Source organism: Elaeis guineensis, chromosome 3 (assembly GCF_000442705.2).
Source record: "Elaeis guineensis isolate ETL-2024a chromosome 3, EG11, whole genome shotgun sequence".
Taxonomy (NCBI): Eukaryota; Viridiplantae; Streptophyta; class Magnoliopsida; order Arecales; family Arecaceae; genus Elaeis; species Elaeis guineensis.
Genome location: NC_025995.2, coordinates 111,027,415 through 111,280,838, shown reverse-complemented (window position 1 = coordinate 111,280,838; position 253,424 = coordinate 111,027,415). Strand labels below are relative to the sequence as shown.

At 38.8% G+C, this 253,424-nt stretch overlaps 18 protein-coding genes across 27 annotated transcripts; 11 read left to right on the top strand and 7 right to left on the bottom strand.

Moving 5' to 3' along the window:
* The first annotated feature begins 3,109 nt into the window (after nt 1–3,109).
* Nucleotides 3,110–4,658, top strand: LOC105040919 (ethylene-responsive transcription factor ERF023). Of its 3 annotated transcripts, none has more exons than XM_010917676.3 (2): nt 3,110–3,263; nt 3,907–4,658. In XM_010917676.3, exons 1-2 carry the CDS (start codon nt 3,191–3,193, stop codon nt 4,518–4,520), a joined length of 687 nt encoding a protein of 228 aa, XP_010915978.1. In that variant the 5' UTR covers nt 3,110–3,190; the 3' UTR covers nt 4,521–4,658. The 3 variants fall into 3 exon arrangements, with proteins under 3 accessions (XP_010915978.1, XP_010915977.1, XP_073110515.1); XM_010917675.3 differs by having other exon boundaries at nt 3,114–3,263; nt 3,904–4,658; XM_073254414.1 differs by lacking the exon at nt 3,110–3,263 and adding an exon at nt 3,296–3,754.
* A 31,647-nt stretch (nt 4,659–36,305) lies between these two features.
* Nucleotides 36,306–40,404, top strand: LOC105040920 (uncharacterized). The gene is made up of 2 exons (XM_010917677.4): nt 36,306–36,682; nt 39,219–40,404. Exons 1-2 carry the CDS (start codon nt 36,352–36,354, stop codon nt 40,190–40,192), a joined length of 1,305 nt encoding a protein of 434 aa, XP_010915979.1. The 5' UTR covers nt 36,306–36,351; the 3' UTR covers nt 40,193–40,404.
* An 11,347-nt stretch (nt 40,405–51,751) lies between these two features.
* On the top strand, nt 51,752–56,392 carry LOC105040921 (phytolongin Phyl1.2). The gene is made up of 2 exons (XM_010917678.4): nt 51,752–52,688; nt 56,255–56,392. The coding sequence occupies exon 1, from the start codon at nt 51,882–51,884 to the stop codon at nt 52,605–52,607; it is 726 nt and encodes a 241-aa protein (XP_010915980.1). The 5' UTR covers nt 51,752–51,881; the 3' UTR covers nt 52,608–52,688; nt 56,255–56,392.
* A 1,012-nt stretch (nt 56,393–57,404) lies between these two features.
* On the top strand, nt 57,405–61,825 carry LOC105040922 (3-oxoacyl-[acyl-carrier-protein] synthase I, chloroplastic). The gene is made up of 8 exons (XM_010917679.4): nt 57,405–57,739; nt 58,059–58,417; nt 58,936–59,367; nt 60,174–60,347; nt 60,492–60,605; nt 61,079–61,180; nt 61,290–61,356; nt 61,544–61,825. The coding sequence occupies exons 1-8, from the start codon at nt 57,574–57,576 to the stop codon at nt 61,609–61,611; spliced, it is 1,482 nt and encodes a 493-aa protein (XP_010915981.1). The 5' UTR covers nt 57,405–57,573; the 3' UTR covers nt 61,612–61,825.
* A 26,770-nt stretch (nt 61,826–88,595) lies between these two features.
* On the top strand, nt 88,596–93,069 carry LOC105040924 (auxin response factor 11). Its single transcript, XM_010917680.4, has 14 exons — nt 88,596–89,036; nt 89,146–89,261; nt 89,382–89,477; nt 89,618–89,674; nt 89,802–89,954; nt 90,056–90,140; nt 90,285–90,375; nt 90,476–90,640; nt 90,734–90,847; nt 91,013–91,085; nt 91,161–91,335; nt 91,439–92,052; nt 92,140–92,327; nt 92,448–93,069. Exons 1-14 carry the CDS (start codon nt 89,027–89,029, stop codon nt 92,611–92,613), a joined length of 2,103 nt encoding a protein of 700 aa, XP_010915982.1. The 5' UTR covers nt 88,596–89,026; the 3' UTR covers nt 92,614–93,069.
* A 12,103-nt stretch (nt 93,070–105,172) lies between these two features.
* Nucleotides 105,173–108,893, top strand: LOC105040925 (probable protein ABIL3). Of its 3 annotated transcripts, none has more exons than XM_073253294.1 (11): nt 105,173–105,360; nt 105,448–105,502; nt 105,686–105,837; nt 106,737–106,919; nt 107,032–107,182; nt 107,262–107,361; nt 107,462–107,551; nt 107,645–107,699; nt 107,797–107,915; nt 108,010–108,113; nt 108,504–108,893. In XM_073253294.1, exons 3-11 carry the CDS (start codon nt 105,788–105,790, stop codon nt 108,672–108,674), a joined length of 1,023 nt encoding a protein of 340 aa, XP_073109395.1. In that variant the 5' UTR covers nt 105,173–105,360; nt 105,448–105,502; nt 105,686–105,787; the 3' UTR covers nt 108,675–108,893. The 3 variants fall into 3 exon arrangements, with proteins under 3 accessions (XP_073109395.1, XP_073109396.1, XP_010915983.1); XM_073253295.1 differs by having other exon boundaries at nt 105,174–105,360; nt 106,401–106,919; XM_010917681.4 differs by having other exon boundaries at nt 105,177–105,502; nt 106,837–106,919.
* Nucleotides 108,894–110,490: 1,597 nt separating this feature from the next.
* Nucleotides 110,491–116,353, bottom strand: LOC109505583 (uncharacterized). Its single transcript, XM_019848967.2, has 4 exons — nt 116,100–116,353; nt 115,877–115,983; nt 112,531–112,565; nt 110,491–110,765 (listed from the first exon to the last, which is right to left on the bottom strand). The coding sequence occupies exons 1-4, from the start codon at nt 116,100–116,102 to the stop codon at nt 110,698–110,700; spliced, it is 213 nt and encodes a 70-aa protein (XP_019704526.1). The 5' UTR covers nt 116,103–116,353; the 3' UTR covers nt 110,491–110,697.
* A 2,602-nt stretch (nt 116,354–118,955) lies between these two features.
* On the bottom strand, nt 118,956–122,698 carry LOC105040926 (signal recognition particle 19 kDa protein). Its single transcript, XM_010917682.4, has 4 exons — nt 122,515–122,698; nt 121,421–121,642; nt 121,216–121,315; nt 118,956–119,366 (listed from the first exon to the last, which is right to left on the bottom strand). The coding sequence occupies exons 2-4, from the start codon at nt 121,592–121,594 to the stop codon at nt 119,236–119,238; spliced, it is 405 nt and encodes a 134-aa protein (XP_010915984.1). The 5' UTR covers nt 121,595–121,642; nt 122,515–122,698; the 3' UTR covers nt 118,956–119,235.
* Nucleotides 122,699–125,355: 2,657 nt separating this feature from the next.
* LOC105040927 (protein NLP3) lies at nt 125,356–131,352 on the top strand. Its single transcript, XM_010917684.3, has 5 exons — nt 125,356–125,677; nt 126,392–126,957; nt 128,560–128,607; nt 128,695–129,655; nt 130,124–131,352. Exons 1-5 carry the CDS (start codon nt 125,419–125,421, stop codon nt 131,173–131,175), a joined length of 2,886 nt encoding a protein of 961 aa, XP_010915986.3. The 5' UTR covers nt 125,356–125,418; the 3' UTR covers nt 131,176–131,352.
* A 594-nt stretch (nt 131,353–131,946) lies between these two features.
* Nucleotides 131,947–133,914, bottom strand: LOC105040928 (LOB domain-containing protein 1). The gene is made up of 2 exons (XM_010917685.4): nt 133,606–133,914; nt 131,947–132,512 (listed from the first exon to the last, which is right to left on the bottom strand). The coding sequence occupies exons 1-2, from the start codon at nt 133,897–133,899 to the stop codon at nt 132,171–132,173; spliced, it is 636 nt and encodes a 211-aa protein (XP_010915987.2). The 5' UTR covers nt 133,900–133,914; the 3' UTR covers nt 131,947–132,170.
* A 17,750-nt stretch (nt 133,915–151,664) lies between these two features.
* Nucleotides 151,665–152,532, top strand: LOC105040929 (eukaryotic translation initiation factor 1A). The gene has a single exon (XM_010917686.3). It carries the CDS (start codon nt 151,791–151,793, stop codon nt 152,226–152,228), a length of 438 nt encoding a protein of 145 aa, XP_010915988.1. The 5' UTR covers nt 151,665–151,790; the 3' UTR covers nt 152,229–152,532.
* Nucleotides 152,533–158,967: 6,435 nt separating this feature from the next.
* LOC105040930 (uncharacterized) lies at nt 158,968–170,315 on the bottom strand. Of its 5 annotated transcripts, none has more exons than XM_010917687.3 (10): nt 170,158–170,315; nt 169,835–169,981; nt 169,112–169,382; nt 168,516–168,666; nt 166,655–166,877; nt 165,020–165,111; nt 164,734–164,869; nt 160,904–161,235; nt 159,669–159,907; nt 158,968–159,571 (listed from the first exon to the last, which is right to left on the bottom strand). In XM_010917687.3, the coding sequence occupies exons 1-10, from the start codon at nt 170,205–170,207 to the stop codon at nt 159,509–159,511; spliced, it is 1,704 nt and encodes a 567-aa protein (XP_010915989.1). In that variant the 5' UTR covers nt 170,208–170,315; the 3' UTR covers nt 158,968–159,508. The 5 variants fall into 5 exon arrangements, with proteins under 5 accessions (XP_010915989.1, XP_073110514.1, XP_029119161.1 ...); XM_073254413.1 differs by having other exon boundaries at nt 158,968–159,584; nt 169,835–170,074; nt 170,158–170,295; XM_029263328.2 differs by having other exon boundaries at nt 169,835–170,074; nt 170,158–170,295.
* A 1,124-nt stretch (nt 170,316–171,439) lies between these two features.
* Nucleotides 171,440–175,064, bottom strand: LOC105040931 (bidirectional sugar transporter SWEET4). Its single transcript, XM_010917690.3, has 5 exons — nt 174,937–175,064; nt 174,490–174,526; nt 174,000–174,378; nt 173,537–173,656; nt 171,440–171,866 (listed from the first exon to the last, which is right to left on the bottom strand). Exons 1-5 carry the CDS (start codon nt 174,977–174,979, stop codon nt 171,678–171,680), a joined length of 768 nt encoding a protein of 255 aa, XP_010915992.1. The 5' UTR covers nt 174,980–175,064; the 3' UTR covers nt 171,440–171,677.
* Nucleotides 175,065–177,749: 2,685 nt separating this feature from the next.
* On the bottom strand, nt 177,750–188,822 carry LOC105040932 (RNA-binding KH domain-containing protein RCF3). Its single transcript, XM_010917691.4, has 9 exons — nt 187,812–188,822; nt 186,190–186,666; nt 184,763–185,011; nt 184,343–184,603; nt 183,282–183,364; nt 183,091–183,199; nt 182,869–182,995; nt 182,533–182,691; nt 177,750–178,555 (listed from the first exon to the last, which is right to left on the bottom strand). The coding sequence occupies exons 1-8, from the start codon at nt 188,601–188,603 to the stop codon at nt 182,666–182,668; spliced, it is 2,124 nt and encodes a 707-aa protein (XP_010915993.1). The 5' UTR covers nt 188,604–188,822; the 3' UTR covers nt 177,750–178,555; nt 182,533–182,665.
* Nucleotides 188,823–198,525: 9,703 nt separating this feature from the next.
* LOC105040934 (beta-amylase 1, chloroplastic) lies at nt 198,526–204,216 on the bottom strand. Its single transcript, XM_010917692.3, has 4 exons — nt 203,628–204,216; nt 199,931–200,141; nt 199,727–199,843; nt 198,526–199,595 (listed from the first exon to the last, which is right to left on the bottom strand). Exons 1-4 carry the CDS (start codon nt 204,164–204,166, stop codon nt 198,810–198,812), a joined length of 1,653 nt encoding a protein of 550 aa, XP_010915994.1. The 5' UTR covers nt 204,167–204,216; the 3' UTR covers nt 198,526–198,809.
* Nucleotides 204,217–219,505: 15,289 nt separating this feature from the next.
* Nucleotides 219,506–232,234, top strand: LOC105040935 (uncharacterized). Of its 2 annotated transcripts, XM_010917693.4 has the most exons (8): nt 219,508–219,871; nt 222,471–222,611; nt 223,401–223,493; nt 223,591–223,717; nt 224,578–224,684; nt 226,780–226,860; nt 231,554–231,639; nt 231,755–232,234. In XM_010917693.4, the coding sequence occupies exons 1-8, from the start codon at nt 219,659–219,661 to the stop codon at nt 231,969–231,971; spliced, it is 1,065 nt and encodes a 354-aa protein (XP_010915995.1). In that variant the 5' UTR covers nt 219,508–219,658; the 3' UTR covers nt 231,972–232,234. The 2 variants fall into 2 exon arrangements, with proteins under 2 accessions (XP_010915996.1, XP_010915995.1); XM_010917694.4 differs by lacking the exon at nt 222,471–222,611 and having other exon boundaries at nt 219,506–219,871.
* Nucleotides 232,235–233,430: 1,196 nt separating this feature from the next.
* LOC105040936 (elongation factor G, mitochondrial) lies at nt 233,431–247,900 on the top strand. The gene is made up of 20 exons (XM_010917697.4): nt 233,431–233,932; nt 235,046–235,267; nt 236,417–236,538; nt 236,641–236,791; nt 237,605–237,676; nt 239,198–239,293; nt 239,406–239,494; nt 239,629–239,695; nt 240,513–240,551; nt 240,755–240,815; nt 240,911–241,020; nt 241,101–241,175; nt 241,267–241,335; nt 241,581–241,702; nt 243,690–243,815; nt 243,923–244,043; nt 244,221–244,321; nt 244,420–244,480; nt 247,252–247,305; nt 247,433–247,900. Exons 1-20 carry the CDS (start codon nt 233,528–233,530, stop codon nt 247,535–247,537), a joined length of 2,268 nt encoding a protein of 755 aa, XP_010915999.1. The 5' UTR covers nt 233,431–233,527; the 3' UTR covers nt 247,538–247,900.
* A 4,255-nt stretch (nt 247,901–252,155) lies between these two features.
* LOC105040937 (CASP-like protein 1C1) lies at nt 252,156–253,096 on the top strand. The gene is made up of 3 exons (XM_010917699.4): nt 252,156–252,364; nt 252,452–252,554; nt 252,642–253,096. Exons 1-3 carry the CDS (start codon nt 252,210–252,212, stop codon nt 252,864–252,866), a joined length of 483 nt encoding a protein of 160 aa, XP_010916001.1. The 5' UTR covers nt 252,156–252,209; the 3' UTR covers nt 252,867–253,096.
* Nucleotides 253,097–253,424: the final 328 nt, after the last annotated feature.

The following is a 253,424-nucleotide window of genomic DNA, read 5'->3' as shown; positions in this document are numbered from 1 at the left end:
GACTTAGCTCCTCGGTTACCAAGAAGTCTGAATAGAAGAAAAGAATCAAAGAATCCTTGAGACAAAGTGAAAAAAAATCTCTCCTCGAAAGTCCATCAATCGATAATGTTTCAATAACTAACAGACAGAAAGAGTAGTAGATACTTATATTACTAGAAGACCCATTCGATTCGATTCAAGTCCTCTTGCCCGTGTGGGCTTTCCAAATGTTTCAATCAAATATTAATAATCAAGAAAAATTCTATTGGGTTTCACTTGTTCGTCTTGTCATGTTTTTTAAATGTCAACAAGGCCCCGGTTTTTAGTCAATAAGACCAAATTCTGTTTGGCGTGTTGGCTAATGGGCGTTAATTGCTCCGTGGCGTTACTCTATATCCATATATACGGAGGAAATTTAAGAGATCCTTGTCATCTAGTTGAGCAACTGCCCATCAAAACTTTAACCAGATATTTTAATGTTTTGAGTAAAGCGACTCTTGATGGGTTTGAATCGTCCGTTTCGCATGGAAAAATAGTTCATCTCTTTCACGGTATCAATCATTGGACGGGGCATCGTATAAATCACAAAACATTCCAATCTTTTTTTCTCATCCATACATAAAAATTTTAAAATACTTTAATCTCTATCTTCCATCTACCTATACAAAAATAAAATAAAATACTTTGAAATCTACATAATGCACTATCTAATGGATAACATTGTAAAAACAAATCAATTATTCTTCCATTGGAGAGATCCAATCCGAATCTTACCTAGAGATATTAGATTTGGGCATATTTATAATAGACCACAGCACACCATGCATCTAAGACAAAAATACTAAACATTCCTCCGGCTTATATCCTATCATAGTTTTAAATAACGCATTATAACCCTCCAATCATTATAAAAATTATATAATGGCCATTATTTATCTTAAAAAATATATCTTTAAATTTTTAATATTAAAAAGAGTAATAAGAAAACAAATAAATATTTATTAAAAAGTGCAAATAAAAATAAAAACTGTTGCTTGTGTTAACGATTAGTTATAATGGAAGTAATGAAACATAATGATTGTTATATTTTTGATGATATTTTATTTCTAGTGAAAACTGTTGTAGTAGCTATTATAATGATTGTAGTACTATTATTTAAACCTAGCTTATTATATAAGGCGGTGACATAAAAGCATAATAAAGATCATAATGCACAAAGCAACAGTATTTAACCTGTGCTCGTGTGGGGCTAAATATATGAGGACCTATTGTCACGTGGGAAAAAGTTTGTCTGTTTGCCTCAGGATACCATCAGTGGGAAAACAATGTTTTGTCTTTTGAGAAAATAATCAAAAATAGTTTGTCGCGCAAGATTTTGTTTTTTTTTTTTTTAAATTGTGTAATGTGTATATACAACTATTCAAATGTTTTTTTCTTTTTTCTTCTTTTGTCATTGGAGTTCTAATTACATTTGCAATAGGAGTTGGATTTTATTTAATAAGAACTTCAAATAATAATTTATTATTTTATCCTTTATTTATGTAACCCTATATTTTTTTTTCTCAAAAATATTGGAATTGCGGGGACTCATATGCAAAAAATTTAAAGAAATTACCACAAGTGTATATGAAAAATGTTTTAGAATTTTTAGGTGCATAATTGTATGAGCAGATATTTACTTGACCTTCTTAATTTGAGGGATAAGCAAGAGAATAAGTAAATTTTTTAATATACAAAATAAAAATTCAAGTTCCTGTTTAACATTGTTGGTGTCTATATATTTTTATTTCTCTATAAATTATTGTAATACTAGTTGAATAGCTTTTGCATAAGATCTCCACTACTTTTAACTTTTGCTCTTTTTTTAAGCAACATGTCTTTACTTCCATGCACTCAAAAGCTTTTGTAGACAATTTTGAAAACAAAAAATTTTCATTATACATGCCGCTAAGCAACTCTTCCCCACCTCTATTTTTCCGATCTTGTTTTTTAAAATAAAAATAGAACTAAAAGCAACATCAAACATCCCTCAACTTTTAAGTTTACTTTCATTATTTTATTTGTTATTCTACTAATTTGTTAATCCGTTGGATAACTAATCTATTTTGTTTATTCTCAAATAAGATAATATAATCTAGATAAAAGAGATAACTAGTAAAACCAAAATACTTAGTAATTTTTAGAATAATTGTGATCTATACTCTTTATCCATAGGCAAAACGAAAATCAATAATATCACCCTTCTTTATAACTCCACATAGTACCAAAAACTCATCACCCCACACATCTTCACATTTCACAAACTACTGCAATGCATGCTTTATTTACCTTATGAGTGGCAACTTTATAAAGTACATTTTGATAGAAAGTAAAGGAATTACTAAGATCCAAACACTTAATTGCATCACCTAAAATCCAAACTCAAAAATTACCATTTACTCAGCAGACAGTATACTGGTCAGACAGCCCTCAATTCACGGCAATTTTTGTGAATGTCACCGCCATAAAATTGGAACGTCCGAATTTGGCGTTAATTTCGCACAATCTTAATGAATATAATGGCATGGACCACCGCACAACTACACATTTTATCCCATCAAAGGAGGACTCAACAACACCGGAGATCAATGAGGATAGGTGTCCATCAGTGACGGGCCATGGCAATTAGAGTCATTTGAAGCGTATCCCCGAGCAAAGCACGGTGTGGGGTAAAAGGCCGCGGGGAGAAAATTGGTCCCCCTAGGGTGGTTGTCCGGTCACCATAATCACAGAAAAGACAAGTGTTAGGTCCATTCAGAATCCACGTGCCACTGTAGAGAGCCAAAATTGCCGAGATCCCCGGAGTGGATGACGACTTCTCTGGCTGCTTTATGAGGAGCTGCGTGCCCTCTACACCCAACCGGTGCCCTCTTTTCTTCTTCTCTCAGAAAAAGAAAACCCAGCCCACTTGTGGGCGAGCCCCAGTGGGTTTAAGCTAATACATGGGCCCACCTCCCACATCGAATACTTGCCGATCATTGATTGGTGAGAAATGTTGCTTGCCGTTGCTAACGTGGCACCACAAGTTAGGTCTCATTATGGGCCTCTGCCTTGGAGGTTGGTAGTTGACATGGTTAGACTTCTTCCCTTCAGCTATTTATAGCCTTCAGCAGGATTCCTCCAGTTGGATTACCCCTATTCTCCCTTCCTGCAGCGGCGGCTGCGAGAGCCAATGATCGCTTTCTCATCGAATCCCACTTGCTTAATTTCTTCGATGACAGACTCGGCGACCTATGAAGGCGATGGTGACTACCTTTTCTTCTTCTTTTAATTTCTTCCCTCTTTGGTTTATCAATTTGGATTCACGAGCATAATTTGTTTGGGAAAATGTATTTCGAATTTTCTTCTTTTTTTTTTCATGGTTCGATTAGAATCGAAGAGGTTCAAAACTTCCTTGTTTGAAAAGATATGCTCTTCTTTCCATGGTCATGAACTTCTCTTTTTTTAATTTTATCAGTAGCTTTAAATATGTGCTGCCATATGAATTCTTGTGCAACCTAAGGGATTGGAGCTTTGGATAAACTATTAATTAATACAAAAGAAGTATTGATTGCATTAGATCTGATAATTAGGAAACAAATCTTCCAAGATTGAAACCTCGGGACTCCTTCCATGTGGAGGAGTCAGGGATGCAACGCATGTGTTGATGATGTGATAGTGATGTCTACCGGACCCTCGCAATCACCAGCAACACATGTTCGACGCAAAGTGTCAGAGTTCGAATGTCCTCCATGCGGTACATGTACCTCAATAGCTCGATGCATATGGGATATTTGAACTATGAATTCTCAAAGATCAAACCGTTGATCTTTGCTTCCCATGAATGCTGATCAAGCTTAACTACAATATCTCAATACATACTTACATGTGTGTCTCTTAATATAGCAGGTGGCGAACAGTTGCGGTCGGTAAAGGAGCCCTCCCCAAATTATGTTCCATCGGCGAAGGAGCAAAGGCAAGCAGCAAGCGATCCAAATTCGGGTGGAGGCATGCGCCACCCGGTGTACCGTGGAATTAGGAAGCGGCGGTGGGGGAGGTGGGTGTCGGAGATAAGAGAGCCGAGAAAGAAGTCGAGAATATGGTTGGGCTCCTTCCCGACACCGGAGATGGCGGCCCGGGCTTACGATGTGGCCGCCCAGTGCCTCAAGGGCCACAAGGCCCTTCTCAACTTCCCCGACCAAGCCCACCTCCTCCCCCAACCCTCCACCTCCAGCCCAAAGGATATCCAGGCTGCTGCCATCGCTGCCGCCAGGCTTGACCTCTTGCCTTCCACCTCGGCTTCGACTTCGACTTTAGAGGAGGAGGAGGAGGAGGTCGTGATGGCAAAATCGCCTCGACGAGGAAAGAACGAGGAGGAGGATTTTTGGGCCAGCGTCGAGTTATCAGCGCTGAAGAGCACCGCAAAGTCCTCTGCAACAATCGGGGAGACGTGGCCCTGGAATCTGTGGGGTTGTTCTAGCGATGCTGCATCGTTGGATGGGCAATCTGTATCGTTATTCTAGGAGATGGTCATATATATAAATATATACACACACTTGTAATTATATCAAGAAAAGGGATGATAGACCCTATATGAGATGAGAATGCCTAGAAAACAAGATAGATGCATTTCTAGTTCAATGTATAGAGATTTGATGCTATGTTGTGAACGACTTGGAGCTGAACTGCACAAATCTAGCTCATGGAGATGGTTTAAGATGGCCAAAATCACCTAGCCAAGCCAACAGTTAGTTAGGCTAATTATAAACCTCATATATAATAGATTGGTGTACATGCATATCATGGAGTTTCGTGGATCTCCGGAGAGTACAAGCCTAGTGATATGTTAAGATAACCAAACTTTGACATCCATCCAAGGGACATGGATCAGCAAATTTCAACGTATAATTTCTTCAAGAATTCTGGTCCACTGTTCTCTTAATCATGTCCCTACATTCCAACACGAAGTTTTTTAAAAATTTTAATATATAATTAATCAGTTATCCCGAGAATATTGCTTATAATAACGTTTGCATCTCGTTCTGTCTAGGAGTGGCAATCGGATCGGATCAAGTCATAAATGAGTTGGGTCATAAACGGATCAGATCAAAAAATCATCAACTTAAATCCGATTTGTTTATTAAATGGATCAAAAGTTCTAGCCTGAACCCGATCTGTTTATTAAATAAATAATCCGATCCGATCCATTTAATTTATTTATTAAATAAGTTAAATTAGATTAAACGGATTAAATAGATCGGATTAAATGGATTAGAAACAGATTAAATAGGTTTTAAACAGATTAAATGGATCTTAAATGGATTAAACATGTTAAACAAGTCGGATTAAATAGATCAGAAATAAATTAAACAGATTAAACAGGTTAAATGGGTTATCTGACTCAATCTGGTCAGAATATTAAATGGATTAAACAGATTAAATGGATTAGATATGTAAAATTCAAATCCGACTCAATTATTAAATGGATTAAACGAGTCGATCTATTTATGATTCAAATCTATTTAGTTTAAATCTAAATCTGTTTATGATGGATCAAACATGAATTGAATTGATAGATCGGATCATATTTTATCAGTCTTCAAATTTTTTTTTTTCGGACGTTAATCCAAAACCGGCGAGCACCGTTAAGTTTTAGTAATTTCTCCACCCGGTTCCTTCCATGCGGCCCTTTAGATGAAACCTATTTTTTTTTGTGAGATGCGCATCACAAACGGCAAAGGCTGCCGACTTCAGTACTCCCTTCAGAACGTTGTAAATTGGTGCTTAATACATGCATCCCTTGTACGATCTACATTCTCTAAACGATTAAAACACCAAAGTATTTTATTAAACTTCTTAAAATATATCCATTTTATTAATTTTAAATTAAGTTGTTTTTGAAGATTATTACACTTAAAATGCGTTAGAAGTAATTTAGCCTTCAATTCTTTGCATCACAAAAAATAAATATTTTTTTTTCTTTCCTAAAAATAAAAGAAAAATATCATTCATCTTAGTATTTTTAATATCTTAAAAAATCCACTACTTAAAATAGTTGGAGGATACGAGCTTTGATATTCTCTAGTCCATACTTCCTCCAATATTTACATTTTTTTTTATTTTTAAAAATTAAATGAATCATTTATTTTATATCTCATACTACAACTAGAAAATAGATAGTATGTACATCTACATGATTTAAGATCAATATTTAGGTAGAGAATTTATCAATAAATTTTCTCATATTTAATATATTACTTTTATATTTTCTTGTCATCTTTTATAAACTTGATCCACTAGTTTGATCAAAACTTGGCTAGAATTATTTGCTCCCTATCCGGGTTTATGACAAAAACAGTCTCTATGTGCTTGCTTGTGACCCCTGAAAGAGGAGTAGATCGTGACATTGCAACTTGCAAAAGCAAGTGACGTTGCCCTTTCTCCAGGGGAACTCTAAAAGGAAGAGATTTTAGAGTATATATATATAATATATATATATATATATATAATATATATATATATATATATATATATATATATATATATATATATATATATATATATATATATATATATTAAAAAAAAAAGGCAACCGGAACATCTGCAAGGATCTGCTGGAAAGCACAAATCAAAGCAATCCCTTCAAAGGAGCAATCAAACCAGGGATCGTCGTTCCTGATTTATTTATTTATTTAGGGAGGTAGATGATTGTTTTAAGAAGTAAGCCATTTTTTTTTTTTTTTTCTCTTTTAAATGTATGAAACCGCATGTGCACTTTATGGAGAATCCAAATCCGAGTGTACGATTGGAACCCAAACAAGCTCAAACCTACCCAAAATCCTTGTTCTTGTTTGGTAAGCCTCCATTAAAGCCTCCATTAATCTAAATAATTATGCTGCTTTCAGTTGAATGGCTGAATCTTCATCCAACATTCATATATAAATGAAAACAACATTGTATAGTCAAATTTTAACTTTGTAGGATTAGGATTAGATAGGGGTTTTCACAAGCACAATGTCACATAATTGTCTAAGACCTACTTATAACTAATGATGACCCAACTAGATTTTTATTCTTAGGTGTAAAGTATGTTTGAAAGATAGATCCATAGAAATTTTTGGTTTCAATCCACCTGAATGGAAATGGACCTAATACTAGTCAAGCTTGAGAATTCCAAACGAATAAGACGAAAGATAGGTCATGCTTGCCACCGGGATCTCATAGGGTAGGTAAGCATGCATTCCTTTATTTAATTGCAATTTCTTCTCTTCCTTGCATGGCTATCTTGTTATATCTAGTGCGGCATGCAAATAAATCAATATTTCATGAAAAAAATATAAATATATTTTATGCACTTATAAATGTTCTTGGAAATGATTTTTATTAATTTTATATATAGCATGATTAGATGTATACAGTGTCAGGTAGTGGAAGATAGATTGGCCATATCTAAGTCCTACCACCGTAAAGGATGGAGGATGATCATGATGCAAAAGTGGGCGAGAAAAAGAAATGGTGGCTGATCACAAGTCAAAAGAGATAGTTCCATAAATATAGGTATACATATGCTCAAAATAATATTCTAGATTAAGCCCACAACTAGCCATCTCAATCAGGTCCAGTTGATAATTAAGGTTCAAAAGTATTGTATGGTAGTATACATTATGCATACATACTACCGCATGGAACTTTTCTGTTTTTCCAAAATATTCTAACTGTTTGGTAAGACCATGGTACGATAGTATATTTCATAGTATCCAACAATTTCTCACCTTAAAAATCACCTAAAATTTGTTTTTTTGAAAAAACTATTTATTTTGTTCGACCAAAAAATATAATAATAAAATAATGCTCCATGTTCCATAATAGCTGGTAGTATGAAATCAAAGAAAAATGTTTACTATTTAGCATTGGTTATCATTTTGTATTGGAAAAAAAAAAAAAAAAAAAAAGAGCATTGGCTGTGACCGTTGATTAGGTCGTTAAAGAAATGAGTGGACAGGACATATTTTTTTTATCATTTTTCAACTAACAAAATCAACCAAATTCACACTTGCAGATTTGAAAACCAAATTATAACTACATTAGATGGCTACCTTCATCGTCAATTTGAAAATAATCTTATATATTACATAATGAAACATACTTATCTCGATCAGCACTACTAATAGCTTTTTCATCATGATAAGGTTTCATTTGCGTATCACAAATTCTAAAGCTGCTCTAATCCAGTGTGCGGTCTATTCTAAGTGGTAAACCTATGTAGCATGAAGCCCTTTCAAGCGACAATAATGGTATAGCATTTTTGTAGTACAAGAAGGTTGGGTTGGATCAATACGAGTGCCTTCATGACATGGGAAAATCACTAGTAATGGGATAGTCTCAATGTCAAAGATCCCATTAATCAAATAAGTTTATAAAGAAAGCAGTAGGAGTTAAAATTTTAGATGTATATACTTGTTGGCAATAATCTTGAGCCGGATTTGGGCTGACAGATAAAATCTCGGCCCACCTGACGAGGCGTGTCAATTGTTGTTGGGCGGCCTTAATTTTGGAGTGATAAGAGGGCGGGCCCAAGCCCCGCTCCTCCCACGGCTCTCCTCCATCCTCGCCTTCCCCGCCGAATTCCGACTTCCCTCCTCTCTTTCTCTCTATGAGTCTCTCACCGACGAGGGCAGTTTCCATCAACCTCATTTCCTTCTCCGGTGACGTCACGTACTCCCCTCCCTCCTCTCTGTCGTCCCCTCTCCCTCTATCTGTCACTTTCCCTCTTTCTTTCTTGCTCTTTTTCTCTTTCAGTCTCGTCCGACGAGAACCGACAGGGACCTCTACTCGTTGCTATCTTTCCCCAAGTTTTCAAGTGTTTACAGTTTATTAGGCCTTAATGAAGAGATTTCCCTTTGGTTTTTCTATTACATTTTCTTTCGTTGGGTGATTAACTTGTCCAGGATGGATATGCAAGATAAGTAATAACTAGATAACGATCCAGAACATTTTTTTGAGGTATTGAGACTTGGGGTACTTTTGAGAAAAACAATTTAATCATCTTAGAATTGACGAATATTTTACTTTTATTTCTATAATGGTTGGTGACAGCCTTCTCAAAAGATTCTTTAAATTAGAATCGTATGCTGGCTTTTATCTTATGAGTAAATTATGATTAAATATTATATTTTTGCATGTCGCAATATGAAAAAGTTTGTGGACATAATCTAACAATATAATTCTTCTTTGAACTTTTTCAGAATCTGGATTAGAGGTCTCTTGACTGAGAAGCTTTATGACACCTATGAACCGGCACAGTTACTCCTTGTTGTGAGTGCTGGAATGGTTACTCTATACTTTTGGGTCAGTTATCTGATGGTATTCCCAGTGCACGAACCATTTGATTAGGATGCAGCGGATTGTTCTCGGGTACATGACCGAGGTGCGGGAAATTTGGCGTATACATGGAAAAATCTAACTTCGATTAAGTCAAATGATATGCACAAAAGAAAGTTAATGATATGCATTAACTTTGATCCTACTGGATCAAAGTGTCTTAGATCTCATGGTGCTTCTCTTTCTTTTCACAGGAATTCTTTTTCAGACTGCTCAAGACATGAGAATTCGGATAATGTGGATGAAAGCAACCTATGTACAGGGATTTCAAATACTGTAAGACTATTCAGATGCATTGTTACATAAGCAAATTGCAGCTCTTCCTACTAATTTGCCTCATTCTGAGCAGTATGACTCTGATAGTCCAATTGAGAATACTCTACCTTGATATAGCATATATCAAAATGGATGTTTAGTTGGATGTTGGTCATGCACCAATAGAACTGGTTCACTTTGTTGAAGAAGGTCTGAATAAAAGAGAGTTTGGTGTGCTTCTGAAACATAGCTTCTGGAAAATCATCACTGGAGCAAAATGTATTTCTTGTCAAAAGTCATCAATTTTATTATTTGATCGTTTGACATGGTTGTACCATACAAGAAACTGAACCATGAGTGTACTCATATATTCTGCCATCCATAGCCTTTACGCCGCTGCATGTCAAGTGTGCACTCATAATAGTTGGTGGGGGAAAAGAATAACACGAAGTGCCGCGTCAGTAGCCATTGACACTGCCAAGTAGCACCTGAGCTGCATATTAATTGGGCCGCATTCTGTGCTCTTCAGTTCATATATTGAGGAGATTTCTAATGATTTACACGGTCATGGAGAGGCTATACATGCATCACCCCGCCAACTAGTGCTTTTTGCCTTCCATCTGTTGGGTTTCGTCCCTCCTTAACGAGGATGATCCAACTAATCAGTGTGAAGCCTTGTAAAAAAATCCGAAGTCCGTCCACAAGTAAAGGAGTCAAGAGAGCAATCTGCGGAAGGATCAGCTAAGGAGACAAAAGGTTCTGCATCTGAATCGACTTGTTCCTGTGAGTCGACTCGGCTCCATATGAGTCAACTCGCTTTCAATCCGAGATGACTCGGTCACACAGGAGAAGTCAGACAGAGAGCTATGTTTTAAGACCCTGTGGACAGTATGCAGACGAGTCAACTCAATTTCAACATGAGTCGATTCGGTTCCAGGCGAGTCGACTCGACCTCAGTACGAGTCGACTCAATTTTCGTGATGCGATTTGGGCCAAATTTTCTTAAGGTTTCGAGGCCTCTTTAAAAATGGGTCACGAGGGTTTTGGAGGCATGCACTTAAAGCGGCGTGAGGAGCTTTCTGAGAAGAAAAGAAAAAAGATCTATTTTTTAGTGATAGATCTTTACCCTCTACTGATTTTTGAGGGATTCTACTTATAGCCATCTTTGTATTGGATTTTATGGAAGTAGTGATTGATTTGGCTTGGTGTCATGGTTTTTCTTCGGTTTGGATTTTTCACATTAAATCTTGGTGTTTTTTTATTATTATTTTTGTCCTATTCTATTTTGTCTCTACGATACTCTATCTCTTCTTTCTCCCAACAAGTGATATTAGAGCAAGATTCGAGATTAAGGCAAAAACTACTTGGATGATCAGCTTGAATGGAAACAACTGGACAATCTGAAATTGGGACTCTAGAGGAGAGTCCCACTAGACTGAGACTCTACTATTAATGGAGAATTAATTAGCAATTAGATTGTAAATTGACTCAATTTGATTGAGCAAAGAGCTTTAGATCAATTCTAATTGAATTAGATTCAGTTTGACTTAGATTGAGTTTGATTTGATCAAACCTAATTATAAGAAATTTTGATTCTGATTTGATCAAGACTTGGACTCAGTTAATTTCTAATTGAGTTAGAAATTTATTGAGATAATTGGACTCCTAATTAGATAAGATTCATTTTTATCATTGAGTTCAAACCATATTTGATTTGGTTTAGAATTAAATCGAAAATGAAGAGTCTAAGCCAACAAAGACTCTATCTCTTATCCTTGCGCCACCCTAGACCCATCCACTTGTTCTTAACACCAAATTGGATTTGGCTTGAGATTTTTGGCATGATGAGAGTAATCCCAATAAGGGTGGATAGCAAAGCATGTTGAGTCATGATTTTATCTTCTGCCTAATTCGAATGCGATCTGAATTATAGATAAGGTGATAAGAAGGAAAGAGATTTTTCAAACAAGGAAAGAAGGGAGCCGCCAATTGATTTTTTTCTAAATTTTTATGCAAAGTTTTTGGGTGTGTAAGACTCTTGATCTCCTTCCCCACGCCAACTCTCATTTATGAAATTTTTGGAATGCCCAAAAGGTGTTTGGCATGGACTCCATTTGCGCCCTCTCCCTTCGACCCAAAACCCTAGCCCTTGTCTATATAAAGGAGGCTCCAATAGTGGATGCCCCATGTGTTCTCCTTGCTGAATTTATTTTTTCTCCAGAGCTCTTTCTCCTCTCCTCTTTTTCCTCCAGATATTCTCTTTCTTTGGAGCATCCAAGGTTTTTGAAGAAGAAGAGAAAAATCAGTCTCGAAGATCTTTGCAAGTTAGCACTTTCAAAGAGCCTGATCTGCGTTGGTCTTTGTGTGGACGTTTTGTAGAGACTGGATGACTTCGTGCGATTGGGAGCAACCAGAAGAGACTCTCTCCTATGCGAGTTATTTGTGAAGATCAGCTTTCCACAATCAGATAACAAGTTTTGAATTTGTTAGAGTAATTTTTATAGATCTAAGAGTTAGATCTAGATTGCAGCATCGATTAGATTGATACAGTTTTTATTTTCAAATCTTAAAGTGCATGTTAAATCATATTATAGGTCTTGGTATGGTAGTCTAGATTAGATTTTATACATATAAATTAGATTAAATTATTTAATTTAATAGTTTCGCTGCATATATAAAATTTTTAAAATTATATGCATAGTACTGTCGTATGTTTTCTTCAATTGGTATCAGAGCCATGTTTCTTATAATATGATTTGATATGCTTTTAAATTTAATTATATATCTTTAGATTTGATTATTTATTATTTAGATTAGATATAAATATATTTATTTTTAGATCTAATTATTAATATGTTAGATTAGATAATCTGAGTAACAAAGTACTCGGATTGGATAATCACCAGACCGTCCGATCATAGGAGCAAATAGGATTACATGACTCTCTCCTCCCATTCAATGGGGTATTTTTATAGCGTATAGAGGTGCCATTGTGAGGTCCCATGATGAAGAAAGTGAAAGAAAAAATTTTCTTGCAAAATTCTAGATCTTGAAATCTTAGGATTTATTGTATGTGATGCAAGTTGTATAGAAAAGTAGTTACATCTAATCTTCATAATCAAATTATTTTGATTTAAAATCATAAAAATTTAAATATGATCTAAAAAAATTTTATGATTTAATATAAAAGTTTACATGAGAAATTATTTCAAAATCTAAATCATGTTGATGCTAAACTTAATTAAGAATTAAGTGTTGAATCGATTAGATCTAGAATTGTGATTTAAGATCTAATGATATTGCATAAAACATAGGGCATGCGTTAGCTCAAATCAGATCCTCTTGATTGGGTTAGATTTAAGATTAGAATCAAAAAATTAATTGATCATGTAGAGAAATTGAATAAGTCTAACCAAATATTGAATTAGATTAAAACAAGATTTCTCTAATACAATAGTTGTATATGGTCATGTCCATATTCTTGATTAGACCAAATAGACCTTGATTGTGGCTCAGTGATAGAACCCGAATCATTAAGTTGGTCAAATCTAATCTAATTAATCAATGGGTGTCTAAGATAAGTTTGGTATTTCAACCGGTGGTTTTAAATTGGGAGCAGCTTATCTGACTATTTCGATGGTGTCTAAGACAAGCTTAGCAGATCTTCCTACCGATCTCACTTACCTGATTAATTTGGTGAATTATGTCTTGATTAGACTGCTAAGTGATTCGAATTGATCCATGCCATTAAGGTTGACTGATCTAGATGCCATTTCAATCAGCATGATCCTAATCCGATTCAATGACTTGGTGAAGTCAGTGGGAGGATTGCGGTTTGTTGATTGATCTCTTTTTTTCTCTTAATTCATAAATTAAATTTTCTAAATTATTGGATCCTTAAAATGAGATAGTTATAGTGATAACTAAATTATAATCTCCTATTAAGTTGGGTGATAATGAGTCCATTAGTATGATGATCATTGAAGGCCCAAAGGTCTGGTGCTCATCTGCTATTGAAATTATCATTCATAATATGATGACTTAATCGAGTCTCTCTAGCTAGTGGTCAAGTTAGTCGGTCAAAATCAGACCTGATCATTTAATAGTTAGATTCATAAGTATGATCATGTTAATGGTTGAACCTAATTAGGGCTTACAGAGAAGACCAAAGTCAATTGAAAAGTTATCTGGGGCTAAATCAAAAAATAAAAATTATTTAATGAAATAATTGATTAATGAACCTATCCATAGATACATATGGGTGAGCCAGCCAAAGTCGGGCTTGTGTGTAGTCTGTGTGGATTCTAGTATCCACTAAGAAATTAAAATAATTTATTGAGTTGAAGGTAAAGGCTACCAGTTCATATAAGATAGTGGGAGAACCTTTAAACTAAAATTCATACCTTTAGGTTTAATTAATTTATATATTGATTAGATTTTAATTTTTTCTTTTGTGTAGATATGGTTTCAAACTTGTCGCTCCGACTATTAGACAGTGAGAAGTTGATGGGATCCAATTTCGATAATTGATATCGAAAACTTAAAATCATCCTGAAGCATGAGTGGATCTTGTACGCCATTATAGATCCAACACCTGAGGAGCCTGCTCCCAATGCCCGTGGCATGGTTCGAGACACTTATTTGAAGTGGCTCAACGATCGCACCATGGTTTGTTGTATAATGCGAGCTTCAATGAACGACGAGTTCAGCTGAAAGTTCGAAGAGGCTCAGCCAGAGGACATGCTCAAGATGTTGATAGAGTCTTTTGATACTCCTGATGATATTGAGTGGTACAAGATTAGTTACGCTATTTTCAATGCTCAAATGAGGGAGGAAGCATCGATCATCGATTATGTATTGTACATGATCGAACAGATCGAGCGACTGAGCAAGCTCGGCTTTTCCTTACACAAACAGCTAGAGAAGGATGTGATTCTAAACTTTCTGCCCAAATCTTACCTACCGTTTCTTAGTCATTTTAGAATGATGAAGTCAGTAGTCAACTATCACGGTCTGTTGGAATTGCTACAGATTTTTAAGAAGGAATACCAACTCCATAAGGAGACGGTGAATGCAGTGGGAGGATCTTCTTCGGATGGGTGTCGTCCCTTTAAGAAAGAGAAGAAAAAAAAAGAAGGTGCAAAGTGCGGGGAGTCAGACCCAAAAGCCCAAGATCAAAGCTGTCCAGAGTCAGACAGAGTGCTTCTATTATAAAAAGCAGGATCACTGGAAGAGAAACTATCCTCAATACTTAGCTTCTCTTGACTCGAACAGGCCAAAGAAGAAGAAGCAATCGGTTGCTGAACAAGGTAATTATATGATAATACCTTATAACTTCTTAGTTTTTGATACAATAATCTGGGTATTAGATACCAGAAGCCCTATTAATATTTGTAATTCGTTGTAGGGTCTTCAGGTCAGTAGGAGATTTAGAGACATCAAGAGATTTCTGAACATTGAAGATGGAAGATCAGTTCCAATTCTAGCTTTAAGAATTATCAAGTTTGTATTTAATTTTTATTTTATTATTCTAAATGATTGTCATTATTGTCCTAATTTTTTTTTTAATATCATTTTTGTAGGCCTTTTGGCCAAAATAAATTATGAAATTTTAATAAATTTTTTTTTTGTGATATCATTTTGAATGATGTTACTATAATGCATGGACAGTTGAATAATGGTATATATGCTGTATCACGATTTAATGTAATGTACATATCTAATAAACGTCCTAGAATAGTCGATGTCACGGATGCCTACCTTTAGCATTATTGGCTAAGTCATATCAACAAGAACAGGATGAACATATTAGCTCAAGAAGGAATTATTGATGACAATGATTATGAATTGTTGCCTACCTATGAGTCTTGTCTGCTTAGAAAGATGATCAAGTCATCTTTTACTGAAAAAGGTGAACAAACCAGTGATGTTCTGGGTCTTGACATACTGATGTATGTGAATCCATGAGTACAAGTGTCAGAAGAGAGTACTACTATTTTATTACGTTCACAGATGACCTATTTAGATATGGATACGTCTACTTGATGAAACATAAGTTCGAGTTGTTTGAAATGTTCAAATGGTTCTATAATGAGGTAGAAAAATAAACTAAAAAGAATATTAAAATTCTTCGATCAGATCGAGGAGGTGAATATTTTTTTGATGAATTTCTGATAAATCTTGAGGAGAATAGGATTCTCTCTCAATGGACACCTCCTGAAATGCCACAACATAATGATGTGTCAGAAAAGAGAAATCGAACCCTGTTGAACATGGTTCGATCCATGATGGACTTTTTTAATCTGCTGATATCTTTCTAGAGATATGCACTCGAGTCAGCTTATTACGTGCTTAATAGGATTCTTAATAATTCTGTAAGTAAAATACTATATGAGATATGAATGGGACGTAAGACAGGGCTCTCTCACCTTAGGGTTTAGGGATGTCCGACTTATGTCAAACGTTTAAAAATAGATAAAGTTGAAGCTAGGTCTGATAAGTATAATTTTATTGCGTATCCTAAAGAAACTAAGAAAAATTATTTCTATTTTGCTGATGAACAAAAGGTGTTTATCAGCCTTAGGATAGTCTTTTTTATAAAAGAAATTTGAGAAAGGGATTAATATCTCTAAGGTTGAATTTGATGAAGTTCAACAGGTAGAACCGATATAGTCTAATGAACTCACAGAATCAAATTTGACGATATCAAACCCAAAACCTATTGTAGAGGCATCGTTAAGGAGATCTGATAGAGTATCGCGTCAACCAGACAGATACTACAGTTTCTTGGTTCGAGATGAAAATTCTGTTGAACTCACTGAGAACAATGAGGATCCAATCACATATATGGATGTGTTGGGTATAAACCCCCCCAGCCGAAGTTCATGTCAGGAGTGACCCCTCGAGGATTCTACCGACGTCCGACCTACAGCAGCAGGAAGACTTCGTCCGGACTCCTACAGAAGCTGAACTCCATCTCCAACCTCAGCAGCAGGAAGACTTCGTCCGGACTCCTACGGGAGCCGAACTCCATCTCCAACCTCAGCAGCAGGAAGACTTCGTCCGGACTCCTACGGGAGCCGGACTCCATCTCCAACCTCGACAGCGGGAAGACTTCGTCCGGACTCCTACGGGAGCCGGACCCCATCTCCAACTTCGACTACAGGAAGACTCCGCCCGGACTCCTACGGGAGCTGGACTCCGCCTGCGACTCCAATTGCAGGTAGACTTCGTCCGGATTCTTAAGGGAGCCGGACATCGCCCCTAACTCCAATTGTAGGTAGACTCAGCCCGGACTCCTACGGGAGCCGAACTCCATCTCCAACCTCAGCAGCAGGAAGACTTCGTCCGGACTCCTACGGGAGCCGAACTCCATCTCCAACCTCAGCAGCAGGAAGACTTTGTCCGGACTCCTACGGGAGTCGGACTCCATCTCCAACCTCGACAGCGGGAAGACTTCGTCCGGACTCCTACGGGAGCTGGACCCCATCTCCAACTTCGACTACAGGAAGACTCCGCCCGGACTCCTACGGGAGCCGGACTCCGTCTGCGACTCCAATTGCAGGTAGACTTCATCCGGATTCTTAAGGGAGCCGAACTTCGCCCCTAACTCCAATTGCAGGTAGACTCAGCCCGGACTCCTACGGGAGCCGGACTCCATCTCCAACCTCGACAGCGGGAAGACTTCGTCCGGACTCCTACGGGAGCCGGACCCCATCTCCAACCTCAGCAGCAGGAAGACTTCGTCCGGACTCCTATGGGAGTTGGACTTCATCTCCAACTTTGACTACAGGAAGACTCCGCCCGGACTCCTACGGGAGCCGGACTTCATCCCCAGCTCCGGCTGCAGGCAGACTTCGTCCGGACTCCTACGGGAGCCGGACTCTGCCTGCGACTCCAATTGCAGGCAGACTTCGTCCGGACTCCTACGGGAGCCGGACTCTGCCCACAACTTCACTTACAGGTATACTTCGTCCGGACTCCTACAGGAGCCGAACTTCGCCCCTAACTCCAATTGCAGGTAGACTCAACCCGGACTCCTACGGGAGCCGGACCTCATCTCCGACTCCATCTGCGGGAAGACCCCATCCGGACTCCCACGGGAGTCGGACCTCGTCTCCGACTTCGACTGAGGGAAGACTCAGCCCGGACTCCTACAGGAGCCGGACCTCATCTCCGACTCCACCTGCGGGAAGACCCCGTCCGGACTCCCACGGGAGTCGGACCTCGTCTCCGACTTCGACTGAGGGAAGACTTCGTCCAGACTCCGAGCTCCCCTCAGGCGGGTGGCTAGCCACCTCTCCCCGCCAGACACTCCAGTCGAACTCCGACCGACAGGTTTGGACCCCCTGGCAGGCCGCAGTAACGGCCACGACTCTGTTCCACTTCCTGCGACGGATCCCGTGCGGCCCCATCACTCCCTGACAGGCTGCAGTAACGGCCACGATTCTGCTCCACCTCCTGCGATATATTCTACGCGGCTCCACTACTCCCTGGCGAGTCGCGATAACGGACGCCGCTCCACTATCCGCAACAGACTCCACGTGGCGAGCCTTGGTAACAGCCACGACTCCATCCCACTATTCTTCATAATAAATCTCTCCTGGCCCCGCGTGGCCCATGACCAGGTGGTTACAAACGTCGCCATCGATCCGTTGCCCCCTCCGCCTATAAAAGGAGGGACCCCAGATACGTTATTCTCTAAGCTCTCATTTTCTACCTAGAAACTTTGCTAAAATTTTCGTTCGAACGCTCCATTCTTGTTGAGGCAGAGAACTGACTTGAGCATCGGAGGATCTTGCCGGAGCAACCCCGCCTCCAGTTTAGACTTCCTTTGCAGGTCCCGACGGCGACCGCGACTCCCTCGACTCCAGCTTCTCCGACGCAGGCGGATTTTTGCACCAACAGGATTGGCGCTAGAGGAAGGGATGTATCTTCGCAGTACCCTTATTCTTAAAGGAGCGCCCAACGGGACCAGCTCCGGTCGTCTTCTCCGGTGTCCTCTCCTCCTTCCTCCACTCGGTCCTCGCCCGATACCTCCCCGCAGAGCATCCACACGGTGACCCACGGCCTCCGCGGCTAGATCTCAGGCTCCGACCTTGCCCCCAGTTTCTCGGGCCCCACATCCTCCAGCAACGGTCGTCGGCATGGAGCGATCGGACAATCGTCCTCCGACGGATTTCGCCAACACCATCTCGAGAGGATCCCGGCAGGAAGCAACTAACGTACTAGCCGTACCTCCCAAGCGACAAAAGATTGAGGAGCCCATAACCTTTACTGAAGAAGATACTCAGGAAGTCCAGTTCTCTCATAACGATGCGGTTGTAGTTTTCTTGAATATAGTAAATTACGACGTTCGTCGCATTCTTGTCGACAATGGAAGTTCGACTGATATTTTATTCTATGATGCCTTTTCAAGAATGTCCATCCTTGACGGCCATTTGAGGCCGATTAGCTCCCCTCTAGTAGGGTTTACCGGCGACGCTGTCCTGATGGAGGGAGTGGTAACTTTGACTGTAGCTGCGGGTCGATGTCCAAGACAATCCAGGGCTCTGGTGAATTTTCTGGTGGTGAAGGCGCCGTCAGCCTACAACGCAATCCTCGACTGACCTGGCCTCAATGCTCTCCGAGCTGTCGTGTCAACCCACCATTTAAAGTTGAAATTCCCTACAGACCAGGGGGTCGGAGAGGTCAGAGGAGACCAAGCCCTGACCAGACACTGCTACAACATAGCCTTGCAAAGAAGCGACCAATCCGACCCCTGTCCAGTTGATGAGCTGGATGCCCGCGACGACCTCACTGAAGAAAGGGGCGGCCCAATCGAAGATCTGGTACCGATCCCTTTGAACGACGGGAATGCGGAGTATGTGGCGATGATCGGCTCCAACCTGGGGGAAGAGGTGCGGATGCACCTCGTCGATTTTCTATGAAAGAATGTGGACGTTTTCGCTTGGGTTCCAGCGGACATGCCGGAAATTGACACGGAAGTCATGAAGCACCGTCTAGCCGTCGATCCAAAGCATCGACCGACGAAAGAGAAAATCCGAGGTCATGCACCAGAGAGGCAGAAGGCGATAGCCGAGGAAGTGGACAAACTCCTGAAAGCCGGATTCATTAGAGAAGTTAGTTACCCTGATTGGATTTCCAACGTTGTCCTAGTCAAAAAGGCAAACGGCAAATGGAGGATGTGCATAGACTTCAAAAAGCTGAACAAAGCCTGCCCAAAGGACAGCTACCCTCTGCCCAGAATTGATCAACTGGTGGACGCGATCTCGGATCATGAGCTCCTCACCTTTATGGATGCATTCTTCGGCTATAATCAAATCAGGATGGCGCCGGAAGATGAAGAAAAGACTGCTTTCATTACTAACCGTGGCCTTTACTGTTACAGGGTCATGCCTTTCGGCCTCAAAAATGCAGGCGCAACCTACCAGCGGTTGGTGAAAAAAATCTTTAAGGAGCTGATTGGCCGCAACATGGAGGTCTACATGGACGACATGCTCGTAAAAAGCAAATCTTTCATGAACCATGTCGCCGACCTCGAGGAGACCTTCGGTGCCCTCCAAAAATATAAAATGAAGCTGAACCCGACTAAATGTGCTCTCGGAGTGACCTCAGGAAAGTTCCTGGGCTTCATGGTATTGGGGCGCGGAATTGATGCCAATCCGAAGAAAATTCACACCATCCAGGAGATGGCCGTCCCAAAGTCGATAAAAGAGGTTCAGCGCCTTACAAGGAGGGTAGCAGCCCTGAATCGCTTCATCGCGAGGTCGGTCGAACAGTGCTTACCCTTCTTCCAAACCCTCAAGCAGCCGAAGAACTTCTGTTGGACCCCTGAGTGCCAATAGGCATTCGAAGAACTAAGGAGCTACCTCAGCTTACCTCCACTGTTGGCGAAGCCAGAGCCTGGAGAGGAACTATTTTTATACCTGGCAGTCTCTCTTATGGCTCTCGCGGCAGTCCTTATCAAAGAAGAAGCAAAAGTCTAAGGCCGATCTACTACGTCAGCCGCACGTTGAGAGACGTCGAGATCAGGTATACCAAATTAGAAAAACTGACTTACGCCCTGTTGATTGTAGCCCGGAGGCTCCGACCCTACTTTCAAGGGCACACCGTAATGCTGCTCACCGACCAACCGATCAAGGCGATTCTACATCGGGCGGATGCCTCCGGAAGGATGGCAAAATGGACGATCGAGCTCACAGAATTCGACATCAACTATCGACCCAGGCCAGTAGTGAAGGTCCAGATATTGGCAGATTTCATAGTGGAGTGTACTATCCCAGAGGAGGCCGAACCTAAACAAGGTGAAATTGACGGCCTGGAGTCCCGACCAAACTCCCCCAAAGAAGAAGCAGATCCCTCTGGTTGCTTTTGGGCCCTCTACGTGGACGGGTCTTCCAACATGTCAGGCGCAGGCGCGGGCCTGATCTTGATCAATCCAGAGGGAGTCGTCGCGGAGTACGCTCTGCGCTTCGAGTTTCCCGCAACAAACAATGGAGCAGAATATGAAGCTCTGATCGTCGGACTGAGGATCGCCAAAGAGCTGGGAATAGATCGGCTCCAGGTCCACAGCGACTCCCAACTGGTAGTGGGACAAGTCAATGAAAACTATGAAGCGTGGGAGGACAGCATGGCCAAATATCTTGAAAAGGTAAAGGAGCTCGTCCCCGCCTTCAGTAGCTTCAACATCAGGCAGATTCCGAGGATGGAAAATACCAGGGCCGACCTTCTCTCCAAGCTGGCAACGCTGGCTCCGGCCGAATTACCCAAGGGTGTTCTCTTTGAAGTGCTCAAGTGCCCGAGTACGGAAGAATCACGATCCATGTTGGAAATTGACCACGAGCCCAGCTGGATCGACCCATTGATAACATATCTCAGAGATGGGGTTCTCCCCCAGAATGCGAAAGAAGCTCGGAAGCTCCGAAATCAAGCCTCCCGATACATCTTTTATGAGGGCAAGTTGTACAAGAGATCATACTCTTTGCCCCTTTTAAAATGTCTCTGGCCTTCGAAAGCTGACTACGCCTTGTGGGAGGTGCATGAAGGAATCTGCGGAAGCCATCTGGGGGCTAGATCTTTATCCCACAAGTTGCTCCGCCAAGGATATTACTGGCCGACGATGCATCATGACTCGATTAAATACGTCAGAAAGTGTGACCGATGCCAGAGATATGCCAACATCCAGAGACAGCCCGCCACCGAGCTTACACCCTTGAGTGCCCCATGGCCTTTTGCGCAATGGGGGATGGACATCCTTGGACCCTTTTCCGTGGCATCGGAGCAGAGGAAGTTCCTTCTGGTAACGATTGACTACTTCACCAAGTGGGTCGAAGCCGATCCACTGGCAAAAATCACAGAAGCTAAAGTGCAAGATTTCATCTGGAAGTCAATCGTTTGCAGGTTCGATCTGCCAAGGACCCTAATCACTGATAATGGGCGACAGTTCGTGGGAGCAAGATTCACCGAATTCTGTGAAGATCTAAATATCTCCCACAACTTCACATCAGTAGCCCATCCTCAGGCGAACGGCGAAGCTGAAGTGACCAACAGAACCCTACTGCAAGGGATCAAGACAAGGCTTGAAAAGGCGAAGAGAACTTGGGCAGACGAACTTTATCATGTGCTGTGAATGTATCGAACTACCCAAAGACTGCCCACGGGGGAGACCCCCTTTGCTTTAGCCTTCGGAACGGAGGCTATCATCCCAATTGAGCTTAAACTCCCGTCGGCGCGAGTCGTGGCATTCAACGAATATCACAATTCGCAAGGTCTTAAAGCCAACCTCGACTTACTGGAAGAAAAGCGGGAGGTAGCTCAAGTTCGGATGGCGGCCTGCAGACAGAAAGTCGCCCGCTATTATAATTCCCGGGTCAAGAATAAAGTCTTTAGAGCAGGAGATCTAGTGCTTCGACGAGCCACCGTCTCGCAACCTCAGGATCGAGGGAAACTCGTCCCAAACTGGGAAGGCCCGTATGAGGTCAAAGAAGTGGTCCGGCCCGAAACTTATTATCTCAAGAAGCTCGGAGGAGCAGACCTCCCGCGACCATGGAGCTCGAAAAACCTACGAATGTATTACCGATAACTTTATTTTAAATAAAAGTTGCATATCTATATGTCTCCTCCCTTGGCACAAGCCTATATCGACAGGACAGTCAAAACAAACCGTGTCGGAAGCGGGAGGAGAACTTCGTCTCAACAAAGTCGAAGGCCCGGTTTCCTTTAGACCGGATGGGGGGAGAGGCTAAGCAACGCCCATATGTGCCCCCACAGCCCTGTTAGGGACAGGAGGAGAACCTCGCCCTAACTTGAGCAAAGTCGAAGGCCTGATTCCCTTTAGACCGGACGGGGGGAGAGGCCAAGCAACGCCCATATGTGCCCCCACAGCCCTGTTAGGGATAGGAGGAGAACCTCGTCCTAACTTGAGCAAAGTCGAAGGCCCGGTTCCTTTTAGACCGGACGGGGGGAGAGGCCAAGCAACGCCCATATGTGCCCCCACAGCCCTGTTAGGGACAGGAGGAGAACCTCGTCCTAACTTGAGCAAAGTCGAAGGCCCGATTCTCTTTAGACCGGATGTGGGGAGAGGCCCTGCAACGCCCATATGTGCCCCCACAGCCCTGTTAGGGACAGGAGGAGAACCTCGCCCTAACTTAAGCAAAGTCGAAGGCCCGGTTTTCTTTAGACCGGACGGGGGGAGAGGCCAAGCAACGTCCATATGTGCCCCCACAGCCCTGTTAGGGACAGGAGGAGAACCTCGCCCTAACTTGAGCAAAGTCGAAGGCCCGATTCTCTTCAGACCGGATGAGGGGAGAGGCCCTGCGACGTCCATATGTGCCCCCACAGCCATGTTAGGAATAAGAGGAGAACCTCGTCCCAACATGAGCAAAGTCGAAGGCCCGATTACACCTAGATCGGATGAGGGGAAAGGCCCGACAGTGCCCATATGTGCCCCTACAGCCACGTTAGGGACAGGAGGAGAACCTCGTCCTAACCAGAGTCGAAACCTGTTACGACATAAATAGGGGAAGAACCTCCCCCCGACATCAATTAAGGCATGGTCATTCAAGACCAGATGAAAAAAAGGGGACCTTCCCAGCGGCCCCTTTCGCAAGAAGACTTCATCCGAACTCCTACGAGAGCCAGACTTCGTCCCCAACTTTGGTTGCAGGAAAACTCTGCCCAGACTCCTACGAGAGTCGGGCTCCCTCAACCCCACCAAGAGCAGAGGGAAAAATCCCACTCGAAAAAGAAAAAGGGAAAAGGGGAGAGGAGTTAAAAAGGAAAGCGATGGACTACGTCAGTGACGAATGGAAAACAAACAGCATCAAAGATGCAGAGAACCTCATCTCAGTAGGGATTGGGGTTCTCATCAAGAACCCCAGCTTTCTCTCAATGCAAGTCCGAGATAAGGCGACTTCCTCAGGGTGACGAGAAGCTCAGACCTCCGAGCTCGAGCCCTGATGGGGGGCGCCAAACCCGAGTGGCCCCAGGTAAATCTGCGGCCATGGACGAAAGGATGGGTCGATGCGATGGCAATCGGATACCCCCGAACGATGCGAAGGCCGAAAGAAGCTTGGCAAGAGACAATTCAACACATGAGTAAAAGAGGTAGCAGAAAATTTTCTTCTCATATTATTCATTAAATATGCATTATAGAGCCATCAAGGCTGAAGAAGAAGGATAACTGGAAAGGCGAGCCGATGTGGCAACAACCAGTAACCTCCGGACGACACTAAAAAAAAAAGAAAAGAAAGAGAGAGAAGGGAATACAACAATAACAATGGTAAAGGAAAGAAATTCGGCAGGCAGCAATTCGACGCAAGGTGCGGACGAAGTAACAAAATCTCTTTCTCATTTTTCGATTAACAAGATGAACGTTACAAGATCCGGAGGGCCAGAAAAAGAAAATATTGCTACAAGACTCGAAAGGGATACACCGGAGACCACTTCAAGCTGTCGACTTCTCTTCCTGGTTCCATCCTTCTCAGCAGTATTTTTCAGTGCGTGTGATAAACCTCTCGGCTCTCGCCCCCCACCTTGTTCCGCTCCATCGTCGAAACCCCAACCCTAGGGGGAAAAGGGTGGGATAGAATTCAGGGGGCAACGAAGGCAACGACAGCGGTGACGATGACCTGCTTCAAGAAGAACCGGAGGTACCCCAGAGGCCGCGATGGCACCGGAGGCATGCGCCACCACCGTGTGCTCCACGACAACCACCGTCCTAGGTACTCCGAAAAGGTCGGCATGCGCTACTTCCACCATCCCCGCAACAAGTTCTACTGCCCCACCGTCGGCACCGACCGCTTCTGGTCCCTCGGCCCCGATGACGTCAAGGATCCCGCCACAGCTTGTGACGACAAATCTGCCCCCTTGATCGGTGTCGCCCCGTTCAGCTACTCCAAAATTCTCAGATGGAATGCCCTCACCGATTATCCCCGTTATTAAACCCCTGTTGTTGAAGGAATTCTCCCTCGAGCCCCCTTTAAGGCGACGGAAACCCTCGGCGACAGTTTGACAGCCGGAGAACTCGCAGGCCGCTGTTCTCCTCCTCACACTCTTCCTGGTCCGTGACATCCTCTTGAGGTTGGCCTCCGGGGCGGAGGCCCCGGTGGGTGAACCCCTCGGAGAGACTCGGGGGACTGAAGACGGTGGAGAGCCGACGGAGGTGGCAAAGACTGGTGCGAAGAATGCTCGGAGTCAGAAAGGGCATCGATGGAGTGGTTGAGTGGCTAAACTCTCAGGTGGAAGAAAGGTGTCAACCCTCAGGCGAAGTGAAGCCCCTGGAGGAAAGGCGAGGGCTTAAATAAGCAACGGGGCCTGGTGCAGTTATGGTGGCAGATATCCCCAGGTCAACCGGTGCCCGCCATGTGTCCCACTCACCGCGGCATAAGGCTGACCGTTCGTGGACCATTATGGCGTGACATTTAGGATTACGCCCTGGTGGGAGTTCCGAAAGGACTCTTCGGATCACCCTAATCGGAAAAAGGCTCCAGCACGCACGCATTAAATACCAAAATTTTCGAGGGCGGTCATGTGCAGAATTCAAAGAAGCGACTTCGGCTGTGAAAATTTTCTGTACTTCCTTCGATCGAAACTCGAACTCGAAAGTAGGGGGACTGGTGTTGGGTGTAAACCCCCCCAGTCGAAGTTCGTGTCAGGAGTGACCCCTCGGAGATTCTACCGACGTCCGACCTATAGCAGCAGGAAGACTTCGTCCGGACTCCTACAGGAGCCGAACTCCATCTCCAACCTCAGCAGCAGGAAGACTTCGTCCGGACTCCTACGGGAGTCGGACTCCATCTCCAACCTCGACAGCGGGAAGACTTCGTCCGGACTCCTGCGGGAGCCGGACCCCATCTCCAACTTCGACTACAGGAAGACTCCGTCCGGACTCCTACGGGAGCCGGACTCCGCCTGTGACTCCAATTGCAGGTAGACTTCATCCGGATTCTTAAGGGAGCCGGACTTCGCCCCTAACTCCAATTACAGGTAGACTCAGCCCGGACTCCTATGGGAGCCGAACTCCATCTCGAACCTCAGCAGCAGGAAGACTTTGTCCGGACTCCTACGGGAGCCAAACTCCATCTCCAACCTGAGCAGCAGGAAGACTTCGTCCGGACTCCTACGGGAGCCGGACTCCATCTCCAACCTCGACAGCGGGAAGACTTCATCCGGACTCCTACGGGAGCCGGACCCCATCTCCAACTTCGACTACAGGAAGACTCTGCCCGGACTCCTACGAGAGCCGGACTCCGCCTGCGACTCCAATTGCAGGTAGACTTCATCCGAATTCTTAAGGGAGTTGGACTTCACCCCTAACTCCAATTGCAGGTAGACTCAGCCCGGACTCCTACGAGAGCCGGACTCCATCTCCAACCTCGACAGTGGGAAGACTTCGTCTGGACTCCTACGGGAGCCGGACCCCATCTCCAACCTCAACAGCAGGAAGACTTCGTCCAGACTCCTACGGGAGCCGGACTTCATCTCCAACTTTGACTACAGGAAGACTCCGCCCGGACTCCTACGGGAGCCAGACTTCGTCCCCAGCTCCGGCTGTAGGCAGACTTCGTCCGGACTCCTACGGGAGCCGGACTCCGCCTGCGACTCCAATTGCAGGCAGACTTCGTCCGGACTCCTACGGGAGCCGGGCTCCGCCCACGACTTCACTTACAGGTATACTTCGTTCGGACTCCTACAGGAGCCGGACTTCGCCCCTAACTCCAATTGCAGGTAGACTCAGCCTGGACTCCTACGGGAGCCGGACCTCGTCTCCGTCTCCGTCTGCGGGAAGACCCCGTCCGGACTCCCACGGGAGTCGGACCTCGTCTCCGACTTCGACTGAGGGAAGACTCAGCCCGGACTCCTACAGGAGCCGGACCTCGTCTCCGACTCCGCCTGCAGGAAGACCCCGTCCGGACTCCCACGGGTGTCGGACCTCATCTCCGACTTCAACTGAGGGAAGACTTCGTCCGGACTCGTACGGGAGCCGGACTCTGAGCTCCCCTCAGGCGGGTGGCTAGCCACCTCTCTCCGCCAGACACTCCAGCCGAACTCCGACCGACAGGTCTGGACCCCCTGGCAGGCCGTAGTAACGGCCACGACTCTGCTCCACTTCCTGCGACGGATCCCGCACGGCCCCATCACTCCCTGGCAGGCTGCAGTAACGGCCACGATTCTGCTCCACCTCCTACGACAGATTCTGCGTGGCTCCACTACTCCCTGATGAGTCGCGATAACGGACGCCGCTCCACTATCCGCAACAGACTCCACGTGGTGAGCTTTGGTAACAACTACGACTCCATCCCACTATTCTTCATAATAAATCTCTCCTGGCCCCGTGCGGCCCATGACCAGGTGGTTACAAACGTCGCCATCGATCCGTTGCCCCCTCCACCTATAAAAGGGGGATCCTAGATACGTTATTCTCTAAGCTCTCATTTTCTACCTAGAAACTCTGCTAAAATTTTCGTTCGAACGCTCCATTCTTGTTGAGACAGAGAACTGACTTGAGCGTCGGAGGGTCTTGCCGGAGCAACCCCATCTCCGGTTTAGACTTCCTTTGCAGGTCCCGACGGTGACCGCGACTCTCTCGACTCCAGCTTCTCCAACGCAGGCGGATTTTTGCACCAACAGGATGCAATGCAGAGGTCCGACTTTGATAAATAGCTTGAAGCTATGAAATTCGAAATGGAGTCCATGAAGGTCAATGATGTATGGATATTAGTTGACCCACCTGAAGGGGTTAAACCCATAAGGCGTAAGTGGGTCTTCAAAAGGAAGAGAAGCGCAGACGGAAAGATGGAGACCTATAAAGTTCATTTGGTTGTCAAAGATTATCGTCAACATTATGGTATTGACTATGACAAAATATTTTCTCCTATGGTAATGTACAAATCAATTCGGATTATGCTTGCGATAGTGGCACACATGGACTATGAAATCTAGCAAATAGATGTAAAAATAGCTTTTCTGAATGGAGAGCTGGAACAAGAAGTGTATATGATACAGTCTGAGGATTTCACATCCATAGATGAGTCTAAAGTGTACAAGCTTTAGAGATCCATCTATGGATTGAAGCAGGCATCTAGAAGTTGGAACATGCATTTTGATAAGGTTATCAGAACGTATGGCTTCGTTAGGAATGGAGAAGAATCCTACATTTACAAATGGATAAATGACTCTGTAGTTGTATTCCTTGTTCTGTATGTGGATGACATTCTCTTAATCGAAAATGACATCCTTACATTACAAAGAATAAAAGTTTGATTATCATCTCAGTTCTCTATGAAGAACTTGAAAAAAGTATCCTACATTCTTGGGATGAAGATCTATAGAGATAGATTGAAAAGATTACTTGGATTATCCCAGTCCACGTACATAGATACTATGCTGAAGCAGTTCAGCATAAAAAATTTCAAGAAAGGCTATCTCCCGATAGGCCGTGAAATTTCTCTCTCAAAGAGAGATTGTCCGACAACTCCTCAAGAGAGGGAGAATATGAATAGAGTTTCATATGCTTCGGCAGTGGGTTCTATAATGTACATCATGATATATACAAGATCAGACATGACATACTCACTAGGGGTAGTGAGTAGATATCAGTCTGATCTAAGAGAGAATTGCTGGAAGGTCGTAAAGACCATCTTTAAGTATTTATGAAATACTAAAGATTAGTGGTTTGTGTATGGTGAAACTGACTTGAACTAGTGGGGTTCACTGACTCCAGCTTTCAGTCAGATCATGACGATAGCAAGAGTGTATCGGATTATATTTTTATCCTGAATGGTGAAGTAATCTGTTAGAAAAATTTCAAACAGCACACCGTGACATATCGCGACATCCGATGCTATGAAAAAAGTTATATGATTGCGAAAGTTCATCGACGAGCTCGGAGTGGCACCCTCTATCGATGGCCCTGTCCTGTTATACTATGACAATACTGGAGCCATTGCTCAAACCAAGGAGCTGAAGTCCCATCAGCGCACCAAACATATTCTGTGCCATTACCACCTTATCTGGGAGATCGAGGATCGAGATGACATCGACCTTCCGAAGATCGATGGAAAGAAGAACCCAATCAATCTATTTACTAAAGCTCTTGAAATCAAAAAGTTCGATGATCACAAGTCAAACATGAGTATACGATACTGTACCGATTGGCTTTAGCCCAAATGAAAGTTGTTGAAAAATGTATTCCAAAGTCAATCGTCAGTCTGTTGATGATTGTGCTTATAATTATAATTTATATATAATTTTTTATTAATAAAAATTATTTAACTTTTTCATCATATTTTATCCATCTTATTTGAGCTCCTATGTTGTGATAAGTCCTTAGGACTATATTTTATCGACAAAGAAAGATTTATCGTTTAGTCCTTAAAAATGTTCGTGATCAAATGATATGCTGTTAATAGGACAATAGCAATATCGAGTATAGATTATTGTGTGTCATCTGAGTTGGTTGTCCTCTTAATCAAAGAGTGTGGAGATACTGGTATAACATGCAGGTAGAATGTAGGTATACATTCACACCAAACGTGACTATTTATCGAGTACTCTGCTGTCAAGAGTAGCTCGTAAAGGATATAGGTATAAGTGTCCCTCTGATCTGAGATCATCATGGTGACTTATAAACAACTCACTATACTTCAATACCAGACCATCTGAGTTTATAATTCAATGACGGAAGGTTACTGGGTACGATCAAGTACTTATCAAGTCGGTGCGTGAGTTAAGATGGAATTGACTTATCTGAATTAGTAGGAGATATGCATCAGTGTATTTTGATTTAGTAAAATCTTGGTCAGAACATTTCATGTGATAGATTTGAAAGGTTGAAATATAATATGATCGACTATACTAGAGTTGACAGTTAAACCCTAGGTCACCTTGAGTATTTGGATCAAAGGGATGAATTATACAGTAACCATACGCTAGTAGGTTCTAGAATGTTCTTTTGTAATCTTTTGATCTATCCAGATATCGGGTCTCATTACTAGATGGTTACATCGATTAGTATAAAAATTTATTTTTATACTATCGATTTAGGTTCGAACTTATGGGATCACACATATTAGAAGATTCGGTCTGATCTGATGGTTGAAGAATCTAATTGGATTATGACTCGGATGAAGAGTCCCACTGAAACTAGGACTCTGGAGGAGAGTCCCATTGGACTGGAATTCTGCTATTGATGTAGAATTAATTAGTAATTAGATTACTAATTGACTCAATTTGATTGAGCAAAGAGCTTTGAATCAAGTCTAATTGAATTGGATTCAGTTTGACTTAGATTGAGTTTGATTTGATCAAGCCTTGTAAAAAAAATTTGATCCTAATTTAATCAGGACTTGGACTCAGCTAATTTCTAATTAGGTTAAAAATTTATTGAGATAATTAGATTCTTAATTAGATTAGGTTCATTTCTATCATTGGATTCAAACCAGATTTGATTTGATTTAGAATTAGATTTGATTTGATTCAAGCCAATAGGAATTCTATCTCTTATCCTTGCGCCACCTTGGACCCATCCACCTGTTCTCAATGCCAAATTGGATTTGGCTTGAGATTTTTGGCATGATGAGAGTGGGCCTAGTAAGGGCGGGCAGCAAAGTATAGTGAGTCATGATCTTATCTCTTGCCTAATTCGAATGTGATCCGAATTAGAGATAAGGTGATAAGAAGGAAAGAGATTTTTCAAACAAGAAAAGAAGGGAGGCACCAATTGATTTTTTTCTAAATTTTTATGAAGAGTTTTTGGGCATGTGAGACTCTTGATCTCCTTCCCCACGTCAACTCTCATTTATGAAATTTTTGGGATGCCCAAAAGGTGTTTAGCGTGGACTCTATTGGCGCCCTCTCCCTTGGACCCAAAACCCTAGCCCTTGTCTATATAAAGGGAGCTCCAATAGTGGACGCCCCATGTGTTCTCCTTGCTGAATTTATTTTTTCTCCAAAGCTCTTTTTCCTCTCCTCTTCTTCCTCTAGATATTCTCTTCCTTTGGAGCATCCATGATTTTTTAAGAAGAAGAGAGAAATCAGCCTCGAAGATCCTTACAAGCTAGCACTTTCAAGAAGCCTGATCTGCACCGATCTTCATGTGGACGTTCCGTAGAGGTTGGATGATTTTATGTGGCTATGAACAATCAAAAGAGACTCTCTCCTACATGAGTTATTTGTGGAGATCAGTTTCCCACAATCAGGTAACAAATTTTGAACTTGTTAGAGTAGTTTTTGTAGATCTAAGAGTTAGATCTAGATTGCAGCATCAATTAGATCGATGTAGTTTTTATTTTCAGATCTTAAAATATATGTTAAATCATATTATAGATCTTGACATGATAGTCTAGATTAGATCTTATGTATATAAATTAGATTAAATCGTTTAATCTAATAGTTTTGCTGCATAAAATTTTTAAAATTGCATGCATAGCACTGCCGTATGTTTCCTTCAATTGTCACTTCTGTCTTGCTGAATGAGGAGGTTGGAAGGAAATCATCGGGTATATCCTCTTCCAATGCATTGATTGTTGAAAAGAGGAGGAGGAGCTTGGATCACAAGCAAGGAAGGCATGATGGTTCAAGGGGGAGATCAAAGTCAAAATTTAGAGGCAACTGTCATCATTGCAAGAAGCTTGGCCACATTAAAAAATATTGTCGAGCATTGAAGAAGGAGCTAAAAGAAAAGAAAAAGGTGATGAGAAGTCGGAATCTAAGAAGTCTTCAGTTATTGTGGCTGAAGGGGAGGTTATCTTTTGCTCATCACTGGATTCTTATTTTTGTATTGCTGGTGATGGCTCAAGTTGGGTGATTGACTCGGATGCCTCATATCATATTACTTGGAAGGATCTTTTTTCATCCTATCGAAGTCATAATGGCATGGTTAAGATGGGCAATACTGGCTCTTCTAACATCATGGGAATCGGTGATATCTGTATTAAGATCAATCTTGGTTCTAGGCAGGTGCTCAAGAATGTGAGGCATGTACCAGATCTTCGAAATAATCTGCTATCTATGAAAAAGATCGATGAAGAAGGCTGCTACAGTTTCTTTAGTGGAGAACAATGCAAGCTGACTCGTGGTTCCCTTATTGTGGCAAAGGAAAAGAGATGTTGTTCTCTATATCAGATGGAGGCTAAAGTATGTGATGGAAAGGTGAACACAAGTGAAGATTATTCTCTGTTGGAGCTATGGCATAAGTGTCTTCGTCATGTTGGCAAGAAGTGTCTTCGACACCTCACAAAGGGGAAGCATCTATCTGACTTCAAAGGTGTAACTTTCAAATCTTGTGTTCATTGCTTAGTTGGTAAACAACATCATATTTTTTTCTTAAATAAGATTCATACTAGAAGGAGGAATGCGTTTGATTTGGTACATTCGGATGTATGTAGTCCTATGTCAGTTAGGACATTTGGTGGTTGTTTTACTTTGTTTCCTTCATAGATGATTATTCAAGAAAAGTGTGGACTTATCCTTTGAACAGCAAGGATCAAGTATTCGAAGTTTTTAAGTAATTTTATGCTATGGTGGAAAGGGACATTAGGGTGACCCTCAAATGCATCCGAACCGACAATGGAGATGAGTACTTGGATCCTTTTGATGCTTATTGCAGGAGCAAGATAATTTGACATTAGAAGATAACTCCTAAGATACCACAGCTCAATGCTGTGGTCGAGTGAATGAATTGTACTGTTGTGGAGTGAGTTCACTGCATGTTGTCAAATGCCAAGCTATTAAAGTCATTTTGGGATGAGGCCTTGAGGACCGCCGTTCATATTATCAACATCACTTCAAGTTTGTGGCTAGATGGCGATGTTCCAGAGTATGTGTGGACTGGAAGGAAAGTCTCTTATGATCACCTGTGAGTGTTCGGTTGTTGAGCACTTGTGCATGTGCCAAAAGATGAAAGAACAAAGTTGAACACAAAGTCAAGGGAGTGTATCTTTCTTGGGTATCCTAATGAAGAGTTCAGATATCGTCTATGGGATCCAATAAACAAGAAGATTATTCGTAGCTGAGATGTGGTCTTCTTGGAGGATTAGTTTCTTGATGACATCAAGGAGAAGATAGAGGTTTCAAGGGTTATTTTTATTGATCTGGAGATCAGAGAGTTGATTGGACAGCAACAACCTGAAGCTAATGGCAGCGATACACAAATGGGTGCTAAAAACATACAGCTGGACTCTTCTAATGAATCAGAAAGCTCTATTGCTGCTGATACACAATCAGAGACTGAGAATGCTAAAGCTGAACAGCAAGTAGAGGTACAGCTATGGAGATCTGCACGAGAGCATATCCCATCCAAGAGATACTTATCTAATATGTGTTATTTGCTGATGGAGGAGAGCCAGAAGACTACCAAGAGGCCATTTCATGTGGTGATGGTCAGAAGTGGATGGAGAATATGCAAGAGGAGATGAACTCATTACATAAGAACCAAACATATGATTTGGTGAAGCTCTCGAATAACAAAAAAGCTTTGAAGAACAAGTGGGTGTTCAAAAAGAAAGCTCAAGAGAAGACTTCTCAACCAAGGTACAAGGCAAAGTTAGTTGTGAAACGGTTCAGCCAGATAAAAAGTATTGACTTTGAAAATTTTTTTCCTCCAGTAGTTAAAATGAGCTCTATTCGTATTGTCCTAAGTATAGTTGCTCGTTTAAATCTTGAAGTCGAGTAGGTTGATGTGAAAACGGCTTTCCTTCATGATGATTTAGAGGAGGAGATTTATATGAAACAATCAGAGGGCTTTAAAGTCAAAGGCAAGGAAAGATTGGTGTAGGTTGAGGAAAAGCTTATATGGACTGAAGCAAGCACCGCGCCAATGATATAAAAAGTTTGACTCCTTCATGGTTGATCATAGCTACTAGAAGATATTGTCAGATCATTGTGTCTATGTGCAAAAATTTGATGATAGTGATTTTATCATTCTTTTGCTGTGTGTTGATGATATGGTTATTGTGGGTCATGATATGAAGAAGATTTGTATATTGAAGGATGAACTTAGTAAATCTTTTGTTATGAAGGATTTGGATGCAGCAAAGTAAGTGCTTAGCATGCAGATTTCTCGTGACAGAGAGATCAAAAAGTTGTGGTTATCACAAAAAGGTTATATTGAGAAGGTGCTTTAGAGATTCGGCATGGACAAATTCAAGCCTGTGAGTTCTCTATTGACCAATCACTTCAGAATGAGTTCTCAACAATATCCTTCTACTGATGTAGAGAAGGAGGAGATGAGACATACAGTCTATGCTTCGGTGGTCGGTAGTTTAATGTATGCAATGGTGTATACAAAATCCGATATTGGTCATTCAATAGGTGTTGTGAGCATATTTTTTTTAAATCTGAACAAGCAACATTGGATGGTAGTGAAGTGGATTTTGAGGTATCTACATAATACTTCCAAATTTTATTTATATTTGGGAGGTGAGAGGCCATTGCTTGAAGGATATACTGATACTGATATGACAGATGATGTTGATTTGAGGAAGTCGACCTCAAGTTATTTAGTCATATTTATGGGAGGAGCTGTGTCATGGCAATCTAAGCTCCGGAAGTGTATTGCCTTATCCACCACAGAAGCTGAATATATTGTGGTGATAGAGGCATGCAAGAAAATACTTTAGATAAAATAATTCTACAAGAGCTCAAGATGAAGCAGAATAAGTATGTTGTTCATTGTGATAGCCAGAGCATAATTCATTTGAGTAAAAACTCTACCTTTCATTCCAAGTCAAAGCATATTAATATGCATATGTATTGGATTCGAGATGTGTTAGAGCAAATGGAGTTGCATCTCGAAAAAATTTACACTGATATGAATGCAGCTGATATGATGACAAAGGTACTTTTAAGAGAGAAGTTGGAGGTGTGCAGAGAGGTCGCTGGTTTGATGTTGGTGGGTTCCTCATAAATAGGAAGGAAAAGTTTATTGGGTTTCATCCCTCCTTAATGAACATGACCCAATTGATCAGTTTGAAGCCTTGTGAAGAAATCCAAAGTTTGTCCATAGGTCAAAGAGTTAAAATAGCAGCCTATATAAGGATTAGCTAAAGAGGCAGAAAGTTTTGCATCCGAGTCGACTCGTTCCAGTGTGAGTCGATTTGGCTTCATGCGAGTTGACTTGGTCTCAGTTCAAGATGACTCCGTCTCAGAGGAAAAGTCTGACAGAGAGCCATATTTTGGGACCCTGTGGATGGCATGCAGACGAGTCGACTCAATTCCAGCATGAGTCGACTCGATTTCAGGCGAGTCGACTCAACCTCAGTATGAGTCGACTTGATTTTTGTGATGCGATTTGGGCCAAATTGTCTTAGAATTTCGAGGTCTATTTAAAGGTGGGTCACGAGGATTTTAGAGGCATGCACTTAGACGGTGTGAGGAGCTAGCCTTCTGAGAAGAAAAGAAAGAAGATCTATTTTTGAGTGATAGATCTTTGCCCTCTACTAATTTTTTGAGGAATTCTACTTATAATCATTTTTATATTGGATTTTCTAGAAGTAGTGATTGGTTTGGCTTGATGTCGTGATTTTTTTTCGATTTAAATTTTTCATGTTAAACGTGGATGTTCTCTTTTTTTTCTTTTTTTGCCCTCTACCATTTTATCTTCGTGGTTCTCTCTCTCTTCTTTGTCCCAACACCATCAATGTACATGACCCTGTGGGATTTCCTCCCAAGACTGCTGGGCTCCGACCTAGTCCACGGGGCTGACGTATTTTAGCTTCAAGCACGCGGCGCTAAACTGATCTTTTTCAAGGCCAGTGCCGCACACGTGTCATTCCAAGCTGCTAGGGAAGAAAAAATTGAATATATTCCAACCTTATGTTACTTGTATATATAGATTTCAAGGCTACCACAAACCCTATAGAAACAAAGATTGCTTGCATGTGCACCCAAAAAAAAAAGATTGCTTGCATAAGGACATGTATAGGAATGGAATATAACCATAGGCTGGACTAAGATACTTGGTCCCATAGTTTAGGAACCTCGTTTCCTTGATTAGCCAGCAAATGGAGTGTTACACAAATACCTTCCCCTGTCCTATCCTCGTGCTCATTCCAGCCCGTCGAAAAGCAAGGAATGTGGAGAGCTTAGTGCGAGCAAGACGCATCCTAGCTATTATCTACTCTCTCTCTCTATATATAGCTCTGGCTCGTGGTTACCCTCTCGTCCCCAAAACCAACTTGCCTGAGTCCCAAAAGACATTGCAAATTCCTCTTCGCAATGTCGTCGAAACAACCAGCCTCTGGCCTCGAACAAGTTCGGAAGTCCCCAGATTACCAGCGCATGAAAGCGGCCAACCGCGATGTATTTGAGCCGAGAACCATCTACTTCGCCACCTATGCGGACCCCAGAGAAAGCACCAATTGGCGCAAATGCTTGCAGTTGAAAGCCGAAATCGTTTACCATGCCATCACCGGGAAGCTCGTAAAGACGGAGACCGAACTTGAGGCGGCCAAGAAGCTGTTGGTTGCGATAGCCAAAGAATGCAAGCCTCCCATCGCCACTGAAGGCCAAAAAACGAGTGCAGGAGTTGCAGGGGAAGACCAAAAAGGTACTAATACTATAGGCTTCCCCCTATCCACAAAAAAACATACACAGATAAATGCATGCATGCATATTATGTACGTTAAGTTTGTTAATCTATATAGTTCAGTCGCATTCGATTTGGGCTGCAGTGTTACGAGCCATCTTGATATCTTGTATATATTAATAATTTTTTGGGACTCGTTTGGTTCATAAAAAAAAAAAAATTTTCAAAAAATAATTTTTTAAAAAATTACTTCCTGAGAATAGAATTTTGATATGTTTGATTGATCATAAAAATGTGACTTATAATAAAATAACTTATATTTGGATGGACACCTATTTTTCTTAAAAAACTGTATAAAATATCTATTATATCTTTAGTAAATACAAAACTATATATTTTTACTCATAAATTTTATATAAATATAAATATTATATTTATATTAATATAAATATAATATTAATATATTATAATATAACATTAAATCATAATAATTTATTATGTTCATATAATATTAATATATTAATATTATATTAATATAATATGAATATTTTAATATAATAAATTTATTAATATAAATATAAATATTATATTATATTGATATTAATAAAAATATTATATTAATATAAATATTAAAATAATATTAAAATATAAAAAATATTAATATTATATTTATATAAATATTAAAATAATATTAATATAATATTATATTATTATTCAGTATTTCATTCTAATCATTCATTGATATTTTATTAAATTTTGATTATAAATTTTAAAAAAATATTTTTAAAAAAATATATTATTATTTCTCGTGCCACGAAAAATTCAAACGAGTCTTTGATTTTTCTTCATGATTAATAATGGGGATTAAGAATGAAGAAATTATTCCTGAGATTGACTTGGCTCGTCCTACCGGACAGTGTCCTCCTTTTTGATAGGTCTGTTTCTTCTACTTGGGTTACGTCAGGTACGTGTTATCAGACTGGGTGACTTTTGCTAGCCCATGCGAAATAAGTTGGATGATAGGCACTTCGTCTGAACCCAAACACCACCACTCCAGTAGCCTGCCCAAAAAGTTTAATGCCCAATATCGTTCAAAATACAATGGGATATTATAAACAATCCTTTCCCAATCGTCAGGACAGGGGCAACGAAATATAGATTATGCCTACTTTTAAGAAGAAAAGCCTTTTCTCCGAAGATATAGATAATGCTGCACAAGTAAAGGGTCATATTAATTTAAAATAGGTGGGAGTACGGGTGCTAGAGGGTTTGATCAGGTTCGGGCATGGCAAGACCCAGGCCTGTTACTAGATTTTGGCAACAGCATTTTTTTTTTTTTTTTCCTGAGATCTAATGTATAGGTGCCACGTTCAATATGCCCACGAAATAAAGTAGAGTCATCTGGATTTATGTGGACATATGTCGACATATATCGAGCAGTTTGGGCCTCCAAAATAAGGTTCGGGATGGGATGGACGGGCTACGGTCCAATCTTCACCAGATAAATATCTCCATGCGCACATGTATATGCATACATATGCATGTATATGGATATATATCCAGCTAGGCGCACCCACATGTATTTATATGATAGTTTTCATGTACTGTGAATAATGTAATTGTTACCATGGTGTTTTAGTCATTGCCTGCGAAGTAAATGTTTATATTTTGTTTTTGACCAAAGCTCTAGTATATGAATTGTCGATTTCCTTCCTAATTCCCAATTTATCAATCTCATATTGAACTTGTTCCAATTAAAAACCACCCAGAGTAAATTTTTGTTTCGTATTCAAGCTTGATGGTGAGAATAATCGGGGTCAAAGGATGCATCTATCTAGATGGCTTACATCTGTCTATATATGTTGGATTTAAGTTTGAGTGTTGCTACCACTGGGCAGATCAGCACTCAGGTCATAAGGCTGATGCATGTGGGTAGGTCGGCATTGTGAGTTGCCTTCCCTACGGTTTCGTTAACTGCTGACTTGGTGGGTGTTTTTTAGAATTTCCCAATCTAGATTTGTCCCCTGTCTTGCAGTACCTTTTTAAAAAACTATTTATTTATTTATATGGTGAGAATGTCGCAATATTTTAAAAAGAATTAATAAAGTCAAGGGCTTTATATTCCTCCGCGCTTCGAATCGGACGAGGGGCTCATTTGAAGCAATCATGATCTTAGAAGTGAAGATTAAATATATCAAGAAAATAATCTCACAATATCTCTTATTCTAACATGTTACTTGGGAGATGTACGTCAGAAATTTTTAGTTGAATCATGTCCACCACTGGGCTGATGGGCCAGTCCAACGGGGAAGTACGTGATGCATACAAACACGCTCTTCAGCTCCCACCTTTTTTTTCCTTCTCTTCTTTGTCCATGTTGGTGCATGTTTGTTTTGTGACTGGATTAGTCCACTGCTGAGCTAATGGATCTGATCCAACCAATAATTTTTTTCATGTGCAAAAACAAGAAAAAATTGCAGAAAAATCTGATCAAGGTAGCACGCCTCCAGACCCACGCGCTGAAGATTTTTTTCTTTTTTTTTTTTTCTGATGGCAGAGCCACTCCCTGAAGATTATGCACTGGAGGTGGACGGGGTTTTTCTGGTGGTGGGATATTTCTCAGAACTCAACAAAATCACAGAAAATTTGGATCGAGAGAAAGCAGAAATAGTAAAAGACATTATTAAGGTCGAAAACCAGCTCTCTCTTAAAGATATCAAAAATATTGTGGACCATGTGGAGGATGCGATAAAAAAAAATGAGACCGCAAAAGGAGAGTTGGGTGGTCGTCACTACAAGCTAGCAGATGACTTCGAGGGCATGATCAGGCGATTCTGCGGGTATTATTCCCCCTTCCACTCCGCAGCACCCGCAGACCCTGGAAAAGATGTGCTCCAGAAGGAAAATCTCCTGCATTGCCTGCATTTCAGCTTGGTAGGGAGCAAGATCGATGAAAAGGGAAGCGGCGGGGCGTGGCAAAGTCCAAGTGCTGGACAGCTGAAACGGTCCGGCGTGCGGTTTGAACCTTCACCGAAGGCTGCCATTGATGTCGAATTCTCCGAGCCAACGCTGCGAATGCCGGCATTGGTGCATGACTTCAAGTTAGAGACAGTTGTTGGGAATCTCCTGGCATGGGAATATGGCTTGCCTAAGGAGGATCAGAGGCCGGTGACTCTATATTTCCAGTTTATGAATGAATTGGTTGGCGATCTCGGCGATGTTCGGATGATGGAGGAATTGGGTCTCATCAAAGGGACGTGGAAGAATCTGCAAGAGGTTTTTGATTTGGTGAAGAGGACTGATGAGCGTCCGCCTTATCCTTGTGTGTATGCGGCTCTGGATAAGGAGGTTCGTAAGGTTCGGGAGTATCATGATAAGAAGACGAAGACAGTTGAGGAGGATCGTGATAAGAAGAAGATGAGGGCATTCTTCAAGAGGCATAAGCCGGCCGCTGTGCTTTTGTTGTCATCTGTTGCAGCTGCATCCGTTATCGCGGCGTTTATATATAAAAGGAAGAGCAGGAAGGGGTGAGACTGTCTTCATGTGGCATCAGCTGAATCTGGCACCAAGAATTCTACTAGGTTTCTGCAAGTTGATATATTTATATATGGTTCGGTATACATATATATATATATATATATATATATTTTCTGATATTATGCTCTCTCGATCCTATGTACTATATGCTTGGAAAGAAATGATTAATAAGTATATGAAATGAATGTGCCAAGTTTAATAAAGAACCTGAACCTGTCTTTTGATTTAGATACTTCAGGTTTTATTGGAGATCGATTTGATGAATACCTCGATCACAATCCTCAATTGGGTTAACTGGAAAGCGGCACAACCTCTTGAAAGAATAGGTTTTTTCTTTTTCTTTTTTTTTTTTTTTTTTTTGAGGAATGAATAGGTAAAACTCAAATGAGTGACTGTGATTAAAAGCTTTTAATCACTATGATTAAAGTTTTTAATAGCCAACCACATTCATGCCACGCTAATTGAGACGCTGCCCGCATGGTATAGCACTCACAATCACAATAATTGCGCAAATATGTAGAATGGTGCATGGAGCACGTGCTTTGGTGGGAGCTTAATTGGGCTATACTACCTTAACTCGAGTTCGGCCATTGATTTTTTTCAGCCATATATCCACAATCTTTTTATTCCTCACATCAATGTTCTTTTTCACGAAGCAAAAAAAAAAAAAACCTTACTTGTGATGAACAGCAAGTAATTTCCATACTAGTGTGGTTATGCATACCAATTGAAGAAAATAGTAGACGTTTTATGCATGTATTTTTTAAAATTTTAATAGAAATGAACTAGATTAAATAATTTAATCTACTATGCACGTATTAGATTTGCTTTAAAACAACCTATGCTAGGATCTATAACATAATATAATGCATATATAAAATTTGAAATCTAAAATCAGCAAGTATGGATCAAATCAACACAACAGTAGATCATATCTACAATATCATTGAATTTAAAACCCAAGATCATCGCAACTAACAATCATGGAACTAAGGTTCTTCAGGTTGAACAGTAGCCGTACAGAATATCCGACCTCTATGGAATATCCACACGAAGCCTTGGGCTGATTGATCTCTCAGGACTGCTAGCTCACGCAGATAGCTGATTTACACCTTTCTTCGGATCTCACGAACTCTTCCAAAGCCAAAGATGGAATAGGAGGAGAAAGAAGTAGTGGTGGAGGGAGAACCTTTCTTCTCTCTTTGTTTTTCTACACACCCAAAATCCTAAATCATAATCTAGGTCACTCATCCAAAAGAAGCCGGCTCTCCTTCATCTCACACACCAAGGAAGGCACGCCCATCCAAAACCTCACACCCAGATTTCCCACTCTTTCTCTTGGTGAAAAAATCTCATATCACATGCACAAGAGAAAGGGCTTCTTAAAGTTGGCGTCCCAAATGGATAAGGATAGGAAGTTAGGTAGTTTAATTTCAAAATTGAATTTGAAATTCAAGTTAAATTTGAATTCAAACAAAATCAATCCAATCTTGAATGCAAAATTCAAGTTGAAGTCACTTAATTCTCATCCAGAGGGGGCGACAAACCTTTGAATTGGCATGGAAATGATTCACGCAAATTTAGAATTTGCATGAAACAAAGAAGGACTGAATATGGTGGTTAGTGCTAGGGTTTTATTCAATCCAAATTGGTCTTTTGGGTTTATCCATTTAGGTCCAATCCAAACACATTTGGTTAGAGCCTAAATAAATAAGAGAACTTAATCCAATTAGATACTAAATGAATTCGATTAAATTCTAATTCAATCAGGAATTAATAGAACTTAAGGTCTAATCAAATCAGGAATCAATCATCTTTAACTATTAGATCATCTCATGACCTAATTGGACCAAACCTAATCGAATTTAATTCGATTAGACTTGATCCAAATCTCAATGCTCCATCAAATTGAGCTAATTAATAATCTAATTACTAATTAATTTTTTTATAATTATTTTATTACAATCTTTGCATAAGATTAATCATCAATCACATTGACGATTATACCCTTGAATGATTCGTAATCGTTGATCAACCATCTGATCAGACAGGAATCTCTTTGTGTATGACCCCACAGGTTCGAATCTAAGCCGCTAGCATAGAAGCAAATTCTTGTACTAATCGAAGTAACTATCTAATAATGATACGCGACGTCCGGATAGGACGAATGATTGCAAAGCAACATTCAAGAATCTAGTGGCATATGGTTACCATATAATTCATTTCTTTGACCCTCAATGCTCAGGATAACTTCAGAGTTAAACTGTCAACTCTTAATCAGTACATTAGATTTATGTCTCAACCTTATAAATCCTATGACTCCTTATAAAAATTACTCTGATCAAGATTTTAGTAAATTAAAATATAATGTAGCACTATCTTCTAAAATCAGGAGCGATCAATTCCATCTTGACTCACACACCGACTTCGCAAGTACTTGACTGCACCTAGAAATCTTCTGTCATTGAATTAGAAATTCAGATAGTCCGATACCAAAGTACAGTGAGTTGCTTATAAGTCATCGTGATTTTTTTAGGTCAGAGGGATACTTATATCTATATCCTTCATGAGCTACTCTTAATAACAAAGTGCTCCGCAATTGGTCATGTTTAGTGAAATATACTCTTACATTTTACCTGCATGCCATACTAGTATTTTCACATTCTTTGGTTATTAGGACAACCAAATCATATGGCATACAATGATCTATACTTGATAAACATTATCATCTTACTAATAACGTATCGTTTGATCGTGAATAAGTTTAAGAACTACACGATAAATCTTCCTTTATTAATTGAAAGTAGTTCTAAGGACTTCATCATAACACAAGAGTTTGATAAAAAAAGATGCACAATTTATGATAAAAATATTAAATAAATTTTATTAATTAACAATTCATATACAATTTATAAATAACATAATCATTTACAAACAAACGATTGACTTTAGGACACATTTCTCAACAACTCTCATTGGACTAAAATCAATCGAAACAGTATCTAATACCCATCTTTCACTTAAGATCATCGAACTCCTTGATTCTGAGGACTTTAGTGAATGGATCGACCAAATTCTCCTTTCCATCGATCTTTTGAAGATTGATGTCACTTCAATCTATGATCTCACGGATAAGGTGATAGCGATGGAGGATGTGCATGGTTTTTTGATGGGACTTGAATTTCTTTGCTTGAGCGATGGCACCAATGCTGTCACAATACAAAAGAACTGGATCTTCAATTGAGGAAACAAATCCAAGCTCGCTGACAAACTTTCACAATCAAACAGCTTCTTTGGCAGCATCGGATGCCGCAATGTACTCCACCTCGTAAACAGAATCAACTACAGTATGCTACTTAAAATTTTTTCAGCAGATCGTCCTACTATTTAGGATAAATATATATTCTGACATACTTTTTCTATCATCATGATCTGATTAAAAACTGAAATCTATAAATCCCACAGTTTTAAGTCAGATTCTCTATAAATTAGCCATTGATCTTTAGTATTTCTTAAATACTTAAGGATGGCTTTTATAACCTTCTAATGGTTCTCATCCAGATCAGACTGATACCTACTTACTACCCCTAGTGAGTATGCCACATCCGATCTCGTACATGTTATGGCATATATGATAGATCCCACTGTTGAGTTATATGGAATTCTACTCATATGCTTTCTCTCTCCTATGGAGTTGTCAGACAATCTTTCTTAGAGAGAGTAATTCCATGGCTATTGAAAGATAGCCTTTCTTGAAATTCTCCATGCTGAATCATTTTAGCACAGTATCTATATACGTGGATTGGGATAATCCAAGCAACCTCTTAGATCTATCTCTATAGATCTTCATTCCTAGGATGTAGGATGCTTCTCTCAAATTTTTCATAAAGAACTGGGATGACAGTCAAACTTTTATACCTTGTAATGCGAGGATGTCATTTTCGATTAAGAAAATATCATCCACATACAATACAAAGAATATGACCACAAAACCATTAGCCCACTTGTAGATGCAAGATTCTTCTCTATTCTTAACGAAGCCATACATTCTGATTATCTTATCAAAATACATGTTTCTACTCCGAGATGTCTGCTTCAATTCATAAATGAATCTTTGAAGCTTATACATCTTAGATTCATCTGTAGATGTGAATCCTTCAGGTTATATCATATTCACCTCTTTTTCTAACTCTCCATTTAGAAAAATGATTTTGATATCTATTTATCAAATTTCGTAATCTAGGTGTGCTGCTATTGCAAACATAATCCGAATAGATTTGAGCATTGTTATAGGAGAAAATATCTCATCATAGTCAATACCATAATATTGACGATATCCTTTGACAACTAAACAGACTTTATAAATTTCTACCTTCCCGTCTGCGTCTCTTTTTTTTTTGAAAATTCACTTACATCCTATAGATTTTATCCCTTCAGATGGATCAACGAGTGTCCATATATCATTAATCTTTATAGACTCCATTTTAGATTTTATGGCTTCAAGCCACTTATCAGAGTCGGATGTCTGCATGGCATCTATGTAGGTGATCGGATCTTCATTATTTTCATCAAGTTCAACAGGATCATCATTTCGGACCAAGATACCGTAGTATCTATCCGATTGATGCGGTACTCTATCGGATCTCTTCAAAGGAACCTCTATGATAGATTTTGGGTTTGAACTAATTAAATCTAGTTTTGTATTTTTACTTGTTTGTGTCGATTTTTTTATCTGTCGAACTTCATCAAGTTCAACCTTAGTGGCATTAGTTTCTTTTTCAAAAAATTTTTTTTCCAAAAAGATAGCCCTATGACTGATGAACACCTTCGGGTACCTAATAAATAAACATCTATCAGATCTAGATCCAAGCTTATCTATTTTTAAATGTTTGATATAAGTCGGACACCTCCAAACCCTAAGATGTGAGAGCACTGACTTACACCCAGTCTACATCTCATATGGTATTTTATTTACAGACTTTCTTGGATCCTTATTAAGTATATAACAGACAGACTCAAGTGTATATCTCAAAAAGAAGATCGATAGATTTACAAAGCTCATCATGGATCGAATCATATCCAACAAAGTTTGATTCCTCCTTTCTGACACTCCATTATATTGTGGTGTCCCAAAAGAGATCTATTATGAGATAATCTTATCTCTTCTAGATATGTCAGAAACTCATCGGTAAGGTATTCACCTTCTCGATTAGATCGAAAAATTTTAATATTTTTTTAATTTATTTTTCAATCTCATTACGAAATTATTTGAATATTTTAAATGATTCAGATTTATATTTCATAAGATAGATATACCCATACCTCGATAGGTCATCAGTGAACATAATGAAGTAGTGATACCCGTCTCTGGCATATGTATTCATTGATCCACATATATCACTATGTACTAGATTTAGAACTTCACTGGCTCGTTCATCTTTTTCAGTAAAAAGTGATTTAGTAATCTTTTCAAGAAGATATGATTCACAAGTCGGCAATGATTTATGATCATTGACTTCGAGGATTCTCTCTTTAGTTAACTTGTTTATCCTGTTCTTGTTAATATGACCTAGCCTACAATATCAAAGATAGGCATCCATGATATTATCTAATCTAAGATACTTATTCGATGTGTACATTACACTAACAGATCGTAATAAAACGTAAATACTATTACTCATTTATCCATTCATCACAGTAATACTATTCATAATGATATCACAATAATTATTTTTTATTGAAATTTCATATCCGTTCATAATCAGAAGGCCTACAGAAATTACAATCAATAAAAAAGACAGACAAAAATAACAATCACTCAAAACAATGACATTAGAATTGAAAATAAGCTTGATAATTTCTATAGTTATAATTGGAACAGATCTTCCATCTCCAATGTTTAGGAATCTCTCACAGTCTTCAAACCTCCTACTAATCTGAAGTCCCTACAATGAATTATAAATATTAATAAGACTTCCGGTATCCAATACTCAAATCGTAATATCATAAATAAAAAAGTTGCAAAATATTATCATATAATTATCTTAACCAGCAATTGCTTGCTTCTTTCTCTTATTTGGCCAGTTTGGGTCAAAGAAAGCAATATATTGAGGACAGTTTCTTTTTCAGTGACTCTGCTTCTTACAGTAGAAGCACTTTGTCTGACTCTGATCAGCCTTACATTTTTTGATCCGAACAAGCTTAGATGCCCCAGCACTCTGCATCTTCTTTTTATTCTTCTTCTTCTTTCCTTTTTCAAAGGGACAACATCCAAAAGAGGACCCTCCCACTACATTCACCGACTCTTTGTGGAGCTGGTGATCCTTCTCAAAGGTCTACAGCAACCCTAGCAAATCGTAGTAGTTAACTGCAGGGTTAGTCATTCTATAGTGACTGAGGAAGGGGTGGTAGGACTTGGGCAAAGAGTTCAGAATCACATCTTTTTCAAGCTGCTCTTGCAAGAGAAATCTGAGTTTGCTTAGGTGCTTGATCTGTTCAATCATGTACAGTACATAATCGGTGATCGATACCCCCTCTCTCATCCGAGCATTGAAGACAGTACAACTAGTCTTGTGCCTCTCAATGTTATCAGGAATGCTAAAGGACTCATTCAACACTTGCAGAATGTCCTCCGACTGAGCATCCTCAAACTTATGATTGAACTCATCATTCATCATCGTCCGTATGATGCAACGCATCGTGGTTCGATCGTTGAGCCACTTCTGATAAGTATCTCGAACTATACCACAAGCATTCGGAGCAAGCTCCTTAGATATCGGATATGTAAGAACATATAAAATCCACTCGTGCTCTAGGACGATCTTTAATTTTTGATATCAGCTATCGAAATTGAGTCCCGTCAATTTATCACTGTCCAACAGTGATCGGAGCGATAAGGTACTAGCTATAACTGTGAAAAAAAAAATCATAAGACCTATTAGTATATGAATTATTTAAGCCTAAAGACTTGGACTTTAATCGGAAGGTTCTCTCACTATTTTATACGAATTGGTAGCCTCTACTTTCAATCCGAAGAATTACTTTAATTCCTTAGCAGGTACTAGAATTCACACAGACTGCACATAGGCCCGAGTGTGGCTCGACCAATCCATATACATCTATGGATAGGTTCTTAATCAATTGCTTCTTCAAATAATTTTTAGTAATTAGTTTTGCCCCAGATATCACTTCAGCGGGCATGTGATGTCTCCATTGAAAATTCTAGTTAGGTCCAACCATTAACATGATCACACTCAATGCATCTAACTAACGAATGATCAAGCCCGAATGTGGCTCGACCAACCTGACCATCCATCAGAGAGTCACAATTGAGTTATCATATAATGAATGATAATTTCAATAGCAGATAAGCACCAGGTATGCGGTGCCTCCGATGATTATCAGACTATTGGATCGATTATCATCCACCTTAATGGGAAGCTATAATCTAGTTATCCCCATAACTATTTTATTTTAAGAATTTAATAATTTAAAAAAATTATTTATATATTTTTAAAAATAAGAGAAGAGATTGATCAGTTAATCATAATCCTCCCACTGGCTTCACAAAGTCATCAAAGAAAACTAGAGACAAGCCAGTCCAGAAACACTTAAATCAGTCAATACTGATTTATCTAACTAGCATGGATCAATCCAAATCATTAAGCGATCTAATCAAAATCTAATCGATCACATTGGCCAGATAAGTGGACATTGATGGAAGGGTCCTTGTTTCTTTTCTTAGTTAAACATCAACATAGTTGGCTAGAAAAGAAAGAAAACAGTCCCAATTAAAAACCCTTTTCAGCCACTTACCTTAGACACCAATCAGTTTATCAGTTTTGATTTGATCAGCCTATAGACTCGTATTCGACCATTGAGCTAACAATCAGGTTCATGTGGTCTTATCTTTGACCAACTACAATAATTGTATTTGATCTAGAGTGTCCTTGACTTAATCTAAATCAACTTTTCGCTAGATTTGATCAACTACTCTATTTAGTCTATTATTTGATTCTAACCATAGGTCTAACCCAATTAAATGATATGATTCAAACTAACCCATATATCCATATTTTATGCAATATCATTGAATCTTAAATTCACAATTCTAGATCTAAAGATTCAACTCTTAATTCTTAATTAAGTGTAGCATTGACATGGGTTTAGGATTCAATCGAAACCATTTCAGATGTAAACTCTTTTACATCAAATTTTTATGCAAAAATATTTAATTCAAAAATTTGTGAGCCGACTTATCATACTAGATCGACTAAGTTCTGAGACATAGTCAACTTAGTGGTGATAAATAGTAACCTTCATTCTTCAACTTACATAACTGAGTCAGCTCAAAAGAAAATTGAGCCGATTAACTAGGATTTTGAGTCAACTCAAATTAAAACTGAGTCGACTCAGCAAGTTGAACAGCAACTTATTACAGAATTTAGATCAAATATCTTTACATAAACAGTAATAAAATCAATCGTAAATCTTTTTTAGATCTAATATAAATTTATTTATGATTTCAGATTTTTCTCACAATAATTAGATGTTACTTCTTTTCGCACAAATTAAAATTATATCACATACAACAGAACCTAAAATTTTTGAATCTAGAATTTTACAAAAAAATAAGTTTTCTTCTTTTCGTGGTTCTTCTTCATGAGATATCACAGTGACATCCCTATATGTCATAAGAGAACCCGTCGAATGGACAAGAGAGAAATTTTAATTTCTGCTTCCTCTTATGACCGGATGGTCTGATGATGAACTCAATCCGAGTACAAGGCTACTAAGATATATAATCTAACATATCATATATACATAAATTTAGATCTAATCTAAATCATTTCAGATCTGATCACTATTTTAGATCACATCTAAATCGGATAAAAAACATCTCATGCTTCACTTATAAATCAGATTTTAGATCTATATGCATATATATATATATATTTTCATAACATAATGAACCTATGCTCTGATACCAATTGAAGGAAACAGTAGGTGTTTTATACATGCATTTTTAAAATTTTAGCAGAAGCAAACTAGATTAAACGATTTAATCTACTATGCACGTATTAGATCTGATCTAAAAATAACCTACACTAAGATCTATGACATGATATAATGCATATATATAAAATCTGAAATCTAAAATCAGCAAGCATGGATCAAATCAACATGACAGTAGATCATATCTACAATATCATTGAGTTCAAAATCTGATATCTGAGCGCGGATAGAAGATCACCGTAACTGACAACCATGGAACTAAGGTTCTTCAGGTTGCACAGCAATCGCATAGGATATCCGACCTCTACAAAACATTCACATGAAGCCCTGGTCTGGTCGATCTTCCGGGACTGCTAGCTCGCATGGAGACCTTGTTGATGGCTGATTTACACCTTTCTTCGGATCTCACGACCTCTTTCGAAGTCAAAGATAGAATAGGAGGAGGAAGTAATGGTGGAAGGAAGGAGGAGAATCTTTCTTGTCTCTTTATTTTTTCACTCATCCAAAACTCTAGATCAGAATCTAGGTCACTCACCCAAGAGGAGCCGGCTCTCCTCTATCTCACACGCCAAGGAAGGCACGTCCACCCAAAACCTCATGCTCAGATTTTTCACTCTTTTTCTCAATGAAAAAAATCTAATATCACACACACAAGAGAAAGGGCTTCTTCAAGTTGGCATCCCAAATGGATAAGAATAGAAAGTTAGGTGGTTCAATTTCAAACTTGAATTCGAAATTCAAATTAAATTTGAATTCAAATAAAACCAATCCAATCTTGAATTCAAAATTCACATTGAAGTGACTTAATCCACATCCCAAGGGGGCGATAAACCTTTGAATTGGTGTGGAAATTATTCATGCAAATTTAGAATTTGTGTGAAACAAAGAAAGGTCGAATATGGTGGTTGGCGCTAGAGTTTTATCCAATCCAAATTGGTCTCTTGGGTTTATCCATTTAGATCCAATCCGAACACATTTTGTTAGAGCTTAATAAATAAGAGAACCTAATCCAATTAGGTGCTCAATAAACTCGATTAAATTCTAATCTAATCAGGAATTAATCGAGCTCAAGCTCTGATCAAATCAGAAATCAATCATTCTTAGCGATTAGGTCATCTCATAACCTAATTGGATCGAATCTAATTCAATTAGACTTGATTCAAGCTTCAATGCTCAATCAAATTAAGCGAATCAGTAATTTAATTGTTAATTAATCCTTCTATAATTATTTTATTACAATCTTTGTATAAGGTTGATCATCAATCACATTGACGATTATATCCTTGAATGATTTTCAATCGTTGATCAGCCATCTGATCAAACAAGAACCTCTTTGTGTGTGATCTCATAGTTTTGAACCTAAGCCGGTTGCATAGAAATAAATTTTTATACTAATCGAAGTGACCATCTAGCAATGATATCCAACGTCCGGATAGATCGAATGATTGCAAAGCAACATTCAAGAACCTAGTGGCATATGATTACCGTATAATTTATCCTTTTGATCCTCAATGCTCTGGATGACTTCAGAGTTAAACTGTCAACTCTTAATTAGTACATCCGATTTGTGTTTCAATCTATAAATGCTGTGACTCCTCACAAGTATTATCTTGATCAAAATTTTACTAAATTAAAATATAATATAGCACTATCTCTTGAAATTAGAAGCGATCAATCTCATCTTGACTCACACACCGACTTTGCTAGTACTTGACTGCGTCTAGAAACCTTTCATCACTGAATTAGAAAAATTCAGATAGTCTGACATTAAAGCACAGTGAGTTACTTGCAAGTTATCGTGATGATTTCAGATCGGAGGAATACTTATACTCATATCCTTCACCAGCTATTCTTGACAGCAGAGTGCTCCGCAGTTTATCATGTTAATGAAATGTACTCCTATATTTCACCTATATGCCATACCAGTATCTCCACATTCTTTGGTTATAAGGACAACCAACCTACATGGCATATAAAGACCTATACTTGATAAACATTATCGTCCTACTAATAACGTATCGTTTAGTCACGAATAAATTTAAAAACTATATGATAAATCCATCTTTATCAATTGAAAGTAGTTTTAAGATTTTATCATAATACAGGAGTTCAATAAAGAAGATGTATAATTTATAATAAAAATATCAAATAATTTTTATTAATTAATAATTTATATATAATTTATAAATAATATAATTATTTATAAATAAATTATTAATTTTAAGATATATTTTTCAACAAATGTCTCCCTCCACCTTTCTGATGCTTAGGAGGTATTTTTTATAATGCATGTTGCCAAACACGTCCCGTTTGCTTGGGCTTTCCTTTCTTCTATTCTCATGGGAACAAACAAACAAAAGATCATTGATCGGAGTTCGGAGGCATGGATCATCACGTGAACAGCACCTGCTCACCTGCAAGGACCTAAATGAAATACCTAATCGATTTACTAATAATAATAAATCAATAAAAAAATAATAAACAACAAAGTTCAGTGATCTGCAGATCAAAATAGAAGATCTTAAAGCCTCTCTCTCTCTCCCGCAACGTCTTCTTTTGCAAAGAAGATTATCATTCTCCGCCGCCGAGACTTTTTCCTTCTTTCGCGAAGATATGGTTTGAGAATATACCCACCGGAATCGGCAATCTCTTGCGGATCACCAATCGGATGATTTCCGATCCCAACGACAACCCCATCATCCTCTACGCCTGCGTCGCCAAGGGCCCGACGGTGCTCGCCGAGATCAGCTCCTCCGCCGCCAGTGATCTCGCCACCCAGTGCCTCGCGGCCGCCCCCCGCTTTCACCGCCACTATTCCCATACTGCTGGTGGCCGGATCTACGCCTTTCTCATGGAGAACCCCCTCATCTTCTTCGCCATCGCCGACGAGACCCTCGGCAAGCCCAAGATCCTCCTCTTCCTCCGCCGCCTCCGCGATGTCTTCTTCGCCTCCTTCTCCATTGGCATTGGCGGCGCCAATGAGCGTCCCTCCCCCCTCTGCTTCCAGAGGGAGTTCCTCCCAGAGCTCCGCCGCCTCGTGCTCCCGCTCTCCTTCCAAGTGGACAAGCCTCCGTCGCCGCCGCCGGCGGATCCCCCTCCATCGGCGTCCTGCGGATCGGATAGCGAGAAAAAGACGCCGAAGGAAACAAAGAAGAAGAAGAAGAGCAAGGTGACCACCGAGGAGCATAGCATCAGTGGCATTGCTTCCCATGATTCCGGAGCTGAGAGCAGGGTAGAGATATTGGCAGCAGATGCCGATCCAAGAACGAAAACGGTCCAGGGGGTTTGGAGGCAGAACGTTCGGACGGTAGTCCTCATTGATCTGGCGTTCTGTAGTCTACTGCTTGGGATTTGGCTATCGGTGTGCAGGGGTTTTCACTGCATTGGCAGCTGAGAAAGGCTTTCATCTCAAGCTGGTTTGCTTCGACGATGGGAGAGCTTCCATGCTCAGAATGTTCCAGGGTACAGGTGGGAGGTAACTGACTAAACTGAATCCTTTTATTGCGGCACTGAATTTTGGTGATGTGAGCTTGGATGGCATTCAGCAAATTCTTAGATTTTTTCCCCCCTTTGGACTGTATTACGTGGTTAGTGCATGTATACATATATTTGAGAATCTGCCAGCATTTCTTTTACAGGGTTCTGCTTCTGTAAGTCATGGTGTTGATTTGCTAATTAATCAATGCAATCTGAGAATGTGATTGGTGTGATCGGTTAGAATTTTTGTGTAAATTATAGATCCATTTAGAGTGTGTATTGCTAGTTTCTCAATTGTCTGGATTTTGATGAATTTATCCATGTTAAGCTTTTGATTATTGTAGCATGCATGTGAGCATACAGCATGCAATTAATCAGGAGAACTAAGGGGGAATTCTTCTGCTATCTGATATCAGCAAAACATTGGGTTGTTTTATTGTCATGTGAATCTGATGTCAGCAAATTGTTCTTTCTCATGATGAGTATAACGTCATGTGATTGACAATTATGGCTCTTAAGCAAGGGGGTTTCTTGCTGTCATGCAATATTCAATAATATTATGATATATTTTGATTTTAGCGGAGAATTAAGGCTCTATCCTCTTCAGAGGAGAAGGACTAACCTACTGGGGAAATCAGTATGGACCAATGAGCAGTCTAGATCTTTAGGAAGCTCTTTTGTAATCAATTTTTTCCTTCAACCCAGATTTCGTGTCATTGGCTTCTGCATGATCCTGATCCTGTGGTTCTTGTCATCTATAAATTTGCTTAGAATCTTCAGTAACTATTGCATTTTATAGTAATCTGGGGAATCAGTATCTTATCTTATGTTTTTAGATTTTAAGTCATTGATTCTCCATGACATGATCTATTGCTTCACTCCTTGTGAGCATGGCGTCCTTTTCCAATGGGGCATACTTTCATGAGCATTTTGGGCTCAATCCATGTTGAAGTGAATGTGGTTGGATTCATTTAATGATCACAAACAAAAGAGAATTAAGCCTTCTAGCTCCATTCAGAAATTTCAATTGATTCACAGGAGAAGTCTAGGAGCGGTATCAAAATGATGTTAAAAGCAAGATAGTGGGATAAGAGGGGAGACCATAACTAATTACATAGAAATTGGTACACATGTATGATATATAGGTATTAGATATGTGCAAATAATTTTATGCTTGTTAAATCTGAAACTATATATACTTTCACAAGACAGAATATACGTGCTATGCCTGTTTCTTAAGTACTGTAGGGAAAAGATTTAGGTCACATATACCGTGACTGCAAATATGGAAGGAACGGATGATTTGAGAAAATCATGTCTATCATCTTCAGTTGTTTTTAAGACTGGACATGTTATGCGATCTAGAGATATTGCTGGACCTCGTATCTTAGAGCATTTTGTTGATGTCATTTCATATGTGGAGGTTGTTTGTCTCTTATTGCTTTAAACAGGTTTATCATGTATATTTGCAATAATAACTGCATAAAGTTGACTTGTTCTCTTGAATATTTTAAAGATTTGAATTGTCATATGAGGTCAATCAATCGCATGAGATATGAAATGCTCATGATGTATCTTTTGCATTGTCTACTGTGATTGATGTGCAACTATGCAAAAAGAAGAAGAACAAGAACGAAATGGCATTATAAGCTCAGTTTATCCTATCGTCTCAAGGTTGGAAGTCTTTTAGGATATCGTACCCATAGAAATTTCTCATTGCTTCAGCAGTTATCTTGGTTCAAACAACATCCGTGTTTATTAAATTTTATCCTTGATATCTGAAGGAGCAGACTAGTCTGTTGGAACAGAAGTTTCTACTGATGTCCGGTAAGGTTGGTGGAAACTGCTGTTCTATATGCTTTATGCCAGTGAAAAACCTGTATATTAGGAAAAAAAAAGCTTTCCAACTTAATAAATGATTTATAATCAATGAATACCTGCCATATTCTTGAAATTCCTGTTCTTAAACTTAATAATTATAGTCATTGAATACCCACCATATTTAAGGCTGCAGCTGCCAGAACTTGAGGTTATGTTGTTCTGCAATCATGAAACTCTACCATAGAATATCTTCTGAGGTTATTTTCTTAAGGCATAACATACTATAGTATCAAGTGAAATGAAGGATTACATCATTGAGCGAGTGTGAAGTAGCAGCAATAATGCAACAATCTTATTCAAACTGGTAACCGATACATTCTGAGAAACTCAAAAAATGTCCTCTAATAAGATACCTGTTGTGTTTTCCTGATCTATTGGAGTTGATGTCAAGAGAGGCAGGCTCCAACCTCAGTCAATTTGTTTCATATTGCTAATATAGCCTGGTGGTATATTGCCTCCCCTACAAGAAGGAACGAATACATGGCTTTAATATCAATTCTAAGCCACAGTAATTGCTGCATTAGCGTGTCGTGCAAAATACATCGTAAGGCCTTAAAGGAGCATTATATATCTGCTATAGAAGACCACTGTATGACTAAATGTGTTGTATGTACACGTGTGCGGATATCTATTATAATTGGGCCTTATTAGGCATCCGAACTCAATTCGGGCCAGGGAAGACCACTTTAGATGTTTTTTCTGGGCCCAAAGTTAAGCTGCACCGAGTTCCTGCCTGTTCTAATTTCAGAGAGAAAAGGCACAAAGGTGTTTCAGCCCAGGAGGACGTGAAGCAACCTTAATGAATCCCCGTTCGGCCTACTTATGCCAAACCAAACAGGCTGTAACGAAGACGACTTGGATGGAAAACCTGACAAACAATCACATTTTGGAGAGCAGGTCGAGAATATGAAAGCGAGGTCATAAAGCTGACATCAAAACTTCTTGTAATTTTATATCAACCATATATACAAGTTCAAGATCTTTAGATCATTTGGGATGCTAAAATAAATGTTTCGAACTTGTGCAGTTTCTATATGGTGGGATTTGGGAATATCCAGCCTTTGTGCTTAAGAGGTAGGCATGGCTAGGAAAAGGAAGATGGCTTTGATAATTTCAGACGGAAAAGGACAAAGCTGTAGCTATCATATTTTAGAAGCCAGGTTATGAGCAATATGAACTCTGAATATCTGATGCTGGTTGTGCCTACAGATTGTGATGTTGAGATGGTCCTATAATTTTTGTGGATTTGTTATGGTATGTATATTAACACAAAAATAACAGTTTTTAAAACAGAAAATATATATTTTTTATTCTGTCTCAACGTTCTCCCTGCACTCATTACCACATGCGCTATGTCTCTCTCTCTCTCTCTCTTCCGAACAAATGGATTACTTTCATAAAACATTGAAACGGATGGTACTTATTCTCTTTCTATGATTTGACTCCTATAGATTAACTTTTTGATTTGAACTCGGAATAGATTGGACTCTATCTCCCGTCTCTTACAGGTGCCCATTTGCTAGTTTCTCCAAAGATTCTTGTTTCTTACGTCTTTGAAATGTTGGGGAGTTCTAGTGGGTATACCTCAGAGTGTGTTTCATGAAACATCGGGAATTTGGGTTCCGAAACTTTTGAGTGCATTCTTTTTAAGGGGCATTTCTAGCTAATATGGTTTTTTCACAGGTTCAAACCTTGAACACGATAAGAGTTTCAGAAGAAGGTCATAAACTGGAAAGAAATTAGTGGGCCAGGAGGCAGTTATAGAAGAAAGCAATGTTCCTAAACCAACTTGAAGACGCTTCAACATCCTACAAAATAATTCCACCCCTCGCCTTTCAAGCCATCTCCTTTACAACAGCAGCAGTGAAATTCAAACTTATTGAGAAAGATGCAGACAAGCATTTAATATTATGCATGATGGAAGTGTCTTATTTCTACCTTTTTTATTATTAATTGAACATTGAGTTTCCTTCAGTTTTGATGATCATTGGATTTGAGCCAATTTCATCCTTAGGATTCAGTCAATGTTATTCTCTTTAGACATCATCAAGTGTTTAGGCATCATCCCTATCCAAAATGGAAAACACGATATGCCATGCCGGCGCTTTTTAGATGACGGTACATGGAAACCCTAATGCTATTGACTTTATTCTTAGATATATAAAGTCGAAACATTTCAGATTTCATCAAGATAATCTTTTTTGGCTTGGATTTATGTAATTTTTAGCATTCAAACAAAATTTTGGATACTCCCCAATCTTGAGTGACACAGTTGCAGTCACCAGCTCATTTAATTGCAGAAATGAAATGGGACCAGCAGGCTGGCGTTTAATTGATGCTTAATGACTAGCTTTATTGTTCCAAAAATGCTGCCAACCAGTTTCTTGTTTCACACAAAGCTCCTTTGTTTACTTGGATACTTTGATGACTCTAATTTCCTTGTCCCAAAACACTCTCCACCCATTCTTTCAAATCAAATCCAATCTGTCAACCCGCAGATAGCCTCTCTTGGGATCAACTTGTATGACATGAACAAGAAATGGTGATTCCCATAAATAGTCTATATTTTTATTAATTCCCGCTAAAGTTTGTCACACATTTAACGCTGGAAATAGGTGGGGGTCAAGGAAAACGTGACGACCGCAGGTAGTTGTTCGGAAGCAAATGGCAAAAGCGAGGGAAAGAGCGGAGCTGCTGCACTTCCTCTTGTAACACACGACATCAAAGTTAATCGTATAAAAATCTGAGACGTGGCAAGAGAAAAGGAGGGAAAGGCAACCGTGTCGTGGTAATCTTTCGTTGCCGACTTCCAGAACTTTGTTGTTGGTTGGCGAGGCTGCGGAGTCTCCAAAGCCAGAGTTCCAAGTTCAAAGTTCAGAACAATGGACTCTCCTTGAAAACTCCATCACCGTATCTTCTCATCTCCTCCTCTCTTGCTTATATCCTGCACTCTCCCCCCTCTCCAGAGAGAGGGGGGGAGGGAGAGAGAGCGAGGAAAAGAGATGGCCACAAGTGCTAGTAGGGTGGTCGCGGGAAAGGAGTTGGGAGTGATCAGCGAAGCCTCGTCCCCTCTCAAGCAGTATAATGGCCTAAGGCCTTTGCTGGGGAGCAAGCAGATGGCTTCCTGTGCTGTGAGGAAACCAAATGGGTCCTTTCCTTCGGTGCCATGTGAGTCCTTCCCTCCCTCCCTTTTCTTTTAGGGTCTCGATATAGAATGTTCTATGTGAATTGGTTGGAAGATGCTTCTTAGCTTATAAACAATCTCATGGAGGCATCTGATGTCCTTGCAATCGAATGAAGTTGATAACCAACTTACCCACAACTATAGGAATGATCAAAAGCAGAGTTTTTCTGAGTTAATATTCATATGGAAACCTCTTGTTTTGCTAGTGGTCTTTGAATTTCAAAAGCTAATGCGATGTCCTTGAATTTTTCTTTTTCTTTATTGATTTTGATGGTGCAATTTTCTTGTCTTATTTCTCCCAAGCTCTTAAATCTCTAAGGATAAGAGCTGTGGCTTCCCCAACTGTTGCCGCTCCAAAGCGAGAGAAGGATCCCAAGAAAAGGATAGTGGTGACTGGGATAGGCCTGGTCTCGGTCTTTGGGAGTGACATTGATACATTCTACAACAAGCTCTTGGAAGGACAGAGTGGGATTAGCCTGATCGACCGATTTGATGCTTCTTCTTACTCTGTCCGGTTCGGTGGACAGATCCGGGACTTCTCCTCGAAAGGCTACATTGATGGGAAGAATGATCGCCGGCTCGATGACTGCTGGAGATATTGCCTAGTTGCTGGCAAAAGAGCTCTTGATGATGCTAACCTCGGACCAGAAGTCCTGCAATCTGTGAGTAGAATCCTACGGAACAAGTAAATTTGGAGAAGAATCAAGTGCTCTCTTTTTTTATTTAAGTTGATATTTCCACAAAGGCAAGGTAAAGCTGAGTAGTAGTGCTGAAGCAACTTGTCAGGACCCTTCAAAACAGGAAAGCTAGATGATTTTCAGGGAACTGAAGCTGAGTTACATTTGCAAAAAATTGATAACGCTACATGTAATAATGTAACGCAATCATTTAACAGACTGCTCCTTTGTAGAATTTCTTAGAAATTAGATAAGTTATCCATTACAGATAAGAAGTTATTATTTACCTTTTACATGTGATAAAAGGATCCACATTTCCCAGATTGAATCATAATTAGAGTCTAGAATGTAAGAACTTTATAGAGGACGAGAAATTTGTCACCTTAAGTTTGGCAAAAGTGTCTTTCCCTCACTTCTTCTATGTAAAGATGGAGAATCCTCCGAAAGAAGTTGCGAAAAAAGCCTATTTGATTCACTACCTCTTGCCACCTTTCATATTGCAGATGGACAGGTCGAGGATTGGAGTGCTGGTAGGGTCAGGCATGGGTGGTTTAACGGCTTTCAGCAATGGAGTTGAGGCTCTGATCCAAAAGGGTTACAAGAAAATTACTCCTTTCTTCATTCCTTACTCCATCACAAACACGGGATCGGCATTGTTGGCTATAGAAACAGGATTAATGGGACCAAACTACTCCATTTCCACAGCATGTGCAACTGCGAACTACTGCTTTTATGCTGCTGCCAATCACATAAGGAGAGGTGAAGCTGACATTATGGTTGTTGGAGGAACAGAGGCGGCAATCCTGCCTACCGGAGTTGGTGGATTCATTGCGTGCAGGGCACTGTCACAAAGAAATGATGAACCACAGAAAGCTTCGAGGCCTTGGGACAAAGACCGAGATGGTTTCGTCATGGGAGAGGGATCTGGTGTCCTCGTAAGTTCATCCTCTTCTAATGTTGCTTGATAGATCTATTTCCCAAATCCTTTGCTGAAGATTATTTCAATCATCTGTCACTCATTTATTGTTTACCAGATAATTACTAGTCCATCTTTCTTTGTTTCTAACATCCAGCCTTTCATAGGACACCTCTACTTAGTTGCCACATGAATTTTCAGGTAGCATGCATAGCTATCTTATGGTGGACCTCATCATACACGCAGAATGCTTAGTGTCAGATATTTATTTAAAATCTCCTAAGCCTGAGTATATCTTAGCCTTTGAATCCTTCCATTATTTGTAATGACTTAGCTTTTTGAAATGTCAAGAACGGAGGGAACTTGATTATTTAAGCATTCATGCAGTTAGTATGATGAAATATGTGGATGGTGATAATGCCATATTTTCAGTATTCACTAGAGCTCCAGCTTGTAAGATCAGTAGAAACAGATTAGTCAAGTTAGGGCCTTTCAATTGTTTCATAAATCTAGTCCAAATTTCCAGAGAATTAGTATCCACCAGTACACTAGCTCATTTTTATTAGGCACTTTGATTACTTAATGAATCTTGGTATCTATAGGCTATGTTTGAAATCATTGACAGTTTGTGTGCACTTGTGAATGTCCGAACGCGCTTATTATAAGCATGTAAGAGTAGGGATATGCTCTCAGCACTTGAAATCATTTTGCCAACTTCATGTATATTTTGAGATACGTAAGGATTGCTCCAGCACACGCACAAGCTTCCGTAAACTAACCATTTACATGCAATGGCGAGCTTAATTACTTTAATCTTCACGACAGATTATGGAGAGCCTGGAGCATGCAAGAAAGAGGGGTGCAGCTATAATTGCAGAGTATCTTGGAGGTGCCATAACCTGTGATGCGCATCATATGACTGATCCTCGTTCTGATGGACTTGGAGTCTCTTCTTGCATTGTCAAGAGTTTGGAAGATGCAGGAGTCTCCCCCGAGGAGGTCATAATACTCTAACCAACCATATGCGACCATTTCGCAGATCTTATCTTCTAGCACTGCTTTCATAATCAATCAGTTAAGTCTAGACGAAATTCCATTACGTTTTTGAATTCTGACAGATGTGCAAATACTAAAATACTTCAGGTGAATTATGTCAATGCTCATGCAACATCAACACTTGCTGGAGATTTAGCAGAAGTTAATGCCATCAAGAAGGTTTTCAAAGACACATCTGAAATGAAAATGAATGGAACAAAGGCAAGCCTCCACCGCTCATGTGCAAATTTGTAGGATAGATTCAAGCTGCAAGTCTACATTACAAGTTATGGAAGTCGGTCTAGAATATGGGATAAATTATTTGCCATCTATATATTCTCTAAATAATCTCCATAAATAATATGCCCAAAATTATTAGCACATTCTTTGTTTTAGTAATTATCATAGTACATGACTGGGGGAGGCTATCAATTTTAGTATGAAACACTTGGGCTTTCTATTGCTTTTGTTCTCGTATACTCCTCATCTTTCCTTCTGTTTTCTCATTGTATCAAAGTATCACGTGGCAATGAAAAGCTATTAAATTCTCTGTTTCTCTCTCTCTCTCCACCTCTTTGTTCTTTGTTGGGCATCCCTCACTTGTTTATAATATTAGTTTAATAGTTCATTAGATTTTTACATTGAGATATGTAATTATGACTTCAAGGCTCTACCTGTATCTCGTGCTACTGCAGTCGATGATTGGGCATTGCCTTGGAGCTGCTGGTGGACTGGAAGCAATTGCAACCATCAAAGCTATCACAACAGGCTGGCTGCATCCAACTATCAACCAAAATGTATAAGCTCCATATCAAAAATTCTCACCAATTGCTGCGGGCAGTTCCTTCCATTTGTTATTAATTATGTTATTGCATTGCTTGATGGCTGTATCTTTGTTTGATGTAGAACTTGGAGCCTGATGTCACCATCGACACCGTCCCCAATGTAAAGAAGAAGCATGAGGTTAATGTTGGTGAGTTTGCACCTCACTATATGTTTCTAAAATAATGCATCTTGGCATTTACGTGCTGTTAGCTTACAGACCAATGTGTTTTTAGCTTCCATTCATCAATTTCTCTGCGCCTCTGCATGAATTCGGATATCTGAGTGCAAGTTTACTCTTTCTACGGATGATCATAACCTTCTGTCTCTTTTGGCAGCCATCTCTAATTCGTTTGGTTTCGGGGGTCACAATTCTGTGGTTGTTTTTGCTCCCTTCATGCCTTAAGAACCAAGAGGAGCTGTCTCTTCTAGTCCCAAGATGTTTCCAGTTCCTTTTTAATGCCGGATGGAGAGTTCTTATCAGATCAAAAATATATTTTGATGAGCCCTTTGAGATTGTTGCTCGTTCTGCATGTCTTGTACTTCCCCATCAAGATGAACTGAAATTAGTGTGTTACAACTCTCAGTTCTGAATAAAATTGTTGAGCAATTCTTTTCAATGCTTTTTTTTTTTTAAATTTTTTGCCCCCTCCTTTTCTTTTTTCAATGAGAAGCATTGACTCGCATTTGACTAGCATTGGCACATAACATGCATGTCAATTAACCGCCTCTGCAAGTCAAAAGCTTAACATGGTATCATTGGACAAATTCCTTCCAACCTAATATTTATTTAATTATTTGGCTTCAACTTTTCAATTTTTGTTCTCATGTGCACGATCCAAGCCATATGTGAGGGGAGTCTTAAGTCTAATATATAGTTGTTAAGAAAAAGCCTAAAGGACATTATTGACTCATTCTTAGAAGAGTTCGTCAAGCTTAATATATATTATTATTGATTCACTCACTGATAGCTCTCCCCAGGATATTACATGCGGGATCCATGCCGACAGAGGAGTTATAGACCGTTTTTTGGGGCAACGAGGAATGATAGCCTTTACCCAGTTGGAATGTCTGGGCCCAACTTTGGGCCAAACGATGGAAAGGTCTCCCTTAAGTTGCTTGGCCCAACGTTGGCCCAGTGGAATGGCTAGACTTGCTCTTTCTTCCGGGTTTAAGGGCCCCATTTCTAATTTAACGGCCCAGATCACTCTAGCGGGCAACAAAAATGCTAATCAATTAAGTTAAACGGGAGATAAGGGTTGCTCGTCAAACAAAAATTTGTGTTCATACGATGATCTATAAAGTGGCGACAAAGTTTCAAATCCGAGTCATCTGAAATCGTAGTTTACATCAAGGCTAAAAATTGAACAAAAATTACGATCAAATCAAAGTTAAGCTATAATTCGATCTAATTAAAGCTGACATCGAAGTCAGAGAGTAGAACGCCAACCGGGACTTCCACACAACATTTTGGCTCCTCTTAAAAGGATCTAAGATTCAGCTCATGTGGTATGAACTATGGATTTTGAAATTGTTTGACTGACTGCAGGAACTGATGGTACTTAAGATATGGACGAGAAAACGGTATAGCAGTTGGATGTGCCTTGAATGATATAGGATCAATAACCATGGAGTAAAGTTCAAATTAGCTTTCAATTTTTTGTTGGGCTTTGAATTATAAATTAACTAGATTTTAAATGGATGATAACATGTCAGTTGCACCCCTCTGATTAAAAGAGATTTTCTGATTTTGGGTTCAAATGCATGGGAGAGATGCTTGCCCTATTGTCCGCCCCAAGTAATTCTCACATCATTTGTTTGAAACAACTAGCAATTTTTTTTTTTTTTTTTGATGTAAAGGGAGGATAAGACCATCCTATTTATTTATTAAAATATAAATAAAGTGTACAGTAGTAGAGGCATAACATTGCCTACAGCGGAGATGGCTAAGGCAATAATACCTTTAAAAACTTATAATTTTCTGTCCAAAATCTGTCTAAACCTGTATGTTCTGCCGTCAAAATATACAAATTTCTGTCAAAGCCTGCATGTCTGTCAAAGCCTGCATGTTATACCGTCAAAGTCCATATGTTTCTTCATCGGTGATTACATTTGTCCATGTTTCTTCATCGGTGATTACATTTCAGACGAGTGACTCAGTTCTTTTCAGATATTTTCTGATGATTTCTCAATCTTGTTTAAATGCATCATCTCCAATCGTTAATTCTGAAAAATCTCTTACGTCAAGTGATCCCGCTGTCGTTTGAACAATCTCTCATTTGAAACAACTAGTAATTATTCCCTAGTTATTCTTAATGGTAAAAATCGGATAACTTTTTTTTTATTATTGATTTAGATATAATCTGTTATCCTCTATAATGATGGTCTAACGAGCAGGGAATATGGACCTCATCTAATGTCAAGGTGGAGGTTGAAACCAAGGTTGAAGCAGAAATTAGAATACTGATGCAATTGAAGGTTCTAAACGAAATGTAGGTTAAAAACAGCGGGGAACATCATGGCTGAAATAGACTGCAAGATTAACAATTCAAGATTAATAGAGTGTAACCATTTATGATTCAATGTTTATTTTAAGTTGGTTTTCACCACTTCAACTCATTTAATTTTGAAGTTAATTAAGCAAAGGAATATGTTTAGGGGAGACCTAAGAGAATTACGCGCATGTTGCTCTTTTTTCACAATATTCCCTGCGTTTGGATTATTTCTACACTTGATGCATGGCATACGCCATAAGATGCAAACCATGTCAAGTAGTGTTAGGTGCATTTGATCATTTTGCCGCGTCTCCTTCTCTTCTTTGATCATGACTCTTAATGATGGCCTTTCAGAACATGTAATGTTAATTGGCTCTATAAGCCACATTAGAGAAGGAACAAAGGATGAGTACAAAAGGAAGATTAATAGAAAATTATGAACTCACTTTATGCTAAAGCACAAAGCAACAGGGGATTGTGGTGTCCAGATGGATCTTACGTCGAAGTACAAGTGGAGCAATCCAGAATGCTTCAGCCATTCTTTAATGGTGATAGATTCAAATGCTAGTAGTAGACTAGCGTGGCTTACATGCCCCATCAGGGTTTCAGCCTGTAATCACAAGTCCACTCCACAAGCTGATTGGTTCCTTTATTGACCCATTTGATAATGGGTTGCACGAGTACAAAGTGCTTCATACACTTTGTTCATGAACATGCGCACCACACCAGAATCTACTTCTTTGATTATTTCAATATATGAAAGATAAATTATTTCTCAACAAAAAAAAAAAAATCTTGAGAAATTATTGATTATAACTGTAGGCACATCCAATGATTCTAATTGCTTGGTTCGTTAAATTTCAACTGCACAATGACTACTTGGTGACATAGTTAATTTATCGAAAGTTGAAGCATCAAGGACAATGTAGGATTGAATCATGATGACCTTATTGCAATAATAAATCGGGGATGGGGTCTCTAAATCCAACCTCATTGACCATAGGAGGTAGGTCGGTGACATAAAATATAGGAGTTGACCTCAAATTCATATGGCGAATATAAAATAGAATGATAAATACTCAGCCAAAAGTTAGTTTTTTTATGGATTATTTTGTGGCATTTATGTTTGTTATTTTACCTTCAACTCATGCATAATAATTTGCTTTCTCATGAATAAAAAATGGAATAGCATCGATGGACATCGAGATATCTTTGACAAAGAAGTGTGAACTTGGTTTGCTTTAGTGGTCATACCCCTTCAGTGGAGCAACTAAAGATTCTAGTTCCAAGTCTTAAAATATGGATACTTGTAGTGCGGATGAATCTCTCTCCTTTTTTATAAATAATAATAATAATAATAATATTTTAATGAAAAAATAAAATAATTATATCAATTGTTTTGTACAAAATTTTCTGTAGAAAAACATCTTTTGCAAATTAGATTGTTGAAATTTCGCAATCCAGTAATCAACAAACTCTTGGCAACAAATCTCATGAGCTGCTCGATCGATCACTCCCTTGCAGCATGGCAACTAGAAAATTGTTCATGTTCGCATAACGGTACTCCTATATTTTAGAAATGGTGCTTATTTGCTAGATTGGAGAGAGTTGCATGTCAGCAGTGGCCTAGGATTTCCTTCCTCTTTTCAAGTCCTAAACCATCATTGGATGAATCAAATGTTATTTAAGGGCATGTTTACATATGGGAGTTACGTATGCATGATGCATGGTTTATGGTTCATCCGTGATCTCGCAACGGAACAGATTTGGGCCCACTCACCTCGATGGCTTGAAAGAGACGTTGGTCGTTGGAGTAACCCGGGACTGATGCACGACTTTGGGCAAAATGAAAAAATCCGGCTGGCCAACGAACATAGTGGCGTTACAGCTGGAGTAAGTAAATCATAACTGTTATGCTGTATGTCTATCCAAAGTTCCCCGGAAAGGCCATTAAGTCCTGGTTTTCTGAGGACCACTAACGGCAAAAAAGCTTTATATTTTAGCCCCAAATAACATCCTAATACTGATCCTTGGGACACAAAGGGTCCCTATTCCCCAGATGTATCATGTATTGTACCGAGGACTTGATGTACACTGGAGAACTAAACCGAACCAAATTTGTTGGGTTGATTCTAATTCCAACTTGGTTTGGGTTTTAGATAACATTGGGTTGGTTCTAATTCCAACTTGTCGGAATCCCATCGACCAAGCCGGGTTTGGATTACGGGGTTAGTTAATTCAGACCTGACCTAACCCGACCGATGTGCAGATACACCATTTATTGGATTGGAGCCTGTATTATTAGAAGTTTTCTTTCCACTGCTCATTAGCTTTTACTCTTCTTCCTATTTTTAAACGGATAGCTTTGATTAAATATTTTCCCATACTTGTTTAAGTATTTGAATAATCTTAATGCTATCCATAGTTCTCTTCCCCCATTTATATAAAACAAATTTCTAGTTAGGTTGATAAACATAGAATTTACAATTGTCTATTAATTATAATTGGTTGTGGATATTGCTTATAACTTTATATTTTTCTATTCAATATAAATTATTAGGTTGTTTTCTATTGGATTTTATTTTTGTTATTTTTATTAAACATCTTTTATGATATTTTATTTTTTTATGTTTGTTGACGCTTAAGGCATTATATTGTTTTTGAATAAAGTTAATAATTCACTTGCTCATCTTGAATTTTTGGATCAGCCGAGAACCAACATAAACGGACTAGCTAGATCTTGATTAGGTTGCATTGAGTTAGGTTCCAATATTAATTGGTTTGGTTCCAGTTTCAAAAATTAAGAATCGATTGAAATCCATCCTATTCTAGATTTAATCTCTAACATAAGCCATTTTTGCGTGCATGTACATGCACCTTTACCTTTTACACAGAAACCGTTCCGCGGTTCCAGGATAAAAGTTGCAGCAATTGAGAAAAGAAGTGAAGTGATTCGGCCCAAAAGAAAACAAACCAATTCTTGGTAACTTCTATATTTTTTCCAAAAAAATAGAAATAACTTGTATAAATTGTACTCAGGGGAAAAATGTATAGGGGCTTCCCTTAAAATAAATTATGGTGGTGACCTAATCGTCAACTCACGAGCAATGCTTTCTGTTATCATTTTCTGTAACATTTAGGAGGAGATTCGCATGGCTTTTTCTTATTTTCAATGCCACAATTTATTCCATCATCCAAAGGGAAATTCTAAAAATATATAGAGAAAAACCTTGACGTCAACATGCAAGCCTGCTTCTCAAAAGCCGGATAGCCTCATCCACCGAATTGTATTACCTGAGATATTCACTTGACCCGCTTGGAGGATCCCAAAAGATCAAGAATAGCTCGCAAGATATGGATTCAGGTGCGTATATACCGCCTTTGATCCAAATCCTACTTCCAAAACATCGAGACGCGTGCCCGTCTGGATCAGCTCGGTCAGGCCTGACCTCAGTTGCTTGGACCAATTTCATATCAACACGCGCCCCCACGCACGACAAAACCCGCCTATGTGGCAAGAGCGAGCGGCGCATTAGGTCCAAAGAGGCCAGTATTGGTGTGCGTGACCCGAGGGGGACCAAGACCCCACTACGAGAGAGAGATGCTATCTGGCTCTAATGCTCCATCTCATTACTGACCAATACTTTGCCAATTGAATTGATTTGCGTACGCGGACATAAATCACTCATTTGGAGACTTTTAAGCTCCAAACGAGCAATGATTGCCTCCAGATGAGTTGAATGTTAGTTTAAGCCTCTCTTTAGAAGGTGCCCGGGACCCATGAGCACGCTGTTGAGGATGCACCCAGGGAAGGTGGGAAGAAGGTGGATCGAGTGGTAGGAGAGATTAGGGTGGGGAATTTTGGATTTTGGACTTTGGACTGTGGGCCTCTCTACACAATTAGGTTAGGAGGTTAGGTCAAACAAGGAAGGTCTGAGTTGGTTTCAAATGGTGCAGAGGCACCAAACAGACCAAGTTATTGCCACCAAATGCCAATCATCTATTGCATTAGATGATACATGACTCGGCAGAGGGTCTAGACTCTCTGTATTCGTGTGTGAGGTGTAGTCACTAGGTCTAACTCGTTTATTTTAAAATATTCCAAAGCAATAGAGGATCATTCTCCTAGATTCCATGATATCATAGAAAGCAACATAGAAGGGATTAAAGAAATTGTTTTGTGAGCCAGTCAAGCCATATGGCTGCTCGGTCGCACCAGTTGCTTGCGCCATGGTGTTGTCATCTTAAGCAATGTTATTTAGTGTAGCAAATTAATAATGCTGTGTAATTAAAAGAAGTAGATAGTGACTCTACCCACACCTGAAAATGACTTTGACTTGGGAGTTGCCAGATTAATCTCATTGGAATCTTGAATTTAGCGTACAGCACTGAGGACAGATGGCTCGTCTGGAGGCACAATCCACAACTTGTCATTTAAATGTTTGTTGCTCTTTCCTTCTTTCATAATAGAAATCTATTGAAAATCATTTGCTAAATATGGCTGAAATTTTCATGGGACAGATAAAGATTTGTAGGAAGATTTTTCAAGATATATTTTGTCATAATATTGCTAAAAGGAAAAAGATATACGAGTTTAAATCAAAACTATTCAAGTATATGGCCCCATGCAAAGGATCTCTAGTTTAATTCAATTAGTAAATACTTGAGACTTTATCATGTGTAGAGCAATCGAGGAGATCGGGCAATCAAGAAGGTCAAATTTTTTTTTTTTTACCAAAAAAAAAAAAGAAGATCAACTTATTTTGATATTTAAAGTTAGTTTAATCAACTACATAGTTAAGTGTATTTGATAAATATAAAGTGTTTCAGTGTTCTTAAGAAGATCTCTATTTTCATTGATGGATTCTGGCTATTCTCTCTTCTTTTTTTCTGTTTTTTTTTTTTTTTTCCTTCCATGGGGATAACTTCACAACGCACGCTGACGTGTGCATTGCGACCAAGGAGAAGGTTTTGCATACTGATTCGGCTTGATCATTGCAAAGCACATGGAAGGGAGATGCGATTCAAAAATAATAATAATAATAATAATAAAGTACTGACGTGCCCATACGAAGACTCGGCAATTGAAAGTAGGATACGGACGCACCGCTGGATTGGTTAAATTATCTTCAAAGATAAAATTCTATTCCCAACTTTGAGGATTATAAAACAATTAAACATCAAGCTTGCTACTCATCCCAATCAACATATATTAGATTCTGGCATCTAGCTGTGCTGTCACACACTCAAATTGTTGTTATTTTTTTTAATTATCTTGACCTTCATTATTTTATTGAATGAATAACAAATATTATCCTCATATTCTGGTTTAAGTGGGTGGAAAACAATAACCGCTATCATCCTGGTTTCAAATTCGTTTGGTTCTATAGGGATATGGTTCAAGTAGTATATGGTGATCTTTGTGAAGGACATAGGGCAACATGTTTTCTTTATTTTTTTTTTTTATGGAAATAGGCCTCAATATAATATCTCATTTGGCTAAATATAATGACTCTCAGATGTGCTTTCATTCTGTTAGTTGTGCTTAAAGTTTATTAAGTGTAGATAGAAAGGTATTTGACATAATTATTTGCAAACTCACCCAAGCATTCGGCTTCTTTTTAGTTTTTAACATCTCAGTCTAGAAATTTCATAAAGAGTGATCAATCTTTTTTTCATGACACCAATCATTGGACAATGCATTATACTATTCTCAAAGTATTTCAATCCCTTCCTTTCATTTGCCTACACAAATCTTATAGTGACTATTACATATGTATATTACGAAAAAAAGATAAATATTTTTTTGCACAAAAGATACAACCTGAGCCCTAACCTAAAATAGGAGCGATGTGCCTGGAACCAACCAAATTCAAGGACATATCAAAAAAAAAAAAAAAAAAAAAAAAAACCCTATAAACTGATGAGAAATGGTGGTTGTGAAATTCATGTGAGCACCCAATTGTGTCTTTTAATTTGTTTCATGTTAGTCTCATCTTACATTATCTATTGTTGACAAAGATTCCTCCCGGACAAACTCCATCAATTCCTAAAACAAAGTACAGATTCCACCAACCTCGCAGCCCACATTACAAAGTTAGTGTGGCAGTTTTCATATGCATGCTTCCACAATAAGACATTGCCAAGCTACCAATAATTGACACCAAATTTAGGTTGTTGGATGTCATTAGTTGCCCCGGCATTGCTATTAGATGCCAACCAAATGTTGTTAAGATGTTCTGTTAACCTCAGATTAGCAACTAATCCTCCCTTTTGACTTACCAACTCCTCTTTCATCACTGCACTCACCATACATTGCACTCGCTCTTAATCCATTATTAAGTAAAGATTACTTGATCTTAAAGAAATCTCGGGGTGCTTCCCCGACTCTTTAAACACCTGCCTGCACGAGGGGGGGATTGTAAGAAAGATTATGCAACAACTATTACATATCGGATAGGTATGCCTGCGGATTCGTTTAGTACCAATGTACCATACTTCGGCCACCACTCAGACGTAGAAAAAGGAAGAAGTGGACCCACGATACTACCCACTTGCCCATCCAGGGTAACCGAGTCTCCAAATCTTAAACTATAAATCGCTGGGAGCTCCAAGATTGGATGACTCCTCTTTTTGGTACAATCCAAGCGCGTATGCGTATTGCTTAACTAACTTTTCACGAGTAATACATTTTTAGGAGTTCATTTTTTCTTTTGAGTTACTTTGCTTGATGAACTTTTGTGACAGATCACTCTGCAATAAAATAACTCAAAAAAAAGGAGAGGGACGAGTGGTCGGTCCAAAAGAGAAATAGTTATAGCAACTTCCAGGTAAGTATCGTTGCTTTCTCGATTCCTTAGTTCGATTGGAGGTGACGTGTCACTGACCAACAAGGGGGGAGGTCCGTCTCTCTCCATGTGGAGCTCACCATTACTCCTTTTTTTTTTTTTTCATTTTTTATCAAAAATTATGAAATTCTTGTCGAATTCAGAATTCTAGAGTGACTACGCTATCTATGTTTTTTTTTTCTTTTCTTGTCTTTTCTTTTTATTTATTTATTTTGGAAGCCAGAGCTTCGTCTAGCACTCGTCCGTTAAAATAAAGCGAATGACAAAGTGAACGTGACACAGTTGACGTGGCTTCCGGGTTGAAATTTAGATGCCACTGAAAAATTGGCACCTTCAGAAAAGTTGTTTCATGTGAGATCAAAAGTCGAGTCATCTACCATGGATTAAATATTATTTACCCTCGCCTTGTCAAAACAAAAAAAATAATTACCCTCTCAGCGTCTTGCATTAGAATTTAGACTGACACATCGGGTTGCACACTCTAGGGTCGAGCAAAAATTTTTCTACAGTACAATAAAAAAAAAATAACTGTTGCGGCCAATCGCCTCGTCGTCCGATCACCGAAGAACGTGCACCTGCAAAAATGAGAAGCCATACTGATCGGAAGCGGCTCCGACGGGGACCCTCCGACGGTCAAGTCAGAGAGGTGGCTGGGCAACAGTGAAATGAAGACAGAAAGCTCAATCGAGGGAGAGAGGGAGAGAGGAGCGAGCCTATGATTTTGGGGTCGAAAAGTGGGGAGAGCCCATCCCTTGCGCTGTTGCCTTCTCCGAGTTATATAGTGGAGCACGGTATGGCACCGTCATTAATGGCGCAGACAAGTGAGGAAACTGTCAACTCACTGTAGACTGTCAGAGTCGCCGTGAAAGTGTTATGTCGCCGTGGGGCTGTCAAATCGCCAGGGTTGACAATGCCCTCGGCGGGACAATGTCCCTAGATGGCCGCGCCGCACGCGGCTGTCAGGACTGACAAGCTCTGGTGGCTGTACGGCGATCGGAGGGGTCGACCGACCCTAGGTCGGTGGCCAGCTGAGTGGCGTCGGGCCCCTTCGTTGGTCGGCGAGTCTTACGCGAGTCGGCCATCAGACCTCCGGGTTCAGTCGGTCGGGAAGGGTATGCCCGACATATCCTCAGTCGGTGATGGGCCGTTAATTGGCCAGTGATGGCGCCCGTCAGTCGGTCGTTCCGACCGTCAGTCGGTCGGTCGGTCCCCTCGACCGTCGGTTGGTCGGTCCCTCCGGCCATCGGTCGGTTGGTCGGTCGGTGGGTATTCCCCAACAGTTGCCCCCCCCACTCCTGAGTCGGACGGTGAGCTGGCCAATGCTTTTATTTGGGCAGCAACCATGGGCGAATAGGAGTGGATTCATCGCATGCCAGATTCCGACCGTACCGCGGGTTGATCCGATGTCAGGCGTCTCATAAATGTCAAGCGATTCGCCAGCGTCAGACGTATAGTCGGTGTCAGATGTCACGTCGGCGTCAGGTGTCAGACGTCGCGTCTTGTCATCGTCAGACATCACGTCGGGTGCCGGACGATGTGGTGTCAGATGACCAGATACCCGGCGCCGATTCTAGGAGCGCGGGGCGCTGTCAGGTGTCCCATCGGGAATGCGAATCGGCGCGGGCGCATTAATGCGGAACCGCGGCCCCGCTTGCCGCGTGTCGAAGGTGGTTGGCCGGCGCCCCCCGCATTTAATATGGGCGGTGCGGCCGTCTTGGGATGGGGCGCGCCGAATCCTCAGGCCACCCGGAAGCCGCCACGTGTCGCACATCCGCGAAGCTTCGATCGGCGCGGAGACATCTCGGCCGTCGGACGGCCCTATATATATAGGACCACCCGAACCCAAGACCTCACTATCGCCATTTTGCTGCCGAAACTCTGTCCGGGCGATTTCTCAATCGTCGCGGGCAGAGCTTTCCTGCTTCCAGACGAGTTTCTTCCGGTTCGTGGTCTTCCTTTCATCCTCTTCTCCTTCTTCTTCGCCTCTCCTTCTTTCTCTTCGCTTCTCCTTCTTTTTGTTCAGTTCCGGTGTAATGGCCGGGAATCCGACTCGGAGAGCTCGGTCGGAAAATCCGACTGACGACCCCCGGTCGACTCCGGAAGTTGAGGTTTCCTCGCTTTCGGGGCCGAATGTTGATCGGCTTCGGGAGCAGTATTGCATCCCGGAGCAGTTTCAACTATCCGCCTCAGGGGCTGGCGGTCGGGTTAACAGCCCTCCGCCCGGCCAGCTGGCGTTGTACGTCGAAGACCTTCGCGCGGGTCTTCGGCTCCCGATTCCGGAGTTCGTCCGGAATCTGTTGAACTATTACGGACTCTGTCCGACGCAACTAGCGCCGAACTCCGTTCGTCTCATAATTAGCTTTGCGCTGTTGTGTCAGCTCTTGCCGACCAACCCTCGCATTTCGCTCTTCTGGGCCTTCTTTGTGCTCCGACCCCACCCTAAAGCCCGAGGGTGGTGGCTCTTCAACCTCCGGAGGGGCCTTTCCTTCATCACTGGTCTTCCATCGTCCATTCATGGGTGGAAGAACCAGTTTTTCTTTGTTTCTTCTCCATCCTCTTGGGGCTTTCCTTCCCACTGGGGCGTGCCCCGAACTGAAGCCAATGACAACAGTCGGGTGGAGGCGGACGACCGGGAGGACTTCCACCGACTAAAAGATATGTCGGTCCCGAAGCAGAGGGAGCTTGTTACCGAACAAGCTCTCTATGACGCCGGCTTGAGCTTGGTCCCCCGACTAGGTATCGCCCGATCCCCCGGTCTCCTTTTCATTCGGCCCTTGGTCCGGTTATTTAATTAACACTTTTGTCGGTATCGCAGGGACACCTCCAAGAATGCGACCGACTGACGCCGAGATTCGGCAATTTGCGACAAGGAAGAGGCCAGCATCGGGGGCCGGACCTTCGCGCCCTCCGAAGAGGCCTGCTCCAGCGGCGCCGATCGTCGAAGCGTCGGTGACCGACCAATCGGAGCCCGTCATAGCGCTCGCGGCTCCGACAGCGCGTGCGGAGGAGAGGCCGGTGGAAGAAGCGGCCGAAGGAACGTCGGCTGCCTCACCGACAGCGGTGGAGCCGGATGACGTTCGGGAAACCGAACATCATCCGGCGGCGTCTGTGGCCGCAACGGGGGGTGCTGGTTCTACTTCGAGCATCCCCTCGCTGCCGGTTCCGTCGGTCGGGGCAGCCGATCGAGGGAAAGCTCCGATGGACCCCGCGGACGAAACAAGGTCGGGGAGCCGCTCTGTGCCGCCCAGCGCACAGTTCCCCGAAGGGGCGTCGGCGTTGGCCGACCACAACCTGGCGAGGAGGTTGTGCCAGGGGATCCTCCTCCCGACCGACGTGGAGTCGCTGAGGTCTCGGCAAGTGACCGAGATGCTGTCCAAGTTCTACCCGACCATGGTCGAGGTAAGCTTTGTATTGCCTTCTTTCTCCTTAGAATTTTTCTCACCATGAGTTCCTGACGAAGCGCTTGCAACGGCAGCTGATCTACACAATGTCGGAGCTCGAGGCCGGATACCGGAGGTTCGGGAACGTCCGGGCGGCCTGGAAGGAGAGGTCGGCGGCGGTCGAGGCTGAGAAGGCAATGCTGGTCGACCACCTACAGCAGTCGACCGATCGGGAGGCCAAGTTGGTAGACGAGGTCTCCCGGCTCGGGTCCGAGTTAAGGTCGGCCAAGAAGGAGGCCAGACACAAGGGCCGGGCCGTGCGTCGTCTGCGGCATGAGCGGGACGGCATTGCCGTCGAACTCCAAGGTGAGCGCGAGCAGCTTCGGGTCAGCCTGGAGAAGCTTGCCAAGGCTGAGGAGGAGCTCTCGATCGCCCAAGCCGATGCCGACATAGCAAAGGCGGAGGCGGAGTCGGCGAAGGACGCGCTCGGCCGGGCGAAAGAAGAGGCAAGGTCGGCGAAGGAGTCGGCCAGTCGGACGGTTGAGGACTTCCGGGCCTCCGATCAGTATCGGGAGGAGATGCTCGGGTTGGGCTTCGCCTCGTATCGGGTGGGGTACGAGGACGGTCGGGATGCGGTCCGGGCCTTGTACCCGGAGCTGGACCTCAGCAGCATCGTCCCACCGGGGGCCGAGGAGGAAGCCACCGAGGAGATGGCCGACCAGCCATCGGGAGGCATCGTCGCTACGGAGGAAGCTATCCCGGAGCAAGTGGCGCCGACTGTCAGTCCCCCACCGACCGAAGGTCCAGCTTCAGCCGTCGACCCGACGCCGATCGTGGCCGACACACCGGTCATCTCCGATCTCCCGTCGGTCGAGGAGATTGACTCAGAAGGGTGATCGAGCTTTGCCGACTTTCTTTTATTTTTTTTATTTTTGAAATACTTGTAATCGGGCTTCGACCCGACTTTGTAAACCTTCTTTCAACTTTGAATGAAAACTTCTTCCACTTTTTCCTTTGTCGGTTTCTTTCAAATGTATGGTCGAATGCCTTCGTGAGTCACTAACTTATGTAAGTCGCTAACTCACATAAGTCGGTAGGACGTTCGACAACTCGTGCCGCTACGAAGGTGGGGTAAGTCCCGACTTTGGATCGGCTTCTGATAGTCGAGGTCGTCAGTCGGGCGCGTCTGTTGGGTCGGGAGCCGACCGAACGTGGCAAAGATTCGGTAGTCGGGTCTCCACTGACGCGTTCAGTCGAATGTCGTCCGGTGCATTCAGTCGGGGAAGCGACGACAAGTCGGATCCCGATGCACTTACGTCGGGTATTCATGCTGCGCCTTTTGATATACGGTGGTAAGCCGAATATCGTCCGGCCGGCCGTGGCTCGGTCGGCAAGTCGTGGATGCGACTAAGGTCGCGTTATGCGATAGACGGTGGTAAGCCGAATATCCTTCGACCGGCCGTAGCCTAGTCGGGAATCGCGACGCCGGTCGCATAGGCATTTCGCCCCTCTTTGGTCGGGGCCCGATCGGCTTGTTAGCCGACGGTTTGGCTCGAAAGTTCGATCGTAGAAGGAGTGTCAACTCCCATCAATGTAGATGCATCGGTCCTCGCAAGAGTCCGATGTGTCGTCAAAGGTCGAAGGAGTGTAACTCCCGTCCACATGGGTGCATCGGTTCTTGTAAGGGCCCGATGTATCGTCGACCGTCGAAGGAGTGTCAACTCCCGTTCATCTGGGTGCATCGGTCCTTGTAAGGGTCCGATGCGTTACCGTCGATAAGGTCGTCGGTTCCAGGTGGACACTAAGTCCACGTTGGTATGTCGGGGCTTGACCTTGGCAAGCACCGATCATTAGTCGAAGAGTTAAAACCCCGAGATTTCAAACCGAATTTGTATTCCGACTGGACAATTACAAAGTTCACGGGTAATACAACTTCAAGTTGTCGGCGTTCCAAGTTCGGAGAATGGGTTTCCCCTCAAGGGTCTCCAGTCGGTAGGCTCTTGGACCATAGGAGTCTGCTACCTTGTAGGGCCCCTCCCAGTTTGGAGCCAACTTCCCTTGGTCCAGGGGCTTCGACACTTCCGCCTTCCTCAAGACCAAGTCGCCAGGCCTGAAGAGCTTCGGTCTGACCTTGGCGTTGTAATATCGAGCGACCTTCTGTCGGTACGAAGCCATGCGAATTTGAGCCTCATCTCGTAGTTCGGAGAGGAGGTCTAGGTCGGTCCTCCGACATTCGGAGTTGTCTGGCTCTTGATACCGCTCGACTCTTGAAGATGGCAGTCCAATCTCGAGCGGGATCATGGCCTCCGTTCCATAGGCCAAACTGAAAGGTGACTCCCCGGTCGGAACGCGGGGGGTCGTTCGGTAAGCCCACAGAACGGAGCCCAGCTCGTCGACCCAGAGGCCTTTGGCTTCGTTTAGTCGGGTCTTGAGTTCGTGGAGCAAGGTCCGGTTGGTCACCTCGACCTCGCCGTTGGACTGTGGGTGCCCGACTGAAGTCAGTCGGTGCTTGATGTGGAACCTGGCGCAGAAGTCTCTGAAGTTCTGGTTGTCGAATTGTCGTCCATTGTCGGTGATGATCGTATGCGGCAACCCGAACCTGAAGATGATGGACTTCTGGATAAAGTCCTCCATCTTCCGCTCGGTAATCTGCGCCAGGTGCTCAGCCTCCACCCATTTGGTGAAGTAGTCGATGGCGATGACTATGAACTTCCTCTGATCCGACGCTGGTGGAAAAGGATCGAGAATGTCGACCCCCCACTGGGCGAAGGGCCATGGAGCGACAATAGGAGCAATTTGGCTGGCCGGTTGGTGCTGAATGTTGGCGTACTTTTGACATGGCTCGCACCTCCGGACCAACTCGGCCGCTTCCTTCTTCATGGTAGGCCAGTAATAGCCCTGTCGCAGGACTTTGTAGGCCAGGGACTTGCCCCCTAAGTGGTTCCCGCAAATTTCTTCGTGCACTTCTCGGAGAGCGTAGTCGGCGTCGGTCGGTCCCAGGCACCTAAGCAAGGGAAGGAAGAACGACCTCTTGTAGAGTCGGCCATCCATGATTACATATTGAGAGGCCGACCATCGGAGTCGCTTGGCCTCCGCGGGGTCCTCGGGATCGATCCCGTCGGTCAGATACCGAACGATCGGGTCCATCCAACTTGGTTCGGCCGTTAGCTGCTGTACTTCTTCGACCTGATCAATGCTCGGCTGCTCGAGGTTCTCCACGAACGTCCGACCCAAGGAGTCGAAAGCCGAAGTTGCCAGTCTGGAGAGTGCGTCGGCACGGGCGTTCTCCGACCTAGGGATGTGGAAAATTTCAAAATACCTAAGGCGTGCGACGAGGTCCTTCACTTTCTGAAGGTATTGGACCATGGTCGGATCTCGCGCCTCGAATTCGCCCTTGACCTGTCCCACGATCAGCTGAGAGTCGGAGAATGCCCGGAGGCTGTCGACGCCCAGTTCTTTCGCCATCCTCAAGCCAGCGAGGAGTGCCTCGTATTCGACTTAGTTGTTGGAGGCCTTGAAGTTGAACCGGAGGGCGTACTCGGTGACCACCCCATCTGAATTTGTGAGTAGGAGCCCGGCCCCGCTTCCTTGAGCGTTTGAAGCTCCGTCGATGTGGAGTACCCAGGTGGAGATCGGGTCTGGCTCGGAGACCGCGTCTCGTCCCGAGTCTTCAGCTCCCGACCCTTGGTCGGTTGTCGGGCACTCGACGATGAAGTCGGCCAAGACCTGAGCCTTCAAGGCAGGCCTTGGTCGGTACTGAATGTCGAACTCGCTGAGCTTCATCGCCCACTTCGCGAGTCATCCAGATGTGTCCGGTCGGTGCAGTATCGCCCTCAGGGGCTGGTTGGTGAGCACCACTATGGCATGAGCCTGGAAGTATGGACGGAGTCGTTGCGCGGAGACGGTCAGGGTGAAGATCATCTTTTCCGTCTCCGAATACCTTGCTTCGGTGCCGTGGAGCACCTTGCTGATGTAGTAGATAGGCTGATGGGTTCGGTTCTCATTTTCTCGGACGAACACCGAACTGATCGCCTCAGATGATGTGGCCAAGTAGAGGTACAAAGTTTCCCCGATCTGCAGCTTTACGAGCAGCGGCGGGGAAGCCAAGTACTTCTTCAGGTCTTCGAAGGCCCGTTGGCACTCATTCGACCAAGAAAAATCGTTTGCGTGGCGCAAAGTTTTGAAAAACGGGAGGCACCTTTCAGCTGATCGAGAAATGAATCGGCTGAGAACGACGATTTTTTCGTTCAGCTGTTGGACCTCCTTCTTGGTGTTCGGATGACGCATGTCGAGGATTGCCTTTATTTTTTCAGGGTTGGCCTCAATCCCTCTCTGAGAAACGAGGAATCCGAGGAACTTCCCTGAGGTCACCCCAAAAGCGCACTTGGTCGGGTTGAGCTTCATTCGGTGTCGTCGAAGGGTGTGGAAGGTCTCCTCGAGATCCTAGACATGATCCGGGATCTACGCGCTCTTCACCAGCATGTCGTCCACGTACACCTCCATGTTGCGCCCGATCTGGTCTTTGAAGACTTTATTGACAAGTCGCTGGTAGGTGGCACCGGCGTTCTTCAGTCCGAAGGGCATCACTCGATAACAGTAGAGGCCCTTGGGAGTCACGAACGTGGTATGCTCCTCGTCTTCAGGCGCCATCCGGATCTGGTTGTATCCGACGAAGGCGTCCATGAAGCTGAACAGTCGGAATCCGGACGTCGCGTCCACCAGCTGGTCGATCTTGGGAAGTGGGAAGCTATCTTTTGGGCAGGCTCGGTTGAGGTCGGTGTAGTCGATGTAGATCCTCCACTTCCCGTTGGCTTTTTTGACCATGACAACATTGGCGAGCCAATCGGGATACGTGGATTCTCGGATGAAGCCCGCTTCGAGTAGCTTGTCCACTTCTTCATCGATGGCCCTCTGCCTCTCCGGAGCGAAGGACCTTCTCTTCTGCCTCACCGGTCTCATCGTCGGGTCGATGTTGAGTCGGTGGGTTATTGTTTCCGGGGGGATGCCCGACATATCTACTGTGGACCAAGCAAATATGTCGGCATTGGCCGTCAACAGCTCCGTCAGTCGTCGTCGTTCGGGGTCGGGCAGTTGAGACCCGACCCAAATCTTCCGATCCGGATTTTCTGCTATCGGGATCGACACGAGCTGCTCGGCCGGCGAACCTCGCTCTTCCTCCTCCCGTTGGTCCAGCTTGTCGATTGTCAGGGAGCCCTTCGACTCGTCATTTTGAGCGGAGATCTGGAAGCACTGTCGGGCGAGCTTTTGATCCCCGCGCATCTCCCCGATTCCGTTTTTGGTCGGAAACCGAACGAGGAGATGGTACGTCGAGACGATCGCTTTGAGGGCGTTTAGTCCGGGTCGTCCGAGGATGGCGTTGTAGGCCGAAGGAACTTGGACGACCGCGAAAGTTAAGTGGACCGTGCTTTGCCGTGGTTCGGTGCCGGCCGTCACGGGCAGGGTAATTTCTCCCTCTGTCGTGACAGCATCTCCGGCAAAGCGATCAGGGGCATGGAGACCCTCTTAAGTCGGTCGATTGACAGTCGCATCCGGGAGAAGGTCAAGTAAAACAAAACATTCGTTGAACTTCCATTATCAACAAAAATTCGTTTTACATCATAATTTGCTATTATTGCTGACACAACAACAGCATCGTCGTGGGGAGTTTGGATGCCCCGAACGTCGTCCTCCGTGAAGGTGATTGCGTCGTCCGGGCGTGGCTTTTTCGTCGGCTCGTCTCCCGCAGTCGTCCCCAGGCCCAGCCATTTGGAGATCATGTTGATGACTCCGGCCGTCGGCTGATTGGTCACCGCTTCTTCAGTCGGCTGGGGTCGTCGATCGGCAACGGGTCGGGTCGGCGGACCCTTCCGAAATTTGCTGAGATACCCCCGGCGGATGAGAGCTTCGATCTCATCCTTCAGCTGGATGCACTGCTCGGTGTTGTGGCCGTGGCCTCGGTGAAATCGACAGTACTTCCGACGGTCGAGGCCTTTTGCCTTCAGAGGCGGAGGCCGTCGCAGGTATTCCTCCCCCTCGATCTCCATTAGAATCTGTGCACGAGGGGCGGAGAAAGGAGTGTAGGAGTCATACCTGGGGCGTGCCGGCCTCGGAGTCTGTTGCCGGGGTGACTTTTGGATTCGTCGGGTTGGCGAGACCCGACTATCGGTCGGGGGCCTGCTTGGTTCGACGGGTTCCCGACCTTTCCTCCGCTTCTCCTTCGGGCCTCTGGGCTCGGCCAAACGTCGGTCGGATGCTCCTTCATCCGCGCGCATATACTTGTATGCGCGCTCCAGTAGCTCGGCGTATGTCCGGGGGAGGATCTTGTCCAGAGAGTAGGTGAATCGGGACGCCCTCAGACCCCGCTTCATAGCTGAGATAGCCATGTCTTCGTTGAGGTCCCGGACCTCAAGCGTGGCCGTGTTGAATCGCGCCACGAAGTGTCGGAGCGTCTCATTTTCTCCCTGTTTGAGGGAGAAAAGGCTGTCCGACGTTCGCGGCGGCTTCCGGCTGGTGCTGAAATGGGCCACGAACGAGTGCTCGAGCTGCCCGAAGGAGTGGATACTTTCCGATCGAAGACCGAAATACCAGGCCCTGGCAGCCTTGCAGAGTGTGGCGGGGAAGCCGATGCAAAAAAGAGCGTCGGTTGCCCCTTGGATCGTCATGAGAGCTTTATAGCTCTCAAGGTGGTCGATCGGGTCGGTGGAGCCGTCGTAAGGCTCCACGTGCGGCATCTTGAACCGATTGGGAATCGGTTCGTCGAGAACTAGTCGGGAGAGAAGTTGGGCGGTCTGGAAGTCGACGTCGTTCGAAGACTTCTGGCCGTCCACCTGCAACTGCGCGAGCCGGCGGTCGATCTCCTCAAATCGGCTCTCGTAGTCGTCCGCCCGTCGGTGCTGGGAGACCCCAGGAGTGGAGTCTCCAGAAGATTCCGAAGGGGAGGCGGACGGCGTGCGCGGTCGCTTCTCCTTCCTTGCCCGTTCCAGCAGGGAAGGAGAAGGCTGCAGATACCGTCGGTCATCGCGCCTTGGCCGTCCCTCCTCCTCTCCGTGGGAGCGTTGTTGGGGGCGCTCGCGCGGAGGTGACGGGAATCGACGCGGTCGTCGGCGGCTGCTCCTGGAAGGCATCGGGCGGGCCGCCGGTTGTTGCTGGAGGCTTTTGACTGCGTCCGTCAGTACGGTCATCTGCCGTACGATGGCCGCGATCTGCGCCTCCATGGTCACTGCGGGGCGTGGAGAGCTGGGCTCCACCGCCGACGGTGGTGGGGAGGCCTCTTCCCGGTGGGAAGAGCGCCTCGCCGACCCGGTGATCCTCGATCGTTGGGCTCTTGTCTTTGTCATGTCGTCGTCCCCCCTTCCTGGCGCGCCAATCTGTTGCGGCCAATCGCCTCGTCGTCCGATCGCCGGAAAACGTGCACCTGCAAAAACGAGAAGTCCACATTGACCGGAGGCGGCTCCGGCGGGGACCCTCCGACGGTCAAGTCAGAGAGGTGACTGGGCAACAGTGAAATGAAGACAGAGAGCTCGATCGAAGGAGAGAGGGAGAGAGGAGCGAGCCTGTGGTTTTGGGGTCGAGAAGTGGGGAGAGCCCATCCCTTGCACTGTTGCCTTCCCCGAGTTATATAGTGGAGCACGGTATGGCGCCGTCATTAATGGCGCAGACAAGTGAGGAACTGTCAACTCACTGTAGACTGTCAGAGTCGTCGTGAAAGTGTCATATCGCCGTGGGGCTGTCAAATCGTCAGGATTGACAATGCCCTCGGCGGGACAATGTCCCTAGATGGCCGCGCCGCACGCGGCTGTCAGGACTGACAAGCTCTGGCGGCTGTACGGCGATCGGAGGGGTCGACCGACCCTAGGTCGGTGGCCAGCTGAGTGGCGTCGGGCCCCTCCATTGGTCGGCGAGTCTTACGCGAGTCGGCCATCAGACCTCCGGATTCAGTCGGTCGGGAAGGGTATGCCCGACATATCCTCAGTCGGTGATGGGCCGTTAATTGGCCAGTGATGGCGTCCGTCAGTCGGTCGTTCCGGCCGTTAGTCGGTCGGTCGGTCCCCTCGACCGTCGGTCGGTCGGTCGGTCCCTCCGGCCATCGGTCGGTTGGTCGGTTGGTGGGTATTCTCTAACAATAACATTAGATTATAAACTTATAGTATAAATATACAATCACCCCTTCACAGCTCTGGTCATGCGGGGCCCCACTCCGGCGTCTAAATGTTGAAAGAGGACGGGCGTGGAGAATAGCAGAGCACTCGTGATATTTGATGTTGGGGGCCGTAAGTTTGTGGTTTGTTCCACGAGTCTTGTGCGGAGGAGCACGGAAACGTAATTAAGGACCAAAGGAACCAAGAATTTGGTGGGGAGTCCAGACTCCATGCATGACCCCGAAGGGGGACCATGATTCCGCTCGGAGAAGGACCCTGGGCTCGTGTGGCTGACTCCATATTTTAATTATGAGGTTTTGGGATTTAAAACAATTATTCCGAGGATTTCCTATGATCTATTAATCATTGAAATAAGAAAAAAAAAGGCATATATATGTATATATCTGACTTAGGGAAAAGATTTCGTATCTGAATTTGTGCTATTCGGTAAAGATTCGCTTTGGAGAATTCGTGAACTTATTTGATGTTGACTAGTCCTCCCTGGGTCGTTTGCTCTCCTCGATTAAAAGGCACATCACAAAAAAAAAAAAAAAAAAAAAGCTTACTAGAGGATGAATACGGTGAGAATAAGAGGACGGATGCATCCATCACGTTGTTCACTCTCTTATCCTCCTATTTCTTACTTAAGGTAAACCGGTTGTTTGGCCCGTTGGACCATGGCCAAACAAAAAGCCATGTCCAAAATACGGTACAACCCGTTACTCTCTTGAACATTAATCAAGTATAACGTAATTACTATAAATTGTCTTATCATTGCCGTCACTTGTTGTATTTAAAATTACAATTGAATGGTCTAGACTTGGGTCACTTCGGCCATGACAACCATCTGATAGTTTACAAGCTCTAGACGACAAAGAGAAACCTTGTTGTCAGAGCGGAACAGAAGAGCGGAAGAAAAAATTATCCCTCCTGTCATCCATATTTGTTTTGTTGGGACCACACGATTCGTTAGTCAGGATTGCTGAGGCAGAACTTCCATGGATCGAACCAAACTGATTATCATAGGATATCAGTTCAAGTCCAAATTGATGAATCTTGTTATATATCTCCGGTGACTCTAAAAGAGGAGTGCAAATAAGTGTTGTAGTGATCGGTGTATTAGAAGCTAGGGGTTCTGAGAAAATCTTGTATTTTATAATTTTTTATTTTTTATAATGAAACATTATTCTCGTCTTTATTCGTGGGTATAGATCAATAGATCGGATCACATAAATATTCGGTGCTCTTTTTTTTTTTTTCTTCTTCTTTAATTTCTTATTTTTTCTGTCTGTTGTGATATATTGTATATTCATAAATCAAAAATATAAAAATAAAAAAGTGTAAAAATATGAAAACAGTCTATAAGTCCACTCAAACGTCATTACCGCCTAATCTTTTTGACCATTTGGCTCCACCGTGGATATCCGGACTCCAGACTCATACAAGGATTGGCTTCCCGTGGCACGAGTTGCATGTTTTTAGGAATTTTTTTGGTCAAGGGACCACGAGAACACAAACAGCTTAAAAGGGAGTAATTGGGTGGAAAGGTTAGAAGTAATGGGAACGTGGGCTGGGGCTGGGGGAAGTCGGGGGTGTGGGGCTGCTTCGCGCTCAGGAGAATAGAACCAAATTAAGTGGGCTCCAATCCAACTGGCTTGGCTTGACCTCCGTTTGGTGGCATGACTTTTATTTTAAAATATCTCATATAGCACCTATCAACTCAGGGACCATTTAAGTATAACACAAGTGGGTGGTGTAAAGGAAGGGATGCATACATTGGCATCTCTTTATATTAGATTATTATCAGATGGATGCCAATTTGCCAATCTAACTAGCCCTACTTGATTGGAAGGACACGCCCCTGGTCGCTTTTTACCAGTTTAAAACACGCAGGAATGGGGAATAACTCTCAAAGATTCCATGGAAGAAAACAAACGATTAAGGGAGAATGATGTGGTAGCCATAAGAGAAGATAAATTGACGGCCTCAAAGTGGTTCTTTGTTACTCTAAAGCTTTGTGTGCTGGCTTGATATTTGGCTAAGTTGGTTAAGCCTTTTGGACTATGCAATTGGCTATTGGGATGGATGGATCTATGGCATAATGCAGTAAATTTTGGTTTTCATTTATAAAAGTGTTCGTAATCTTTTGGGCAAATTTAGAACTGTCGGACTCCATATTGGAGTCCATCCAGCATTTTTTTCTTTGTCTGCAAAGCAAATTAATTCATTCTTTTATATCATCCTTTTTTTAATGATGATTCGAGATTTTCATATTTCTTCCGTAAGATGAAAAAGTTATATCATTTAAGTATGAATACATCCGACAAAATTAGAAAATAAAATATCAAGAAGAGGAGAAGAAGTAATTGCATAATCGGCCTATAAAGCTCCATCGGAATGCTCCACTACGTAAGAGGTAACCTAATATGTAGTTTTGTTCATATCAAATAGATATCAATGATATGGAAAAAGGCGCATCTCCTCATAGCCCATCCACCAACTACACCTATCTTGTTATCCATCTATTCATTATCACCGAGTTGTCATCAATGTGAATGAGATTAGTCCCAAGGATGAACTTTGCATAGTGATTCATTCCCACATTTCTTTCAACTATACTATAAGGATAGAGTATATATTATATAACTATCATAATAAGTCGCTTCTAATCACAAATCTTGCATCATCATCTCGACCACCATTGCCAAGAGCAATATGATCGAAGTTCACCATGAGAAAGCTAAAGAATGGAGGCTTCCATGTAATGAAGATCATCCAGATCACAATTGAAGCCAAAGAGAAGTCCTGCATTTCTCTTGCAATCATATATGTTCCAGTGATAAGTAGTTGAATGAACTTAGTACCCTACGAAAGTATCCGTTTTAGGATGAATCTCGATTGGTGACCGCTACTTTCAAAGATCCCAATACTCTTAGCTAGCCAAATATGACAGACTATGTGTGTAATCCAAATACCCTAGGAACTAGAAGATGGTCAGCTCATGCACCCCTTCAAATAAGCAATGAAGGCCTCTAGTGGTAACGCAGGGCAACAATCATAGCTTGGGAGGACATTTATCTGCAATCCGCTCAACATCCCCTTGGGTTGGATCCGTCCGCAACAACCTTCTATTGGAAGAGAGCTATTTTGGGATGGACTCGAAGCCTACATATCCAAGAACCTTCAGTCCATGGAGTTGGCTCTTCTCTACAGAGTTGATACGTAGGTTCTCTCTTTCTTTTCTTTTCTTTTTTTTATTAGAGAGAGAGAATGAACAGATCGATCTAGCTAAGATTTGGTAACATATTTACTACTTGTGATTTGTGAATGGACATCTGTTCAACAAGGAGCTTCCTCTGCAGGGGCGTCTATTAGGGGCATCGATGGCTGTTTGCTAGGTTTTCCAGCAGTCCAATCCATCGGATTGGTCATCTCATCGATACATATTATATTATTGCATTGTTTAGGTGGCGTCCTCGAGAAAGTGACCATCACATCCTAAAATCTTGGACCTGAGCCCAGGACGTGTCACGGATCGGCTTGCGGCTATAGCTTTTGTCTGTTTGGAAGGTGTTGGAGAATTCCAAATGGCAGCGAACGCGACACGTAGCCAGTGAAACAAATGCCGTTGCTCGAGAGGTCACTCCATCCTTCTTTTTGGGTCCCACTGGTGGTAGTATGGATATCGCAGGATTATGATGGCATCCATCATTTGTTAAAATATGATAATGCAAAATACGAAAATCCTTGCTCAAAATGCATATGGAAGGCTTTCTCAGATTCATGGAATGGAGTGAAAGAAAGTTAAATCATTATAGAAAAATTGTCCTTTGCATACTCAAGTGTACAAAAGTCTCAAGCCTGTGAGAGCCACTTGACGGTGAAGGTCTTGCATTGGAATCTCGATCGCTCACAAGAAAGGAGAATGGCCCACCATTCCATATATACTATTTGTCTGGGTCCAAATTTTTGAGCGGTATTATCCAAGAACCAAAACCAAATTTCTCAATTGCCATGACCATTGACGCAAATCCCAAGATTAATGATTAACCAAAGAATTTTCTAGATTTTCTGAAATTGATGTTTAGTTTGAGACCGGTTGGCCTTGTCAATCCTATTATGATAGTTTTCTAAGTTCCCTTATTTTCAAGTGCAAAGCTCCAACGTGGCATGGATAATCCTTCGATCAAGGGAGTTGTCATCATTAGGTAGTTTGCTAATTTTGGAAAAAATTTGGATAATGCCATATTGATGTCATGATAGTTGCATTACCAAATAGTTATTGTCATCAATAGTGATTATAATTTAATAGATGTACCTATATCGAGAATGAAGAAAACCAATAACATATATAACAATGGTTATTTGTTGGGATATATCCTAGATTTTCCAATATGCCATCTATCTTTTTTTGCCGCATAACTTATTAGAAAAATCAATGGATGACAAAGGATGGCATTGACATATATGAAATTTTAAACATTGCTAATATATTCTACATTACACAAAATCATTAATGATTATTCTCATTTCGCCATCCATTCACCGTGGATGACATTAAATATATTAGAACATGCAATTAACTCAATAAAAATAACCACATGGTTTTTGTTCATTTTTGTTGTTAATCATTTGTTCCACGTTACAATATCAAGATCATAAATGCTAAAGCTAAATGGGTTGGTCCACCATGTGACCTTATGAGATATGAGGGTTATAAGAAGCCAAACACTTTTTATCATATATACATTTTTTAGTCTCTTTAAAGGGAGTGCAAATGAGTGCATCATATTAAACCAGACTTCTTTGATTAATTCCCCACATCTTAGGAGCCATACCTAGTCTAATTACAAAATTGCAAATTGAAGATGGGAACCATGATTCAGAGCATTTGCCATGGACTCAAAAAGTCAAACAAAATTTGACTCGGATATGCTTAATACATCTTTTCCTATAAAGAATTTTTTTGTCTTCAAAAAATAATTAGGGCCGCACTCAATACAAACACCTGTTTTTTTGGCCCCTTTACATTATTTTCTTTCTTTCTTAAGTCTTGTCGTTCTAGAAATTGTTGGTAAAATCCATTTTCACCTCTTTTGTTTGGTTAAAAATATGGTGGAATCATGCTAGAATGTTGCCACTCGCATTGTTTGTTTTGTTGCAATTCCTTGATGTGAGGCTGCCAGCAAGCATTTTTTCTTTGTCGGATTGGGTCAATTGAAGCACCCAAGTGGAGCATGTCTTGAAACACAAGAAAGGTCACGATCAAAACAAAAGATCCTGTCTCGAATTCTCCTATTTCTCTTCAACTTTTCCTCTATAGGATCCAGTTGCTTCCAACAAGTAGGAGTGGAGCTAGACTTCTCCATCCCCCAACCACTTCCACTGATGGATTTTTGCCTAACACGAGCACTCTCTCCCACTTTTCTCATGCAAACAAGTCCTTTAACCTCCTCAATTCTCTTTCCTAGGGTCACACCCAACAATGATACCCCTTTGCTACCATTCAAGGCGTCTCATCGTATATCACAACGAAATATAAAGGAGAATGATCCCATTGTGCCCTTGAATGAAGCAAATCGATCGAGTCGCCTCAGTGATTTCTCTGAGTTACCATAGCGTTTCTCAAATATAAATCCAAGGATCCTTCAACCTTCCATTGGTTGCACTTCATTAGTTCTTTGGGTGAACCGGGTTGTCAGTTGTTAGAGAGGCAGTCTTTGTTTAGAAGATAAATCAGGCTTCCATTCTTTGGGTCATTCCATTGTTCCAACCGGCCTACCTCTAAGCAGGACAAGCGAATGCAGCCAACTGCCGTCCATCTACTCACGGACGCCTCCTGATATGATTAAATTCCAATCTATAAACTATTAGAACACAGTTCCCAGGAAGCCATCTCCGGTGAAAGCGGACCCCTCTCTCCTGCCGGCCGTCCGATCTCTGTCTCGTACAGTAATGATTGGCGTTTCCCACGGATGATATGAAACCCGGGAATCTATGGTATTCTAATGTTTGGGCTGCTTTGAGATTTGCGCTGATGCCAGATGATGGAGATGCCGGAACCGGACACGGACAGAGGACAGGACACCCATGTGGCACGGTCAGAGGCCTCCCAATTCGCATACGTGCAAGCTTGCCTCCTCCTCCCATGCTGCGGGGACCACCGCCAGCCGGCCGGGATTTCCCCCACGTGTACTCCTGCACCACGCGCAATGGCAGAAGCGTGAATAATTGCAAAGGCCGGGGTTGATGGGGAGAGCGGCTTGGACTGCCAGCCGCGTGGCCGACACGGGATCCGGCGGCGTCAGCTGACATTAACGTCTTCCGTTACCGATGACGACGGGACCCACGAGGCGCCGCCCGCGGGTGGCGCGCCGCCGTTACCAGAGGGACGTCAGAGGCAGCGCGGCGCGAGTGTCCCGTGACCGTACGTTAACTTTGGGGTGAGGTTAAGCTAACCTCACCGCGGGAGGGGAGGGTCATAAAGGACCAGCGACGCCGGCTCTGTGCACTTGATTGCTCGGTGTGAGGCAGGGACAATTTGGGAAGAGCCCTGAGCCCTAGCTGCCACGAAGAGTGAGTTGGCGAGAGGGAGGAGGAGCGGTTTTCTTTCTAAAAGAGCGGTTTTCTGGAAGGCAGGAGCAGAGAGAGAGAGAGAGAGATTGGGCGTTCTGGAGGAGAGAGGGAAGGGAGTGGGGGTTTGAGGTTACCTTCTCCTTTATTTCCGAAATAGAGGAGGAGGTGGAGAGGCTTAAAGGCGTTCTAATAACTCCGCCGTTCTTCGACCCAGGCACCCGACTGCGACGCCGCGTCTTTAATGGGGTAATTAGAGAGAAGGGCACAAAGGAGGAATTGGTAGTACCGGTGCTGCTGTTTCTGAGGAGAGGAGACTGAGAAAAAAGAGGTAGAACGGGACGTCGTTCCGTGGTGTACCGGTCGGCTGGACAGGAGAGCACGAGGATGGAGGCAGGTGAGACGGAAAGATAGCCCCTTTCGTCGGCGTTTCTTGGCCATTTCGGGATTCTTTTTGGTTCTTTTCCTGGTTCTGATTTGGTTTCGGATTGCGGGGTTTTTTATAGGATTGGGAGAACAGGATCTAACCGAGGAGCTATGGAGGTTGTGCGCGGGGCCGCTGGTGGAGGTTCCGCGTGAGAAGGAGAAAGTCTTCTACTTCCCCCAAGGTCACATGGAGCAGGTGTGGACATTTTTCTTGTATAGTCTCGAAATGAGTGGGAACTCAGTGTATATAGATCATCTTTTCTCTGTTCTTGAATAAAGATAGTTTTTTTTTCATGGTTTTCTCGTGAAAATATAGTTGGAGGCGTCGACCAACCAGGAATTAAATCAGAAAATTCCCCGCTTCAATCTTCCTTCCAAGATTCTTTGCCGTGTTGTTAACGTTCAACTTAGAGTAAGTGTTTGCCATTTTTTTTTTTTTTTTGAAGAAAAGAATGTAGTTACACTTATGGAGGATCGTTTAAATCTTTCCCTTTTGTTTTTGCTTCCAAAGGATGTCCAGCATGATGGAATTTTGATTTTAATGCATAACAGGCCGAGCCTGAAACAGATGAAGTCTATGCTCAAATTACTTTGCATCCACAGCCAGATGTAAGAGCCCATTTGATTTTGTGTTTTTTTTTTTGTCCTAATGGCTGTTTAGGTGATCAAATTAGATATGTATGCCCTGTTTGTTATATTTTTTTGAAGTTTAAAAATCCTCCCTTTTTTTTAATAGCAAAGCGAGCCTACAAGCCTTGATCCATCTCCTCCTGAGGCTCGAAGGCCAACTGTCTATTCCTTCTGTAAGAGTCTAACGGCCTCTGACACGAGCACCCATGGTGGGTTCTCCATTCTCCGAAGACACGCCACCGAGTGCCTTCCTCCATTGGTTAGCTCCATCTCCCCTCTTTGCTTCAGTGATCCGGTTCGGAATTTTCGGTTATTTAGGTGGTAGGTTAAGCGGGTTGCCGTATTTCCTTCTCTTATCAGGACATGTCGCAGCCAACCCCAACACAAGAGCTGGTTGCTAAGGATCTCCATGGTTTTGAATGGCGATTCAAACATATCTTTAGAGGTATTTGTCGAAGTTTCTTAGGTTTCGTTATTGGCCAAATACTACGAATATTTGAATTCATGATCACAACTTCCATTGAGATTCGGTTATTGGTGTTGTTACCACCTTCCGTTTCTGTTCGTTTACCTAACATTAATGAAGCAGGTCAACCTCGGAGACACTTGCTTACTACTGGATGGAGCACCTTTGTCACATCTAAGAGATTGGTCGCTGGAGATGCATTTGTTTTCCTGAGGTAAGGGTCTTCGCATGAAAGAATTCTGCATTTTCTTTTCACTGTATGGTGGCAAGTGCGATAGAATAGTTCTCAGATGTTGAATGCGTTTCTTCTATAGAGGTGAGAGTGGAGAATTGCGTGTTGGGGTAAGGCGCCTTGCGAAGCAGCAAAGCATGATTCCAACATCAGTGATATCAAGCCAAAGTATGCATCTTGGAGTGCTTGCAACTGCATCGCATGCTGTTTCAACTGGTACTCTGTTCATCGTTTGCTACAAACCAAGGTTGGAAATGGTTCTTCGTTTGTTACTTTCTTTTTTTTTATTAAGCTGATGTGATTATTTGCACAAACTTATGTCCTGCATCCGTCTTATCAGAACAAGTCAGTTCATCGTTGGTGTCAACAAATACTTGGAAGCCGTTAAGAATGGATTCACAGTTGGGATGAGATTCAAAATGAGATTTGAGAGTGAAGATGTTCCTGAGAAATGGTTGGTTCTATCTTTCTACCAAATTATATCCTTTTAATGGATTTTTTTTTTTTTTTGTTCTAAGTAATTGTTTTCAAAACTAAGAAGGAAGGAAATGGGGTCTATTGTGATTTGACTGATTGTATATTTGTTGGTTTAGTAAAAATCACCATTCTTCTGTGGCAGGTTTACTGGGACTGTAGTTGGAGTAGAAGATGTTTCTTCTCAGTGGGCTGATTCTAAGTGGAGATCACTGAAGGTTGGTGAACTTAAACCGCTGCATACATCAATTTCTTCTGTGCTTGCTGTTTTTCCTGATATGGTTGTGCTTTAGGTGCAATGGGATGAAGCAACAAATATTCTACGACCGGATAGGGTTTCTCCATGGGAAATCGAACCTTTTAACACCCCTGCTCCTGCTTTAAATGCCGCGCAGCCAGTGTTGGTCAAGAACAAAAGGCCTAGGCTACCCATGGACATGGTGGGTTATCCAGTGCGTGGTAAACAAGGTGAAGCTCTGGCCTTTTTAATGATCCCTGTTTATAATGTAAATCTAATGTTTCCGAATTTTTTTCTTCTTTGCCCTATCTCACCCTTTGTTTTATCTTGCAGAACCCACATCGCCATTTTGGTATCCAGGGACGACCCATTCTCATGAGTTAGATGGATTAAGTAGTGTTGATGCCAACAGCACTGAAACTCAAGTCATCTGGCCATGCACGCAGAAAGAAAATAAGGGAAATGGTGTTAAAAATGGTCCTGGCTCTTGCGACCCCATGGTATTGGATGGCTGGCTGAAGGGCTTGCATTCCCCGATTAAGAGCCCCGCATCCTCACTGACAGATGTTTCTCTGAAGCACGAAACCAAGGTCGCTTCGTGGCCTGTTATTCCTGGCTGTATGATGGAGGAGCCAACGTTGAAGTTGGGTAATGGTGTTGAAGAACAGAAGAAGCCTGAGGTTCGTAGCAGTAGTTGCTGGTTGTTTGGGATTGATTTAATGAATCATTCCAAAAGCACAACCATTTCTGAGAAGGCAATTGCTGCACCTGCTTTGAGCAAATCTGCTGCCCCCATTGAGGGTCCTTCGAAGGCAACCGCATCAGTGAATGAATCAGACCGGCAGTCCGGGCTTTCGAAGTCTTCTAGAGAGCAGAAACAAGGCCATGATTCCAGTCCAAAAGAGATCCAGAGTAAGCATCATGGGTCAACCAGAAGTCGCACAAAGGTATGAAGAGCACTCAAAAAGTTGTGAGTTAAGAAGCACTACGAAGATTTGCCATTTTCATTCTGAAACTTCTGGTTTTATCCATAGGTTCACATGCAAGGCATGGCAGTTGGCCGAGCTGTGGATCTAACAAATCTAGAAGGCTACAACGAGCTGATAACGGAGCTAGAACAGATGTTTGAGATCGAAGGAGAGCTTCGCCAGCGGAACAAATGGGAAGTTGTCTTCACTGATGATGAGGGCGATATGATGCTAGTGGGCGATGATCCTTGGCCGTAAATTTCAATGAAACCCTTCTCTTTTTCTTTCTCAAGAAATTTACCTTGGATTTTATATTAATCTTGGTTTTTGATTCCATAAAGATGGCTGATCGTTTACAATGTGAGTTTGTGCAGGTTGTTTTGCAAGATGGTGAGAAAGATATTCATCTATACAAGTGAAGAGGTGAAGAAGATGAAGCCCAAGAGCAAGCTTTCTGCCGCTCCATCCGCTGAGGCTGAAGAAGCCGGTGGTACCCTGGTTGATGCTGCCTTTATTCCAAATGAACCTAAAGCTGTATGATCAACGGGGTAGAAATACTGGAACGTTGGCCCCTTGAACCTTTCTTTACATGTAGTTTTGTCTTCATTTTGGGAGGGAATTATTAACTCGAAGAATTCCTTTATGCCTTGGGGAACCAACAAGAAGTCGTATCATCATATAATTTGCAGCTCGGTTTTTTTCAGAGCCTTCAACAGTGTTGGAGTCTATGGTTATAGATATTAAGCTAATGATGATTGTTTAGATTGTTCCAGTAGTAGTAGGTAGGTTAAAGGATGGCAGGACGAGTGAACGGATGGATCCCGAAAGTGTGAATATAATGGTCATTATCTAGTTTAGTCTGTTGTCTTCTTATATGTAATCGTGCTTTAGATTTTCTATGCTATATGCTTGAACTCTCTTTGTACATATATTTGCAGTATATGCGGTCTGTGTAATTGTCCTTCACAGGTGTAATGTCCGTGTTTGTTTTCCTAAGCTTGCGTGTTTGTTTTCTTAATGTGCGTGTTTGTTTTCTTGAGATTTGATCAGCTTGCTTGTATTATTTTCTTAAGCTCCACGCAATAAAATAATGTGGGATGATGAATATATCGCTTATGTAGGTTTTAGTCATCTTTGTATGCATCAGCAAGTGTACAAGAAATATACCTATACCAAGGTCGAATAGCAATGGGGCTGGCGTGAATCGAGATGGTAGGTAAAATGGTGGAATCCCTTCCCTTTTTGAAATGATAAAATGAGAGCTTGCAATGGAGCCTCTATTTGCCCATTAAACCTCAAAATTGTGGCACTTTTGTCCTGTTGGCTCTTAAAAAATAAACTACATATAGAAAAAAGATATTTGCAGAAAAAAAAATCTCTACTCATCTATGGACAAAAGGTTTCGGGGTCCGTTTGATTTATCTGAGAAAATAATTATAAAAAAAATAATTTTTATTACGTTTGATTGATGAAAATATTATTTTAAAAAATAATATTAGAAATAATTTATTATGTTGGATTGAAAATAAATTTATATAAGAATATGATCAAATTTATTAATATATTTTTAAATATAAAATAAATTTTTAATATAAAAATAATATTATAATTTTTAATTAATTTTTATGTAATGATTGCTTTTGCATGATCATTTATATAATATCATCTCTATTTTAATTTTTTTTATAAAAATTTTTTATTGAATAAATTTAAAAAAATATCAAAATAAATTTAATAATTACATATGTAATTTTATTAAAAATATTTTTATCAAAAATATATTACTGTCATTTGAAAATTTATCAAATATCAACGTTTCATTGTATTTATTTTATCTTCTCTTTTTAAAAAATAAGTATGACTCCATAAATTTTTTTATATCTCTTTTTTCTCTTTTTCATATCAAATATAATAATTTAACATAAAAATTATTTTTGCATATCATATTACTCCTAACTAAATGGCTCTGGGTGTTATCGTAACGTATATATCCCCGTATCTGCCTTTGCGCTTTTCCACCCTCGCCTCTGTTCATACTTTATTTTACTTTATAAATTGGGAGAGGTGTCTCGCTCAATTTTCACTCGAAAAAGATGAACAAATGTGCATAAAAATGGAGGTGGTGGTGATTAAAACTTACCGATTTGCAGAACTGTAGAATTTTGGTAGCTTCGATTTCCCAGCGGGCAAATGGAACTGATGCGAAGCATCTTCGAGTTTTGGTTCGAGTGAGATGATACGAAACATGTAAGACACAATTTCAGAAGACACATTTTAAAAGCAAAGATAATTTGGTTGGGGCAGGAGAAAAGTTCTTTTGGGAAAAAGGATATGGCGCGTGGGAAGCACATTAGCATGGTCAGGGAAAAAGGCGTGGCTGATGTTGGAAATCTTTCAGGTGCCCAGGCTTTTAGCTTGTGATGGCTTCACCGAGGTTTCGATGGAATGAGATTTATATTACCGTTATTACCATGTCGAGCCTACCTTTCCACGTATTGTTCGTGAGTTTGAACTTTTAAGACTGTGACATCCCGGATTTCTTTTTTTTTCTTTTCAGAATATTAAGCAAATACACCTTCACGTGTCCCATATAGTTCTTTCACCGCTCATTAGGCTCTGTGCGGTTGCACCGTTCATATGATAATTTGGATTGAGATAAAATTTTTAATTTAGATTGGGATAAAATTTCTATAATCAGACTGATCATAAAAAAAATTATGATCTCCGAGCATACATTGCATAAAATATTAAAAAAATAAAAATGAATAAATCATAGAAAATTACGTGATGTTTATCAAAACCATTCAAATACTCCTAAAATTTATCTATTTTTATTTTTTAATATTTTAACGTGTGCATTTATGGATACATGACATGCTTCAAAAATGTGACAGATGATCCATTCATAATTTTTTTATAATCGATCTGATCATAAAAATTTTATCCATTCAAAGTGCTTGCAGCTTCGGCCAAATCAGCCCAGCAACTAGTATTTGGAGAGCCAACAATAAACTGGCCCAACCCAAGCAGGCAATAGCGTAACAACGCAACCCGCTGTTTGAGTTTGAGTATAACATGATTTTGTTTTATAAAAATTCTTGGTGTTCTTTTATGGAGTCTGCATATGTTTTGTGAATGAAGGTAAAAAAAAACGTGCATTTATTAATATCCCTAAAGCTTTTATCGTTTGTTGCTTCCCAGTCTCCACAAACTTCGGGGAATTGTTTGCGAATTCGATCTTCAGCCCGCTTTTAGAAGTTGGTACATCGGAAGCTTCGTAAATTTTTTTAAAAAAATTAAAAAAATAATTGAGAAAAAAAAAAAAAAAAAAAAACCGAGAGACGCCGTCATAGTTTGAGCGGGAGTGTATCATTATCTATGCAGGTTGTGTCACGCTTCCAACTCGAGGTCGTGAGCCGAAGATCATAATAACCGTCGCATACTCATAGAAAATTCTTCCTATAAGCATGCAAAGCATCTTATCATGCTATCCTAAAATAATAGTGAAATAATTAGTTAATAATTTAAATCCAAAAAATAACAATCTAAATTTTAATTTTAATATCTCAATAAATTCAACAATGATTCAATAAGCCTTACATCAAATTCAATAAGACTTTTAATCTAAAATAAAAGTATGAAGGTTCTGCTCCTAATTACTCTTCCATTCATATCTTGTATCACCTTAATTTTTCACCATCTGTAAAAATATTAAAATAAGAGGTAATGAGCTAGACAGCCCCGTAAGTAATGATCACTTTCAACAGATTTCATCAGGCATTAAAGTAAATAATTATTTATAGAAAATAAGCATATAGAGTTCATCAATTTGAAATCAATTTCGATTATACAATATAGTTCATGCCAAATTCTTTTTTTTTTTTTCAAAAATTTGAGTTTTTTTCAAGATTCCAAATTTTTCATTCTTAAGTTCTTTTCATCAACCATGAGCTATGACCATATTTTCTCTGTGGCAGGGTCATAATACCGCATATCATCTTGCGGTGAGCTACAAATCATCTGGCAGCAAAGTCCTTCAGAACCACTGATCTCGTTGGTGATTTATCACTGGTCTCATTGGCGACATGTCGTTGGTCTCGCTGGCGATATAAACCCTCGGGATAAATCAATTGCCAACGTATATGCCCCCTGTTGGGTATAAAATAACCCCAGCCGAAGTTCGTAAGAGGCCGACCCTCCCAGGACTCTTCCGGCTTCCGACCTTATGCGGCATCTTTCTGAACTCCCCCGGCCGTCCGAGCTTCCACAATACCATCCGGACTCCCCCAGCAGTCGATCTTTCACAGTGTCCTCCAAATTCCTCCAACGGACAAACTCCTATCGTGCCATCCGGACTTCTCCAATAATTAGCTCCTTCGTTCATCTATCGGATCGCTCCAAATGCTCTCTGGGCTTCACTATCAGCCGATTTTCTACAGTGATCGACTACTCTCCGAATCTCTTTCAGACTTTCTCCTATCACGATCGACTATACTCCGAGCTTTTTTCGGACTTCGTCAATGTCCGAGCTTCTCCAGCAGCAGGACTTCTACAGTAGTCAGACTCCGTCCAAGTTCCTGCAGTGGTCGACCGCCTTCCGAATTTCATCCGAGCTTCTACGCTAAGTGGTCTCCATCCAGACTTCTACGACAACTGGTCTCCATCCGAGCTTTTACGATAAGCGATCTCCATCCGGACTTCTACGGCAATCGGACTCCATCCGAGCTTCTACGATAAGCGGTATCCATCCAGACTTCTACGGCAACCGGTCTCCATCCGAACTTCTACGATAAGCGGTCTCCATCCGGACTTCTACGGCAATCGGACTCCATCCGAGCTTCTACGCTAAGCGGTCTCCATCCGGACTTCTACGGCAACTGATCTCCATCCGGACTTCTACGACAACCGGTCTCCATCTGAGCTTCTACGACAAGCAGTCTCCATCCGGACTTTTACGGCAACCGAACTCCATCCGAGCTTCTACGATAAGCGGTCTCCATCCGGACTTCTACGGTAATCGGTCTCCATTCGAGCTTCTACAGTAAGCGGCCTTCTTCCGAACTCCTACAAGAATCGGACTCCATCCGAACTTCTACAGCGGTTGGATTCCGGACGGGCTCCAGTAACCGGATTTCTACAGTGACCGACTGTCTCCGGTGTCTTCCGTATCTCTCCAGCCATCAACCTTCAAACAGCATCAGCTGACCTTCCACAGTGTCCTCCAGACTCCTCCGACGGATGACTTCCGTCTGCAGCATCGATGCCTAAGGCACCCAACAACAATTTACTCGTCAGCAACTTCGAAAACATCCGAGCTTCTCTTAGATTGCTGAGACAGAGAGCTATTTCGCTCTACCATGCATCCCAACCGAGCTTCAGCCGTCCGACCCGAACTCTCCGGCAAGTCACGACAACGGACACCACCCACTCTCGGTAACAAACTCCACGTGGCCCCATCACTCTCTGGCAAGTTGCGACAAAGGACACCACTCCACTCTCGGTAACAAACTCCATGTGGCCCCATCACTCTCTGACAAGTCGCGACAACGGACACCACTACTCTCCATAACAAACTCTACGTGGCCCTGAACGGTCCACTACAAGGTAGTTACGGACGTTGCTATCAATCGATTATGCTCTTCCGTCTATAAAAGAGACCCCCAGATACGTTCTCCTCTAAGCTCTAAACTCTATCTCGAAACTTTGCTAAAATTCCATTCGAGTGCTCCATTTCTGTTGAAGCAGAGTATTGACTTGAGCGTCGGAGGATCTTGCCGGAGCACCCCCAACTCCAGTTTAGACTTCCCTTACAGGTCCGACGGCGGCCGCGATCCCCTCGACTCCAGCTTCTCCGGCGTCGGCAGAATTCTGCACCAACACCCCTATTGATGGAGTCCTTTACATAGTCAGGTTGTCAATTCATATTATTCTTACATTAAAATTCTTCATAAGTCATATCTCTTTTTCTAATTCGATAAGAAAACATATAATCATGTGGTATCAAAATCAATTAATATAATACATAACAAAAGCAATATGTTCAATCATACTTCATCATAACATATCAAAATAAGATATTTTTCATAACAAAATAAGATATTTTTCATAACAAAATATCATTCATCTAATTCATGCATCATTCCACAAATCATGTCAGAAAAAAATATTATAATTTATCGATAAATCTAGAAAAAATGAAACATTACTTATCTCATACGCATTCCAACAAATCCACATAATTCTATAAATTTTCTTCCAACATCCTTTGTTCATAGATCATATCGCGATATCTCATGATCAAACATCCACAATCCTATATAGGATCAATTTCAATAATTAGAAAAGATATGAATAATTAAGAAGGATAGAATTGATGGACACCCATATCCCATCGTCCAGATTGGTCCGATCATCTAATTTCATCTGGTCAAAATCTAATTAAGACATAGATGATTTAAAGTTTGGCTACCAGATCAAATCAGATTTTTAAAGTGATAAGATCGAGATTTCTTTATTGGGTTTGTAAATCAAATGGAGAGATAAAATTAGAGGAGAGAAAATTCATGAGGTACAATTCTAGAGAGAAATTCATCTGGACTAATCAGACGATATGGTTCAACAAATTCGATCGATCAGATTAAGATAATTTAATCAAAACATGCTAAAATTATCATGTGAATAATTCAATAAAATTATAAAAAATAAAATCTAAAGATATCTGATCTGATCAAGATGGGTGTCGGTCTACTGTCAAGCGATCACAGATCAAAATACATCACTAGGATTATTTAAATTCATCATCATTCTTCTCATAATTCTAAAAAATCTTAAGAGAGAGAAATAATCTAGAAAGTAAAATTTTTAGAGAGAGAAAGTGGAGAGAGAAACTAGAGCGAGAAAGAGAAGTTTTAGAGAAAGGAGAAGAGAGAGAAAAAGAGGGAGAGAGAGAGAAGAGAAAAAATCTTTTTCTTTTCTTTCTTCCTTCTTCTTCTTCCTCCTTCGGTTTCTTTAGGGCAAAAACTGGGGACCGTGTGGTCCCTCCCTTGTTCGACGGATCAGAGGCCATGATTGGTACGACAGTGGCCGACGGTAGGAGGGCTACGACACCGCAATCCAGAGGAAGCTAAATCGACGGTCGGCGGTGACCACCGACGTTGGAAAATCAAAAGAAAAGAGGGGCAAAATAGTTCGAAACAGGGGACAACCTTTTTCAAAAGAAATCCGACGATTGTCGGTTGGAAATTGGGATTCAAAGGCTGAGGAAGATGGCTGGAGGTGCGGCTCATGGTGGCGAGATCATAGATCTCTAGTCCGATGATCAACGGCGACGGACGACATCGGAATCAAATCAAACACAGGGAGAAAAAATAGGGCACTTGAGATCCGACTTTTTCTTTCCAAAATCAGCAAATAAACCAACTGAAATCCATCTTAATAATCACAAAAACTTGATGAAGGGCTTCCTTAAGAGATTTTTATCTGATTCCGGTGATGCTCAGCCCAAAATTCCTCAAACACGGTGATGATCATCCGAAACAAGAGAGATGAATAGAGGGAGAAAGACGGTGAGAGAGGAAGGGGGCTCGGTTTCTTCTTGATGGTGGATGTTCATGGAAGGGAGGGAACGAGGGTCTTCTCTTATAGAGGAGCCCAAGAGTTTGATTCAAACTCCCCTTTATCGGAGAAAAGGACTCCCATCGGGAGTCTTCTTCCCTTTTTTTTTTTTTCAATTAGGCTTTGTTGGCCTTTGGGCTGGGTTATAATAGGTTGTTAGGAAGATCTCAACGTGACAACATTAGAAATGGCATTATAGTAAGATTATAGTGTTACTTTAGGTAGGTGTTTGGTTGGGATAATTAAGATCTAGAATAAAAATTGGAATAGATGACTCTCATTCTAACTATTTGGTTGGAGAGAATCCCATTTCGATTCCTATTCTAGACAGAAATGGTAATGATCCATTTCTTCCATAACTGAATCCGCACTCATCCAAATGGAGTCGATCTCATTCTAGTGGAATGATATATAAAAAAAAATCACAATGACGAGCCCTATGATAACAAGATCGCCCTTTTAGACAGTAATGAGGAGGCAGAGGTAGAGGCATGTGGCGGGATCTGCAATGGGATCGAGGGAGGGGTGGAAGCACGGTTGAGGGGTAGAGCCTGACAAAGATGAGCTCGTTGGGGGAGAGGCTGCTGCCGAAGAGGCTGTTGACAGCGACGGTGGCTGCGGCTACACTGGCGGTGCTGCAGCTGAGGCCGCTGTCGAGAGGGAGGCCCTTCTCAAGGTGGAGGGAGAGGCCGATGGAGCGAACACCGAGGGCCCGTATGGCGGCTATGCTAGCGCAGTTCTAAAGGGGGTCACGACTGAGCTAGGCAATGGAGGCAGCGATGCCGGAGATGGAGGAGATGGAGAGGGTTCCAGTAGGGACGGTCAGGTCAACCGCGACGATGATGGTGTCACCAACATCGTCGACAGCATAGTCGAGGAAGTCGAAGCTGGGACTGAGGTTGGCGATGGTAGCGGAGGTGAAGGCGATGACGGAGCGAAAGACTGGGGAGAGGTCACCAGGTGCTAGGGTTTTGGATGAGGTTTTAGAAGTCGATCGAAGAAGAAGCGACGAAGAGGGGGGGCGACGGTAGAGGGGGTTGGGGAGGCACGAAAGGCGCTCGGGGTCGGAGAGGAGAGGTGAGGGGGGTTGGTGACGCTGGAGCCAAAGGAGGGGAGGGAGTTTGATAGCGCCGGAGCCGGAAGAGGGGAGGGGAGGAGGTTTGGTGATCGTGCGGAGCCGGATGCGGCATGGACGGCGGTGGGGTAGGGCTACGCGGGGACGATGCAGTCATGGGAGGATGGGGGGGTCTGTGGCGGAGAAAAAGAAGCGTAGGGGGAGAGGGGTGCGTGCCTTCCTTCCTTGACATCTCTTCTTTTTTTTTCTTTCATTTTTTTCTATTTTTCTTTTTTCTTTCACTTTCTTTTTTATTCTTCATAAAATTATTTATATTTTATATTTTATTTCATAAAATATTTCATCTCTTATTATTATGTTTTATTTTTATTTAATATTAATTTTTAAAATAATTAATTTTTAAAAATTTTAGTTAAGAATAAAAATAAAAATTTGAGTTGACTTCGATTTCTATCTTTGTATAAATCAAGCAACAGCAATAGAAATCATGTTTTTTGATTTCGATCATAAACCAAATATTTTGGAGGATTGGATCATTTCGATTCCAATCCATTTTAATTTTCATTCTAATTTTAATTTCGATCATGAATCAGAATGAGTCATGGATGGCATACATTCTTCTCTACGATGAGCCTTTTTAGTATTTGCAATTGTGAGAGAGATTGGAATTTTAAGAGAATCTCCGATGCTTAGGAAGTTGTTAGCTACTACCCTCTCACAAGGGCATCAAAGAACCTGCTACACTTCTTATTCACTGTCTATATAATTTAAAACATCAAGCTTTGGAAGGTGATGCAGAATTTAAAACCAATAGGAAATCCATAACGCTATCACTGTGCTAATGACCAGGCCTCCTTTCTATGGGCCAAGCACTGATAGGGTCCATAAGAGATAGATAAGCTCATGAGAAAATCTTTGGGGACCACATAAGATGTAATAAAATTGATGTGGAGCACACTATTCAATTATCTTGGAGTACATAGCATATTTAACAATGGGATAAGCATTTAATGCCACTCAGTTTTTTCTTTCTTTAATTTTCAATGATGAAAATATCTTTTTTTCCAAAGAATAAAGAAGTAACAATATTATTACTTTTTAATGCCTTTTATGACTTCTCGTGAATATATATGACATTTTAAACTACATATATAATTTTCTACATATTGATAATATTTTGAATAATATATATGACTTTTTGATATCTTATATGACTTCCTATGAATATATGACATCCTAAACAATATATGTAACTTCTTGTGAATATATATAACATCTTAAATAATATATATACAGATTCCTAATGCCTTATATGACTTTCTATGAATATCTATAACATCTTGAACAATATATATGACTTCCTATGAATATATATGATATCCTGAACAATATATATGACTTTCTAATAACTTATATGACTTCATGTCAATATATATGGCATCTTAAATAATATATATGATATTTTGTGAATATATATGATATCCTGAACAATATATATGACTTTCTGATGCCTTATAAGGAAGTTATATAAGACATCAGAAAGTTATATATATTGTTCAAGATATCATATATATTCACAGAAAGTCATATAAGGCATTAAGAAGTCATGTATATTGGTCAAGATGTCATATATATATTATTTAGAATATTATATATATTCACAGGAAGTCATATATATATTGTTCAGGATATCATAAAGATATAGAAAGTAATATATATCGTTCATGACGTCATATATATTTATAGAAAGTCATATAAGATATTAGAAAATAATAATATTATTCTCTCTTTGTTCTATGGAAAGAATGGTATTTTTGTTACTGAAAATTGAAGAAAGAAAAAAAGCTGAGGGACATTATATGTCTGTCCCATCTAAATGTGCTACATGTCCCAATATTATTGAATTGTGTACTCATATTATACCACACACAGTGCACAAAGAATTACTCTAAATTCATTGGTACAGTGCATAGCCATATATATATTCACAAAAAGTTATATATATTATTTAGAATATCATATATATTTATAGGAAGTCATATATATATTGTTAAGAATATCATAAAGACATAGGAAGTCATATATATCATTCATGACGTCATATATATTTATAAAAAGTCATACAAGGTATTAGAAAATAATAATACTATTCTCTCTTTGTTCTATGGAGAGAATGGTATTTTTGTCACTAAAAATTGAAGAAAGAAAAAAGCTGAGAGACATTATATGTCTGTCCCATCTAAATATGCTACATGTCTCAATATTATTAAATTGTGCACCCATATTATACTGCATACAGTGCACAAAGAATTACTCTAAATTCATTGGTGCAGTGCATAGCCATATGGTGCACACAGTATGGGCCAAGCACTGAATGGATTAATAAAAAATAAGTAAAGCCATTGATGCAGTACATGGCTATATGGTGCACATAGAATGAGATATATTTTTTTTTTCTCTCAAATAGAGGTGAAAAAAAAAAATCTTATCTATGATGCGCCAACATCAATATATATATATATATATATATATATATATATTAGTCAGGAAGTCAAGATAATTTCCTGAGAATATATACTTCTATACCACAGAACCTGTACCGCAATTGAAAACGGGATTTGTTGGGACAGGAAGTGGTTGGCAATCACAAATGGTCGTTGCCCGCATGCTCGGCTTGATTGAAGGAATCAAGAGAGGCCCACTGGATCGTGTGGCCGCTCACCAAACGCGTCTTCGCGATGATAAGAAAGGGATAAAGCTGTAAGAGAAATTCTTTATGCACCGCAGGCTGCGTAGAAAATTCGATATGAAACATATTATTTTATTCGATTAATTTATATAATTATTATTTTTTAATATATATTTAATATTTAAAAATTAATTTTTTTATTTAAAATTTTTAGATGACGAAAGTATTTTTATTCTTTAAAAAAAATTATGATATCTTGTGGTGTATTATAATCCAGATTTTATAATATGGCTCAGAATATCATAATATTGAAGGAACATTTTTGTCCAACTACTTTTCAATACATATTTAATACCTACAATTTTACTTTTTTATTTAAAAATTTTGAATGATGAAAATATTTCTATTTTTTGAAAAAAATTATGATATTTTATGTTATATTATGACATCTTGTGGATAAAAATTATGATTTTTTAGACATAAAATGTCATAATATGGACATAAAATATCATAATTTTATCAAAAAATATGAATATTTTTATCATACAAAATTTTTAAATGAAAAATTAATTTACAGACATTAAATATGCGTTGAAAAATGATGACTATATGGATCAATTGAAAAAAATAATGCTCTCTACGTCGGATTTTCTACGCCACCCATAGTGCACAAAAAATTTGCCAAGCTGTAAAAGTCCGTCAATATCGCGTGTACCTATGGAGCAACATTGCAAAAGATATCTATTCCACACCTAAGAACTTAGGAGCTTCAAACACAAGAGTAAAGATAAGCAGTAAATCAAACTCCAAAAAATTCTTCTTACCAAAAAAAAAAAAAACTCCAAAAAAATCGCTACTTCGACGTGTTTCAGGATTGGGCAAAACCAGTCTATCGACACTATGTAAAAGAAAATTAGCAGTCATGGAACAGAGAGCCTGAAAAACTAAAGGCTGAGTGCCTCTTTATGTCTCATATTTACAACTAATTATTACATTACCTTATCAGCAAGGATGCAACAAGGACTTAGATTATTTCATCTCAAGTCTACCAATATTACAATATGTCAAATGAGCCATATCAAGATATTGAGGACAAATGATAAAAAGGAACTGGGCTAACTCACCCTTAATTAAACAAATTGATTTTAATAATATGATGAAATTAAACATAGGCCTTTCATACAACTGCAGAAAAATGAAAAAAAACAAGCTAAATAGCACCCACTGCCATAAACTAGAGCAATGTGCCTCAAACCATACTACTGATAAGTCAAGCATAGAAAGCAGCCAGCTTAGCCAATTCATCAACATTTGCATCATATATGCCTGGTCTTTGATTCTGCTGTATATAATGAGTTCTGGAGTTGTTTAGCAGCCGAGCTGGCAATAACCTGCTCATTATTTTCAAATAAATCTTCGATCAATATAAGTCACTAATTCTTTCATTGCCATGATAATTTTTTTTTAACCTCAACAATAAGCCAAAGCATTTCCATTAACGCATAGAAAGATGAACATGGAACGAGGGAGTGAGGATAAAATTAATCCTGCTCTCTGAATAAAACTTAAATTAATTAAAAAATACCAAAGCAACCTAACAATTTCTCTTGGTGCTACTATTTAATAATAAAATGGTTTCCTACTTGGCATGCTTTGTTATGGCCTAACAACAAAATTACCAGCGGTACAGGAGCAGTGTGGCCCCTGCTGTTGAAATTAGGGCGGGTTTTGGGGTGGGGGAGCCCCGGAAATGAGGGACAACGCGCCTCTCCCCACCTTGTCTCTATCCCTTCGTTCTCTCTTCCTCATTGTTGGACCCTTCTCCGGGCTCATTAGCCTTTCTGTGGACTGCCAAAGAGGCAGCACTGTGATGACCACAAAATCAACTCTTCATCATCTTCCCTGAAAAGTATATGTAGCGCAGCTGTAAAAAGTATCAAGCTTCTGTGCTTCTCCCCACCACCTTATTGGCTACTTATTTCCATCACTTGTGCAGAGAAGCTGGGCTTCAAGTGTTATGCTTTGAGACATCATAACAAGGCCATGACAAGGTCTGTCTCCCCACTTTTCTTTCTTGGGTTGCTCCAAATGGCATTTATGTTCTGAAAAGAACAGTGGGATAGACTGGCCTTTCCTGAGGCTCATAGCGGGATAGATTTGTTACTTTTTATTTTACCTGCTTCTCAGTACATGTTAGATGGTTTGAGGACTAGGGAAATGGGTTGTGGTTGCAGGAAGAGTGCATACTGAAGGCTTTTAGTCATTCTTCTTTCCGTCCATGGAGGCCACTTCTCCATCTCCTTCCTTCTCTGCCCATCGGGAGGAAGCACCGGCTTATGATGAGATCTCCATACAACAGAGCCTGCTCTTCTCCCACAGCCTCAGGGTAAGAGATCTCCATGTCTTGTTTCTTCTTCACTTCCCATAATGTCTACTCTTATACTCGCTTGTTCTTTTTATGATTTAGAAGTAGAATTCTTTCTTCTGTTCTTACAACTGCTGGGAAAATTCTAATTCTCCATTGGTAATTGGGTGTTATGCTTGAGATATTGAATTTTGAAATAATAAAATACAAATATATTAGCGCATTATGATAAATTTTTCTGTGTGATGCTTGGTCAGGATTACTGACTACTTGCTGATATAGACACTAGTTTTTCTTCTTTTCCAAGTTCATTGAAGAAGTATGTGTTCGTAACTTGGGAGAGTGAGGAAATGTCTTCACAATGTTCCTGCCTCCCACCCCCCCTTTTCATACATGTTCATTACTCCAAAAGGGGGGAAAAAAACCTTATATATCTTCACCAAAAAAAAAATATGAAATGTGGTGCATCTGATTAATTCACCAATTCTTTAATCTCTTTATTTGCCATATGATATGTATAATCTTATTGATTCATTATGATAACTAGTCCATAACCTACTTTGAGCAATTTGCATTGTTTTCAGAAGATCCTTAGCATTTCCAGTAGATTAGCAGATTGCCTCTTCATTGGTTCTGTGGCTTCTGAACTGTGCCCTAGAGATTAAAGAAGTCCTGCATTCTTCCCTCTTTGCTTATGTTCTATCCAAGTATCGGGGAAATCTTGGAGGAACGTGCCAAAACAATATGGCAGGTTTTGTATGGGATACATTTATTGATAGTCTCTTTTTTTGCAAAGTGTTCCTTTGTTATTGATTCAGCAAAATTCAAAGGGTTAATGTCTGGTTTAGAGAATGTTCTCCGACTTCGTATCTTCGCCTGCATAGCCAACAATCTCATATAGAAAGGTCTTGTTTGTTAAGGTTATGGATGCTGCGAAGACTTGATGGCATTCTCTACACCGGTCTAAATGACTTAAATTCACATGAAATGGTGATTGCTTTACAACCTCTTGGTTTTCAGGACCTGAAGAATATGCGGTCGCAATTGTACTCAGCAGCCGAATATTTTGAATTATCTTACAGCAATGATGACCAGAAACAGATGTATGCTTTGTCTTAGATCTGTGTCCTCTCCCACAATTTCATCTAGAAGGATGATATCAGCACGCTTTGTTTTCTTTCTTGATTTTAAATTCTCATGGTTGGTCTGATGCAGGGTCATGAACACCTTGAAAGATTATGCCCTTAAGGCCCTTGTTAATACAGTGGATCATTTGGGCTCTGTCTCGTACAAGGTTAATAACCTTCTGAACAAAAAAGTTGGTGAGGTTTCTGGAACAGAGTTTCGGGTTTCTTGCCTTGAACAGGTATGATTACTCGATTCGAGCAAGATTGTAGCACTTATGGATATTTACAGAATGCAAACTATGTCTGCACCAATTTCAGATACTTCGAACATGCCAAGAGTACATGGATCAGGAAGGCCGTTTTCAACAGTCTCTTGCAAGCCCAGCTCCAAAGTATCACAAACATTACATTTTACCAGGCAAGTTGCCAAACCCAGTGACGTCTTTACAATTCACTTACACAACAACTCAATGCCTCCCACAGAATCATTGTTGAAATTTGTTTTATTCTCTATTCAGTAGGTAAAACTATTCTTGAATCTGGAAGACATGCTATACCGAATTATCAAGAATTAGACCCACTGAAGGAATCACAGCAGTTTCAGATGGGTAATGCCACCTTTATGACTTGATATCATGAGTACAGTTGAGGAAATACTGTAACATATTTGTGATATTCATTCACATTGTTACCTCTTCCAGTGGTTCATTCAACAATTAGGGATTCAACAATTAGGGAAAGACAACCTTCATTCAGGTATACAATATCTTTCAGGCAATTGTCTAATGCGTCTGATTTGGTCAAGGATCTGTTCACATATGGGAAAGCCTACTTCACTGGACGTATTATGCAGGAGACCGCATTCCCCTTCTGCTTCCTCTTCCACTTTGCAACGAGCACGCTCTTTATCACCTTTTCAAAGAGCACGTTCACCATCACCTTCGCCAGAGACTGGGAAATTCTCTTTTAAAGGTAATGATTTAGGAAGATTTTGTATTAATTCTTTTATAAAATCATTTGATTTTATTTTTTTAACCTATCAGTTTTCCTGCTCTTTGCAAAGCAGAGAAAAGAGCAGTCTCACCACCTCCAAGTTCAAATACATTTGCACGTACAATATCACTCTCAAGCAGACCAAATGTTGCTAGCTCATCAAATATCGGGCATTGGGTATGTCATAAATTTATTTAGATTTTTGTTTGTTACTTAATTTCCAACACTTCTATATATTTCCAATAGAACTGACTAAAAGGGTAAGAAGCCGTTTGTCTAGATTGGAAAAATAAATATGTTTATATGCAAAAATAGGTTAGCTGCTAGCCAACTCTCTGTCTTAACGGTGTGGGAGTTGTAACTAATGTACCGACAAGTTCATATCTACATTAAGTCAGTGATGGAATCCATAGTTCAGTAAATTGAAAATAAAAGATTTGAGTCATGATAATGGTTCTCCTATGTCATCAAATTTCCTGCTTTGCATTTCAGTAACAGGGATGCCTTGGCAGACTTAATCGTGGAACTTGGTAGAATGATAGCATATGTAATTTCTTTTATGTGCAGTATCCTTCAGACACTCGGACATCATCGCCAATGCACTCGCATGCTGAAACAAACAGTCATAGAGAGACTGATCAAAATTCAAAGAAACGTAGAGGCTTCCTCAAGGCCTTGCTTACTAGGCGCAGATCAAGGAATGATGAGTCATTATATACTTACTTGGATGAATATTAAGAATGCTGCACTGAAATGGAAGCAAGGAAGGGGAACAAATTATCAAGAACCTTTCCTATGCTTTCGGTCTTTGTGGTCTCTCTATTTAATTACTCCTTTTATTTATAATCTTGTTGTATCTTTGTTTTCGTTTGACAAGAGAAGATGTTATTTGTGAAGACCAGTTTTTGTATATCAGTAAATTGTTCGCCAAGTAAATCTCCCTTTTTTTCTCCCCTGTTGAATTCACATTTATTGCTTAACTAGCAATTAGATGAAACACTACAGAGCATCTAGCTTTAGGTGTTCTTTTTAATCTTCTCCCCTAAACTCTCTCTGTATTTTTCCTTCCTTAATTCCTTTTTTTTTTTAAAAAAAAATTTCATGAGAATTATATAGAAATGAACAGAGAAAACTGATTTCCAAGAAGAAGGAAAAAAATAACAAACGACAAAGAAAATCGGGAGTTGAGGGACACTTGTAATTTTGCTGTCTACATCCATATGTTTATCCATACTTTAATCACCATGCTTTCAATATCTAATTTATATTCGTAACCGTTTAAAATAAATATAGATATGAATTGTTATATATGATTAATATCCATATCTATATTCATATTTGTAAAATAAGAATAGATGCAAATATGAATAAATTTCAATATATAGGAATCTCTCGTGATTTAGAAAACTTATTTACTGCCCTCTGAAAATCATTCTAGTGAACCACAATTGAAGATGGAACTCGTGGAGGAACAAATATCCTCCAAACTAGGAACGGTTCCTGTTTTTGTATGGGCAGATGTAACAATCAAAGTTGTTCAGTACATTTTTCATAATTTAACTCCTACAAATGTAGGTTTCAATTTGAACTAACATGAAAGGGATCATCTTAAGAAAAGTGGTCAACCGTCGATGTGGGTGGCAGAGGCTGAGGTCATCAATAATGGACGGTTGCCGGCCGGGCGGGGGATCAGATTAGCTTTTGGATGCATGGAAAGTGACGAACTTTAGCCGACCAGCAACAAAAGCAACTTTAGCCGATCAACAACAAAAGCAACGTTGCATTTCTATCCGATATAGGAACCAGAGTTAGAGATGCAATGACATCAAGGAAACAAAGGATAGCGCAGAAAATTGTCCCTCTGATCGTCCAGAAATCTGATGATTAAAGTCTTTATCCTCCCTCCAAACTTTGCAAGACGGTGAGTTTCAAGAACCATCCAGGCTAACATACACACCGCACAAAGATCTTAACATGAGCACGGTTTTTCTGATCCCTTGGTTGAAACCATCTTAACATGCCCTCTAATGGAAATTTTTGACCGAACTCGATAAACTCGTCTCCTGCTGCACATCATACGGGCTGACAACATTGCGTTGGATGCAGAAGGGCTGTTTGGATGCCCTCACATAACCAACGCACTCGATATTTAATCTCATGCAATGGAATACGAATTATTTTGCCTACTTACCCACGCAATACATGAGAAGTCTGATTACATTGGCCCATTTAAATTAATCACTGAAAAAAAAGCATCAGGCACTTGAATTTAGATGAAACTGCGGCGAAATGGTACTTTGCCTAAGTTAACAAAAGCACCAGATAGTTTAAGACATACCGTCCGGTACTCTAATTTTAGAACTCAAAGCAACTCAGAAATTTTTGCTAAGGTCTTAAATAGCATGATGATACAAAATAGACATGGGGCACAAGATTCTGCACGCACAATAATCCATGCTGCGAGGCTCGGACTGAAGGAAGAGTCTCTTCACACTAAAGTAGATGGTAGCTTAAAAATCTTTGGATGGAGACGATGCAAGCTTTCTTACCAAGATCGACCCAACAAAAAGGTTTGCATTAACAAGAGGAATAATAAAACAGATATCGACAGATTCATCATTGCAAACCCAATGATGAATACAATAAAAGCCCAACATTATGTTCATTCTTGTGTAAACCCGGAGTGGTACAATGTTCAGTACGTAAAACAAGCTGGCTGTCACTCCAGAGTATAAACTCAGCTAAAAAAAACCTTCAACTCTCAGAAAATAATTATGGATATGCCCATCGCAAAGCACCCCAAGGCCACCCAAGGGCTTAAGCGTTCACCTGAATTAGAAAAGAGGACATTTTCATGTTATGTATGCAAATAAACTTTCAGCGAAGTATTGAGATAATGGCAAAAATAAGGAAAATCCATGACTCAAACAACAGTTCCCAGTCAAAAACATGATGCGAAGATGCCTCTGTAAATGAATTTGTGGTTGGCATAAATTAATTGTTACGGTGTTGTAAAATTTTCATGCAGTCCCGAAAGGGAATCTAAAATATTGTTTGTGTCGGGATTGATCTACGACTAAGAATTTGACAATGCATTTGTGGGCTACATCCTAACCTGAGACTACCAAATATTAGTTCTCTAAGCAATATTCATATTAAAATCAACCTATCATTCTTAAAAAAGTACATCATATTGATTTGACATCAAAAATTCATAAGGATATGGATTTTCCAGTTCAAAATACACTATGACCAAAGAGAAAATCCCACAATCACTTAGCACTTAACCAAGACAAGAACATTATCTGTCAGACGAGCTATCATAACAATTAATTGTTAACTTGGCAAAAACCAATCGCTAGCATCAAGGATGTGTATTTGTACTCCCTCTGCAAATTTAAGCGTCAGGATCTTCCACTCCTTTTCATCTTACAACCGGTCAGCTTGTGACACACATTACAAGAGCATCTAACGCACCTATAATAGGGATCCCACAACTCAAATTAAGATGCATTATTTAGAGTAACAAGCTGTCAAGATTGTTGGATCGGTTGCCTCTTTAATGCATCCAATTTCCTTCGACCCTTCCATTCTAGCTGATTCAGAGGGATAGGATAGCTGGGCATCCTAACACCCCTGTTGAATTGTTGAATCCTGTACATTCTTGAGAGAGAGAGAGAGAGAGAGAGAGTATGGATGTTTATCCATCTCTGCTTATAATTGTTCTTTCATTCTTTCGAAATGCTGCCCCCCACCATTGCAAGGACTTGTATATATTCCACCCCGATGCTATTGGCAAATCATACAATCACAATTTTTTTTTTTTAAAAAAAAAAAGACTTCCAACACATTTTTCAGATATCTTAGTCTGATAAGGGTTTAAATTTGTTTGGTGAAGCAGATTCAGCCTCAGAAAGTTACATGGTGCATTACCTATGGCAATTTGGGTTAAGCCACCTCACCTGTCTTTTTTCTATTGAGTGCGATTTCTCACCATTTCCTTTTAAAGATATTAGTAGTATACTTTGAATGATCCTGCATGTCTTCATATCTTGAAAATCCCTCATAACAATCCAGCATGTATGTTAACACAATGTTGTTTAAAAATACTGTTCCTAAGGCAATATTGTTAGATCCGAAAATTGATAATGTTTTCCTTTATTTTGTGAAAATATTATTTAACCATATTTAGAAAAACATTATCTGAACTACGTCTGATTAAGGGGGATATGTACGCATGTTACTGCGGACTTCGCCAGATCATTTCTAAAGTAACAATTTCCATCCATCATGTAGAAGGTATCTCTATCATGTCTACATGCTCTCATCATCATTCAAAAGGAACTTCTAACACACTTTATATACTCATATTAATCTTCCCAAAATGAGGACAGCCACAAAGCCCAACAATGCAAGACTTGTTTTCAGTCCAAAAATTCATGTCCTAGCAGAGTTCAAAATCTTAACGTTTGGGGAAAACTACACGTCTGTGATATGCATGTTTATATACATATCAGGTTGCAATATATAAAAATAGCATGAAAGAAAAATTCACACATTAGCAAAACTCTAAAATATTAGCAACCAGTCATACCTATTCTAGCTGCCTTCCAGAAGAAGCCGCGAAACCTGCCATGAGCAAAAGTTAATAAGAAATTGAACTTCACAAAGGAATTTTAATTATCCATAATAGACAGAATAAGGCATGATGGCCATGCCAATGTTTGAACAATGAGATGAATTTTAATCCAAATCAAGAAAGGATGGAATCTGCTTTTCCTTTTTCGTCCAATGATCCACTAAATAAGGCATAGAACATGAAATATATTTCCACAAACAACAGCAACTCGTCCTCCTGTATCCCCTAGTACCACCTGATAAAAGCACCTAAATGCCTCCATAAACAACTGCTAAACATTTAAGGAAGTATTGTTAAGTGTCTAGGCGCTGTTTAGCCATTTAAGCAGCAATTTAACTATTGGTTGAGTGGTTAGGCACTATTAGCGCATAAAGCAACCACTTAAGTGCTTAGGTGGCTAACTTCTATAACACTAACTTATTTCTAAGTTATGAGCACAACTTATTCCTTTTTGATCCCCAAGAACTAAATGAGGACGGATCTTGGTTCAAATTTCAGACCCTTCCAATATCTGCATGGAGACATGACTGGAAAGCTAGACCATCTGATTAGTTGATTAAATGATCTCAACCATCAATTACCACACCATGAAAATAAGTACTGGACATTTTGCACATGAGCCCACATCTTGCTTTCCACAATGTGCTTTCCTAATAACAACATAATGCAGTGTGCACAAAAGCAGCAGTCCTAGACATAGGTATCCTAAAGCTCGACTTTCCATGAATAAGGGAAGTATATGCATCTAGTCAAATACCATGGAGCCTTTTAGTTTCTTTTTAAATGGAACTAAAGGATTTCATGGCTTCTGATTATCAGCCAAGCAAACTGAAGGAAATATAAACATGGTTCTGCCATTATCTGAAAATATAAACATGATTTGGGGCATGATTAAATGTGCTCAGCGGAGTTTAACTGCATTACGGCAAAGGCTTAGACACATGTGGCCAATAATATATTATAGTCCACAAGGCTCCCATGACAGGTTCACTACACTGAACGCACAAGAATTTTTCTGGGCATGGTTAAATGCAGTCAGGTGCAGTTCAACCTCACTTCAGCAAATGGCCAAGAGATATTCAAACTTTGGCATGTGCATAAATGTTTAGCCTGAAATGTAGAATCTAATCACAGACCTTCATGCAGAAGCCTGCCTAATACAATAATTTCATAGAAAGGCATAATCTAATCAGAATGTTGTATCAGTTAATCAGATTGCATGCCACATTGTATTACTACGAAATGGCAGGTTAATTTTCTGCTCAAACCCCTCTCTTAAACTGATCGAACAAGCTGAAGAATTTAAAGGTTTTGACAAACTAGTGGTGGTTGGATAAACATCATTCTAGGTGGTGGGCTTCGTTACTGTAGGATTTTTCAAAAAAGACAAACTTCTCAAAATGAACTAAAAAGAATGGTAAGGTGCATGTCTCAGACATTATGTAACACAAAAACAGAATTCTCAAAGGCATTCAAGAGACTGATTCATGGAAATGGGAGCAGGGCAGGCCTCTTTCAGTAAAGAACAACAATCACAGGAAGCAGTAAAGAGTTGGAATTCAAAATCTAGTCCATAGAAGGCCACGTAAAGGCAAAGATCTCTCATAATTTGACTCAAAAAAGTTATGATCACAAAACATTCTCTATATTATGAGAAAAAGTTTTAACTAATATAAAAGCAGGTGATTTATGGTGTTGCTACCAATATCTGGAAATTAAGAACAAAATAACCTAATTCTAAAAAACTTGTTCTTTTGATACAAATTCCAATAGATCCAAAGCTAGAAATTTAACTGAAGATGTTTCTGACCACAATAAAGAGATGCAAACATAAGTTGCTAACGAAGTTAACTGCTTGGTGCAGTTAAGGAGCATGAGGGCACACAGCCTTTGCCCCAGACAGGTAGATATTTTCAGCCTCTTTCAGTAAACCCCTGTCTTAAATCGATCAGTTAATCAGAATGTTGTATTAGTTAATCAGAATGCATGCTGCATTGTATTACCCAGAAATGGAAGATAACAATTTTCTGGTCAAAACCTTCCTTAAATTGATTGAACAAGCTGAAGGATTTAAAGGCTTTGACAAACTAGTGGTGGCTGGATAAACGTCATTCTAGGTGCTGGGCTTTGTTGCCATAGGATTTTTCAAAAAAGACATAGCTGCTCAAAATGAATTAAAAAGAATGGTAAGGTGTGTGTCCAAGATATTATGTAACACAAAAATGGACATCCCAAAGGCATTCAAGAGACTGATCCATAGAAATGGGAGCAAGACAGGTGACTTTTAGTAAAGAACGACAATCACAGGAACAGTAAAGAGTTGGAATTCAGAATCTGGTCCATAGAAGGCCACGTAAAGCCAAAGATCTCTCATAATTTGACTCAAAAAACTTATGATCTCAAAACATTTCTATATTATGAGAAACAGTTTTAAATGATATAAAAGCAGATGATTAATGGTGTTGCTACCAAATATTTGGAAATTCAGAGCAAAATAACCTAATTTTAAAAAAATTGTTCTTTTGATACAATTCCCAATAGATACAAACCTAAAAATTTAACTGAAGATGTTTTCTGACCACAATAAAGAGATGCAAACATAAGTTGCCAACAGGGTTAACTGATTGCTGCAGTTAAGAAGCATGAGGGCACAAAGCCTCCAGCCCAGACAGGCAGACATTTTCAGCCTCCAGCCCAGAAGGTAGACATTTTCAGCCTCCAGCTCAGACAGGTAGACATTTTTCTTTTTTCTTTTTATGGTTTTGGAACATCATGTTTGATGAAGCCACATAGTTTGCCATGCCATTTTTGATATTTTATAATGGCAAATCGGGCACAGGCACATCAACCACATTTTTGCATACCATAAACCTCGGGGCACAAGCATGTTAAACAAGAACATAGATATTGTAGAAAAATGACAGGATAGGGTGGCCAGTAGTTATCAGGGTGCCTTCTTGCACACTTGATTCAGCAAGAAGACTAGCGTAGATTGTGGCTAAAAGTAGTAGTATATTTCGTAGTCATCGAAATCATGCTATAAGTTAGCTCGATTCATCGTGTCGCTGGAAATTGTTTAATAAGCGGTCCTCTTAATTCAAAACGAAACTGACGAATCAACCCCTACATTCGAAAATGTAATCTGGACAATATGTAAAAACTCAGCAAGAAAATTAACATCGAGCATACACCTTTCTAATTTGAACCGATTTGGACAAGCATCGGGTCATTTGCGATTTTAGGTGGACTTGGAATTTGGGAATAAATCTGATCTAAAAATAAGAGAACATATCAAAATTACCCAGTCCTCTGTTCAAGAATGGTGGGGAACTGCATCTTGATGTAGGTACAGGTGCAGATCACCAACAGCACCACCGTCAGGAACGAATGGAAATTAAACAGCGCCGACTGAAAGATTCACCGAAAAAAGGACATAAAATTCCTTCATTTTAGGAGTTAAAAAATCTCTCTCTCGAAAAGAAAGAACGATAACAAAAGAAATTGCGACTGTTTTCTTGCATTACCATGACGAGATTCGGCCTTTGGAATCGGATCAGAGAACTGAGATTCGGCGGGCGACGATCGAGGACGAAAGGCGGAGATCTCTGAGATCTAGGGTTTCACAGCGGCGTTTCTTCCTCTTCTTCTTCGAGAGGGGGGGCTGGAGGCGCTCCCGAGGCCCGGTGGTCCAGCAGTATCGCCAGCGAGAGGCAGTGGTCCAAAAATTGCGGCAACGGCAGCGGCTGTGGGGAAGCGACGGAAGAGTGGCCGGTGTGATTGGGTCTGGTAAGCGATTGGAAGGGAACTGGAGAAAAAAATATAAAAGAAAGGGCCTTACAGTATGTAGAGAAAGATATTAAAAAATGCAAAATTCTTTGTGCACAGCAAGCGGTATAAAAAATTTGATAAGGAGTGCACTGCCCATCCGATTGATCCACGTGATTATTATTTTTTAATATATATTTAATATCAATAAATTAATTTTTTATTTAAAAATTTTATATAATAAAAATATTTTTATTTTTTAAAAAAATTTATGATATCGTATATCCATACGATATTTCATGCTCATGATATATACGAAATATCATAATATTTTTAAAAAAATAAAAATATTTTTATTATTTAAAATTTTTAAATAAAAAAATTAATTCATAAATATTAAATGTGTATTGAAAAGTGATTGAATAAAAATATTCTTCTCATATTATAATATGAGAAATCATATTATGATATTCTAGATTATATTATGTCATAAAATGTTATAATTTTTTCAAAAAATAAAAATATTTTTTTATATAAAAAATTTAAATAAAAAAATTAATCTATAAATATTAAATATATATTAAAAATTGATGATTACATAGATCAATTGGATGAAATTGTGCACTCTACATCATATTTTCTATGCTGCTCGCGATGCACAAAAATTTATGACTTTAATATTTGTTTTAAGCCCATTAGCCTGCAGCCGAAAGTTGATGAAGCCTGGGGTCTGATTAGATCAAGTGGGTCAAGATTGGATGGGATCCTTCGACACGATGAGACACGATGATAGACGGTTGGTCCCTGGTGGCCTCTTTTATACATCTATTGGTAATTGGGCCTTGGTTGGGGGTGTAAATAGCCGAGATAGGCTTGATTTGAGCTAGCTTACTTGATTTTGTGCCAAGTTCAAGTTGCTCACAAAAAGCTTATTAAGTGATCTGGTGAATATTTAAAATTATATTTATATATTTAAAAAATATTTATCTAACCTATATTATTTTATTTTCAATAATTATGGAAATATATTTATATATATGATAATAATTAAAATGATATATAGTGTTAATAAGTTATTTACATATTTATACTTCAAGCTAAATTTGAGTAAGCTAAATCTAGCTCCAAATTGGATTATTTCCTGCAGCTTCCAAACGATATGCACCCTAGACCTAGCCTTAGACTAGTAGTAGACCAAACAGCTTAGCTTAACACAGCAAAGACTTTGGATGATTGGATCCTATGGCGAAGTCCTTATCTTAACTAAGCATTAAAAAATCTGATTCCGAGTACCCAATTGTGCCATTGTACTATGCCCAAAGTGGGTTACATTGGAGTTCAACTAGAGGATGGTAATGATAATGGTTGTGAAAGCATGGGAGATGCAGAGATTCCCGAACAAACTCGACTTCCCAAGCGCACCTTCCACCACAAAAGTAAGAGCAGCACAGTAGCTGCTAATATTTTGGCTTTGTAAAACTTAGTTTGCAATGGGGTCCCTACGGATTATAGTTCCAAAGAACGCATTCCTAAAATATATAAGCATGCAAGGAAATAGAGAACAAATCAAATAAATATTACTGCATGAAAGGGCAAAACAAAGAAAGGGGCTGTACAATTGTAGAGATTTATAGATGCTTGCATTTCTACTGACAGCTGCAACTAGAAATGTTGTACTTACATTCGCAAGTATCTATTTAGCTTGATTGCATTGGAAAACTGTATTTGCAATTTCTACGTTTAGTTGCTTCATCTAGAAAGAGTATTATTACCTTGCAATTACATGGTAAGGTTAATATAACAATATTATAATATAATTAAAATATTATATTATATTATATATAGTTATAAAATATAATATAATATAACATAATATAGTAATAATATATTCAATATAGTACAAGATAATATGTATACTACGATGTAGCATATTATCTCACATATAATGCGATGAATACTATAATACAATATTATAACAACTCAAAAAATTATCATATCATTATATTATAATTATATATAATTATATATTACTATATGGCGCTATGATATCGATTATTTTTTAAAAAACTATTATAGTATGAATTATGCTGATGTTATGGTAACATTTTACAATTATAGTCATAGTAGTCTTAATATTTTATGATTATTAAACAGCATGGTTAGTGATTGTAGCCTCTGAGACTACATCTAGAATGTACATTCGGGGATGCAGTCATTTTTGACTGCATCGCTACATGCAGCAAAAGTTCTTAGAATGCATCCGGGTTGCCTACATCTAGCCCAGCTGCAGGCAAGCACCTGCATCTATCTGCTTGCAATTAGAATGCAGCATCTGAGGCTCAGACACAGGCAACCAAACAGCCCTTAAGAGCCGCCGTTCAAACTAGGGATGCAAGTGTTCTCAAGACATTCTGTGGTCATAGCCCACATTCTCAAATGAACGGACTCTGGCTCAACAGAGGTCCCAGTGCAGAGTTAACCGTACCAACCTGCAAAGCTACATGTTTGATGTTGTTACATAATGTATATGGCCAGCCTTGAAACCTGGAAGGCTAGTTTGCAGGCAGAGAGAATCATACGCGAATTCAAACCTATAAACAGTATAGACAATGATAAAAGCTACAACATCTGCTCCATTCAATGCCACCTAATCATGTCCCATCAGAATATACCAAGATCCAGACCAAAATATGGTTATAAGTTTGAAACGAGAAAATTGGGAGTCTTGGAAACATAAAGCAATAAAATCGAAGACTGGTAAGTTGAAAACAGTACTGCACTAACTGAATGCAATGGGTATGTGACATTTCCCAGAAGAGTACACCATTAGCTTGTAAAACTTTCGAAGAAAGTAATCTGGGAAAAGCATTTTTTGCATGTCGCCCTAGTATATTTTTATTTTTTCTTCTTTCCACCCTTTCCAGATTTTGAAGGCCCTGCATTTGATGTAGCTGTAGCCTCCTGTTTCTTGGTTCTTCCATGGTGTTTGGGAACCAACTCTGCGATTTGGAGCATCAGCTGCTTTCCTGTGTAACATCAACAGTATCAGTGCCAATATCCCAAGTGTTTTACATCTATCAAATGCATCACATCAGTAATTGTTAAGAGTTCTACATCTGCGGCGATTTTGTTGGCAAAGATTGAAGAAGAAAATACCTTCCAAGCTATGCTTCCTATATATAACACACAACTGGTGAAAAAAGTATCCCACCCTTTTGAATATAGTGATAACTTCAGTATGGGTGTGGTTCCAGAATCACAGAAAATTTCACATGCATGATTTTCCATTGGGTAGCCAACCAGCCTTCTCTCAGTCGGCATCCCTCTCCACTTTGGCGAGGTTCTAGTGTTCAAACCCTAGTGGTGGAAAAAGAGTTGGCAAGTAGAGAAGATTGAGCCACAACAAAAATGGCATAATATAATATATTTTCAAAGTGTTTGCATGTACTCTCTTCAAGGGATCAAACTTTTGCCCTCTATGATCTGTATAACATCAGGACCACAGATGTGGATCCAAATGTCATAGCATACTGAAAAATTCACATTTTGTAGCAGTCAAAATATAAAGGATGGATCTTCAGTCACGGATCATTTTCCCCCAGAAAGTTAAGATTACAAAGGAGAGTGGATTTGGTTAAGCGACTTATTCCATTTCTCGTTGAGGCTTTTCTTCTGATAACAGAGATGGAGGATGATAAAAATGATAAGAGGATGGTTGCTAGCTACAACGACTTCATGAAACCTTTATTCTCTTTTTCTGTACTTCATAAAGCCTTCTTAGACACCTAGCTACAATGACTACTTTGTTTAGGAGTCTTTTTGAGTATAATTTGTGTTACCCAAAACCTATTTATAAATAGGAAAGATAAACTGAGACTTTCCCATCAGATAATGATTAAAAAAAAAAGAATATTATGAAAAGGATTGAACAAACTCTAGTGCACCCATAATTTGAATTGCTAGAATTGCGCATGATTTGAATTTTGCAGAGGTATGCCTTTGACAATGACTTCATGAAGACAAGAGATGCCCTATCAGCTCCTGAATGAAATGTTGATGAATTTCAATGCACTTAAATATATCATGGAAAGATGATTCTTTCTTCTTTCAATTATAGAATAATTGTCAGATAAAACTGCTATTGCTTTTCTTGGTTTTTTCCTGAATCAGAAACTAACCTCCTCAGCCAACACAATTAAAGGATATGCTTGGATCTCAAACAAGCTCTACTTAGGAGCTTGAGATTGCCTCTCTAAGGATGAATTTGGAAGTGGAATAAGAGGGAGTAGTCATTCAACCTACTCATTCCAGCCTTTTTCAGCCAAACAATCATTGGAGCACTTGGGTTAAACCACTTTTTCAGAAGGCTAAGGCAAGTATTTCTTAAAAGTTGGTACATAACCCTTCACCTTCCAATACTCTTTGCCCCATTTAAGCCAGGAATATATTACTCCATCATATAGGGTGAAATAATTTATTCAGGTGGAAATTCTTCTATCATCTGCATCACTATCCCAATTGCAGTAAGTGGAGGTTTTGCACAACAAACTCCAAATTCTAGTGCCACATAAATGTAACTTTGGACTCTCTTTGACTGAATAAAGAACATCTTTCAATTATTTTTTAAAGCTTATATTGAAAACTCACTAGAAAGTTTATCGTGAATCACATATGAGAATTGCACAAGTAAGTTAATTATTAAGTTATGGTACATGGCTGGCATTGAGAACAGCCCCAAGCTTTTAGCATTTAATCAATTTGCTTCACTCAAAAAATTTGTTTAACAACAACATCCAAAATAGCCATCACTAAGAATAAATAAGATTAGCCTTCTTAATAACAACTATTAGGAAACAAAGATTCTCAAATACTTACGGGTACCAATAGCAGGATTATATGGAGACCCATCCTCCCTTTTCAGCAGCACCCTCACCCTTCCTCTCTGCATGAAGTCTCGAGGGTATGCCTTATCTAACTGCAACCATGTTAACATAACTAGACATAAATAGACTAACAATGATCTACAAAAGATAGATTGAAGGAGAGAGAAGAATACAAAAGGAGGTGGGAACCAAGAGACCTCAATGGCAAAGGGAAGCTTGAGATAGCTGCAACAATCACCAATCTCAATACAGGTGGGGTTCTCACATGCTTTTTCAGCACTGATACGGCGGCCCTGGGCAATCGTCTTTTTTGAGTTTATGTAGACAGGATAGATTATTATCCATTTCTTTATATTGGGCATTCCATCCATCCTTCACCTGCAGTTTCCTTTCTTCTTGAATCTCCTTCCACAAATTATCTGAAAAATAAATGCATCTGTCTGACATCAACATGTTTTATGCATTTAATTTGCAAACCATGAGCACAATCTAACTTCCTTTTGTTCTTTTTCTTTTCTTGGGGTTTCTTTCAGGGACCAGGGGATGTCTACCAACAAAAAGAAATTAAAACTAATTTTGGAACTAGCTAAATTGTTTGTAAAGAATCAAACTCAAAACTCGGTATTTGCATCTCAAAAATATTCCAAGACCACAAAAAGAGAGAGAGAGAGAGAGAGAGGAAACGTCCAACGCATGAATTTAGACGGAGAAAAAAAACTCCTTTATCCTATACAAAATATCTTCATAGCATCCTTACCCTTCACCAAAAAAAAAAATCTCATAACCCAAGAATTCCATCCCTTTCTATTCCAAGCAAACCTGAATAACAGATTAAATCAGACGTACGGTAGAATGTAAAACCACGTTGTTCTGAGACATTTCAGCAAGCACCAGGTTCATTCTTTAATCAGATAGTGAGATACCATAAATTTAACTCTTTTTTTTTCCCTAAAAGACAGAAATAAAGGTATCAACCACTAGATTACATCATAAATTCCCAATCCCCTTCCTCCCTTTCTTCCCCTTGAGCATTTCCATCCGACCATAAGCATAACAGTAATAACAATAATAAAAAGAATCTTCCTTGAGACTGGATCAACCCCAATTGAATTGGAGAGAGAGGGATCCACCCATATATGGATTCCCTGATCCCAGGCGACCCGGGCCAAGAAACGAAAAAGCGAGAGATGGCAACGGGGGTAGTATCAATGTGATCCGCGGCTGATCTTCGACGGAACAAATCGAGAAAGGAATTAGGGTTTCTTTGAAGAGAAGGATAGAGAGATCTTACTCGTCCGAAGATAAGGCGGTGGCCTCGCCGGAGTCGGTGCCGGCACTGGAGGCGGTTGATGCCCGTCGTATACGTGAGAGAGTCGAGAAACGTGAGCGGAGAATCGAATCGAGTTGTATTCTCTCGGAGCGTTAGTGGGTCGAATACTCGAATCTATTGCAGTTGGAGCTTGTTGAGTGATTTGAGCAATTAGCTTGGTTTCTTGCAGGGGTGGCGAGCGGCTTGGGTTGGGCAATATATAGATTGGGTTGGATATACGGTAGATTAAAAATTAATCGACCTTACATGGGTCAAAAATATAGATCAAAAGTTATCTATTTTATTAAATAAATAATTCAATTTGATCTATAACTGATTGAAACAAGTTAAAAAGGTTAGATGCTCAACCATTGCTACCCTACTTTTTACTTGTGTTTATAGCATTATGTTAGACTAAGTTCAATGATTCAACCAAGTTGGTTTTGTTGGCTTGAAAAAAACAATTTTGATTTGAATAAGTGGTGCATATTTCTATTTTTTTCTCATTTTTTAAAACATAGGAAGAAATATAATGTTAACATCACTTGATCTCAGATTGTAAGTGAAGAGGTATGGCCACTAAACTAATACTCAGAACAAATTTTTCAAAATTATTCAATAAATTTTTCATGGAAAGTAATTTTTTTATGGAAATAAAAATTCTATATTTCATAAGAAAGAAAAATTTATGTGGGATATGAAAAAGTCCAATTTTCATCAATTGGGAATTAGAATATTCTTTTAAAAAAAATATTCTTAAATTTTTAGATAGAATAAAATAAGATTTTTTTTTTTTTATTAAGCATATAGCAAGCATTGTATATAATTTTGTCATAAAAATAGATATTTAATCAAACATAAGTCATTTTGAGATGTGCAATTTTTTCATGATCAACTAAACATGTAAAAAATTATTTTTTTATGCATTATGTACCTCTTATTTGAAAAAATATTTTGGTCATCATCTGACTATTCATCAAGTATTGGATAAGAACAATATATCTTTTGGTTGTAACTATTGGATCGAAATAGAACACGTGTTGTTTGCTATACGATTGTAACCCATATAATCATACCATTTCCTTAATTTAGAAACAGAATGATTTTGCAAGTGTAACTACCGAACAAAGTGCTCCTAACTATGTAACAAACAGTGGATATTTTGTTTTGATCCAGCAGTTATAACTGAGAGATATCTCGTTCTTATCCAGTATTTGATGAATTGCAAGAGAGATGGGCTAAAAGATGCTTCAACAGGCATATACGTAAAATGATTTGATGGGAAAAGGAGCAATAAAAGAAACACGTCGCGATGGGCAAAACCTATAAGCCAATACTCCAAAGAAGGGTTTTGGTGGCATCTCACATATTAAAAGAGAAAAATAAATGATCATTTCATAAGCCCAAACACAACATGTCAAACATCTGATGAGGAAGCATATATATATTTAATGCAACTTGCCAACCAAAGTTTCACCTTACACAATCACTTACATAAATATTTAAATACAACTTGCCAACCTAAGTTTCTTTTGAGAAAAGGGATTAAATGGAGGAAAAAAATAAAAAAATTCAAGATTTTGAAATGCATAGATTATTATTTTTAAAACAATAGCTGCTCTCACTTAAACAATAAATTTGCTAATGAATTCCTGGCAAATCACCTCAATGATACAACAAAATTTTATGGAATTTGTAAATAGCAGTTTTGAAAAAAATTCTAAAAGTCATTTAGAAAATTATTTATAAATTAGAAGAAAGAATAAAGATTTTGAGAAAGAAGAAAAAAGCTATTCTTTTCTGGTCCTACAGCTCGATATTTATAGTCCGAATGAATACAAAGATATCATTCTAAAGATATGTAATTCTCCGGTTTCAATCAGAAATCTAATAACCAATGGTTGTCGTAGGTGAACCGGAGCAAAAGTATCTTTGTAAAGTCATGAGATAAAGACACCATAAAAAAAGAATCTATTTGGGAAACTGACCATGAACCATGGTTAGTCCCTCCTCTCTCTCTCTCTTTCCTTTTAATATTACAATCTATATAGCAGCTTCCCCTTACACCATCCAAATGCAAATGGGTGCATCTGCCCATTTAATGGTTGGATTCTTCTTCTGCAATTAGGTGTGCGTGGACATCTTCTACATATTTACTTAATACAGAGTCGCTGTCGTTAACAAACCACACTAGATGGATTCTTGTTGCGGTGCCTAGTCAATAATGCACCATCCCGATCCTTTCCTCCCCCAGTGTTCGCACTCGCTGACTCAAAACGGTTCGTTTCCAACGGTTACTTTCCACATTCTCCTCCCCACCCCCCCGCACCCTCTTTCCCCGCCCCTTTCTGAAATATTATATTCCAAAAGGTCACCGTTGGTCACCACATCCAGGCGACAGCAGCTTCCACTCCTTTGCGAGACGCGGCGCGGCGTTGGTCCTGGTGACCGCACCGGCGACGTTTCTCGCCAATCGATAGCCGGTTGATGGTATGCGGATAACATCACCAATATATGATATTCCCAGGCCGTGCAAATGAGCTGAAATGCCCTCAACAGCGACATCCAGATAAATAACACCACAAGATGACACGTTTACGTTCGTGGAGCTTACCTACCTCCACCACAGAACACATGTCGGATTTTTAACCGTCGTGTACAATGCTTCCGTGGGCTAGCAATTCCTTTGGAATCAAAAGATCCGATCACCGTTGAATCAGAGTTCGAGGTCTACGGATCGGACGGTGATGGTCGCTGCGGCGGGCTGGCTTTCGTCGGCCATTATCTTATTCTATTCAACCCGCTTGTCCGCTAGTTCAAGTACCCTGGCTGATTCCAAATGGAATCACTGCCCTCCATCTCGTGCGTTCGCTGTCTCTCCTTCCTATGTCGGCGGCCGGAGACGGAGACGAGGGCAAGGGACCCTTCGCCGCCAGGCGGGAGCTCATGGACCTCGATCTCGACCCCGCCTCCTGGCCTTTCGATCCCATCGCGCTCATCACCGGCCCTCCGTCCCCTTCTTTTCTCGCGTCGTCCTCACCTCAGAGCCTTCTCCAGTTCCCCTTCCTGTCGCCTCCTTCTCCTCTCTGGCTTTTCGAAGACAGAGGTTTCGATGCCTCGAATTCGCTCCCCAGATTCGTCTCCTGTGAGCTCCCTCACCGGCTGTTCGGTTTTGACTTTTAACTCCGTTGTTCCTTAGATTTGTGTCATGTTTCCTGTGATGTTTTCTGGGTTCTTTTCGTGGAGATTTGTTCTGGTTAGTCTTTGTTGCCGGTGTAATAGATTATTTTCTCTAGAGTTCTTCAAAAAACACATGAACAGACTTAAACTTTTTTTGGAAATTAAGGAACTTTCTGGAGTTGGTAGTGGTATACGTACTTCTTTTTGATCGGAATCTTTTTGCTGTAATTGTTTTGCTATTGTTGCGTGTTATTTTTTTTGTCTTCTTAATCTGAATCAAAAAAAATAAAAAAAAGAAAACTTTCTTTTTTGGTGAAATTTATGAAATTTGCTGGAATCAATAGAATTGCGAGTACTATTTTTTTATCAATTACGAATTATGGGTATTATCAAAACGATTTAGCTTCACTTCGATCTGCCGTACAAAATTTTCACAGTATTTTTGCATGAGGATGCTGCATAGCAGTAACAGTTTCATAATTGTAGTTGCAAATTGCAATCATCCTGAAGTTATGGTTCCATCACCATTATTTATGCTTCAGTCTGTACCTTGGAGATAAATTTTTGAAACTTTTACATGCTAGGTACTATTAGGCAATCCTAATAGTTGAGCGTGTTAGTATGTTCTGATATTGCTATGAATAATTATAACATCTTGACCTTGTATTCTGATATCCAGGTAATTCTGATGCAACTAATGGAAATATTAGCAGTGGAGCCAATGATAACACAAGGCAGCGTCAGTTGTCATCAGAGGAAGAGAATTCTAATGGCTCATGCATGTTCAAGGAGAGGATGTCACAGGCACTTCGATACCTCAAAGACTCAACCAATCAGCATTTGCTGGTTCAGGTTTGGGCACCTGTGAAAAATGGAAATCGATATGTGCTCACAACCTCAGAGCAGCCCTTTGTTCTTGATCCTCGTAGTGTTGGACTTCTTCACTATCGGACAGTGTCCGTGACTTACAGGTTCTCGGTTGATGGAGATCAGGATGGAGATCTGGGACTCCCAGGCCGGGTCTTTAGGCAGAAAGTGCCAGAGTGGACACCTGATGTTCAGTATTATAGCACGAAGGAGTATCCACGGCTTAGTCATGCTCTTCATGATAATGTTCGGGGCACTTTGGCTCTGCCAGTTTTTGAACCTTGCGATCAGTCTTGTATTGGTGTGGTTGAACTCATAATGACATCACCAAAGATCAATTATGCTGGTGAGGTCGATAAAGTCTGCAAAGCTCTTAAGGTTGGGAATCTTTTTTTACCTGATCATCTGACTTTTGTGTTTCACTTTGTTTCTATTGAGCTTATGAAACGATTATGTCACTGCATTCTGTTACTAGTTCTGCTGTAAAAATGATCATCACTCTTAGATTTGATGGTATCTATTAAGAGCAGTAGCTACTTTTAATTTCTTAAAAACAAAAAAGTTGGGTAGTTTATGAGTTTTTACATCATGTTCGATATGTTAAGTTTATTATATTGCAACCTGAGGAAATCTAATACGTTTGGGGGAAAAATGCAATGTTTTCATTGGCAAATTTTGTGAAACTGCGAAACAACTTACAAGTTACAAGGATCCAAAAAGGAGTCATCATGTTTTATGTTACTAGATTATGAGTTGTGCTTAGATGAGAAATATGTTTTCCTCAAACAGATTATCTACCTGGAATTTTTCTTTCTGTGTGCTGTTTTGAGTCTATAATATGCTTTGATACATGGGCTCTTGTCTGCATTAAAAGGCTGATCATGAGTTTGTGTTCATGTGAGGCGGGAGGGGGGAGCTATAAAATCTAATATGTTTGGAAAACACAAAATTTTGTGAGATCGCAGACAACTTGCAAGGATCCAAAAAGGAGTCATCATGTTTGATGTTACTAGATTATGAGTTGTGCTTAGATGAGATTTGTTTTCCTCGTATAAGATTATCCATCTGGAATTTTTGTTTCTGCGTGCTGTTTTGAGTCTATAATCTGCTCCGGTATTGGGTTGTTGGCTGCATTAAAAGGCAGATTATGAGTTTGTGTGCATGCAAAATGGGAGTGGTCAGGGAATATAAAAGAAGAGGTTCTGTGGCTTCCTCTTATGGATTAGCGAATGTGCATAGGGCATAGAACTTATGGATGAAATGGTGAGAAAATTGATCTTTTTAGTGCATCCAATATGCCCAGCAAAGTTCTAAGGAGACTCAGAAAACGAGAGAATTTGCATGAAGGAACTGAAATAAGTGAAGAAGACCATAGGCTATCTGAATGAAAGTTATTTAGGAGAGTTTGCTAAAAGCTTTTCTTGACAAAGCTGGTGGTTTTAAATGGGACACATAGATGTCAAATTTAGAACCTTTTGTTTTCTTGTTCTTTGATGTGTATGTTTGGGGGTGGATGGTGGATGATGAGCAACACCAAATTATTAAGAGAAGAGTGCTGTCTCTGTTATAACTGAAATCGGCTTACAGTAATTTCTGTAATCACATCAATTACAAACGATCACATATTTAAAATTACTTAGGTGCTCAGAAAAGTAGTGTATTAAATTTGACTGTGTAATTTATAATTTAACAAAGTTCTATTTTGAAGTCGGCAAGAAAATTGAAGGTAGCATTTTTTTAATGTTAAGGATAGTTATGAACTTTTCAGGTATTCAGATAATGGTACCAATTTCAAAATGTTATCTTGGTATCTCTATAATGAGGCATAAACATTCTTGACCTAGAAAGAGAGGTGGGTCATGTTGTGGCCTCATTGGCGGCCCGTCTACTGAAGTGAATGATTTTTTGAAGGATGTCTAATTATGTTGTTTTCTTCTCCTTTGACTCTCCTTTCAGTAACATATTTTCAGTTCTATGCAGGCAGTAAATCTAAAAAGTTCTGAAATTCTCAACCATCCGAATGTTCAGGTGAGTCATAAATTTTTGCAATGGCAGCTTAAATTATTTCATTTGATTTCTTCTCAAGAACATGTTATTCTATCTTTCCTGAACCAGATATGCAATGAGGGACGCCAAGCTGCTCTGGCTGAAATATTGAAAATCCTCACCATGGTCTGTGAAGCATATAAGTTGCCTTTGGCTCAGACATGGGTTCCGTGCAGACATCGTAGCATTCTTGCACATGGTGGTGGTTTGAAAAAGAATTGCTCCAGCTTTGATGGTACTTGCATGGGACAAGTCTGCATGTCAACAACTGATGTGGCTTTTCATGTCATTGATGCTCACATGTGGGGATTCAGGGAGGCATGTGTGGAACATCATCTTCAAAAGGGACAAGGTGTCGCAGGCAGGGCATTTGCATCACGAAGGCCATGTTTCTCTAAAGATATTACTCAGTTCTCCAAAATTGAGTATCCTCTAGTCCACTATGCTCGAATGTTTGGATTGGCCTGCTGTTTTGCTCTATGTTTACAGAGTACTCAGACCGGACATGATGATTATGTATTAGAGTTCTTCTTGCCTCCTGACTGCGAGGATGCTGGTGAACAACTGGCATTGTTGCAGTCAATGACAACCATGATGGAAAAATGTTTTTGTAGCCTAAAAGTTATCACTGATGTAGAACTACAAGAAGGATCGTCTCTTGAAGTTATTGACATGCTTGAAATTGGGAGTCAAAAATCAGAACCTAAACCAATCTATATGCGATGTTGTGAGAATGGTCTTCATACTTTCCCTGAATGTAATCTTGTTGAGGGCCTTAATGGGATGCAGAAAGAGAAAAATGCAATTCCTGAGTTGTCAGAGCAACATTTTCTGACAGATTCTAATGATGGAAAGAATACAAAGATTGTTGTTGATTCAAGTGGTACAGGAACTCCTTGTTCTTCCTTGGTCAATAAAAAAAATAGGCCACTTGAAAGGAGACGGGGTAAAGCTGAGAAAACAATCAGTCTAGAGGTTCTCCAACAGTATTTTGCTGGGAGCCTGAAAGATGCTGCCAAAAGCCTTGGAGGTAAGCTTAAGTGTGCAACTGATGCCTGCAGTCTTTCTTATAAGCTCTTAGTTAGCAGTATTTATGGATTTCAAATAGGTGGTGTCAATGGTGCAATGCGACTTTGAGAAATAGTCATCATCAATTTTTTCCTCATTCTCTGTTTTCTCAGTGCACTTCATGATGTACAATGGGCCTCTTCTTACTTGTATAATGGGAGTCCTGGGACTTCGACTCAACCATTAGATTCAACTGTTTTCAAATTTTTAATTTTCTTAACATACAATAGTGAGTCTTTATAGAATCTCAATGCTCATCAACCATTTATGCAGGGTCACATACATTGCATGCGCATAATGCTAGTTTCTGAAAATTCTACCTTTGTTTGTTGCACTTGCAATCTCAAACAGATAATCATGTATTTTTCATTTTATATATGTTGTTGTGGAGCATCATGTATCTGAAACTAGTTATTTTATGGTTTCACAGTTTGTCCTACAACCATGAAACGTATCTGTAGGCACCATGGAATCTCTAGATGGCCGTCTCGCAAGATCAATAAGGTCAACCGCTCTCTTTCCAAATTGAAGGGAGTAATAGAGTCTGTTCATGGGTCAGGAGGATTTGATCTGACCTCGCTAACTGGTCCACTTCCTGTTGCTGTTGGTTCCATCTCTTGGCCCATCAAACTAGATAACTCCAAACAGAGTGAGGGTGCCAAAGTTCTTGATCCTCATGGTAAAAGAGATAAGGGATCCCTGATGCATAAATCAGTAGAAGATGAGGAACAATGCAAAATGTTCATAGCTCAACAGGATTCTGTTCGTGACTGTGATATTCAGCTTGGACCGGGTAAGCCTTCCTATTCTTCAAAATCAGGAAGCTCTTCGGGCGAAGGGAGCATGAATCCCCCTACTTCTGAAGGTTCATGTCAGGGAAGCCCGATGAATGAAACCCATATGGGTAAACCATTTGCTTCTTCCATCTTGCAAATAGGAGAAAATATTAGTGATCCATTGGGATTCCCTGAACAGACTGCTCAAGATCTGAATCGGCTTGCAGTTTGCTCAATATCTGATGCTATTGCAGTGGAGCCCCAACCTCCACTTGATGGAATTCTTATTAAAGATCCAGGTAACTCCAATGATTTGAAGGATCTCTGTACTTCTACAATGCATGATTGTCATGATGACAATGCCTTAGGCCCTACCAGTGATCCAGCAAAACCGATGTCAATACAAGATTTGAGGACTGTGACTATAAAGGCGAGTTACAAAGAAGATATTATAAGGTTTCGTATGCGATGCACTGCTGGTATCATACCATTGAGAAATGAAATAGCCAAGAGGCTGAAGCTGGAAATTGGCACATTTGATATCAAGTATCTGGATGATGATCATGAGTGGGTGATGCTGGCCTGTTATGCTGACCTGCAAGAGTGCATGGAAATTTCAAGACTTTCAGGTGGTCGGGTGATTAGGCTGTCAGTTAATGACATTCTTCCTAGCCCTGGAAGCTCATGTGAGAGCTCAGGCGGATAAGCAACATAGCTTTCTTGCCCAACTTGTAAAATGTGGATTCTTGTTCTGTGAGCGTGCTCTATATTGTATTGTACAATATTCATGGGATTAGGTAAGTCAGCTTCATTTCATTGTTTGATGACTGCATATAGTTTATATATGATGAAATGTAATATGTATCATTGCATACGATGGAAATGAGCTGTTCTGCTGGTTTTTATGATAGCTATATAGGTATTTATTGCTGAATCAATAGTTCAATATCCTTAAAAGTGAAAGAAAAATGTGTGGATGAGCCAAGAGACCCTAGAGTTCCCAATCTAATGGCCTATAGCTTGCTTTTTTTTTTTTTTTAGTTTTTCAATTGGGCTCAATTTATGCCTTATGTCATTGGACTGTGTGGTCCGACATTAATGATCACTCATAGATTCTTATGATGAAGCTTGGTCTTCCACATTGGTGCTGTTTTTTTGAGGGTTGATTCACTCCGCATGTACATCGAGTAAATTAGCTTATCCATGATTACTGCGAAGGTCAATTTGGGGGAATAAAGACAATCCCCTTTTTTTGGGGTAAGACGGGATATTCAACTCTGTGAAGAACCGGATAACTCCATGGGGTTCAGGGAGTTAGACTGGTCCACCCCTTCTCTCCATCGATCCACTTACCACCACCGAAAAATAACAATAACAAGATTACTATAATTACTATTATGTAAACAGTCAACAGCCATTTCGTGAAATTAGATGCTTTTTGACTATTTTTCTCTTTTGAGAGTGTTTCTGGACTGCTGCTTCGTTTGCTTCTCCTTGCATCTAACTTGATTTATATCTAATCCTCTCTCACTTGATGCACCATGGAGCTATTAAGGTTGAACCATGGACTTTCATAACATCTAGAATTTTTCCGGGACTATGCTTCCTCTGCTTGGGAAATATCTTTGTACCTAACTCCATATTATGTAATCTTCTCTCACTCGATGCAACAAGGAGTGATTAAGATTGAACTCCAGATTTTTATATCATTTGGCAATTATCCATGAAAATTTCGTAATGGCCATCATGGATCATGTTGTCGAATGCAAAACTTCCATCGCTGTCGCGCACCATGCTGCCAACAGGAAGATATGTTTGCTTTAGGTAGGGAGCATCCATGAGGATACTCAATAGTTGATCTCTTTGTTCTTGTGACTCAAGGATTTTCTCTGAGGTTGTCTTCAGCTGTCCCTTGAGATCTTCCACGCACTTCTGCAAGTAGGAGATGGCAGCAGTGCATCCATAGACAGGGTCTCTAAGCCTTGAGTAAGCCTCATACACCATGCCTTTCACAGCATCTTCTCGCCTTCCATCCTCCACCATCTGATCCATGAAAATTGTTGCACATCAGAAGTCTTGGACATGCATTGCTGTGTACTTTATCCTTGATGCCATTTTTAGACAATCAATGGTTCTTTTTGTCAGCTTCATGTAGAACATGAGCCAAGCAAATTTAAAATTTTGAACCTAGTACCCATCTGAAATAAGTCAATATTCATTTTGATTCTTTATACACCTATATACTAGAATTGCTTATTTATTTAGGTGACTTACTTCAATGACCTAGCAAATTTTACCAAGTAATATGCCACATAAGCTCTCTTTTGAGATATTCAAATATCAGGGTAGTCGAACATACCAAATGAGATGCACATGGTGTGGAGAAGGTCCGAAGGATGAACCTCCGAGCAGAGCTTCAAGCAACACTCAGGAGTTTGTTTTTAATAATAGAATGGATAAATAGCTAGGACATGTAATACGATCAACCATAAGATTATAAGCATACGAGTAGAATGTTTTGTGGACCGACAATTTACTCTTCAGTCGAGGAATTACTATGCTAATCTTTCAGTAAAACAACATGAACAAGCAAGTAAAAGCGCATATAAATTGCATATTACCACTTCCTGATGCGAGACCTGCAGTTGGGCTCACAAATCAGAGGTGATGTGCAAGGCAACAAGGCATGGAAGTAGCTTTCACTTATATGGACACGTCATTACTAACCTACGGTTCTTGTGGTAAGTCATCCATCAAGTTACGTAGGGGTTACGAGGTGGTGAGACTTGTTAATTACTGTCTCTCCAAGCCACAGAGAAAACCGGCAAACAGCCACCAGAAAACCAATGTTATGGTGGAATATATGTTACGAAGAGAGGAGGAAATAGAACCCAAACCGAGAAACAAATAGTTAAAAAGATCAACCAAGCTTACCAGTGGACAACTAAAACTAAGTAGAGTTGGGAGCTAAACGTTGCAAAATAAAAATCTCCAAGGATGTGAGCACACATATCAGAGACAGTAGGAGAGGCGATTTCAAGTTATTTTGATGTCCATAATCTAAGAATATAGATAGAAATCAAAGCTCCCCAATCTAGCACCTTTGATGGAAAACAAGAACGGAAAGATCACTCACTTGCAGCATTTTGATCACATTGCTAGCTCCAAACACCTTATGGACACTAGCAAATTTCTCGGGCTCATCGGCTGGGAAGTAAGGAGCCAGCATGCATCCATAACTGCACTTCCGGTGAAGCGTCCGGCAAGCAGCGCATGGCAACTCAGGGCGAGCCCGAACCCTGGAATCCATGCGCGGCTGCAGTATCGGCCGGTCCTTGTGAGACGCACTGAGTGAGTTAATTGGGGCTTCAGCAGTAGTGCTTGGATTGATATAAATAAAATAGGTTGAGAGAAGAGAGGTGGTCGCCATGAGATGTTGATGTGGGTAGCAAGAAATTTCTTTGCGCAGGATTTCAAAGTTGGAGATGTGAACGAGCCACGCGAGGGCGCCGCACCAGGACAGACTTAGGGGAGAACGTTGGCCAGAATGGTAGGCCCACTAGGGGTCCAAAGTGTTGGGCTATTGGTTAGGCGACTAAGGTAAGACCAAGATAGCTTAAGGAGATATCTTTTGACTGGATAGGTCATGGTTAGGGCAACCTCCGCCGTCTCAGTACTGTACTGCATCCATATCGATACCATCCTAGTATGATTTTATTATATTTAGTATTAAAAGCATTCAATGGATAATACCCAACCAATCCCTCGTATCTATTGCTATGATACTCTCAATATTGTAGAGAAACATGCCATCTTGATTGGAGACTACCGCGACTAAGCGGCAAGACAACTGATATTCTTGGGCACATCATTTACCACTATATAAATAGACGTATCTGGAGATCTTTTGTAGATTGATTTGAGGTTGATTCTTTGATCTTTTAAAAATATTTTATTTTCTGACTCTTTTAGATGTATTCACACGTTACTTTATGAATAATTTATTTTTATCCTCTCAAAAAAAAAAAAAAAAAAAAAAGGCATACTGATGCATGGACATGTATATGTACATACATACATGGTTGGACACACACATGTTGCAGCATTCGCTGCATTTCTTTTCATATTTATTCAATAAATTATATGTATTTATCTATAGTGCACATATGGATTCATGTTTTTCTAAGAAAAAACATTATGAATCTTTTACCTTAAGATCTTTATTACTGTTATTTATATTGAAAAACTAGATCCTATATTATTTATCTTCTCTATGACCATGAAATTTTTGCAGCATTATATAGATTTAACGATTTAATACAGACCATATTCATGTGTGCAATCTGAAGCAGCTAATGTGAAGCCTCTTAGATTGGATATTTAGAAAATACAAGAAATTTTGTAGTCAGACGTTTGCCAGAAAATTTGGCACGTGGTTTTGAAATCACTGCCAAAGTCCTCATAGATAAGGCTCTCTTGGACCGTCTGCGTCAAGGTGGAACGATGACATTTTCCCCGGCATATATTGGAAATTCCGAGATCATAAGGTTCTCGCGCTGAGGTGACAATAACCTACCCTTTATAAAATTTATATCTACCAAGCTTGGATGGATGCAATAATGTCTTAAAATAGAGAGGAAAATTTGGGTTTGGAGATTGCAAATCTTCAACGATGATATTTTGATGTTGAAGTCGTTGGCTGTATCAATATCAGGTAGCACGTTAGGTGCCCAAACAATACCCACATTGAAGCGAGTCTCAACAGCTTGGGTTCCCAATTTTCAAGAGCTTTGACTTTGGGGTCTTTGCTAGGGTGAAAAAAAAAAAATATATATATATATATATAATTGCAAGTGGGTGAGGTTAAGTCTGCGTCTAGCTTGATTTAAGTCCCATCTAAGTGTTTGGTGAAAAAAAAGGTTCCTGCCTGAGTAATTTTTGATTTGGATTGCATAAAAATGGGATTTAGATTGGATTAGACTGGATTCAGGTGTTGTTCCTGCTAGGTAACTACTAGTTGGTGATGTTAGCTAGCCATGTCAGCTCGAGACATGCACACCTAGTGAATCAAGATGAGGCATGCAAAAAATCATAAATCTAGCTAAAATGCATTTTGACTCGATCCATATCGAAAATTCACTAGAAGAGAAAAGAGGTTTGATACCAGGCCTGGACCAAAGTCCGTTCGGAAAGCCATATGGATTAAAAAAATAAACCTTCAAGATATGATGAACTAAGAAGGAAAAGAAGAATCCTAGCGTTGGGAGGTCCGGAAGGTAAAGCAATAATATCATCTTTCCTGGAAAGCAAACTTTGGCCAGGGCTATTGAGAAGGCAGTAGATAGATTGTTCACCAGCTGGGTTCACCTCTGTTCGGGGAAAGGACCTCTGAGTTTGTCTTTGTTACACTCGAAGTTATACACACTGCAAATTGTATTCTTTTCTCTGATCTAATAAAGGAGGGGGTTCTACCCTCAAATTTTCTCACAAGAAGACTACGAAACAGAATCAAGATGAGAAATGATAGGGATGATTAGGCAAATAACTGATGTTTAGGAGATCCTTTAACGACCTGCGCTCTAATACTATTTTAATTAATCATTCGATCCCAAATATTTAGATTGATAGAAAATAGATCAGCAATGAATATCAAGTTTAAAGAACTTCATGGCACATCTTCTCATTACTTTGGTTGAAGGGACATTGGGATATCTCTTTTTAATTTTGTATAATCGCAGAACTCCTGGTTTGCCTTGGTAATGCATCCCTTGTGCATGCAAATGTCTCTAATTTTTGATACTGCACCAGACTTAAATGGATTCTGTTCTAGCAAATGAACAGGTCCGACTACAAGTGTTCCTCCTCCTCCTTTGTTGCATTAAAAAGCTTTTAATCTATGCAAGGATTGGTTGATCTTTTATTCCCAAAAGGAGATCCCAAGTTCCTCTAAGCTGTGGCATACTATCAAGGAACTTTGGGAGTTGTTGTAACATGTTCCTTGATTTTTTCGATATTGAACATGTTTTAAAGGATGGTTTCTGGATATGAGGAGGCCAAGATTGATAACCTTTGGATTCTGATTTTTCTCTGCTCGGGATATGATGGCTCATTTTTTTTTTCTCTGATCTAGAGTGCTGTTAACTGATGTTACTGTTTTTCTCTCAACCGACTTCTGAGGTTGCTTGTGCACTCTCATGTTTTGGGATGATGATGTTGGACTTCATGACATGCTGTGATGCTTTCCTATCTGACATCTCTTCTGGATCATGATTGGCTCTGTTTTGCTGCTGGGACGATGATGAAGAAGACTTGCAGCACTCTGAAGTTTTTGTTTAAGGCTGCTATATGCTGGTGGCTAAGGATACCCCTCTCTGTTTTTATCTTTTATTGGATGTACTGTTGAAGTTTTTTTTAATTTATATATTCTTTTTTTTTTTTATAAATTTTACTCTTATATTAATAAATTTGATGATTAATAATGATATACCGTTAGTCTTCATCTTTCTCAATTTTTTTTTTTTTTGATTTTGTTGTAAGTTAAAATGAAAAAGAAAAAAATATATCTTGGGATTTTCAGATAGGGGACGTCTGCATCAAAATCCACATCTTAAACCCCTTATGAATGCATCTTCGGTCTTAATCACGTCACTAGTGATCGTCTTTTAAGGCAAGATTTAAGGCATCTTTTTATTTTTCTTTTTTTTTGTGTGGGGGCTTTGTGGTGGGGGTGGGCTGCGGGCGGCGCAAAATTTAAGGTTTCTTCGTTCTCAGTTAGTTTAATATCATTCACTCTGGCCACGTATTCGGTTCTAGAAACCTCGCTGAATGGAATGTCAAGGCTTTTGAACTTTCCCCCTAAATACTTACAATCGTTACTTGCGTACGATATTTGACTTCTTTGGTTTGGATAAGGGACAATGGGGGAACAACGGGACCCATGAAGAAAAAGGTCAGCTTGGAGCCGGGAGAAGTGTAAAGTATTCACACTGACCCTAGCAAGTAAAGATACTTGACCTTAGAGGCCTTCAAGCCCTCAATCTCCTGTCTAATTAGTACTACCTCCATGATTTGGTCAAGGTTATGTGTTTTTCCCACATGCAGATTAGCTTTTGAAATATTATTGACTCTTCCATGGCGTAAAAAAGTGACCTTTTTTTTTTTTGACCATTCCTCCACCAAAGGGTTAACATGCGGTGGAAATCTTCGTTATTAACTCTATAAGCTTCTGTCATTGTTCTTTGAGGCCCCTTGCAAGAAAGTCTTCTTGTAAGTCTGAAGCCTTCGGTAGCTACCCAATCGCTAACGTCTTTTTTTTTTCCAGAGCCTTTTTTGGAAGGAACTAGTTAGGTGGGCTGTCTAATCTCTTAGTCCATGTTTGTTCCTACCAAATAAACAAGCTATGTCTCATAGATGTTGGTCTGATAATATTTGGCTTAATTCAGTTGTTCATACTCTAATCTTCAATCTAAATCGAGACAATCGAGTTAAATAGAATTTAGTCATACGTCAGTTGTGATTTGTTTATTTGTGAACAAGTCATTCTCTGAAGGGATGATAATGTTCTCGGTGGAGAAGAAGGCATCCACTGCAGCTTATGGCAAATTGGCAAATTTTTCGGTATAAAATATTCGAGATGAACTGGCTTTTCTTCTACAACATAGACCTTTCCCGTTTGCACCACATAATCTCAAAGAATTTTCACAAAGCTTATCCAAAGTTTCGTAGATTTTATGAAAAAATGGTTCATATTGGATTGATGCAATCCTCTGGTTTCATTTGTAATTCCGGAAGAGAAAACACAACAGAAAGAAGAATGAGGATCCAAATGAATCACCACCCATGTTGGTTGACACAACATGGAAAACAACAGAGAGAAAGAATGTTACTGTAGCTATTGTTATGACCCAGGCCCAAGCCCAATCTAAAACCTAGTCCAATAGAAGAACACCAATCTTAAAGCATAAAAAAAAAAAAAAAAAAACAGTAATCAGTTAGGAGGAAGAAGACTCTCGTTCTTCTTCCCGTTGAGAGTTTTCTTCCAACCCCAACAAGGAGACCTAATCCAAGCTAAAGCCTTAACTCTCTTCTATAAAACGGAAACCCCCTCCCTTCCTCAGCCCTCCATGACCGGAGATCCCTCTTCTACTCTTTCTTTCGTCCGATTTTTTCTCGTTCTTTGCTCTCGGATGGAAGGCTTTGCACTGGTGAGATTGTGGTCCAAAACACCACCAAGAGTAAGGTAATCCATCGAGAAACCTTCTCTTTGATTTTTTTCTTAGAATTTAGTCGAGATTTTTGAATTTTTATCTGTTAATTTTTGGAGTAAAAATCGGATTTTTGGAACCTCTGTTTCGGCTGTCCGTATTTTTTGGGTGTCCCAACACCGTCCGGCACCATCGACCGCCAGCGAGCTTCGATCAGGGAGGCCACGACTGCACCGCCCTGGGTTGAACCCCCACTCACCGTTCTCGGGCAAGACTTCTATGGGATCGGGAAGGAGAAGAAGGGGGACCATGGTCCCCTGTTCTATTTAAACGAAGGAAGAAGAAGGAAAAAAGAGAAAAAAGAAAAGAAAAGAAAGAAAAAGAAGAGAAGAAAAGAAAAAAAAAAACTCTCTCTCTCTCTCCTATCCTCTCTTTTTCCTCTCTTTCTCTCTCTAATTTTTCTCTCCACTTTCTCTTTCTAGACTATCTGTCTTTTTTCATGAATTTCTCCCTCTAGAATTGTATCTCTCTAGAAGTTTATCTTTTTGAAATAGAACAAGAAAAAGAATTTTATTTTGATGAGTTTGAATGATTTTAACGAAAGAATTCTAATCCATGATCGTTGATTGGCATGTTGACATCCATCTTGATGAAACTAGCTATTATTAGATTTTATCATCCATCATTTTGTTGAGTTATTTATGGAGTAATTGAATCATGATTTGATGAAAATTATCTCATTCGAACCGATCGAGATGTTGGACTATGTCACCTGATCCATTCGAATTATACCTCATAAATTTTCTCTCCTCTGACTTTCTCTCTCCACTTGATTTATGAACTCAATGAAAGATTTCCAACCCTATCACTTCGAATTTGATTTGACTTAAATAGTCATTCTCTGAACCACTTATGTCCTAATTGGATCTTAATCGAAAGAAATTAGATAACCGGACTAATCTAAATCATTGAATATTGTATTCGTATTCTTTCTGATTATTGGACTTGATTTTGTATAGGAATTATAGATACCTGATAATCGAATACTGTGATATGAACTATGAACTAAAGATTTTGAAAAGATATTTCTAAAATTATGTAGATTTGTTGGAATGTGTATGAGGTAAGTAATGCTTTATTTTTTTTAAATTTATCGATAAATTATAATATATTTTTCTGATATGATTTGTGAAATGATGTATGAATTGGATGAATGATATTTTGTTATAGAAATATCTTATTCTAAAATATTATGATGAAGCATGATTGAACATATTGATTACGTTATGCATTATATTGATTGATTTCGATACCATATGATTATGTATTTTCTTATCGAACTAGAATGAGAGATATGATTTATGAAGAATTTTAATATAAGAATGATATAAACTAATATCCTGATTATGTAAAGGACCTCACTAATGAGGACAAATACGTTGGTAATTGATTTATCTTAAGGATTTATATCGCCAGCTAGACCAGCAATATATCGCCAGCGAGACCAGTGACAAACCGTCAGTGAGACCAGTAGTTCTGAAAGATTTTACTGTCAGATGATTTATAGCTCACCGCAAGATGATACACGATATTATAACCCTACTATAGAGAAAATATGGTCATAGTTTATGGTTGGCAAGAAGAATTTAAGAATAAAAAAAATTAAAATCTTGAAAGAAACTCGAATTTTGAAAAAGAATTGAATTTGCCATGAACTATATTGCATAATTAAAATTGATTTCGAATTGATGAACTCTATATGCTATTTTCTATAAATGACTATTTATTTTATTGTCTGATTTAATCTAGCTGAAGTGATCATTACTTATTGGGCTGTCTAGCTCAATACCTCTTATTTTACTGTTTTTATAGATGATGAAAAATTAAGATGATACAAGATACGAATGGGAGAGTGATTAAAAGCAGAACCTCCATATTTTTATTTTAGATTAAAAATTTTATTAAATTTGATGTAAGGTCTATTGAACATTATTGAATTTATTGAGATATTAAAATTAAAATTTAGATTATTTTATTTTAGATTTAAATTATTGACTAATTATTCCACTGTTGTTTTATGATAATATGATAAGATGCCTTGCATGCTTGTAGGGAGAGTTTTCTATGAGTATGCAATGGTTGTCATGATCTCTGACTCGTGATCTCAGATCGAAGGCGTGACAGCTGTCTTCTGGAGTACTAAAAGAAAATATTGAATATTAACAATCCAACTCCCATCGGACTTGCTTTTGTGTGGCTTGAGCTGCAACGAGTAGCAACGGTGCTCAACTTTCTTCCTAACCTGATAAAATTATGTGGAGAGAAGGTAATTCAGGAAAAATTTCCACAGAATCCCTCTACAATTTACAAATTCTTGCACTCGTGTTTTAAGATGTCCATTTACACCACTGTTCTGGAAAATTGCTAAGAAGGCGAGCCTTGGCATGATGCTAAGGTTGCTCCCTAATTACCTAGAGGTCAAGATTCGAAACATGGAAATAATCTCTCAACACTCGGTGGATATTAGGTTTAAAATAAAATGGTAGATATTGGTGCTCCATTCGCTGAATTAGTCAAGCATCCACTGCAAGCAACCTTGCATCCGACATATGATGTCGAATTTATCAGACACTAACAGGTTCTAAGGCAAAGCACATTATGGCCCGTGGTTTGCCAAATTTCAGATGGACTCGTACACATGACCGAGTGGCTCTAGCAAACTGATGGCCTGGTCCTCCCCTCTTCCCCTTCTTTCGATCCTTCAGAACTAAACGCTACTGAGATTCAGATAGGAAGGACTAGACTTAGATTCTGATATCAAGGTTAAAGTCTAGGCAGATAAACAGTTGTCAGATCAAAGCCAGACAGGAATAGACATCGAATGAGATCCAATATTGCGTTAAGACATCACAAGATGGGTTGAATCCTCGATGGCTGGAAAGGAATGCCAGGATCTTCCTTGGCAAAGCTTCATTAGAATCCCAATGACAAGCATTGGTCTCTCTTCTAAACAACTGGTCAGTATTTTCTTCTTGCTTCTTTTACTTCTGCTACTTTCTTTTCTGTACAAATGGGTGGGCAACCTCCCTTACATTAAAATAAAAAATAACACGTCAATCACCAACTCAACAAAGACCAGAGTCCAAACCACCCAGTAGGCAGGTCCTTATCGGCTTTCTTACCGAAACTATGGAATTAAAAAGCTTTCAAGTTCAACCAAGAAACAAGTGAGAAGAGAGTAGCAAAGACTAATGAAGAAATAAAGGGAACGTTTCCTATAGAGGAGAAGCGGGTGGGTGTTGGGCTATGGATCTTAGATATTAGAACATGCTGCTTGCTGCTAATGTTGACCAACGACAAGTTGCCTAACCTTTAGAAATTCAATGCACTAATTCTATTAGAAGAAAAATAGGAAAAAGCAATGACAGCAGCCATCAGAAAGACATGTGAACACGTGGATTATTCAGTTATAAAATAATGAAGTTTGAATGGAACATTACATGGATGGCATCACGGGGCTCCTTATCTTGTATAATATGAATAAGAAATGAATGAAGTTGCTTGTATCATGCTTCATCCTCTTTTCTTTTTGCCCATGCTTTTCAAAGATGACTAGGCATAATTTGTAGGATTGGTCGACCACAGCCTGAGCTTTTTTTAACTCTGTTTTGCGAGCAGGATGCGGTAGACCCACCTTTTATTAATCATGAAGGATCCGCTGTTTACATTTCTTTGTTACGAAGAAAAGCCACCATAAAAATGGAGTACAATATTAAATTTAAAAAAAAAGAGATTCAAGAAAGCAGGATTCTGAGGATCTCACCTAAAAAACTAGGTGAAAGATAGGATCTACTCATTGCATAGCCAATGTATGATTGAACACATGCTTGCAAAAGTAACATTTTTAGTCTCCTTAGCCTTATGCAAGGTTGATCAAGTCCCATGAAAAAAGTTAGCCTCTAGATTTGCCATGGCCTGTTCAGGTTCATGTAATACCCTGTTTTAAGGCCTCCTTAAGCCCACTCGATAGGCCCACTAAGCCCAAAACAAAACAAAAAAGAAAAAATCGGGAAGAAGACTCCCGATAGGAGTCTTCTTCTCCGATGAACCCATTTAGATCGAGAGACCTAGGACCACCGGAGGTCCTAGGGCTCTCTATAAATAGTTCTCCCGTCTCCCTAAGAACCTCCACCGGCCTTCCTCCCTTACCTTCTCCTCGATTTCGATCATTAAAGCTGTGGCCTCCCCGTAATCGTGCTCACAAAAAATTGGAGCCGATGACGCTGCTGAAGCTTGAGGTAAGCTCTTCTCCTTCTTCTCCCTCTTCTCCTTCTTTCCATGGCTTCTCACACCCTCGCCGGCCGTTGGGATCGTCGGAAAATCCATGAAAAGGCAAGGCTTTGGTTTGCTCTGTTCGGCCAAGCCTTCTCTCTCCCTTTTTTCGGCCACCGGCGCCGTCATTTACGACATCTCATCCTTAGGATTGGACCCCCCACCCCTCTACTTGTCATCCCTGAGAGGCCTTGGCCGCTGATGGCCGGCCAATGACCGAAAAACAAAAGAGAAGGGGCGGGTTTTTTATTTTTCGTTTTCCTTCTAAAATGTAATACCCTATTTTAAGACCACCTTAAGCCCACCCGATAGGCCCACTAAGCCCAAAATTAAAAAAAAAAAAACGAGGAAAAATTGGGAAGAAGACTCCCGATAGGAGTCTTCTTCTCCGATGAGCCTGTTTGGATCGGGAGACCTAGGACCACCGGAGGTCCTAAGGTTCTCTACAAATAGTTCTCCCCCCTCTCTAAGAACCTCCACCGGCCTTCCTCCCTCACTTTCTCCTCGATTTCGATCGTTAAAGCTGTGGCCTCCCTACTGCTGAAGCTTGAGGTAAGCTCTTCTCCTTCTTCCTCTCCCTCTTCCCCTTCTTCCCATAGCTTCTCACACCCTAAACGGCCGTCGGGATTATTGAAAAATCCATGAAAAGGTGAGGCTTTGTTTTGCTCTGTTCGGCCGAGCCTTCTCTCTTCCTTTTTTCAGCCACTGGTGCCGTCGTTTACGATGTCTCACCCTTAGGATTGGACCCCCACCCCTCTACTTGTCATCCCTGAGAGGCCTTGGCCGCCGACGGCCGGCCAATGACTGAAAAATAAAAGAAAATAGATGGATTTTCTGTTTTTCATTTTCCTTTTAAAATGTAATACCCTATTTTAAGACCTCCTTAAGCCCACCTGATAGGCCCACTAAGCCCAAAACAAAAAAAAAAGAGAGAAAAATTGGGAAGAAGATTCTCGATAGGAGTCTTCTTCTCTGACGAGCCCATTTGGATCGGGAGACCTAGGACCACCGGAGGTCCTAGAGTTCTCTACAAATAGTTCTCCCCCCTCTCTAAGAACCTCCACCGGCCTTCCTCCCTCACCTTCTCCTCGATTTCGATCGTTAAAGCTGTGACCTCCCCATAATCGTGCTCATCGAAAATTAGAACCGACGACGTCACTGAAGCTTGAGGTAAGCTCTTCTCCTTCTTCCTCTCCCTCTTTCTCTTCTTCCCATGGCTTCTCACACCCTCGTCGGCCATCGGGATCATCGAAAAATTCATGAAAAGACGAGGCCTTGTTTTGCTTTGTTCGATCGAGCCTTCTCTCTTCCTTTTTTCGACCACCGGCACCATCGTTTACGGCGTCTCATCCTTAGGATTGGACCCCCACCCCTTTACTTGTCATCCCCGAGAGGCCTTGGCCGCCGCCGACCGGCCAATGATCGGAAAACAAAAGAAAAGGAGTGGGTTTCTTGTTTTCCATACCGTCGGCCATCTTTGGCTCCACCGCCACCTTCACCTGTCGTCGGACCTCCGACCGTGCTGCCGCCCTTCATCGGAGCCCGAGCCATCGAGCCCCCTCCTCTCAGTCCCTCCTCTGTTCGGCTGGGAAGAAAAAGAAGAAAAGAAAAGAAAGAAGAAGAAGAAAAGAAAAGAAAAAGAAAAAGAAAAAAAAGAAAGAAAGAAAAAGAAAAGAAAAAGAAAAAAGAAGAAGAAGAGAGAGGATTTTCTCTCTCCTCTCTCCCTCCCTCTTTTCCTCTCTCTCCCCTCTTCCTCCCTCTTTTCCTCTCTTCTCACTCCACTTTCTCTCTCTACTTTTTCTCTCTAAAATTTTTTCTCTCCTCCTTTCTCTCTCTAAGAAGACCTAGGAATCCCATATCAAGCCATCTTTTTTTCTTCTGGGGATCTATAATCTCGAATCGATTTAGTGCCTGGGGGGTTTATCTGACTGATCATTCAGTCAATCACTTGTCATTATTATTTAATTTTTTTGAATATATAAAATAAAAATTGATCCTGATTTAATATTTTAAATAGGATTATCTGATTCGTTTAATGAAGACTAAAAATCTAGGACGATTAAGATAAGTAGATCTTATGCTCCTTATTTATTTTTAAGTGATGATGTTTCTATGCAAAGAATTATTATTAATGAAATCATATTTTTCATAAATTAAAGATCAGCATATGTGAAGTCAAAAATCATATTTTATTATGAGCATTGATTTCATGAATATATTTTATAAAAATAACATGATTATGAAGTATGAATTTCATTATCTTTTCCATCTATGTATAGATATAAAGATTTCAAAGACTCTCAGATAGCTAGGAATGCATCCCTTCGAGAAGGTCGACATCTGAAACTAGCATCTGCATGAAATATGGCCCCGTCAATGGGTATAAAGTTGGCATACAAAATAAAAACTCTGTCGATTAAGAAATATAGCACTGTCACGGGTATAATAGTGACCTTAGCACGAATATCTGAGAGTAATGTTTCAAAATTTGACATGTATACATGACAAGAATTATTTATGATTCATGATTGTGAAATATGCATGATTTTATGCATGCATGATTAGTTTATGACTTGTTTTATTATAAGCTTTATGAAATACTTTATTTTGTATTATCTGTTATTTTTTAAATATTATATTATCATGAAAAATTTATGTTTGATCCGATAAGGAAGCGTAAGTTTTACTTACTGGACTAGTATAGCTCATATTCTTTTTATTTTTTTTTTCTTATACAAAGAAATAGGGCTAGGATCGATGAAGAAAATTCAGGCTTTGAAGATCTGCGATGCAAGCTTGGAAATTTTGTAGATGAAGTTTAGTTATGATGATCACGAACTTATAGTAAATAATTATAAATTTTGAGATATAAATTTGTATTTGCTTTCAGATTTAGATGCTCTAAACCAATATTGGTTTAATTATCTGATGAATCAAGGAATTAAAACTTATTTTTGATAGATTTTAGCTGATGATGATTGATTGGCTTCATATTATCGTGGGCTCCATCCCTCGATAGCATGGTCGTGTTATGTCTCAGATTTGGGGTATGACATTTTATGGTATCAGAGCTATAGGTTTGATCATGGGTAGACTTAAAGTCAAAAAATGGATAGATAGATCTCGTTTAGCTGGATCATTTTTAACTAAATAAGAACAGATAAATTTTTTTAGAGTTTTCGTTACTTATTTAAAGAAGATAATTAATACCAGTATTTTTTTTATCTAGGTGATAATGAGTAACAGAGAGAATGAAGTCTCGACAAATTCTACCGGACAGCGATTCCTTCACTCAAGAACTAGACTCAAGCGATTGTGCCTACTAGTCAAGACAGGGGCTCTAATCTAGTCAGCGAACGATGCCTTTTATGGAGGGATATCTCACGCTTGGGGGCTTACACGCACCTTATGGAGAGGCAGGCCCCACAGATTGGTATTGCTGGTCCATTGGCACCAGACCAAGGCGTTCCTGATTCTGAAGATGATCGGGAGCCGGTAAGAATAATAAGAAAGAATCAAAGTCCAAGTTGGTTGGTGAGCCTAGTGATAGGAGACTATCTAGCTTGGTTCGAATAGAAAGAGAGGAGCAAGAAGGACTATAAGAAAAATGCCAGCCAATCGATTGAGCAGGCCCTAATGCATCGGCCACTCAGACAGACATTGCTGGGATATGCCAAATAGTGGCCCAGCTTATTCAACAACGACAGACACAAGTTGCTCCTCAACCCGCACCATCTTTAGAGTCATATTACGAGAGATTTAGAAGGCTTAATCCACCCCTGTTTGAGGGTGGACCTAACCTTCTGGTTGCAGAGACATGGATTCGAAAAATAAAAAAGATGTTTGATGCACTACATATCCTGAGGATGTGAAGGTTAGGTTAGCAATTTCTATGCTAAAAGAAAATGCTGAGTTTTGGTGGACTACAATAAAGACTGCATATGAAAATAATGATAATCAATTGATATGGGAGGAGTTCAAAAAGAGATTTTATGATCAGTATTTTTCTGAGTCGGTGAGAGTAATGAAAGAAAATGAGTTCTTAGATTTGAAGCAAAAAGATGATATGACAGTACTAGAGTATGCAAATAAATTCAATAAATTAGGTCGATTTTGCCCTCAACTTATAGAATCTGAAAAAAAAAGCAAAGCAAATAGATTTGAGCATGATCTAAGACATAAAATTCACTCTTATTTGTCCTTCCATCTTTTTAATGGCTATAAGGATGTATTAGAACGAGCTTTGAAAGTTGAATCAGATATTAAAAGATCGGAGGAAGAAAGAAAAATAGAAAGAGGTCTAGACCAACTGAGACTCAGAATGATCAATATGACAACTTAGAGAACCACACTAATAAGAAGAAAGGAACTAAGACTTGTGAGTATTGTAGTAGAACTCATAGTGGGCCTTGTTATAAGAAAATCGAAATGTGCTTTGAGTGCCGCAATAAGAGACATTTAGCACGAAATTGTCTTAATAAAAAGAATGACTCTAAGTCCACCACACTCATTGATCAGAATCAAAAAGAGAATGCATGAGTATTTGCTTTGACCAAACAGGATGCTAATGCAGGTGATCAAGTCATTACAGGTATGATTGTAGTCAACCTATAGATGCCCATATGTTGTTTGATTATAATTTTGTTATTCTTTTGTGTCTTCCAAGTTTAACTACATATTTGAAGAATTGAATAAATTATTATATGTGATATCTTTGCTTAAAAAAAAAATTATTCTCACCGAAGCTTTATTTAAGAATTACGACATAAGAAAATCAAGATGGACGGAAACTAATCTAAAGTATGATAAAGATAATATGAAGATAATGTATCTTCATTTATTTGAAAATGAATGTATATCAAGTTTCGAGGATAATTTTTTTTTTTTAAGGGGGGTAGAATGTAATACTCTATTTTAAGACCCCTTTAAGCCCACCCGATAGGCCCACTAAGCCCAAAACAAAAAAAAAAGAAGAAAAATCGGGAAGAAGACTCCCGATAGGAGTATTCTTCTCCGACAAGCCTGTTTGGATCGAGAGACCTAGGACCATCAGAGGTCCTAGAGCTCTCTATAAATAGTTCTCCCCCCTCCCTAAGAACCTCCATCGGCCTTCCTCCCTCACCTTCTCCTCGATTTCGATCGTTAAAGCTGTGGCCTCTCCGTAATCGTGCTCACCAAAAATTGGAGCCAACGACGCTGTTGAAGCTTGAGATAAGCTCTTCTCCTTCTTTCTTTCCCTCTTCCACTTCTTCCCATGGCTTCTCACACCCTCGCCGATCGTCAAGATTGTCGAAAAATCCATGAAAAGGCGAGGCCTTGTTTTGCTCTGTTCGGTCGAGCCTTCTCTCTCTTTTATCGGCCACCGACGCCATCGTTTACGGTGTCTCACCCTTAGGATTAGACCCCCACCCCTCTACTTGTCATCCCCGAGAGGCCTTGGCTGCCGACGACCGGTCAATGATCGGAAAACAAAAGAAAAGGGACGGGTTTCCTGTTTTTCGTTTTCCTTCTAATTTCTTGCCGGTCGAACCATACCGCCGGCCATCTTTGGCTCCACCGCCACTTTCACCTGTCGTCGGACCTTTAGCTATGCCGCCGTCCTTCGTCGGAGCCCGAGCCATCGAGCCCCCTCCCCTCGGTCCCTCCTCTGTTCGGTTGGGAAGAGAAAGAAGAAAAGAAAAGAAAGAATAAGAAAAGAAAAATAAAAGAAAAAGAAAAGAAAAAGAAAAGAAGAAGAAGAAGAGAGAGGATTTTTTCTCTTTTCTCTCCCTCCCTCTTTTCCTCTCTCTCCCCTCTTCCTCCCTCTTTTCCTCTCTTCTCACTCCACTTTCTCTCTCTACTTTCTATCTTTAAAATTTTTTTCTCCTCTTTTCTCTCTCGAAGAAGACCTATGGATCCAATCTTTTTCTCTTCTAGGGACCTATAACCCCGAATCGATTTAGTGCCTGGGGGGTTTATCTGACGGATCATTCAGTCAATTATTTTTTATTATTATTTAATTTTTTTTGAATATATGAAATAAAAATTGATCCTAATTTAATATTTTAAATAGGATTATCTGATTCATTTAAGGAAGACTAAAGATCTAGGACGATTGAGGTAAGTAGATCTTATGCTCCTTATTTATTTTTAAGTGATGATGTTTCCATACAAAGAAGTATTATTGATAAAATTATATTTTTTATAAATTAAGGATCAACATATGCGAAGTCAAAAATCATGTTTTATTATGAGCATTGATTTCATGAATGCATTTTATGAAAATAGCATGATTATAAAGCATGAATTTCATTATTTTTTCCATCTATGTATAGATATAAGGATTTCAAAGACTCTCAGATAGCTATGAACGAATTTTTTTAGAAAGGTCGACATTCGGAACTAGCATTCACATGAAATATGGCCTCACCAATGGATATAAAGTTGGCACACGAAACAAGAACTCTGTCGATTAAGAAATATGATCCTGTCACAGGTATAATAGTGACCTCAGCACGAATATCTGGGAGCAATGTTTTAAAATTTAATATTAATACATGACAAGAATAATTTATGATTCATGATTGTAAAATATACATGATTTTATACATGCATGATTGGTTTATGACTTGTTTTATTATATGCTCTATAAAATATTTTATTTTATATTATCTATTATTTTCTAAATATTGCATTATCATGAAAAATTTTTACTTGATCCGATAAGGAAGCTCAAGTTCTACTTACTGGACTAGTATAGCTAATATTCTTTTTATTTTTTTTCTTATACAGAGAAATAGGGCTAGGATCGGTGAAAAAAATCCAGACTTTGGAGATCTGCGATGCAAACTTGAAAATTTTGTAGATGAAGTTTAGTTATATAATGATCACGAACTTATAGTAAATAATTATGAATTTTGAGATATGAATTTGTATTTGCTTTCGGATTTAGATGTTTTGAACTAATATTGGTTTAATTATCTGATGAATAAAAGAATTAAAATTTATTTTTGATGAATTTTAGCTGATAACGATTGATTTGCTTCGTGTTATCGTGGGCTTCATCTCTTAGTAGTATGACCGTGTTATATTTCAGATTTGGAATGTGACATTTCATGGGAGTCGAGTAGTCTTGAATAAGAATTTCACACAACACAGGGCTCATGCAAGTTGAAAGCTGATTGCAAAACTTTTCTCAACTGGATGCATTTTAACCTGAAAGTAAAACTTACCCTATATTTATGGGAAGAGGCTTATTGGTGCCATTTGAATTTATCGGCTGTGTGAATTATTGTGTTTTGACAGAGAAATCTGATAAGTATTCACCACAAGGTTAAAAAATAGGTGAAAAGTTTAGGGGTTGCATGTAGCAATGCAGACATCATCTTGGCATTTCATACATGCTTTCTATTAGTAATAATTAGTTTTACTAACCTAATGAGCGAATTACTACTGTAAATCTTAGTCGGCCGGGAAAGCTTACCAATCCAAATCCAATCTAACTAATAATATTCCGATCACTCAAACCAAACCCAAACAATACTCAAAAATTTTCGATCCAAACACAATTTAGTCTGCATCATGCTAGTTCTACCACGACTGAAATCCATAAAAAAAAAAAAAAGAGTAGTTCAAGTTGCATCAAGTTTGCAGCTGTAGAATTTGGATTACCCATTAGCGGATCTTGTTGGGATTTCAAAATCTATCGTGCAAAATTACTAATTTTGTAATAAGTCCAACTTGCTCTGGCCTTCAATCTGCATGCAACCAAGTGCAGCACACACCAATCCAGCTCAGCCCAAATCCAAGCGTAGGCCAGGCTGAGTAGGACTAATATTGGCCCGGCCCAAATTAGTTCTCCACAGCAACCCAACGCTCTCCGATCTTCATTGGAAAATTTTTTGTGCACCATGTGCGATGTAGAAAATCCGATGTATAGCACACCATCTTATCCGATTCGTTCATGTAGCCACCACTTTTCAATGCATAGTAGGTCGGCTTTTTTGTTTAAAAATTTTATATGATAAAAATATATATTTTTTAAATTATGATATCCTTTCATAAAAATTATGACACTTCTTATTATGACATTCTTTGCAGAAAATGCTAAACTGAAGTGGTCATAATTTTTGTGAATGGGTGTCATAATTTTTAAGAATGAATGTCATAATACTATTTTCGTATATATTTAGTATTTTTTTTCTCCATACAGTATTATGACATTCCTTTTTAAAAATTATGACACCCCTTTACAGAAATTATGACACTCCGTTTCAGTTTAACATTACGTAGGGTTGTCATAATTTTTGTGAAGGAGTGTGATAATTAAAAAAAAATTATAATTTTTAAGAAAGATATTTTTATCATAAAAAATTTTTAAATAAAAAAATTGATTTATTAATATTAAATATATATTAAAATATAATTATATAGATTAATTGGATGAGATGATGATATACTCTATGTCGGATTTTTTGCGCCGTATGTGGTGCACATCTTCATTAGTTTGAATGGGCCATGAGGCCCAGTCTGCCGCTTGTTGGACTGGAGCCCTCCTCTGATTCCAACGACACGTGTAGGTTTATAATTGCCCTCACCTTTAAGACTCGCATCCAATTCCTGGTTCGCGTGGGAAACGAATAATAACGAGAATATACCTACATATTATAAGGGGGCAGACCCCGAGCTTCGTTAGTCCAACGCAACCATCCATCGGATCCCTCCGCTCTCCAGGAAGGAATCGTAAGAAACCTCGCGAGAGAACGAGAGCTAGGGTTAGGGTTCCGGCGAGCCGCCGCCGAACGAGATGCCAAAGAACAAGGGGAAGGGAGGGAAGAACCGGAAGCGCGGAAAGAACGAGGCCGACGACGAGAAGCGGGAGCTGATCTTTAAGGAGGATGGCCAGGAGTACGCCCAGGTCCTCCGGATGCTTGGCAACGGCCGGTGCGAGGCCATGTGCATCGACGGCACCAAGCGACTCTGCCACATCCGCGGCAAGATGCACAAGAAGGTCTGGATCGCCGCTGGCGATATTGTCCTCGTCGGCCTCCGCGACTACCAGGACGACAAGGCCGACGTCATCCTCAAATACATGCCGGATGAGGCCCGGCTCTTGAAGGCCTACGGCGAGCTCCCGGAGAGCACTCGTCTCAACGAGGGCATCGCTGGCGGGCTCGACGAGGAGGACGAGGGCGCCGGCGACGACTACATCGAGTTTGAGGACGAGGACATTGACAAGATCTAAAATAGATGGTTCTCCTTCGATCTTGTCCATTTTCTCCTTCCGTCCTTCTGTTTCTGTTATCTGAGATCTTGTCTTGCTTTTAATAGGTAAAAGCCTGAGGTAGTATGGTATCATGGTTGTTTAATCTTATTATTATGAAGAAGATGACGATGGTGGTAATGAGTTTGTGTATGCTTGCTATGTTGTAATTCTTGGTTCGGTCTTACTTGTGATAATGGTCGCTGGAGTTCTTAGGGTTTACAGTTCATTTACTGTCATCTAAAGTGAATGGAATAAAAGCTCTTTATTGGTATTAAAAATTTCATCTTTATGTGTTTAATGATCGAGGTAATTGAATGTCTTGCTTGGATTAAGTGCTGGAGTGGACTATGCAAAGAAAGATTGACCATATGATGTGTGGTTTTTGGTAGTGAGAGAGATGAAAAATTGTGAATCGTGAATTTTTAATTTCCCTACAGAAAATTTGACATTGTTTTCTTTCTGAGTCATGAGTCTTTCTACTGTTCTACTTGTGGCACAGGGAGGTTTATTATTTGATTGTTTGATCGAGTGCCATATTATACAATGTACAGCTTTGAATCAATTTGCTGGTTGTGATGGATGTGATTAATACATAGTCTACAGTATGCGACAGCTGTAAGTAGAAAGCAACACTATGAATTTTTCCCTTTATAGCTGTTTTTGGTGCTAAAATTTTGGGACGTGTATTTTGTGATCCACTAGTATTTCTTGTCCTAGAAAATTCTACTTGCTTGCACTTGTTAAGTGTTCTGGTGGATATAAGCTAGAGTTTGTCATGTTTTATCCTTCGTACAAGTTGATGCTGGTGAACTTTTTTTTTTTTTTTTTTTTGCTTTTCCTTTTTTCCCTTGCCAGGATTTGTATGCATTTTTGTTTTTAATGTTTTTTTGATTGCTGGTTTTTTTGGTGTTGCCACGTGAACGTAATGTTTGAATGAATCTTATCCTTGATAGGTTCACTTCGAAATCTAATCTTTACCGAATGGGGAAATGGATCTTATTCGTATCATTGTGCTATTTCTATCTATTATATGAGAGCCCAATCATGACTGCATACTCATAATGGTGTTGGAAGGCCTATTTAGGAGGTTGGACATTATGTACATTACTGTTTGGCATGTCCAATGCACATGTTTTTCTCTCTAAGAAAGCTCTAGTTGAAGTGAATTTTTTTAGACCACCTGTTCTTTTCTAGTTTGACAGGGATTAGCAAAGAGGAAGGCTGACAAAAAAGAAAGTACCTGATACAGTGATAGCAATTTAGATGTGACATGGATTTTTTTTTTTTATAACTCTCATGATAATATTGGGGTCTAAAAGTCTGGCTACAGAAGGATATTTGGATCACAAAAAGAAAGAGTCCGGCCGCAAACCTTATGCCATTGAAATAGTAGATATAGTCTCAATGAGTAATCTAGAAATGATTTTGGTGAATTGCGATAACACAAATAATTGTCGCTGCTTATGAGTATTTGGATACAAAGTGTTAGAAAAAGGATGGAGGGTTGGAGGATTGGATATTACTTGTGGATTCCACCAAAGATTTTATTTACTATTGGCACTCAATAATCTGTTATGCAAGAAACCTTCTGTAATTAGCACATGTTCTTGAGACTGGCACAGGAGGATATGAAACACTGAGTTTCGGCATTTTACTCACTTGGATGAGGTCAATCGAATTTTGTTTCAGTAATCGTTTTGGTGATTTATGAGAACACAGTCTTTTTCTTAGAGTAGTAAAATATAATACATATAGGGAGAGAGTTGAGAGTGGACATTGTATAAATGTTCTATGGAAATGACTACTTAGAAATTGCTATGATGGATGTAAGGAATAATTTTCAAGGAACTGATATTACCATGGATCTATATTCTAGATTAAATATATTTCCTACTATGTTAGGAGTTAAGTTTGTTTGTTGGCAACCGAAGTTTAACATTTAAAAATTTGTTGTGAACCTTTATTTGTCACTAAGTTGGTGTCATGGTTTATCTGTGTTGTATTGATGTTTGCATTCAAATTGTATGTCGATATCCTTGGTAGTTGTAACAAGATTGAACAAAAATTCAAGGTTTGAGTTTTCTTGTTGTGGACCTTTAAGACAGAGAGAGCAAAAGATCATGGCTTTTATACTTTTAATGAAGATCTTACTATTATTTCTAATAATTCTACTATTTCTTTATTTGTGTTCATTGTTTGTTGGTTATCTACTAATGGCATGTTTTAGACTTTTTATGGCATGAATACTGGTGCAGCTCTGGCTAGTTTCATTGAGAAGTAATTCATTATCGAAGTAAACATGGAGGGAGCTATTTGGATCCGTGCTGGTTGATTTGATAAAAAAAAATTATAGTAAATGCTTTTGGAATTTTAACTGATTTTAGAAACTCTGTTTTTTTTTTTTTTTTTTAATATTTCTCCATCTTCTTTGCCTGTTATTTTGCCTTGAATATAACTTTCTATGTCAGTACAAAAGGATGCTCAAATGCATATCTATTTATCTCTTACCAAGATCCGCTGGTTGAAAAAAATGAGGATTATTACGACTTTAATAGAGAAGCAAGAGGTCAAATAATGACTGAGCATTTCAGATAATTTTAGAAACTGTTTTATTTGGTTTCTATATTATTATTGTTGTTGTTGTTGTTTTGTCAATCTATCTTCTTTGCTTTTATTCTTTTTCCTTAAATACAATCTTTTGCATCAATGCTAAAGTATCCTTAAATTTAGATCCATCTACTCAATTAAGAAGATTTGATAGTGGTGATGAGAATCTTTAGAATTTTAATAGAGATGGGATGAATAGATTGATGGGAAGAGAATGGATTAGGAGAAGAGGAAGAATGTATAACTGAGGAATGTTGGAAGAAATTCCAGCGCATAATCAAACTTATAATAATATTTTTTTAAACTACCATTCTACGCTTGTATACATTTTACATTGAAGAGAGGTCTTGTCATGGTTTGGAGATTTGGCTGAACTCCAAAGCTGAAGGCAAAATGTTTCTGTTCTGTTTCACCTGTAATTGATTCAAGATTAGAAGACTTTTGGCCAAACCATATGAGGCCAAGTTTATTGAATATATGGTCAGCTCATCTTTTTCTTTTTGTTATTTCTTCACTTGTTAAAGCTTCATCCAGCATTTTCTCAAAATTAAATTTAAATTTTTCTAGTTTTGAGAAAATTTAGGAGCACTGCAGTGTTGCATTCAAATAAATTTAGATATACAGTTCTTCGGAAATTAATTTGGCTTATCTTAGATCTTGAAACTTATAAACATGATGGTTCTCATGAATGTGATATTCTGAATGTCATCAAATGGTAACAGGATATTTAATGCTTAAGCAATTTGAGAAATGACATGAGTTTTGACCTTTTAGAAAGCACTAAATTTTTTTGATTCTATCAAGATGAAAACGTGGAAGCCATAGAACCAAAGCTCACAAAAAACAAATTGTAAATTGCAGTCTAATTTTTTTCCTTAAATTGCTATACTCTTTTATTCCTAATTTTCCTTATGTTTAAGTTTTGTCTTTAAAAAAAATTATGTTTGGTCAAATTGAAGAAGTTGAAGCCAAAACTAGTTAAATTGTCAAAACTGCTGAAACCCGGCCTATGTAATCCAAAGCCCAGACCAAGACTGAAACTTGGTTTTTGGGCCTTGATCCAAATTTATGTCGATTTCCAAGGGCAAAAAATAACTAATGTACTTACTAGCCACTGTGGGTGCATTAGAGAGAGAGAGAGTGAGTGAGTCAGAGCATGTGAAGCCTCAAGAATGATATGGAGCGGCATGTGAAGGCTCAAGAAAGGTCTGCTATAACTTAAATAAACCAGCTTTCTTTAAGATAAGTACTTCTCATCCATGCATTTGGGGACTTTGATGGGTAAGTAGAAGCCTCAAGCAAGATATAAAGTGTGCGTGTGAAGGCTCAAGGAAGGTATGATCTAACTTGCATAAACCAGCTTTCTGGAAAGATCAAGTAGTTCTTGATCACGCATTTGAGAACTTGATGGGTATATTGTCCCTTTCATCAACTGTTTCATGCATGATTCATCAATTGCATTGATCTTCAATCTCTGATATGTTCCAGGAATTCTTTCACCATTTGATAGCATCACTTTGATTCATCTGAAAGGTTCATCATAAGCCTTAATTGTGGGGTGTGTGAATTAGATTCTATTGCCTGTTTCATGCCTGGTTTCCTAATAAACTGCATGAAAACTTTCTTACCTATTGTCAATTGGTTCACCATTCTGTGAAAATTAAAGACAGATAGTGCCAGGTTGTTTCCTTGTTGTAGGTAGACTACATATGGATGCTTTTCATAATTTATCTGGCATGTTTCCTTTGAGATTGATGGTCATGATCTTTCAGTACTCTTTTAGTATTGTGTAATAATAAATTACGTATTATTGAACCATTTTGTACTCACTTTTTTCTTTATTTTCTTATTTCTTATATATATATATATATATATATGAGTTTTTTTGTTGGGTTGTGTGTTGTCTTTGTAAGCCGGTAGTAGTTCCCCTAGAGTCAGTTTATAACAAAATTACGGGCAAATGTTTTGATAAATGATGGCAACAGAGTTGTGATGAACAGCAAATGACTGGTGAAAGTGGTAAGTATGCATAATTAATGCATTAAATCATTATGTATTTATGTGCTTGAAATTTAATTGCCAAGGCTCTGTAATACACAAGTCATAAATTAGACTGATATTCATGATGGCAAAGTACCTACATTTTTAGTGTGGTTTTTAATTTAAGCAGTCTTGAACTCATATCCATTATTTGTACTGTTACATCAGTTCACTAATTACATGTGCCATTGTTTGTACTGTTATATCCTTTCATTATTTACCTGTGGGTATGTTAAATGTATATAAGGATGGCATGGATGGGAATCTCGTCGGATGTTTTAGGCCCTTTTGAAATGGTCTGTAGATATGGGTGAGGCAATCTCATCAAAGGTTATACCTGCAATCATCACTTCTCACAGTCTATAGCATGAGCAACTTATTCCATTAGTTGGAATGGGATGTCCCAGGGAAGAAGAGCCTTTTGTTAGGATAGCCTCCCAGAAAATGTCAATATTACCATTGTTGATTTTTCCTTTTTCTGTTTCACTTGGCATGCTGTGACCAGTGTTGAGTGTTAGGGCCTCTGTTTGCTGCTTCAGGTCTTTTTTGATGTAATTTTTAATCTCTCTTGGTATTTGCTAATATTAAAATTTGAAGTGGTGACAAATGTGAAATTAACTATTTTTCTTGATCTCATGGCTTAGAATTTTCTTTTTCTTTTTGGCTGACATGGTTCATCGGTTATGGATGGTGAGTCTAATTGAAGTTTTAGATGCAGCAACATTCTTGTATCCTGCATAATGTTCAGTTGCAGATAAGGGAAATATGAGAAATGAGGATTGTTCATGCCTAGTTTCTGAGGCATTATATATTGCCTTGATGTTAAATGATGATCTTCAGTTCCTTTACTTTCTTATGTCCAAACAAAATCCGTACTATCAGATAAACAATCTCTTCCATTTCCATAAGTATAATTTTGGTATTGTAGCTTTGGAGACTCAAAACATTTTATCAGATGGTGTTTATATCCAGTTGTTCTGAGCTCTTTATTCCACTGCATGGTCATTGGTCATCTTATCATCGCAAAGGAAATAGGTGTAGGTAGCTTATTGTGGTGACAGTCTTGAGAGGATCATGAGATGCGAGCATCTTATGAGAATGCCTGGATTAATTGCATGATGTTCTAAGAGAATTTGAACTTTATAATAATTTTTCATTAGGTTTTTGAGTTGGATGCTACCATTACTACAGGACTAAATAATAGGCCCACAGTGTTGTTTTGGTGATAATTCATCGAGATTCAAATTCCATGCGACATTGGTTGCATGATATAATTCTTTCATTTATGATTTGTAGATGGTTTATTCGAGTTCAGTTACGGTAGTGAATTTGTATTTATTTTCTTTTGCATCCTATCTGTATGTTGCCTCGAGTCCAGCTTCCTGTTGACGTCTTTGGATTAATTTTCGTTCTCTTTCTGATTGAACTTGTGCTGTAGAGGTTTGGATGGATTTATCTGTAGTTCTGAGTGCTTGCTGTCATTTGTCCCCATGTCATTTGGATTAGGCTTCTTGTAATAGCTGTGGTTTTATTGAGACAATTATTTTTCCTTGCTGCCTTGCGCATGCTTTTCCTGTGGAACAGAGCAGGACTTGGATGTCAGATCATTATAAAATTTTGTTGCCTACTAAATTCCTTTTGTTGATAGCAGAAGACATTTTCTATTAATGTTCAGGGAAGGGATGAAGTGAAGTGTGTCTGCAGCCAAATCCGAGACACAAATTTGCATAACTAGGGTATGGGAAAATTAGAAAGGGCTGATTTCCAACTTTCTATCCTGCTCACCCTATTCTTTTGACTCCAACCAGAATCAAAACCCTGTTTACGTTCCCTTGGCCAAGTGGTAAGTGATGATACCATCTAAACAAGTGCTTGGTGGCTAATTGCTATCTACAGTTTTCAGGATTTTGATCCCAAGAAGGTTAACAATAGCATACACTCCCCTCCTATGCTAGGGTTAATGATTAAAAATTAGCAAAATTTTATTCATGTTAAAAGATGAGATGTTTAATTTAATTTTCGATAAAGAGAGAGAAATTTCTTGCTTCATATATTAAGCAAGGAGAAATCATGAAGCAACACTTATTGGATCCTCCCTGCAGTATGCTGCAAGACGATTATCTGGCCCTTGAGATTGAACATCATCTTTCTCTACATGTTAAGCATTTTTTCTCAGGATGGCAATGAGATACTGTGCTCCAGTGCACAGAAATCCGCACAACATCCTATCAAAGCTGAACAGAATGATATATTACTCAAGACTGACATTTACAGACAAACACATGGACCACTTATGCGTGAAATTTCTGTTGTTGTCACAACAGCTTGCAGGCTTTTGCTCTGTTGTAGCAAAGGCCCGCATTCCCCAAATGAAGTAACAATCACCTGGTTTATATGGCTCAGCAAATGACCATGGAACTCAAGAAACCATATCAATGATGGAGTTCCAGTTTAACTAATGATCTGTTGTTCGGACCATCACCGATACAGCACTATCCGTTCAAAGGGGTTGTTGCACGGCCGGCTGCAATTTAACAGCTGATTTCACGGACCTGCCTGTAACTTGGGCCTGATGTCCAAACAGCATGTCAAACAATGTAGCATAGGCAGGATCAGGTTACTCTTGTAACTCCCAAAGGCCGCATCCAGCATCTAAGAATCCAAAGCTCGACAATCTGCAACAAACAACTGTTGATTTAGTTATAGACTTGTGAAAAATAGGAAAGATTAATAAATCATGATAGCGTTGTAGGACACCTCTCAAACAGGAACCTTATGCTTGTATTTGGTTCTGAGCAAGGACAGTCTCCTCTGGAGAGGCAACTTCTCTTCTTTCTTCCCCATTTTGTCCAGATAGTAAACAACCTTTTTAAGGGTTGTCATCACCTCTTCACTTTCATAACCCATCTCTTTCTCTTGAATGCTCAAAATTCTTTTTAACTTGGCCAATATGTCACTGTCATCCCTTCCTAATCTTGTCTGGATTGAAACTAGGCAATCAAGGGCTTCACCTGTTGATGAAGAAATGCACAACAAGCATAAGTCACCTGGAAATACTGATTTTAAGTACCTCTGGTCAGGCTGATATGGGTCCATGGTTTTGATTGTGTGCTATCCAGGTGCCATTTTGGCATCATTGTTTTTTCTTTTTTTTTTTTTGGTACATGCAGGCGGTCACACCACTCTGGTGTGAGAACAGCTCAGAAAATCAGAGTACAAAGATTCTTCAGAGCAAAATGGCTAGACAACTTTATATTGTCAGTTATAAATTCTACAGTGTGACTTGGAGCAAACTTGAAATAGCCTTTTTCCATGCACTATTCTAATAAATATTTATGTCACTGACTTATCCTTTTTCCGGCTTCCTTAGAAATGCATCTTCAGAAAAAAAAAAGGGCAAGCTGCAATGACCATTCATTTACAATTTGATCAAGTAACACAAATTTATGAAGAACAAGGATTCAAAACTCATGCTTTTCAGGCCCTTATCTAAGGGAACAGTAGAAGCTATATTTTGGTGTTGAGAACCGATGTAGTTTCAATTTCACTTATAATGGCAAAAGGCTCTATTTAAAGCATGCAAGTACATTTCACTGTACTTGCATCAGCACAAGCAAATGCAAGTGATTCCTTGATTCTAATGTCAGAATGATTAAGATAGATATGCCAAATCATGGGGCTTCCCTACTGATGGAAATGTGCATGGACAGATACTTCCTCTTTTAATCAGAAAAATATCCATTCTGACTCTCAAGGCATTTTTTTATGAGAGAAAAAAAAAACATTTTGAAATATACTCTGCATAACAGAATTATCAATCATTTCCCACTGGCAGATAGTCTCAAGGGCAAGTTGCATTGCTCCTCCATTAGGCATCAAAATAAGTCACTCATGTAGGATTTTCAGTTATGTGGCATGAAAGATATTGTGCTCATTACTCTGTGAAGAAGTAGACCCTAAAGTTTCTTCATTAAGTTTTCCAGTTATCAAGTATAAATGAAACAAACCTACTGGAAGAGATTCTTTTCCATATGCATTTTCACGGATGTGCAACACTTCTGTGGCAAGACTTTCAGCTTCTTCATCTCGTTTTAAATGGTATAATGTAACTGCCAGGTGTAACATTGGGACCGTGATGGACCGATCAGTTGGGCCCGCTGTTTTGGACATGATATGCAAACATGTCCTTAGCAAGCGCTCTGCCTCAACAAAATTTTTTGAACGAGAATGCGAGGTCGCAAGATTCAGTACGTGAGTCACTGAACTAGGATGCTCCATCCCTTTGTACCTTTCAGTGATCAGCAAACATTCCTCAAGTAGCTCTCTGCCCTCCTGTTCCCTGAGGAAAGACAAAGCCAAGCAAACCTAGAAGATGTGAACATTTTGCTAACGTGTAATTCCAAAATATAATGCTGATATAAAGAATTCAACCTACAAAAAGAGTTTTTCCACTATAATTTTGTACATAAGACCAAACCTTTGACCGCAGAATTTTGCATGATCTGTACAATTCTCACACAAGATAAAAAAGGGGAGAGAGATTGGTGTCATTCATGTTAAAAAGATAGGTGGAGAAACTCCAAAACATGCAGAGCTTGTCACTGATATAGATCCAAGCTATCTGATTGTAAAAAACAGACACGTCAGATGTCTGAATATTTAAATGGTTAAACCAAAGTGGTTAAAAAATAATTTTGTCAACATTTAACTGTGGTAAATCAGGTTGCTAATGCACCTTGCTCCATTCACTATCCCGTTGCCTTGTGCATTTTTTAGTGCCTCTGATGAATGATCACTCACTTAGCTCAATTCTTTGATTCCTAACATAAAGGTAGGGATGGTTCTGCCTTTCATCATTTTACAGAATCAATCATCAAAGTAGCCTATCAGGCCTTAAATAAGTTAATTATGTACCTTGGGCAAGTTCTGTTCATGTACTTTGGTCCATTGTTTGCCATACAAAGCAAAATGACCTTTTGCAATTATATTAGTGATTTTTAGAACATTATTACACTAATAATGCAAACACAAGGCATGCCTAGCACTCAAGATGACAACTCCTGAACCTCAGAGTCATACCAGACCTAGGCATGCCTAGAATGATCCGATGGAAGCCTATAGGCTGTCAAAATGAACTGATGGTGGACATCTCACCGTCAGAAGAATTGGACAGCACCCATATCACCATCAGAAGATATTCTTCTAGAAGGCTACCAGAAGGGCTACAACACAGGCTCAGGCATCCATGCTGTCTGAAGCCATTTGATGGAGCATTTTCACCAAATTCAAAAGCCAAGCCCGAGTTGAAGATGAAGAACAGAAGATTGATGGCAGGCAGTTTACCATTAGAAGGTATCAGATAGTCAACAGATTGTTATCCAAAGCCTTCTGACGGCAACCTTCTCTTGAATGGAGAGAAAAAATTGTTCTAGAAGAACTTTTTTATCAAGTATTTTAGTTGAGATGACTTAAGACTTTAGTTCCTGATTTATGGTCAAGTTCTAGGAGGCTCCCATAAGTTTCCTTTGATGTAAAGGGATTTCAACCTATAAATACTCCATCCCCATATGTACTCTTATCGATCATTGAAGCATTAGTAATATCTTCACTTGAGATTCTTCTCAAATTCTTGAGTGGTGAGAAGCTACTTGAGGCCCCGTGGTATGAGCTTATGGTTTGGGGGGAGGTTTTGGTGAGAAGACAGAGTTCTTCTGTTGAGACCATGTGAAGACTGGAGGTGCAAGACTGAAACTCGAACAGGAAGATGTACTCAAAAAAAGATCCAACAGGAAGAGGAGGTGTGAGGCCTTCTGATTATTCTCAGCTTTGATTTAGTTCTTAATGTCTTGGGCCTCGGCCTTATTTACTTGCTTTAGCTTCTAGTTATTAGTTTAAATTTGCTTCTGGTTTATTTTGTTCTTCTAGTTCTAGTTTTGCTTTGTTACTTTGATCTCGTGTGGGATAAGGAACCCCAGAGGGGCCCTTACCTGAAGCAACTAAGTTAAGGGAAAAAAGGATAGCACCAGCTGACCTGCAGATTGTTCAGTCTCTTCTTTTAGTTTTCTTTTTCTGACAAAGTGCAACTAAATCGAGGAGAAATTTTAATTTGTGCTACAAGATACTCCAAGGTCCAAGCAATAACACATAGGCCATATTCTTTTATTTGGAAGAAGTTTCCTTTACATGAGTACGTAAATACACATAATAACAAAAAACTTCCTCGATATCTAAATCTCCTAAAGTAAAACCAACATCTCTGCTAACTGTGTTAATTATGACAAATGCTAATATATTCATAAATCAATTAACCATTGCCAGTTATAATTATGATCACTTGTTCCAAAATCATATCATAAGATAAGCAGAGACAGAAACAAATGAACCATGAGACATGCAACAAGCCTCCTCGTCTCTTTTTCTAAAATGTCATTATTCAGCTTGCCTCTTCAATTCCTGAGTTGTGGTTCAGGAATTTAAGTCAACTTGAACTGCTTGGACAATTTTGGGATTCAACAATTAACTGGAAAGCCCATTATATCTGAAAACAAATATGCAAAACAAGGGAATCCTAGGCCAAATGCATGCAGGACAAATCAATAAAATGGTATCATGAAAAAGCAAATCAATCTCTGTAGAAATTCGTAAATAAAAACTATCCAGTGCATATGCTGTAACAGAGTATAGAACACACGGACAAGATCATATGATATGAGCTTATGGTTTGGGAGGAGGTTTTGGTGAGAAGCCAGAGTTCTTCTGTTGAGACCACGTGAAGACTGGAGGTGCAAGAGTGAAGATTGAACAGGAAGATGTACCCAAAAAAAGATCCAACAGGAAGAGAAGGTGTGAGGCCTTCCGATTATCCTCAGCTTTGATTTAGTTCTTAATGTCTTGGGCCTCTTGGCCTTATTTACTTGCTTTAGCTTCTAGTTATTAGTTTAAATTTGCTTCTGGTTTATTTTGTTCTTCTAGTTCTAGTTTTGCTTTGCTACTTTGATCTCGTGTGGGATAAGGAACCCCATAGGGGCCCTTACCTGAATGGCTGAATCAACTAAGGGGAAAAAGGATAGCACCAGCTGACCTGCAGATTGTTCAGTCTCTTCTTTTAGTTTTCTTTTTCTGACAAAGTGCAACTAAATTGAGGAGAAATTTTAAATTTGTGCTACAAGACACTCCAAGATCCAAGCAATAACACATAGGCCATATTCTTTTATTTGGAAGAAGTTTCCTTTACATGAGTACGTAAATACACATAATAACAAAAAACTTTATCAATATCTAAATCTCCTAAAGTAAAACCAACATCTCTGCTAACTGTGTTAATTATGACAAATGCTAATATGTTCATAAATTAATTTTCATAACCATTGCCAGTTATGATTATGATCGCTTGTTCCAAAATCGTATCATAAGATATGCAGAGACAGAAACAAATGAACCATGAGACATGCAAGGAGCCTCCCGATCTCTTTTTCTAAGATATAATTATTCAGCTTGCCCCTTCAATTCCTGAGTTGTGGTTCAGGAATTTAAGTCAACTTGAGATGCTTGGACAATTTTGGGATTCAATAATTGACTGGAAAGCCCATTATCTCTGAAAACAAATATGCAAAACAAGGGAATCGTAGGCCAAATGCATGCAGGACAAATCAATAAAACGGTATCATGAAAAAGCAAATCAATCCCCATAGAAATTCGTAAATAAAAACTATCCAGTGCATATGCTGTAACAGAGTATAGAACACATGGACAAGATCATATTCTACTAATAACTATACTGTCATTGATTTATACATATTGCACATAATCTGATGCAACAAGGAGGTATAAAATTTACCTTCCGGTAACATGGAGCAACTCTGCCAAATCAATCATCATTTTTTCCAGAACATCATCATCTAAATTCATAAACTCAGAATCCCTTACAACTTGAAGACCTCTTTTATATGTATGAATAGCCTCCTGCACGCTTCCTGTAAAATTAAGAGTTCTTAGGAAATATGTAGCAGAAGCTGTCAACAGTAATTCTTCCTAAAATTCCACACATAGAAGATTATGTTGACTGTAAAGAAAAGTTCTAAATTTTTGCCTACTGTTGCTACACAGAGCATGGCAGAAGTTACCGTTTGCACAAAGAGCATGTGCCAAAGAACACATAGCCATTCCACTCCTCCCATCATCTTCTCCATATATTTTTTTATATATGCCTAAAATCCTTGAAATAGAAGAGGGGAAAAAAAAAATCACTTCTAAATACTAAAAAATAAGCACAGAGTGAAGTGCACGACAAAGAAATTGGTATGATGAATGTACAAAGAGCAGTGACTTCTAATTATCCACTAAGACCAGAAAGATGTATAAATTCAGGACTATTACTTGCTATTACAGGTAGCCAAAATTAGAGATCTCTCAACTGGAAGCCACTTGCTTGTAGAGAAATTTTAGGAGGAAATATTCTGCCAGCCCTTGGCTCTGCAGTGTGGGATTTTTGTGGTAGGAAACCATGCCTCACAATTTAGGAAAGTTCCTTGGACTGACTTCTTCAACCTTGGAAGGATCTAAAAGAGGACCAACTTATTAGGTGAATCATGATTGATTCTCCATCTGACAAGTGGAGAACATGATAAATTGATTATCCAAAGCTATAAACTGTGAGAAATGCCCCATGAATAGTGTCTGTCAATGGGGCACAACCAACCATGAACTTCAAATTTTTTTCAAAATCAAAATACTTCTCAATTGTAATACATATTAAAGACCCCAGCTACAATAATGTGTTGATCTACCATCTTCACAGATAATGTCTTTACACCCATTCCTATCCAAGGCCACATCCTTCGACATAAGAAGCTTCTGTTAGCATTTTTTTTCTTTCTTTGTTTCTTTTCTTTCAAGGCACGTATTTGCATCATCCACTACACTTAAGTTTCTAGAAACAATCATCTATAATTATCCATTTGTATTTTCCAGTCAAGCTGCCAAAATGATAGAGTACGAATACTGATTGTAATTGCAGCTCAACTTCTATGCATGCTCATAAACTTGGTCTTTAGATGTTAACTTTATGCCCTAGCCCACCTGAGCACCATCCATAAGCAAATCCAGCATTTATCTCACCATCATGAATGTCTTCCTACTGATTTATTAAAGTTGTCATGGTGTATGCTATGTGCAGATTTAATTTCGCTAATTAACGAAAGAAGAATTGCAAATGCAGTTTTTTCTTAAAAAAACTGTAACATATTTCCAATTACTAATGTGAGAAATGACAAATTATAATGATACTCTATTTCTCTAGAAGAGATTCTTTAAGTAAATTCTCTTTTCACACTATGGAGTCATAGTTGATGATGGAGCTGGCTAAGGCGATTGACTGAGTTTAAGCAAGCTCATAGACAACCTATCAGAAGATCAAACATATTCATAATAAAAGCAGGACTACAAATAACTAGGTGTATCAGCATGATAGTTTTGCAATGAAGAACAAACTGTTTTGTATCCAGGCAGCCAAAAAAAGTGGCTTGCAATAAGAACTGCAAAAGAAACATATTACTGAAGATCTATCAATGGAGAATGACACCAAAATATTGTAAAACCAATAAATAGAAGCAAAAATTGTATACTAAAAGGAAATGATATATGTAAAGCATATATTAATATTCATTTGTGATTAATGCATATTATAGCTTTCACAAAATTAGACAAATACATCAATTTGAGGCTTGTGAATGGTCTGAAAATATGCTGAAAGATATTACCTGCTAAAGCAAGTTTCAGCATCTGTTGCCTTTCCTTCACTGATAAAAAGATTGCCAAGGGCAAATAAAGGTATCACAAGCTCCTCGCTTTTTGCTCCTCTGTTCTTCTCCAAAATATCAACAGCCCGGTGATAAATTGTTATGGCTTTAGTGACCTTTCCAATTGACCTAAAGACTTTTGCCATCCCCATAAGTGGTGTTATAAGGAAAGGACTGTTGTTTCCTACAAAATTTTGCTGTGTTAGACACTCTTTTTAACCAAACAAATGAAAATAACAAATTTAAATGATTAGCTTGATCTGTAACCATCATCCTTAATGCTTGGTATTTTATGTTACACAACAAGAGATAGTCAGCCTAAATCAACACCATATCTTATAACATGCACATATATAATGAATTATGATGAATATAATTCTTTATATGACTTGCATATGTAAAATTTTCAAAGAAAAATATAGAAGAAATAATGCAACAAACTAGATGGGAAGGCAATTAACTATGGCATGTCTATGGTGCTTCTTTTTTGAGAAACTGTGTTGCATGCATACTTCAATCAATTTAACCACTGAATGCTAGAAAAGTAGGCACTCGAAGGGATTCTGATAATTTAGTTTTACATGTCATAATGGCTTATAATAAGTGCCAAAACTATTTTCTAGAATGCCATTGTTTCCAAAATCATGTACCAAGACATCAAGTTCAACATCAACTGATATGTTAAAGCTGACCTTTATCTACCACCCCTGCAGCCACAGCCCCTTCCCCTGCCCCTCCTCCCAAAATCCCCCAAGAATAACCATGCAGAAAAAAAAGTACAATTTGGATGCCACCAGCTCCAAAACCATTCTTTTATGCTCCTGTCTATCATTATTATCCTTCTTTATTCCCATATTGTTGCCATAGCTCTCTTCATTCCTTGACAATTACTGTCACCCTTTATTTTTTTTTACCTTTATCCTCTTCATCTCCACCACCTCCACGTCAGCATCAAACTTGCTCTTCCCTCCATTTCATCCATCACCTTCTGTCCTCTAGTTTCACTTCTCCATTCAACCTTCTCCATCATTACAGCTAATGACCTGCTGCATATCCTCATTCCAAGTTTCCTTTATGAGTAATTATAATGTTTTGGCATAGGTCTAAGTAGAAGCAGCCACATTGATGGAGGAGCAGAGTGGAGATATAGAATGCTTGTAGCAATTTCTATGAAATAATTGTTACATCGTGTTAAAATTGATTGAGTTATTGAACTTTCAATGAAAATCATTTATTCATTTATCCCCTAATTCATGTTATGAAGAAGTGAATATAGTCTTGTTAGATCAGTCCCAAAGTTCTACACACTCTTGGATTTCCTACAAAACTCTAAGGCAAGGATTTCAACACCTGAACAAAATATACTAAATTCAAAGGCTTATCGTTATATTTCCAGCAAAGCTCATAGTAATGTTACTCACTTGATATTTTCTCACTCCATATAGATAGTGGTGGCAAATTTTATTGTGTGAGATTCAAAAATTCTTAAACCTTGTCACTGTGTTCAAGTACATAAACAACATAGCAATCTCCATATATCATGGTCGAACAAATAACATACTCTTAGAAACTGGGCTATAATTTCAAAGCAATTGTCCTGATCGGTCAATATATATTGCTCGCTGTTCATCACACAAACTTCTTGGGACCTATTTAGTAGGGTCTCCTATTGTTAAATGTCAACCAAAATGGTAGTTATATTTATACACTAGCAACTAAGACCGTAAAAGCACCTCATGCTCCACTGCAAATATATAAACTATCATGCGCTCAAAACCACTGTGCAATATATTACAGAAACAGTTACAGAATCTGTACTCACCAAACTCTCTCTCAAGAATTTTGAGACCTCTTTGGTATACAAGAATAGCATCCTCAAACTTCCCCAAAGTTGTGAACATACTTCCCATATGTATTAGTATTGAATCCACTAGTGGATTGTCATCACGCAGAGCACAGACTATGTTGTTCAACTGTTATTCACAAAAACATGTAGAAATATATCAGCATTGCATAAAAAATAAGAAATGCTATCAAATAGAGTATCTCTGGAATGGCAGAAATCTTCAGAATGCAAGTAACAAATGATGTTTAAATGAATTACACTGGTTTTGAAGAGATCACTTTTTCAATGTATAAATTGTAATGTTTGGTATGTTTTAGGATATATGAAAAACTAATGCACACTGGCTATCCTAGAAAACTTTAGACTCTTGACATATATGACACTTTGAGTTCTCTCCCACTCAAATTATTAGGTATATGTCTGTGTAGTTATATGCATATCACATACGTTACAAGTGTGAATTGTTAATCTGCATGCTTTTATATTTCTTATTTCTTAACAAGAAAATTTATCTCAAACTGCTAATGAAGAACAGCTTTGAACCATATGCAATCCAGTGTCAACAAAATTACCATATCAAGTAGATGCTCAACAACCTTAAGGTTGCCTACACCCGTGTATCCCAAAGCTATAACATCTAGAATAGCAGCTTGCTCTACACCTTTAGCACCTTCATCGATCTGCTCCTTGACCACTTCATAATTTGCTTGAAGTAAGTCTACGGCATCCTCTTTATTTCCCATTTCAAGCTTGGTTCTGACTTCAATAAAGAAATCTTGAATCTGTCTCTCAAAGTCCTCCATATCATCCATATCAGCGTTTGATTTATCAAGCATCTTTGAACTGCAAATAATTAATTTATAGAGTACTTGTTAGTCCCAAATACAAAGTATACGTGACTGGAACTGTTATATCACATAGGAAAAATGAAAGAATTAATGAATCAACCCGGATTAAATTTTAAATGATTCATTAAAAAACTAACTATAACATCCCTGGAATTAGAGAAACCCTTAAATGAACTCCTGAGTCACCAAGAGCTTCTCTTTCAAGCACAGATCTTGCTTTAATAAGTAGTACCGCAGTTATTTAAGTAGAATCCTCGACTTAGAACTTAAATCAGGGGGTCGGGGATGCTATTTCATTTGATAATCCCCTTTTTTTCTTCCAAAAATAACAAGCATATCACAAGAAATCAGGAAGCAGGTGCTTCTAATTTGAAAAGGCCACCAAAATTTATTTATTCGTACGTGACCTCTCTGTCGAGCAAATTCCAAAGTAGCTACATTTCCCACCTCGGCAAATTCTCCGGACTGCAAGAAAGATAATCTTCTTCTAGAGCATAGCGTAGCTTCAAGAACCCTTTCGCAGAAAAGCACAGCAATCCAGGCCTCGCAATGATGTCGGAATCGAACTCAATTCTTCGTGGAAAAACTGCAAGACTGTCACCAGAGTTTGCATAAGAGATTGGCATATTGTTGTCAAGTCGACGTTTCAACAAACAGATTGTGAGCAGTGCGAGGTACCCAGCCACTCTTCAACTCCGAGGCCATGAAACAGATCGTGAGCAGGCTAGATAGATGTGAAAACCCTAGAAGAAAGAATTATCAAAGCATACCTCCGTAGCGAGAGAGAAGGGGACGGGAGATGGAGGAGAGAAGCGGCCATCGTATTTGGCAGCGGCTCGCGTCCGCTGTCGGGCGGTTCCTTCGCGAGCGCAAGGAGGATATCTCAAGCCCGCTAATCCAGCCCGTGTTAAATGCTTTCAAGACGGCGCATACCATTTAAGTTCAGGGATGTTGGGCCTCATTGTACTTCTGGGCCAGCCCGGCCTGTTTTCATGTTAGCTCTGCCCTAATCCTTCTAAGAGAGTAGGTTTTTTGCTTCTTTTTTTTGCGTGTGCGCGCGGGGTTGACGTGTCCTAAGGTGTGAGTCCAAAACCTGCTTCCGGATAGAGGACGAGTGCAACTGCTAAGATATAATCTACTCTGCAAGTTAGTTACCTCATCAATTATAAACATCAGCGTAGGTTACAAAATAAAGTAGAGTTGAGGTGCAAACGGAATTGGAAATTGAAAATTTTAGTTGGGGGGATGAGAGTAATGCATAATGAAGTTTGAGATTTGCATGTTTAGTTATATGTGGATTGCATTGGTTATTCTCATTGCTAGACATTAACTAACTATTACACCTTGTTTCAAGGCTGCATTCTATTTTAAAAAACATGAAATATTATGTGCCAATAATCCTAACTGTGTGGATCCCGTATTGTGCATGAAATAACTTGCCATGCAATACCGTGGGATCCATGTATTCACAAACTATTGTAGGATACAAGAACAATCATGATTGTGGGACTATCTCTTTAGCTTAACCTAAAATTAAAGAGAGTTTGGATAAATTACTTCTATAGGATATGAACTTATGTGATATAAGTTTCCTCTAAAAATGAGGTGTATATTCTCATTTTCTTTTATGATATTGTAACTATTGGTCTAGATTCTCTCCAGTTTAGATCCGAACTCATTACAGGATCTTCATCATCATCATCATATTTCAAGCATTCGATGGCCTGGCTTCTGAATTTTTCCACAAATAGTTGCCGATGGCCCATTGTCAACTTTATTTCAGACAAGCTCATAATTATAATAAAGTTTTATGTTTGAAGAATAGTTTTTGCCAAGAACATTTTTGCATCAGTGATTATTATCATTTATACCAAGATGCATATCACTCTTATTTTCTTGATGGCAGATAGAGATACATCAGAGGACGGTCAGGTGTGGGTTCGGTCCGATTTGGTTGTATCGAGATTGACTCATAGGTCGAGACCCAAAAGGAGCCGATCGATCTAACCTATATTTGAACAAACCTCTTGCTATGGTTGGCTGGCTGGAAAATGAAGAACATACAATTTTTTTGATGAAAGATAAAAAGCATACATGAAATTTTGCACGACTTTCCAAACATGGATGCCAAGTCTAACATGGCGCTTGCGACCGATGTTGAAATTAGGAAGAGGAAATATCCCTAATCCCTTCGGGACGGGGTTTATACCATTACAAAGGCGTAAAGCCCTTATGACATCTCACATATTTCACCTAATAAGTAGCCATTAGTTACATCAAAAAAAAAAAATTAGAAGCCATTAGAAGATGCATTGCTCATCTTGCTTGTCTCTTCTTTCACCACCACCACCTCGGCCAATCCCATATCTGCTGCCGGGGCCGCCTTCTTCGCCTCTAACTGTTCCTTGGTGGACTTGCGGTACACCACATGCAATATCAATTGTGCCACCGCAAAGATTACTCCAAGGGCATTTGGAATCTGTCCAGCAATGTGAGAGTTCAAATATATATCGTTTCACTGCTCAATGATGTGCAAGATTAACCTAAGAAAGTTTCATGCTCCAATGCGACATGAACATCAGAATGAATACATTAGCCAGCAAACTACCATCTGTTTATAGTAGCTAAGCTGCTGGCTTAGAATGCATGAGAGGTGGCCTTATGGTTTGATATTTGATTGATTTTTATAAGCCATAAATAAATATTCTAAGCGAGTTTTTTTTTTTTCCAATAAATTGGATGTAGGGTGAAAAATGTATGGTATATTTTGATTCCAGAAATTTTGTTATCTTCAACTTCAAGAAAGAAGAAATATCATGCCAAGTCCATCCTCAAATAGAAAATGGCTTAGGGATGGGACTGACGCAATGTATCAGCAATCTAAGATAACAATGGTTCTTTTGTATTGCCTCTCTATTCAAGAATTGCGTGCCTGCATCTTTTGTCATAGATAGTCTTATCGGGCATAATAGTAAGGGCTTATTCTTTATGGATAAATAATATGAAAAAGTTTGTCAACTTTTTTATTGATCAACTTATCCATATTCTCACATTTTTCAAGATAAATAATTTATTTTTTAATAGATAATATTTATCCATGAAATGAAAAAAAAATCTTATCCATCTAGGAGGTAGCTAAATCATTGTCCCATCAACTTAAAAAATAGCCATTTTAATTCATTCCTAATATGCCCTTAATCTTATAATAATATTAATATAATATAATATAATATAGTACTATAATAATAATATATTATATTATATTATATTATATTAATATAATAAAACACAAAAAATCAAATCTCACAAACAAATTACGTAAAAACTAAGATATAATAACATATTACAATATATTATAATAATATATAATAATATAATATATTATGATATAATAATATAACAATATATTATATTATATTATAATAATATTATATAATACTATAATAATATTATATAATAAATATTATATTAATATAAGATATTAAAATAATATAATATATTATATTATTATAATAATATATTGTATTATATTATACTATTATATATAATAATATTTATATGATAAAGGGTATTATGAAAATATGGATTGATTTTAGCAATTTATCTAGAAAACTAGTAATATAAAAGAACATGGTAATAGATTTTTGAGTCATTTTTTAATATATAAAATAATATAAATAAATTATTTTTTTGCGTAAATGTTGTTTGAAAAATACTTATTCAAAAAAATATAAATTTTTAGATGAATTTTTTACCCTCAAAAGGACCGACGTTAAGGTGCAACTAAGCCAGTTGACCTCAACCTTGTCAATGGAATGTCCACACCATCAAGATTAATCAGTCTCAAAAACCTAAATTAAGGTGTTCTAACAAGGTGAAGGATGTTTACTCTGGCGGATACATATGGTATAATTCAGAGCTCAGACACAATTTGAGCCTGACTGAAACTAGACTAAATCCAAATGCAAACTGACTCAGACCTCAACGCCACATCGAAACAAACTCATGCCACACATGCAAGACCCAGCATGACCCGTTCCAATTTTATTAATGACCTTACTTGTAGCATTTAAGCTTCTCTGACACGTAGGCCGCTCCAAACTTGTCGTGGAAGCTTGGACCGAGAGAGAGAGAGAGAGAGAAGCTTACAATGATGTATGGGTCGAAACGGATGAGAGCATAGGCTGTCCAGCAAGTGCCGTTGAAGAAAGAGGCCAGCGAGAGAAAGAGAGGCATGAATTCCACGCTCCTTGTCTGAATCACCATTTTCTGCCAACCAAAGACGAGAGCCATGTAAATGCACATAAATGCATGCATCATCCCACCCATAGCACTCGCTACATATATTCCAAGATCCTGCATGCATGCCAACACATACAGGCTTTCTATGCATGCACATGGACACGTAGCAATCATGAAGACAAGTTCTTCTTGATGCAAGACATAGAAACAAAGCATATAACATCACAATGGTCATGGTGATGGTGGTTACGAGAACGAGCATACGTAATAATGAGGGAGCTGGTCTTGTTGATAAGGAAAAAAGAGAGAGAGAGAGAGAGTTTTACCAAAAAAAAAAAAAAAAAGGAGAGAGACGGTCCTGGACACATACCATGACGGATAAGGGAGAAGCATACATCATGGCACACAAGAAGACGCAGACAACGCCAACGATCAAGGAGCGACGGTCATATGTGTGGGCAAGTGTCAGTACAAGCAGGGTGACGATGCCGACGACGGCGATCTCAGCGAGCAGCATCGCAAGCACCAAGAATCTCTTCCTCCCCTGGGAGTAGAGGAGGAAGAAAAGCACGAAGGAGAGCTCTATGATAACTCCTGACCCATTAATGGTTATGACCAGGATGCTATGGGGGTGCACCATGGGCAGCCCATACACCACCCACATCATGCAGTTGAGGAGGGTGGCTAGGTATGGGAATGGTGAGAATTCCTCCACCGAACCCTTCTTCCGTATTCTCATGAAAGTTGGCCTGTGATCCAAATAGAGAAATCCAAATCAATCTTGAAATAAAAAAAACTCCTCACATGTATATATTGAAGACTAATCAAGCGTGACAACTTCCAAAAAGAGCGATGCTTACACTGGGGACAAGAACAACCCTAGTGCAATGGCATTTCCTGCACCAACACGCATACCAAAAGGAAAGAAAAAGGAAACTATCAGTTTCAAACTCTTAAGTAGAAAGTAATAGACGATTTGTACATGGAAATGGTGAGACAAAGAACTAGCAGCATTACTGGATGAAACTTCGCTTATTGTTAGATGTAATGGCATCATGGTATCATTTTTGTAAAGAAATGAAACCACGTGTGAAAAGGACATAAATGTGGTACCAACGATTTGTTCCGAATGGAACTTATATCCATCAAATCACATGAACACATCGAAGGTCTCATCATTGTGGAGGTCTAAGATGGGAACTGAAGCAGGTAACCATCCAAGAATATTCAACATCATCTAGTTGAACAGAAAACGAAATAACCTACTGCTAATATATATCAAAACAAATGTCAACTACTCGACCCACCTAGAATCCCGACCGCGGTCCGGATGACTTCTGGGGAAACCATGGCTACCTAAGCTCAGCTGAGTGAAGAAGATAGCTTTAGGGAAAGGATTGGGGGCTGTTTATATAGAGGATGTGGCCTGGCCCCTATCATTTTATCTAACATCGATCCCGGGCCTTTGAAGTCAAGTTAGTTTGCCGGTGTGACATATAATTGGTTGGATATAGATAGAATTGAACACTTGGAGGGGTGGCGGAGTCAAAAAGTGGAAGAGGATGAGGACAACGGCACTTCCTTCAAGGAGTTCGAAACCCTAGTGCCGACCAGTATCCCTTTCCATGTTTCATTCCGTGATTGCACCGACACTGGTTCTATTTTGAATCTGAACCGGCTCGGCCGCCACGGCCCGAGCCGCAACAGTTATGGTACAACAAAGCTGCCTGCCACCTACCTACTCTTTCTCAGGGTCAGGAGGCGTTACACTACTTATCCATTGCCATTTTTGCCATTTCCGTATGAGAAAAGCAAACGAAAAGAAACGGTTCCACGTTAGAGGGCTACGAATGCAAGACGTTGCTCCCCATGAAATCGAGGCCAATTAGATACGTGTCCACCGAACCAAAACCTTGAACACCTAAAATTCAACGGCCACGAGTCAACACGTTTCAAGCCTTTTTCTCACCCACGAAGGAGGGTCGCAAGTGATACTAGTAGAATGATGTTGTTATTTTGGTTGTGTTTATCTTTTATTCAAAAATTATCTAATCAAAATTTGTGTGTGTATACACATATTATAAGTTATGTTAATTAAGGTGTCACCAAAAGTTTTTGATGCTCCTGCAATCTCCTGTGGACCCAACGTGTCATGATGTTTGGATGCAGGGCAAAATTTTGTGCGCTGCATGGCATCATCTTTTGGGGTATGTGCATTTGGCTCATCCATTCTCCTTGGGATGATGAGGGGAGAACATATTATGAAATGGATAGCAAGCCATTAGTTCAACAGGATTCCAGAAAAATTCAACTATCTTACGTCGGAAAGTAACCACCGTCTCTGCTGATGTGTGAGGGGCCAAGCAAATGTGGGAAAAGGTCGGAAGCGCAGCGATCATTGGACCTTTTAGACAGTCCATTTAAAAATTTACAATAATAATGAGGAATAATAAGAATAATAACAACAACAATAACGTGTGGTCTTATTGCTCCGCTCGGCAATCACAGATTCTGGATTCAATTTATTAGCGGTCATGAGATATAAGAAGCAAAGAATGTACATAACATCAACAGGAAGGACTCTCATGCAATTAGTTCCAAGAGTGGTTGGAGCCTTTTATTGCACGGTCCATTGTAGTGTCATTCTGATACAGTGACACTAAAATAACTTTGTAATGGAGTTTGTAGAGCTGTGAGGTGATTAATACTGATTATCAAGAGGTGCACGGTGCCAATATTTGTTTCTTGAGTTTCTGATCTGAAGAGAGATTTTCGAAAGAATTTAAATTTTTAATATTTAGAACTTCAACTAGAAGAAATTTTGAATTAAATCTGTAACGGCCATCCATGGAATGTGGATAGGTATCTAGGTTTGAATTCTTCATGCAGCACAAGCCCTGATTTTGAAGTTTATTAGCAGGATATCTCAATCATTAGATCATGTATACCAATAGTATATCGTTAGACAAAATTTAAAGGTCATCATTTTGCATAAATTACTTCTGCAAATCTTATAAACATTGTCAACTCTATCATAGCAAAAGTTTAAAGATCTATATTTTTTTTCTCTTTTTTGTTTGGAAAGATTTGTAGTTATTGGGAAAAAAAAAATTTCTTTAAATAAGCTGAAGAGTTCATGGAAAAACAGTTCCCGGCCACACACTGGCTATCACATTGGGAGGCTCTTTAGTTATAAGGCTTTAGAGAACCTTAGAGAGTCTGTTTTGTCAATCATAACCATCAATGAGTTTTCTGTATATTAGATTCTTATTCTTATTAAGCAAAGAATAGTATTTTTTCCCTATCCATTAACTATTCACAATAAAAAATTTTAATCCTATTTTTCTATCGTGAATAGTATAATTACCATAGAAATTTAAACTCTTTTTTTTATATGCCTAGCCTAAAACTTAATTGATTTGGTAAATGTTACCTTATTTATATACATATACACAATGAAAAATATTAATACTTAATGATAAATAAAAATGAGTAATTTTTTTTTGAATGACAGTTTCAAAAAAATATATTTTTATGTCAAAAAAATATATTCGTAGAAAAAAAAATATTTAACTACAGCAAAAGCTTTTCCTCTAGCAAAATCGATTTCTACAGGACATTGTTTTGTCAATCATAACCATCAATTAATCATGCTAATTAAGAGGAGTATCATTACGGAAGCGTGCAATACACGGACAAATGACTGACCTGTTGACCGTATAGCCTTTTCCCGAGGGAATTCTCATACGATAACTGTTCCCCAGATTCTAGAAGGAAATCTTTTATTTTTGCTGCTGCTCGAAGGGAAAAACCCGAGATACTACCCACCATCGTTAACGGCTCCCCCTTTTAGCCCGTCGGATTTTGGTGGATAAAGACCACAGAGGCTCCGTACCGAAAAAAAAAAATGACCAGAGAGACTACAAGCAAACTTAGTGGAAAATTTCTGGTTTTTTCCCCTCATCCTGCGTTGTTGACCAACTCTCTGTGCGCTTTTCTTCGAACAAATTTATTTTTTCCGCATCATTTGTTGACCAACTCTATGTGAGATGGAGATTGCCATTGATGTCTGTTAAAGCTAAAGCCAAAATCAAATGACCATGCTAAGTATCCTGAACAATGTCAACACCGTAAAAACTGATCAAGTGCTTAAAACTCCATTGTTAGATCGTACAAGAAAAAAAAGTCTCTCAATATTTAATATCATTCTGGCCAATATCTTCAGATAAATCTTTTTATCAGCATTGATGGTAACAGGCAATGTTTAATAACATCATGTCAGGTGGTGCTGCAGCAGTACATATCAGCATCTCGGTGGAGAACTCAGTTGAGATGAAAACTCCATTTATGGGTGGTAACGAGTAGAGGGGGACAACAGCCAGCAGCCAAAAACCCCCGCAATTACACTCCCTTCCAGCTGATAACATACTCAGAGAATCGCTGAGGCCTTTCAATCATATAGGTGAAGCAGCAGCTAAAAATCTCATCATCACTTCTGCTCCATCATGAAGTCTTTGGTTCATAAAAAAGATATTGCTTAAAACTCATGAACAAAGTGCTTTTTGCTCCTCTACCATGCAATGTAGGTCAGGTTGAAAACCCAAAAAATACAGCAACGAACTCCCCACAATGAGCCATGATAAGAAGCCGCTTATCAGTTCAAGATCTGATAGATGACAAATTGATAAAAATACATCTCCCAACTCAGGATTCCAAACACGTGACCCATTAGGAGCTCCAATCTGCTGCTCGTAAATTATTGCATGAAGCACCAAACTAACATGTACCATTTGCCGCTGACACGCCAATGCATGAAACAAGTAACATCTATTGATTCAACTCAGATTCTTATGAAACAATGTTCTCCATGGTCATATTTGGAGCATCTTATGCATGGAAGCCATTGTTGTTTGGGGTTGATTTGGCCTAGAGGGAAAAACAGAAAAAAAAAAATGATTATTTATAAATTACTGAGTCATTCAGGAATAGTTTAGTATTCGAAAAAATTATGGAAATATGTAAATAATTTGAGAAGTTTCTAACAGTCATGAGAAAATTGTAATTATGATTGCCATCCAAATAACTGGATTTTTCTTTCTAGGTGGAATCCTTTCCCCCTTATTCCCGTTAACATACAACTAAACAACAAAGGTTATGATTAAACTGAGACAGAGAAACTCAGAAAAATGAAGAAAATTCATCAATACTTGGAGAAGTACTTGATATATTAAAAACTATCATGTCAGTATGTCTACAAGACAAGAAAGACCATTAAAAAATCACTATACACAAGTCAGCTATGCAGATAAAATGAATGATGATGCAAAACCAACAAGAAAATATTTCAACCAAATGCTTAAGGAATAACTGCCAAATAATTAATGATTTCTCATGGCATTCATCATTTACAAAATAATTTGTGAACCCTTTGATAACAAGAATAATTTATTCAAAGGATGTGAAAAATTCAAGGATTTCTTAATATCATACTGTGGACATCATAATTTTTGTCACCATCACAAATGAGGAACCTTCTCCAAGTGTGGGCCATATCCAGAAATTGAGTACATAATAGAAGCATTATCAATTCGTGTATTGCATATATTTAAAGAGAATATTCCTAGTGTTCAATCCATGATGATGATAGCTGAACATCAACAGATCGATTCACCTGACACTGACAGAGGTACACGAAGCTTTAATAGTGGGCCAACTTGAGTGCTTGGTATGATGATGTAGAGGCAACCGATATTTTAACACTCATCTGGCAGTCGACATAAAACATGTAATTCATGTCCCAAGCAATGTCTAATAAGAAGGCTGCCTTGGAAAATGTCTTACTGATAATGTGTACACATATTTAAAGAGAATATTTCCTTGTGTTTGATCTTGTGAACATGATTGTTGAACATGGAGAATGTCTACAGATTGATTCACCTTATAGACGTATATGAAGCTAAACTACCAAATCAATTTTTGCAATTGGTATGATGATGTAGTGGCAACTGACATATTTTAACACTCATCTGGAGGTCAACATAAAGAATGTAATTGACAACCCGAGCAACATCAAAACATGGAGGACGCCTGGGGTTTTCTCTACAAAACCTGATACGTAATGGTACAGTTGCATGCATGCATTTGGTGCATTAACTGATGAAAGTTACTTGAATGTTGCAAACAACTGATTCAGCTTTCAGCACAAGCATGTAGCCACCAGCCTTTATGTGCTCTGGTAAAGGCCAAGGCAAGTTGGTTACCCCTTTTTCATCTGCAGGGAGTATAGTGCATCATCCGTGCCTCAAGGGAAAAGATGTCTAGTATATGCTCTCATGTAGCAATGGTAAGGGACAAGGAAGACCATGTAAGAAAAGATCACCAATAAAGTGTAGGCTGGTGTAAGTCTAAGATTGTTGAGATCTGGAATTCTATTTTCACATGCAAAAATTGTATCCAGTAAGTGTTATTTGGGTATCTACAATAAACATAATTTTCAAAAAGAGCTTTCCATGCAAATCTTCTGAGCCATTTGACAAGATGGGCCAACATGAACTGCGACTACTAAAACGGGCAAAGGGAGCAATTTTAGATGAAAATCAAAGGAAAACATGCCACATGAAATGTTATGAAGACACTGACAAGTGCAATAAAAAGTAGCTGAACTTCAACAGGCACCAGAGTAAATGCAGTTGAACCATGGTGACTGTACCTAATGTGACAAGATGATGCAATTGGTGAGAATGCAGCGAGTACCTGGAGCCATAATGGAAGGAAACCAGAAATTGGTGGATGATGCATTCTAATGCAAAAAGTTAGAGAGAAAGAGAGAAAATATAGCAAAGGTTATCACAAGACCCCTCCACAAAAAGATTTTGGTTTCAAGCTCCCCTACAGATAGCAGATCAACTGAAAGAATGCATCTTCCATCAGACTCGCATTTTCATATTCCCCCTTTTTAGTCCCCACTTTATCATTTGAAGTCCTCAACTTAGCATCCAAGCCCACTCCCCACCTCCTCATTGTGGTGGTTTCCAAGCTCAATGGATAGAGCAGATCATCTTAATCATTCATCCATCTCTTTATTTTCCAACAGATATTCTCTTATAGTTCCTTCTGTTTTTGCTATTGCTAAAGATGTTTCAGAAGAGCACTTCCATGGAAGTGCTTCAGCAAGTAGATCTTCATAGACATATGTTTGGTAATCCTATAGTGGCCCTTTATTTACAAGGGTTCCAGAATACCAAAATCAACATCAAATAAACCTAACGAAGCTCTAAAAGAATAGGTGAAACAAGACAGGGCTAAACGTACCACACCTACCTATCATTGAGATATTCTGGGGTTTCAAATCGTCATTCTCAAGCACCTAGGCAAGCAGCTGGTGGACCTTTGACCATAATGGGTGCATTGTTTCTTCATTCCATCTCCTCATTTTAAAGATGAAATTCTTTTGATGTTGAAAGTTTCAGGCAATGTTACAATCATCATTTGCTCAGTGATCATTGTCTACTTTTGGTTAATAAATGAAAACCTTCATATCTTGGAGTCTCATGATATTATTTGTCATCTACAGCTAATGCTGATTATTGGTAACATTGTTGTCACTACTACTAAGGTTATTTGGCTTCAACCATGCTTCATGTGAATTTTGAGGTGCTCATTGCCACACTGACCTTCTGCAGTAACCAGAATTTTGTCCAAGTTGCGAACAATCCGTTCATTCACAAGTGAACCAAATACACAGATTGACAATAACTTAGTTCACCATGATCACAAAACAAGATAAATTTCTTTACCTTATGTATTTATTAAGGTTATAGATTGGACAAACACTGAATATCTCACACTCAACTTCGTACCTAGCAAACTTCTTGTATATAACCCAATATGAGTTCAAGAGAGATATTACATATACACATCTTTTATCAATTCTTATAGGTTTGAACACCGTATCCTTCCTACGACGGGAACCAATCTATTACAATTATATTAAAAACTGCCAAGTCAACTAAAACTTCCTACGACGGTAACCAATATATTACAATTATATTAATATTAGGTTAACAACCTTATCCATGGACACCGAAAGCCATCCAACTTATTTTCTCAAAAGATTACCCATACATATCAAAAACTGCCAAGTCAACTAAAACTTCAAAATTTATTTCAAGATCAGCATTATTCTTTAATGCACCAAAAATTAGCCTCCATAGAACCAAGAAAACATTGTAAACTAGAACTTCCTTTTTTTCAAATATGACCTAGAGGAATCACATAATAAGATCAATCCATCAAAACAATGAACCTACTCTCGAAATAGAGAATTTGTCTCGACAGATTGATTGATCACAAAAACAATGTTTCATTTCACTTGCCCAACAAAATATTGATAATGAAATTGAGAAAGTAGATTCAGTTTTAGATGATATCTAAGTTCTTTGCTACTTTATGAAAGAGCTTTTCAAAGAATTTTATATTACACTTTGAACAAACCGAGCATGTGACTCTATCATAGCTACAATTAGTGTTTCAATATTGTTTTGGTTTGTTTAGCGGTCCCAAATCCAACAATCGTAAAAAATAATAGTAACTACTATCGGATAAATCATGATCCACATCTCTGAGCCTACTGCAGTGAAAGGAAAACGCGCTTTAGAATAATTCATAGAGAACAGCTGTGATTGTGATTATCTAGCAAATGAAATTGGAGTTGAGACATATTTGTCAAAGTCTAACTTGATTTCAAGCTTGGAAAGGCAGGGAACATGCAAGCAACTAAATTTTCAAGAAATCATAAATATGGTGAGGCACAGATACATGTGTAAACTTGCATGGTTTGCACTTAAAGTAACCAAAGAAACCAATCTTCATAGTCTTTAAACCATAATAAAGCCCCATATTACCTTTATACAAGTCTTGGCAAACTTTCCATTCATTCTTTCAGTAAATGGTCCAGAAAACAACAAGTGAGAAGTGCCAAAAAAAAAGGTATTGTTGCTCTGCATGAAGTGAGCTTCGGCATAGCAGTACTTTGGATTAGCTCGAAGGAATGTCATCTTGTGCTGATTTTTGAAAATAAAAAGAAAGGTTATATTCATGATGCTAAGAATTACATTTGAAAAATGTGATGATCAACGGACCTGTCATGTAATAGAGATGAAACAGCACATGCATGTGCACACCCACACCCACACCCACACCCACACACACACACACACAGAGAGAGAGAGAGAGCTTACTACTAAGTATAAATCCCTGGAGCAGGCTCTGGGCTCTCTCAGCCTGCTCTGGACTTCCTGATATTTGAACAACCTTTTCAGCCAATTCAGATTTATCTTCAATAAGGGTGACAGTTGCCCCAGACATCTGAATCAATTGAATGATATTCCAAAGAAGAATTTAAGGGCCACATAATCTCGTTATACTTTTCAATATTAAAACACTATCAGTACTAATATCACCTCACTGATCTGAGCAAGCTTGCTTCCTGATCTCAATATCAGGCTTGGAACTGCATGTCTGGGTATTATAACTTCCAGTGTGCTTCTGGTGATTAGCGGTACACTGAGTCTGATGGCAAAACAAAAATATGAGCCAGCATGCAAACAAATCAAATCTCAAAATGCAAACGAAGAAATTGGGATATAGTTACCTTTTCACACCACTCTGCCTCCCTTCATCATTAACATTGCTCTCTTCCTGCTCAAATGATCCACTTGCACATCCTCCAGTGTCCTAGCATCAAAAATTGCACATTTATTTAGAATGATTGATAAGCATTTAATAATAGAGCAACAAAGAGAACAACTGTCTAGAACTCCAGGGCTACCAATTCAGAAGTGAAAAATTAAAGAGTACTCTTCCTTCCCACAAAATATATTTTGGATCACAAAAGAAAAAACTCATTACTACTGGTGTTCTTTCACACATTATCTAGGAAACCGTCAGACTTCAGGACTTACATTTGTATTAGAGAAAAATGTACATCAGCATAAAACATAAGATATAATTAATATAACTAGTATATATGCACTACCAGTAGCATTCCAGGAAAGAATAAAAAACTAATTCTTGAAGACAGGAAGTGTTTTTGTAAGAAATTCCATAAGGCTAAGAGAGTGTAAATGGTCACAAAGGGCATAGTAGATGAAATGAGAGGAAACATAATGGAAAGAGTTTCAAAGGAAAAATGCAATGGTAGCTCAATATTTGAGTTTGCAGTTAGACAAACTGGATCATCTTACCATAAAGTCAAATTAGTTGCAAACTTGGAAGTATTATTATTTATTGCATGAAACAATCAGTGTTTCTTTTCATTATTTCTCATATTCATATTTTCAACTAATCATGCAGAATTTTAGACTAGGAGTTTTAGTGGGTTTTAGGGATAAAAACAAAGCAGGCTCCACACGTGCAAAAAGTGTTTGCATTAGGAAATATCTCTTACAGCTAAGGAATTTCGTTCACAACCCTCTAGTCACATAACTGATTTGTTCTCTGTGATTATGAACAAGAAAAGTCTGCACAAAGGAAGGTCAAGAGAAGCATTGTAAATGTCAAAATATACATCAAATGTTTTTCCATATATACATACACATATACATGCATACACATGGATTGCTTTTGAAATTTGTCGCATATTGTATAGTTGTCAGCAAAGTAAAAAAACAATGATGAGTCAAGACCTGTTGCATGAATATCAATTAACGTTACCTTTGGTTGCCAGGCAGTTGTTGCAGTATGCATGTTTTGATACATTGCAATGGGAGGATCACTTCCCAGATAAGTTTCACGAGTTGAAGCTTTAATAGGAGAGCCAGATTCATGCCCACCAATGCTACCAACATGGCTTGGGGCAGCAATAGATGGTGGAAGCATATCCTTTGGTCCAGAGATGTCACGATACAAATAACTCCGCAACTTTGCAGTAACATGGACAAGAGCATTTCGAGCTGCTCTGATCTCCCCTACAATCTGTAGGTAGAAGTACACATCAGTGTTATATACATCATAGCAAAATTTAAATTAACTTTAGCCCTGGACATCTGAAGACCAAACATGAAACTGCATTCAGTTTCTATATACATCTCAGCCAATGGCAAGCATGGTTCTTCAAGGCCATTGGGCACAAACCTGTACAAGTTCATCAGCCTCCAATGCACACGGGGGAAGATCCTCTTTTGGTAAGATTTGTACATTGGCATTAGTGAATCTTTGTATATCAGATAATGATCCATCCTTCCCCTCCAAACAAGCAATTTCTGTTGCTGGAACAAGAAGCCTTGTTGTTATGATGTTGTCCTTGTCAGGACCAAGGTCTACAATGTGAGTTTGAATATGCAACAAAGCTTCCTGAGCTGGAAAAAGATCATCATCCGGGCCCTATTGCACAAACCAAACCATGCTCAATACAACTATGGAATAACCAGTTTAATTATTTATGATCCGCATAAACTGAAGGATAAATATCTGAAAATTTATGTGACATGAAAGGAAGCAACGTTTAAAATAATATGCCAGGAAAGACACTGCATTATTTATATAACAAAACAACCAACATTGATTTGGTTATCATTTTGTTCTTCTCGATAGCCCATGTAGAATTGTTGTTTAAGTAAGATGTGCTTAGCATACTTGGTGAGGACAGATTTTAAAGCTAAATATATCCCAAAAATTGTATAGGAGCACAAATGCATGAAACTTATTTCATCCAAACAATAAGGCTAAGTTGGTTGCTAAGAAATGAAATGAAAGGATAGTGAAAAGGAATCTTCAATTTTTCCCAATAACTGGCAAATAAAATTCCAAACAAAATAAAATGGAGATAAGGGCAGAATTTTCACTCAGAAGGTTCAAGTTTAGCTGATAATTACAGAGTGACATTAGACGAAGGCAAGTGAACTGCACTAAACATTTCATATGCCAAGCTACTTTCTCTAGAACTTTAGTGAAGTTGGTCAAACCTTGGGGTAACTAAAGACTTGAATTAAAGCCACTTCAGGTCTGGGGTTTGGGTGGGGAACCTTGGGCAAAAAAGTAAGTCCCCAAGATTCTGTAAGTCAAAAATAGTTTAAAATTACTATAGATATATCCTTATGTAATATTTGACTTCATTCCTAATAAAACAATACCAAAATCCACATCTAAGTGGTAGACCTCATAATCCTTGTGATGCACATAACACCATAAAGCATATCATGCCTGCCATAGATGATAGAAAAATTTGTAAAAGAAAAATATTTCAATAGAAGCACCATAAAGAACCGGTTTTGCCTTAAGCAGACAATCGTAGTTGGTTGGCATAAATAATTGACTAACGTTGCTGACAATTGACATAGGCCTCATTATAATTTTTTATCATGAAGAAAGTCAATTTGGTTCAAAACACCCTATGAAACAAGAGAAAACCTAACTTATCTTGTTTGCAAAGATAGAAAGTTACAAACCTTGAAATGATATAACCTAGCTAAACACTAAGCATCACATCATAACGTGACTATAGCTGATGCTGTGAACTAGAAACTCAGTGAAAATTAAAGAAAGATGCCATAAACTACTACCTCTTCAGAAGTGATGATTATGATTCTTTCATCAGAACCGGGTACAGGATCAGTAACCTGCACATCCACACCTATATCAGCTCGGAGCATTTCAATAATTCCATTTGGTGCTTCCATAACACTCTCAACTTTATCATTGGGGCAAAGAATTCGAAACACAAGGTCCTCATAGGATAATGACTGTGAGTGGTCATTCAGAGTATTTCCATCAGAATCAAATGCATATCCAGATGGTTCTGAACTATAAGAATTGATTCTAGCTCTATTTTGTCCCACAGAAGATCGTGACCCCAAATCAGATTCTTCCACTGTCAATGCATGTTGCGTACTGTTGGCAAACTCATCATCAGGGGTAATGTAATGGTCTGGTGAATGCAATCGCCCACGAAAAGCTCCACGATCACGATGCAAGCTCTCCTTTAAACGAGATGAGATGGTTGCAACAGCTTTCTTCACACAATTACCTTCTCCAACAACCTACAGAGAAAGTGTAGCAATATACAAAGGTTAATTTCAGACAAGCATCACATACGAGCTAGGTTAGCACAAAAAGAAAAACTGTATTAACAAATTTCCACAATCTGTTTTTGGACAGTCAAAAAAGCATGTTATCAATTAAAAAAGCACACATGCACAGAGAGAGTCTCTAAACTAGTTGCTGAGTTCAGAAGGATTGGCCATACCAGGAACAGTAGAAAATCACTAATCTACAACATGTTCTCAATTAAATCCCATCTACGCAAGCAAATATGAGTTGTCCTTTTAAATATACTTCAGCACCATCCCAAAACCTCATATAGTATCAAAGCATTCATGAATAATATCGGCAAGCAACTAGAGAAACCACCATATTAGCTATTGATAAAAGACAATTGCTTTAACCACTCTGTGCACAGAACAAGCATACATGCAGTACACCATATAAAGGGCTAACACTAGGATACCACTTCAGCTACTTATGACCATGCCAAAGTTGATCATCAATAATACAGATTGGTCATTGGTCTTGAATCTCCACCTCGCCAAGTGCATCTCCACCCGTCTTCCACCATAACATAACTCCATCAATTCAGTACCTCAGAAATATAGGAAGACAATATTAAATTCAAAAATAGGAACCGGGGAAAGAATTTTGTTTAATTTATGAAAGAAATGGTGAAAGGACAAAATAAAAGAAATGAATGAAGACCCCCAAAATAGTATTTCAAAGTTCAGCAAGATTCTATAGAAATTATTTCCAAAGCTGTATTGAATCACCTTGTGACTATTAAGCATGTTTAATTAAGAGGTCGATGAATTTTGGTGGATGTGAAGGCTAAACAGTAACAACAATACTCCTCACCAGTAAATCCATTAGATGTATCGAAATCTTTGTAAGATTTCTCTATTTCTACTAGCATCACCTATTCAAAAGATTTTTTTTTCCACCTGCCTGTATGCCAATCAATCAACATTCATGTGATCCAATGTCTTTTGACTGGAATTTCTCAACGTTAAGGTCACTCTGTTACGGAACTTCAGCATCCACCTTTTCCGAGCACACAAAGCATTGAAACTGGCTCGCGGCAAGAAGCAAGCAATTAATGGAGAACGATCGCAGCAATGGAAGGCATTAGTGCTACCTGAACGACTTCTTCTGAAGTCGAGACACACTGAGGAGTGTACTGATCCCGCGGCAAGATTCGGATGTGGGTTTTGGTCTCGATCCTCATCTGCTCAATGATCTTCCCTCCCCTCCCAAGCAAGCACCCGACGTGTGTCCTCGGCACCACCAGCCTCGTCGTTACCCGTCCCCTATCCCTTCGCCTCTCTCCTCCTCCACCGCCCCACCCTCCTCCGCCTCCACCACTGCCGCCCGCGCTATACTCGTCCTCCTCGTCCCCGCCGCCGCTATACTCGAACTCTGCATCCACGATCCGCTCGTGGATCAGCAGCAGGGCCTCCTGGGCTGGGGAGTACTGCGGGGGCCGGCCGTCGGGCTCCCGGCGGCGGTTGTCCGCCGTCTCGATGATCCGCTCGTCGTCACCGAGGACCAGCTGGTGGACGTTGATCCACGCGCCGGTCTGCTGACGGAAGTTCTTGATGATGCTCCCGGACTTGCCGATCACGCCGCCGACCTTCGAGTCGGGGCACAGAATGCGGAAAAAGGTGGTAACCGCGCTGGGTGGCCCCGCGCCGTCCTGGATCTTGGGGGAGGAGGCAGAGGATGAGGAGGCCAGCGCCGCCGCCCCCGGCACCGGTGGCGGGGGAGGGGGAGGCGGAGGGGGCGGGGCCCGGCGGTCGCCGCCCCGGCGGTGGTGGTTTCCGCGGCGGTGGTGGCCGCCATCGTAGCGGGGCTTGGAGCGGTGGGGAGGGCTTTGGGAGTTGGAGTCGTGTTCGTAATGGTAGCTCCTCTTCGACCTCGATCTTTCCATGTTCTTTTTCTCTGTTTAGATCGCTAGGGTTTTGCTTGGCTTCTGCCTTCCGTCGAGTTCAGAGGTCGTTCACTGGGGTTTTGCTCTTCGTTTCTTCGCCGCTACCGCTACCGAAATTGTTTTGAGATGATTGGCAGGGAGGGTTGGATATGTCGCAGATTAGAGTCCCAGGTGGGGTTATTTGGGACTAGAAAATTTCGAGGGCACGAGCACTTTAGTCGGCTTGGCGCTTGAGTCATAGCTCGGCGATATCTTTATTTGGTTGAAGCGTCGGCCCAAACGTAACCGGCAAATCCATACGGTGCTGTGCATGCGGCATCTGATATCTTTTGGCATGATTGTATTGAAATCATACAGCTTGCGTTATGCTCTAGACCCAAAGTTTTAAATTCTACTGGATAGAGCGATCCCAATTTTCTCATCAAATAGGATGCACCATGATCCCATCCGATTTGGGACGTGAATGTCCAAGACATGCTGATCAAAATATTGGGATTGGAAGAAATATGAATGCAAATGTTGAGAGAATAAAATAAACCACATACATTTATTCATTATCATGAATATTTATACATAAATTGTCAAATCTGGAATAATAAAAATTGCTACAAGAATATTTTCTTCATCTCTTTAGAGAAAAAAAAAAAGTTAGGGGTGGGAGGAGGGGAGGAGATTTGATCTGCAATATTCTCTTAGTAGCATTGGCATAATTGACATCTGAAAGAAAGAGATAGAAGAAAAAATAAGAAAAAAAATCTAAAATAATTACCATTGACTTGTTTTGAGATGGCTATTTAGTCCATGGATAATGCATTACACCATTTCGTCATACTCTGCATGTCTCTTAAAGTCGTTAAGCACGTGGATGTGACAAACATTTTGTTGATTTTTTTTTTTTTTCATTTTTCAACTGAGGACAATGATGCCGTCTCCAACACAACACAACAAAGATGTTCTTTGCATGCATGTAACCTCATTAAACTTTTATATAGGCATTTCATATGAATAAATAAATTAATATATATTCATCGTATGCAAAATATTTAATGCTTTTGTCTAATAATTTTCTGATGGATGATTAAAATATAAATTGTATTATTCCATTATAAGCACAAATTGTTTCATTTTGTGTTTGTAGCAAATCTTGGGAATCAAATATATTGTTTTTGTTACAATTATAGATCCATACAGTACTGCTGTGCTCGAATGCGAAGCATTAATGTCCGTACCTTTATGTGGACAAATACTGTTTAGTTTTTTTTTTTTTTGGGGGGGGGGGGGGGGGGGGGGGTGGGCAAAGTAAATACTGTTTAGTTGCAATGGTTGTAAGGTACGGTTAGGAATTCAGATTCACTAAAAAATAGAAACCAAGCTTTTCGCTTGAGCACCGCTTGCCATGCATACTGGATTTTGAAATTTGAAAACAACATTAAACGCTTGGCAGTGTATAGTTAATATGGAGGGCTATCAAATATACCGAGCAACTAATTGGTCATTGTTCAATTCGGAAGGATTCATTTTAAAGTGAGAAAGTCTAGTGAGAGAATCTCTGACGATTGAAAAGTCCTCTTTTGTTCATCATCGTCTTTTGTGGGGGGGGGGGGGGGGGCTTAGGGTTTTGCTTTCCTTCATCCATTGGGTTTTGGAGATAAGTATTTGAGGATTTTTATGGGTTATGGTCCCTTAGAATCGGTCTTTTATTTGTCAGCGAGTGGGATAGGGTTTCTGTTGGGATATACCGATTTACCTTCGGACCTATCCGACCGATGTTCGATTCTGCCGATCGGACCGTCGGACAATTCCGACGATGACTGCTGACAATGGCTGCCGACAATGTCTGGTCAAAGGTATGTCGGCCGAACAGATCCATACTATTTCCGACCGACCAAGTGGTCGAGCCTAAATCACCGACTCACTGTCCGGAGTGGCAGCCGACGTCCGACTTCCGCAAGGCATCAGACCAGCCGACGGTGTCTCCGGATCATCACCCGACAGCCAAATATCGATATATAGTCGACCAGCCCACCCAAACGTCGTACGACTATTATGGGCAGTTGTCCTGTCAAGGACATGCGGTATGGCCGTCCTGGGGTATTGTCCTGTGAAGGACATGGATTAATCCCAGCGACTTGACAATCCACGACGATTTGACAGCCTCCGGCGATTTGACAACTCCCCAGTTGTCTGCACTATTAATGATGGGACTATACCGCATTCTATTATAAAATGGGGTAAGGCAACAGTTTTGGTAAGTTTCGAACAAACTTTCTCAAGCTCTCAGAAGCGCCACTAAGCTCTTGAGCTCTCTTTCTCTCTCCTCTGCTGAGCCCTTGATTTTTCACTGTTGCCTAACCTCCTCTCTGATTTGATCATCAGAGGATCCCGTCGAAGATATCTCTGATCTATAAAGATTTTTTTGTAGGTGCACATCACCGATGATCGGACGATGGAGGGATTGGCCGCAACAGCTCTTTGACTGTGCGATGGCTTCTCCAACGAGTCACGACATTTTCGATAATGGAAGGTCCAATAAAGGCATTCAGCTTGATTCGATGGGGGTTTCAGCGGTCTAAAAGGATAAATCAAAATTTGGGAATGCCTACCTCAGCTCCTTTCTCAGGTGGTGATGCATCAACCAACATTCGTTAGGAAGTCAGAGAGGGTCTCCCCCTCTTAGGTTGGCCATTTCACTCAAGGGTAATCCCTCAGGCTCAACGTCACAAGTAAGAAATTCATCTGTGGATTCGAACCGCCCTTCATCCCAAGTTGTCCAAGGCTAGAGGAGGTTTTGCTGAAACATGGCTAGAACTTCCAATGCCAAATTGAGCAGCTGGAGCAAAGGTTTTCTAAGGTGGTTCAATTCATACAGGAGGAAATCCAACCATCATCATAGCACTTGCGCTCAGCCTTGATTGGTAAGTTCCTAGATAAGGATTTTCTTCTTGAATTTATTAAGAAAGAATTGCATAGACGATGGAGTGTGCAAGATGAATTTTATGTCTCTGCCTTCTCTGAGGGGTTACTTTTATTCCAATGCCCTTCGGAGGAGGTAAAAGTTTGGATCCTTGAAAAATATCCATGATCTTTGACTGGACAACTGCTTATCTTAGAACCATTGAGACCAAAATTCCGGCCTAGCTGTGATACAATTACTCAACTGCGGGTTTGGCTGCAGCTACTAGACTTGCCTTTGGAGTTGTGGGAGGCAAGAAAAATTTTAAAAATTGCATCAGTTGTTGGTACTCGTTTGTTTCTAGATGAATGGACTTTAAATTCTTCAGGTATGGGGTACGCTTGAGTTTGTGCCTTGATGGATCTTAATAAATCAGTGTGCCTAGCAGTGAGAATTCAAGTTCATGATGAGATTCTCTAGCAACAATTTATATATAAGGAATTGTCAAATATTTGTTATGCTTGTGGTCGAATTGGGGTTCCTCAGGAGGTCTGTGACTGTTTGGTTGGGGTGGAGAGGGGCTTGCTCTCTTTGGCCTGGATTTGAGCATCACGGGTATCATTAGTCCAAACGACTCAATCACAAGTAAGAACAAATTCTCCACCCTCTACTCCTCATGATGGACAAATAACAAATGAATAGCTACAGTCAAAAAAGCCAATCAAATGCTCTCCGATGTCAAGTATAAATAGAGTATCTGATATGTATCAGTCCAATTCTAAATTTTGTCGCTTCATTAATGTGATATCTGAACATTTGCAGGAGCCCTACAACATAGAAATTATACTCTATGATGTTTCGTGCAAACTCAATTATTATTATTTTTTTTTTGGTAAAGAACTAACACAGAGATAGAAAAAGATAAACATAAATGACCTTCAGCAAAACAGCAAAACCGTTCCAACTCAACTTCCCTGCTGCAAGCTAAAATAAGGATCTGAATAGAGGAGAGGGGTTGATGTCATTCGCTCGGGTGTTAAAACCAACTCTTTAGTAGTTAAGATATGAAAATTGGTAAATATTCTAATCTCTAAGTCATTTAATGTTCACAGGCAATTGGAGGGTAGCTCTGAAGAGTTTCATCAAGTGTCTTAAAGTACTCCTTCAGACATGCAAATCATCAAATCTCGTGGGGAGTTTGCCAACACCTTTGGATTATTTTATGTGATAATCTTTTTCCTAACTCTTTAGTTAGTGTGCCTGTGATTTAGGACGATGTGGCAATATCTAAGTCTAATAATGGGGTTGACTTGAGTCCGATAGATCAACACCAGGATCCTTCGCCTTAAAGATGCTAGTCTAGAATTGTCAAGATGCGGCAAAGCCCCCTTTTGTAAATTATACCAAGTTGTTGTTAAGCCAATATTATATAGATTTATTGTATTTTTTGGAGATCCATCTTGATGAGAATGCCTATAACCATATCCATAGGTTTTTTGGTCTGACTTTGGATTTTTATATGATCTCTACGATAGGATTATCAGGTGGTATCATTATTCTATGGAAAAAAGTTTTGCACTTTATCATTTTTTATCATATAGATAGATAGATTGCTTTCGGAGTTGTCTCTTTAAATCATATTTCTTCTTAGATTTTGGGTATTGTGTATGCTAATATCTTGGTGTTTCAATGTCATTTTGTTTGGTCTCAGGTCCAAGATGTTTTGTCGCTACGGGTTCTTCTTTTACTTATAGATGACTTCACCTGTATTCTTAATGCTTTGGACTAAAAAGGGGGCAAATCTTTTATTGTTAATTATGATATTAGGAAATTCCGTGCCTTTCTTCATTCTATAGGTCTTATTGATCTTGGTTTTTGAATCCCTCATATACTTGTACAACAATCATTTGGGTGCTGTGTGGGTCTAGAAGTGAATTGATCAAAGGTTTGCATGACCAGTGGCTAAACTTACCTTCGGAATCCTCAATTACTCATCTTGGTAAAATTTTCTTTGGATCATTGTCCTCTTCTTGTCTCTATTCTTGATAAGATTAATAGGGACCATGTGTGTTTTGTTTTGAGAAATTTTGGCTTACTTAGCCCAAAGTCACTAAGTTGGTTCAACATTTGTGGCCTGGGTTTCCCGATTACAATCCTACCCAAAGGGTTTCCTTGCTTTTTAAAAAGATTCATCGTGCTTTGAATAATTAGAAATACACTATAGGCAACCTGAATATCCGTGTCCGACAGTCATATGACCAAATTTATATGCTGCAAAATAGAAAGTCTCAGCTTGGAGGCTTATCTAGCCATCAACATTCTTTTCTGCTCTCTCTTCTCTAGGATTATAACTTGATCTTGCACCGTATTAAATTAATGTGGCATCAGAAAACCTGTATTCAGTGGCCAAAAAATGGTGATGCTAATACAATTTTTTTTTATTGTTCCACAATTTTGCATAGACAGTCTAATCGAATTCATATGCTTTGTTCCCCGCAAGGTGATATCACTAATGACATTAACACTAATCAAAATCTTTTGATCGATCATTTTCGAAATAGATGGCTGATGGATACAACGATTACTGATCTTGATTATCCTATTATGATGTCGTTTCTATCTCCTATCTAGAGCTCTCTTTTAATTCAATCTATTATAGGTGGGAAGATCGAGTATGCTGTCATAACTATGCATCCTTATATTGGCCCCGGACCCTAATGGTTTTTTTGTCTTTTTCTTCCAAAAGTTCTAGCCCATCACTAACCCTAAAGTTCTCTTTGTTGTTCATTTCTTCGTTCAATCTGTGTATCTTCCTGATTCATGGATTAAGACTTATATTATTTTAATTTCCAAGAAATCTAATCTGTAGGTTCCTAAAGATTATTGACCTATTAGCTTATGTAATACCACATATAAAGTTATTATGAAAATTATGGTTCGTAGGCTTAAAATTATTCTACCTGATCTTATCTCTAAAGAGCAAGGTTCTTTTATTGCTGATCATAGTATTATGGATAATCTTTTGCTTGCTCTAGAGTTTACACATTCTCTTAATAGTGCTCCTCATTCTAGGGCCCTTATGATGTTAAAGTTGGATATTGCTAGAAAAGATATATAATAGGGTGCACTAGTCCTTGTTGTTCCATGTTCTCAGTCAAGTTGGACTACCTACTCAATTTATCTCTTGGATATAACACGACTCCATCTTCTTTTGCTTCTAAAGTTTTGCAGCAAGGCTGCCCCTTTCACCTCATTTTTTTATTTTATACTTTGAAGTTTTTTTTTTTATATTTTTTTCATACTACTGTCCAACTGCATCTTCTTAAAGGTTTTAAAAATCGATGGTGGCTTTGAAATATCTTATGTGCTTTATACGGATGATTGTTTACCGATGGCTTGTGCTACTTTAAAAGATGTTATTTATCTCTCAGCTATACTAAATGCTTACCTACTTATTATGGGCAATCCATTAATTTCATAAAATCTCATATTCTCTTTTCTCTAGGTACCGATCACACCATCCACCGATACATAATTGATCTATTGCATATTTCTAAAAAAATGAATGGGTTGGTAATATTTAGGAGCCCCTTTGTATGTCTCTTCGAGCCTTTGTTTTTTAATTTCTTTTTAATAAAATTTCAAATAAAATTGCAGCTTAGGAATGGCAAATTTTATCTATTGGGACCGTGTGATCTCACTTCAGTTGGTGTTATTTGCTCACTCTTCGATACATCTTTCTACGTCTATTCTTCATAAGATTCATAAGGAATTTCGGTCTTTTCTTTGGGTCATGCTTTTGACCAGCATGCCTTTCATTCTATTGTTTGGAATCACATGTGTAGACCCAAATCGAATAATGACTTTGGGGTTTCGATGTTCAACTCTGTGTAAACTTCATTATTTATGTAATTTAGTTGCTTGGGTGGTTTTACATCTTTCCTCGTTATGGGCTCAGTTAGTTAAAGCAAAATATAAGTTCAATGGATCCTAAATTGATCACACTTGTCCTAAAAAAACTTCCACCATTTGGAGGAAGATTACTGGGGTTGGGTCTCATATAAAGTTTCAATTTTAATAGCTGGTTGGATCTGATGCTACCATAAATATTTACAAGGATCCTTGGATCACAACCATTCCCCTTGTAGCCTGGCCTACTTATATTAATATGGATAACCTCAATTTTCACATGCATGTTCCTGATTTTTGGTAATAGCATCAGAAATAGGAACATTGGCTACCAAAAGCAAATCATCTACAAACATAACTTAAGGTAACTTTGGAATATTCGACCTTGGTTGGAAAGGCATCAAAGATCATTATTCATCACTTGAAGCAGAGCTTGTAGCAGCAAATCTAAGCAAAGCATAAATAACAAAGGAAATAGTGGGCAGCCTTTTTCATTCTCAGCATCAAGATTTTTCACGAGTTTATGCTAGGCCAAAGATCCCTGAGCTCTCGAGGGTTTGATTTCTTAGGAATGAAGCTTAATCATCGGGATTGCCTTCCAGGCTATCGGCATTCTACCAATTCTGAAAAATTCTATAACAGCTTGCATCACAACGTTTTTTAATAATAGACAAAGAGGCTTGAAAGCGTAAGGGTACAAGATGAAGCAGAAGGGTATTATTGAGCGGGGGAAGGAACACCTTCGCCCGTGACGGAGGCTATTGGCATCCGAAAATTGAAAGATTTCTTTTGATATATCTGGGTTTATTGCCTCCAGTCTCGCATGGATAATGTTAAGATTTAACGTCTCGAGATTTAGTCTACACTGAACCCACAGCGAGGTCCGCAATGACGAACAGAGTCCAACGAACACAAGATCACTCCAAACAGAATCCGGACGAAGGAGATACGCTCGATTGAAGATGGCACGAAATTCGAAGTGGTGGAGACCGACGGCAGCACGGACGGACGGGCGTGTGCGTGCGCAGAGCGCAGCCCAGGTCCAGGCACGTGCTCGCGGGCGTGCACTGCGCGGCCCATGTGAGTTTTTCCCATGCGATCCACGGGGACCCACATGGACCGAGCGGGCATTTTCCATCGATTTCTCATGGTCCATCATGGACCGGTAGCTGTTTCCCCTCGATTTCTCACGATCTACAGGGATTTTTCGTGGACCATATCACGATCCGACGGTCTGGAGCAGTGCTGGTCATGATCTAAGGGTTCAGAAAGATTTTGGGTGCTATGAAGAGTCTGTACTCCTATTCTTTCACAGATTTAAAGCTTTAAAAAAGCCCTGTTCACGGAATAGAGGTGTGTGAGTGGTTTTGATCGGTAGAGGACTCAAACCAACAGTAGAGGCGAGGCACCAAAAGAACAATCACTAAGGACTCATACGAAGGGGGAAGCGACGCTAGCAAGATCAGCACCCTGGTCTTCTTCTCAATTTTCTCACCAACGCTGAGAAGGTCGGTGAGGATCTTCTGAAAGTGGCTGAGATGTTTCTGCATGCTCTGTCCCTCAGTCATCCGCAGCTGGTAGAACTGCCTCCAGAGAAAAAGAATGTTGGTGAGAGACTTCGCCATGTACAACTTTTTGAGCTTCTACTACAGCATCATCGGAGAAGTCTCGCAAAGCATATGAATCACCACCTCATCCGCTAGGTACAAGCGAATCGTACTCACCACCTACATCTGGAGCCACCTCCAATCCTGTACGTCCATGGTAGTCGGCTTCTCCTCACATAAGAGAGCATCTATCAACCCTTGCTAGATGAGCACATCCTTCATCCTTACCTGCCATAAGGAGAAATTATTTTTTTCATTAAATCTGTTGATCTTCACCTTGATTGTGTTTATCTTCTTTATCTTCTATCTCGACCACCACCGCTGCAACCTATGCTCTGACACAACCTTGCTCTGATACCAATTGTTGTGCAGGATCCGATACCACACGGTGCAGCAAGAAAAAAAAAAGAAACAAAATAAGAAACACAATACAAATACGTGGATCGATTTCAAACCTATTTTCACAGGACGTGCAAGCTATACTACGAGAGAATAAAATAAAATCAATACAAGAAGAACTCACCACTCAACTCTTGTACAAGAGTCTCTCAATAAGAAACTCCAAAACCCTCACAAAAGCTCTTTGAAATCTCTCTTAAAATTTTTCTGCACCTCTAGAACGCTACCAGCTCTCTAACGTAATAAACAGCTCATCAATCGGAGCTATATAGACTCTATAATCTCAAAAATACTGTTTCAGCAAGAATACAGAGTCCCTATCAACTCTAAAACTATCCGTGACCATCTGATTGTGACCAATTTGCATCAAAACCGTTCGATCATGCACATTAAGGCTATCGATCATCTGATCAAATCTGAAATCATCTTCAGCCGTTCGATCGTGAACGACTCACTCTAAAGCCGTCAGATCGCACAAAAAATATCATAGACCGTGCGTGGACTGCATATTCGATCCACACGGCCCCATGGACCACCCAGCACCTCACGATCCATGGTGGACCGCACAGGGGCACTGGGCCTGGAAGCGCCCGCTCTACGCACGTCACCGGGCCCGACTGCACCATCGCCGACCCGCCACCGCCTCATGCACCGTGCCACCTTCTTCAATCTTTTTTCGTGTATATCTTCACCATTTGAACTATTCTTGAACTCGTTGGACTCCGTTCGTCGTCCTGAACCTTATTGTGGGCTCAATGTAGACTGAATCTCAAAACGTCAAATCTCAACAATATCTTGATGCAAAACAGAAAACAAATACATAACACTTCAAAACATTTCTTGCTTTTCCTTTTAATAGTGTTACATATATACAAGCAATTGAGGATAACTAGTGCCGATGTCCACACCAAACTTGCTGTGCTTCTAAGGAATGCCATCAGAAATGGAGCAAAAAATTTTTCAAGTCAATTGAAACCGTAACCACGAACATGATCTTCAGTCTGTGTGCTTCATGATTAAGCAGAAATTTAACTAGACTGCATTTCTAACAATTACAATGTGCAAGAAAAATCAGTACAAGAATGAAAAATATTTTGAGAAGATAGTGCAATGATTAAAAGTTCAACGGGGAAAGATGATTCATCAATTTGAATACCCAATTCAGGATACAGTTAAAAGCAAGGATTAAACAAAAATACAACAACCTCTGAAATGGATAGAATGGGTATATACATCAGACAGATGGAAGCCAATGTAAAAGGCATAGACATCCTTTTCTTTTGGCAACTAAAAAAGGCCACCTGCTGCTTAAATTCTCGGCATCTAATAGCATTATGAATGTGCTCAGCACCGGTAAAAAATATAACCAGGCATGATGCACAAAGAGCGAGAAGCTTTTCAGTGATAAGCCAAAGCACGTCCAACTTCCTCAGCCCCTGATATTAGACATGATTCACCACCTTTGATATCTAGTTTGGCCTGAAATGTCCGAAAATCTGACATCTTCCTCACAAACCTAGTAAACCGATTCCAGTTATGAGAGTCAAATAAGTTTCTGTTCATTCTAACATAGTTAAAAGATAAGGAAGCCTCATAAGCACCACTAGAATAAAGCCTCGAGCTTTTTATGACCTGATTGAGTGAGATATCATCCAACCTAGTCACAGAATTTTCACCCAGAAGTGGTAGGTTACACATTCTTGCAGCATATACAAGCTGTCTGAGAAATCCTTCTGGACTGCTTTTTGGGTTACTACGTTCCTCTGAATCTCGCATATCAAAACATGTACAACACAAAGTCATTCTATACCTACCAAACATGCGGGCAATTGGAAGGTAGCCATCTCTGATAAAGGTATTGTAATAACCAGCAGTCAGTTCAGATGGATGTGAGCTTGTATCATAGTGCCAGTGTATTCCTGCAATTTTTCCAGAGATCTTCACACCAGTACCCCAGAATATTGCATTCGTCACCGCACATAACCTTTCTCCATGAAGAAGAAGCATTCCAGAGTACCATTCCAGAAAAAATTGTCCGTAGGTTGTGTTCCAAGAACCATCACTCCTAAAGAAAGATGTATCTTCTGAGTGCTGTAACAAATTACTAGCACCAAGTGGACCACCATTTCCCCACTCCCGCATCCCGACATTTCGTGCCCAAGCATTCAGCGAGGCTAGCATATACTGTCAAGACAGAAATTAGAAACCAGATCAGAGATCCCTAATCTAAGGTGGAAAAGAAAGAACGTAGCCTGGTGCATGTAAATTGTGAAATGAAGCACAAGCTTTTAGGCTAGCTGGATCTGCTTACCAACCTTATCATAACACTGAAATTCTCCTAGCTCAGGTGAAGCGCCCGGTCGCATAAGTTTCTCAGTGGGGCAGGAAGGATACCTTAGTTCACCTGCAGGACCCATACCCACTTGAATTTCCTGCAAAAAGCAGAAAGGCAACTTAAAGCAATAATATGTCACCAAAAATGGAGACAAGTGCACATACTTCAAAGAAAAGAATCTTACTGTTACTATAACTCCAAGGAATTCCCTAAAAGTGTCTCTGAAGCTTCTCATAAAATCTGAATAAGCTTGGATAGGAGATCGTCCCTTGAGAACGGGAAGGACATCACATCCCAATGAGATGTACTCCTCACTCCTCCTTCCAAACTTGTCAGAGTAAGCCAAATCTGGTTCTTTATCCATTTCCTCGAGCACCCATTGTGGAAGAGGTATCCTTCAATGTGGGGAAAAAAATCACAAATTGCAGTTTCAGAGGAGTTCATGTTGTGCATAAGTCTAGCAAGTTTGAAGTGATTGTCTACACATTTTATGCATGATACGGGAGTATCTCTCGGCACAAACAAGGACATTCTTTTAAAAAACAATGCAAACAAGATAATGCAGATAAAGAATAAATGGATGTACTTGCATGGTAATGCGAAAGAAATATAAAGATTATATTTTAAGTAAGAAACAAATTCAGTGTTTAATTTTGAAAAATCCCTCGTGACATGTTTTATGGTAAGCATCTTATTTCAGAAACTTTTTTGAAACAAGTCATCTAGACATTTTACATAATGCAACAAAAAATACTGGGACTGTGAACACTACTTCTTTTAGAACAGTGAAATGAGTGCGAATGTTAATTTATAATCTCTTTTTTTTAAAAAAAATAATATGGATGAATCATACATGTCCAGTATGGATCCAGTTAATCTATAATCTTTAAGATGGAGAAGACACTAAAATTTATGTGCATAGCATGTCTTCTTATATGCACGTAAGGAGGGAGGGGAATTATTAAAGAAGAAGAAGAAATTAAAATGCAAATGAACTCTTTTTTTCTCAATCAGTTGGTTTCTCTCTAAGAGTGCTCTTTACATTCACCGCATTTGTTGTGTGCTATTAGTATATCCCATATTCTACTTTTACTGATGGTACCACTCATTTTTCTTTGCCACAGATTCTGGAAGAAATTTTTGAATTATTTATGTCATTACCCTATAGTAAGGTGCATCTCTTTATGGTAGGAAGTTGTGATTGATAGGGGACCTATCTAACCACCCTCACATATTGTAATCATGGCAACTTCAATTGCTTCCTTTCATAGACCTCCATTACAACACTAATATATGGAGGATCGAGATCCCACAATCAAAATATTTTTTTTTTAAAAAAAAATCTCTATCCATATACCTTCCATGAGAGAAGCCTATGAATCTCGGATGTCTTTTTTCCTATTTTATCTCTATAAAAAGAAAGGGCATCCCAGTGCATGAGGCTCCCGCTATTGTGAGATTTAGAGAAAGTCAGATATATGCAGCCTCATACTCGCCTGCGAAGAGGCTATTTCCGTGTTTCAAACTTATGAAGTCCAGGTCAAAAAATGGAGCAACCTTACTATCTCATGCCTCTCAACCTGGTATCGAATTTGAACATTTTTCTCTTCTCTTTCTTCACCTTGATTTTGTTACAAATACTCTCCGTCTATATCCTACTCTTGGATCACTCATGATGGATCATCTACCTACTTAAACTCGCTTCTAGTTTTGTCCACTCCAAGAATTCATAAGAAAAAGCTAGGGGCATCTCCAACAATATTATTTTTAAAGAAAGTAATGCATAGAGCTTGTGTCTGTACATATAAAGTAAAATATATATTTTTCTTTACCATCAGTTGATTAGTATCTTCGGTGCATATTCTTTTTATCATGTGCTTTCTTGCATATTTAGGACCTTCCAATTCTACAAACAAATGTCATAGAACAAAAATGTATTTTGATGGAAACGATATTATAAAAATGGAGGGGAAATGGAAAATATAATGACATTAAAGTTTAAATTTTTGTCGACACTTATAACAATATCATAGTTTTTTTTTCTCAACACATGCTGGCACATCTGCTTAATATATCTCCTAACTAGCTTCCACCTCCTAGGAATGAATTCCAGCTCTGCCCTTGCTCTCTTATCCCTCCATGGATGAAGCCAAAGTCACTCTAGTTTTTTTATCCTTTTATATGGCGAGTGGACCACCAACTAAAACATCATCCACTGCATAGAGGTAGTTTTACCTCTCCTTGTTTTTTATTCCATGAAGAAAAGACAAAAGTCACCTGCACGTATTACTAGATAAATAAAAATACGGAAACTGGAATAGGTCTGAAATAGATTATGATGCTTCCTTTGTTTTATGTAAGGAATATGTCATGTTATCTTTCTCCTTGACTTGCAATTCTACATAACCATAATCCCTCATATGATTGAAGATTTTGATTTTGCTTGATAAATACATCTCCCATTTTTGGCCTAGACACATCTCCTTTTCTCTCCCTTAAAGAAAGAACAATATATGCATGTGTGTGTATAGAGGGTGTGCTTGAGAGTATTTATATACAAAGTAGAAAAGACATGGGACCCCTTCGATGGTTATATCTACTCAAGTCAAAACCAATGTGATGGATTCATAATTACAAGGAGTAGAAATAGATTGAGTGTCTATAAGAAATTAAGATTAGGTAGACTATTATTATCTTATCCAAGCTTCTCCCCATCAGAAGTAGTTGGATGACTCTAGTAACAGAGTAAATTGCCTTAAATGGCATGTAAGAAATGCAATTCAGAGATGGTAGGACGGCTGGCCCAAATTTGTATTGATGGTAAGCAGAAACAGGAAATGAAAGAAGGCTTGGATAAAACTAGTGAGAAAAGGCACTTGCACTTTTAAGACTTAGTCTTAAACGAGAATTCATAATGCAGCAAAACCATAAATCCACCACATCCATATCATTGAAGACATGTTGTTGTTTATGTTTAAGTTTATACAAGTTTAGCCAACTAAGACTATAGTAGCTTGATCCTTCCATTTGATCCTTTGTAAGCACTTGGATAAGGACATGTAAATTTGCACATGCATTTATATAGATTTGCCTGGTTTGATCCTTCCTTTTGAACATGCATTTAGATGAGATAAGAAGGCGTAAATCTGAACACGCGCTGATAGATTTGTGATATATTTCTATAGTAGCTACTAAACAAAACTCAGCCTATTGAAAATCCTTCCAACATGTCGTTTTTCCCATTTCTTTCCTTTTTTCTAACAATACAGAAAAAGCAAGTGTAATGCAGACAATTTATAAAATATGGGCTCTATGCCTGAGCTTTGAGGGGGGAGTGAGGAGAGGTGTTCACAAGAATGCTTTTCAAAGAATTTGGTTGATAGTTGTATGGTTCAAGTATTATACACCAAATTAACCATGAGTAATATTATCATCAAGATAGCTGCAATTTCTTTTATATAATCGTTACCAGCTCATACATTAAATTTACAGCATCATATGCACATGTACCTAATACTAGTTTACCATAAATAGAGTAGACAATAAATCAACATCACTAGAAATATAAGTAGAAACTTACGTCGTTGAATATTGATTCATATCTAAAATTTAGCTTCAATGCTTGAGATATAGCTACCATGTGTGGTAATACAGGAGCACGGAGCATTTCAACCCACCAGAATAGATAGATCCGAATTTCGACTTAGCAACCGACATATATGCACCGAATAAATATAATCATACCCGTTTCCAATTACAAAGATACTACACAAGATTTTCGACTATCGGACAAAAATTTAAGAAGCGGGGCGGGGGGGTGCACAAAGTGCCAGGAAGTTAGATCAAAAATTTATTTAGATAAAAGATCTCAGGCAACAAACCAGCTAGGATCACCAGGGCCCGTCCCGCACTGGTGGAATGCCATGATCGCCCGCACCTTGAGGCCGAAACGGCGCGCCAAGGACACCAATTCCATGTACCCGCCCCAATCGTACACGCCGGGTGCCTCCCTCTCCACGATCCCCCACCAGCACTCCACCGCGATCCCCTCCACGCCGGCGGCCGCGAGGGCCATGAACGACGCTCCCATCGTCTTCCGCCGGGCCATCTGTCCCGTCGCCCCGACGACGTTCATGGGGAGCGTGACAAAAACCGGCGCGCCCTTCTCGGAGCGCGGTGGCAGGGGGAGGGCGTGGTGGAGCTCATCGCCGCCGCCGGAGGAAGAGGGATTATCGAGGGATCCGTTGGCGCCGGAGGAGGGCTTGGAGGAGTAGAGGCGAGACGAGACGGCGAGCCGGAGCGGGAGTCGGCGGGGCCCCGAGATCAGGAGGGGAAGGGCGAGGCGGGAAGGGAAGGGGCGGGAGCGGCCGAGGGTAGCGGCGGCGACGCTCGACGGCGGCGGAGCGGAGATCGCCGCCATTCGAGCGGAGGAGTTGGAGAGAGAGTGGTTGGGGGGGGGGGGGTGGGGGGGCAGGGGAAGGGCGGGGGAGAGGGAATCTTCTAGCTGGTTCTCGAGCCTTGAGAGTTGGAGAGCAGGCATGCAATTTTCCTTATTAGATTTTTATTTTGTCTTTTTATTTTTTTTCAAAAAAAATGTGGAGATAAAACCGGAAAACTAAAGAAGGATGACCTCCCTCGCGTACGTTATCACCCTGCGTGGTTGGTGTTCGTGCCGGCGGCGACGGGAGCAGAAAGAGCACACCAGCTGGCATTAGTTATCTCATCTGTCAGCACTCGCGGAGTTGGTACAAGTTTAGAAAAATGGATGTGACAGTATCTCGAGTTTTGAGATAGTTTGGCTTAATGCTTTACATGAAAATGGAAAGAAATTACAGGTTGATTTAACTTGGTTACGCTTGACAAATTGGTTGCATTTGGCATTGTTAATTTTTTATTTAGAAAGAAAAAATTTATTTTTAATTTTTGATTTTTTATATTAAAAATATATATATTTAATTTAATTTTTATTATTTTTTTATAACATAAATCAGTTTTGAGATCAAAGATGATCACCGACGAGGGAGGGGGATGGCCGATGGCCTGACCGACAATGAGAGAGTGTTTAATATTAAAAAAAAAAAAATTTATAAAAAAAATAATAAATAATTGAAAGAGTGGGAAAGTGAGAAAATAAGAATGAAATTAGTAATATAAAAAAAAAATAAGAAATAACTTAGCATTAAGTAATTGGGTGGAGGCAAAACAAGTGGAGCTAGATTGGGAAAGATGAAAATTTATTTTTAAAATTAATAAAAATTAAAAAAATATAAATATAATAATTAAATATATTTTTATATTAAATTTAATATTTAAAAAATATAAAAATATGTAAAAGCACTTTAACTTTCGTCTAAATTTTGGAAGGACATCCGTAACTCATACAAATGCTTACAGACGAAATCTAAAATATATTTTTTTATTTAAAATACTAATTTTTATATTTTTATATTTATTTGCATATATTATTTAAAAATGACATCAACCTAGATTGAACTTTTGTGCGGGTGAAAAGCTTTGGCGTGAAACTAACTAAAATTATAGTTTAGTGTTGAGCATGAGATACACGGATAGAAACAAAGACCACAAAAATTAAAAAATGCCTAGAAACATATGAATAAAAAAATAAAAAGAACTCCAAAGATATAGTTGCACTTAAAATTTCTTTATCATTGTCATAACTTTATAATCACATGAAATATATAATATGTATTTGTATATATCATTCAATATCATCTTCAAAATGGTCAAATTTTATAAAAAAATTACCTCTCTCTCTCTTTCTCTCTCTCTATATATATTGGTATAATTAGAACTTTATAAAAAGTAACAAAGAAAGTATGTACAAAAGAACAACAATAGAGATGACCCATAACAGAATGAAAATATGAACAAGTAGAACCTAAAATGACGACAGGGAGACAAAACCAGTTATAAGTGGGCCAAAATGACAACCACCCATCTCCCAAACAAAAGTGAGAAGAACCATACACAAAAAGATGAGCATATGATAAACAACAAACCCCGTTAAAGAAACCAAAACCATCTGTGGAAGACCAGCAGGAAGGAAGTTCTAAAATTTAGTAAGTAGAATTGATATTGTAGAGGCCGTTGGAGGTAGTTAGGTGACAGATAATATAGTGTAGCAAAAACAAAGAAAGTAGATCTTTGTCGGCATCAAATTGGAACAAGAAACCAAGATCCAAATAGCAATGAAAATGATATATCCCTTCGATCGAATCACCACAGGAGTACAAAATGCCACCCCATAACTAGCAAGAACATATATGTGAAGCAAACTGTCTTCACCGCTCATAAATTACAAAAAAAAAAAAAATCTTTATCAGCGTCATATTGGAACAAAAAATCAAAATCCAAATAGCAATGAAAATGATGGATCCCTTTGATCGTATCACCATAGGAGTATAAAATGCTACCCCATAATTAGCAAGATTATAGATGTGAATCAAACTATCTTCACCACTCATAAATTGCAATATGTTGGCAACTCAAGAGCTCATTGCTCGGATGGATGGGATGGATTGATTTTCTATGCTAACCCACGTAGATAAGATACTATTGCGGTCAAGGACTCGTTGCTCGAATGGATGGAATGGATCAATTTTCTACGCTAACCCACGTAGATAGGATGGATCGGTGATGGATAGAATGGGTCGGTTTTCTATGCTAACCCACATAGGTAGGATACTATTGCAGTCAAGGGCTCATTGCTCAGATGGATGGGATAGGTTGATTTTCTATGTTTGCCCGCATGAGATATTATCCACTTTGGGGCTACTTCACATACACTCTTCCACACGGTTTTGCCCTTTTAAAAGGTACCTCGCTAGGAGGAGAGAAGGTCTTGATTCCATATAAAGCAGAGTCCTTCTTAACTCACTATCAATGTTCATGACCGTGAACTTGGATAAGGCAAAAACAATGGGCATCAAAATCCATCAAAGAAATTCATTTAAAATTTCTTAAAATTACTTTAGCAACTAAGTAATTTGCTACTTGATTTGCTTCACGATAAGCATGTAAAATTATTCAAAATGAAATAGAATACTTCTATTATCACAAACCTTAAAAAAGAGGAATGTATAAGCAATCTAGAGTCTATTGATGAGTGAGCCAGTAAATAACTATAACAGAATCAATCTCTTTCTATCCATGTAACACCCCGGCCCAAATCAGCCCAAAAAGCCCAAAGCATTACAAAAAAAAAAAAAAAATGAAGAAGACTCCCGCTGGGAGTCTTCTTCCACCCAAATCATCGGGGGAGAGGTTGAATTCGAGGCGGATTCGACCTCCCCTACACCCTATAAAACCCCCTCTCCTTCCCTCTAAGGTTGGTCACGACGAGCACCGGATTTTTTTTTTATTTTTCTCGAATTTTTTCGTTGAAGCCGCGGATGTCCTCATCGTGTTCATCTCAAATACTCGCCGGAGACCTCACCGAAGTCGGAGGTAAACCCGTCTTCTCCTTCCTCTCTTCTTTCCTCTCTTTTCCACGGCTTCGTGCACCCTCTCCGGCCGTCAGGATCGCCGAAAAATCCATGAACAAGAAATCTCCTATTTTCTGAATTTTTCCTTTTTTTTTTTTGCCGCCGTTCTCCTCTTCGCTGCCGGCCGAACCCCATCGCCGTCATTGCCGGATCTTCGGCCAAGCCGCCGGAGCCCGAGCCACCGAGCGGGGGGACCTCACAGTCCTCCCCTGTTTCAGCCAAGGGAGGCCGCGGGAAAAGGAAAGAAGAAGAAAGAAGAAGAAGAAGAAGAAAAGAAAAGAAAAGAAAAAGGAAAAGGAAAAAGAGAAAAAAAAAAGAAAAAGAAAAAGAGAAAGAGAAAAATAAAAAAAATAAAATAAAATAAGAAGAAGAAGGAGAAAATTTTCTTCCTCTCTCTCTTCTTTTCTCTCTCCTCTCTCTACCTTTTCTCTCTACATTTTCTCTCTCTAGATTCTCTCTCTAGATTTTTCTCTCTCTTTACGGATTTTGTCTCTCTAGGATCTTTTCTTCCTCTCTGATTGCATCATGAACCCTAGAATAAACTTGAAAATGAAAATAAGATGATTTGAGATTGCTTCGAAATTCGTGCGGTAGATCTGATCCCGTTCGATCCTATTCGAAATTTGTAACACTTGATTCATATGGAGTCACCCTGATAGGACCTCTGGTGATCTCGATCATGATTACCTCATCAGAAGGATACGAAAATTTCTCTCTCTACTTTTTCTCTCTAAAATTTTCTCTCTTCATGAATTTTTCTCTCTCTAGAAGTCTTATGGATCAGTGGAGGATCTAGATACTTAGATAAATTCTAATTTTGATTAATCCTAAGAGAGGTCCTCGATCTGTGTTATTAGGATCGATTATCGATAATTTTCTCCATATATGATTTTTATATTTGATCAGGATTATGAAGAGATGATTGTCTGCAAATGATATCGAGTGGAATATTTTGTTAAAGAATTCATAAATCAAAGAAGAATATTGATTTTTGTGGTTGGATCAGTCACCGATAAAGGTAAGAATCTCTGTACATGATCATCATTATATATGTTATTTTATCGTTGGTTTTATCTCCTTGATTTTGCAACGTTGGATTTGAGATCGATGAATTTGTTATATCTGAGACACTGTTATTTATTTATGTAATTTTGAGCATGAGTATGTTATATCAATACATATGTATCAGCGATTGATGGCATGATTATATGGGGATGACATATTTATTACATTGCAAAATTTGAATTGATTAATGAAGTCAAATATTTTAATTTCATGAAAATGAAAAGAAAGAGAAATATGGTTTGGACTGACCTTGTCATGTGGAATAACTTGCCAGGAGCTTATGCCTGGGACAGCCCCCACAGGCTTATGTGTGGAAGAATAATATGATCCGAGAAAGATCATGAAGAATCTAATCCGAGAAAGATCATGAATGATTTGATCTGAGAAAGATCATGGCCACTTTGATCCGAGAAAGATCATGAATATTTCGATCCGAGGAAGATCACATAAATCGATCCAAATAAAAGATCGTCACATGATCCTGATAGTCCAAAGCCAAAGCCAAAGCTAAAGCTAAAGCGAAAAAGAAAAGGATTAAAGATGATGTGATAATAGAAGAAAATAGAAAGATAAGACATGAAACAATCATTGAATAAAATTGTTTCACTTATTTAACCTATGATGATGCATCTCTTTTGATAAAACAGATAATCTATAAATGTTTGCAGTATTCTGGACAGTGAACATCGACTTTTATGTGTTATTGCCTATCATTATTTTCGGATTATATTATTATATTGGTGTGATATGAAAATTTTTACTGGGCTGTAAAGCTCACACCCCTTCATTTTCTTTTCTTCTCAGAGTTACAAGATGTCCATGGTTGGCATGGTATAGATTTGTGAGTGAGCGGATGCATAGATAGAGTACCATTGATACCTGATCAGAGGATTGAAGGAATGTTAATTGTAATTATGCAAGTTTTATGAATTATTATTGAAATTAAATATTATGGTTGATAAGGTTGTAATGATTTAATTTAGCCTTGCATATTCTTTAGAGCTTGCTCTAAGGAGTGTGCGGCCATCACGTATCTGATCCGAGTATTGGGTTCGGGGCGTGACAGAATGGTATCAGAGCTTAGGTTATGATTATTAGAGATTACAATATAAATGATTAGGATGTGATAGAATAATATCAAAACTTAGGTTTAAGATCACTAGAGATTATGAAGAGATATTAAAACTTTATGTAAGATCAGTAGGATGTGACAAAGTGGCATTTGAGCTTAGAGCTTAGGTTACGTTGATTCGGAGACAATGATACAAGTGATTAGGATATGACAAAACAGTACTAGAGCCCAAGTTTAAGGTCACTAAGGATTGTCATATAAGTGATATCAAAACTTTAGGATTATAATCACTAAAGTATGATTGATAATATCAGAGTTTAAGATTTTGATCATTAAAAGTATGATAGAATGATATTAGAGTTTAGGTTATGATCACTAGAAAATATGATTTAAGTGGTATTTGAGTTTAAGGATATAATTATTCAGAATTGTAATTCTAGTGATATCTGAACTTAGGTTATGATCATGAGGAACATGATAGATATAAAAGAGAAGATTCAATATTTAGATTTCGAATCAATAGATATTAAGATAAAATTTATGTATAAGTGGCATATGATATCTATAATAGAATTGACGAGTTATATCTTAGATTTCAATTAGTAAGGTTGACCTAAGTATGAAAGGAGTTGACCTTGGAATAAAGTGGGAGGTATTGATAAGTTATGTTGAGTATACTAGAGGATTTTGGAATGTAAAATTTATATGATTGAAGATCATGATAATTTTTTTAATTTCGATGATAATTGTCTGAGCATTATGAATTTGGACTTATCAAAGAAAGTTAATTAGGGTATGGTCTAAGAAGAAATTACATCATATGAGAGAGAAATATTTTTGAACACTGAACCTATAAGAGGTCATATATGAAACCCAATCTTAGATGAAAATATATATATATATATATACTTAAATTTTATTATGAGAATATGAGATACACATCTTGGTGAAATTTTTGGTTATCCAAAATATCATATTCTGAATATGATTCCTTGATCTTTCAAGTTGCATTGAATTTCAAGTCAATAGTTTAATTTTTCTAAGTGGATCAAAAGTATTTTGATATTATTATTAAATTAAAGAAGAAAATTTATTTTGTCAGAGTATGATATATAGGTTATGATGAAATCTTTAATAATTCGTATTACTATCTTTAGATTATATTTTTTTTAATTTTTCTTGTGATTATTGAAGATGGTGAAGTGTATTAATTATTCAAGTCAAAGTTCGGATTTTTAAATTAAATTAAGACATCTTGCTAGTGTTAAATTTTGAATGACTTATACAAGGGACAAGATTTTTTATGGATTTATCGATTAATATTAAGGGTTGTGATGAAGAGAACTCTATAAGAAATAATCAAGTTGATTCTACTTAAGGATGTTGGCTTGAGTTCTTTTAGTTGTCAAGTTAGAATTAATTCTTTTAAAAAGGAAGATTGATTTAGAAATTATCTAAATGATTATAAGGTAGATTTAAGATTAACTCCAATTAATTCTAGACATGTCGGATTTTTGAAGAGTGATGAAACTTATACAATGATTTCAAATATAGAAAGTGGATCAAGATTTAATTTTTATATGCTATACCCGAAGGTAGTAAAGATAAAGAAACTTAAAATTTTGCCCTAAGTCTTATATGAAATTTGAAGGTTGGATCTATCTTGGATTGATCTAATATATAAGGATATTTTATCTTTGATAGACTTATATAATTTGGTAAGTTGAGATCAGAGTGCGCAGCAAAAGCGTGATGGAAAGAAATCATTTGCAGACTCTGAATTGATTAGAAATATTAATCCTTTAAATCAAAAGTTATGATGGAATACATTAGTTACAAATAAGGAAGGATTTTATTGATAATGAAAGGATGCTATAAATTTTGATCTAATCTGATCATAGCCTGATAATTTTTGTCAGTAGGTTGCTTCATTGTAGATAATGCAAAAAAATTTTAGATATCTCAAGTTTATTAACAGCTTGATAGTTCTGTTATCAGTTCAAACTTAGAATGTCCTGACATAGATCTCATTTTTTTTAAAATTTAATATTGTTACTCGAACTGATATAGAAGATTGAGATTTTTTTTAAAATGATAGTCTACATATAAAATTTGTTGGAAGGTCAAGAGAAGAAAGAAATCGATGATTGTAAAGAGTGCCTAATGTTTGACCTTTATTTATTTTTCTATCAAGGATAGTCTGAGATAATTATGAATTTCGAGTGAAATGTATTGGACAAACAATGGTGGTATATTAATACAAGTCTAAAATATTATAGTTCTTCAAAAGGTTGAGAAATCAATAAGAAGAGATGAGTTTAAAATTTCAAATAATTTTGTTATAACAAGATCATGAGAAATAATAATATATAAGACATTATTGTAAGCTTGAGAATGACATGAAGAATGTATACTTTGGAATATATCTCAAACAACATAACTTAATTTCGAGGACGAAATTATTTGAAGGGGGGGAGAATGTAACACCCCGGCCCAAATCAGCCCAAAAAGCCCAAAGCATTACAAAAAAAAAAAAAATGAAGAAGACTCCCGCTGGGAGTCTTCTTCCACCCAAATCACCGGTGGAGAGGTTGAATCCGAGGCGGATTCGACCTCCCCTACACCCTATAAAACCCCCTCTCCTTCTCTCTAAGGTTGGTCACGACGAGCACCGGATTTTTCTTTTATTTTTCTCGAATTTTTTCGTTGAAGCCGCGGATGTCCTCATCGTGTTCATCTCAAATACTCGCCGGAGACCTCACCGGAGTCGGAGGTAAACCCGTCTTCTCCTTCCTCTCTTCTTTCCTCTCTTTTTCATGGCTTCGTGCACCCTCTCCGGCCGTCAGGATCGTCGGAAAATCCATGAACAAGAAATCCCCTGTTTTCTGAATTTTTTCTTTTTTTTTTTGCCGTCGTTCTCCTCTTCGCTGCCGGCCGAACCCCATCGCCGTCGTTGCCGGATCTCCGGCCAAGCCGCCGGAGCCCGAGCCACTGAGGGGGGGGCCTCACGGTCCTCCCCTGTTTCAGCCAAGGGAGGCCGCGGGAAAAGGAAAGAAGAAGAAAGAAGAAGAAGAAGAAGAAAAGAAAAGAAAAGAAAAAGGAAAAAAAAGAAAAGAAAAGAAGAAAAAAAAGAAAAAAAAAGAAAAGAAAAAGAAAAAGAAAAAGAGAAAGAGAAAAATAAAAAAAATAAAATAAAATAAGAAGGAGAAGGAGAGAATTTTTCTCCTTTCTCTCTTCTTTTCTCTCTCCTCTCTCTACCTTTTCTCTCTACATTTTCTCTCTCTAGATTCTCTCTCTAGACTTTTCTCTCTCTTTACGAATTTTGTCTCTCTAGGATCTTTTCTTCCTCTCTGATTGCATCATGAACCCTAGAATAAACTTGAAGATGAAAATAAGATGATTTGAGATTGCTCCGAAATTCATGCGGTAGATCTGATCCCGTTCGATCCTATTCGAAATTTGTAACACTTGATTCATATGGAGTCACCCTGATAGGACCTCTGGTGATCTTGATCATGATTGCCTCATCAGAAGGATACGAAAATTTCTCTCTCCACTTTCTCTCTCTAGAATTTTCTCTCTCTTCATGAATTTTTCTCTCTCTAGAAGTCTTATGGATCAGTGGAGGATCTAGATACTTAGATAAATTTTAATTTTGAATAATCTTAAGAGAGGTCCTCGATCTGTGTTATTAGGATCGATTATCGGTAATTTTTTCCATATATGATCTTTATATTTGATCAGGATTATGAAGAGATGATTGTCTGCAAATGATATCGAGTGGAATATTTTGTTAAAGAATTCATAAATCAAAGAAGAACATTGATTTTTGTGGTTGGATCAGTCACCGGTAAAGGTAAGAATCTCTGTACATGATCATCATTATATATGTTATTTTACCGTTGGTTTTATCTCCTTGATTTTGCAACGTTGGATTTGAGATCGATGAATTTGTTATATCTGAGACACTGTTATTTATTTATGTGATTTTGAGCATGAGTATGTTATATCAATACATATGTATCAGCGATTGATGGCATGATTATATGGGGATGACATATTTATTACATTACAAAATTTGAATTGATTAATGAAGTCAAATATTTTAATTTCATGAAAATGAAAAGAAAGAGAAATATGGTTTGGACTGGCCTTGTCATGTGGAATAACTTGCCAGGAGCTTATGCCTGGGACAGCCCCCACAGGCTTATGTGTGGAAGAATAATATGATCCGAGAAAGATCATGAAGAATCTGATCCGAGAAAGATCATGAATGATTTGATCCGAGAAAGATCATGGCCACTTTGATCAGAAAAAGATCATGAATATTTCGATCCGAGGAAGATCACAGAAATCGATCCGAATAAAAGATCGTCGTATGATCCTGGTAGTCCAAAGCCAAAGCCAAAGCTAAAGCTAAAGCGAAAAAGAAAAGGATTAAAGATGATGTGATAATAGAAGAAAATAGAAAGATAAGACATGAAACAATCGTTGAATAAAATTGTTTCACTTATTTAACCTATGATGATGCATCTCTTTTGATAAAACAGATAATCTATAAATGTTTGCAGTATTCTGGACAGTGAACATCGACTTTTATGTGTTATTGCCTATCATTATTTTCAGATTATATTATTATATTGGTGTGATATGAAAATTCTTACTGGGCTGTAAAGCTCACACCCCTTCATTTCTTTTTCTTCTCAGAGTTACAAGATGTCCATGGTTGGCTATGGTATGGATTTGTGAGTGAGCGGATGCATAGATAGAGTACCATTGATACCTGATCAGAGGATTGAAGGAATGTTAATTGTAATTATGCAAGTTTTATGAATTATTATTAAAATTAAATATTATGGTTGATAAGGTTGTAATGATTTAATTTGGCCTTGCATATTCTTTAGGGCTTGCTCTAAGGAGTGTGCGGCCATCACGTATCCGACCCGGATATTGGGTTCGGGACGTGATAATCCATAAATTCGAAGCATTATAATCTATAATTGTAGCCCTTATTAGCAAATAGAACAAAATACATTAACAAACACTTACCACCAACCAGAACAAATTGAGCATCATGATTCCTCATGATATAACCAGCTATAACTTTCCCATCGATCATCGGGGCATCAGAGTTAACTTTTAGTGTACCAATAAGAGGATGCAGCTATTTAACCATAGTGGATGAAGACAGCATCTGTATAAAGAGAGAGAGTGAAAACTACCATATTACCATAACAGTATATACCTGAAGGTGAGTTAAAAGCAGTTACAGTAGACTGATATAAAACAAAAACGTTCTAAATGAGCTGGGTAAGAGCAAGACACATCTAATTAAATGTTCATTCACAACGTGAATGTCAGAATAACCATACCACATGTGCCAAAAGTAATTTTCTAGGTTTTTCCACCAAAACATTAGATAGATAATTAATCAAATCCAACAAAAGAGTAGGAAGGAAATTAACTTAGTACATGCGACACAGTTGATGTCAACATTCATGAGCAGAATACAGTGAACAATAGCATGCTCATAGTCTTCCATCTGGTGGGGACATAAATCACAATCCTGATTTTGCACGGCAGTACCAGAGACATTAAAATAGAACAAATTATGCATGATAAATTATTTTTTAAATTATTAAAAAAAATAAAATAATGAATATTTTATTAATATTTATAAAAATTTATTTTTTTATAAATAAATATTATGAAAAATTGATCAACTTTTCTATTGACTAACTTACCCATATTCTTATAAATTTTAAGATGAATAAATTATTTTTTATATATGGTATTTACCTATGAAATAAGAAAAAAATTTATCCATCTATGGAGTGATTAAATAATTTTTTCATCAACCAGCGAAATGATCTTTTAATTTTATTCTTAAAATATCTTTCTTCTCATTTTCAATATCTCTGTCGGTAATACCTAATAATTCAGATTATTTTTTTTAAACTTTAGTCATCATTTTTTTTCTAACCATCTCTTTAATCGTTATCATCTTCATCCATGATGATTCTGTTTCTTTGAATTTTTTAAAATATATAAAATTATTTTATTAATTTTTTTTAAAAAATATTTATTATTATTATTATTATTTTTTTTATCTTCACGTTTTTTTCGTTCATTATGCGGATGGGAGGTGGGTGGGGGGTGGAGAGAGGACGGGATGAGAATGCAGATGTACCTGAGAGGGAGTGTTGGGGGGGGGGGGGATTGGCCTCTGGATGACGTGGAATGCATGCACTGGGGAAGAGAGTGCGCAAGGAGGATAAATGGATCGTGTTTTTTTTTTTTTAAATTTTAAATCTCATGGTTGATAGGAACTGATAGAAGAAGTTAAATAGAATATAGAATTACAAAATCAAATTTTAGTTTTAAAAATTGAAGTATAGGTTAATATTGTCATCTGTATTTTTTCTATAGTGATTCCTTAGGTTATCTTTTTTCTGACTAGACAAAGTACCCGACTGCTATGTTTGTAATATTTTTCTTTGACATCTTGGTTTCATCAAGATAAAAGGTGCTAGTCCTTATATTTAGTTATGGTATGCAACTAATTTTTCAAGTGAGTTAAAACTTTGTACCCTTTGGTCCATTTAATAAAAATAAAATGAGCTTCATCTTGCTGTGAAGCATGAAAGCAGGACATGGAATATGGATCTGACATGATACAGAGACATCAAAATGATAAATTTAAATATAAAAAATATTGATGAAATTGAATTATGATTAAATTTTATTTTATTTATGATAATTAAGAATTATTTTATTAAAACTTAGCTAATGTGATTTATTTAATATTTTTTTATTTTTTTAAAAATAAAATATGGTACAAGATATTTTAAGAAGTCTCAAATTGATAGAATCATCAAATTATAAATAGTAGTTTATATTGCAAACTATCCTATTTTTTTTTAAATCAATTTTTAATATATTTTAATTTTTTTTATTTATTAGTTTACTATTATTTTTATAATAAGGCTTTCTTCCTCTTATCCAATCATCAATTTTGATCACACCTTTAATTATAATCAATTTGTATGTGAAGGGATGGCCATTGATCGTGTAGATAAAAATAGGAAGAGAAAAATTGCTATAGCTATCATAGGGATATATTATAATATGATGATGAAGTTCTTAATTGTATATTATATGGTCACATTAGTCATAGTCATTAGGAGAAGCAGGAGATCAGTGCATAGGCTGATATCTGAAGAAGGTGATGAAATTAAAAAGATTCATGAACAAAGATATATAACTTGACTTACAAACATTAAACATATGACAATGAAAAATGACCAGTTTTGTATAGATTGTCTAAGGATGGATATAAGATGCTTTATGAAATTATGTGACATATTGAAGATAATTAGAAAATTGATAACTAGTAGAGATATAAGGATAGAAGAAATGGTAGCCATGTTTTTAAATACAATAGGTCGCCATTCAAAAAATAGGTCCATACAATTATTATTTCGTCTATTAGGCTCCACAATTAGTAGATATTTCTGTATTGTTCTTCGTTACTGTAGTTTAGTTATCTTTATTTTGTAAGGATATATTGATTGTTACCTCTTTTGCAATTCTATAATTGTTTAGGTATTTTAGATAGTACAGATATTAGAGTCTGAGTTACCGAATATGATAAACTTAGATATCGGACTAGAAAGAATGAAATTGCAATAAATATTTTGGATGTTTGCTCTTAAGATATGCAGTTTATATATGTTCTATCCGGTTGGGAGGGTTCTGCACAAAATAGTAGGATTCTTCGTGATGCAATTGCTAAGAGAAATGGATTAAGAATACCTTGAGGTAAATTAAGTATGAAAAAAACTATAGAGCAATTATATATTTACCTAAAATTTTTGTTTGATGACTGACTATGTTTGTTGATATTAGATCACTACTATCTATGTGATGCTGATTTTTCAAATTGTGAAGGATTTTAGCTCCTTACAGAGGTCGGAGATACCATCTTGGTGAGTGGAGAAGTAGAGTTCAACTTTCAACATCTACAGAGTTCTTCAATATGAAATATTCACAAGCTAGAAATGTCATATAAAGAGCCTTCGGTCTCCTCAAAATGAGGTGGGCAATTCTTAGAGGACCGTCATTCTATCCTATTAAAACTCATTATAAGATGATCTCCGTTTGCTGTCTTCTTCACAACTATATAAGAAGGAAAATGTCAATTGACCCACTTGAGCAAGCACTTGATGATGATGAAGTGGATAGCATGCAGGATATTTATTAAGAGAGAATAATAATAATGGAAACAAACAATGAATGGAATGCTTGGAGGGGTGCATTGGCTACACAGATGTTCACACAGTGGCAGCAAGAGAGATAGAGATGATTTTCCTTCTAATTTACATTGTAGTAGATTGTTATGTCTCTTCTAGTTGATGTATGTTAGATATTATTTTGTTATATCATTTGGCCTTGTAATATTTGGAACAACTTTGTTTTGGCATATAATAATACGAACAATTTTTTATGGTTTGTCATAATTTGTTGTGAGCTTGTTTTGCAGCAATATTTATGAATTGCTTTTATATTTAATGAAAGAATTATATGCTATTTATTCTAATTCATGTTAACTAATCATGTGTTTCAAATTGTGCCGTGGCTATCATATGCAATGTATAGAAATAAGCATTTCAATTGTAGGAACTTCTAAAAATATGAAAGAGCATCGAGGTAAAATAGAATTTGGAGACTTGTTGAAGATATAAAGTTGGTTGAATGCTCATTGGATCTAGTAGACTGTAGACATTGGAAAGCAGACAATGGCACCTTCAGAAATGGGTATCTGGGGCAATTAAAGAAGTGGATAGAGGAGAAGCTTATTGATTGTGGGTTAAAGTTTAGCCCACATATTGAATCAAGGGTAAAGCATCTAAAAAGGCAATATAATGCTATTCAGGAGATGCTAGGACCTCATGCTTTAGGATTTAGATAGAATAACAAAGATAAATATATCATATATGAGGAGAGTGTCTTTAATGATTGGATAAAAATAACATATATTCTCATTAAATCTTAACACCTTTCTTATCATCATTTTTTAAAAAAATTTCTAAGTTAAACACTCTACTGGCAATTGGTTGTTCATTTGTTCATTATTTCTTAAAGAGTCATCCATATACCAAAGGACTTAGGAATAAATCTTTTCCTTATTTGGATCAGTTGGCGGTAATATTTGGTAGAGACAGAGCAGCTGAGGCACCGGAAGATGCTGTAGAGCATATGGAGCAAGAAGGAGTAGCAAATACTGAGTTTGTCAATGAAGAGATGTCTGATGTAGATTGGAATAACAATATATATTTAAAAAATATTCAAGAAGATTGGATTGGTTTTGTATTTGATACACAGTCATCTATTGGCATGCAATCTAGTCAAGTGACAGGTCTTTCATCTTATAGATAGTACAAATTAAAGTGATCAAGGGGTACTATCGAAAATGATCCATTGTGAAAGTCTTTTTAGATGATAATTTTGAGCAATACACATGTATTCATAAGAAGCTATGGTAGTAGAGCTCTGTCAGCCCATACTTAGGTAAGAATCGCTCGAACTTATCCTTCATTTTCTGCTTTGCTTCCGTGATCATGTACTAAGATTTTTTCTGACAGTGCATCGGAGGGAAACACATTCCGACAAGCAAAAGTTATAGCTTTTTCAGTCCGTTGAGCAAAGCATTGAATCAAACAAATTTTAAAATAAAATATATTTTTATTAAAAATTGATGATTTTATTATGTTAAGATAATTTGGGATGAAGTAAAAACTTAGTTTGATATAAAAAAAATTAAGTTTTATAAATAAATCATCAAATTTATCTTGAAAAATATAAAATAATATTATAAAAAATATGAATAAATTTTAATAATTTATTTAAAAAAATAATAATGTAAAAAAATATGGATAACAGTTTTTAAAATTATTTTATATATATAAAAAAAATATAGATAAATTATTTTTTTAAATATTATTTAAAAAATATTTATTTAAAAAAATATAGTTTTTTTTTGGGGGTAAACCTTTTACCCGCGAGAGAAACAAAAATGTTCGTCACGGACAATTGGACGTTGCATTCTAGGAAAGCGTTTCTGAGGGCCGAAACAGTTCCCAATTGCATTCCGAGAATGCCCCTCTCTCTCGAATGAAACCTCACCAGTCATGCCAAATCGCGAATCCACGCCCGTCCTGCCCGCGCCGTGCAGGCGACTCGATGCTTCTTGGCTTCCTCCGCTCCCACCATGCCCACCAAGAAAACCTGGGTCGCCAGCACCGTTCGCGAGTCCTCCTCCATGGCGGAGGGGGCCGAGGGATTGAGCCTTGAGGAATGGCAGGGATGGGGCACCTCCTCCCCCGTCCCCGCCATGGTGGTGGAGGTCATCCGGGGCCTCAAGTCCTTGGAACAAGAGACCAACAGCCGCATGAGCTTCGGCGGTCTTGGCGGGAAGCTCCAGGTGATTACGCCGCCCTCCTCCCCTCGTTTCCTACTTCTTGTTCTGTTAGTTTTTCTAAGTAGGTTTAAAGAACCAATCTTTCTCTTGAGTTTTTGGGATTGGTTGAAAGATATTCGTGGGTCAAATTTTCTTCATTCAAGTAATTTTATCAGAGAGTGGGTATTGCATTAAACACCGTTCCGAGTCTTTTCTGTGTTCTTTTTCGCTAAATAAGTTGAAAAGCCTTTTTTTAAAAAAAAAAATTCTTTTCGGATTAATTGAAACTTATTGTGGGTTGTTTTCTTGATCTGGTTGGTTTATCTGAGATAATTAGTTAACGGGCATGACATGAAGAGGGAACTGGTAGCGGTTTCAATCTCCTTGGTTCCTATTATTTTCTGTGTTCTTTTCATTAAACAAGTTTAAAAATCCAATTTTCATGTTATTCCTTATAAAAAATTCTTGTGGGATTAAGTGCAACTTTTCATGCGCTATTTTCTTGCCTTGAGTGCCTATCAGACAGAATTGGTTGATGGGTTTTGCACGCATTAGAGATGACTGGTAGCAGTTTGAGTTCCTGGCATGATCCATCTCTTTTCCGACACTTTATGGCATGTCTTTTCATAATATTTTATCCTTTTTGATAAATAAGTTTCAAGAACACTTTTTTCATTTAATTTGACGTTTTGTTGATTTTGCCCTGATTAACTGAGACTTATTGTGGGGTCTTTTTCTTCATTTATGTTGTCCCATTGGAGAGATCTAGTTAACGGGTGTTGCATTGAATAGAGAGAACGGTGACAATTTGAGTACTTGGCGTTGCCCAGAAATGGTAGCAATTTGAGTTCTTGGTGTTGCATGAAATAGCGATGGTGATTAGAGTTTCTTTTGAAATTGCCTTCTTTTTGTCTTCTTTTTGTCATCTTTGTGCTTGTATGATTGGTAGACATTAGTTTGCCAGTTGGTTGATGGATATAAGTTCACATGTTGCTTGATTACTGCATGCAGCTCAGTATACTCAGTAGTTTTTGGTTTCATCAAGGATAACTTATCTCAGTTCTTACAATTAAATTAAAAAAAAAGGGAAAAACTAAGGAGCAAAATGAAAACCCTAGTGTTTTTTTTTTGTTTCTTTTAATAGAAAGTTGCTTCCAAATACCACCTTTGCTGCTCCCAAGCCCGGGTGTGAAAGGTGGAGGGTTGATGATAGGTTGATAGCCCTTTTGACATACTATGTATTTGTGGATAACATAGTATTTTAATTGATTAAATACTAAATTGCAATTATGGAGAAAAACTTTATTGGATAAAGGCTTAAAACCTAATAAAACAAAACAAAGATATTGGAATGCAAATTTAATAAGAATGGAAATGAAGACATGATATTAATTAGGATTGTTGGACAAGGGATACAGAGTGATCGATTTCACTATTTAAGATATTGTTATATCAGATAATGTAAAGATGATGAAGATATATATAATAGAATTAGAGCTCATTGGATGAAGTGCAGAGGTGTATTTGGGACATTATGGTAGGCAGATACATTGAAGACTTAAGGGAGAATTTTATGGAATGATAGTATGAGTTACAATATTTTATGGCTTTGAGTGCTGAGCAATAAAGAAAATACATGAAAAGAAATTGAGTATGGCTGAAATGAGAATGTTAAGATAGATGTGTGGTAAAACTGGGAAAGATGGATTAAAAAATAAATATATTAAAGGATCAGCAAGATTTGCATAATTTAAGGATAAAATGATGAAAAATCAATTAAGATGGTATGGACATGTACAACGAAGATCTAAGGAGACTCCTATAGGAAGAGGTACTTTAGTTTGTGTTGAAGGTTGTAAGAAGAAAGAGGAAAAATCCAAATCAATATTGATGGAGGTTGTGAAGAAGGATATAAAGAAACTTGGAATTGTACTAGACGCGGTCTTAGATAGGAATATCTGGTGAATGAGGATACAAAAAGCCAACCCTAAATAGTTGGGAAAAGGCTGGGTGTTATGATTATAATTATGAATGTTGCTTCTAGGCTTTCATTTTCTTGCAATGGTAACTGTTGCTTTTGGAGTTATGCCATCACCAGTGAGCAGTTGTTTATGTTTACAGTTATCAATGTAGATGATACATTTTTAGGTGTTAATGACAAAAACTTTTGCGAGGCTTAAGTTCCTGCTTATTAGGTATCTAGGTTGCTTCATGCTACTTACATACAAATCTTGTAGTATTGTTATAGGGGCACAAACTGCACATGTTTGTATTAATGGAAATTGGTTCCTTCAACCTCTTTAGTGGTGCAGATTTTGATCAAATATCTGTTGCAATTACATTGAATCTGTTCAGCTTATTGGTTACTTTTATTTTTAAATTGGATGATTCAATTCGTGTTCGGAACCGTATGCTCCATGTCATTTTTGAAGAAAACAATCCTTTATGACTGTAAGTGGAAATTTATCAGATACTAGATCACTTTGTAATATGTATTAGCTATGCTTAGACATCATTCTGTTATGTACTAATTACTGGCAGTCAATTTGATGGTATGAGCTTATTTAAATTAATGTCATTTAGAGCTGCAAATTGTTGCATTTTTTTATGTTGGCTTTTGTAGGGCAGTTTCAAGGTTCAGGAGGATATAAAACATAGAGCACTCTATAACTCTCTTAGTGATCCTGAAAAGAAGCTGCAATTCTTTTCTGCTAGACAAGTAGCCTGTCGTTTGATCGGAAGTAGAGGATACCTTTGCCAGAAGGTACAACCACATTTGATTTTTTCTTTCTTGATGGCAGAATTCGTATTGTTTGTTTGCTCCAGTCTCAACAACTTAGTCTTTGTCTGTCTTTTTTCACAAGTTTAATGTACTGGCTTACCCATGTTTACTTTGATGTTTAATTGCATTGCTTTACAGTTTGGGCCCTGATGGCAGGGCTGGAAAAGAACCGAGCTGTTTGTGAGCAGCTCAGGTCATGCCTCTCTGGAATTTTTTTCTGTAGCCAACTGCGTGTATCATGAATCACATTATCCTGAGTATTTGCAAGTAATGTTAAAAACTTTGTCCTATGGCGGGCATTTTTGTTAATATGTATTAATGAGGTACTCAAAGTTATCCATTCCATCTTAATGTGTAAATATAGTTTTATTGAATAATTGAAATAAAATCCTTTTTTTTTTTAAACCAATATCAGGTAGTACCTTTATTATTTTCTATAAGGGAACTTTGTTCCAGTTGGGATCCAGTTCATGATTTGCAAATTATTTCTAATTGGATCTCAACTTAATATCAGCTAGGGAATTCTAATTTAAATCAGTAACTGAGGGCAACAGTCCACGAATCATCTCAATTCATATACTTTAACCATATCTAACTTTATCTTATACACAATACACAATAGCATAAGCTTTTTCTGTCTTGTTTGTCATCTTTTGCAATTTAGCCATGTATTTGTCTTTAGGTAAGATTTTTTTTTTCTTCTGTTTATATTGTTGAGAATGGTGTTTAGTGGTTCTGAAGCTTTATTGCTTGTTAATCATGAAATTGCAGTGCTGGCTTCCCATGGAAGATTGCATGTGTTCTAAACTTGTTCCATGTCCTTTGGGGTGTGGGATAAAGTTTTGGATCTATATGCATCCAAAGGTCCGTCCCTTATTACCTGTTACCTGCATTGCTTTCTAATCTACCCTTTCATTTCCCTTGTAGGAATATCATTCTATGTATGCACTCATTCTTGCAGGACTTTTTGCGCCAAAATAACACTGGAAAGTTGTTGTGGCAAACATTTGGAATTCAAGCTGCAAATCTGTGCCTTTTTGGCATCCATGAACATGAAGAAATCATGTGGGACGCATTCAGGCATTCAGGTTTGCACATGCATTTCTTTCAATTAATTTTGAAATGTACAAATTCCTGATTGACAAGAACTAGTTGTGAAGGCGGCAGAACTCTGACATAGTTAGGTGTTTCATGGCTAGTATCAATTTAACAATTAAATAGTTGCATTTTGGTGATATTCTGCAAGTTGACTCTTCATGTTGATCTTCCTGTCCATAAACTCTTTACTAACACAATGTGTAGAAAATTAATATGTACAATCTTTTAGCAGTATATACAATGTGATTCATGAAAAGTTGAAATCAATTTTTTCTTCATTTTGTTCAACTTTATGATGCTTTGTTTAACAGATCATGCTGAACTCTTCATATTGACTTTTATGCATCTAGTTCTCAATATTACATAGAAGTTCAAATGCCTTTTGTAAGTTGGAGGACCATTATGAAAATATGCTGCTTGATATAATAGACCTAATATTCCTCATAGCATTGTTACTTTGTTACTTGAGTGGATTATATAATGCAAGCTAACAATGTATATGACTTTGTGGAAGTTTCATCCAGTAAGGCACCTATCTTTCTGAATGCATTGGACATGTCTTTCTTTCCTTTCGTTTTTTCACTCTATTTGAAATACTACATTCCTTAGTGCATTTTAGAAATTACCCATATATGTAATTATTGGTACCTAAGTGGATGAAATTTATTTTATTTCCATTCATGTTGAAATGCCCATTGTAGTAACTTTATCAACCAACAATTATATGGATAATTAGAATATGACTATGACTTCATCATTTGCAGTCATTTCCCAATCTTGTGTAGTTTATTTATGCATTTTTAAAATCTATGATTGCCTTAGTCGAATTGGAAATTTTCTTCCATTTCAGGAAAAAACATGGTGTGGTTTCTCTATCCCAATAAGAGTTTATCTCCCAAGTCAGTTGAGGATATCTTCTTTGAAGGGCCATTTACAGGCCTCAAAGATCAAAAAGAGGTATTTTCCATGTGTTGTCCTTGTTGAAGGTCCCATCATACATTCAATTTCGTGAATTTATATGTAAAAATTGTTTACAAGCACAGGCAACTCTGTTCTTCTATTTTCATGCAACTCTGTGCTGACAAATATTCTTATGCTAGAAAGGCTATGAATGGTTAATCTATATATTTATAAATAGCATGTTGTTATTGCAGTAGAATTATTGGATATGACTTAGTCATGTCTTTCTGGAAAGAATCTGGAACATGGTTTATCGAATAGGTACTAGAGGTCGTATTGGCCAACCAATTTAATATTGTATGGGTGTATTGAAAATAGGGAGAGGGAGGGGGAGAGAGAGAAAGAGAGAGGGAGAGAGAGGAAGGGAAAGGGAGAGGGAGAGGGGACGTGCTGGAATCTAGGGAGGAGGGCCACCATGGATGTTGGGGGCTGGGGGGGAGAGAGAAACCCTAACTGAGAGGGAACATGAGAGGCGGGGGGAGAGGAGGAGATAGTGAGACTTACCTAGGAGTGATGGTAGCAGTTGGTGAGGGTGAGAGGAGCGCAGAACTCTCGTGATCGAGCAAACGAGCGAAACTCAGGACTGGGAAGGATTTTCAAAGCCGAATAGGGGTGTGACTATTAGAGTTTTTATTATAAATTGGGGCCAAACCAAATGGAGGCACAGTTGGGAGGGGTTTTATTATAAACGAGGGTCGAACCGATTTAAGAGGCTGAACCATCCCAGGCTTGCTTCAATATGGTTCGGTATAGGCTGAACCACCCAGTTCGGGCCAGTTCGGCAATCTATGATTAGGAACATCATTGCCCAACGTGTTCTCATCTCTTTGCCATTGCTAACAAAATAAAGCAGAACTGTCTGATGATAAATGCGAAATGAAAAATAAAAGAAATAAGGATCCCTGCTGGAAATCTCTTATGATAATCATCCACACCTTAAGTGTATCTTGATGCCTAAAAGTTGGATAGGCTGGCCCTTATTTAAGGACTATATTATCCCAAATTTCTATGAAATACAAGATGCTCATTGAGTGATAAGGAAACTAATGTTCACTTATACGACACAACTCCAGATTTCATTTAAATCAAAGAATATTTTTACATTCTGTTCTGGATGAAATAGAGTAGCTGAACTCTAATTCGTATTATGGATGGCTGAAAAAAAGGCTTCATTGCTGTTCCTGAATTTGGAAAAGATAATATCTATTTTGTATGAGCAAAAACAAAAAGATGAATCAAAGAGTTCTGCACGATGAGCTTTGTACCGTGCACATCACTTAAACAGACCTTGGAAAGTAATGTAAGCAAGAGTGAAGAAATAGAATAAATATAAAAGAAAAAGCAAATTCCAATCCCTTTTAGAAATGGAGCAGAACAAAACATAGTAGATTAACAGATTCCCTTGCTGTGGGCCATGGAAGGGGAGTTGCTTGCATTCTAACAATCAATTATTTCCAAACTTCCACACTTTAGGGTTTTTCTCTTAGTAAAGTTATCCAAATTGTGGATTCTAGTAAAGTGGAATACAGAACTTCCATTTTTAACATCCCAAATCATCTAAACTGAGGATTTTGAAATTCTGTTCCTTTTCAAGAGAAAAAATTGAGATAGTGACAAAGTATTATTTTCTAAATAGAAGTGTCATTTGGTTTTGAAAAATATGATTCAGTTTGTTCTTTAAGAGAATTTTTTATGATACTGCACAAAGAAAATATATCATGATCAACTTGTACCTAGTCAAAAATTTTAAAATCTGATTTTGTTGTTAGCTGCTAAAATTAGGCAAGAGATGTACTCTGTAGTCAAAGTGATCTTAGTTTTGTCACAGGCCTGAAGTCAAATTTTTGATATGCTGAACTGGACAAATGTAAACTCCAGAAGAGGAAAGGTTGCACATTACTCTATATTCAATAGTGACTACTGTCCATGCATGAGTCTTGCATGTTGGTGTTCATTTTAATCGAAATTCGCATGCTATGTGCAAGCATTGGAAACATGCCTGAAGTTGTTAATTTTCTGTACATTCTTATAAGGAATACTGTTCAACTGTATTATTTTGATTCTGTGTTTCATTGGTAACCTCATTTTACAGGTTCTTAAGGAAAAGCCTTTAAACTTTGTTTTGATTGATGGTACCTGGAGCAATTCAGCTGCAATGTACAGACGTTTAAAGGTACATCCTGATGGGGATTTTTGTTTCCAAATCACCATTATTATTTTTTAAAAGGTTTTTCAGATGGGTAACAATTATGCATAGCTTATCTTGGAAAGCTTTAAAATTTGTGATGTTAGAGTTGTTTGACTGTTACTTGAGATGAAGAGAAGTGAGTCGACATTGGTATATAGCGTATCTCGGTGACACCTTATAGATAGTTTTTTTGCTATCAAGTTTCTAAAAATATCAGCTCAAAGTAAAGTTCATTTGATCATATGCCAAATCAATGGTATATAGCATATCTCAGTGCCATTTTATTTGCATGTAACATGCTCTTTTTGGGATTCTGAAAGGGGGAAGACCTTTAATCACCTTTTATTTAGGGAGTATCTCTGGGCATGTTTGATTTAGGATGATTTAGTAAAGTCCATGTCTTGCCAAGATCATGCTCATGGGGGTATTGTACTATTTTTTTCTCAATAACTAGTATATAGAAATATGTATCGTGAAATCACATGAACATAAAATGTGAGGAGGCAATCGTTGGATGGCAATGGACACAATGCTAAGTGTTGTGTTAGAGAGCAGAGCATTTGGTTACATTGAATTAGGATTGCGTTTGGTAGTTGGCAATCTAGCTAAGTGTTGTGTTAGAGAGCAGAGCATTTGGTTACATTGAATTAGGGTTGCGTTTGGTAGTTGGCAATCTAGGTAAGTGTTGTGTTAGAGAGCAGAGCATTTGGTTACATTGAATTAGGGTTGCGTTTGATAGCTTAGATAGATTGCCAGTAATTTAAAGTGGGCCCATAGATTGCCGGCAATTTAAAGTGGGCCCACTGGATTGTTGTATTTGGTATGGCAATCTAGATTGCCTAATGGGAGGCCATCCAGATAGCTTTGGGGAGGGGTGGCTATCCAGATTATCACTTCTTTGGCAATGTTGCGATAATAATTTTGGACAAAATTCTCTCTTAAAAAAATCTCTCCTCCCCGGACCCCCGTCCCCAGCACTATCTGCGGCTCCTCTGTGTGTGCCCTCCGCCTGCGGCTCCGCCTGCAGCTCCTCCATCTCCCCCTTGTGACCCGCAGCTCCTCTTGCTTGTCCCCATCACCCCCATGGCTCCTCTGCATGTGCTCGCCCCCGCACCTCCCCCCCCCCTCTGTGCAATCTGCGTCTCCTCCGCTCCCTTGCTAGCTCGTGGCTCTTTTGTCCCCGTCCCTCACAACCCCCCCAACAGCTCCTCCGTGCTCATCCCTACCACCCCCATGGCTCCTCCGCATGCGCCCGCCCCCTTCCCTCGTGTTTGTGGTTCCCCACACCCATCGGCCCGCCGCTTCTCCATGTCACCACCACACCCACACCACTCTTGCCACTTCTCACTAGGGAGAAAGAAGAGCACCAGGGCAAAATTACTGGGGGATATTTTAAAAATTTGATTTCACATGACCGGTAATCTGATTATCATATCAAACATGTTAATTAAGATTTTCAATGATTTTACTGCAACATTACTTGTGGGTACAAAACACAGTAATCAACATTACTAGCAATTTAATGGTGGCAATTTTTCTTGAAGACAATCCACATTATCTTTCAAGATTGCCTGGCGATGCATCAAACGCGACCCAAAAGTTGTATTGGATGAAAAAGGTTTTAGTCCTGGATAAGTATTGTTTTTCTGCAAGAGATCAACTGTGAAGCATGTTAATGCTTAACTATGAATCCGTAAACTCAAAACTGTTTGACAAATAGGCTTCAGATCTAGGCACAGGTTCTGTGCACCTGCACATTGTCTTTTAACTTGGAAGCGGTGCCTTATTCTGCATTTTCCTTTTCAATCTTCAACTGTCCTGGTCTGGGGTTTTCTATATGAACAGTTCAGTTAGTATTTGTTGAGTTTGAATTTTTTTATGATTGAAATCATTAGCATCGTACTTGGTGGTCACAACTTTTAGTCATGTAGGATTCTCAAGAATATCTATGTGGACCGTATCAGCTAATATAAATTCCCACATTCTTGTGGAACAATATTCCAAGATCTTGGTTGAATATCTTCTTTGACAAACAGAAATACAGAATTGTTTCATTTTAATAGCTGTAAATCAGTCTTTTAGTTCTTATGAGTTATAAAATTTGTTGGGGATACTTGCGTACATATGCTGATGTACTTTCTCTTGTAGTACTTATAATCCATTTGAGGGCCATAGCCCATTGTTATTGATGTTAGTCACTTTGCCCCCAGTTAGTGGATTCTTTTGCATGGGTGCAGCCATCCAAGGGACCATTATTGCTAGTCAAATTTTGTGTTATGCAAGGTGGGCTTGGCTTATTGGTCTCAATAGGAGATTTTGAAGACCTTTGGTGAGGATCAACTAAGCTATCAACAGTCCACTGGGTCAAACTGGTATCAGGAATGATTTGCATTTAGCATCCAAATCATTATTAGCTACTGCACCCTCACCAGATTTTCAGCTAGAATTCATTGGCCTGTATATGATTGAAGGATCTACTTGTCTATAGGAATTAATTGTCATCAAGTGAAATCTAAATATTCACTATCACTAGATATTTTGCCTGTTCCATGGTTGTTGATTGTGGCCTTTGGCATGGTTGCATAAAGATTTTTGCTACTGGAAGCAGTTCTTGGTTAAACGTATAGTAAAAAGGCATTTTATTTTTCTAAGAAATATTTCCTGTACTCCTATCTCTTGCTTTTGTGGCCTATCTGGAACCTTAGCCTTTTTGTGATACTGCCTTGTTATTAAGGTCTGTTCAGTTTGCACAACTCCATTATTCATATCTACTCGTCATCTTTAGGCATCTCAATTATGTTATATCCTCCTCCTGAGAACTTCTTGTGCCATTCCTCTATTGCATCTCCTTAAACAGCTTTCTTATCTCACCTAGATAGTCCTTCACTTCCTCATTACCTAGAACATCTGACTTGCTGTGCTTATGATCAATTTGATCGGCACTAATTGAATTTTATTCTCTTAAGTTTCAGTATTTGCTTAAAACCATGCATGCTGGGCCAGTACCCACACTTGACATAGGTTTGCAGCATGCTGCTTAGTTTTCTTTTTCAATATTTTCAATTTAAAAATGTTTTTTGTTTCTTTTTATTTGGACAGGTGTAGCAAATGCTAGTGCACCAACTGGCATGGGCACCTGAACCATTGAGTGTGATAAAGCCTTTTGCCAAAGCATTGTGATTTGCCATTGTATTATGAGGACATGATGAATTCATTCCCCAATGGTAACTTCTCTTAGGATATTTACATATAGTTGTTGCTTGTTTGTCTGCATTAATCTTGTAATTTTTGTTCCATCTGTTGCATTATCTATGCTCTCAACTAGGTACTTTTAGCATGTTTCAGCTCTTTCAATTCTCCATTAATGCTCTCCTTCTTCATGTTGATGATATGATCATAGTTGATGGCAGTGCTTCCACAATCTTCCTCTATCATCTCTTGCATCATTTTGTAGTGAAAGACCCTGGTAGTTGTTGTGCTTGGCTTGTTGAGGGAGCTTGCTGCAACAAAAACGCTCACCTTTTAATCTGATCTGTTGTGATTTCTGGATTGTTACCCATGTTTTTAATATTACTAATTGAGGATTGTCTAAAGCTTCTTTCCTGTCTTGCCTTCTGAACTAGCACAGAGTAGATCATGTTGTTAGTGCTTCTTGCTCTGTTCGATATGGCTTCATTTTTAGATATCTCTACAAGAGTGTTATTTCTTCATTTTTCTTCTCTTCTGCTTATATGCTTTAGCTTCAAGCTATTCCTGACATTGGTTGACTGGTGGTCCTATTGATTAGTGGTTCAGTATTGGCTTTGGTGTCTTTTCCTAGAAAATTATACTGTCTGGAAGTGTTAAGAAGTATAGTTCATTTTGATTCTACCATTGAGGTCTAGTAGTGCCAGAGAGATTTTTTTTGGTTCCACTGCTTTTTCTCCTACAATACATGTTGCATTTATAACTGCTATATGTTATGACAGTGTATGTGTGATTAAGATTGCTAATGGTTTTATTATTTACCAGGGGACAAAGCATATTATGATCGATTGCTACTCTGTCTAATTTTTCTGTCCTACCATTTCTCACTTCCTCATTCTAGTTCCTCAAGTGGCTCATGGAGTTCTTAGAACTTTGTTTGCAGTAGTAATGGATAATTTTTTGATGACTGATCCAGTTTGAGTGTTTCTCCCCTTTTTTCTTTTGTAGGGTAGGGTGGCCAATTTTTGTCCATCCCGGGCTATTGCTTCTGCTATTGCATTCTATTTTATGCCTACATAGTGCTTGTGGTGCCTCTAGGAATCTTTTTATGACCATCACTGATCTGGTCTAGTGACTGTATTCGATGGTAGACAAATTATTGAATTGGAAAATGGAAAGAGCCCCTTTTAGTTCGAACTATGACCACCTCATGGATAGTGTCTCCTGCTGACTTGTGGGTGATGGATGAATGGGTGGTCATTTAAGTTACCATTTGTGGATTACATAATTTTACTAAAAACTTTTGCTTATCCGCAGGCATTTGATCAAAAGCTTACTGGTGGTAAGAACTGGATCAACAAGCATGTAGCGGGGGCTATTAGTTGATTGTTGTATACGCATAAACTATATTGAGTTTTTTGTGTGCATGAGGGAACTGTTTGCATAGCCTCATTGAACTTACTGCTATAGGAACTAAGTGGTTTGTTTGCAGGACCGCTGGATATCATTGTGGGACGACGAAGATCTACCTTGCATTTCTCTATCAACCCTGGGTGCTTCTGCGATGCACAAGCTACGGTGAGAAGTGCACCATTTGTTCTTCTTGCTCTGTACAATTATTCTTCAGCGTTCACGTTCTCTTACTCATTCAATTTATCTTCCGATCAATCCTTTTTGAGACCCATAAAAACAGGCCTCAACCATCGTGGGATCACACCTGTACAGCAGCAGCTGCTTCTGGTCTTCTTTCAGAACTGCACCAACGTCCTGAGCTCAGTGTGTGTGGATTGGATAGACAGGCTGAGGCGGTGGAGAATGCCTTGGATGTCTTGCTTGATGCACTCAAAACTCGGCGACTCAGAATGGGTAGGTCCATCACGCGGAAAGAGAGGCACAACAATTGCATTTAATCAAATAGGCAATAAACGTGTTTCCTGAGGCATTTCACGCAACTGAGCTGATCTTGTCCATCATTTTGTAATTTGTACGTTTACGAATTGTACCCATCTTTTTGGGGTTGAGATTCTAACCACCGTCCTTAGGGTAAGAAATTAAAATTTTGTTAGAACTCAGGAGGTATTTGGTTGGGAGGAGTGAGGGTTTGAAATCTGGAATGTGTGACTTCTATTCTAACCATTTGATTGAAAAAAAATTTATTCTGATTTCGATTTCAGAGTAGAATGAGAATGATTTAATCTATATAGAACTCAATCTTTATTTTTTTTTATGAATTTAATTTTTCATTTCGATTCAGATTTCGATCACGAATCAAACGTTTGGGAGATTTGGCCATTTCAATTTTGATTCCAAGTCATTTCGATTTTTATTTCTATTTTAATTTTGATTGTGAACCAAATATCTTTTTAGTGTGGATGCGGATTCTCGATTGATTCGGTCAGGGCACCGCAGTTTTAATTATCAGTTGTTGTGAGGATTTTTTTGTCTTATCAAGATGCTATTAACTTTCAGCATGCTCGTAAGTTTTATAAGATATTTTATTTTTTTATTTTTATGAGATATTCTCGTAGGACGATGTGAATGTTCGTTTGTACCTAAAAAAATAATAAAAAAAAAAATCTCATGTCCCTGTTTTATGGCGAGTGTGAAAGTTTTAGCGTGCGTTTGCGTTAGCTTCGGTTGTGCTGCGGCTAGGCTCGGGGTTGGGACGGGATGCGGTAAGGACATTTCGGGCCTAAGCTGAGCATCAAGCCCCATGAGATTTTTCACGGCTTGGGCAGGTATGTGACTCTGTTGACTTGGCCCTGCTTGCCCAATTCCAACCCTTATTGGAGGAGCCTTAATGAAGAAGTGCCATGTACATTATTTCCTATTTGCAATTTCTTATATTATTTTGCCTCATCAAAATTTAAGATTGTTTCTTTTAAAAAAGTCATGAAGGTTTGGAACCCTATTTTATCAAAAATATTTTTCATTATTTATATAACTTAGCAAATACTCTCAATTATTGGAAGTGTATGTATACGAGTTTTAATAAATTCCATAAAAAGAGGCATCTAAAATTCCTATTTTGTGCTAAATAATAGCAAATGAGATAGTTGCCAATTGGTCTACTGGATAAAGTTATGGAAGTTTGTTACCAATGATTTTGGTCTCAACCTTGTCTATATATTGATGGGGTGATGATATTCTTCTGAAAAAAAAAAAAAAAAGACAGTGGGCGTTGGAGTGGATATGCTTGGCACAGTGGACTCATGTTTAATACAAACATTTTTTTATGTGAGTTTCATACAGCGGGTCATATGTATAAATGTTCGTTTGGAGTTTGAGCTTAATGGCTTTGCCGGCATCATTTTACATACAAACCCCTGTACGATGATTATATATATATATATATATTACTTTTCCCTTGCACAATCCTGGTCGATCGGAACATAAGGGTGTGATGTGCGGGTTTTGGAGCGGCTTAGGGTTTTAGTCGGACCGAAGCCTCAGACCGCAGACGACGATGGCGAGGTCGTCTGCCACCCGCCTCCTCTCCACCCTCCGCCGGGGGCACAAGAATTCTCTCTCCCCACTCCACCCCCTCGCCGTCCTCATCCTTGACGGCGCCCCTCTCGGCAGCCGGCGGGGGCTGGCAACGTCAAGCGCGGCGCGGGTCAAGGAGGAGAAGGAGGCATGGTGGAAGGAGGCGATGGAGAGGATGAGGAACATCGGGATCTCGGCCCACATCGACTCCGGGAAGACGACCCTCACCGAGAGGATCCTCTACTACACGGGGAGGATCCACGAGATCCACGAAGTCCGCGGGAGGGACGGAGTCGGCGCCAAGATGGATTCCATGGATCTCGAGAGGGAAAAGGGAATCACCATCCAGTCCGCCGCCACCTACTGCAAATGGAATGATTACCAGGTATTGATTCGTGGATTAAAGATTGGAACTTTTCTTGGAAATTCTTGGTGCTGAGGTATGAAAATTGTTGGATTTCTGGATATGAACTATACCTTTCAATCTGTTGCTATTTTTGTATCTATTTGTGGTTTCTTTAATGCCTGCTAATTCCTTGAACTATATGTCCTTGTGCACGAGTTTTGTGAATTGTGATGGCAAAGAGTTCTTGAGTTAGTGGTACTTACCAAAACTTTTCGTTTTCCTTATCAAGGGTTTCAACTTCGGATTCTAAGCTCTTGACATAACGTTGTATCACTTGTTTGGCCGAACTCAAAAGTTCTTGAACTTTTTTCACAAATCAGATATTAGGTTTTAACGCCCATGGGATTCCATCTGGCATTACTTTCAAATTTTAGAGAGGCTGTAAACAGGAATACAATATTATCTTGGTGACAACAAAGGCAATAGATGAGGGATTCCTGTGGGGCCCTTATGCTCAACTTATGCTGAAGTTAGATTCATATCTTAATCTGTAAGCTTAGCGTCAAATATAACATAAGCTTGGATATTGAACAACTTTTCTTCATGAGATGGTTTGTTCGAGTAATTTGGTTTACTTAACCTCTTTGTTTACCCTTATAAACTCAGGATCTTTATAGATCCCATTTCTTTTCATGCTGCTCGGCATTGCTAAATTGCTTATTCATGTGTTTATTATAATTACAATTTACAAGCTTTACTTATCAACTAGGTGTCAACTTGGGGTTGATGTTGCAGGTTATTCTTTTCTATTACTTTCTGTAATGCATTCAATAAAATATTTGCTAATGTAAATGGATATATATACTTATTGAACCAGAATTATTTTGTACTATTTTTCATTCATAAATTATATGCTCACTAGAGTAATCAGACTTGAAATGCTATCTTTGTATACTCAATAAAACCATGTGGCTAATGTAAAGAGTTACTTTTAATATACGTTACCATATTGTAAGCTTACACATGTATCAACTATGATATTATGTAAATATTATTAATCTTTCCACACTAGTGACATAATATAGATATTAATCTTTCAACACTAATGGCATTACATAGATTATTGACAAAGCCATTGCAATCTCATTGCAGATTAATATAATTGACACTCCAGGACATGTGGATTTCACCATTGAAGTTGAGAGAGCTCTGCGAGTTCTTGATGGAGCTATTCTTGTTCTTTGTAGTGTTGGAGGTGTACAGAGCCAGTCAATTACTGTTGATCGTCAGATGAGGAGATATGAAGTTCCAAGACTTGCATTCATTAACAAGTTAGATCGAATGGGAGCAGATCCTTGGAAGGTTCTTAATCAGGTATTTGGTTTTTTTTATGTTCACAGGAAAAATGCTGTATACACAATATTTTTGTTGATGTTGGATCATTTTATGGCATTTTGAACAATCTACAGCATTTATTTTCTCAATTGAACTTTGCTGGTTCCATGGTAATGGCATCCCTTCTGCTTATGTTCAATATTCTTTCTGATTGCATACTCAATTTTTATAATGCCAGGTTTCTTAGAAGTACATTGTAAAGATGGAATAGGCACTTGGTTACTGTTGCTAGTTCTTATAACAGTTTAAGAGAGACTGGATGTGTCCACATGGAAGCATATCATAGAATTTTTAGGGGCTTTCAGGGATAACAAGTTGTCAACATGCATCATGAATGCGGCTAGACTTGCGTATACTATTTTGCCTATCATGAGTGTCTGGTGGTCTACTATGATTGTGTAAATTTGGTCATTGCATCCACCATTGGAGCATTCTATTCGTGTTATTCACTCAAGGTTTTTTGTTTGATTCTCTTTGGAGGTACTTCCTTTGGATCTTTTGTTGTCAATTAGTGTGAAACATAGTTGGCATTAAGCAGATATTAGTAGAACTTTTTGTGAAACATCGTTTGCCTTAGCAGTCACTTTATATGAGCTTTCAAGGTTTTAACCAAATGTTAGCTGGAAAATTCTCCATAGATAAGGAACTTACAAGTGGTGCTTACTTACAAATCTACAACCATGCAGCTCTTAATGATGATCAGGCAATTTAATACTAGAGTATCTCAAATATTTCAGCATGGATCATCGGGTCTCTGCAGAGTCATTTCTTTTACTAATTATGATAGTTTGTAACAAGGTTTTTCATCTAGGTTTCTTCCATCACATCTTATAAGCTCCCTTGCTGTTCTTCTTCTTCCCTTATGTTTTATCATAAAATGTATATGAGTAGTTCTGATAAGTGCCTCTATTCATCACAAAATGGCATTCCCTGAATTTCAGCTACACCATAATCCTTTGTGGCAGGTTGAGTCAAGTGTGTGGTTAATAATTAATGCATTAACTGAACCATAACAGGTCTTTTGATACTTCATTGCTATTCACTGTTCCTGCTATCTTGAGTTTTTTGTTTCTTATCAAGCTGCAAGTTGGTAAGCAGTAAATTACGATTTGGAAATTTCTTCTCCAGGCAAGATCTAAGCTTCGGCATCACAGTGCAGCTGTACAAGTTCCTATCGGGTTGGAAGAGGAATTTCAAGGCCTCGTGGATCTTGTTGAATTGAAAGCTTATTACTTCCATGGTGCCAATGGGTGCGCCCATTATACTCTTTCATTATTAATTTTTGTAAATGGAATTTCTTTGTCATATTTAATGGTCTTTTCCTTTCTTCTCTCTTGCTATATTTTTTGCAGTGAGAAAGTTGTCACAGAAGATATACCTCCCAAGTTGGAAGCACTAGTCACTGAAAAGAGGCGTGAACTAATTGAAGTTGTTTCTGAAGTGGATGATAAGCTTGCTGAAGCTTTTCTTAATGATGAACCAATATCATCCAGTGACCTCAAGGTACTCTTGAAAAATATGCTTTCTAGACTGTTAGCTTATTTTTTACATTTGACTTCATATGACTTTGTCTAGTCCTTTGTGACTTAGGCTTTTATATTTGATGTTCTTATTAGTCTTATACAATATTGAAGGAGTCATGTCTGGATGTTGTTTGAACTTTGAAGATGTTTTCTTTTTTTCCTGGGTTTATTTTTGACTAGCTTTGTTAACTACCGCACATTTTGCAGCCATCTCTATACGGTATTTGACAAAGGTGCATTGCCATGAATGTCTAATCTAGTATTAACTCTATTAGTTGGCTGCTGATCAGTAAGTTGGTTGCTTCATGATAATCGTGGAAGACTGAATGGACCCGAGAATTTAGTGGCAAGCCTACTTTTCTGCAATTGGCAACCTCGGTGCTGGAAAGAAATTGCTATTGTGCAGTGCATGTGCACTTGTCTGTGTGCGTGATGTGTGTATGTCTCTCTGTCTGTGTGTCTGCTTGTGTGTACACACATATATATGCAGACATGGCATGCATACATATGTGTGCACATGTATGCGTGCGTATTTTGTGTGCAGTGTCAGCAGAAAGTTGTTACTTTGTTCGCATCTTCGCTGTTTGATTTTTAAAAGCTTTCCACACCTTGTAGATGTATGATATTTATGTTCTGCAATGTCGTCCTATGAGGATGTGCGATTGCCATTTTGGTTGAATATCATCAGGTCTTTTGCTTTTCTGTTTTTTTATTCTAAATAGCAGAAAGATGTTCATATTTGGCTGTCACTATCTTCTCTGTGTATTGATTTTTGAAATGTTCCTCTTATCAGATGGCAATCCGCAGGGCTACAACAGCACGCAAATTTGTACCCTTTTTTATGGGAAGTGCATTCAAAAATAAGGTGCTTGAACACTTTTAGTTGGTTCTTTCAACTTACGCAGTCTGTTATTTCATTGGTTTTTTTTTTTTTTTGGGGGGGGGGGGTTACAATACCTTGATTTGTCATTTATATTTTCAGCACAATTGTATGCTTTTATTAGCTTAATTCAGATGATTATCCCCAGTTGGGTTCTCTTTGGGTACAGCATTATACTGTCACAGTACAGTTAACCTTGGTTTCCCTGTCGGAAAATATTTCAAAATGTAGAAGCGATGCAGTAATTTCATGTACAAAATAAAAGAAAGATTTTACACTACACGAGAAGAGTTTGAAAATTGTTGTCTGAAATGTTGATTTCCACATGATTGGCATGAGCGTAGTACAAGAAATATTTTGTTATGATCTGTCTTATGGTTTCTTTCAAAGGAGTCTAAAGAGTGCGATGTTCCACAGATATGCAGTTTGAGATATTGGTTCCCATGCATAAGATGTGACCAAGGTACTTCATAATAGATTGATTTATGTTGTGGATAAACCATAGCAGCTGGAATCTTCTATATAGGATAATGCATCTGCTTTGGAATATTCATGGAATCTCAAGTCTACACTCACTTCCTAAGTGTTTTCTCCCTAAAAGTTTTTCTAAAATAACTGTTTCCCTGTATCTGCACCTGCACCTGCACCTGCTCCCAATTCTGGCAACTAAGTGACAAACATTTGTGTTATGGACTTGTGGTTTCATTAATTTGAGATGTAGACTGGAGTTTGACAATTTTATTATTATTACTGCAATATGTCGTCTGTAAATTCCTCATTGCTAAGATGTTAGTTAAATAAATATGTTTTGTTGTTTTAATAGATCAAAATAAGCCAATAATATAGTCATTATAATTGATGCATTTGTGTTCGTAATATTTGTTTTCTATTGAAACCCATTTTCCTTCAGATATCTGGGAAGAATTTGATGTGCTTCAGAAATATAATTCATCTATTATTAGTGAGCCTGTTGTGTGTTTTAATGAACATATATTATCAGTAACTCCTGATAAGATGCTATGTTCTGATCAGCAAAAGTTGTAGGAAGAACAGGCAGAGGAAATGCAGTATGGATTGAATTTTGATGCTGGATCGGATGATATTTTTTTGTTAATAACTTCAATATATCATAAATACCCAAGTGGGTTGATGTGGAGTTAGAACAATTCAGTATATAGCTCATGAGTTACTTATGATCCTCGAGTTTGTTTTGAATTGTTATGCTAGTTCTTTGTGAAAGTTATACCTGAAACAGATAAACAAAATGATTGATTTAAATTTTTTGTTTCCAGTTAAAGTTTTTAACCTTTCATCATAAAAAAAGTTTTGAACCAGATTACCACTCCTTTGGTTCTTCCATTTCCTGCGGCATTCCTGTGTGATGTTGTAGTATAGCATACATGCCAATTCTTTGGTGGCAGAAAAGAATGATACCAGTTATGCATTGTTTATTTCTGTAAAGATGTTTAAGTACATACATCTTCTGTTGCATTTTGATCTCTGCAGGGGGTACAACCTCTTCTTGATGGAGTACTTAACTATTTGCCCTGTCCCACTGAGGTTGAAAACTATGCCCTAGACCAAAACAAGTCGGAAGAGAAGGTACAGTCAGTTCTCATTGATGCAAAAATTGTACTTCATATGTTTCCCTTCATTTCCTTTTGAATTAGCATTAAAAGTGGTTTGAAGTTTGTCCTTTGATTCACTTGTATAGGTTTTATTACCTGGCACTCCGGTTGGGCCATTTGTTGCTTTAGCTTTCAAATTGGAAGAAGGGCGTTTTGGTCAGTTGACTTATTTAAGGTATGCTTCACTAATTTAAAAAACCTTCATCTGATTCATATTGATTCAATTTTGACTCTGATTGCTGATATTTCTTTAGTAGCAGCAACTTATTAAATAAACTATGTAATAATTTTAGTCTTTTAATCAAGCAGAATCTATGAAGGTGTTATACGGAAGGGAGACTTTATGATCAATGTGAACACAGGAAAGAAGATTAAAGTAAGATTTGATTCAATCATCTTTTATTCTGTATATATGTGGGAGAACTCTGTAATTTCTGGCTTGATGATATGTTGATTACGTAATATTTCTTAAACTTCCACTTCTTAGATAGTGTTAATAAGGTTCATTTTCAAGAAGATAAGATAGGCTTCGAGATCAACTAGCCTGGCATGGTATATATAGTCACTGACCCTTTTTTCCATGTGTGGAGATTTGGCACAATTCCCAGGCTGGATTGTTATTCATGATGGATATGTTACCCAACTGAGGACTTGCATATCAAGCCTGGCTAGGTCTAGTTGTCAATTTTGTTTTTCTGCATTGTTTAGATCTAATTATTTATCATTCATATTAGCAAGTAACTGACTGTTTTCATTTAAACTTCTTAAGTGTTTGACTAAGTAACATTTATGGGAGTAGGCTTATAATTTGTTGGTAGAACCTAATTAAGCAGGGGACTCTGTTTGTTGGCAAAGGGCTCTATGAGTTCTTTCCACAAAGAAAGTTCTACTTAGGCAGCAGGTTTGGTTCCTTAATACCCTCTTGGGGCTGTAATGGCAGTCCATATAAACACATGAGCACTGTTATAGATGCAAGGTTTGTTGTCTCATATAGTACAAAGTATGCTAAATTAGACTTCTTTGCGTTACACTGCAGTGAACTAAGGCAATGGAGCAGTTTCTTGCATTTGGACCCTTTGTGAAATTTCTACATGCCTGCTTCTTTCGCTTTCTCAGAATAACATTTGTTTTGCCCTTTTTTGACTCTTAATTGGATATGCACCTACTCTAATGTAAAATTTTTCTTTGTGCAGGTTCCTCGTTTAGTTCGGATGCATGCTGATGAGATGGAGGTTAGTTTATTTTGTTCAGATTTATGATTTTTTTTTTTTTGCTGAAAAGTTCTTCTTGTCATAGGATCAGAGCATGAGGTTTTCCTTCTGTTGTTTCTTTCATTTATTGAATCAAAGCATACCGTTTAGGCTCTTCAATTTTGTTATACTTTACAATTTATCTGCATGTGGGATCTTTTTTTTTTTTCTTTTACAATTTACAGGATATCCAAGAAGCTCATGCTGGGCAGATTGCTGCAGTATTTGGTGTAGATTGTGCATCAGGTAAACTAGCTGATGTTTTGTTTCTCCAGTTTCCTTCTTCAAATGCTTCTATCTATTTTTCTTGCCCTCGTAAACCCTTTCGTACATTTCTCCAGGTGACACCTTCACAGATGGGTCAGTCAGATACACTATGACTTCTATGAATGTTCCTGAGCCAGTGATGTCACTGGCTGTGTCACCCGTATCCAAAGATTCTGGAGGACAAGTAATTATTTCATAGTCATTGTTTGCTTTAACTGGCTTACTAGTCTGTCTAAATGACTTCACTATTTTTTCTTGTGTCAGTTTTCAAAAGCTTTAAATCGTTTTCAGAAAGAGGATCCAACTTTTCGTGTTGGTTTGGATGTTGAGAGTGGGCAGGTCAGCTGTGTTTTGATCTCTTCTAAAACCTTACTATGTGTTCTAGAAAATAGAATACATACTGAATACATACTGCACACCTCACCTGTAGACAATTATTTCTGGGATGGGAGAGCTGCATTTGGACATTTATGTTGAGCGCATCCGAAGGGAGTATAAGGTATGAGATTCTATTAGTTTTTATATAACAAGCAATCAATTTAGAAATGCTACATTGGCATACCCTAACACTGGTTTGCATATTTTAGTGCAAACCCAAGTGTTGCTAGCATACCTGTCTTGACATCCTCAGGAAATACACTCAAGAAATAACACATTGATTATCATTCTCATAGGCACTGGTTGTCTACCAGCAAGTTTTTGAAACTGTGGTTGTAATACATTTGCTTGTGTATTGATGCCAAGGTTGATGCAAAAGTTGGAAAACCTCGTGTTAACTTTAGGGAGACTGTCACTCAGCGTGCTGAGTTTGATTATTTGCATAAAAAACAATCAGGAGGTCAAGGTCAATATGGACGGGTTTGTGGGTAAGTTTATACAAATATTAACAATCTTCCATTCTTTGTTAGATCTTATAATTCCTGCTTTTTAAGTATCTAAATCAGGGTCTGTTGTGTTTTGGAATGTTACTTTGCACTTCTGATACATATCTCATTTTTATTGGATTTAATAGAGAACATGCAGCTTAACTTTTTCTTCCTTAATATATCATCTATAGCAAAATGGTAGTGCAGGCATATCAGTTGGGAAGAACAATTTCTCTTTTAGAACAGTAGTTTACTCTTGGTTTGATTGGCAATTTTAAAAAATCTTATGGCTTAAAAATGTTTCTCTAAACTTATGGTATTGATTAGTGCTCCTTCAAAGAAATTGAAAACCCTTGTCCACAAGGAAACTTGTCATTATATTCATTTTTCCTTCAGAGTGAAAGAATGTTATGATGTGAATAATTGAAGGCATACTTCAACTGACCCATCACTTAAATTGAGTGCAGACATGTGACATCTGCTAGCTTGCAATGCTTGCTTTAAGGCTTCACTCTTAACTGGCAGTGGCGATGGAATACTCTTTTGTGTTGATTGATAACAAAGCTTTCATATGCTTATCTTCTGGTTTTTTTCATAGGTGCACCATAGAATAAAGAGTTATTATTTGGTAAAACTATTTTGATTTTTTATGCATGGCTGAAGATTCTCAACCATTCTTCTAGGACATCCTAAAACTTATGATCGAGTCCCCAAAACATGACATAACTCTTAGGACTGATGGTAACTTCTAAAGCCTTACATGTAACAAATAAATGACTGAAAACGAAAACCCTAAAAACCAATTAGCTAAATCTACATCTGACCTGGACCATAGACTGAATTTGGCTTCTTCATGAAGGACATTGGTGCAACCTTTATTCTTCTTTAATGCCACAGTTTCTGAGTCTCTGTTTTATCCTACCTTGTCAGTGTTGAACCAAAGGTACTTGGAGTTACCTATTAGTGGTTTTAATATGCGTTTTGCTCTACCATTGGTTGTTAATTTATGTGATTCGTTGCCTCTTTCCTATGGACGACAGCTATTTAGGGAGTTTCGACATAAGGAAATGGTTACATTTGAGATATTTTAGTCATGGAATTAGGCTAAAGTAGACCTGTAAAGAAAGGGCTTTGGGATTTTAATTGGAGGGCAGAAAAGGTAGGAACACAACAAATTTCTGTTATGTGGTACTGAGAGTTCGAAAACACTCATTTTATTGGACAAAATTTTAATGAGTTTATATGTGAAAGCTTATCCAGGGAACCATGCCATTATACTAAAGCCTTTTTGTTCTAATTCTAAATGTGTAAACCAGTTTGGCAACTAATGTCCAAAAAAAGGTAGAAACCATTATTTGTAACAACTTGGTGCCATTGTTTCTTTTGAAACTCTTTTTTAGTACCGTTAATGATTGTCAACCCTCCAATGCTCTAATTCTTGGATGAACTGCATCTGTCTATAGTTGATTCCAACTTAAACATGATACAATGTGAACATAATGGGTGTTTGGGATCCAATATAGAACAATCCATTCCCAAAATTTCACTGAAATTGCTGCATCCTTGATCCCTCTTCCCTTCTCACCTGTGGTCTCTAACATAGTTTCATCTTGTATCGCTGAAACAAGTAACATTTAAAATACTGGTGGGACAGTTGGGATGGGACGAGCAAGAAATGGATTGGGATGGGACATCCACTGGGGTGCCCCTTCGCATGGTATTTAAAATCTTGCAATGAATATTATTTAACAGAAGCAAATGCATGGGAGTGGACATGCCTACAGTTGGTGTGCACATTCAGACATGATGCCAGGAATTTATGCCTATGAATGTTGTTGACTTGGATATCATGTTCACTCTAAGTTTCTCCTCTGGTTTATCTAACTTAAATCTGTTCTCCATGCTTTCTGTCTGTCATTGGGATGCTTTGATAATAACTGCAATTAATGTGTTTTCTGAGTTTTTTCTTGTCTACAATTCTTACCAGATATATTGAACCTCTTCCAATGGATTCACCTGCAAAGTTTGAATTTGAGAATATGGTCATAGGGCAAGCAATCCCTTCAAACTTTATCCCTGCAATTGAGAAAGGTTTCAAAGAAGCTAGCAACTCGTGAGTAAGATTAGGGATTTCCTTTTGTAATGGTGTTTTTCTTTCCCTCCCTTTTTAGTTGTTTATCCTATAAATCTAGATATAACATGTATATCATTTGCATGCAGGGGTTCATTGATAGGGCATCCTGTTGAATATGTTAGAGTAGTCCTCACAGATGGGGCATCGCATGCTGTGGATTCTAGTGAGCTTGCCTTTAAGTTGGCAGCAATTTATGCATTCAGACAGGTAAAGTGTTATTGCCTGTTGTACATGTTCCTGTGGTCTAATCAATGGTAATCACTAAGTTTTATGGTGAACTGTTTTTGATGACTTGGAGTGACAGTTGCATTATATTTCTGGAATGTGATGCTGGCAAAGATTGGTTTTATGGCATATACGTGTTTACAATGTATTTGTTGACAGTGTTATGCTGCTGCCAAGCCTGTCATACTGGAACCGGTGATGAAGGTGGAACTGAAAGCACCAACAGAGTTCCAGGGTACAGTTACTGGTGACATTAATAAGTGAGTGATTGTTGGTTTTTATATTTTCGGTTATTTAATTCAGTTGTGAATTTGCTGGATGTTACAAGGAACTTAATATTTTTACATATGAATTACAGGAGGAAAGGTATGATTGTTGGAAATGACCAGGAGGGTGATGATACCGTGGTCGTTGCTCATGTATGTGGGACATTACCTTCTTCCTTTATTATATTTCTTTTAATATATGATTGGGTAGTTTGATGTTGGTGATTTATAGTGGTTAGCTGGATATGGAACATTACCCTCCTACTTTTCTTTTTCTCCAAATGACACCTATTTTTCTTTTTCTCCAAAAGACATGTTATATATAATGAAGTTTGCACTCATATCTTATAATGTACATTGCAAGTTGCTAGGAAAATTATTGCAAATAAAACTGTTTCTAGATTTGTATGCCTATATAGGAGACACTATTTTTCCCATATTGCATTGGCATCTCTTTACTACTGCATGTTGCAAGTGTTTTTCTTTATTGTTAAGTACCTATGTTGTGCTAGCCAGAGTTGGATTAACAATTTGACCTGTAGATATGATTTAAAAAAAAAAAGCTTGTTGTACTTTATTCTCTTAGCAGTTAACTGTACAGCTATTAAGCAGTTTGAATGAACCTTTCTGGATTGTGGGTGACTCCTTGCTAGTACTAATAATCTGCAAGGAATTCAGTGCTGCCAGGTGATCTAGCCTTTTCCTGGATAGGATCACAAGTTTTAGTGGTACGAATTGATCGTGTTCTGCATACTTGCAGAGGTTGGCTGCCCTATCGACTGATTGATGTTTCAGGATTGACCATGCAAAGGATTGATATAGTTGGACGACTAACCGTAGGATCTGCTGGAACTTGTCATGTTCTTTGAATTTTTTTGTCTTGGTGAGATACTAGTTCTATACTTTGGGTTAGTTACTGAAGTGTTGCATCATTTATCTATTTCCTTTGTGCTAACTAGAGAATAAGGGCCCATCTACACATGAGGACGTTTGTGAGTCTCTATGATTTTGGTTTCCGGATTTGTTGCCTGTTTTGCTGAAGTTTAGTTGAATAGCATTGGAATTCATTAGGCAAGATCAAATCTAGTTCTCTTGTTTAGTATAATGACAGGGAAAGAAGGGTGGTAGCCTTTAAGAGGAACCAATGAAGTAATCAGAAGCCAATACGTGAAGAACAAGTAGGGTATGTATTAATGAGTAGCTGCTAGCTTTTGCAGGAAGATATTAAGAGGCATTTCCACATCTGCAGTCAACAATTATCTCTAACGCCTGCACATGACCCCATGAAGGAGAATAATCAGCATGCAAATAGCTGAGTGCAGCTTAAGAGAGAAAACTACTAATAATTTTTCTTAGACAAATAATCATGTTTTAAACAGGTATTGGAGATGACAATAACAGTCTAAACATCGCAATATGCTTTCTGACGATGTAAGAGATGTCAAACAATAAGAACAATATCCCATTAACTTTTGTGGACAGTCTAGTGAAGCAAATAATGATGAAATCACAAGTAGGCTAAGGATGGCAAGGGATATATATGAATTTAGCATGAAGCAGTAAATCCATCACATGAAATGGGGTTTTCCATAAAAGTTCTGAGGTAGATGGCAGGATTGTAAATGGCGCCATCAATAGATAGCTTGAATAAAACTCATAAAGAAATAGAATATCCTATTGACTGTATTTCAAATTCTGAGGGGTCAAGCTAATTATGAAAAGAGTTCAAAGAATACTATAACTATTTTAAAAAAATGAAAGAAGTCTAGTATGGGACTTTCAAGTTACATAGTTTGGTGACACAACATGCTGGATGCAAACTATCAAGGGGACTGAAAAGAGAAGCAGCTGTCGATGCAAAAACTAATAAAAAAAGAAAAGAAAAACTAAATGCTCTAGGAGACCTTGAGTACCAAGGGAAAAAGTTCCTGCCAAAGCTGATAGGTGTCAATAGGAGACTTGTACTATTGAACACTACGATGTACCCTTCCTCCAACGGTTTCAGATGACCAGGAAATGACTGAAAACCCTAGACACCCAAAGAGACCAGGGGATATTCCAAAATTGATCTGGGACAAAAATTATGTTCTAAGGGGTTTGAGCTACAGAGGTTGGATTGTTGAGTTAGTTTTGGGGTCAACTTGAAGAAGATTTAGGTTTCACCAACTTGAGAGCTTGGATTTCAAAGGCGAAGCGGTGATTTGAGAACCATGCACTAGCATGAAGCAGGGAAATTTGGCTTGCGAGAAGCTAGGGGGAAGGTATGGAGGGTGCTGAAGGACTTCACCATGGAATGTTAAATAGATTAGTCTGTCTTGGTTCTTGCAGCTTCCCACCAGTCTACGAGCGTAAAGTGGCTAAACATGAGTTCCATGCCATCACCCATGATGCCATGAGAACTAGGGGTCGTTGAGGCATCTAAACTCTAATGGTGGATGCCTTTCATGGTTAACTGGATGCTAAGCTTTGACTTAGAAACTTCAAGTATTTGTCGAGAGAACACAGTTTCTTATTAGGGATATAGCAGAACTTGTAAGTTTTGGATAACTTGTGTAACACAGTACCAGAAAGGGCATATACATATACATACGTACATATGTAGCTATATATACGTATATGTATACTTATTACACAAACTATAATTTATAAGCCTTTAACACTCAAACAAGGAATCAAAGAATGCGTAAGTGGAGACCTATATTGTTTTTGAATAAAATAAAATCCACTTTCTTATGTTAGTAATCATCATATATAACAAGATGCAATTGTTTAGGTATGAACTCCTGTTTGTATATTTGTCATTTCATCAATCACTCTTTTTGGCATCCAGTTGATGCTTAGTCCCAAGGGAATTTTTTTTTTGTCAATGTTGTTTGTTTCTAGCATCAGCAAATCCTGGCTGATGGGTACATTCTGTGTTTCAGGTACCACTCAACAATATGTTTGGGTACTCAACAGCACTTCGCTCCATGACGCAGGTGCCAATTTTTTCTCACATATGGCCTTACAGTATCCTCTTATGCTATCCCACTCGAAACTGCAATTAATGTTGGTTGGAGTGCTGGTGCTTATGACTCTGGTTTACTTGTTTCTTTAATCGCACAGGGCAAGGGTGAATTCACCATGGAATACCTAGAGCACTCACCTGTCTCTCAAGATGTACAGATGCAACTTGTGAACACTTATAAGGCCACCAAGGGTACAGAATGAGCCATTTTTTTCTGGATAATAAGATTGCCTGTTTTTTAACGGTGGATTTTGATAGTCTCCACTTGAGCCACATGCAATGTTCTATTTCTGATTTATTTTAAGTTTTGGAATGCGGTAAAATATTTATTCTTTCCTGTGGGGGATCTGCCACCATGCTGATGGTAGAATCCTCTTATGAACAGGTAAATATAAGCCAGGGTTCCCACTTATTAAGTAAACTTGTTGCAATAAGTGGGAACCCTTCTTGTCATAGTGTTTTTTTTGTCTGTGTTTCTTGTAGAACAGGTACGGACATGAATTAAATGTTTGTTTTCATGAGATGCTGTCATCAGGAAATCATTAATGACATCTTGTATTCTCCTTTGGAGTTCTGTGTCTCTTAGATGGGTGTGTTTCTCTGTACGAGTTGTTACGGTGAGGAAGCTGTCCCTAGATTTTGAGGCTTGGTTTTCGTGTCGGTATTCTGCCACTCTTGTGTGAAAATGTGAAAAACCTTTTTCTGTTGAGTTTCATTGAAGCAGTGTTCTATCCGGGAACTTATTATCGGTTATCCCTATTACTCTGATTGGTTAGATGTATGCACACATTTTTATTACGAAATATCTACATGGGTGGGTGAACGATAGGCAGGAGGAAGTTAATTAGGGGGATCGGCGGGAGGCACCGATGATATCTGGGATGATGAAAATAACGCCTTTACCTTGGAAGTAAAGTCTGTTGGGCAATTACCATTGTGTTTTGTGCTCGTTAACTTAGCAACTCCCACCATGGTAATGTTGGGGCTGCAAATGGTATTACGATAATCCCATATCCTCATTAATTTTTAGAAAATGAACAATTTTGGATCCCAATATTAGGTCATGTAAATGAAGGCTTGGTTGATTTTAGAAATTTTCAGCTGGGGACTTGCATATGTTATCTGTTACAGGTCCAGTATCTCATTGTGAGGGATTGGTGAAAAAGTTGGTGGAACGTTTGATGTTGTGGAGTGCTTGGGTGATGCTGCTGATAGATTACTTCCATTCTTTTTACAATCTTTTATATAATTCAAAAGGCATTAGCAAGACGAGCCAAGTTCAATGAGTTAAGAAGTCCAACCAACTCCACGTGTGGTTGTGCCACAGTTTTGACGTATGATGATTGCCTAGATAGCTCATGTCTCTCTGGGAACAAAAATCATTTAGGGTGGGCATTATAGGCCATTATATTAGGTGGACCTAATTTTATGTCACGTTTTTTTTTTTTTTGCATATTAAAAAAAAAATTTAGAAGTCAAATAGGAGTTGCATTTTCCTACTAATGGAGCATACTAGTTTTATAATTGAAATAATAAAAAATATATATATATACATTTAAGAGAGATTCTTTGTGGTCGTTCATATTTTTTTTCATTAAATTTTTATTTATTCTCTTCCTCGTCAAACTATTTTTTCTATCTATAAGGTCTTCATTTCGGGACTCCTTCTTCTCTTTTAAATCCTAAAAGTTATCTGTTCTATCCATAAGGTCTTTTTCAAGTCCTTTTCTTCTCTTCTAAATTCTTCTTCTTTTCTAAGATCTTTGTATCTAAAAGTTCGTGAAAATTATGTATCGTTTTATCTAGAGATATATATTGAGACATTAAATAAATATTTTATTAGATGTATATTAACTAACAATATATTATGTACTGATGAATACTGAGATTGATAAATTATGTATTAATTTATTTATAAATGTGTATTGGATCATTGTTGGATGTGTATCAAAAAAAGCTTATACGATATATTAGAAAGTCGTCTAGTGTGTATCATTTGATCATGTATTATGTATTGATGAGTGATATGTTCTGAAAACTGTGTATCATTTTATCTAGATGTATGTATTGAGATATCGGATAAATATTTTGATCAGTGTATATTAACTGATTATATACTATATACTGGTGAATATTAAGTTCAGTAAACTATGTATTAATTTAGTTGTATGTGTGTGTTGGATTGTTGCTGAATGTGTATTAAAAAAATTTATAATATATATTACTTGACTATATAATATATATTGGTGAACTCGACATTCTAGAAAATATGTATCAATTTATTTGTATGCATGTATTGACTCATTTGATAATTAATTTATTTTGTATGTATCATATAGTCATGTAGTATTATATCGTTAAAAAATATATTTTGAAAAAAAAAGATAATATCTTTTTTTTCTAACCACAAAACTAATAATTTTGTTAGTAAAAAAAGATCTTTAAATTTTATACTTATTTTTTAAAATTGATATTAAGAGAAATATAGTAAACTATAAAATCCGTCCTGTATGCTATTATATAGTGTCTGCCCCGTATGATTTTTGTTCTCTCCTTGAGACCAGTATTTTGGACTTGACCACCCAGACCAAACCTTGTTTGATATCTTTTTCGATCGCTCTTTCAACCTCTTTCCTCTCCCGGATCCACATGAGGGTGCCAAGAATGGTGGCATCATCCTGTCTTCTTCCTCCAATCATGCTCACCCTATTCAATTAGCATCAGAAAGATCATTTGACCACCAAAAACTTCGATAAGTGAATTTCGATGGCTTCCACAAGGAAGTTCAATGGCTTGGACCCCCCCATTATTTGATGGAGGCATGCCATCGACCCTGAATTTTAGGTATATTAGAATAATTTTTTTAACTGACCAGACCTGGTCGAATGGCATGAAATGGTTGAACCAATTAGGTTAGCAGCTCAAGCAGGACTTTTCCATATCTGGGTCTAAATCTGACATGAATTGGAATTATAAGCGATTGGTCCGGCAGGTAAATCGAAAAATGTGGAAGAATAGAGAGTTGGATTTTCTAAATCCGTAACGGCATGGAGAGGAAGGAACAAGAGAACCTGGAGAGGCAACATTTCCGAGCGAGAGGTTTTTCCCGCTTGGAAGGTTTACCATGTGTATGTTGTTGTCTCTCTTCTTCATTTTTTATATAATGCAGTCATGGTTTAATTGTTGTGTTTTCCTATTGTTCTTGTTGTGTTTCTGGTGCCAATGCCTCCCATTTGGTATTTTAAGACTACGTCTTCATTAGTGCAAAGATGAATATCTTGTGTTCAGTCTTCTCTCAATAAAGTGTGTGTGAGCGAAACTCTGAAATCTTGGAACCCTGCGAATCTGTCTCTGTTCAGCAAATCCACCCTGCGCAGTTGTCAGTTAAAATTTTGACTTCTCAGAACCTCTTTCGTAAGTTTTTTTTCTTTTTTTTTTTTTTATAATTAGTTGGTAGATTAACCAGTGTCAATCCCAACCCAAGCATAACATTAGGTAAGTGCATTGGATGGACTTTAAGATCCGACCCAAGTAACACAATGAGCTTCATATGACGGTGCAGCGAAATGAGTGCTTGATGAATGGGGACGACAGAAATAAATGATTGTGATTAATGTGATGTACCAATAAATGGTGCAGTTTTCATATTAATGTGATCAATTGTTAGCCAAATTTTATTTAACATCTGACCTTCCACTCCATTATAGCCATTATTTATCATCATCACTATTCATCTAAAGTAAGTGATACTTTCAAAATCAATTTTCTATGCCAGTGAAGACATCATTTACCATAGCCATTATTTATTATTATCACTATTCGTCTAAATGAAATGATATTTTCAAAGTCAAATTTCCTATGCCAGTGAAAACACCGTTCACGCCAAATGCCAGTGTGGAATTTCATTAGAACGCGTGAGTTAATATATGTAGTAGTTGTGCTATAATTTCGGCTCCTAACCACTTTAGGTTAAAAAATGATAAACAAAGTGCATGCAGGCTCTCATGGTACGAAGTCAGCCTAAGATCCGACTTCCCCTTGCGAGTCAATTGCACGCATGGTACAAAGGGATTCCTTCTAATTAATGCTAATAATTGCATTGATCTTTTTTTTTTTTTTTTTCTTGATTGTCAGAGGATAACTAATAGTTGCCATTTTCGACGTAGTGAGGTTTTGAATTGTGTGGCCTCCGTATCATTAAAAATTTGTTAACGCAGGAAAAAATTTAAAAACATACAGAATCTCATGGAATATGATGCTCCTTTACTTATTCGTTCGGTTGGCACCGGACGCTCCATTGAGATGTAAGGAGTCAAAAAATTTCTTAAATTTTAATCCCCAGAGTAGTTATGTTTTTATGTTCCTTTCTCTCAAATATTTCTTTGTAACGATAATGTCATCTCAAACTTATAATAAGTCAATAAAAATACTTGCAGTTTATACCGGACTCTCCTTAAATTTTAGAGCCATGTACTTCCTTTTCTGAACTTCTAGTAGTATTTGGATTTTAAGTAATCTGACGACCTCTAGAACCGCCCTATAGATAGACAAAGGACCACGTACGTGTCAAGTTTCCTAATTAAATAGTTTTTCCAATCAAGCTAGCGCGAGGGTAGCTCTAAATGTCATTTGGGAGCTAAACATCCTGCGGAGGTGGAGATGGGGACCGTTGAGACCTTTGGGCGAGGCAAAGAACTTCTTACCGGTATTATTAGCTCTCCTCCCCACCCATCTGCTTTTCGTACCTCTTCCTCGTTCTTGTTAAACCCCCAAATCTACCACCATCGACCTCTTCTTATTAAATCCCAACACCAACTCTAACCCTCCTTCCTATTCCCCTAATACTACATCAACACGTTCGCCGGCAAAGTACCAATGGCCAAGGCTTCAAGGGCCTGCGTCTTTCTGCTCAGGCTCCTGGCCGCGGCCGCCACCGTCTCCGCCGCCGTCGTCATGGCGACGAGCCACGAGTCCACCACCTTATTCGGCTTAACCTTGGAGGCCAAGTTCCAATACACACCTTCCTTCAAGTAGTATATCCTACTCACTCACTCATTACCACAATTAGAGAAGATGGAGCTGTTTCGCTGTCTTACTTAATTGAAGCTTTGATGCAGGTTCTTCGTGATTGCCAATGCCATCGGTTGTGGCTACTCCCTCCTCGTTCTTCTGATACCTCCCACGAGCTCGCTCTCGAGATTTGTCGTCATGCTCGATGTGGTAAGACTAGGCTTTCTTCAAGTTTCAAGTACCTCTATAATCTGAACCGAGTGTGACTACTTGCATCAACTTGGTGGGAATTTTCAGATCATCGCAATGCTGCTGACTGCGGCCATCTCAGCAGCAGGAGCCATATCCGAGGTGGGGAAGAAAGGGAATTCGCACTCTGGATGGCTGCCGATCTGTGGGCAGATTCCCAAGTTCTGCGATCATGTAAAGGGAGCTATGATCTGTGCCTTCTGTGGTGTGGTGATTTACTTGGTGATCCTTCTCCATAGCATCCACACTGTGATCGGTCCTCTTCTTCCATGAACCTACCTTTACGAGAGCTTTGATGGGATATTATATATATTATGATGTCAAAGTTTTTAATTGGTGCTCAGTTACTACAGAGATATCCTTAACATTGTGTTGTGATGAGAGGTGTATTTGCTAGCTAGTTAAAATCCAAACTCCGGTCAGGCTTCTTGCAGTTGCTTCTTGGTGGATGAGCTGATTAATTTCACAGTGAATAGTGAATGTTTGAGACTCTTGTGCAGCAATTCCATGCTTACGGCGTGCGTGACTTTTTTTACATACAAACTAGTGGTTCCTCTGTTGATGGCTTCCGTTTGGTAAACTAACTTTCCCCGTAGCACCTAACCTGGCCTCCAAAGCCGAAAAGGCTGTGCGACTTCGGCTGCCTATGCTTTCAAACCGTGGTTGCAATCGCAATCAAGGTACAGACTGCACCCCACCAAAACTTGTTATTAACCATTATAATGGTTGCAATGATGATTATTTATCTCAAAATAATATAATAATTATTATAATGTTGTTATAACCGAAAATAATGGATCGTATATATCATGATAATGAAAAAAATTATCA

Excerpts from the sequence above, each read along its gene's own strand:
- LOC105040919 (XM_073254414.1), top strand. The coding sequence starts at position 3,631 with ATGTGGAGGAGTCAGGGATGCAACGCATGTGTTGATGATGTGATAGTG. Across the intron at positions 3,755-3,906 it reads GTTCGAATGTCCTCCATGCG|GTGGCGAACAGTTGCGGTCG; the intron begins GTACATGTACCT and ends TTAATATAGCAG.
- LOC105040920 (XM_010917677.4), top strand. The coding sequence starts at position 36,352 with ATGTCGTCGAAACAACCAGCCTCTGGCCTCGAACAAGTTCGGAAGTCC. Across the intron at positions 36,683-39,218 it reads TGCAGGGGAAGACCAAAAAG|AGCCACTCCCTGAAGATTAT; the intron begins GTACTAATACTA and ends TTCTGATGGCAG.
- LOC105040921 (XM_010917678.4), top strand. The coding sequence starts at position 51,882 with ATGATTTCCGATCCCAACGACAACCCCATCATCCTCTACGCCTGCGTC.
- LOC105040922 (XM_010917679.4), top strand. The coding sequence starts at position 57,574 with ATGGCCACAAGTGCTAGTAGGGTGGTCGCGGGAAAGGAGTTGGGAGTG. Across the intron at positions 60,348-60,491 it reads CAGGAGTCTCCCCCGAGGAG|GTGAATTATGTCAATGCTCA; the intron begins GTCATAATACTC and ends AAAATACTTCAG. Across the intron at positions 60,606-61,078 it reads TGAAAATGAATGGAACAAAG|TCGATGATTGGGCATTGCCT; the intron begins GCAAGCCTCCAC and ends GTGCTACTGCAG.
- LOC105040924 (XM_010917680.4), top strand. Across the intron at positions 89,675-89,801 it reads CTTTGCATCCACAGCCAGAT|CAAAGCGAGCCTACAAGCCT; the intron begins GTAAGAGCCCAT and ends TTTTTTTAATAG. Across the intron at positions 89,955-90,055 it reads CCGAGTGCCTTCCTCCATTG|GACATGTCGCAGCCAACCCC; the intron begins GTTAGCTCCATC and ends TTCTCTTATCAG.
- LOC105040925 (XM_073253294.1), top strand. The coding sequence starts at position 105,788 with ATGATGAGATCTCCATACAACAGAGCCTGCTCTTCTCCCACAGCCTCA. Across the intron at positions 107,362-107,461 it reads CAAACATTACATTTTACCAG|TAGGTAAAACTATTCTTGAA; the intron begins GCAAGTTGCCAA and ends TTCTCTATTCAG. Across the intron at positions 107,916-108,009 it reads TGGGAAATTCTCTTTTAAAG|AGAAAAGAGCAGTCTCACCA; the intron begins GTAATGATTTAG and ends TTTGCAAAGCAG.
- LOC109505583 (XM_019848967.2), bottom strand. Across the intron at positions 112,566-115,876 it reads ATTCTTGAACAGAGGACTGG|GTTTCGCGGCTTCTTCTGGA; the intron begins GTAATTTTGATA and ends TGCTCATGGCAG. Across the intron at positions 110,766-112,530 it reads CTGGAAGGCAGCTAGAATAG|GTGAACGCTTAAGCCCTTGG; the intron begins GTATGACTGGTT and ends TTTCTAATTCAG.
- LOC105040926 (XM_010917682.4), bottom strand. The coding sequence starts at position 121,594 with ATGGATGGAATGCCCAATATAAAGAAATGGATAATAATCTATCCTGTC. Across the intron at positions 121,316-121,420 it reads AGCTTCCCTTTGCCATTGAG|TTAGATAAGGCATACCCTCG; the intron begins GTCTCTTGGTTC and ends ACATGGTTGCAG. Across the intron at positions 119,367-121,215 it reads TAATCCTGCTATTGGTACCC|GAAAGCAGCTGATGCTCCAA; the intron begins GTAAGTATTTGA and ends GATGTTACACAG.
- LOC105040927 (XM_010917684.3), top strand. The coding sequence starts at position 125,419 with ATGTCGGCGGCCGGAGACGGAGACGAGGGCAAGGGACCCTTCGCCGCC. Across the intron at positions 126,958-128,559 it reads AAGTCTGCAAAGCTCTTAAG|GCAGTAAATCTAAAAAGTTC; the intron begins GTTGGGAATCTT and ends AGTTCTATGCAG. Across the intron at positions 129,656-130,123 it reads TGCTGCCAAAAGCCTTGGAG|TTTGTCCTACAACCATGAAA; the intron begins GTAAGCTTAAGT and ends ATGGTTTCACAG.
- LOC105040928 (XM_010917685.4), bottom strand. The coding sequence starts at position 133,899 with ATGGCGACCACCTCTCTTCTCTCAACCTATTTTATTTATATCAATCCA. Across the intron at positions 132,513-133,605 it reads ATGTGATCAAAATGCTGCAA|ATGGTGGAGGATGGAAGGCG; the intron begins GTGAGTGATCTT and ends TTCATGGATCAG.
- LOC105040929 (XM_010917686.3), top strand. The coding sequence starts at position 151,791 with ATGCCAAAGAACAAGGGGAAGGGAGGGAAGAACCGGAAGCGCGGAAAG.
- LOC105040930 (XM_029263328.2), bottom strand. The coding sequence starts at position 170,207 with ATGGCCGCTTCTCTCCTCCATCTCCCGTCCCCTTCTCTCTCGCTACGG. Across the intron at positions 166,878-168,515 it reads AATTCTTGAGAGAGAGTTTG|GAAACAACAGTCCTTTCCTT; the intron begins GTGAGTACAGAT and ends AAAATTTTGTAG. Across the intron at positions 164,870-165,019 it reads ACATGCTCTTTGTGCAAACG|GAAGCGTGCAGGAGGCTATT; the intron begins GTAACTTCTGCC and ends TTAATTTTACAG.
- LOC105040931 (XM_010917690.3), bottom strand. The coding sequence starts at position 174,979 with ATGGTTTCCCCAGAAGTCATCCGGACCGCGGTCGGGATTCTAG. Across the intron at positions 174,379-174,489 it reads GGGTTGTTCTTGTCCCCAGT|GCCAACTTTCATGAGAATAC; the intron begins GTAAGCATCGCT and ends TTTGGATCACAG. Across the intron at positions 173,657-173,999 it reads CTTCTCCCTTATCCGTCATG|AAAATGGTGATTCAGACAAG; the intron begins GTATGTGTCCAG and ends TTTGGTTGGCAG.
- LOC105040932 (XM_010917691.4), bottom strand. The coding sequence starts at position 188,603 with ATGGAAAGATCGAGGTCGAAGAGGAGCTACCATTACGAACACGACTCC. Across the intron at positions 186,667-187,811 it reads CTTCAGAAGAAGTCGTTCAG|GTTGTTGGAGAAGGTAATTG; the intron begins GTAGCACTAATG and ends CTTTCTCTGTAG. Across the intron at positions 182,996-183,090 it reads AGCTTGCTCAGATCAGTGAG|ATGTCTGGGGCAACTGTCAC; the intron begins GTGATATTAGTA and ends CAATTGATTCAG.
- LOC105040934 (XM_010917692.3), bottom strand. The coding sequence starts at position 204,166 with ATGGCGGCGATCTCCGCTCCGCCGCCGTCGAGCGTCGCCGCCGCTACC. Across the intron at positions 200,142-203,627 it reads GGCCCTGGTGATCCTAGCTG|GATACCTCTTCCACAATGGG; the intron begins GTTTGTTGCCTG and ends CCCACATTGAAG. Across the intron at positions 199,844-199,930 it reads TCCTTGGAGTTATAGTAACA|GAAATTCAAGTGGGTATGGG; the intron begins GTAAGATTCTTT and ends TGCTTTTTGCAG.
- LOC105040935 (XM_010917693.4), top strand. The coding sequence starts at position 219,659 with ATGCCCACCAAGAAAACCTGGGTCGCCAGCACCGTTCGCGAGTCCTCC. Across the intron at positions 223,494-223,590 it reads GGATCTATATGCATCCAAAG|GACTTTTTGCGCCAAAATAA; the intron begins GTCCGTCCCTTA and ends TCATTCTTGCAG. Across the intron at positions 224,685-226,779 it reads GCCTCAAAGATCAAAAAGAG|GTTCTTAAGGAAAAGCCTTT; the intron begins GTATTTTCCATG and ends CTCATTTTACAG.
- LOC105040936 (XM_010917697.4), top strand. The coding sequence starts at position 233,528 with ATGGCGAGGTCGTCTGCCACCCGCCTCCTCTCCACCCTCCGCCGGGGG. Across the intron at positions 239,696-240,512 it reads ACACAGGAAAGAAGATTAAA|GTTCCTCGTTTAGTTCGGAT; the intron begins GTAAGATTTGAT and ends TTCTTTGTGCAG. Across the intron at positions 241,176-241,266 it reads TGGATGTTGAGAGTGGGCAG|ACAATTATTTCTGGGATGGG; the intron begins GTCAGCTGTGTT and ends CCTCACCTGTAG.
- LOC105040937 (XM_010917699.4), top strand. The coding sequence starts at position 252,210 with ATGGCCAAGGCTTCAAGGGCCTGCGTCTTTCTGCTCAGGCTCCTGGCC. Across the intron at positions 252,365-252,451 it reads CAATACACACCTTCCTTCAA|GTTCTTCGTGATTGCCAATG; the intron begins GTAGTATATCCT and ends GCTTTGATGCAG. Across the intron at positions 252,555-252,641 it reads TTGTCGTCATGCTCGATGTG|ATCATCGCAATGCTGCTGAC; the intron begins GTAAGACTAGGC and ends GGGAATTTTCAG.